This window comes from Microcebus murinus, chromosome 7, assembly GCF_040939455.1.
Source record: "Microcebus murinus isolate Inina chromosome 7, M.murinus_Inina_mat1.0, whole genome shotgun sequence".
NCBI classification, from domain to species: domain Eukaryota; kingdom Metazoa; phylum Chordata; class Mammalia; order Primates; family Cheirogaleidae; genus Microcebus; species Microcebus murinus.
This window is the reverse complement of record NC_134110.1, coordinates 54,323,286-54,611,643: the sequence shown is the minus strand read 5'-3', so window position 1 is coordinate 54,611,643 and position 288,358 is coordinate 54,323,286. Positions and strand designations below refer to the sequence as shown.

The window sequence follows — 288,358 nt, the reverse complement described above, 5'->3', positions numbered from 1 at the left end:
AAAGCTTCATCTGTATTTGCAGTCACTTCCCATAGTATCACCACCTGAGCTTCACCTACCGCCTGCCCCATCCTTGTGGAAAAACTGTTTTCCATGAAACCAGACCCTGCTGCCAAAAAGGAAGGGGAACCTCTGCTCTTGGGTACATCAAGAAACCATTTTTAAATGAGTCACACTTGAGCACAAAGACCCCGACTTTCACAAAATACAAATACCAATGTGACACATCTGCCTTTAGAAGCTGTTCCATTTACATCTGTTCTATTTATACCCAAACAGCAATGTTTATGCATTTTCACTTGACTACATTTTTATCCACATTTACGAAAATGACTAATAGAAAAATCAAAGTGCTTACAATTATAAAAATTTGATCTCAAATTTAATCCAACTGAAACAAAGATAGGAATCTTTAGTTTTAATCATATGCTAATTGGACTTAAATCAGCAATTAAATCCTGAACTGTGATTAAAAAGTTAAAAAAGTATATACAAAATGCTGAAAATGTTTCATAAAATATTCTATCTAAAAAATATGGTGCAATGATTGTACATTTCTTAATGTTCTGAGTATAAAACCTACTTATTACAGAAGTCTATCATTAAAATTTCTTAGAAGCACATTTTATTCAGAAGTAGGGACTGACAATAGTGGCGTAGGATCTCCAAATAGTACTTTATGATGCTGCTGTTTAGGAAAACTAATGACAAAACATACTGGAAGCCCACAGATCTAGTTTCTAATATTGGCTCTATCTTTGATCTCATATAAATTTCATCTATCTCAGCTTGGCTTAAAATATCTGTAAAATGAAGAAAATGAAATATAGTTAGTTCTACAAATCTAGAGTTTCTTCAAAGTTGAAAGGATTCTCCCTGTTTATTATATACTACATTTCTTCCCCATTCTTGATGTTTCCATCTACAACATTGAGAAGATCCACTGCTATGACATTCTAGCTTTCATAAATTCCTGAGGAGTGAAGTGACATCTAGTTGGTTGGTAAATATAAGAAAAAAATCTAGGTATATTCTACTCTGCTGGGGGCTGATTCTGGTGTTATACCTTATACTAATCATTCACTATAGCCTGTAATGTACATGTGTTGCATGACGCAATGATAGTCAGCATTTTCTTCAGACATGGTTGCTGCCTCGTGACAAGATAAGAGGCCTGAGCTTATGCACATAAGTAAATGTTGCCCAGCTCCCACATGGTGGGCCTCCGTAGTGGGAGTCTGGAGGCCATATTGATAAGAAGAACATTCCCAAGGCCTGGCCCCCATGTGATGGCTGGTAGTCAATGACAGGTAAGACTCCTCAAGGGAGGGGCAACCTAAGACAGGCACAACCATTGGTGCCACTAGCTGGCTGGGGAAGAACTGCCAGCTGGGAAAGAGAACAAGAAGTTCTTCTGATGGCTGCATTGCTCTATGTTGCTTAACTCGGCCTTGGCTTTTGAGCTATGTCTGGCACCTTAAGTAACCGTTTTGAGGTCTGAGAGCATGGGACCATTGTTCCCTTGTGAAACAACTCCGGAATTGACGATTATCGCTGCTATGCTCAGATGCTCACATACAAGGAACTAACCTTGGGTTTGGGGGGTATAAAAATAAAGTGACCAGTGCATTAGGCACTCGAGTCATTTCATGTCTGTGTGCGTCTGTGTCATTATTTTATGTTCTGTGTCCATCCCCTGTCCTGTAATCGGGCCACGACACTACTCAGTTCTATTGCTTTTTCCTTTAAAGGCCTAGAGGCCTCAGGAAGTAAGAGGCCTCTACTGCCTGTTCTGGGGCAGCCAGAGCTGATTTTGCATTGCTTGTGACTATGATTAAATCTGCTAAATTCTAGGGATTAGCGAGTATATCCACTAGGGTTCTGTATTGTAATTTATCAGTAATAAAGGTTTTATTTTGGTCCTCTGTCATGTCTTGTTTTTAATAATATGATCAAACATAGGAAAAGAAGAGAAATATCACTAATTGGGAGTCTCTCAGTGACCAACATTAAACTACTGATCAACATTATGCAGCAGTACTAAAATGAACTGAATTTTCAGAGAGGCTATCTTTAAACAATAGCATTTTATGACACCTAAGATCAGGTGCCTTCCCTATAAAAGTTAACTAGAAAACAGTACCTAGTAGTTATAGCTCCTACAACTCTAACTTTAGGAAGAATGGCCAGATTCTTCATTACAAGTACAATAATCTCAGTTAGATTCAAGAGTCTTCTATCAGTCACATGTGAGAGTGATTCTCTAAAATTTAACCCAAGGCAATAAAAGAGAAGAGTAGCTGTGTGATGGCCCTTATTTACTCACAATTAAGGGAATCATCTATGGAATTATATCAGAAATAAACAACATCTACAAAACAAAACTCCTTGAAACTCTAAACAGTTCTGATTATCTGGGCTTTGGATCAGTACCCAGATTGGATGTGACAATCTGACCAAGAACACTGTTTACTCTTCATTTGGAAGTAAAGTAGGAAGGGGGAGACTGAAAGGTATAAGCAAATTTCTTGAGATCCAAGATGGAGCTAAAACAATTTTTTATTTTAATGATTGTCACTAACAGATTATAAGTCTAATTATTAAATAACCATGATGAATCAGAACCTTTGTGAGGTGTTGGGGACACTGTGATGAGCAAGATGTTGTCCATGTGCTTTTTCGAACTTATTGGTGTTACAGGATGGTAGGAAGCAGTGCAGAAGCAGAAATTAATTTTAAGAGTAAGAACTTGCTTTGGGTACAGCTTCATTGGCACTTTTGCCTAGCCATTGGTTGGTCCTATGCCATTCCACCTCATTTGTCTCCATAGGTATAATCTAGAAATGTTCATTTTTACAATCTGAGTACTAAAATGCCCAGCCATTAGTTAAAGAAATGTGATAAGTATATAAAAACACACTAGGAAGGAACAGTCAGTGAGAGGAAAAGATTTCCTTTTAACCATTAAGAAGCTGGGCTAGACCTTAGATTTAGTAAACCAAGTTCCTGTGACACTTTTAAGTTTGGTTCCATGAATTCTGCTAGAATACACTTTCCCCCTAAACATCTACATGATAAAGAAACATTAGACCAAACTTGGCAGAAATTTTCAAGACTTGACTTTTTTTTTTTTGAGACAGAGTCTCGCTTTGTTGCCCAGGCTAGAGTGAGTGCTGTGGCGTCAGCCTAGCTCACAGCAACCTCAAACTCCTGGGCTCAAGCAATCCTGCTGCCTCAGCCTCCAGAATAGCTGGGACTACAGCTAGTACAGCTGGGACTACACCATGCCCGCCTAATTTTTTGTATATATATATTTTAGTTGCCCATCTTGTGAACAGTGTGATGCCATTTAAAAATGACAAACACGAAGCCTGATAATCATTTTTTTTTGTTTTTGAGACAGAGTCTCACTTTGTTGCCCAGGCTAGAGTGAGTGCCATGGCATCAGCCTAGCTCACAGCAACCTCAAATTCCTGGCCTCAAGTGAGCTTTCTGCCTCAGCCTCCTGAGTAGCTGGGACTACAGGCATGCGCCACCATGCCCAGCTAATTTTTTCTATATATATTAGTTGGCCAATTAATTTCTTTCTATTTATAGTAGAGACTGGGTCTTGCTCTTGCTCAGGCTGGTTTTGAACTCCCGACCTCGAGCAATCCGCCCACCTCGGCCTCCCAGAGTGCTAGGAATACAGGCGTGAGCCACCACCTCCGGCTTAAGACTTTTCTTGAAAATAGAGCCTTTAAGCCCTATACCAGAGACTCTGAGGTCTCAAAAAAGAGTAACAAAAAAGTACATTTTTCTCAAATTCTTCTGTTGCTTTTGTTTGGACTGACTCTCCTAAAGCCCCATCACTTCTGGTGTTAAGTAATGAGATTAATTTCTATGTGTACAGCTCCAAATTAGCCCCTAATTTGCTAAAGACCCTTCTCACATAAACAACGCTATAAAACACACACATGGGTATACAGTGCTAACAAATGATTAAGGATTTCCCTAAGCAGGAATATCTAATATTTAAAAGAGGTTTTAAATTAAAAAACAAACAAACAAAAAAACTACATTTATTGCACCAAGCCACTATAGGCAGTATTTTTCAGTATTTTGATGCACAATCTCTCAGAGCTTCTAAACAGAATGCAATTTGAAGGGAAAAAAATGTATATTCTTATGGCACACCAGAGAGACGAGGGACAAAAGTCTCAGATAAGAATGAGTTGAATAAAAATATTCCAAAATGGAAAAAAATAAGGAAAAAGTTAAATCACTTGATTTAGAAGGGTTTTCCAAATTTAAAACAGGTTACACAAATCAGTAAGAAACATTGAGACAAATAAATGAAACAATTCTTCACAAAAGAAATAGTTAATACATGAAAACAGTCAACAGTAAAAAACACAGATAAAAACAATATCCTATATACCGCATACCAATTAGTAAAGATCAAACAAAAAACTGAAGGTAAAGATGCAGTGAAACATGCAATAACTGTAAACATTACTAATGAGAATATAAAGTAGAAATCAATTTGCAAGAGGCTTAGATTATGATTAGATTATGATTCATTCATTTGAAATTTAGAACTCCTTATTAGATAGATATAAGAATATAGAAAAGTCTTCAAGTAATAAAAGGATTTTCTTAAATAGCATCATCATAAATGATGCAGTTTTAAAAAGTGACTAAAAAAGTATATTGCAATATGGAGACAACCACTAAACACAAACAACCAACATGATAGTTAATCCAACCGTTAAATCAGAGATTTAAATAATATGAGGAAATGCTTATGTCATCATGTTGAATGAAAAAAGTAAATGTAAAGAATTACATATTACAGGGTCACAATTGTATGTCAAACATCTGCAAAGAAAATAGCCAATTAAAAGATACCAACATATAGTAGTATTAAAACACTATAATACTGTATTACTGGGTGTGGTGGTATGGAAAGATGCTACTTTAAAGAATGATGAGATTTATCACAGCCAATAACTGCCAATCCAATTATGTTTGTAAAACATATATTTGATCATTCATTTATCATCTGAGTAACTCTATTTTATTCACAAAGTTTTAGAAATAGTAGGTTCAAGAACTTACCACATGAGTAGTTTTGAATGTACTGCCATCAAATCTGCATAAACTGGAGCTCTCCTCAAAGAAAATATCACATTCTTCTAACTCTTGAGCATTACAAGGAGGTTTTTCTTTATCTGGATTAGGATTCTTAGACCAGAAATTAAAATAAGTAAATAAGTAAAACAAATAAACAACAATAAGGGTATGGATTTCTCTATGCTTAAAAATGTTAAGATTATAGCAATAATTAAAAACTAATTTCAAAACTATGATCAATAAAACATTAAAAAAAGACACAGAAATGACAGAATGATGGAGTCAGCAGAAAAGGTATAATGTAAAACACGAACACATTGAGAAAGAGAGATGGAAGATATAAAAAAGAACCAAACTGAATTTCTAGATATGAAAATACAAACCTTAAAGGAAACAAAACAGATTAGACAGTTGATTAGACATTGCAGAAGAAAAGACTAGTGAGCTTGAAACAGCAAGAGGCTATGCAAAGTAAAGCGCACATACATACACAAAAACACAACCAGAAAAACCCAGTGAACTGTGGAACAATATTAAGTAGTCTATCTGGAAGTAATTGTAAGAGGGCAGAAAGAATGGAAAAAAATTGTGAAGAAATAATGGCAAAAACCTTTTCAAATTTGATGAAAACTATAATCATATAGATTTGAGAAAGTCAAAGAACCCCATGCGTAACAAACTTTTTAAAAACCAAAAATTACAGCAAGTCATATATATACATTACAAAAATAACTTTGAAAAAAGGAAGATAAATATTTTTACAGACAAAAGCTGAGAGAATTTATTACCATCAAACCTACAATACAAGAAATGCTAAAGAAAATTCTTTATCCAAGAAAAAATGATCTCAGATGGAAATATGAATCAACATAAAGGAATGAACAACAGAGGAAATGGCAAACGTGTTAGTATATGGACGACTTGGTTTTGCATTTTTAATATCTTTAAAAGAGAACTGACTATGGCTAAAGTAACAATGTATTATGAGATTTATAATAAGTAGAATATAAAATGCATGACAATAATACTAAGGATGAAGAAATGGAAATATAAAGTTCTTAAATTATAAGTGAAGCGATATATTTTTTGAAGATAGATGATGATAAGTCAAAGATGTATACTGTAAAACCTAGAACAACCACTAAACACATACACACACAGAAATATCTATCCAAACAAAAACATACAAGTATAATTAATAATAATAAGCCAAAAGAGTCATGCTCTGTCACCTGGGCTAGAGCAGGCATCAGCTGGTGCTGTGGCATCAGCCTAGCTCACAGCAATCTCAAACTCCTGGGCTCAAGCGATCCTCTTACCTCAGCCTCCCAAGTAGCTGGGACTACAGGTGCATGACACCATGCCCGGCTAATATTTTTTTGTATCTATTTTTAGTTGCCAGGTTAATTTTTTCTATTTTAGTAAAGAAAGGGTCTCGTTCTAGCTGAGAGTGGTCTCAAACTCCTGATGCAAGTGATCCTCCCGCCTTGGCCTCCCAGGGTGCTAGGATTACAGGAGTGAGCCACTGTGCCTGGCTCATGGTTGAGTGTTGTATTGTCATATCAATCATTACAATGAATTTACTTTATCAATCAAAAATAACAGTACCATATATGAGATTATATACACACACATGTGCACACACACACACACATATCTCCTTGATATTTCCTTGTGGTATTCTAAGATGACCTTGAAAATGTCAACAATGTTAAGTATATTATTAGCAAATAGACTGTAAAATGGTCATTTTTGTCCCTACTGACACTGGTCAGTTGATTCTTCTAAGAAGAATATATGGAGAGAGAATGAGAGATACATGCATACACACATACAAACACCCTACATAATATGCTCACACATATATGTATGTATTCACATAGTATAAGAAATAAATATTATAACTTGAAGCCATATTCAAACATCAGTCAGGTCAACAGTACCTGAAATGTGTCTCTTATATTAGGAAAAGCAAGATAATGTTTGAAAGCATGGCATAATCCTAACATAACATACTTTTGAATCCTTGGAAAGTCACACTACTATTGCAATTGCTTACCAGTTCTTCAGAGGTCAAATGCATCAAACGTTCAGCTATTGCAGCACACTGGGCTGAGTCTCTTATAAGTTCCCCTTGTTTATCACCAACTACTAGCTCTGGCCATGTCAGTCCTTCATTCTTCTTAATCAAGGAAATCTCCAAGCTAGAAGTTTAAATGAGAAAAGTGATATCACATGAACCAACTATACAAATTATACAATCAATAACAAACAGAATCTTCTATAGAAATAACCCATCTGGTGGCCAGAGAAGGTTTTACCAAAAATCTTGTTCATCATAGTTCTGCATGAGATGGAAAACCTATAATCCTAGTGGAAATAATTTAGATTTAATAAACAAAACAAAAAGTACCACCAGAAATGGTACATCGAATCTCTTGAAGAGAGAAGCGACTGGTAAGAGTGAGACCACCCAGAAAGTATTGTTGTAGTCCAGGTGTGCAGAATGTTACTGAACTTAAGAAACAAATATGCATGAAGCATGGATCTATGAGCTATTTGGGGAATGGGAGTGGGGGTACATATGTAAGCAAACTGGAAAGAGACTGTAACTAAAACATATCTCTTTATGTGTGAAACCAACAATTAACTTTATTTTCACAAACTAATAGTTACAATATATGATTTTAATCTCAAGACCAGGCAGTTAAATCAATGTAAACTTTAATTTTTAAAATACAGAGTTTAAAGAATTGAAAAGAAATACAGGAACTAGGAAAAAAATTAACTTTGGTAATACAAGAAGAAAAGATGTTAATGTGTTCTCTATTAACTTATTTAAAACCTAATTCTGGGCCGGGCGCAGTGGCTCACGCCTGTAATCCTAGCACTCTGGGAGTCCGAGGCTGGTGGATTGCTCGAGGTCAGGAGATTGAAACCAGCCTGAGCAAGAGCGAGACCCCATCTCTACTATAAATAGAAAGAAATTAATTGGCCAACTAAAAATATATACACAAAAATTAGGTGGGCATGGTGGCGCATGCCTGTAGTCCCAGCTACTCGGGAGGCTGAGGCAGTAGGATCACTTGAGCCCAGGAGTTTGAGGTTGCTGTGAGCTAGGCTGATGCCACAGCACTCTAGCCCGGGCAACAAAGTGAGACTGTGTCTCAAAAAAATAAATTAATAAATAAATAAAATAAAACCTAATTCTGTACATTTAAGCCATTAAACAGAAATTCCAAATACACTTAAAAGGGCCTGTCAGGGAACACTGAGATCAAGGGCGGAAAAAGGAAAGAGAGTTGAGCCAGGGCAGACTATGGACACAGAAGAATAGGGTAGTTGGCCCATGTTTCTCTATTACAGGAAAGAAAACCCAAGTAAGATGTTTTTGGAGCAGGTATTGCTGTAATGGAGAGAAAAGTGTAGTGGTGGCACCTTTTGCACGTGCCATCTTTGGTACACGTGTGCCACACTAACCCATGCCCTGGAACACAACTGCATATAACAGCTGCAAGAACACAATAATAATTATTATCATAATTATGAAACAGGACATGCAAACTTATCAGCTATTCTTTTTCAAGGCTGTTATTATCACCACATCATGAATTAATTACAGCACTTAAAAAATTTTCTGAAACTACTCATTTTAAGAGACTATACAAAATAATACCTTTCTTATGTAATATGTATCCCTATCATTAGCACTGAAAATTACTACCACAATCAATAATGCTCAGTTATATTTTCTAAGGAAAAAGCTAATCTTGATAATACTGAAGATAAAAATAATGACAGCAGCTTACACTTACCTAATGCTTACCACATGCCAGGTGTTATCTTAAGCACTTTACATGTTTTAACTCATTTATTGCTCAACACAATCAAATAAAGCACTGTAAGTAATATTATCATCTCCATTATACAAGCAAGGGGGAAAAAAGCACTGTGAGGTTAAGCAACTTGCCAAGGTCACAAGCTAGTAAAAGCAGTCTGGCTCAAAATCCATGTTGTTCACTATTACACTATTCTGCCTCTCTGAAAAAATATATATGAATAACTATTAAAGAACTTTTACCCAGTGACCAGAATGTATAAATATTATTCTTAGTTGCTACCTAAAGAGGTTTGAAAGAGTTCATATAGTCTCAGTTATAAAGAATTTCTCAACCATCATTAATTTGCACACAGTCAAGGCAACCCTTTTCACATGACTGCATTTCTACATTTTAAACTAGTATCATATTCTACCATACAAACAAAAAGAAACATGCAACACCATATATACTAAACTACAGATTATTTAATAAATCCTTCCAAAGTGAGAGAGAACATTAACTACTTCAAAATGAGAGACATAAAAAATTTAATCAAGCATAGAAAATGATGTTTTCAAATCAATGATACCACCTACACCAAATTATAATTATCTTTCATAACACAAAATTGTAATCAAATACCTTACATTTAATGAAAATACAATACTAGTCTATATTTCATGTATTGAATGCCAAAACTATTTGTGGGAAGTCCAGCTAGTCCCTCCCCCACCCCTAGATCTTTGCTGGGTTATTGCTTGATGACTTACAATATGTTCTAGTTAGTTTGCCAATTTACAAAAGATACTCATAAATCTCACATATATACAAATATGATTAAATAGCATATGCAGAGATATAAAATATTTTTAAAAGAACCTTTCAGAGAATTGTTTTTTATATATTAAAAACTGTAACCAAATCACCAAATGTCTCCATTAATAAAATGAATTTATGATACCTGCTTTTAAAACGTCAAGCTTTCTTTGAACTAGATATATATTTCCTAGACTCCCATGATTTAGACTCATCTCAGACTCATATGGGTCATATACTACTAATCAAGAACAATTTTTGTGTAAAAACATCTAATTTATTCTTTATGCAACATTAACTTAAATCAGAAGATTTAGGTTGTATTTTTTTTTTTTTTGAGACATAGTCTTGCTTTATTGCCCAGGCTAGAGTGAGTGCTGTGGCATCAGCCTAGCTCATAGCAACCTCAAACTACTGGGCTCAAGTGATCCTACTGCCTAAGCCTCCCGAGTAGCTGGGACTACAGGCATGCGCCACCATGCCCGCCTAATTTTTGTATCTATATTTTTAGTTGGCCAATTAATTTCTTTCTATTTATAGTAGAGACAGGGTCTTGCTCTTGCTCAGGCTGGTTTCGAACTTCTGACCTCGAGCAATCCACCCACCTTGGCCTCCCAGAATGCTAGGATTACAGGCGTGAGCCACCTCGCCCAGCCTTAGGTTGTATTTTGAATCAACCAAATAACCATTTCTGACCTAATTTGACCATTTTAAAAAGTGCCTAATGCTAATCCATCACTGAATCCCACAATTACTAAGACTTGATCTATAATAAAAGAAAGTGATTATATTAATCCAAATCATTCGGGAGTATTGTGTCTGAGACAATAGATTTACAAAGAGGTATGGTAGTGGGGTAGAGGATTATAGTTTTATAAGATGCTTACTTTGTTTAGCTTTTTTAGCATACTTTTTATTCCTTTTATTGAGGTGCAATTTATAAATAAAATTCAGATTTTTAAGTGTAGAATTCACTGAGTTTGACTAATGGATACGCCTGTGTAACCCAATGAAGATGATACTGAACATTTCCACCATCCAGGATTGCCACTGCATCTTTTTCCAGTCAATCCCCCTACGACCTATAGGTAACCATTTTTCTGATTTTTATCACTATAGATTAGTTTTGCCAGTTCTAGAACTTTACATTTGTGGAATCATACTGGTATGTACGTTTTTTGTCTTTGGCTTCTTTCACTCCACATGTTTTTGATTAATTCATATTGCTGTAGCTACCAGCATTCTATTTTAATTACAGAGTGGTATTCCATTGTATAAATATACTACATGTAGTTATCTATTCACCTTTTCATGAACATTGGAGTTGTTTCCAGTTTTTGGCTTTTCTAAGTAATACTGCTATGAATCTACTTTTACAAATTAGTTTTGGCTTTGCTTTGTAACATGCACTTTCATTTCTCTTGGGTAAACACTTAATAGAATTGCTGGGTTACAAAGTAAGTTTATGTTTAACATGGTAAGAAACTGCCAAACAGTTTGCCAAAGTGATTATATTATTTTATACTCACACCAGACATGCTCAAGTTGCTGGTGTGCGATATCCTTGCCAACATTTGATACTGTCAATCTTTTTAGTTTTAGCCATGCATTGATGTCTTATTCTGACTATAATTTCCCTACTGACTGATAATGCTTACTTTTTCTTATGCTTACCAGCCTTCGTATATCTTCTGTTGTAACATGTTCATTCAAAAGCATTTGACATTTTTTAAAATTGGGTTATCTTTTTATTATAAATTTGTAGGGCATCCTTATACACTGAGAATGTAAATCATCTTTGTTTGAGATGAGCACTGTGAATATTTGTTTCCCAGTCTATGGCTTGCCTTTTTGTTTTCTTAATAGGATCTTTAGAAGAACAGAAATTTTCAATTTTGATATACAGAAAATTGTTGTGATGAATTCCAACTTATCTTGTAATTCTTTTATTATTTTATGTCCTGAATACATAATTTGCAAAAATAAATGTAAATGAACAATTTACATATGAAAATATTTATCCACTACCATTTTCAAAGAACTACTAATTATTTCACCTACAGAAATTTATCCTTTATATATATTTCTACACATGTGAAATAATAAATAAATATATATGGAAGTTATTTGCTATAATAAAACATTGAAAACAATCTAAATGTAGCAATATAGGGCCAATTTTTTTAAATGATGGTAGAGTTGATGGAGTAAAATACCATGAAGTGATATTGTTATATATTTATTATGGAAAGATCTCCAAGATAACTGTTAAAAGTGAACAAAAGCAACCTATATAACTGTATTGTATGTGTTAAATTTTTTTTCTTAAATATATATATATATATATATATACATGCTGCTTGAATACATATAAAATACCTCTGGAAAGAAACTAATAACAGCGATTTTGGGGAGTGGGAGGATAGGCAACTGGCAGGCCTGAATTGGAGATACTTCTCACTATACATATTTTAAAGAATGGGAATGTATTATCTAGTCAGCATATTAAAGTTAACAGAAAAAATTATTTCTATTAAAAAGTTTTAAAAAGTACAAATTAAAATAATCATTTCCACACTTCCATATACTGTAAGTGATAACTATACTATCTGTAATTTCAACTACAATTATCCTCTTTAACCCAGTAATTCTATATTTAATCTATCTTAAGAAAAATAAAAAAAACAATACAGACATAACTGTGGAAAGAATAAAAAGTAAAATAATAAAAATAAAATTTTAAGTATAAATAAAACTATAAAAATACCTATTATTCTCTTTAATTATCCATGTACTGCTTTCATGATCAATAGATGAATAGAGCTTTCCTTCTAAAAACTGGTGATCCCTCAGCACAATGTTGATGTGATCAGGCAAAAACTGTACTTGAATGTCTTCCTTAGTACTGTCTTCTGGAAGCCGTATTGTCACTGTCAAATCATCTTCAGTCTGTTGCCAGTAATACAGAGGTTCTACTTGGAAAAGAAAAATGCATTATGTAATAAAATATTAGAGACTACAACATACAAAAAAAAAAACTTATCTGGAAGAATTTAGAATTTTAGCATTATTTTCAAATGGTCATCTCACAAAAAAAATAATTATAAACACACAGATCTCTTTGGAGAATTTTCCAGGCCTACCTAATGCTTCAGGAAATAAGCACTTCTAAAACACTAATGATAGCAATCCTTAATTCCCATTCCTTCCCTTTCTGCCTCCCTGCATTCCTCCCACCCTCCTTCTACCTAGTCTTAGTATAAATTAAAGGTCATGGAAGCAGACTAAAGAGAAAGTCAGCATTTTTTAATCCCCTATCCACCAAAGTATACAAACGCCTAAATAATTTTCTCAATTGTTGGTTGTTTTGAGGGCCTGTCCACACCTTTGGAGATTGTGTTTTAGGTCTTTAAAAATACATCTTATTGTTTGTATTATTATCACAATATCAAATAGCCAACAGACAACATAGGTCTCCTTGCAGTTTACGGAAAATGAATCCAGTATATACACTTAGAGAGAGCTGTTAAGCATGCTAAATTCCAAACTATACACACTTTAAAAAAAAATCACAACACTTTTCCTTTATCATTGTGAAAATCCTGTGACAAAATAAATAATGAATTCGGGAGGAATTCAAGATATAAAATGAGATGTCAACAACAAAAACAATGTCTGGACTAACAGTGATTTAAACATATGCTACATTCCGCTTTGGCTGCAATCTGTCTTGGAATTGCATAGTCCTAGTTATCTACGCAGAATTTCTAAAGATGAAGGCGTTCATTCATTCCTTCAAAACTGCTCACCAAAGGAGTTCTAAAGGGCATGTGGTCTAATGATATGAATAGCTATTGTTGCTAAGCTTTAGAAGAGTTTAACATTATAATTAAGACATAACAGTAAAATTTATTCAGAAAGGGAGCTTAGAGATAACCTAACAAAAAGCAAAGACATGTGAGGAAACCAAGGTGTTAAAAGGCGAAAGGCCACCAAGCACAAGTTTTCTGTATTCAGTGGCACATATGTAACCTGAGAAAAATACTTTTCAAATATTTATTACATTAATATTTTCAAATACTTTTCTAAGAATTCACTTTTTAAAGTATATAAGAATAGTAAAACTAATTTTTATTTTAAATAATTATTTAACAAAAAAGGTAGATTAATTTCTTTCCAAATAACCCCATTGTTTGGGTGAGTAAATTCAAAGAGTATATATGTATAATTGTTAAATATTATAAAAATCTGTTAACTAAAATATACTATTCTCTAGCTATGAATATCAGAAATATGAACAGTAATGATTATAGAGGGATGTTCTCTTAAATAGCTTTAAAAGAAGGTGTATTCTTTACATACAAATATAAGTTTCTTCTGAAAGACCTTGTTAATCTTTTCATTCTAAAACAATCATGAGAGAAATACTAAAACATATACGAAGTCATGGAAATCAAACAACCTGTTGCTGAACAATTACTGGATCAAGAATGAAATTAAGATAGAATTCAAAAAATTATTTGAACTGAACAACAAAGGGGACACAAGCTATCAAAATCTATGGGACATGGCACAAGTACTCCTCAGGGGAAAATTCATATCCTTCAATGCCTACATCGAAAAGACAGAAAGATGACAAATTAACAACCTAATGGCACACCTCAAGGAACTAGAAAAGGAAGAACAAAGCAAACCCAAAGCCAGCAGAAGAAAAGAAATAAGGAGGTCAGAGCAGAACTAAATGAATTAGAAAACAAAAAAATCCAAAAGATTAACAAAATGAAAAGTCCAAAAACAACAGTTGCTGTCATAGTTGCAGAGAGAAAGGAACACTTATACACTGCAAATTAGTACAACCTCTATGGAAAACAGTGTGGAGGTTCCTCAAAGGACTAAAAGTGGACCTACCATTCGATCCAGCAATCCCACTATTGGGTATGTACCCAAAGGAAAAGAAAATTTCTCATTAAAAAGACACCTGTACTAGATTATTTATTGTAGCACAATTCACAATTGCAAAAATATGGAATAAATCTAAGTGCTCATCAATTCTTGAATGGATTAATAAAGTGTGTGGGGGGGGTGTGCACGCACACACACACCATGGAGTACTACTCAGACAAAAAAAAAGATGAATAAATAACTTTTTCAACAGTTTGGATGGAACTGGAGACTATTTTCCTATATGAAGTATCTCAAGAATGGAAAAACAAACACCACAGGTACTCACTATTAAACTGGAACTAACCAAGAAGTGCACAAATGCACAGAGGGAAGTTAAACTCAGTGGAAATCAACCAGTCGGGCATGGAGACGAGGGGAAGGGGAAAAAAAAATCAACCTAATAGGTACTATGAACACTGGGTGATGGGCACTCCTATAGGGACTATGGGACTCAAAAATGATACATGTAACCTAAAACATTTGTACACCGTTAATATTTTCAGAAAAAGAATCTGTTGAAATAACAAAAAAAAAAAAAGAAAAAGAGAGAAGAAAATAAATTAATTAATTTGCTATAACTCCTAAACCAGCCTTGTATAGAAAAAACTGTAATCCTATTATATTTGTCTTCTTCCAATATAAGCAAGAACTTAGCTTTTAACCGGGAAGCACTGGCCTCATTTCTCTGAGTTTATGTGTCCTAGAATGGCCATTCCTATCTTTTTACTAAACAAACCATTTTAAATGGGGAAAAAAAGTTTTTAGTAATTACAAAATTATTAAATTAAACCAGTTCGCACTATTTAGGTGGTATATTTTACAAAAGACCCGTGGGTAATATACAAGAAAATAAAGAAAGAATAAGCATCTATCTTGCTTCATAGAACCCATAACCTAACTGGGAAAACAAAACAGACATAAAATATTTATTTACATAAACATATGAGCTCTATGAAGGTTAAGAGTAAAATTACCTTTGATTTTCTCAGACATGACTTCATCCATATTTTCTTCAAGATCTTGACCAAGCCGAACGAATTCAAAAGACTTATAGGAGACAATCATTAGACCATTTCCATCAGGCTCAATAGCAGCATAATGTGGCACTGACTTTCCACGGAGGATATCACGCTTAATAATTTCATATTTTTCATCTGTAGGAAAATTGAGCATTTTAGAATAAGACAGTACAAATAAAAACTGTTATAAAAATATTCTGAACCTGTTTGAATGTAAAGTTTAATTATAATTAAAATATTGAAACATACTATTAAAAAGGCTTACTATTAAGAGTCTTTTCATAACCATAACAAATGTACAACGTAATTTTCTATAAATAAGTCTCTATTTTAAAATACTGGGTCTGATGAAATTTGCTCTAGATTGTGCTGTCCCATGTGGTAGCCACTTGCCACAAGTAGCTATTTAATTAAAATTAAGTAAAATCTAAAATTAAGTTTCTCAGTCATAGGAGCTACATTTCAACTGCTCAACAGCCACACATAGCTAGTAGCTACCGTAGTAAACAGCACACCTATAAAACATATTCTTCTCATAGGAATTTCTATTGGATAGCAGTGCTCTAGACCTTCAAAGTGATTGACTTACTTGTAATAACAGCTTCTGAAGGACTAACCTCTCCTTCACTAAAGCCCATCTACTTTCCCAGCAGATATCTGATAGGCATCTCCTACTGTCTACTGGAAAGAGGTACAAACTGAGGATAAGAGAAAACATGTGGTGTGGACTCTTTTTCTGCCTGCTCTAACTATTGTCAAGGGGTTTTAAAATGAAATATATTTATGATAGAAAGGATTTTTAGACACACTTGGATATATTTACATGCCTATTATATTAATAATTAGTGTTACTTATAAGTTTTAAAGTATAAACAATTAACTGTGTCACAAAAGTTTCTGGTAAGTTAACTAAATTTATTCTCCTATAAAGAGAGGATATTTTTGCCTTAAAAAGTAGTCAAAAATTTCAGGTGAGTCCATACCTTTACTTTATTGTTACTCTATTAAAGTGGGTTATACTTGTAAGCTTCTTACTGAGTAGTTGAAAATCATAACTCATTGTCATATTATTATGAGTTATATATAGTAATACAAAAAGATCTATCAATGTTTTTATTCTAAATTCTCACCTACATTCACACATTCGATTCACATATATTTAAGAACAGGCTTATAATTTATTAAATGAACAAAAAACTTCTATACTTCCTCCACAGGTACATGCAGGGCAAAGAGTTCTACTTGCCTATAAAGACCCAAATTTAGACACTATATATTTTAGAGGGTGGCTTTTCCCAACATATGTAGGACAGAATATAGTAGGTAGGTCCCAAAATGTGGATTCTACAGTTAAGTAAGTTGGGAAATGCTGGGTTAAAATTAAATTTTCTTTTTCATTCAAAATTTTTAGAACTTTAATATGCTTAATGTGTAACAGGGATAATTTATCAAATGTTTTACTCAACATGGTTTAGAAAAACAATTCTGTTATGTTAACTAAAAAATAAAAAAGGTATAACACAATTATACTAGTAATAGTTGGGGGAAAAAAGAACAAGACATTAGAAAAGAAAAATAAAGGGAATCATAAAAGGAATTAATGTTTCTATAATTACAATCTTGGGAGAAAAAAAGAAAGGTGAGTCTAAAATATATCTGTCTAGTTGAGGCAAGGAAACAGAGATGAAGGGGATGGAGATGATGGAGCTAGAACAGAGCACTGCTGTGTTCTGGAACAATCTGATGAGTTACTGTGGACTGAGCTAAAGCTATTACAAAACGAAGTGTTTGAGAGAGGAAAGGAGGAATATGCATGTTGATTTCTCCTGTAATTTCTCCTGAATTATGTACCTTAAAAAAAAATTAGGGCTTCCATTATTTAAAGTAGGAGCCTGCAAATTATGACTTGTGAGCCAGAACTAAACCTAGGCCTATTTTTGTATGGCCTTTGAGCCATATATGAGCTGAGCATGAATTTTATATTTTTAAGCAGTTAAAAAAATTAAAAGAAAAATATTTAAATGTATAAAAATTGTATAAAATTCAAATTTCAATGTCCATAAAAAGTATGATTGGAACACAGCTACACTCCTTCATTTACATATTGTCTATGGTTGCTTTTGTACCACAATGGCATAGTTGGATAACTGTGATATAAATTTTTTGGTTACTATCTGGCCCTTTACAAAAAAGTTTTCCAAGACCTTAAGTTTTAAGTTATGGTGTTCCTACAGAGATAAAACTATAGCAATAAGAATAATAAATAAATTACATTAAATACTTCAAAGAACAAATATAGAAGATTTATTCCGTTTACTTATAAACACTGTGTGTGTGTGTGTGTGTGTGTGTGTGTGTGTGTCTGTACACACACATTTGTTGTTAATTTTAGAATAAAAAGAAAATTCCTCTTAGGAAATCAATACTATTCGTCTTATTTTAGCTTATTATGGAGGCACAAGTATTAATTGAGGTTACGTATATTGCCCATGCCTCCCCTCCCCCCTCGAGTCAGAGATTCAAGCATGTAATACTATTAGTCTCTATTAGATTGTAAACTAGCAGCTATGATAAAGAAATATTTTTATTTAGAGAGGAATGATAATTTAACTTACTCATAAATGAGTAAGCAAATAAAAACTACTAAGAACAGAGAGTTTTTATGGAAACAAGCTTCCTTAGTTCTCAACTACAGAAGACAAGCACTTGGTGAGTCAGTAAGAACTAAGCAAAAAGAGCAAGCTCACACCATTAAAGAAATCCTAATTAATTCACAAGAAAGTAATTTTTAATGTCAAGTTAGAAGTTTGATAGACCAAGCTTTTCTACACATAAAAGCACATCTGATGAGAAAAAGTAATAGTTTTCCTGAAGGTAGAAACAAATGGCAAAGTTCAATTAGATTTAAAAGAAATCGCACTTCTGATTTACTGAAAAAAAGCTAATCATTTCCATCTAGGTATTTGTATTTATTTATATTTAAATTATACCGCTATTTATCATTAATTTACACTTAGTTTTTTATATATAAATTCTTGTGTATCAAAAACCATGTAATAATGTCTCCTTTTATACAAAAGGCATAACTGACTGTGGAAGTACATTATGATTTCTTTCTATATCCCATACCTGAAGAGAAATTATGTATAGATATTGACTCCACCAGGGATGACAGGTACTAGAATGGTAACACAATGTCCAAGAAAAAGCAAACAGCATTTACAGGTACAGCTTTGCATTTAAAAACCCACTAAATGATGGTGACCACTAGAGAGATTCAGAAATTTGTTTTATTTTACCTTTATTTTTCTTACTGATAGTGACCCACTCCAAAGAAACATAGAAACCACTTCCTTTCATATCCAATTCCTCTTTCTCTATTTGAAGAAGTAGGGTAGATATTGAATGTTCTTCAGCTTTCAACAATGAAATACTGTGAATTAGGATAAAAGGACTCCCAAGCTCTTCATTAAACATAATCTATAAGAAAATTACACAAAAAATGTACATAATTACATGAACACGGATAGCACAGAGGGAATACACAGAATTGTGGCAATCTAGCAATTATTTAGGACACTTTTATTACAAAGAAGCAAAAAATAAAAAAGCCTTTAAATAAAAGCTGAAAGTTTAAATAATGTTCCTTGAAGAAAAAACTTTTTAAAAAATATCTATTTGTACAATACAGAAAACTGATCAGCGCTCTTGGCTTAAAAACAGACAAAACAACACGGCATCCAAACAGCATCTAAAGTAAGAAAGAGAACAAAAAGTAATCTTCTAGAAAATAATTATCAAGCGAAAAAAGTACTCTGCACAAAAAGAGAAGACACAGGCAGGTCAATGTTCATTCCCCTGTCTCTTTCCCCATCCTATATACAATTTATTTCCACTTTCTTCCTGTTCATTTCTGGATATTGCATGTGTGTGTTCATGTATGTGTATGTTCTTTCCCATTGTTTATTTTCTGAAAGTTTACACAGGTAAGACCCAAAGGCAATGGAGAACAAATCAATAATATCTTCTTATTTCTCAAAAACAAAAGACCCCATTTGCATTTAAAAAAAATTCAACAAATTCTATTTAAAATATAATCTTGAAGTTTTTTTTAAAAAGAAATCTAAGCATCATGTAAAGATATACAAAATCCTGTCAAATTCTTTTTTATACCCCAAACATGATCTAAAAAAGACTATTATGCTTTTATTAGAGTAAATACCAAATAGGGAAATTTTAAGACTGATTCTTAAACAAGATTTCCAAATAAACGAAAAAATGAAGTTGGAAAAATGTCTAACTGAAGAAAAGTTATTAGCACCTTTTTTTAAAAAACTATATCTGGAATCTGCTCATATCCACTCCTACTTGAATGCATTATAAAGAAAAGTGTGCTTTAATGCCATCAATCTCCCTATGTATTTAAACACCTCTGCCAAAATTATTCAAGTAGTAGGCCTTTTGAATCCATTCTAAAGATTTCCATAAGTAGAAGAAAAACAAAACAAAACAAAAAACCTGCAAATACTCAAAATGGAGATGATAGATGAAGACAGGTTTCTAGTTGGTTGACTGGGTTTTGCTTTTGATTGGTGAATAGCGGAGACAAAACAAAAGGAGGAAAAATGAGTTTTGACAGGTATTAGAGTAGCTAGTTTATTGTTCCCTTTTTTTTCTTTCTCATGAGAGTGAAATGAACTGGAATGAGACCAAAGGAGTAGATCTCTGAACTTTTAAAAACTGTTAGGCTGAAGTTTCTAGTTTTCTGGATAAGCCCAGCATCTCAACTGTGATACTGTGGATACATGGCAGCCCATCATATTAGAAGCAACACATTTGGAAAGCAGGCGGTCTTCTGTGTCTCCTTTAATTTCTCTTTCTATACTTCAGCCATCACCACCACCCTTGACCTCTTATCCCATACCACACCCTTTAATCACTCCACCTTTAGCTTCCTCTCTGTTACACCAATTCCTCCAAAGTCCTAACACCCTCCCCAAATGTTTCCTAAAGTGAGCAATATTTCACTAGTATCCCTCCCTCCTTAATTAATGTCCAAGTCCTCCCCAGTACCCAGTCAAAACTATTATCAACAGAAAACATCTCAGAAGTGTGCTCATTTCATTACAGCAGTGTATACTACAGAAAATATGAGGAAGATTTAAATTTTTAATTGATCAAGAAATATTATTGAAGCCCTACTATGTGCCAAAGGGATATACATAGAAAAATCAAAAGAATTATAAACCCGTATGAATCTCCTAGCAAAATGTATGCAATTATTTTTAAGCTGAGAGCCCAGTTTGTCTCTTCCACTCAAAACCTATGGAATCCTTACAGTTCAATAATGGATAAATTCTTATTCATATCTCTCCTATCCATCACTCTCAAAACTCCTTCCAACTGTTTCAGGTAGTTGTACTATATACCTTATTACCTCAGTTAAAAAAATAATGACAATAAAGATTATTACTGGAATCCAGGATAGAAAATAACACAATGGCCAATGAATATTTCACAGTGAATACAACAGACTCTTGTAAACAGGCTACTGTTATTCTAGTTATTTACTGTGTGGGTTTTTTTTTTTTTTTTAGTTTTTTGAACATACTATAATTTGAACATACTATAATTACTAGCTTAACTTAGTAAGATAGGTAAACCATTTGGTTCTGTTTTTTTTCTTTATTTACCCAGAACTAAAATCTACTTGCTGAGATTTAGACAGTAGCAACATTACAATATACTACTAATATAATTCAAGGAGTTGAAGGAATAAATCCTTTAGTTACCTACTCAGCATCATTTATTTCTACTTGCAAATCTGTGGCTCTAGAGAAATTAATTTCTTATTTACTACTATTAAAATCCTAATTTATCCCCCAGAGTTAAATCTATTTAAAAAAATGGAAGTAAAAATGGCCCCTTAGAGATTGGCACATAACTATATTTATATTATGTATTTTTCTAAGTCAGGAATATTCTGATAAACTCACTATTGGACCAATGTAAACATGCCGGCAAATCTAACATAAGGGTAGAAGAGAAAAGAACATCCTAATATAAGTTTTTGGTCAACGTTTCCTCAAGAAGGAGGAGGCAATGCCAACGCTTAGCAGTACTTTACACATATAAAGCATTCAAGAAATATTTGCTAAAAAATGAATGCAATTCTTGACAACTGCATTGACCCCAGATAAAAATAGGAATGGTTGATGTATCAGTTTTGTAAAAGGTATACATTTTATAGTTTAGTTAAAAAGAGATTCAAAACATTACATATTAGAAAAACCAAGAGATCACATGTAAACTATCCTTGAAAAGTGTTACTTTTTATAAAAGTAAGATTTAATTTACATACACCTTCCGGAATTTGCATAGGTCTTAAAAAAAAACAACAAAATTCTCACCTCCCATTTTTCGGAAGCACTATTTCCTCGGTTACCTGTTCCAATGACATATAATCTTCCAGTTCCATCTGACAAAGTAACCCAGGTAGAAGATGTGAAATGGATAGATGCACAAAGGCGATTATCACATGCTGTCAAATCTGTAGGAAGTCGAAACACCTCTCGTGGTTTTCCTAAGGCAGTGTCCTAAAAAGAAACCAAGCATTATAAATAAATCCCTTCCTCTTCCTTCATCTAAAATAAGTATCTGCAGTGTAGTGGTTTCTCTCCTCTTCAAGAGCTGGAGTCTAATTCCCCTCCCTATGAATATGAGGTATACTACTGATTCACTTCTAACAAATAAATAAAATACAGTAGATGTGACAGATGGTATGTGACTTCTAGGACTAGGTCGTAGAAAACTTTACATCCACCTTACTGTCTCTTTTTGGATCACACACTATGAGGGAGGGTAGCTACCTTGTTGTGAATATGCTTAATAAGGTAGCCATAAACACCCATGAAGAGGAACTGAGGGCTCCAGCCAAAACCAGCATCCTATGAGTGAATCATTTTGGAAATACATGGTTCAGCCGTAGTCAAGTCTTCAAATGATTTCAGTCCTGGCTGACATCTTGGCTACACCTCATGAGAAACCTTGAGCTATATCATCCCTAAATTACTCCCTGATTTCTTACTATAGAAACTGTGCAAGATGGTAAATGGTTATTGTTTCAAGTTTTGACACTGTTACACAACAATAGATAACTAATACTATGTAGTAATCTAGTTTTCATTCTCTTAATTTTAGAGTTAATGATCAGTATTTTTAAGTCACAAACTGGAAATACTACATCATGTTGAAAATGCCTAAGAGACATCAGCCTGCAGTACAAAAATACTACATTTAGACTACTCACCAACCTAGGTTTTTGTTAACCAATTTTAATTTTGTCTGTGTCCTTATAATTTAAAGCTATAAGATAGGTTGTTGTCATGGTTGGAATATGGTGTCCTCTCTAAAATTCATGTTAAAACCTAATCACCAAGGCGATGATACTGGAAGGTAGGGCCTCTGGGAGGTAATTAGATCATGAGGGCTCCACCCTCATGAATGGGATTAAGGGCCTTTATAAAAGGGCTTGAAAGAGGGACTTTATTCCTTTTGTTCCTCTGCTTTTTGCCATCTGAAGCTTTCCATCCCTTTCCAGAGGACATAGTGTTCAAGGCACCATGGAGAGACTCATGCTGATCTGTTAGTAATGTTTACCATTAGGAAAATAAGACTGGAGTATAACTGGTAGTAGGGGATGACTGGGAGTAAAGGAAAATTTGTCCCTTTGCTTAATTAATCTAATTAAATTAATAAGATAAAGTGGAATGGGACTCCTTACTCAAAACAGTTGTTTCAAAGAAAGGTTTCCAGTTGTCTCTACTATATGCCCTACACTGAGTCTAATCTAGTGAACCATTACTGGGAAGAATGCAGAGATAAACTTGTTAATCACTATTCTTCATTTCATACACCATTATAAGCATTTTAAGCTATTTTCTTTGAAATATATGGTTACACATGACTGAGGTTGCTAGAAGTCTTATTATCAGATAAATGGGTACAATATCCAATAAATGACTAAGACATTTGATTACATAAATGTGAAACCAAAATTAATTTAAAAGAAAGCACACAGTACCTCTCTTGAGTTAATGACAGTTAAAGTGAAAGCAACCTAAATTTTTCTGCTTTTTAAATATAATTCTCAAAGGTACATTTTAATTTTAACTGAACTATAAGCAATAAAATATTTTCTTCTGTAAATCCTAAATTATAACATTAAATTATTTCTGAATAACCTCCATTGACAGTTTTACTAAGTATCCTCAAAATAACACCTTACATACTAACTGGCATCTGTAATGTCCAGGTCTCATTCAAACATTTTCTTTTCTTAGAAAAAAGGTAAATGTAAGAATGTTAAAGGATGTTGAAAATCATTTTGAGGTAGCATTTCACAGCTAATTAGCAGAAGGATTAAAAACTCACTACTAATGGAATACTTACTGAATAACTACAGTGTACAAGCATTGTATTAAATAAGTACTTTGGCTTTTTGCCATCTTATTTATTCACCACCAAATCCTATGAAGTTGAAATTATTATTCCCATTTTAAGAACAAAGGTTTGAAAAGATTAAATAATTTGCCTAGAACTCCACTGCTAGAAAATGGCAGCATCAAAATTCAAATCTTGGTCATTCTATTCCAAAACTTGCTGTTTTCACCCCATTCCATGTTTTCTTGAGAAAAAAACAATTCCCAAGTTTTTCTAAACAAATGATAATTTAGTTCTCAATGCAAAGTCTACCCATTGCTTGACCCCCAAAACCTACTTTGAATGCAAGTACCATATTCAGTTTTTCTTCAGGCTACTATCTACAGTATTTTTATTTTAGATTCCTGAGTCAATAAGATGTAACACAAAAATTATATGCTCATATATTATATATAAATGACACTGTAAATCAATAGTGAATAAGTATTAACACATAAACTGCATATATTTATGAAAACATCTCTAAACAGGAGTTTGGTGGCTGCCTCTTTGTTGCAGCTACAATTAGAGAATCTTTGAACTAACAAAGTTATTTTTATAATAAATATAGATTAATAGAAAAGGCTACTCAAATTTTAAAAAATGGTCAAGCAAAATTAAATAGAGATACCATTTACTAGTATTAATAGACACTGACATTTACATTTTTGCCCTTTTAAAAGGAAGTGATCTTTTTCTGGAGAAAGTCATTCATCTCTAATAATCATTAACTTTATTTGGAAGAAAAGAGTATAAAAAAATGTTTCTTTTTCTCCTTTTTTTTTTTTGCTAAAGCTTTAACAAAGGGTGTAGTTTAAGTAGTATCTTTATGTAACATAATACTTCCAATAATATATTAAACACATAGTTCTAAGAATTCACCCCTCCTCTTTTACTATTTATTTTTTCTTTGATCAGGCATTGGAGCTCAGAAAATGTTGCCCTGAAATATGGTGCTTTGACATGAGTAGCCTCAAGGTCCCTCTGGACTGCCCCCACCCCACCTCTTATTCCTGTTTCTCCCAAAGCATAGGATGAAGCCATTCTGTGAAGTTCCTTTACCTACTTATTGACTGGACCTGGCAGAGAGAAACACAATTGACTTCCCTAGTATTTCATTAATCAGAGAAGACTAAAACTTCTATCACAGAAATTCCCCCATGCTATGCACATTAAAAATATTTGTATGCCTCTTTCTCCTATTAATCTGCCTTTTGTCACTTGGTTGTCAGAGAACCTTCAGAGGGTTAAAGGGAAGCTATCCCTTTGTGCTTTAACACTTAAATAAGTAGCCCCCTATTGAAAAATTCGACTGCTGAAAATAACCTGAGATTCAGGCCTCGAGATAAACAGACCAACAAGTGGGTGTACAGTTGACCACAGAGCCTCACAAATACACACTTCCAAATGGAATCCAGTAACTGTCCTTTAAAGTGCAAATTAAGGAGACACTCTTCTTTAGTAGCAAAAACAAACTAGCTTTTTAGGTAAATGGGAAAAAAAATTATGACAGAAATAATTTCCTGAACATTAAGAAACTGAATGTAATACTTTAAAATGAGCCATAATACCATATAAAATAATAATGATATAAAGAAAGAAATTTTAGACACTTTCTTCTTTCCTAAGGCGTTTTCTACTTCCTTAGCACACTTCCTCACAATTGACATTATTCTAAAATTAAGGATTGTAAACCTACAAGTTCAATTTTTCTTGGAAGTCCTATATGTCTTTACAAACCAGCATGCTGAACTGCTGCCACCTGCTGGCTCCTGACAAAGTCTGAAAAGACCAAGCAACTTGCAGACTTCATTCAAATCTTGGGCCCAGCACTCTGGGAGGCTGAGGTGGGCGGATTGCTCGAGGTCAGGAGTTCAAATCTTGGGCCCTATGGCATTCACTTAGACCACAGCAGTACAGATTTAACAAAGGTGATCACCTGCACACCAATCCCACAAATCTGGGATTTGTGTGTGTGTACCTTTGACTAAAAAGAAATTTCAAGCAATAGAATGCATATTGTAACAGCTGTTATCTGCTATATATCAATAAAAGGCCAATTTCTAGTTAGTAGCCAACATTCTCTACCTGCCCCCAACATAGAAACTCAAAGAATAGGTTGATTTCCTTTGTTGTTGATCAGAAAAATAGTAAGAAATAAACATGGTACTCTCCTGTATCCCAGTGCAGGGTTTCTGTAGACTTGGTCATGAGTGGACCATAAGCAAAATCACCTGAGGTGCTTGATAAAATGCAGATTCCTGATCCACAGCCAACCCTGACATGCTGAATCAGAATCTTGAAGAATAGTACTTTGAAATTAGTTTTTGTTTTGATCAGTTATTCCAGATTACTCTGAGGTACAGTATGGCCCAAGAACCAAAGAAGTTAAATTAATCAAGCAGAAAGCAAGCTAAAAGAACCTGAAACATGGTTCTTTAAAACTAAAAGAACAGCCTTGATTAGGTGAAAAGAAGAATATAGGAAGGAAAGATAAAAAAGAAAAGACAATAATAATCTTAAGAATATAATGCACACAACTTTATAGCAAAATATGTGAAAATGTAAGAGGAGATGGATGGTTTTCTCGAACAAATATATCTATTACAGATTACCCTAGACTTAGAATAAACCAATTATCACAGAATAAATTGGACAGGTGAGAGAACTACTATTGAAAAGGATAACAGGAATACAATACATCCAAAGAGAATCTTAAACATATAAAGAACAGATCATTCTAATCTTAAACAATTTCAGTTCTCAGAAAAATAAAAAATCTCCCCAATTAATTTAAGAAATACAACAAAACTTCAATGAAAATCTGAAAGATATCCCCCAAAACAAAATAAAGCCATTCTAGGCTTGTGAACATAAATGCAAACATTCTAAATAAAATGTCAGCAAATAGAATCTAACCATACATCAAAAGAATATACTCTCACCGAAAAGCATTGTTCTAGGAACTTAAGGAATTTGGAAATTAAGGACTATACCAATTTTATTCACTACATTGATAAATCAATGAAAAGCACATGATTATTAGCAATAAGTTGGTGCAACAAAGGCATTTGATAAAATTTGGCAACTATTCTTAATAAGAAAACTTTAAGTATAAACAGAAACAAAAAACTTATCTATTTTTTTGAGACAGAGTTTCTCTCTGTTGCCTGGCTAGGATGCAGTGGTGTCATCACAGCTCACTGCAGCCTCAAACTCCTGGGCTAAAGTGATCCTCCTGCCTCAGCCTCCTGAGTAGCTGGGACTATAGGAATGCACCATCACACCCAGCTAATTCTTCTTTCTTTCTTTCTTTTTTTTTAGAGATGGGGTCTTACTCTTGTGCTCAGGTTGTTCTCTCACTGACCTCAAGCAATCCTCCTGCCTTGGCCTCCCAAAGTACTACGATTACAAGTGTGAGCCATTGTGCTCAGCCTAGAAAATAACTTTAAAGCTGTGAACTAAAATAAAATCCCAGCCAACTGAATGGATCCCCTCTAGGCCAAGGAAATCCATCCCCCGCCCCAACAAAAAGGAAAACCCAAAGTCCTCTTAAAGCTGAGTTGCTTGCCATGAGGAGAAGGGAGGTCAGACACGCCTGGTATATTGTCCCTTTTGCAGTTATTCTTTGTAATAATAAGATACAAAATCATAAACAAGCTTAATGCCATATAAGACAAAGGTTAAACTATACCTGCAGGTCATCAATTTACTTAGATCACTTGAGTCTCTATATATGTCCAGTGTCTTATCTTTGATTAGCAGATGCCCTTATCTTGACTTGAAACATTCCACACCTTTAAGACAAAGCTTCATTTCTTTAACTACTTACAAATCAAAGAATTTTTAAAACCACTAACATCCTATAATCCCCCATTCCAAGAATCCTGCCTTTTCAGGGACATATGAGTCTTACACAATGTCAGTAGGTTTTGTTTTGGGATGTTGGTGTTTTGGAAGGATTTAATTAGTTAACACTTTTAAACAGGATATGCTCTGAAACTACTATATTTATAAAACTTAGAAAAGACATTACATTGTTCAAAATAAAAAGTCTTATTAGATACTTACATTTGTTTTCTTAATAGGATTTTTTGAATTTAAAAATAGTAATTAAAACTTTATTTTGATTCCTTGTCTGTGTTATATATTTAATTCACAGGACATAAAAATGGTTGACAGAAAATAAGTGGGATCTAAATCAACTGCTAAGGTAAATAAATAAACTATGTAAATTAGGTAAATGTAAATGGGATACATACTTTCAAATGAAATTTTCATATAATTTAGAATCTTTAAGGTTTTTTAAATAAAAGACACTCATTAAATGACTGGATCATTTCTAATTAACAAACAATTATAGGAAAGTATGTGTCTAACAATTATAAAATGGTTCTCATCTATAAGATACTGATATGTAACAGTGAAGAAAATCAGAAATACTTTACCACAAAATATGGTATTTTAACACTGTGAACTGACTAAAGAAGCCTGCCTCAAGGTCTCTCTGACCTTCCCCTCTCATTTTACCACAAGAAGGAAAAAAAAAAAGAGAGAGAGAGAGAGAGAGCAACCAGTAAGTAGGAAAGACAGAGATGTAAAGAAAGCTGTGAATATAAAAAATATGTTTTTGGTAAAAAAGGTTAAACAGAAAAGAGAATGATATTGTATGAGAAAGGATTGTGTATGGTAAATGTTTGTCCTAAAATAACTGATTATTTAAGAAAAGGGAACTTTAGGACAAACAAAAAGCTTAACTATGTTGTAGAAGGTCTGTGCAAGTTGGGATAAAGTTTATAAGAAGGGAATTTACGAAGGAAATTTGTTAAGTGATCAAGCTGGCTATAATGAGAAAGAAAAATTTTTGCTTAAAACAATTTTCCTTAAAATATTGATTTGCTATTAATGAAATTTACGTGACATATCTTAATTCTATAAGCTGTTTCTTTTTTTAATTAAAAAAATTCTCAGACTTATATCTTAAAAGTTAGACTTCTTCTATGACTTACCAAATTCAACTTTTTCTTCCCTTAAAAAGGGTGGGATGGTAACTCTCACCTTCAACTTTTCGTCAACTCTTATAAAATTTTTTTCCTTCTGTTCTTATGGCTTGATACCAAAATGTTAAAGGTTTTAAATGTTAAAGGTTTAGAAAAACAATGTTTACCTCTAATATAACTTCTAATATAACTACACCCTTGGCTTTTCTTGATATTTCTAAATTATTTAATATGGTCAGAAAACTTCTCATGCTGCTACTTAGAGTCATTTGTTCCCCCTACTCAAGGTACTAGTTTTTCTTATTTACATTCCTTTACAATATACTGTACACTCATGAACCTAGACATACTCTTGCTGTATTTAATTAATTCAAGTACCCTTTTCATCAGGTTTAATTTCCAAGTTATTTAAATGGGCTTCCCATTAAAAAAAAATAAAGGAACAACAAAACAATCACACTACAAACACTGTTTCTTTTACTTTTTGGGCAACTGCCCTGTAAGAAACAAAAATTTTACTCTTAACAAGATGATCCCTGTGTTGTCTTTATTAAGTTTTTGACTAACTAGTAAAACTAAACTTTAAAGGGGGTAAAGTTTATACCATAAAACTTCCTAAAAAGTCTTTTGATGATTATCACTCTTGGTTAAACAAATGACTATTATTTTACAGTGACTTGGGATTCTATTTTTAACAAATTAGTTTTAAACCTTTAATATTTGACAAACCTTCCAAAAGCAAAATTCTAAATTCAGTCTTTTAAACCTCAAAATGTTTTTTAATAATAGAGCTGAATTCAATGTACACCATGTATTGATTTATGACTTTATGTGTAATTCCTGTCTCCCTAAAAAAATGTATAAAACCAAACTGTAACCCAACCACAGTGAAACCACTTGCTCAAGACTTCTTGGGCATGGCTCTCCAGGCCATGGATACACATATTCAGATCAGAATAAACCTCTTTAAATTATTTTACAGTGTTTGAGTTCTTTTCCATTGGTGAAATATATGTTAGTTACCAAAAACCAATAAATATTTTCTTAAGTAAAATTTAAAAGCCATTACAATTAAAATCAAGAGCTAAACAGGGCTACCTGAAAAATCCCCACTACTATATGACATTGTCTCAGAGGTTCTATCTAGTAAGAGCAATAAGACAAAAATGAAATGACATTTATGAAAATGGACATTTTCATAAACATTAGAAAAGATAAAATTATTTCCTATTCTGATGATATAATTGCATATTATATGGACAAAGGGAAAGATTCCTCTCCACCCACTGAAGGTTTGACGAAAATGAACTGACATTAGGCAGACTGACTGAAAAAAAGGGCAGTAAGTAAAAAAACTAGTGAATTACCAAATAAGATGGCTATTTATATCATGTTTTCTATCGATAATCACCTGGAAAGGAAAATAGAAAAAATTATATTCTATTCACAAGAAAGGCAAAAACTATAAAATGCTTAAGAATAAATTTAATTAAAAGAACATAAGATCAAGAGAAAACTATAAAAAATCTTAAGGATGTAAAAGTAGATCTAAATAAATGGAAAGACATATTATGTTCCAGGGTGGGAAAAAAGGTCATAAAAATGCCAATTCTCCAAAAAACAATATAAACTCCCCACCCTAGCAAAAAAAAAATTCAGAGGTTAAACTAGACTGACTCTAAGATATCAGGTCCAGCTGCGCAGAGGGGTAAAGGATACTACTGAAAGAAAGTAAGGAATTTAGTGAATGTTCACATGTTAAAAGATGAAACAACAAACTCTATTCCTCTGCTTGGACCCCAGAAAGCCAGAATCAGGTATTCTACTTTCCAGCAAGAAATCAGAGATATTTGCCAGCCTAGGAGATAAGAGCTACAAAAACCAACATTTGGGGTACCCAATCATACAGTGTCACTTACCAGTTGAGGGGGGGAGGAGTATAAAATGGGCCTTCTCCCTAAAGGATCTACTAAACCATTTTTAGAGTGTGTATTATATCTTTTCAACTAAATAATTCAAGGACTTCATAATCCACTTGCTAAAACAGAGAATACATATGAAGTGTTAGAAGAGTTCAGGGATGAGAATGATTATCAGGAAAGAAGACAGCTTGTAGTAACTTTTCCAGAAATTATCATTCTAAATTATGATTTACTTATTGCTTACCAATGAAATAATAGTAATCTCATTAGGAAGCTAAACAAATTTAAATGTCCGTTATGTATACAGAAAGGCATACAATGCATTGAATATTCAGAAACATGCACCAAAAGATGTCAGTTCCATGTCAAGGACAAATTGGAGAAAAGAGGGAAGGAAATGGTCTACTGTAAATTAATAAACTAAAAGAGATTTACTTTGTATACTGCAGTATTCACAATGCCTAGAACAATAGGTAGTATATAGTAGGTATTCAATAAATATTTGAATGTTGAGCGAATACTATAAATTAGACTATGTGACTGCGTTGGGGTCTCTAAGTCAATATTCTTAGAGAATTTCCATGGTTGAAATTCAAGATTTTAGATTTGTCTTCCTAAACAAACACAAACCATAAACATAACAAAATCTAGAAAATATATAAGTCTTTAAAATTAAAGGACACAATAAAATGCAAACTATGCATATGCAGAGTGAGGACATGAATAATCATGTAGAGACCATAGAGTGCACCTGAGGATAGGACACACAGCTTACACATACACACTATCTAAGTAGATAGCACATATAGAGAGTATATGTGTATAGTCTTTAGTAAGTCCATGGAAATGCAAAGAGAAACAAGGAACTATAACCAGTTACACTAAGATGTCCACAGAAAAGATAAAAAATAGGTCAGGAAAAGGAATCAAAGATATTTTAGTCTCTGTTCTGATTCTATGTGAACTAAGTTATTTTAATATACTTATAGTATTTGATTCCCCAAGGAAACTTTCTAGGAGAAAAAAAATACACTGACTTAGTCCACACTGCTACCTATATTTCAAATCCAATATTAAATTTTCATGCCAGATTTCCAATCAATCTTTTGTGATTTCAGTAGAAACTGGCATCCCAATTTATGATTATCAATGAGTTAACTGGTAAAACCAAGCTTTTGGCCTTAACTGTAACCCTATTCATGCTCCTTTTCTATTCCAGCACAGTACTAAACACATGCAAAGAACCAACTTTTCTCTTCTACCTTTCCCTTGCTTAATACACAATAGCATAACTACTTCAAAACCTGGCCTCTGTCACCCTGCCAACTTCATCTCTAGTCAGAGCCTTCTAGATCTTTCCATACTCTGATTTAGCAATGCCAAGCTATGGTACCTATAGTGAACAAGCATGCCTGTGGAAGAAAATCAGAATATTTTATCCCAAAATATATATTTTTTGACATATTTTGAGATGACTGTCACAGGTCCAGCAGATAGAAGTTAAGACTGCAAAGCTGTTGTTTGTAGGGGGAAATTTACATCTGTAGAGAGTCTCTACTAATTTAGCCAAGTCTTCCTTTGTCCCATCTAGTAAGATTAAATGAAAGTCAGACACTTTTAAAGGTCTGGGGGAAAACAAACCCATTTACCATCTACTCTCCCTGAGAACTGCTACCTGTGAAGTTTCATTTACATAACAAAACCACCTTTGCTAACCAAGCATCTTCCCTTCTCCCTTCTATCACTTATCAGCTACTAAAAACTGTTTTGCCACAATCCAAGCCCCCATTCTTTTTTTTTTTTTTTTTTTGTAGACAGAGTCTCACTCTATTGCTCCAGCTAGAGTACAGTGGTGTCAGCCTGGCTCACAGCAACCTCAAACTCCTGGGTTCAAGTGATCCTCTTGCCTCAGTCTCATGAGTAGCTGGAACTACAGGCATGCGCCACCATGCCTGGCTCATTTTTTGTATATATGTTTTTAGTTGGCCAATTAATTTCTTTCTATTTATAGTAGAGACAGGGGTCTCGCTCTTGCTCAGGCTGGTTTCGAATTCCTGACCAAGCAATCCACCCGCCTTGTCCTCCCAGAGTCCTAGGATTACAGGCGTGAGCCACCAAGCCTGGCCAAAGCCCCCATTCTTTATAAACTTTGTACCTCACCTGCGGGGTTGAATCTTCATTCTGAAAGCCCTCGTGTATACACATTAATGAATTTGTACACTCTTTTCTCCTATGAATCAATCTGCCTCATGTCAGTGATTTTGCAGCAAACCTTTAAGTTCCCTGTAGTCTGGCATAGTCAATAGGATCAACAAAGCTGCTCCACTCTTCTAGAAGCCAGTGAAGAGAACCCAGGGATTTGATATGCTGGCGAAATTGGTAAGGATTTCTTACTGGCCAGGATCTTGGCCTCTCTATGCAATCCAGGTAAGTGGACATAGGAGGACATTATTTTCAGATTACATCAGGTAGCCAGCATAAAAAGGGCTGGGAAACTGAGATTTAGTTCTAGACATGACAAGCTCTCAGGAGTGTTTACCGTAAGAAGTCACATCCATAAGGGGCTTTAGTCATCTCAAACTTTATTTTATGTGAGCCTAATTCTGAAAAAAATGAGTGGAATCTTTGAGACTGCTTCTTCTCTGAAGAAGATATTGGATTGGGTGGCTATGGATTAAGTACATTGTTAAAAATTACTGGCTACAAGATAGATCCTTTAAATTAGATTCCTAAATTAGAAAAACAAAGATTTTTAAGAGATCTCCTATTCTAAACAATTGCTTTATTGTCACAGAGGAAATGGCTTAAAAAGGGGTAAATTGTTTTATGAGCTGTCTCATTAAAAAAAAAAAACAGTCTTTTTGACAATTAAAACCTGCATTCCTGCCAGAGGGCAGTGGTAAGTCTAGGTAGAAGTCATAAAATTGTCTTTGATTAGTACCATCAACTATAGTTAAACAATATCCTGAAGCTGAAAACCCCTCCCTTTAAAAGCTCTATATTTCTGCTAATAGATAGGGAAATGGTATTTTAAGACTTGAGTCTGCCATTCTCCTCATTTGCCAGCAAATTAACATTCCTTTCCTTCTCCTCAAACCACCTGTCCTTATTCTTCTGACATGGCTTCAGGGATAAGTGCTAAACTTTTGGTAACATTATGTGTATTGCTGGAAAAACTAAATTAAAAGAAAGGACATGGAATAGCATTAATATTATGGCTAGCTTTAAAAATTCTCTGACAAAATAAAAGAGCAAAAATCTGACCTAAAACAAAGATAAAATCCTTTGTACACTGCACCTGTGGGAACTGCTTCTGCAGGAAAAACAAAAACCAGTCATCTTGCGGACTAATGGTTAAAATTCTGTGCTTTCACCACAGCAGTCTGGGTTTGATTCTCAGTCAGGAAATGAGTCTGTTTTGGTTTGATATTTATGTAACTTTTGACTTTTTGGGGTACTCATTTATTGTTGATCCTTTTCCCTCCCTTGGACAGCTTTTGATTTCCATTTTCCTCTGTCTGTTGGGGAGTACACAAGGCTTTGGGGACTTTTTGTATACATGGTCAGCTGAAAATCTGAGATCCTAGAAAATGTGGCTAGACAGAAATGTGGGTTGTACCCCATTTGTGTCTAACAAAACTTTCCTTTCTTAGAGCTGTTTTTGGTGTGGCTCTGGATCTCATAAAAACTGCTTTCCACTTCTTTGGAGATAATCCTGTGCATCCTTGATTAAGGCTTATGATTAAAAATAGTTTGACTGAGAAGGGTACCTTTAGTTAAAAGTTAAAAAGCCAGAAATATCAGCTGTTTGTCCCAGCTAAAGTCTGGTAATAAGAGATTTAAAAGGACTTTGTTTTTTAAAAAGAGCTTTATAGTCAAAAGTTGACCTACTTCAAACTAATATTTGGGCTATATACATTGCCTAATAACAATAAATATACATTGTTTTAAGGCCTCTTTTCTCTCTCTGTAAAAATTTCTCAGTGGACTGAAAACCTTTCTTTAAAAACATTACATGCTTAGTCCCTCTGTTAGTTTCCTTTGTTAAGAATTGTCCTCCCATCTGCTTTCACTCCTCCCTACTCCTGCCTCTTTGTCATCTTTAATACCACCAGATCAAAAAAAAAAAAAAACAAAAACAAAAACAAGAAGGAACTAATGACTCAGACCCCATAAATATTCAGAAAAAGGTGCTACTCATCCTTTTTGGGAGCATCTTCTTTCTCTTTGGAGTCTAAAGAATTGTAGACAGATTCCTCACAGGTAAAAAACTCTGCTTTTTTGTATTGCACTACCTGATCTCTTCAGCTTTTCAGAGTACCAAAACTAACTTTGCATTGTGAAAAAGTTTAACCTTGGTATACATAATAATGGCTAAGTATGAATGACAAAGTTGGCGGTGGCTGATTATACTATAGGGGGCTTCTCTTTTCTTAGCTCCTAACTAAGATAAGAAAGTGTACAGTTTACACACTTAGAAAATGTGGTTATAAGAAAAAACTCTATAAAAACATTGCATGACTCAGCCCCATAGTCTCTCCCTCTTTTGAGGAACTGAGATTCACTGTGGGCTCTGCCCCAAGCTCAGTGGTCCAGTTGAAAAACAGTCTAAATTAAAAGGCCACCTACCTAACTAGATTGGTCTCCAAGGTAAAATATTCTAATATTTAACCATTTATTTTGAAGGAATTACTGATTTTCCTCTAAATTCATCTGTATGTCTCCTTATAAAATCCTACAGTGAATTCCTAAGATTTTTGTGTTACCGTATCAACCATTTTTTATCTTCCTCTGACACACCGGAACTTCTTTAAAAAAAATTTAGATTTTGTATCTCTGAGAGGGAAATTTGCTACCTGCTCTTCTCTAAAACTCAACAAGGGCTTCTGCAGATAAACTTTAACCCTTTCCATTCACTAAGAAAAAGTCTGAATCCAAATGTCTTTTTAAACTAGTCAATTTTACTTGTCTTATGGCTAAAATTCAAAAATCAATAAAGTGTATATACATATATGTCATATGTTGTACCCACATATATCTCTATATATGTTTATATATTATCTACATGTGGTACCAAATTAACTTAAAAATAGGCCGGGCGCGGTGGCTCATGCCTGTAATCCTAGCTCTCTGGGAGGCCGAGGCGGGCGGATTGCTCGAGGTCAGGAGTTCGAAACCAGCCTGAGCAAGAGCAAGACCCCGTCTCTACTATAAATAGAAAGAAATTAATTGGCCAAATAATATATATAGAAAAAATTAGCCGGGCATGGTGGCATATGCCTGTAGTCCCAGCCACTTGGGAGGCTGAGGCAGAAGGATTGCTTGAGCCCAGGAGTTTGAGGTTGCTGTGAGCTAGGCTGATGCCACGGCACTCATTCTAGCCTAGGCAATAAAGCGAGACTTTGTCTCAAAAAAAAAAAAAAAAATAAATGAATACTCATAAATATACCCAAATGCTTTTATGTGAATTTAATAATGTTTGGTACATCAAAAGTTTTAAAATTGTTAATAAACACTTCTTCAAAATTTCAACTTTTTTTCCCCCTTAACACACTGGGCAGGAAGGTTTATACTACCTCAGCTAGATAGATGGTTTAAGGCAGGGGGCCCTCAAACTTTTTAAACAGGTGGCCAGTTCACTGTCCCTCAGACCATTGGAGAGCTGGACTATAGTTTAAAAAAAACTATGAACAAATTCCAATGCACACTGCACATATCTTATTTTGAAGTAAAAAGACAAACGGGCAAAAACAACCTCATGTGGCCTGTGGGCTGTAGTTTGAGGACGCCTGCTTTAGAGATTAAACCATTATACTAAAAAACTTCTAAGATGTTAACTGAAAGGTGACATGTTTGTGAAGGTTGCTAACCTAACCTCAAATAGAATAAAAGTTAATTGCATGAGACTAAACTAATAAAATACTTTTTTTTGAAAAATTGATGATTCTTTTAGTTTTGTTTTCCAGAAGTCAAGAAAATTTTCTTTCTTCTTTTGAGCTATTTATAGCTTACAACAAATTGGGTAAAATATATTTCTGTGAGAAAAATTTGAAACATTTCTTTTTCTCTCTACTTGATTTCTCCAGAATTTTAAAACTATTTGTGAGTATCCTTAACTTATGGCAACATAGTTATTTGCATAAGTTCAATAAGAATCTATTTTATTTTATAATAGGACAAAATTAAAGATCCTAGTTATCTCAGCAAAGCTTTGACTGGAATGGCATATTTTCAGATATTCCCAGACTAATTTATAAAGTTGACTTTATAGAGCCAATAGAAAGCCTTTTAAAAAGACAGGCCTGATACCTTTTCTATGACAGCTTCCTGACAAGTGATAAGAATGTCACTTACGAACAGGCCTCACGAACAGGCCTAGGAACCCAAATTATTTGGGGGCCTCAAGAAAAGACGAATTTGCTGAGTTCATAGAGGTATTATAGACAGTCTAACAGTAAATCTTTGGCTTAGCTTTCCAGCCTCAAAAGTCTAATTCAGCGGTGGGGAACCTGTGACCTTCTAGGTCCTTAAGTGTGGCCTTTTGACTGAATCCAAACTTTATAGAACAAATGCTTTTATTTTTATGAATACATCTTTATTCATCTTTTATTTTGATTTTATTTTTAAAATGAATGTATTTAAAATACCAAAGAATAAAATAAGTATCAACAAAATAATCCTCCCAGATTAACTGGCACAATTAGAACATGAGTAAGCCATAAGGGCTAAATTGATGGCTGCTACCCTCATGATTTAGTTCTAACTTCCCCATCTTGACTGGTGCCACTACAATATGAGGCTGGTTGGCAAGAATTTATGGGGATCAAGTACACCAATCTGTCATCAGCTTTTGACAATGATGTACTGTGTTTCTATCTGAAGTAGAATTTGTGAATAATTGCACAGCTCGACAGTATTTTTTAATTCTGTCTGCTTAACAGCCCATCATGTCAAAGAATACCAAGAGAATGCTGAAAGAAGAAAACATTTTTTAATGAGGACATATATATTTCCTTAATATATCAATATTAAGGAAACTCAATGCTCATCAGCATTATAACACTCATAAGGATCACGAATATTTTAAATTAGAGGGAGAGGAGCGAAAGGTTGTACTGTAGAAATTAAAAGATGAAAAGCAAAAGCAAAGACAATTCTTTCAAGCAGCAATAAGATCTGGAAATAATGCCACTGAAGCAACTTACAAAGTGGCTTATATACTCGAAGGGGGAAAGGGAAGCCACTCAGTGATATAGAAATTATGAAAGAATGCATTGTCAAAGTTGTAGGATGCTTAGCCCACAGTAACATTTCAAAGTACAAATAACTGCCTCTTTCCAAGAGAACCATAACCGACTGACAGTATGAATTATCCTTCAACTTAAGAGAACAACTTCATGTAATACTTCCAAAGGAAAATATATATTATTCAATTGCTTTGGAAGAATAAACTGATACTACTGTCTTGGTGCAGATTTTATACTTCATTCAAGTCATTAATTTACGATTTTATTTGTTATAAAGAGTTACTCACTTTGGGCACTCTTGCGAACAGAACACAGAGAAAAGATATCTTCAATAACTTTCAAGATAAATGTCATGATGTTGGACTGAATTTGGTAAATTTAGTGAGTATATGTACAGATAACGCACCTTCCACAACAGGAAAACATGAAGGGTTCACTGCATAGATAAAAAAAAACTATTAACAGATCTACATGCTCACATTTTTTTTCCATTATATCTTGAATCAGCAAAATCTCTGTGCTAAAGCTTCATTCATTCATTCATTCATTCATTCATTTATTGAGACAGAGTCTCACTTTGTTGCCCAGGCTAGAGTGAGTGCCATGGTGTCAGCCTAGCTCACAGCAACCTCAAACTCCTGGGCTCAAGCAATCCTACTGCCTCAGCCTCCCGAGTAGCTGGGACTACAGGCATGCACCACCATGCCCGGCTAATTTTTTCTACATATATATTAGTTAGCCAGTTAATTTCTTTCTATTTTTATAGTAGAGACAGGGTCTTGATCTTGCTCAGGCTGGTTTCGAACTCCTGACCTTGAGCAATCCGCCTGCCTCAGCCTCCCAGAGTGCTAGGATTACAGGCGTGAGCCACCGCCTGGTCTTAAAGCTACTATTTTAAATGACACTTTGCAACAAGTTCTAAGCACTGTTAACTATATTCATTGCAAATGAAACATTACATCTCAGTTTTGTAACATGCTAAAGTTGAATGATGAGATATGCAGTGTGGATTTGCCATATCATTCTAAAGTACATTGGCTGTCTCAGGGAAAGGTGTTAGCCAAAATTTTATCTCTGCAAGAACTGATAGTTAAATTTTATGAAGAACAGAATCAGCAATGGAAATTACTGAAAGAAGATTTCTATAGGAATGCAGCATTTCTGTGTGATATATCAAAATCAAAATGACTTGAATATTTCTCTGCAAGGTAAAACTATGTCTATATATGATATGTAGGCAAAAAATCCAAGTTCTTCTTTAAAAGGAAATTTCAGTTGAATATGTTCCCCAGTCAACAAAGGTCACCGACGAGCTGGATGACATATGGGAAACATTTGAAGAATCTGAAGTTGTTATAGAACTATTAATTGCAAAATATAATGAAAGGTTCACTGACTTTGAGAATCATGACATCACACTGAAATTAACATTTCAGCCTCACCTAGTTGATATCACCAAAGCACCTAAAGAACTATAGATGGAATTGATTGAGCTCTCAATAGAAGACATTTTAAAATCACTGACGCTAAGAAAGATCCAACTGAAATATGGAAAAATGCAGTAAAGTACCCACATGCCTTCAGCAACATGCCTGAAAAATGCTTTCTTGTTTTTTAACCACTTATTGCTAGGAATCTACATTCTCCTACCTAACCCAAATCAAGATGCCCTTAAGGTCACAAATGACTGACACCCATCTAGAGGATCAAAAGAAACTACAGACCTCCATGCTGCAACCAAATATTCAAATGATTTCCAACAAAAAGCAGACACAACAAAGTCATTGAAAGGTTAACTTTAAAATTATTAGGTTATTAAGTATGAAATGTCGAATTGCCTTAAATACTAAGTTTGACAGTTGATAATCTGACATTTTCACCTTCACATTTCTTGTTTTATTTTTATTATAAAGGTACATCCTCATTCTTTCAAAGGCATGGTTTTTGGCTTGTGATTATCTTTCTAATTTGCTTTAGAGTAATTTTTGTGAAATCATGGATAAGTAAAAACTTTGTGATATTTTTGAATATGTGTTCCATCATGGAACCGATGCTGTGTAGACAGCTTGAAATATCAGCAAAGTGCTTGGGAAGGATGCGGCTAATGAACATATAGTATGTCGATGATTCCAGAAGTTCCCTTCTGGCGATTTTAATCTTTAAAATGAGCCACAAGGGCGACCTGAGATCAAAGTGGATAATGATAAGACGAAAGCTGTAGTGGATGCCAATACATCTCAGCCTATACATGAATTAGCAACAAGGTTTGACGTTACTATTCCAACAACACTGGACCATTTGAAACAAATCAGTAAGGTAAAGTAGCTGAATGGATGGGTACCACATGAATTAAATGAGCATCAGAGAGAAATTATCCTGAAGCTTGTCTTTCTTTGCTGTCATGAAGCAAAGGCAAACCATTTCTATACTGTATTGTTACGCATGATGAAAAATGGATTCTTTCTGACAATTGCAAGCATTCAGCATAATGATTGGATAAAGTGCCAAAAACACAGTCCAAAACCAAATATTCATCAAAAAAAGCTAATGGTTTCTGTTTGGTGGTCCAGTGCTGGTATTATCCACTATAGCTTTATGAAACCTGGTCAATTGACTACAGCGATGTCTACCGCAACCGACTGGATGAAACGATGAAGACGCTTGCAATTAAGCAGCTAAGATTGGTTAATAGAAACTGGCCAATCCTCTTACAAGATCACATGCTGCAAAAGACAATGCTCCTCAAACTATAGAAACTGGACTTGGAAATTCTCTGTTATTCACCATATTCACCAGACCTTGTACCAACTGACTACCACTTCTTTCAGGCTTTGGATCACTTCTTGCACAGAAAAATATTCCATTCTCAACAGCTATGGAAAATGCCTTTTGAGATATCAGTGCCATTAGGTCTCCATGCTTTTTCACTGCTGGCATAAACAAGCTACCATTAAGATGAGAAAACTGTGTGGATAGTTTAGGTACATATTTTGATTAATTGTACTGCTTCTTGTTTGAGATACAATAAACCACTATTGATTCAAAATCAGACATTTCATATTTAATGACCTAATAGTTTTCATTCTTTGAAATTATTAAGTTCATAGTAGTTTGATTTTTACAAAATAATGCACATTATTAATATATCTAATTGAAGTTTCTTGAATGTGGCCTTATTTGATTACAGCTAAATTAAGATGGCCTTCCAACATGAAAAGATCCCTCCCCCAAGGCCTAATTGTAACAGAGGTAAAGGTCTGAAAAAGGGCAAGGAAATGTTTTACTAGTCAGCTGTTTAAAACCAACCACCCTTTTTGAGAATTAAGAGCTGCCTTCTTTCCTGAGGTCAGTAATCAAAGGGGCAGAAAAATGTTCTTTGCTGTTTGTTTTCTACTATCTTAAATCACTGGAGATGGCTCAACTGGAATTGTCCAAGGGTCACAAGATAAGGTCTAAAGAAACCACCAATTATATAGTTAAACAATGGTAGCCTGAAACCATGACATGTGATGCAGGTCACACAGACTAAGCCCAACTTCTGAAAACCTGCCTTTTAAAAAGCCTTGTTTCTCTGCTTAAAGACTGGATGGTGGTCTTTTGAAATGTTAGTCTACTGCCCTCCTCATTTGCTGGCAAATTAATAAATTTCCCTCTTTCCTTTTCTCAAACCACTTGTCCTCATTCTTCATTCTGATTTGGTCCTAGGGACAAGTATCAAACTTTCAGTAACATAATCTGAGATTCCTCATAAAAAAACATTCCAGCAAAGCTCATTTAAAAAGAGACTATTATAGCCCATAATTATATTTGCTGTCAGGGCGTTCCACCAAAACCCACCTGTTTCACTTATCCCACTCCTAAATTGAGCAGCTACTAATACTCACAGCTGATGAGGTGATTTGGGGTCATACTTCCGATTGGTTGACTACCATGTAAATGAAGTAACTTTTGGGACATACTTCTGATTGGCTGACTACTATGTAAATGAGGTGACTTTTGTGAAAACTTGCCATTGGCTAACTGTAACCCCCAAAAAAGTATAAAACTAAAAGAAAACGAAAAAGGGGCGCTCAGAGTTTGGTGGCAGGTATGCCCCTCTTGGCCTGCCGGCAAAATAAAGCTGACTCTCCAACTCTCCGTGGGCCACTCAGGTTTTTCTTTGGCCAAGAGTTGTTCACACCTGCTGGAACATTGCTACACTTTATACAAATAATCAAGCCAAGTATAATGAGACTAAAATTTATTTTACAAAGAAATTGCTCCTACTATAATTTGTCTTTGGTAAAAACAAGGAACTAGAGAGAGAAAAATTACTTTTCAGAAGAGAACTATAATAAATCCATTATTAATTTATTTCCTGGCTACAAGTCTCTAAATAATGTTTTGTTTTTTTTAATTATTTTTATTTTGGCATATTATGGGGGTACAGATTTTAAGGTTTCAATTAAATAATGTTTTTTAAATTTTTCTGACTTGGACTTAATGAAATTGCCACTACTTTTTCCTGAGACCCAACCTCGTAACATACAGAATACAGACTACAGGTGAGAAAAATCTATCAGACTGCCACTGCTTACTTCCACTCTAATTAAAGATGCTTCAAGTTTAGACACCTGAACTATGTCAAGCGGGATGCCCTTCAAGACACTGTTTTATAGATTGTTCCAAGCATTATCTTTGTTTTTCTTGTGTTTGAAAGCCCATCTACAATGCTGCCTCCTGAACTGGGACACAGCTGTTTAACTGAACCAATCTATTCACAGAACTAAGAGACTGCCTAAAAAAGATATGAAATGATACAATTAAATTTGCTCTTCTCTGGTTATCTCAATTTGGGGTGTTTTTTTTGGTTTGGATTTGTTTTTGTCTATCTCTATCTAAAACCTAAATCTCTAACCCAAATTGCTCCAAAGCTATCAGCTTGACTTGAAATATGAAAAACTTCCTTTTTTTAAGTTTCAAAGTAGGGACTGAGGAAATCAGAATATTTGAACATATTTATTTGAATATATTTTATCCCAAAATATATTTCTTTGACACATTTTGAGATGGCTGCCACAGGTTCAGCAGACAGAAGTAATGCTGCAAAGCTGTCTTTGGTAGGGGGAAACCTGCAGCTTTAAAGAATCTCTATTATTGTAGCCAAGTCTTCTTTGTCCCATCTAGGAAAGATTAACATGGAATCATACACCTTTAAAGGTCTGGGGGAAAAACAGGTTTTACCATTTACTCTCCCTGAGTACGGCTACCTTGAGAAGTTTCATTTACATAACAAAACCACCTTTGCTAGCCTAGCTTCTTCCTTTCTCCCTCCCATAACCTTCCCAGCTCCTAAAACCTGTTTTGCCACAATCGAAGTCCTCATTTGTTATACATTTTTGTACCTCATTGGGGGGTTAAATCTTTATTCTGAAGGCTCCCATGTATACACATAAAATGAATTTGTATACCCTTTTCTCCTATTAATCAATCTGCCTCCAGTCAGTGATTTTTCAGCAAACCTTTAGGGGGCCAAAGGCCTTAGTGCCTATGATAAGGGAAACCCCCTCAGACACCAGAGACCCCAGCCACTCATGGAAGACCCACACCAGCATAATACTAACCTGTTTCTTGGCCCATCAACTAGTCTGTAGCCTGGCATCAGAATAACACTAAATCTATTGCCTGGTGCATCAAGATAATACTGACCTATTGTGTGACACAACAACTAACCTACACCTGGTACCCTATCCCTCGGACCACCCAAACTTAATAAAAGTGGGAAAAATTGGGTAGACAGTACTCAGAATTTGGTGGTGAGGCCCCTCTGAGCCCGCTGGCTAATAAACTTTGATTCTCCTACTCTCCCTGTGCTGCTTGGTTTGTACTCGGGACCACCAGCAGTAACACTTGCTATAACACCTACAGAAGTTTGCCAAATGTGCCTCTTAAGTTGTCTGCATACATAGTTGCCCCAATATGCATGGCAAACTCTAACTCATTAACATATCTTTAACCATAACTCTGTTAAGGTTTTGTGAAATTCTCTCTGAAATCTACCCTGAACACTATATCCCTCAACATTTATCATTTCCTCCTCCATGCTATTTCTGCAACTTATTGCTATTTTCACTGTTATTAATTTATTTGTGGATGTGGCCACTAATCACCATAGCAGCATTAAATAAATGTTTGTTGAAAAAAATAAGCATTTCTTATTCCGGAAAATGATTCATATCAACAAACTAATGATATATGAGATATCTTCAACTGTATTTTTTTCTAGCAAATACTGCAAGATGAAAAACCAGTAAAATAGAACAAATAAAGCTGGGTTTAGATGAGTCTTCAAGGGAAAGCTAATCAAACTTCCCTTCCCAAAAATGGAGAAACAATACATTTAAAACTGCTATCGCTAGGCTTCACTGAAAATGTTCCCATATGCACAAATAACTTCTATTCTACAAAAATAATTTTAAAAGAGAAAAAAGGACAAATATGATTTCATTGATGAATAATGGTAGAAATCTTTAAAGACTAAGTAAATGCCACAAATCATAAGTACACGGTATAAAAAAGCTTTGAAACATTCAGAGGATAAAGATTAAATGAGTCAGTTTGATTTTAGTATGAATCATCTTTCACAAATGGAACAGAGTTATAACGAAGATAAGGGAGGCACAATACCTACATTAACTACTCATGTAGAAGTTTTTTCTTTAATTTTGTTTAAACAGTCTTAATTTTCTTCTTCCCAAAAGAATTTAAGTAAATAAACATATGACTGATGACCATGACATAAAATTTTCAGCAATTGTTTGACAATAGCCATTATTAGCAATTATATAATCTATATATTTATAGCCAAAGTGATTACTTCAGAAATGTAATCCAATCTATAGACTAGCCAGGTCCTTGGCTTCTAAATTATAAGCTTTCTTGCCAGACAACTCAAAGGCTAGAATTAGTGAAATACCATAACTCACTAATAGAAATAATAGTAAAATGATCATTATGATTGGAAGCTCAAACTAATAACACCGTAATCTAGAATTATGCTTCAAGATTTTGGTTGTTATCACCTAAATAAAGGAGAGATAAATTTATTTCTTACAGTTCTGAAGCAAGAAGTCCCACATCAAGGTCTAAGTCGGGTCAGTTTCAGGTAAGGGCTCTCTTCCTGGCTTGCAGATAGTGGTCTTCTCACAGTGCCCTCACACGGCCTTTACTTAGTGTGTGCTCTTGGAGAGAGAGCTCCTTGTCTAACTTTTAAGGCCATAAACCCTATTAGATTAGGATCTCTCCTTTATGACCTAATTTAATTAATCTTAATTACCTCCTAAAACCCTGTCTCCAAATACAGTCACACTGGGAATTAGGGCTTCATCATATGAATTTGGGAGGGATACAATTCAGTCCGCAACAATATCACAAATGTATATACCATAAAAGTGTTTTCACTATAATAAGCACTACTTCCTTGTCTCTACAAGAAAGTAGAAGCCCACATAGAAAAAAGACAGATATTTTTCTTTTGCGATTTTTTTGTTTTTACTTTTTTAATATGAAAACCTTCAAATATAAACCAAAGTAGGTAAAAAAAAAAAAATCACACAGCTCTATTAATTATTAGAAAATGGTCAATCTTGTTTCCCCTATACACATACCTACATTACTATGAAGCAAAGCTTGGTTATTCCATCTGAAGTATTTTAGTACCTATCTCTAATAGGATTTTTTAAAAGCTACAATATTATTAACATACTTAAAAGTAGTAACAATATCACTAAATATCTTGTTAGTAAATAAATATTAAATTAACTATTAATTAAATAATTATAATATTGATTATTGACAATTATTATATACATTTACTAAATATCAAATATTTAATATCACTAAATATCCAGTTAGTGCTCAAATTTCCTACTGTAGACATTGTTTATCATGAAAGCTGTTTAACTGATAATTAATTCTTCAATATTAGCTTAATGTTTAAAACTACAGGCTTCTATTTTTTCCCAGAAAAAAATTCCTGGTAGAAAAGAGGTTTTCTGCTTTCCTGCTCTTATTTCATTCTTTCTTCTTTGAAAAAGAAAATTAAAAATCACTACTGTAGAAAGGGGTAGGAAAATGAAAGAATAACTATCCATCCCTCATCAAATTTAAATGAGATAAAAGGTAATATTTCACTTTAAATGAGATAAAAGGTAACATTTCACTATTTAGTGTCTCCTTTTTCATTCTTTAAACTATTTCTAGCAAACAGAGAAATGTGCTGAAGCCAACTCCTACTGACTCATAGAAACCCAGTATTTAATTTCCAAGAATTTTGCAATCAGTAGCTTGAAATTGGCTACAAAATTGGTAGGAGTATTTTACACCATGGAAAGTGGCACTCTACAAATCACTCCTGGTTCCCCAGGCAGTTATTCAACACATACCAACACACCACATACCACTAAGCACATGTATCTTTATCTGCCTAGTGTATTTAGTTTATATTAGTCTACTGCATTCTGACCCTGTTTAAGATTAGAAAGAAGATACAGAATTTAACACTCAGAACAAAAGTTTAAGCTGGATTTTTTTTTTTTCATAGTTTGTCAGGATCAAAGGGTACTTTTGCCTGCTCGGAGAGTATCATGTGATATTGTTTACTTTGCTAAACTGTCTGTCTCTATTAACCAGTAATAAGGAGAATAGGTAGAACACTGTAGCACTCTTGATTAGAACCATTTAAATCTGGACTCTGCCACTTACTAGCTGTTTGATTTAGATAAGTTACAAACATCTATATGTACCTCAGTTTCCTCAACTGTAAGATGTGGATAATAACAGTATCTACCTCATAGGGGTACTGTGTGGATTCAACAGTCAGTAGGTGTAAAGTGCTTAGAATTATCCCTGATATGTAATAAGCTCTACTCAATAAAGGTTATCTAGTATTACTATGATTTCTTCTTGTCATACAATTTTATTGCTTTCAATGCAGGGGTAAATGTGGTAAAGGCCAGCCACCATTTGTCTCCCATAAAGTGATATATCCCAAGGCACATGCTAATAATACTTCTTTGTATTTGCTTGATGCCTTCCACTTTTCAAAGCATTTTCATATACCTTGCTTTAACTTCTAAAAAACCCTCATTATTGTCCTTATTTCATATGAGGAAATTGAAGCCAAGGATGTATGGAGTTCACTGCACCCCTTTTGACAGCTTTTACACATTACCATGTAATACTTACCTGTACATTAATCTTATCTTAGCACCTAAAAAGGATAACATATAAGTACTTGAACATACATCAAAGTGTTCTGCAAAGAGTAGGTTCTCAATAAACATGTTAAAATGATCTTATATGTTCCCTTTCTACTAAAGTACTGTAGTTCCCTAACAAAGAGCACTGGAACTACTTGGTATGTGCCACAAGATACGTACGAAAAAGTAAAATAACATTATGAATATGGTACTACAAAAACTAACAGTCAGATCCACCATGATGCCATCTGATTTACTGAGTCAGATAATTGTAGAATAAATTTTACTGGCAAACTTTAGGGTATAGCACATGCTACCAACAGCCCTATTAGTTAATAAAAAAAGATAAAAGAAAACTTTCGTACATACACACACACATACGTGTATGCAAAACTCTACATCAAAACATATTTGGTCAGAGAAATCAGAGCATAGCCAACTAATAAACCTGTGTGTACTACTAATTTAGCTGGCTTATACACATTAGGCCTATATAATAATTCTTAGTAGAGTATGGACCTAGCAATAAAAAGCAACCAATACTTAAGAGAGTAAGAGGCCAGACTGTATCTCCTCTGCTCCAACAAGAAATAATCAGAATTATTTATCCACTGATTTCCTTAGGTGCCACCAAGAGGAAAAGATTTATCACTACCAGGTAATGCCTAACTAAATTTTCTAACAGTTTGAGATTAAACACTGCATGATCAATACAGAACTCATACCAGTACCTGGGTTAGAAATAAAAAGAGGAAAATTCTATTAACAACACAAGAGTAATAACAGGCTTCCAACACCTGTTATCCATGCGACAAACATACTGACCAAACCTTGTGCTGGGTACTAGAACCCATGGCCTTTTCCAGGGCTTGGCAAACTGCAGTTCACAAGCCAATTCCCATCCATTGTAAGTTATTGTAAATAAAATATGGGAGTGCTGCCATATTCATTCATTACAAACTGTCTATGGCTGATTTCCTAGTACAACAGCAAAAGTGAGTAAGAGTAACAGGGGATTGTCTGGCCCACAAACCCTAAAATACCTCGCTGCGTGCAGAAAAAGTTTGCCAATCTCTGGCCTAGAGGGAATTCACAGCCCATGCACATCTGAGAGCCACTGATGTGAATATTCCTAGAAGAGTGAGTACAGAGAGAATGTCAGGGCAAGCTTCCTAGATGAAGAAGTGGTCAAATGGGACTTAAGTAAAGATTCAGAAGCAGCCTGACACAGAACTAAGAGTATGCTCCAAGTAGAGTTTACCACATAGGGAAAAAGGCTCAGAGGAAAAAGGATGTAGGCAATGTCTCTAGAACTGCAAAAGTTTAATACTGCCAGAGTATAAAGAAAGACAAGGTTTGAAAGAAAGGCATTATAAACTGTATACACCAAGATGAAAACTTCGTATTTTCAGAATATATATCATTCTGTGTTCATACTTCCAAAAAACGATAACAAAAAAATCCTACCACTTCTGGAAGGACATACAAGAAACTTAGACAAGGGAAATGAATACTGCAGACTGGACAAATAAAAGATGGGATCAGGGTGACTTCACTAAATACCTTTTATAATTTTTTGTTTTAAATCACATAAATATAATGCCTTTTCTAAGATTACATATTTTAAGATGTGCATTTTGTCTTGAAGGAAATATTAAATGAATTTAAGCAAATGATAATATTACACAAGCAAATCAGACAGACTACTGTGCAGATGCAATGTACAGGAGGGCTGGAAGGAGCAGAGTGTAGTTACGGAGCTACCAATAACTATTGGTTCTTTGAAGCAAATATGTTAACAATGTATTGTGGAGTTTACATATGAAGAAGTAAAACAGCTCAAAATTAACTCAAAGAGGAGAAAGAAATTGAATTATATCATTGTAAGGTTTTTACATTGTTATGCAAAATATTAATTAGAGGCAGACTGTGATAAGTCAAGGATGAATATTATAAACTCTATATTAACAATTAAAAATAATAACAATACAAACAGGTTTAAATAAAAGCCAAAAGAGAAAATTCAATGGAATTTTAATAAAATTTTTAAAAAATAAAAACTTTAATTAATCCCCCAGAAAAGTAAGAACAGAGACCAAGGAACAAAGAACAGATGGGACAAATTGAAAAGAAATAGTAAGATGGTAACATAAACCCAAGAATATCAGAACTAGATTAAATTAATTGTCAATGTACTAAGCTCTCCAATTAAAAGACACAGATTGTCATATTGAATAAAAAACAAGATCCAATTATGTTATTTATAAGAGACATACTTTAAAAACAAGGACACCGACAAATTGAAAAAGGATAGAAAAAGATTTTTTAAAAGCCAGAAACTACTGTATTAAAATCAGACAAAGATGATTTCAAGACAAAAATTATTCCCAGAACCTAAAGATAAAGGAAGACATTTCATAATGCTAAAAGAGTCAATTCATTGTAGATTAAACAATGCTAAATATTTGTATCCAAGTAACATAGTTAAAAAAGCATAAAGCAAAAATTCACTCAAAAAAAGAGACAAATCCACTATTATAGTTGAGGAAAACACCTCACATAGGAAAAGCAGACACAAACATCTACATCAGCATTAATATATAATATCCATTAGAGTGTTTGCCCAGTGGTGAAAATGTAGGGTTAAAGCAGAAAGAGAAGGCCTAGGGAGCCTGAGTGCAGTCATTTTGACCAATATCAGACCCTAACCACTCTGAACATGGCAATCGCCAGCCCAGAACCACCTCAGAATGGATCAATTACTAAGTGGGATGCCTTACACATTGTGCTTACCTTTCTATAACAGTTTATGATTAACCTTTATGGCCTGACCTCAAGACAATGCTGGTTACATATGGCTGTTTTCCAACAAGGTTTTTGAATATTTAAAAACGTTACTATGGTCCCATAAGGGGTCCTCCTCCTGCTTGGGAGAAGACCCCTACTCTGTCTGTAGAGTAGGATATACTGTCTGTCTCTATCTCAATAAACTCTCTGTTGCTACTTGGCTTGCACTTGAATTCTTTCCCACTTGAAGCCAAGAACCCAGTTGGGGGGCTTTCCTCCCTTCATTGGGATACCCCTGCCTCATTGAGAGTAGAGGTGAATACATAAGTGTAAGCAACAGGAACAAAGAGAAAAATTAAAATTGAATTAAGCAGAAATTGAGTTTTATATACATAGGATTCCACATACTAAAGGTATGTATACCTCAATTCTCTGGACATCAGATTAAAGGGAAAACTTACTGGAAAATCCTAATATTATATGTTTGTCTTACCAGCATCACTGTTAAATTCATAATTCTTCCAAGGTTATCAATGTAGTAGACACTGTCTTGATACCATGAATCACAGTGTAGGTAATTATACATTCCAAAAGCATGCATGTGTTCCAGTGTATACTGATCATCTCGAAGTTTTACTTCTGCCACAGCTGAAATTCAAGAAAATAAACATAAACATCAAGAGTTTTACCTCACATAGTTCCTTTCTGTAGAATGCCAACAAGGCAAAGAAATCATACAATGCCAATCACAAATGACAATTCACTTTACCATTCATTCAAAAATAACTGCCAGGTACTGACTAAGCACTGTAATGCGGAGGATAAACAATAAGTAAAACTGACACAATCAGGCCCTTACAAAACTTAGACTATAGCAGTCATAGAGGATAGGGCTTTTTATGCCATGACTCTTTTTTCAATTAATGAACTCTTACTTATAATTACAATAAAAGAACAGAAATTCTAAAAATGAAGAACTTCCCATCTTCTGGGCAAACATTAACTCCAATTTATAAAGTCTTTGTATACTTTTTCAAATGTTTTTCCTTCTATTAGCTCATTCATTTTAATACACATTAAGAGAATGTTTTTATTATCTCATTATACAGTTATGTAAATAAATGCAAACATAAACAGTGATCTCTCCAATGTCATACCACATCATTCCTAAGGTGACAAAACAAAACAACAGCATATCTGGACCAGAAACAAGGTCTCCTACTTAGAGAACAGGGCTTTCTTCACTACAGCATTAGCTGCTTCCCTAATTTTAAATATGCCAAATATGCTCTCTCCCTCCCACTCTACCTGCCCTTCCATGCAGATAGGAACCCTTATAGCTTAAGGCTGACCATAACTTGCAATTAATTTCTGCCACGACAGGAAATATATAGGTGGACTACGCTGGCCAATACCTTACCTTAATATAAAACTCACTTTACTGTATTCTGATTGCAACTATTATCTTCTTTTCCCAAAATGCTCATCTGTTCCTACTTCCAATACCCACCATACATCTGGGCTGACTTCCATTCAATCACTCATTTATTCAGAAAATATTTTAATAGGCAGCAATGCTACAGTAATGAGCAAAGAGTACAGTATCTACCTTGTTAGCACTTAAGATCCAGTGAGGAAATGAACATAGATCAAATAATCACATAAATTTTATATAATTTTTATATAATAAATTGTATATAACTGTGATATTATAAAGAAAAAATACTGGGTGCCATGAGAATATGTAACACAGAGATCTAATGTACTCGAGGAGATTAATGAAAACTTTCCAAGGTTTAAGCCAAGATACAAAAGATGAGAACAAATTAACTTAAGAAGAATTTTTTTATTTTTTGAGTAAGGGTTTCGTTCTGTTGCCTGGGCATAGAGTGCAGTGCTGTCATCATAGCAAACTGCAACCTCAAACTCCTGGGGGGCTCAACTGAACCTCCTGCCTCACCTTTCTGTGTACCAGAAAGGTGCATGCGACCATGCCCAACTAATTCTTCTATTTTTTGTAGAGATGGGGTCTCACTATGTAACCTAGGCTGGTCTTGAACTCCTGGTGTTAAGAGATCCTCCCGCCTCAGTTTCTCAAAGTGCTAGGATTACTGACATGAGACACTACATCTGCCCAAGAAGAAACATCTTAACTAAGGAGGTAAAAGACCTCTACGAGGAAACAACAAAACTGATGAAAGAAATTAAACAGGACACAAACATATGCAAAGATGTCACATGCTCATGGATCTGAAGAATTCATATTATTAAAAATGACCATACTATCCAAAGCAATCTATAAATTCAAGTAACCCCTATCAAAATACCAATAATATTTTTCACAGGAACAGAAAAAACAATCCTAAAATTTGTATGGAACAAAACCCCAAATGGCAAAGCAATACTAAACAAAAATAACAAAGCTGGAGGCATCACACTATCTGACTTCAAAATGTATTATGAAGTTATAATAACCAAAACAGCATGGTACTGGTATAAAAACAAACATAGACCTAGAAAGAGAGAACCCAGAAATAAATCCATGTTATTTACAGCCAACTGATTTTCAACAAAGGTGCTAAGAACATACATTAGAGAAAGGACACCTTTTTCAATAAATGATCCTGGGAAAACTGGATATTCATAAACAGAAAAATAAAACTAGACTCCTGTCTCTTACCATATTACAAAAATCAACTCAAAATGGATTCAAAACTTAAATGTAAGAGCCCAAACTATAAAAGTATTAGAAGAAAACACAGGGAAACACTTCAGGACATTGGTGTAAGCAAAGATTTTATGGCTAAAACCTCAAAAGCATAGGCAACAGAAACAAAAATAGACAAATGGGTCTATAGTGAACTAAAAAGCTTCCACACAGCAAAAGAAACAATAAAGAGAGTAAATAGACAACCTGTAGAACGGGAGAAAATATTTGCAAACTATTCATCTGACATAGAATTAATATCCAGAATATATAAGAAACTCAACAACAAAAAATCATCCCATTTAAAAGTGAGCAAAGGCTGTGAATAGTCATTTCTCAAAAGAAGACACATAAATGGCCAACAGGCATATGAAAAAATTATAAACTTCACTAATCATCAATGAAATACAAATCAAAACTACAATGAGATATCATCTTAACTCAGTCAGAATGGCAATTATCAAAAAAATAAAAATAACAAATGCTGGCAGGGATGTGGAGAAAAGGGAATTCTTATACAATGTTGGCAGGAATATAAATCAGTATAGCCATTAAGGAAAACAATTTGGAGGTCCCCCAAAAAACTAAAAATAGAGCTATCATTTGATCTAGCAATCCCACTACTGGGTATTCATCCAAAAGAAAAGAAATCAGTATATCAGAGATACTTGGACTCCCATGTTTATTGCAGCACTACTCACAATAGCAAAGATATGGAAACAACCTAAATGTCCATCGATGGTTGAGTGGATAAAAGAAATGTGGTATATATGCACAATGAAACACTATTCAGCCATTAAAAAAAAAAGAAAAGAAAAGAAATCCTGTCATTTGCAGCAATACGAATAGAACTAGAGGTCATTATGTTAAGTGAGATAAGCCAGACACAGAAAGGCCACAGAAAAGTAAATTTTATGAGTAGAGAGTAGAATGACAGTTATCAGAGGCTAGGAAGGCTGAGAGATGGTGAAAAGACGGTGGCTAATGGGCACAAACATATCATTCTACAGAAGGAGTAAGTTCTAGTGTTCAACAGCGTGGTAGAGTGACTATTGTTAACAATAAATATTATATATTTAAAGATAGCTAGAAGATTTGAAATGTCCCCAACACAAAGAAATGATAAATGTTTAAGGTGATGGATATCCTAAATTTGATCATTACACATTATATGCATGCATCAAAAATATCACATATACCCCATAAATATATATAATTATTATGTATCAATACAAACGTTTGAAAGAAGAAATAGACCTATACACATACACACACACACACACACACACACACACACACCTTGACTTATTCAAGCAGAAAAAAATCAGGCAAAAGTAGGAGGAAAAACTTGTATTAAAAGAACCAAAAGGCGGCCACACTGGCTGAAGTACAGAGCAACAAGGGGACTTGCAGGGAAAGACTGCAGGTGAATGAAGTTAGAGAACTGGGCCAAGAATTGGATCGTGAAAGGGCTGTCTTTATTTATCTTCACTGACAAACTTAATGTAATAAGAATTCATTAACACTTTTTAAGCAGGAGAGTAAAGTTCAGATTTGAGTTTATAAAAGAGTACTTATAGATGCTACAATATGGAAAAGAGATTGGAACAAAGTAGAGTTAAATCCAGGAAGATCCATTAGGAAGCTACTCTGGTTGAGGGATGATGGAAGATTGGAAACATTTCAGACATGAATATCATAGTTTCATGATAGATTTGAAAGAGATTGTGGAAACTTCTTATACAACTTGAGGAAGTGTTTATTTTATAAGGAACAGTTAGAAATACATATTCTGATTAGGAGGAAAATAATGATCAATTCTTGGTTTTCTAGCACCACTGTGTGGATGAAACTCAATGCTGCAGGAAACGTGCATGGCAACATTATAGTCCAGAGCAGTAATATTACACAATGATATAAAAAATACATTTTCTTCATATTTGTGCAAAGACCTCTGGGCAATACTGAACAAACCAGAGGCTTCTTAGACATCTGCCTTATTATAACACCTCGTGGTTGTGGCATTCCAACAAGATGAATCTCTGTTAGTGCATAGAAAAAGGCTGTTTCTCTAGCCCCAAATGACAAATGAAAAGTTATGATTGCATTTATCATGTCAATTATCTTAACTATAAAAATGGTAGGCAGAGAGGAACTGAAGGAGAAAAGCAGTGTCCAGATGTGACAGTTTCACTGGCAAAGCCCTCCCAAGAAAAAGAGTGCGAGGGAGGGGAAGCTCTTAAGCTCTACATAGATCTTTGAAGGGGCTGAAGAAGAGGAACCTTTTAAATGGTAAATATTGTATTATTTAATGATATGCTCCATTGAAAATAGAAGAGCTCCGCTAAAAAATCCTTGTCTCAGTCTTTTAAAAAGAACTTAGGGCCTGACAAGAAGGGATTCTCCCCTAATCTTTGCCCCAAATCCTTACAAAACCTCAAAACTTAGTTTTCATAGGAAAACTAGGAAAGCCTCATGGAACCACAAAAGCCTATAGTTTTTCATTCATAAATTATTTACTGAATGTCTACTATGTACCAGACACTGCTCTTGGCATTAGGCATACACTGGTAAATAACTAATGGTACTAACAACAGTATTCACTAATGCTTCTTGTCCTCTCAAAACATACTACTATGTTGAACCATATGAAATTGCCAATATTTAACTCTTTCGACATCATTAAATATGACTCAATCTAATATTTATACAAGCAAAGTACAGTAGTTTAAAAAAGGGACAGACTAGCAAAGAACATTAACTTACAAATGAATGTCACTTCTTGAACCATTTATTTTCTAGAATAAACCAAATGAGTCAAGTCTTCTTTTTCATCCAGTTATTGAGTTTACTAGTTATGTATGAAAGTAAGAGTACAAGTTTGTATAGCAAGTTCTGAAGCAAAACTTGTGAAACAGGGCAGGGCCAGAGTTAGGAGTATTGCTTCCATGAAACTACTTTATGCAATATTTCCATAATCATAACACATTCATCTAGCTATCTTTCTCATATTTTCCTACATAAGAGTACATATGACTTCTATAGGCAACTCTACATAAATACAATGGTTACATGATTCTTCCTTCCCTTTAGTCCAATTATAACCTAAATTTTCACCAGCTGTTCTTTTCCCTAAAGAAAGAAATAGCCCAGAGTGACCACACAGATCATTAGAAAAAGCATGAGCTTTAGGGTCCAGCTTTGCCACTGATGAGATTAGTTAAGTAGCTTACCTTTCCAGTCCCCATTTCCTCATCTGTAATTGGAGTTTAAGAACACTTATCCTACAAAATTATTGACAAGCTTAAATTAACCTGCAGTGTATTTGCTATAAGGCACATAAGAAGGTAAGTATTTATTTCCCTGCTCCTCTTCTTCCTTCCAAGGCTAATTCCCACATAGGTGTTTCTGATTCCATTTCCTCCTGCCATAAAGAATCTCCTCTCCACTGGTCCCTTTCTTTCCACTTAAGTATTTTGAAAACTTCCCCACTCACAAAACAAACAAATGAAAAAGATTTTCTCCTCTCTGTCCTGCACTCAAAGCAGAACTCTCTCCTGCCCTGTTCTCAAACTTATTTTTTCACTATTATTTTTTTTGAGCCAGTGTCTCGGCTTGCTCTGTTGCCCTGGCTAGAGTACAGTGGCATCATCATAGTTCACTGCAACGTCAAACTCCTAGGCTCATGCAATACTTCAGCCTCAGCCTCCCAAGTAGCCAGGACTATAGGCATTGTTTTTTCATAGAGATGTGATCTTGCTATGTTGTCCAGGCTGGCCTCGAACTCCTGGTCTCAAGCAATCCTCCTACCTAGGCCTCCCACAGTGTTTGGATTACAGGTGTGAGCCATCGTGCCCGGCCTCAAACTTCTTTTTTTTCTTTTTTTTTTTGAGATGGAGTCTCGCTCTGTCACCTGGGCTAGGGTGTTGTGGCATCAACCTAGCTCACAACCACCTCAAACTCCTGGGATTTAGTGATTCTCCTGCATCAGCCTTCCAAGTAGCTAAGATTACAAATGCATGCCACCACACCCAGCTAATTTTTCTATTTTTATGAGAGATGGGATCTCATTCTTGCTCAAGCTGGTCTTGAACTCCTGACCTCAAGGGATTCTCCTGCCTCGGCCTCCCACAATGCTAGGATTACAGGCGTAAGCCACCGCACCCCGGCCTCAAACTTCTTTCAAACACAGTGTATACTCCAATTTTCTCAGTATCTTCATTAACCCTTTTCAATTGTTTCTAGCTCCATCATTCTAAAGAAACTTTTTCACTTAAAAATATATATTGAAAAATTTTGTCTGTAGCAAAGATGTAGGAATAAGAACCAGATTTATCTTTCCACCAGAAACAACCAATAAGATAAAATTAACCAGAGAAAATTACATGAAACAACAGTTTGCAAGACACTAATCATAAGGCAACTAAAGAGAGTGATTCTTAAGAAATGAGAAACATAAGAGGTTAACCCTAATACTGCCCCACCTTACTGTCTTGAGGAGTTTCCAGACCACAGCACAAAGAAGGGAAAGTGAGTTAGAACCTGGCAGACTCCCTGAGTTGAAGAAACTGAGATGGAAATCTAGGGAGACCAAGGCAGTTATAGTCCATTGGACAGAGTTGCAGAGAAGAAAGAGCTGCAGAGGGTCTCCCTCAAGTAGAGAATAGCCAGCATAGTTTGAGGCAATTATCCCAGGCCAGGGAAAGTAGGATTAGAGGGGACAGTGCTGAGCACTCACAAAAAGCTGGGAATTGTAAACTGTTCCCAAAACAGGCAGAATGGAGAAAACTCCTTATTTGTGGGTTACTGGATGGTGTACACAGGAAAAGTCTTGACTCATTAGTAGGAAATAATTAGCCATAGACTGAGCACCACTCTAGACCAGACTAACAAATTATAAAAGCAAGAACCAATGGAATTAATCTGTTTTGAAATAACTCAACTACATCATAGAACAAAGTTTAAGAACATTATAAGAATATGAAAAAATCCTGCACCAAACCAGATAAAATTCACAATATCTGGTAACCAATCAAAGATTATAAGGCATGCAAAAAGGAAAGACAGCAAAATCCATAAGAATGACCAATTAATAAAAGCCAGCACATAACTGACATAGAAGTTATAAGTAAAAGAACAGGATATTAAAACCACTATTACAAGTGTATTCCATATGTCCAAATGATAGAGGCATGAAAGATGTAAAAATGATTTAAATCAAACTTCTAGATTTGAAAACTACAATGTAAAGATAAAAAAATATACACTACATGGGAATAACGAAAGATTAACATTGCAAAAGCAAAGATTAATGAAATTAAAGGCATGAAAATGGAAACTATTCAAAATAAAACAGAAAAAAGAATGAAAGAAAAAGTGAAACGGCATTGATGAATTGGGGTCAACTTCCAGAGATCTAAAAATGGATAAGTGGAGTCTTCAAAGGAGAGAAGGAAAAAAAAAAAACTGGAAGAAATAATGGCCAAAATTTTTCCAAAGTTGATGAAACCCCAAGCGTAAGACCCATAAAGAAAACCATGCCTAGGCATATTATCAAACTGCTCAAAACCAATGTAAAAGAGAAAAATTTTAAAAAGGGCCAGAGTAAAAATGGCATGCTATGTACAGAGCAGCAGAGATAAGATAATGTGACATTTCTCATCAGAAACAACATAAGAAGATTATGAAGCTGTATCTCTAACATGTTGTAAGAAAAAATTTTTTAAATATCTCTTGAAAACCAAGGCACAATAAAGATGTTTTCAGACTACAAAGACTGAAAGAATTCATGACCAGAAGATACACACTACAAGAAATATTAAAGTCTTTCAGGAAGAAGGAAAATTATACCAGATAAAAATATGGACCTATATAAATGAATAAAGAGCGCTAGAAATGGCAACTACATGAGTAAATATATAAGCTTTTTTCCTTATCGCTTAAATCTCTTTAAGAGATATTTAACTATTTAAACAAAAATAATTACAATGTATTGTGGAGTTTATAATATGTAAAAGTAAAATGCATGACAACAATCACATAAAGGCAAGGAGAGAAATGGAAGTATAATACTGTAAGATTCTTATATTACATATGAAATAGTATATTAGGTCATTAAGTATGAGATGTCCAATTTCCTTAAGTACTAAGTTTGACAGTTGATATCTACTGACATTTCACTTTGACACTTCTTGTTTATTTTTTCCTATTATGAAGGTACATCCTCAGTCTTTCAGATGCACATTTTGACTTGTAATTATCTTTCACATGTTTTAGAGCAATTTTGTGAAACCATGAATAAGTCAAAAATTCATGTTCTTTTTGAATGTGAGTTCTATCATGGAACCAATGCAGCGCAGACCGCTTGAAATATCATCAAAGTGTTTGGGAAGGATGTGGCTAATGAATACACACACAGTACATCAATGGTTTGTTGAAATTGAGAAATTACATTCTGGTGATTTTAATTTTGAAAGTGAGCCTGTGGGCGACCTCAGGCCAAGGTGGATAATAATGAGACGAAAGCTGTAGTAGAAGCGAATCCATCTCAACTGATCATGAATTAGCAGCAAAGTTTGACATCACTATTCCAACAATATTGGACAATTTGAAACAAAGTGGCAAGGTAAAGAAGCTGGATGGGTACCCCATGAATTAAACACACATTAGAAGAGAAATTTTCTTGAAGCTTGAATTTCTTTGTTGTCACGACATGAAGGCAAACCATTTCCACACCATATTGTTATGTGTGATGAAAAATAGATTCTTTTTGACAACTGCAAGCATTCAGCACAATGACTGGATAAAGATAAAGTGCCAAAACATAGTCCAAAACCACATATTCATCCAAAAAAGTTAATGGTGTCTGTTTGATGGTCCAGTGTTGGTATTATCCACTATAGCTTTATGAAAACTGGTCAATTGATTACAGCAATGTCTACTGCAACCAATTGAATGAAATGATGAGGATGCTTGCAATTAAGCAGCTGAGATTGGTCAATAGAGACAGGCTAATCCTCTTGCAAGACCGCATGTTGCAAAAAACAATGCTGCTCAAACTACAGAGGCTGAACTTGGAAACTCTTTCATCCACCATATTCACCAGACCTTGCACCAACTGACTGCCACTGCTTCCAGGCTTTGAGTCACTTCTTACAAGGAAAAATACTCAATTCTCAACAAGCTGTGGAAAACGCCTTTTGCGATTTCATCGCCACTCACTCTCCAGGCATCTCAGCTGCTGGCATAAACAAGCTACCATTAAGATGGCAAAACTGTGTCAATAGTTGAGGTTAATATTTTAATTAATTGTAATGCTTCTTGTTTGAGATATAATAAACTAAACTTCTGATTCAAAATCAGACATTTCATAGTTAATGACCTAATAACATTTGAATGTATCTTATAATGTAGTAAGCTAAAGGTATATACCATAAACCCTAAAAAGGCCACTAAAATAATAAAGAAACATAGCTAATAAGTCAACAAAAGAAATAAAAATGGATTAATTAAAAAAATTCAGAAGAAGGCAGAAAAGTGGGAAAATTCCATTCTCCAAAGACTACAAACAAAATACCAACAGCAATATGAAAGACCCAAACCTAACCCAATCAAAAATCACATTAAATGTAAATAGTCTAATAATAGAGATTGTCAGATTGAATAAAAAACCAAAAACTTAGTATTTCTGCTGATAACAAATGCTTGTTAAATACAAAGACACAAGTTAAAAGTAAAAAGATGGGGAAAAAAGATATACTATGGTAACATTAATTTTAAAAAAGCTGGAGCGACTATTTTAATATCAGACAGATTTCAGAGCAAAGAATATCACCATGGATAAAAAATGTTATTTCATAATGATAAAGGGGTCAATTTATCAAGAAGACATAATAACCAATAAGTATATGCAGCTAGCAGAACTTCAAAATACATAAAGCAAAAACTGATAAAATCACAAGGAGAAATACAAAAATCAACAACTATAATCAGAGATTTCAACCCCTCCCTCATGCAACAAGAATGATCTCAAATTAATTATGCTGAAAAAAAGAAGCCAGACCAAAAAAAGCATATAGTGTTTGATTCCATGTATATAAAACTGTAGAAAATGCACACTAATCTACTGAAAGTGGATCAGTATTTGCTTGGGGATGGAGGGATGCAGGAGGAGCAAAGAGATGGTGACACAAGGGCACAAGGAAACTTTGGGGATGATATTGTGGCTAAGTTTAATATCTTGATTGTGGTAATGACTTCATGGGTGTACACATATGTGAAAACTTGTTAATCTATATATTGTTAATTTGAACACTTTGTCATTTATTTCAATAAAGCTGTTTAATATGCATGTGAAACAAAATCATCTACTACTTATTAGGCATGCTCCAGCCCTGGAGATAAAGTACTGAAAAGACTGGGACCCATCCACACAGAACTAATAGTCTTAGCAAAGAAAACAGATACTGAATGCCACAAAGTGGGATTAAGTATATGAAGTGCTGGGTACTATGGGAAAGGATAATACAGATTCTAACTTGTACAGATTCTACAGCATCGATCATAACTAGGTAGTCAAGAAAGGATTCTTTGAGGAAGTAATATGTAAACCAAGATGAAAGAATGAAGCATGAATTAGGTGAAATACAGTGGTAAAGCATATGAAAAGGCATGTACAGAATGAAGATTCTAGGGAATGGATACTTATAAGACAAATACTCAGAAATGGAATTACTAAATCAAAGGGTAAATACAATTTTATTTAAAAAAAGGTTTTTACTTAGTTGTTTGGAATAGAAAAAGAGAAAGTGATATGTACTATTTATGTAGCAGAAGGAATTTTGGAATAATTTAATAATTTTATTTAAGACAAAAGAATATACCTCAGTGCAGCTAGGTCTGGCAGCAAAGACATCTTCATCCTCACATCTTAAATGTAATGTTTCACACACCCAATGTATCCACCAAAGATTTGCTAAATTAAAGTGAACTCCTTGGGTTAAGTTAAAAGAAATCAAATTGTCAGAAGCTCCTCAGTTGTACCTCATTCCTCTAGAAATAATGATTTTTAAAAGAAATAATCTCTTCTTCACTATCCTCAATAATTCTTAAAGAAAGTCCGTCACGTGAACTACTGCTAAAGCCTCCAAATTGTTTTGTCTCCATTCCTCCTCTTTTCTAAAGTCAACCTCCACAGAGTCTGAGAATAAATTGTTCCATCCAACACCCAAATCTGTTCATTTCCTCTCTATACTTAACAATCTTCAAATGGCACCTCATATCCTCCAGTTGTGCATCCCAAACAATCCAAGATCAACTCTGGTGAAATGAGTGGGTAAAAACGACAACTTTGTGACTTTTTATAAAAATGTATCCACTTTGGAAGACTACTTATTGTGAGATTTTGCTTCCTAATTTTTTTGGTGTTAAACATGCTTTTGTTTATGAAAAGATGGGTGAGTATATGATAGTTTTTAAGAAACATTTCCACTTAGCAAATTAAAAAGTTGGCAAAACTATGATAGCTGAGTTTTATTCTTTATTGTAATGGCCCAATACAAAAAACTCAAAACACTGATTGATAAGATAAAGTCCAAAAAGCAAACAAGGTGCTCTCTGATCTATCTCCTCTTACTTTCCCAGGAGATTTTTTGCTTCAGCAATCTAAGATTGCAATATTCTACAGCATACAACCTATTAATTTTTTCCCTTTCCCTTTGCTCACACTTTCCCATGAATGCAGTAACTTCAACAACTCCTCTTCTTCATTCACTTTATTGAGCATTCACCATGTGCTAAGTTCTAGGGATAGAGTAGTGAGCAAAAGAGAAACATCACTGTTTTCGTGGAGTTCACACTCTAGAGGAGGAAATGAGACATCAATACAGAATTTAAAAGGATGATAAGTACTGTCGTATAGAGGATGCAATGGAACAGCACAAAAGTGAATGCAAGGAAGGCATATCAGTAGGCTACTATAGTTCAGGTAAGAGACAAATGTGATTTAGACTAGGGTGGAGGCATGGAGACATCAAAATCTGGAGATGAGTCAACTTTCTGCTATATTGCACAGGGACTAAAAGAGAAGAAATACACCAAAGATAACTCCAGCATGAACAACTAATAGACTTGCACTAATAGTCCCAATTTTTTATGTCTCCCTGGATCTATGCTCTTTGGTATAACCTTGCACACTGACTCGAGGCTTGACTATTTGACTTGCTTTGGCCAATAAGGCATTAGCAAACTTGTTGCAAGTAGCAACCTTAAAAAACACTTACCCATTGCTACTTGTCTCTTGGAAACAATCTGGACTACTCTGCTGAAGGATAAGAGATCTCATGAAGGAAAATCAAGGGGAGACCATCGAAAATAATCTTAAACCAGCCTATAGCCTGAGAACCCCGGAACACATGAGGAAGTCCAGATAAGATAGGCAGAGCTGCCTAGCAGGCCCATAACTGAACAAACATGCACCAATGAGCCCAGCCAGGAGTAAAAGAACCACTTAGCTGACTGACCTACAGACTTGTAAGCAAAAATAACTGCTTTGTGCTTTGAGCCACTAGTTATTATTTTGAACTGCATTAGCTAACGAAACATAGCAGCACCACCTACCGACAGAGGGAGACTGGAAATAACATGGTGAGAAAGATGAAAAGGAAGCAAATGAAAACAAAAACCAAGCTCATCTTCTTTTACCCTAGTCAACTCCTACCTATTCTTCAAAACTCAACTTAGACATCACCTCCTCCAGGAAGCTTTCCCAGATCCCCCAGGCTGGTTTAGGATAGATATATCATTGTATTTTGTACATATCCCTATCATTGCCTTCCCACATGGTTTTATAATTATCTGTTTACATTTTTCTTCCTAACTAGACAATATCCCTTTTCTGTTATGGACTGTGTGTCTTCTTCTTCTTGATATCATCAGCACATAACACAAAACAGGCACTCGATAGATGTTTCTGAATTTAATAAATGAATACTTATTTGATGCTCTATTAATTAACTGTATTCCAGTATTTCTCAAAGTGTGATTACTGACAACATGTATCAGAATCAGCAGGAGTGCGCATTAAAAAAATGCAGATCTCTAGACTCTAACAAAAACTCTGTCCTTTACGTTACTAAAACAAGGATGAGAATATTCTGGCCAGCTACAGATAAACAAAACAAGTAGCAGCAGTGTGGGTACTAAATCAACTTTTCCTCAAAGATTTCTAGAAATGTTCTCTACGACAGAGGTCTTAGTGTGCAAGGACCTGAGTAAATGACAATACTCTGCCTGGAATGTATTAATAGTTTCTCTTCTAAGAAAAGGCTCTCCGTCCGAGGAAGCAAGAGCAAGGAGTCCTCCAAAGAGGTGTGGTTTCTCAACGCACACGTTTACAGATGATGCTCCAGGAGGAAAGAATGTCCTGTGCTTTTCCCACAACAGAGGCCAGCCCGGGGACAAACAGGTGGCTGTAGCCCAAGAAGCACCCGCGTGCCAGATCTCAAGGCGTGGGCTGCTCGAGGGCGGGCCCAGGGTCCCGCTACTAAAGAGCCCCGCGCAGGCGGCTCCCACAGGGTTCTGGGATGGGCATCACTGTCCGGAAGCGGCCACCCTGGGTGCCCCCAGCAGGACGGGCAATGAGGAAGGCCACGGTCGCCTTGCTTGCCAAAGTCAGAAAAAGAAAATGCGGGAAGGTTCGGGCGGATGGCAGCCGAAACGGGAAAGGAATGGAGTGCGTAGGGGCGCCGCCGCTTCCCACCTGCGTCAAGCTCCAGCTGGTAACAAGGCAGCGGCTCGAGAGAGAGCTTGTAACCTTCGAAGCGGGGGTCCAACAGAGGTCTCTTCACCCGTAGGGAGCAATTAGCTGCCATTTCCATCGCCTTCCAGGGACCTAGCGTGAGAATTAATAAAGCTCTTGTTGAAAGGTCCGCGCTTCGCTCCCAGCACTGTCGCTGGGTAGCGGCGTGGTTCCCATCCCAGGAAACACTGCGGCGCAGACTGCCTTCTGGGAAATGTAGTGTCCGTGATAAAGTGGACCCTGTTGCATGCTGGGCTGTGTAGTTTCCCGGGAACTTAACGCCCGCGCGACAGCAGGCTCTGGACTCTCTTACCCAGAGGGCTGAGCAACCAGGAGGCGGCCCGCGCTGGTTAAATTCTCACATTATAGGCAGAGTGGCGAGACCCCGCCCCGGAAATGCGTGTTCTAGCTTTCTGTGTGCTTAGGTGCCCGAGCTACTGAGGGTCTAAGTCCGGGCAGCCGAAGAGTGTGGTAGGTAACGGTCACCAGCGCAAGGGTCATTTCGTCGCTGGGAAGGGACGGCGCTCGCCCGCGGTGATGGTGGTGAGCTATGCCCGTGGTCCTCAGGGCCGGGACTCGGGCCCAGCCCAGGCTCCTTTCGATGTACTGTCTTTCGTTAGCTTCCCCGACCCGCGCTCGCGGGCCTGTAGGGCTCTCCGACAGGGCGTGCTACCGGAGTTGGCCTGAAGCCAGTCCTCGCTTTGTTTTCTGGCTCCTCCCCTCCCGCCTCTCTCTGTCTCCGCCCTGTTCTATTTTCCCAAAGAATGTCTGAACTGGGAGGGAACCCCTAGTGCCCTTGTTTTACCAGTGAGAAAACTGAGGCCTTTGAGAATTAAGTGACTTGTCCAAGGTCACTATCCGTATTTTAGGGGCCAAGGCGAGGTCAAGTTCAATTTTCCGGGAATGCTACTAGGTATTTTGAAAATGGTAACCCGCAACTACAAAAGCAAACATTTCCTAGTTTTTTTCTCAACTCCTCCTTTTCCCTGTTCTTCTCCAATAAAATAAAATAAAATTAACTCTGAAAACTTACTACCAGTCTGTATTTTCATATGGACGAGATAGGAGACGACAAAAGTAGTCTCAAGTTAGTGTCAGGTGGGGAAACGTTAGTTTACTCTAAGTTTTATTTTTTTTAAACTTTCAAATGGTCTGAATGCCTTCAAAATCTAACTTTTCTCTACTTTAAGCACTATTTTGGTTTTAGTTGTCTGTTTTTACTGAAAATTGAAAAATTTCTAAGTTAGATATTAGTTTGAGATTTGTTTTCCCCTTAACCCACTAGCAGTGTGTGTGTGTGTGTGTTTAGTAGTACACACACTTACATCTAGTTTAGCATTGTAATTCCGAATGCATACTAGTGAAGAGTGAAGTTAAAGTACTTAAAGCCTTATCTGATAATTTCATGTTTTAATGATAGTGTTTAATCTTTTTTTGATATTTAGCTTATATGACTTCTCGAAATTTTTGGATGTAGTTCATGTGCGGAAGTGATCAGTCACTTATGTGCAGTTAGATAAAGTGTTTGGAGTTTCTGGGATCAAAGTACCTGAGTTCAGATTCTGCTTTCACCACTTTCCATTTCTGTGCCTCAGTTTCCTCATCAGTAAAATACAAACGTTAATAATATGTAATGGAATAAGTTCTGGGAATTAAATGTGATTTTTAAAAACCCACAAACGCTAGCCCACAAACAGGCATATATGTTTAAAAGAGTAATGATATTGTTAACACACTTGCAATTTGTCATTCCTTCACTTGATAGAATGATAAATGTTTTAGTTTGCTTGCCTAGAGAGGATTAAGAAGAAAATGCTTTGTAAATGTTCCATATCTGAAAATACATGTCAATGTCCAGGTTAGCAAGATGAACAAAGATGCGCAGATGAGAGCAGCGATTAACCAAAAGTTGATAGAAACTGGAGAAAGAGAACGGTAAGTACTAGATTGCACTAATAAATTCCATTTCACCATATTTAATAGATACATCACATCTGTTCCTAATATCTATAAAAAATAATTTAGGTCTGTTCAATATTGCAGGACTTGGAAGGAGTTGGTAATGTAGAAAGATGAGCAGGAGATGACCCTCTCTTGAATGTATAATGTAATTGGGAGAAGAAAAAATACATACCCAGATAATTAGAATTGAAGACATAATGTTACCCAGATCTTAACAGGGATACACCTGATAGAACCACTTTTAGTTACCAAGCTCTCTTAACCTTGAGCAGCATGTGCTTACTCTCTGAAATACCTTTCTTCCTTCCTCTGATTTTTAGCTAATTTTAGCTCATCTATCATGTCTTAATTTACATACTGCCTCTTCAAGGAATGTTTTTAAGTCCAAATACCTTGTTTCATTATGGCATTTAATTACATTGTATTCTAACTGTCTATATTACTAGTTTGTATTCTCTAGTATGATCTAAGTTCCTTGACAGGAAAAACACCATTGTATGCCCAGCATCCGATGCTATGCCCAGCACATAATTGGCCCAGTAAATATTTGAAGAATGAACAGGTTTAGAAGTACAGAGGGGGATTAAGAAAGGCTCCCACAAACAGGATAATAAAGTGTATAAGAGAAATGTGTATATAAGGAACAGGGAGAATCTTTCAACTCTGCCTGGGGTGAAGGTCATCAGTTAAGATCTCACAGAATAATAAAAGAGGTACTTCAGCTGGGGCAAAAGGATAGTAGTTCTCTAAGCCAATAAAGGAAGGGACATTCTAGGGAGATAGAACAGAATATGCAAAGTCACCAAGCTTTAGTACAACATAATTATGTTCTGGGAATTGCAAAATAATAGGATAAACCTAGAGGATAAAATGTAAAAGCCATTTAGCTGGAAGAGTGCACAGGAGGAGCGTGAATTTTGTATGAGTCAGAATTCTTTTGATTGAAAATGATAACAACTGATCTAAGAAACTGACTTAACCAATGAAAATGTATAAGCTCATCTCACTAAAAAGTGTAGGGCTTGAAATTTCTTCAGATACCACTGAGGCCAGGCACTTAAAAATTTGTTGTCAGGAATATTTCTTTATCTTCTGTCAACTCTGCTTTCCTCTGTGTTGCCTTTTATTCTCAAGCAGGCTCTACCTACAGGTAGACGAGGTGATGATCAGCCTTGCCTAGGACATGTTTCTATTTATAGAACCCTACCCATACACTAAGAGTGGCCAGTTTTTTCTGTCACAGAAAGGGCAGGAAAATGGGTGGTAGAGTTTGCAAAAAGATGTTACTGATTTTATTTTAGCTGCTGGGAGTCATTAAAAGATTTTAAGAAAGGGAAGGACTAGATCACATTTACACTTTAGGAATCTTATTCTGTCAGTGTGGAGGATAGATGTAAAGGTGTCAAGATAGATGGCAGAAAAATAAGATAGAAGATTACATATGGTTAAAAATGGAAAGGAGAGCTAAGAAGTTCCTGCTTTTCTAAAAAGTAGGAACAGCAGCCCTCAATATGAGGAAGGAAGCATCTAGAACAGTGCTTTGGGTAACTTCAGAGGATAGAACTACCAGTAATGAATATAGGGGATTATGTATTTAATTGTTTTTTCATTTATGTAGCTTAAAATTAATGAGTTTCTATCATATGCTATGCTCTGTTAAGGTGCTAGAGATACAGTTATAGATAAAAATGAAGTTTGTGCTCTCATGGAGCCTACATTACAGTGGGAGAACACAAACAATGAATGTGTAGTGTGTTAAATGGTGATAAGAGGAACAATAAAGCAGAGACTAATGGCGTGTGATATTTGGGTAGAAAAAACAAAGGCTGCACTGACAAGAGATCAGAAGGATGTGAGGGAGTGGGAGGACTCAAAGATCCTGAGACAGGTGATTGCCTGGCATTTTTGAGGAACACATGGAAGCTAAGGAGACTAAATTAATTGGGTGAAGGAGAGGAGGTAAAGTCAGAAGCATAGCTGGGGAAAAAGATCACTGAGGATCATTTCGGCTCTAGTAAAGTCTTGGAATTTTATTCTGAGTAAATTAAGAAGGCACGCTGTAGGGTTTTGAGCAGTGGGAGGAGAATGAAGTGTAGAAGGGAAGAAATAGGAAGACAAGCTAGGAGGCTTTGGTAACAGTCCAGAGAAGAGGAGATGGTGGCTTCAACAAGGGTAGTAATGACAGAAATGGTGAGAAACATTTGAATTCCAGTTATGTATTTTAAAACTGAAACCAATAGGATTGGATGTGTAGTGTTAACAAGGGAGCTGAAGGATATTGCCAAGATTCCTCGCCAAAGGAACCAGAAGAATGGAGTTGTCATTCTGAGGAGGATGAAGTGGTAGAGATCACAAGTTGGGTTTTGGCCCTGTTAAGATTGAAAGACCTAATTAAATATCAAGATAGAAATGTCACGTGGATGACTAGGACTATAAAAATAGAAGTGGTTTACAGAGAAAGAATCCCTTTGGTTTGGGATGTGACATGTTAAAGCTGAGAAGTTAAATGATTTAGGTTAAGAATTGAAGATTTGTAAAGGTGGGTATGACAAAGGGTAAGAAAATTATTACATCTGTGATGCCATTAATTACAATACACACCATTACTTTTTTACTGTTATTAAAAAAGAAAATGTTGCCGATCATATAGCTATGCCAATTACTGAATCATTAAAATATGGAGGAAACCAGTCTTAGAATGAATGAAATACCATAGTCAGTGTGTAATTTAGAAGAGCCTGATAGGATGGGATAAAAGAAGGGGGTAGTCTGTGAGGTTGGAGAGTGGGATAATGGGGAAAGTAAGAGAATTAAAGGATAAGAAGCTGTGATCCAAGAATAAATTTTGGAATTCGAAGATTTCAGTGTTGCAGGTGCTCCAAGCTCAATTAATACTCTAAAAGTTGTGCAACAACCATGATATTCCTGTTGGTGGAGGGAGGTAAAAAATGTGTAAGAAGGCTAGAGAGTAGAGTTTCTTTTACTCATTAAATGAGGCCGAGATGAAATGAAAGGCCCAGAATTGAAATGACTTGGATAAGATCAAAGAACTATATAGTAATAGAACCAAGATTAGGGCACAATTAAAGTTTTTTGTACTGAAAGACGAGGTATTTTAGTTGCACAGTTCAACTTTTGCTTCAAACATTCCTAAGATGTTGTACATTGTTTAATTTGAAAACATTTATTTTTCAACAGCCTCAAAGAGTTGCTGAGAGCTAAATTAATTGAATGTGGCTGGAAAGATCAATTGAAGGCACACTGTAAAGGTAATCAGTTTCATTTAGAAGATAAGCTAATCCCATTGCTCTGAATTGAGTTGATTTGGGGATTGCTAAAAAAACATATAATCAGTATTTTAAGGTACATTGAATACTCAAGCATAATTTTAAACAAGTAGGAAATTTAATCTTGATGTAATAGTTTCCTCCTCTCAGTGATATATGTAGACTTAATTCCTAGATTTTTAGGAATTTTCTTCAAGTTTCTCTTAAAACAAGAGAAGCATGAGCCCTCAAGATTTTCCCTTGCATCAAAATATGGAATCCCATGTTTTTCAGCAACATTAATAATGTTTTAATTTAATAACAAATTGAGCACTTGAGGGTTGCCAGATTTATAGAAATCATCTCTCTCCTGTCTATAACAGTGTTATTTTGAAAAATTCATCTATAAAAGCTCTTAGAGAATTATTCTTGCTTAAATGTAAAAAGGGAAGTTTGTTAAATTGCTGGGTATGATGATGATACTACTTGATAGATTACACATGTCACTAAGATGACCCTCCTTTCTTACTCAGCTTTTTGTATAATGGAATTCTGGGTATTTTTAATGAATCCCCATTGTATTTTAATGGTTTCTACAAATAAAAATAATAGAGACTATTTATATATTAACTGTAAGAAGGCAATGTGGCAAATTAGTGAAAGCATACTCTTTAAGGTCATACATACTTTCTCTGGTTAAAGACTAGAGCTGGATTTCAACTCATGTTTGAATGAATTATTTAATCGTTAAGCCTCAGTTGCTTCACCTGTGAAATGGGAAAAATGCCTAGCACATTAGATTATTGTGAATATTATATGGTGTAAAGCACCTAATAGAGATCCAGTAAATGTTAATTGTAACATTTATAAGTTTCCACCCTTTTACAAATGTTAGTTTGACTTGAACATTGTAACTCAAGTTCATTGTTACAATTATTTATTAAGTTACAGGTTATTTAGCTGAGACTTTAATGAATAGACTTTTATTTTTTTGATCTAGAGAATAGTTAATATGTTTCTACGGTTGAACTGAATTTTCAAAGTGTCCTCTTTTTTTTTTTTAAGACCAGTCTACACTCTAAAAACATGATCTTAATCCTTCCTCTATGAAAATCTTTCTTACAGATAATGATTTTAAATGATATGATTTGTTTTTTGCTTTTGCATAAGAGGTAATTAAAGAAAAAGGACTAGAACACGTTACTGTTGATGACTTGGTGGCTGAAATCACTCCAAAAGGCAGAGGTAAGGAATACAGATTGTGTCAAAGGAAACATCTGCTGCAGACAAGATTTTTATTCTCTTTTGCTGATTCAGATTTTCCTTCTTTTTATAAAGAAAAGCACCCTTTCCAAAGTCACTTAGGTACTTGTGTTCCCTTATGTGGGAAAAGTTATAATTGCCTATCTGCCTCTCTAGCACAGTCTTAAGTAACAAATAATAGGTGTTAATGTTTTTACACTCTAAAACAGTATACCAACATAAGTTGATATGGTTGTTCAGGCAGATAATTTTTAAAATATGGGATTTTAAAGAGACAAATATTACCTTAAGCTAGGATTTATAAACTTTGTCAGATATGGCCTGGCTCCATTTAAATATTTAATAATTCAAAGTTTATTCCAACCCTTGAGTCATTGCTGAGCTATCTCTTTCCTTATTAAAAATAAATGAAGCTCTGTCTTCTTGAATGTCTACTTAAGAATTTGGTAGCTCCATAACTTCATGTTCAGGGTAATCCATATTTAAGACTCACAATGCTAATACCTCTTCTTAATTTCTCCCTTTAGTGCCTTGTTTACAGAAGGCAAAGGAAAGATAGGAAATATTAGATCAAAACTGATGATGTGTAATAAGTATTAAGTCAGGAACTACATCATTTTTATCTCAGATGTAGCCAAACTTTTATTTTGATAAAGTTGGAGTCTTTTTATAGTTGTAAGTAGAAGGTAAATTAGATGGCCTGTAGGTTGTTTTCTCACTCGGAGATAGTTAAAAAGAATTGAAGTGCAATAATTCCAAGTAAAAAAAAATTGAAGTGTTAAAAGTAAATATGTTTGAAAATTATTACAATAGAACACTAATTTTCTGAACTGCTACCTGCTGGGAAGAAGTGGTGGAATCCCGTGGTCCTTTTCAACTATCTCTTTAGGCCTAGTTACAGCTGGAAATCATAATTTTTTTAAGAGTATGTCTCAGGGGAAAGGAAAAAACCATTAATTATTTTAAAATAATTTTCACTAATTTCTTTTTCTGTGATTTATCTTTAATTTGTTAACATTGTTTAGAAACCAGTTATACAGTTTAGAAACTGTCCTTTGCTTCTCCTTCAACACTTGTACCTTTGATATTTCACTCTCTTGTAGCTCCCTTGCTAGTGGATGATCAAATAAAGAAAAGAGAAGTAAAAATAAATCTTTTGTATCTTCTTCCTTTTACTAATGTTAAGATATTTTTTAATAACACGGTAAAATTGACCTTTTTTTAGTGTGCAGTTCTATGAACTTTATATACATCTATAGATACATACAACCACCGCTATAGTCAAGATATAGAATAAACAGTTCCTTCACCCCAAAAAAATCTCCTTGAGGCTATACCTTTATAGTCACATCTCGGGTCAACTGATCTGTTCTCAATCACCATAATTTTGATTAAAATTACTTTTAGTATAACTATTGATTACATTTTTCAGTAAACTTGAATTAGTTATGTATCTTACAGTAGGCTTAAACTAAACAATTTATAAAGTGGAGTATCCTCTTTATTAAACCTATTTGTTTAATTTTTTATGGAAATATTGAACTATACCTAAAGTTTTCCGTTTCCCCTGGACACAGCAAATACATTAGAATTTTTAGTTAATTCCCCCCCCCTTTTTTTCCATTTGTGGTTTAATATTCTGAATTGATAATAATCACATGGGTCAAAAGCACAAATATAATGAATATAACTACTATTGCAGTTTTCTGCATTTTTGCTAGGTCAGTGAGTATGTGCATTCGTTATTACAATTAAATATTGCCATAATACCTTTCAAAACATACCATTTTATACTCCCAGCCAATATGAAAGTGCTTGTTTTTCTTCATTCTTGCCAGAACATAGTATATTACTGACTTTGGGTTTTATCCTGACTGATAAAACATTCTGTCTCATTATTTAATTTGCATTTCTCTTCTGAGATTGAGCCCTTTTCATGTTTAAGAACTATATGTTTCTCCTTTTCTTCATCTCCTTTGCTTATTTTTCTATTAGTCCATTAGTCCTTTCCTTATCAATCTGATGTAAGTGTAAAGTAAAGAGGTCAGCCCCTTTATGTAAGAGCATTTCCCCAGTTTGTCTTTTGGCTTTGCTTATAGTGGTTTTGATAAAGCAATAAGTTGTTGTGTTTAAATCAAATGTATCAGTCTGTGATAGCCTCTGTGTTTAAAAATGGCCTTTTCCACTCCTAGTTTAAAGAATTTTCTCATGTTTTCATCTCTTTAATATGCAATGTATTTAGGTATTGGATAATGAATTGCAAATATATACTTTTTTCAGATATCTATACTTTTTTATTGAATCATAATGTTTATTTATGAAATTCTTATATTGGTATTCCTGAACAACATGTCAAAGTTGACATATATTAATTGGAATCTTCTTACTCTTATTTTTTATTTTTGTATTTCAGCCCTGGTACCTGACAGTGTAAAGAAGGAGCTCCTACAAAGAATAAGAACATTCCTTGCTCAGCATGCCAGCCTTTAAGATTGAATTAGATTGTGTTGTTCTGTGGTTTTATTTCTGAAAGTAAAACTTGCCATAAATTAGAAATCAATTTCCCAAAATAAAATCCTTTTTTGTATGATGGTATACAGTTTTCAGTAATGATGTATACATTGTATTGATTTTTTTCCCTAAATGTGTTATTTTAATAAATATCTCATAAATGAGTTTGAAGTTTGCTTGGATTTTGGAATAAATGGGACTTTGTCTTTATTACTAATTCACCAGATTTGTTAAGAGAGAAAGCAATTAATATAGTTTCAATATTTAGTATGTTCAAGTCTCTGTTAACAGCTGAGAGGTAGTCTTTTTTGATTGTCTGCATATGGTGTATTCCTCTTTTGAATCCCCATAATAATGTTATAAATTGTAATGCCCCATCTTGTACTACAGTTGTCTTTTTCTTATTTGTTATAAACGCTAAGGGTTAGGACTGGGTCTTATTCATCATCATGTGCCTTCCTTATGCTTCAAAGAATTTGCCATCTAATGGAAGAGAGAACATTTGCAAGTTGGCTCCATACCAAGTTCCTTCCACATACTCTACTCATCTGAACTTTGAATGCAGAATCTTTAAATTGCATCCCCACATACTAAGATCAAGAAAGAACTTAATGGAAATAATTTCCACCTGTTAGCTTTACTCTGACATCAGGATTACCAAATCCAATGGACTCTTGCCTATTCTTATGTAACTTCTGCTGGAAAATGAAAATGTTGACCATCCTGCCACTTGGAACTCTCTTCCCACTCCTCACATTGTTTCTTCCTACCACTGGAAGTTCCTTCTGTTTCTTGTGGAGTACTTTTTGCTGTATGGGACTTTTAAATAATGATGTTTCTTAAGACTCCCTGGGCCCTCTGCGTAACTGAATATTCTTTTCTTGGGTATTTCCCCGGAAACTTGGGTCAGACCATGGCTTCAGATACCAACAGGTTGATAAATGGTAAACTGCATCTCCAAAACATACTTCATTTGAGCCTCCAGACTCATATACCCAACTACTATGGATACTTCCTTGGATATCCTACAAGCACTTCAAAGTGACCCTATGTAAAATAGTGATCTGCCCCTGCTATATTCCTTACCTCTGAATGATACCTCTGAGATATATAGATTACCTATAGATTAACAATTAGCTCACTAGAGGACCTTATTAAAATGCTAATTTCAGAGATCAAGGGCAAGGTTCTGTATTTCTTGAGCTCCCAATTGGTGCTCATGCGCTGATTGAGGAACAGTTAGTATAGCAAGGTTGTAAATTATTCATTACCTACCCTCTTAACTGTTGTAGTGCAAGCCCAGGGTTATTATAGTAGACTCCTAATATTTCCTTGCTCTCGTTGATCTATGCCTCCTCTGATATCTCTTCCACACTGTTGCCTGAAGTGGCTTTACTAAAATTCATGTCTGCGCATTTTATTCCCCTACTTGAAATTTCTCAATGCGGGGTGAAACTTAACTCAGCAATATTACCTAGGCACTTCTGGATGTGACTTTATCTGCTTCTCTAGTTAGTCTGAAGAGTCCCCCAAAGTATCAAGTTGTCTTATCCCTAAATACCTTGGAAAATCCATCAACCTAGAAAGCCCTTCCATCCTACTTATCTCATACCTACTTGCCCTTCAAAATTGAGCTTGAGTTGCTAAAACATTCTGACATTTTTCTAACTTGGATTCCCTACCACTATTTCTATAAGAACCAGTTGTGCATAATTTCTCTTAAAACACAGTGGTTCTTGAACTTTTGCGTGCATACCCTGGAGGGGAGGAGATATGACTTTGTTACTTTGTATGATGCTTATCTGTGGATGAATGGGTGAGGGAATGAATGAAAGACTGAACTAGTGAATGAACTTTCTGGGAACATGAGAAAAGGTAATAAATCGGGTATAATTGAGAAGCATTCACATTAACTTTTGGTTTACTGTTACAAAGGTAACAAGTTCATCTTTCTGATTAAATTTTAAATGTAGTCTTTGAACCAACTGGGCTTAGTTATGTAAAGTTTTGAGCCTAAGACAAGCACACACACAATCACAAAATCTACCCCAAAGAGCATTTTGCTTCAGTTCATCTCATAAAATAATATTCTCAAGTAATGCCAGGGATGCTCATCATGCTGCTATACATTAGCAAAAAGGAAACAATCCTAAATGGTACTTAGGAAACGTTAGCAATAATAGGTAGTTCTTATTTCATAGTACTGTATATGGAAACCAAATTTGCTCAGAGATTATTTTCATAAGTCAAAAGAAAATATGAAAAAAAATGAAAATATTTTGAAATGGAATTTTACAAACAGTTGAAAATACATCACAGCAATTTAAAGTACTGAAGAGCATAGATTTAAAATGATAATTTTGAGAACCCTCCCCCCACCTCTACCTCTACCACCTTTAGGTTTCTTTGACATCTTATAAATGTCTTGTAGTTTGTGTCCAGAACCATTGATATCTTCCAAATAAACCAATTTTGTGAACATCTTGACTTACATCATTGATTTATGTAAACTAGGACTACATTCTTCAAAAATCTTGCACCCTTTCATGCTCAGTGTTGGAAATTCAATAGGATTACTGTTACATGACTGCACTGGGTGAGTAAAATACTAATTAGGATTACTGTGAGCTTCCCTTGTATAGGATTAAAGAAGACCCAACTAAATTATTTATGTAATCACTTTGCTTTGGCATTATAAGTGTATCATTTGGTTGATCAGTGCCAAGCCAAGGACTGGATGATACTGGGAATTGGTAATTGGATATGGGACTTTTCATAACTTGATAAAAAGCTCCATCCAACTCAGGAGAACTGTGACAGCTGCTCAGTAGCAGATGTTGGAAATGATCCAGTGTGTGTGTGTGTGTGTGTGTGTGTGTGTGTGGTTTAACCCTTCTTGTAAATGGCTATCTCATGTTACTCAGTGACTTCATAAAACCCCTCATATCTACCATTAGAAACCACAAAAAGGTCACTGGATGAATCTACTAAAGAACACTAACAGATGCAATTAATTCAGGTTCTAGTCTCACCTATGATACTAAATTAGCAGGTAAGAATGACCCTTCTGCCTCAGTGCTCTTATCTGCATAATAGATCTGATAATGCTGACCTGGAAGGAATTAAAATAATAAATAAAACTTTAAATGTTATTAATAGAATAATCAGAATGAACAATATGGATTCATGTTATCCTATAAAGAATTCTAAAATTATGTGATTGCTATGTGTTTTCTAGTTTTATATAGATATAATACATATTACACATGTGGAAATAGCTGCTTTTATTTTTTAGGAATATCTAGTTAATATTTATTACCATGATAATACCTAAAAAATAAAGATGGCTATTTTAACTTGATTGAAATAGAATAAACATCAGCATAATAGCACTTAGCAGAGAGAGTTGAAATTACCTGTAGTTATTCTCACTCCCCTTCTATTATGAACTTTTCTGTGACTTGGACTCTTTCCCATTATAATACTCAGTGACTAACAGAGTAAATTATTGATAAATTCTTTTAAATAAATGAATCAGTGGCAATAGAGAAAGAAATTTAGCATGAATAGGTTTATTCTAGATTTCAAGTTATATTTGGTTTTCCTGTTTACTAACCACAAGAGGGCACTTGAAGCCTATATTTTGGTCCTCCCTGGGGCTCTCTATAACTGAATTTTATATCCTTTCAACAGGCCCAATTCCAATTCAAGACAGCCTGCTTCTTCAGGATGAAAGTGTTATTAAATTAAAAGTTAATGTGAGGACTTCAGAATATGCTTCTAGTGTAAATTAAGATGAAGCTACAGTGAGATGCAAATGATGTTTTGCTGGGATAATTTTCTGAAGCCAATTCAGTAATTCAGGCAGAAGTTGATTTAAATAGCATATACCAGTACTGAAATAGTTCTGTTACCCCTATCTTATAAAATAAAAAAGGTAGTACAGTAAATTCTTGATAAAAATTGAAAAAAAATAATTTTCAGTGTCTGTTTTCCCTATCACTGTGTTCCTCTCTCATAGAGAGCCATTTTAAAAGGTAATAATATTCATATTTTCCTTTTGTATCCTATGTCATTTTTATGTAGTGCCAAAACCCTGTGGACATTCAATGTATGTTGGCTTTATGATGACAATGGTAAAAAAATATCCATAAACAAAGGCATATGGAATCTGCACTCCTGATGCAATGTTTATAAAGTAGTTTTGAGTACAGGAGTTGGTGCCAGTATTTATCACATCCATTAATGCTTCAGCTTTGTGCCTGGGATCACAAAAATTAAGTGATAATAAACAGCTTTTAGTTACCATTTACCTTCTTACCCTAAAATTTTTGTTGGGGCATATCCCTAAGAATTTATCCTTCCTAGACTACTACATCTGTCAAAATTGGGCTTTTTGGTGGGGGGGGGGGATAAGAGCCACACAGTAGAATAATTAAAATAGAAATATGTATTAAACCACAACCTGTCTGATATGCAGATGATTTAGGTAGTGACATACATTATGTGATTTGAGGAGGATTCAGTTTGGCTGAGATACAACAAACAGTACATGAGTGAGTTCTATAGGTTTCTTCTCAGTTCTACCATTAACATGCTTAATAACTACATTAGTCACTCCAGGGCTCCATGTGACAGTTGCCTTTCAACAGTATATCTCTTGTTTGCTAGGAATACTGGCAGTATAATAAAGCATGCGAATTACAGGTGCTACTCTTAGAAGGTATGACTTAAAGTCAAAGTTTTGGTAAAGGACTTTACAAATCCACAGACACAGCACCCCCACCCCCCACATATGCTATGCTATTCTCCTAGCAATGAAGATCTTAAAAACAGTTTCTATCTCCCATATTTTATCCTATTCATGAAAATTGAGCTTTCAGACAGACATATTTAGTGAAAAAGAACAGACATATTCACTGATTAGCTGCATTTCCTATGTTCCTGACTAATTCATTCATTTTATAGAGACCTGTAGTGAGCTACTCCTTTACTGTTATCAACACGTCCCTATTATTCTCACTTCCTTCCTTACCAGCTTAAATTTGATGGTTTATCATTTGAACTCTTGTACAATTACCTTTAACTTCTTCCTCCCTTTCTTCTAATCACACACAGTCCTACTTAGCCAATCTGGAAAGCTTATTTCATGTATGTACCTGATCATCTGAGCGTTGTTGAAGAAAATTACAAAACCCTTCCAATGTCTCATTTTGAAATAAAAACCACTGCATTGTAAAGAAAAAAAAAATTAGCATAGCCTTTCAAAAAATGTCAATATCATGTAGGAATGAAACTCTAAAATAAAGAGGAAATAAAGCAAGGGCATGACCTATTAAAAGAAAATAAAGAGTTATTAGAATTTAAAGCAATATATTATTCTTAATAAATAAGCAAAACACAACTATCAAAGACATTGTTTAGACATTTGGAAAATTTAAAGCATGGGTTGTAGTTCAGTGTTAAATTTCTTGAGTGTTACAGTTGTATTTATGAAGAAAAACCATGTTTCATGTTAAGTAGTTAGGAATGAAGGCTCGCATTATAACTAATTCTCAAATCATCAATGACAAAAATGTATACTAAATATGGAGAGAGAGATTGCAAATGTGAATCTAATGGAAGGGTATATAGATACTTATTGCCAATAAGTTTGAAATTTTTCAAAATATGTTTGATTTTTCATTTCACATTTTTATATCAATAAAGCATTATATATAAAATTGAAATCTTCTTTGATTTGTGTACATTTAATAAATATGGAACCATAAAATATATACAATTATGTTAGTGTTCCTTTTACATCTTTGCATAAATGTTTTCTATTGTTTGCAAACTTGCCTTTACTTCTTATATTTTTCAAAATCACTTTTTGAATTCTTGGCATCCTTGTCAAAAATGAGTTTACTTTATATGCATGGGTTTATTTCTGTTCTCTCTATTCTGTTCCATTGGTCTATGTGTCTTTTTCTATGCTAGTATGATACTGTTTTGATTATTATAGCTTGTAATATAATTTGAAATCAGAAAGTGTGTTGCCTTCAGCTATTGTTCAAGATTGCTTTGACAATTCAAGTCTTTTGTGGTTCCATATGAATTGTAGGAGTATTTTTCTGCTTCTGTGGGAAATATTATTGGAATTTTTATATGAATTACATTTAACCTGTATATCGCTTTCAGTAGTATGGACAGTTTAACAACATTAATTAGCCTAATTCATGAACACAGTTTGTAAAGAAATAATGGTCACAACCTCAAATGAACACTTTTTCCTGCCCAAGAACTTCACACACTTGCCTAGTGTATACACTTTCCCACTCCCCAATGCCCAATTCACACTTCTCTGCAGCACTAATAACATGCTTTATCAAAGAAGCAGTAGCAATCAGACAAGAACCCAACAGCAAACCTACTAGCCTTCCTGAATTTGCACCCATATATTTAGCTTTGCCTCCATTTGTGTTTTGTATCCCAGTACCTCTCTTCTCCTGAATGATTTTCTTCCTGCAGTTGTCCCCAACCATCCTCCATCAGAATTTTCTCCCTCCGTTGCATCAGCCTTAGCAGCACAAGCACTTGGCCTGGTATCTAGGATCTTTCATAAAAACTATATCTAGATCACAGATCTCTCTCAAGGAACAGGCCCATTCCTCTGTTCCCATTCTAAGGAAGACTTCTTAACTGGGTTGTCTATAGATACTCTCTTTACTTCTTCACTTCCCAATCAACTCACTCAGTTTGGGCTATGGAAATTGCTATTCCAACAATGCTATCTATGCTAAGGGCAAGAGAGAATACTACCTTAGTCAACCTCTCAACAGCTGATAACAACTGATAACAAGTGACCACTCTCTTTCCTCAGCTGCTCCTTTTCTTAATTTCCGTACAGCAATACTGTCCTACTTTCTCCCTAACCCAGGGATGGTGTCTCTCAGTCTTTGTTTTCTAACCTCTTTTCTACTAGACCTCTAACAGTTGGAGTTCCCCAAATACTAAGCATGTGTCCTATTTTCTTCTCTAGCTTCATCCTTTACCTAAATCGGGGAATCTTAATTTTTTTGTGTTCCATTAGCAATCAAATGAAGGCTATGAACTCTTTCTAAAATGATTTATTTAAATGCACAAAATAAAATTTGTAGATTTATACAGGAAACAAATTATATTAACATATATTTATCAAAAATTTTCAAAATGTATAATTTTCATCTTTATTAACACAAATATAAGGCAATACATTTCAAATATAGGTAAGTTTAAAACTGTATTTTATTTTAAAATACCAATGTAAAGGTTTATTAAGTTATTTCTTAACTTGGGTAAGAACATTAAACTGTGGGGTAGTATTTGACCAGACAAGATTCATGTTATGCTGGACATTCCATCAATTTCAAATATTTGTGTTAATGGTTACAAGAATTGAAAACTCTTGGTTGGTTATGATGGTATGTATATGTGTATGTTGTTTTATATATATTTGCTATATATATATATATATATATATATTTCAAATAGAATGGCTTAGTCCATTTGGGTTGCTATAACCAAATACCATAAACAGGGTTGCTTTTAAACAACAGAAATTTATTTCTCACAGTTCTGGAGGCTTAAGGTCCAAGATCAAAGTATCTGGTGAGGGACATCTGGTTCATAGAAAGAATCTTCTCACTGCATCTTCACAAAGTAGAAGGAGTAAATGAGCTCTTTGAGGCCTATTTTATTATATAAGGACACTAATTCCATTCATGAGGGATCACTCTTCATGACTTAATCACTTCCCAAGAGGCCCCACCTCCTAATACCATCACCTTGGGAGTTAAAATTTCAATATATAAATTTTGGGGGACACTGAGTTTCAGATCATAGAATGTAATGCAAACTTTTTTAGGTCACTTTACAAAGCCAGGGTGAGCTTGCCTCAAAAGATACCAAAATTCTCAAAGGCTTTTTAATTTAAACACCAACTATAATGTTTTTGGTCCTAAGATCAAAGATTATAGACTAGAATATCATCTTCAATACAGTTTATCTCAGAAAGAAAAGGATTCTAGATCTATTGTCCAACTTTATCTTTTAGTTTTTAAATGTTCATTTATTTACATATTTAGAGACAGAAATCTTGCTCTGTAACCCAGGCTGGAGTGCACAACCATAGCTTGTGGCAGCCAGGGTTCAACTTTAATACCATTAAGATAGAAGTGATTTCTGAAAGGATCTAAATAGTTGCCAGGTTTTTCAGATTTTTCTTTTCAAAGAAGTTGATAATCATCTAAAGGTAAAGCATTTCAAAGTTTGGCAAGAATATCAGTTTCTATTTTGGTCTTTCAAATCAGCTACCTATTCTAAGAAGATATATATTCTAAAGTAGAAACCATAGTGGACTTGAAAGTTTTAGCCCATCCATATGGCCAAAAATAATTGCCAGGTAAGCCAGCCCACGTGTAAATTGCTTTTTTCAAAGTATTCTGAATGCAGAATCTCTTTTCTTTTGGAAAATTTAAAGAAGTTTTTCTTAATTCAAACAAACATTTAAATTTTGCCCCCATCCCCATAATAAACTTGCGTATTTATCGTCAATTGATTTTCAACAAAGATGCCAAGAACACACAATGGGAAAGGACAGTCTCTTCAATAAACAGGGCTGGAAAACTGAATATCCACATGTGGAAAAATGTGATTAGACCCTAATCTTATACCATATACAAATATCAACTAAAAATGAGTTAAATACTTAGATGTAAGACCTGAAATAATAAAGTTACTAGAAGAAAACATTGGGAGGAAGACTCATGACATTGATGTGGGTGATGATTTTTTGGATATAACCCCAAAAGCGCAGACAACAAAAGCAAAAATAGACAAATGAGATAACTTCAAACTAAAAAGCTTCTGTAAAGCAAAAGAAATTCAACAGAGCAAGGAGACCATCTATGGAATGGAAGAATACATTTGCAAACCATACATCTGATGAGGGGTTAATATCCAAAATATATACAAACTCCTACAGCACAATAGTAAGAAAACAACTGGAGTAAAAAATGGCAAAGAACCTAAGTAGACAAAAAGCCAACAGGTATATGAGAAGGTGCTCAACATTATTGATCACCAGAAAATGCAAAGAAAACCATAGCCATTATGGAAAACAGCATAGATGCTCCTTAAAAAATTAAAAATAGAACCACCATATGATCCAGCAATCTCACTTCTGAGTGTATGTCCAGAGGAATTGAAATCAGTATCTGAAAGATATATCTGAACTCTCATTTTCATTGTAGAATCATTCACAATAGCCAAAATATGGAATTAACCTAAGTATATACATCAACAGATGAATGGAAAAGGAAAATACTTTTGTGTGCATATACACAAGAGAATGCTATCAACCATAAAAAAAATTTAAAAAATTCTGTCATTTTCAATAACATGGATGAACCTGGAGGACATCATGCTAAGTGAAATGAGCCCGGCACAGAAAGACACACACTATGTGATCTCACTTATATGTGGAGTGTAAAAAACACAAACCCATAGAAACAGAGAGTAGAATGATGGTTACCAGGGGCTGGTGTGTGGAGGGATTGGAAAGATGTTGGTTAATGAACACATAATTCAGTCAGATAGAAATAATAAGTTCAGGAGATCCACTGTACGTCATGCTTACCACAGACTAATAACAATATATTGTATACTTGGAAATTGCTAAAAAAGTAAAATTTAAGTGTTCTCACCACAAAAAAGATAAGTAATAAATGCATAAATAAGTAAATAAATAAATAATCTTGTCCCCTTGGAAAACCAGTGAACTTCTATATGATAAAATGTTCTTTATAATAAGATCCTATTTCTTGACCATTTTTTAAAAATGGTCAGTCATTCAGAGGGTACTTTAGATAATGTTGATGACTTTTGTGGTTGTTGATAAAGCTTCTCTCAGGATTTTAAGACCAGTCTTTATTCCTAGTGCACGTCTGTGTAAAAAACAAGAAGTAATGACAGCATAAGGTGCTTGGATGGTGATTAAGGTAGCAATATCAGATGTATTACCAAGCATTGTTAGAACTAACTGCATAAGGAGTATAATGCTTTAATTTTTCCATTCAAAGTTTTATTTGGAAAAATAATAAAAAGCAAAAAGAACAATAAAACAACTTTTTAGCATTTCCAAAGTGTCCACAGCCTTGTTAGTCTCCAAAAAAAAGACCCATAAAATCATAATTTTTCCAGGTACAATACTGAAGGAGGATGATGAAACAAAAACCCCTCAATGGCTTTTAAAAATGTTAAGATATTTCAATAATTCTGGAATATATCAACACATTTCTCTTCTATTCTGATCCCAAAAGCAGCTTGAACATTTCCAGTGCATATGGTTTAACTAAAGTCTTTTTTGTTAAATGTCAACCCAAGTTTTCCAAGTATCCTAGCTTTTTCTCTTTGAGTTTTTGTTGGATTAACTTTTTATAAATAAAAACACTTTTTATAAATAAAAACACTGTAGCAGTGATTGAGAAAAGCACTTGTTCTCATAGAGCTTATATTTTTGGTGGAGATAGACAATAAACACAAAAATTAATAGAATACATAGTATGTTCAAAAGTGATACATACTAGGGAGAAAATACCAAAGCAGGGAAGAATGTAACTTGTGTGTGGGTTTTCACAAAGAACACAGGTATGTCCCATCATATTAATGCAAGTAAAGCTATAATCCACATTCTTCATCATCATTCTTTTCTTCAGCATTTTAACTTAAATTGGGTCTACAAAAATATAAGAAGTAATAATAAAATAAAATATTTGATTTAAGTGACACTTTGAAACTCTGTATTAGCTTTAAGGCTTTTAAGCAATTTGACGAATCTCATAGAAACAAGTAAATTGTCTGTTATTAAGTAAAGTAATGGGATATTCAAGCAATTTGTAAGACAAGTAAAATAAAATAGTTTTTTTCAATTTATTCAATTTTTTTACACTTTATATTGTTTTAACCTTCATGTAGACACAGGGTTTCTGCAGAAGCTCAGAAGTCATGCCCTTCTAGGAATGTCATTATTTTTGAGCACAGAATTCCGTGGCTGTCTGTGTCTGTGCCTTCCTACAAATAGTGGATCTCATTTCTGATATTATTCACAACTTGCTCACAGTTATTTTTAAAGTGCACACTATATTGATGGAAATATAATCACAAATACCCCTTTTACAACTTAATAAATACAAAAAAAGGAGTAGAAAGAAAGAAAAAGAAAGAATGACACTCACAGAAGTTACCAAACTCTGTAAGACCTTTATTACTGCACAATTATTGTTAGCAATTACAAATAACTTTAACACACTTTAATAATTGTCTTAACAGCCTAATGTGTTTGATGTTGCTTGGGCTGTGTAGCTCCAAGTAAAGTTGCTAAGGGAGAGTTGAGCACTCTTATCTGAACTATCCAGTTTTATAATACTTAAACAGTGAAAACCTTTTATCTCCTTCTAGGCATTAAACAACAAACAATGTTAGATACAGAATACTAAACAACCATGCAGAGGTCCAGGTGACCAATGTGCAAATGTGCATCTTCACGTTTTGGTAGATAAATTACTCACAGGCATATGTTGCTGGAGAGCTGGCCAGTAACATCATACTAGCATTTGAGACAGGAAAAGCACAATCATGTATGGTTTTGTCATGGGTCTAATGTTATAACTTCCTTAACCACTTTGGTATGGCACTCACTGGCCATGAAACTTTGCCCACAGCCGGCACTTGCAATCCACAGGGTAGTCTGTGCTGTGCATTGACGACGAATCCGTTTTGCTCTTGTGTGATGAGGAAAGCTTTAAAGCACTGAAAGCTTGTTTTACTTTACAGGCAGCTTTACTTGTAATGTAAATCAGACTAGGTAACATATACATATATGTTTTCATTGCGTTATTTTTAAATGTTCACAATTTTATTTTGATAAATGAAAAATTAGAAAAGTCATATCATGACTGTCGGCTAAAGTCAATGTGCACATTCATCTGTGGCTGTCGACTATAGTCCACTCTCAAACCGAAGTGGTTAAGTAGTAAACTTCATATTAAAAAATGAAAACTGCATATTTTACATCTCCACTACTCCACTAGGATGTCTAATAAATCTCAAACTTGACATATACAAAGGTGAGCTCTTTTTTTTTTTTTTTTTTTTTTAAGAGAACGGTCTCCCTCTGTCACTCAATGCAATGGTGCAATCATAGCTTACTGAAGTCTAGAACTCCTGGGCTAAAGGGATCCTCCTGCCTCAGTCTCCAGATTAGCTAGCACTACAGGCACATGACACCACTACACCCAGCCCAAAAGTAAGCTCTTGATAGATTCTCCCAAATCTCCTTCTTTCACATTCTTTGTGAAATGGCTTCCATTATTCTAGGTGTTGAGGCTCAAACCCTTCCAGTCATGTTTGATCTCTTCTTTTTTCTCTTGCCACATATCTTCCTTCTTAGAAAATTCTGGTAACTCATCTCTCAAATATATCCAGAATCTGATTAATTCCTACCATAAACAGTTACTATCCTGGTCTAAGGTACCATTATTCTTGTCTGGATTATTTGCACTATCTTCCAACTGGTTTTCTTGCATCTATCTTTGCCTTAGTACAACAGAACAGCAGCTGCTGTTTCTTTGAAAACATAAGTTTAATCATATCACACTTCAGCCCAATATTCTACAGTGGATTCCTATCTCAATTGCAGTCAAGTCCATGATCTCACATGATCTGTCCCTCCTCCCATTATTTCTTTGACTTCATGTCTTCTTTCACTCTGCTTATTCTCTCTACTCTGGCCACCCTGACTTCCCTCCTCCTTATACACCAGGCACACTCCCTCCTCATGACACTGGCACTTGTTCTTCCAGGCATCTGAACTCTTACCACAGATGTCCACATGACCAACTGGCTTCCCTCAAACCTTCAGATATTTACTCAAAATTCACCTTCTCAGTAATGACTTTGTACTTAACAAAATTTCTAAAATTTCATCACATCCAACACATACACACACATGCACACACACACACACACACACAAAGTAATATTCTTCCCTGCTTTGGTGTTTTCTCCCTAGCATGTATCACTTTTGAACATACTATGCATTTTACTAATTTTTGTGTTTATTGTCTATCTCTACCAAGAAGGTAAGCTCCATGAGGACAAGGATTTTTCTCAATCACTGCCATATTCTTCACACCTAGGACACTGAATATTTGTTGAAGGCAAACTATTGTTTTGTAAGTGTCTCATTTTGTTCATTCTCTCTTACAATACAGTCTACTTTTGAAATCAAACTCCAGCACACAGCTCTTATTCTGAGCTGTAGAACATTCACAACTGAATTCCTTATTCTCTCTAGTTCTGCAAGAGATCTTACCAAACTCTATCATTTTTTCATTGTTTTTAAGTCAAGGGACAAGTTTAAAATCTGTCTCTTTTTTCACCATATGGGCAGGCAGAACAGGCTACATAATTTGTGAGGTTTCATGCAAAATGAAAATGGGGGGGAGTGCCTAGTTCAAAAAGTATTAAGGATTTCAAGATGGTGATAGTAGAGCATTAAACCAAGCAGAAGGCCCTACACTACTGCACAGATCACATGCTCATGTTGCTGGCCCTATCAACAGGGTTTTGTTAGAGTGAGATTTCTGAGAATTTACAAAAGAAACCGGGGGTTTAATGGTCAAGAGTCTCCTTTCATGTTTCCTCATGTCCATGTCCCCTGATGAGTCTGTTTTGTAAAGATTTGAAGATTCTAAAGTTGAATACGATTTTAAATAATACATTATATAAACTACATAAGACTGCTTATTCTGGTTCCAAAGGGAATTTTGGGTTATATGAATTTCCATCTAGTCATAATTACTTATCATGACATTAGCTCATCCAATTATTACTATATAATAATTCAAGATTAAAAATCTCAACATTGTGAACCTTTTAGGACATTTATTTATCTCATATATAAGCACTATTTAAAGGAAAAAGTCAGTTAAAGATATTAATTCAACAATAATTTATTAAAAATTTATATATGAAAATTATGGTGCTTGGTTTTTTTTAAAGAAATTTAGGCATTATAAGACAGGAAAGAAGGCTAATTTGCCAGAAATAAAGTTTCCTGAAGCTAATTAGCCAAACAATGAGTTTGCTGAATAATCAGTTTGTTAAATTTGTCAAATTAGATGACTATAGTTTAATACAAATATTTACCAGCTTTAATAGAATTATTTGATTTAGGTTGCTGATGGCAATATACATAGAAAATTATATATGCATATATAATATTAAATATCATATATTATATGTATATGTTATATAAACATATTAAATGTATACAAATAGTTGCACATACTTGTGTGTGTGTGTGTATACACACATAACTTGTTCTAAGAAAACTAAGTATGAAAGGAAGTGAGGCTATCTGGAAAGGACTCCAATAATGGATCAAGTAATTAGTATGGTTTAAGTCGAAAAATAAAATAGGACACAATAGGAATAACCATATTATATTTTGAATGTTGTATGCCATTTGCTGGTTGATATGCTATCTGAAAATTTGGTGAAAGAATCTTTAAAACGTTTGGTAAAACAGAAATCCACATAAAAAGGTTCCTAATCACTTTATTAATATATCCAAAACTTAGTTTTCCTCTTGGTTATAAACTATATAAATTCTTTCTACAGAAAAGTCTACCTACTTCAATGGTTCCTCATTAGAAATTACACCTTCAGCATATTATATGGGACAGATTTTTTCACTACTTCTGATTTCTTTCCTAATGCTTTCAAATGACATTTTCTACTTTTTAAATATAAACATTTTAATATTCTTTTAGTATCATTTAACCTATTCCTCATCCATTTTAATTTATAAATTCAAAATCATCTTAAGAATATCACAATTTTCACTTAAATTGCATTTAAATTACATTTTAGTAAAATCACCCCAAATTTAATTTAGGTTAACTTAACTTTAATTTAAAAGCAATACACACACACAAAATAAAAACTAGCCAAAACAACTTCATATAAAAATTCCCTCATTAAATTTTGTTTTGGGTATTAATATTGAAAAATACAGTTACGCATTTCATGGATGACAACCTAAATTAAATATTTTTATTAATGCTGCTAAATTATTCTTGGTAAAGCTACTAAGCATTGCTACTCAATATTACAATATTTTAATTTAGTAAATCTAAATTAATTGGCAAGTTCATTCAATTACCTGATTTTCTGCACATTGGCCTGCTTCCAAAGAGATGAGAGGAAAGGGTGCATAGAACCTACCAGAATGCCAATTTTCTGGAAGAAGATGGCAAAAAAAAATATGAGATAGAAACAATTAGAGATCTAGGAAAAAACCTAAGAGTATTCAGAGGAATGGAATTTCAAGAAAGATGTCAACAATGTTGCACTTGCACAATGTCAAGTGCAACAGAAAATTCCAAGATAAGTAAGGTCATTGATACCTTTGTAAGCACTATTTTCAGTAGATTGGTTACTTAAGGAGTCAGTTTGAAAAAAATCATAAGATGAATATAATTAAGCAGATTATAACAAAATTATTTTCTTAATCCCATCTAGATAGATATAAAGTCCAAAAAAAGCAAGGACCTAATTTTATTTATTTCTTATCTTAGGATTCTTTCTTCTATTTCTTCTCTGTTCCCTCCCAACTAGAATTGTCAGATTTAGTAAATTAAAATATAAAAAGCTGGATTAAATTTGAATTTCGGATAACTCTGAACAATTTTTAGTGTAAGTATGTCCTAAAAGTTGCATAAGATATACTTATGCAAAAAAAAAAAAAAGATGTGTTATCTTAAATTCAAATTTACCTGGGTGGCCTGTATTTTATCTGTCAACCCTACTCCCAACCTCTATCCTTTCCCCATCCCTCAGCAGGTACTTAGGATAGAGCCTGGAACAGAGATGGCCCTGTAGAGTGGATGAATGAGTGGGTGGGAGGTGACTTTGAACAAGGTGTTTACTAATGGAGGCAGCTCTCTCAAGAAGTTTAATAACAAGAAAATTGGAGACTTTGCCTTAATTAAAATGAGAATAAAGTTTCTTTGATTTTAGTTTTTAAATAACGAATACTGTATATCTTTCTTGGGGAAGGGGAGAGGGAATTAATGAGAAGCAAGAAAAAGGGAATATTGTTAGAACAATAATCAGAAAAATGGAAGGGGAAAGGTTTTCACACAGAGCACAAGTGGGGGACTGACCACCTCACGCCACATTATGGAGGAAAACTACTTCTTGAACGAAAGCAAATGAAACAGTGAACAAAGAGAATTTATAACTTTCTATTTATGAAAAATTTTAAGCATACACAAAAGTGGAGAGGATCACACCTACACCTAAATACAAAAATTGTTTAAAATTGGCCAGATTTCCTTTCACCATGATATTTTCCTTTCAAACCATCGTGAAGTAAATTCCAGACATCGTGACTCTCCAACCCCAACAACTCGGCATGTAATTCCGTAACATATCCACTATTATATCTAACAAAATGAACACTTCCATATCTTTTAGTAACTGGTCCATATTCCATTTCAATTTCTAATTTCCCTAATTGTTCTCTAAATGTCTTTTAAAGCTTTTTGTTTTGTTTTGTTTTTTTAATTTTTTTTTATTTTGGCATATTATGGGGGTACAGATTTTAAGGTTTCAATAAATGCCCATTTCCCCCCTTACCCCCAAAAGTCTGAGTCTCCAGCATGACCATCCCCCAGATGGTGCACATCTCACTCGTTATGTATGTATATACCCGCCCCCCTCCCCCCTCCCACCTCCCCAATACCCTATTACTGTAGCACCTATGTGTCCACTTAGAGCTTTTTGTTTTTTTGAGCCAGGATCCAATCAAAGCTTACTTATTGTATTAGGCTGATGAACTTCTACATACCTTCTAAGAACACAGAACGTATAAAAATGAAGAACCTGCAAGCTAGGGGTGGGTGGAGTGCCTCGCCTTTTAATAGAGTAGGAGCAGGTGGGCAGTCAAGAAGTCAAGAGTCCATGAGGTTAGGACAGTAAGAACAGTGGAGAGGATTTGGAATAGCCCCTGGGGAGTATTCAGTAGGTGATGATAAACTGCAGCTCTGTGAGGTCAGGGACCCCTGGTTCCCATTCCTCTGCTGTCTAGCATCCCCAGAAACGGGGCGACAGTGCTGGGCCTCCCTCCATGCCAACGGTAAGCCCTCCCCAAAGTCATCTGAACTGGAGGCTGTCCGAGGATGAGAGCGCCTGGTCTGCAATCATTCTGGAGTCTTCACTCTGCAATTAGGTGTATGGCCTTAGGCAAGTTACTTACCATTTCTGTGCCTCAGGCTACTACTTGGAACAATGCAGATAATGACAGCAACAGTCCTATTGGAACTTTGTGAGTTCCTGTCTATGAAGCACTAGGTACAGCGTTTAGGACATGCCAAGAAATCAACAAACATCATTATGATTGTCAGTTAGAAGGACAGCACAAACTTATTGAATGTGAAGTGGAAAATATGTGAGGTTTGTATATTAGGTAGGCTTATAGGCCCACCTGGGGAGGATTAATGATCAAGGCAGACAGGCCAAAGGGAAAAACAAAAACAAAAACAAAAACAAAAAGCAACCCTTTGGTTGGGATAGACAGAGAACTTGATGGTGGATCCCTCTCCCGGAAAGTAGTAGGGCCATTGTACTTGGGGACAGCCTTGGGACGTCAGCACCCGGGTTTGACTGTGGAGGTTTGACGATTACAGACTGGCCCGGGCCGGCTCGGTTCTCCGGCGAGGGTCCTGGGGTGTGCGTGTGAGAGTGCGTGTGCGTGTGCGTGTGCAAATCCCAGAGGCGCAGCCCGAGAGCTGGGGGCGGGGCGGGCCCGCTGGCCAAGTCGCCGGCGCCGGGGAGAGTGAGGCGCGGGAGCGAGGCGCGCTCGCAGAGCCCAGCTCCAGCACCGCCGCCGGCTGCGAGCCCGGGCACCGACTCCGCGGGACTCGCTTTGCGATGGGACACCTGTGGCTCCTGGGGACTTGGTGCCTTTGCGGGCTGCTCCTGTGTGCCCTGGAACTCCGCTCAGGTAACCCGTTCGGGCGCTAGGGAGGCGAGCAGTAGAGATCCGTGTGGACACCACCCCTGCTCTGAGATCTCTGGGGAAGAGGCGGGACCACCTGGCACCTGCCCTGGGCTGAGGCTGTGAGTCCTGCTGCATGGGCATCCCGGGGGCCTGGGGACCTGGAAAGCAGGACAAACGGACAGAGACAGAGAGGGACATAGCGACAGAGACAGTGACAGGGACACAGAGAAAAAGACATATAGAGAAAGCGAGAGATTACTTTTAATTCATCATTGTTGCTGCTTGAATTATGGACACTCCACCACCAGCACCAAGTGACACATTTTTGAGGACTGAAATGTGGTCAGTCCTCAAGGACTGAGGTGTGAGAACTGGAAAGTAGCAACCTGTGTCTCTTGGGTCCCTTTGGCCACCGAAGACAGGGCACTATCCCCCAGTAGGGCAGGAATAGGTCTTTGTGGCCAGTGTCAGTCATTTCCAGGGGCAGCTGCCCTGTGTCTTCAAAGTAATACCCAGGAGAGGGCTGGGAAGAGACTGATAAGATAAGAAATTGGAGTTGTCTGTGGAGATAAGGAGAGGATGAACCTGAGATAGGTGAGGAGCAGCACCGCCTGGAGATAGGATCCAGCTCCCTCCCTGGAGTTTCCTGCTCTTGGCTGTTGGCTGCCCTCAGTTATGAGTATTGTGGAAGCAGGAACACCTTGTAGCTCTTGGCAAAGACAGACCTGAAGTGCAGAGGCTTTGGGTCTGACAGCTGGGAGCTGGTCTTCTTTATGTTGGAGAGCTTCTGCTATTATAGGTGAAGTCCACACTAAACATTTTTCAGGCAGGAATGAACCATACAATCATAATTCCCCTTAACCTTTTCTTATGCATCCATTTCAAACAATTAATAATTTCTGTGGTTCTTCTTCGCATCCCCACTTAAATTATTCTACCTACTCTGAGAATTTGTTTTAGGACTCTCGTAATTACCATATCTGTACAGTTTAAGTAGAAAATAAAGACTTCTTTCCATTGTGTATCTTTGAGTTGTTTTAATTGCAGGACTCCAAAGAAGCAGTGAACTCATCCCTATATTTGCACAAGTGGCTCTGCTCCCTCTGTCTAGAAGTCTCTTCATCTTTTTGATGGTATTTCCAGTCTAGCTAATTTATTTTTGTCCTCCAAAATGTGGCAGGAGCATCCATTCTTTCTAGAAGCCAATGTGAGCCAAGCAGTGTGGGTGAAATGGTCTTTCTGAGTCACCCATGGCCCCTGTGCTTTCTTCTGTCCCTCTGTACTGTTTGAGCTAAGCATTCAGAAAGTTAGGACTATTAACATTTCTGTATCCCCAGGAAGCTAACACAGTTTGTTGAATGAATTAGTGACTTTTACATTAGGAAGTTGACTATCATCAGGAGGCTAAAAAAGATCCCAGAAATTGTCTTTCTTGAAGTATTATTCTGTTGCAGAAAATAATTTCTCTTAAAACCAACATTACTTTTTGTATCTGGTCTAGTCCTTTAACTTACCTAGCATTGTATTTCTTATGTGCTTTTATAATGACCTATTTCTCCACATTGGCTGCTGTTATGTGGGCTACTGATCTGGATCTGCATTTAGCAGAGCACTCCATGAAATTAAGGTTTTAATAAATGTTTTATATAGCATGGTAGGTAAGTGATGAAAATGATCATACATTATTCTTACTCTTGGTAGCACCTAAGACAGTGCTTTGCACAAAGCCAATGAGTATGAACTAAGTTAATGACTTTAACTCCTTGTCAAACCATTGGTTAGTAGCAAAGCCAAAAATAAAACCTGAGTGTATTTTATTTGCAGTCCTGTAACGTTCACAATGTTTTTCTTGCAATATTGTGATATGTTGTATAAAATTTGACACTTGAAAGAAGAACTTGATGATTTCACCTCTACTATACTTTAATGTCTTTCAGATGGCTCTGAAATAATTCCCAAAGTCGCAGAAGTAATGCCCAAATATGGTAGCATAAATGGAGCAACAAGGCTAACTATTAAAGGGGAAGGTATGGTTGTGTTTTGTTGTTGTTGTGTTTTGTTTTTTGCCAAGGTTTCAAATAGTTGTATTTAAAAACTATTTCACATTTAGAGCTTTATGGTTAAAACAAAAAACAATGGAGTTGTTTTTTCACTTGGCCAAAATAATAAAACTCTGTCCCTTTTGATAGCTAATGAAATCCTCAGGAATCTCTATCAATTTGATCATCTCAATTCTTACTGTAATTACTTTCTTAACCAAGATCTGGATTAATGACTGAACTGAAAAGAACATAATTAACCCAACTCTCCAATTATGCTTTATTTTTCATGGGCCTAACAACATTTAATTTATTTTTATATTAAATGAAACATGTTGGGGGTGTTAGGGTAGAATGTTAGTAAGAGGGTATGATAGAGACTGTTAGTGAAACAAGAAAGACAATAGAAAGCAACACTGGATTCCTTCTCCTACCACCCAACTCCAGGCTTCATCAAGGCATGGTTTAGGTGTGATTCCTTTTCTCCTTGCCTGGTCTTGGGATGAAAATGCAGGGGGCAATCAGTAAATATATTTAATGAGCAGCTGTTCCTAGGATTACATAGAAATATGTGGTTCTTTCAGCCATAAGGCTTTTGCAATATAAGTGATAGTAGTCTTCAGATACTTATGAATATTTCAAGAATAGGAAAGAAACATTTACAAAGAATATTAATGAAATTTATTATTTGGTCTTTAAAATAAGAAATGAGAAGTTTTTGGAGTCAGTTAACAAAGCAAGGCATTTAATTATTCTGTATTATATTGAAATGTTTTTTAATACTTCTAATATTTCTGTAGAAATCAATCTCTCAATGATATACTTAAAATGGTTTATGCTTTTACATTGTGAACAATATATTCTGAATTAAAGTGCTATTTTTTAGAGTTAACAACTGTAACAAATGTATTTGGTAAAGATTATTTTAAAGATGCCTTTGACCATAACTTGTAATTTGCTGTTAAGATGGTGTGCTTGAAAGCTACTGGGTTTTAAATAGAAATTTAAATGCCATGAGAGAAAGGCTTGGATTCAAAAAACAAAACCAAAAACATCCAGCCATTTTTTCCTGTTTTTAGAAGCCATGGCTTGAGTTTAAGCACCTAGACTCAGATCATCCTTAGTTAGAAATAACAAAAACCAAAAAACATTCTATTCTTAAGACATTTTGGAAGGGCATCTTTTTAAATCTAGCTATAATCTTTGCTCTTGTGTGTAAGATCTAAGGCAAATAGTCTCAGGACTCTTAATTATGAAGTACAAATATCATGTTCAATTTCTGGTTTTCCCATCAGTCCCAATTTCTGGTTGATTTTAGTGGACACTTACAGAAGAGTTCAATCCTATTTGAATTGCAGATACCTGCACCCTTATTTGGATTTGTTTCCCCTGATCCTTGCTTTAACTACATACTGCAAGTGACTAGAAATGTGTTCACATATGTATTTCTCAGAGGCTGAGTCTAAATACGATTTTATTGCTTTTCGGAAGCAGAAAATAGAATGTTGGTTGTCAGGAGCTGGGAGAAGGTGAAAATGGGGTGATATTGGTCAAAGGGTAGAAAGTTTCAGGTATGCAAAATGTCTAAGTCTTAGAGATCTACTGTATAACAAAGTGCCTGTTTTTAACAATACTAAAGTGTATACTTAAAATTTTGTTAAGAGGGTAGGTCTCATGTTTCATGTTCACATCACAAAAATAAATAGGAAGTAGAGCAGAAGGAAACGTTGGAAGTGCTAGAAGTGTTTATGGCATTGCTTGTGGTTATGGTTTCATGAGTGTATACTTATCTCCAAACTCATCAAATTGTACTTATTAAATATGTACAGCTTTTTGTAAGTCAATCATACCTCAATGAAGTATTTTGAAATAAATAAACAATAAATACATAAAAGGTTATTTTAGTGTAGGTTTTTGGGTACCCATGATATGTATAGAATGTGTAGAAAGCAAAACATACCAGAGCTCCTATAGCTACATGAATGAACTTGAACAAAGTTTATTTGGAATGACTACATTCACATAATGCATCAATGTTTTCTCTGATAAATATATTCTCCACTTTTAGAATAGCATGCAGTTCTAACTTACCAATCATACAAGAACATCTTTCTTTCTTTCTTTCTTTCTTTCTTTCTTTCTTTCTTTCTTTCTTTCTTTCTTTCTTTCTTTCTTCTTCTTTCTTTTTTTTTTTTCTTTTTTTGAGACAGAGTCTTGCTGTGTCTCCCAGGCTAGAGTACAGTGGTGTCATCATACCTAATTGCAACCTCAAACTCCTGGGCTCTAGCAGTCCTCCTGCCTCAGACTTCCACATGCTGGGACTACAGGCACACACACACCGCACCCAGCTAATTTCTTTATTTTTTGTAGAAATGAAGTCTTGATCTTGCTCAGGCTGGTCTCAAATTCCTGGTCTCAAGCAATGTCTTGGCCTCCCAAAGTGCTGATATTATAGGCATGAGCCAATGCGCCTGGCTTAAGAACATTTTCTGAATGGCATTCTATATTCTAGATGACTACTTAAATGTTGGCCCCATATTACTTTCAAAAATTTTTTTTTTTTTTGTAAAAGTCATTATGAAAAAAATAAGCTATTGTAGAAACGCTTGACTTAGAAAGTGAGTTCTCTGAGTACCACACAGCAGAAAGATCTACTGTTAACATCTGGTGTACCCAAATGACATACTTTTGAATATTTCCAAACATGATACAGTATTGACCTGTAAAAGCAAGAATTTACTACTGCACTACTTTGTTCAAAAGAAGCCAAAGATAGATGATTTTACAATTATAATGCCCAAGCAAAAGTGTTTTAGGCAATTGCGTGATCATAGAGATTTTTTATGATATTTCCTTCTAAGATGACTGGTTTGATGAGGAACATTATCATTTTGATAAGTTCTGGAGTATTTGCAACTATATTAGTTTCATTACTTTATAGTCATCTCTTGTATTTTTCAATTGTCTTCTTTGACATTTATCATGTTTCTCTTTATTTAAAAAAATCCGTAAGATGGGAGGAGTAATATTTTACTTGGCTCCTTTTTCTAGCTATTTCCCTTACAATGTCTGGCACCTACATTTTTTGCTGAAATGAAGTGTTGAATTATATAATTTTTACAATATTATGGAAAGCACATAGACTTTGGTCCTGTCTGACTACCTTTCAATTCCATCTTTGCCACATTGCATCATGTGACTGGGGGCCAGTTACTAATACCTCTCTAAGCCTCAGCTTCCTCATCAGTAAAATGAGCTAGTAATTCCTACCTCTTGGAACTGTTGTGAATATTGAAAAGGATGATGTATCTAAGTTACCTGTTATATAATATATGCTCTGTAAATTAGAGATTTTTTATTTTTATTATTTTTTGCATTTATGTTATATGCCTAGTTTAATTCTTTAAAAACTGTCTTCCAGTGGGGAGGAATGGCAGGGGCAATATATGTAACCCTAACAATATTTGTACCCCCATAATATGAAAAAATTAAAAATTAAAAAAAAAAAGAAGGCAAAAAAAAACTGTCTTCCATACTTTACACTGTATCTTTCTTTCCTAATGTTTTGAATGTCACAACTTTTAAGTAGGTTAATAAACTCTCAAGCCTTCTTTTTTAAACTAAAGAAACCAGGTTTTTAAACTAGGCTGCATTGTACACAACAACTGCTGGCTTTAACAAACTGATAATTTCCGTAATAGCAGCACAGGCGTTACTTTTGGATTGCTGCTATCACAAGACCCAGGTTTGCGTGCCTGGCAATTCCTGTCACCAGTTTTTCTGCAAAAGAAAAAAACACATTACAACATGTCAGGAATTTCCATCCGAAGCCTCCACCTTTTTCTGTTTCCACGGTACACCCAACCCTTCCTGTAATCTCTGTGCTTTGGAGTACTTCCAGAAGTGTCTTCTTTATACCCAATTATTTGTTTAGAACTATACTTTTTAATTTATTTTTTAATTTTTTTTAGAGATAGAGTCTCCCAGACTGGAGTGGAATTATACTTTTAATTAAAATTCTTTTTTAGAGTAGTTCCTTTGTGTTTCTTTTTAACTCTGGAATTAGCTAAAAATTTAAAAATATTTATATACTTATTTGTTTGAACAAAAATTAATGATGAAAATATTTACAAATCTTGTCGATTTGGTTCATATTAATATTTCCTCATAGATTTTACTCGTAGGACATTTTCAAATATACTATATATTTTTGACATTATAGCAGCTCCTAAGCTAAAAACAATAGCATCTTTTGTTGATATTATTTTTCAGAATGGCAGTCGTGTTAGGAATGCTGAAGAACAGATCTATGTTACCATATCATTGATGTGACATATACCAGATAGGAAAACAAATATATATATCACATCCTGAACCACATCACAAGTAAAACTTTCCATTCTTTAGTTATTAATAGTTGCCAGCAGCCCTCTGTGTGTTCCAAACTCAATATGAACTCGAAAGATAAGCAGAAGTTGGCAAAAGGAAAGAGCAGGTTTATGTGTCTTGCATTGCTGTGTGTTCATATGTCTTCTTGCAATTCCATTTTAGCAGTAATTGCCTTTCTAGATCAAAACTGCAAATTCAATGCAAATACCTTTCCCATGTTAAATTGGTACTTATATTTGTCCTTTAGCCTATGATGGATGAGTCATTTGGTTAAGGTTTACCAGCTTAGAGGAATAAAGTGATGTTTATTAAAATCCCTACCTTTGTTGAGTTTCTGCTTACTTTTTCTACATAGAAAGGAAAGGGTAGGCTAGGAGCTCAGCACATAGGGGCTAGAGGAAGTTACACTGGGTAACAAGTAATAGCGTTGGCAATTACAGCCCAATTTGAGATTCTGGCCTCCCACTTACTGATTCTGTGTTATTTTTATAAAGGGATATTAATGCTGAGCCTAAATGTCAAGATTTTTGTGACTAATAACAAGAGCAAATATCTATTGAGCTCTTAGTAGATGAGCCAGACAACATGTTAAACACTACATATAAATCATTACTTAGTATTCCTAAAAACCCATTAAAATAGATTATGGTCACTTTTCTGATGAGGGGACTAGGCTGAGAGAGTTTACATTTTTCCCAAGTCATAATGGAAAGGGGTGCTGGAGCTGAGATTCCAACCCAGGTTATCGGAGTCTAAAGCCTGGGCCCTTTCCATTAAACATCACTGTCACCTAACATGTAGCTTTACCAGAGCGGGAGTTTAGTGGCTTTGGTATCTGATGAACATCTGGCACAATGAAGTCCTACTTCCTGTCCAATGCTACATTAAGCAATATTTATGTTGTCTAATGGACCTTTGTCCATTAGAATACTGAAAATTTGTCCTTTGAACACTGGAAATGTTCAATAATTTAAAAAGCAGTTGCACCACAGATATCTGGCAACCTTAATTTTGCAACTTCAACTATTAAAGGTTATTTAATATGAGCACATATTATAGTAATGATTATTTTGTTGAAACATACTTCAAAACTACTAACATTTTAAGGTAAATACCAAATGTTTATTTTTTCTAACATTAGTATTATAAATAATATATTTACATTATAGTATTATAAATAGGATTATATGTAAGATTTAAAAAGTTAAATCTACATCTCTGGATTTACCAATTTTTCTTGTTTATTGATGTTAAGTTTATTATCCTACTGAGAACAATATGGTCTATAGGTAATTAAATTCTGAAATTCAAATAGCTTATAAATTTACATTAATGACATGAATGAAAATCCATCAGTGTAAAAGAAAAATTTTCATAATTTCCAAAATAGTACTAGTCATCAATTTGCCTGTAATAGTGTTTTAGTGTTAAGCACCTGCAATATTCAGAAAAAATTATATTTAAAAGTGCATTTATTTTTAGAATTTAGGAATTTTAGATTTTGAAGTAATCTGGGCAAAAACTATTTACTAATTTAACTTTCTTCCAAAAACATTATAATATAGACAATTTCATAGATGTGTGCAATTCACTTTGCATACTAGAACAGTATAAGTACCTTTTAAACATTTTTATTAGGAGAATATTTAATTATGGGATTTAAAGAACATTATCCAATTACTCTTATTCATAAGTTTTATTTCTTAGGTTTATTTCAAAATTGGATATTGTTTCAACAATATAAAATATTTTTATGTGGCATACAATACTTAATCTGTGTTTACGTCCAAATGTAGTTTTGAATTTTCACATATATATATATAATAAGATTAAAATAATTTTCTGCTGTTTCACATTATCCATTTGTCTCTTTCTGTTGGATCATACCCATCGGCATATGAACATACTGTTATTTTGCCACCTGAAAAAAAATAAAAGAAAAATCATCAACTTTCCCCTTGCTTTGCACTCCTCTCTAGCGACTAACCCCTTTCTCTGCTTCCCTTTGTAGTAAAACTCTTGAAATATGTTACCAATATTTGTTCTCTTCACTTATTGTCCTCCATTCTTCACTGGAGCCCATGACAAACATTTGTACCATCACTTATCCCATCATTCACTGACACAGCATCTTCACTTCTGCCCCTGGTCTGTTCTTAGAACAGCAGCTAGTGAATTTTGGAGAGTGTAATTCACATCGTGCCACTCTTTTGTTTCAAAGTTCCCAATGGTCCCTCACTCATAAAAGTCATCTAAAACTCCTCCATTTCTGATCTCCTCTCCTACTACTTTTCCTCATTCATACTTCTCCAACCACACTTGATATTACTTGTATCCATAAATATGGTCCCACCACAGGGTCTTGGCACATCCTATTCCTTCTATCTAAAATGCAATTCCCATAGATATTGTCGTGGTTTGCTTCCTCTGAGAAACTTCTATGACCATTTGTATCACAAGCTTCCTGTGTCCCACTTCATATCTTCATGGTATCACTTCTGACTTTAGTCATAAATGTTGCAAAGTTGTCCTTGGGCTCTTAACTCACTTTTCACCGTCAGACTCGCTGGTAGGCAGAGCTGTGATCAGTACACACAATCAGCAACTTTGTGTGGAGGTAAAGGTCATTCAAGGTAAGGTTATACATGGGCTCCTGGGCAGTGGCAGACGATTAATTGGTCAGGGACTAAAAATAATAGGATTAGAAGATCAAAAATAGGAAAGTTTTAGAGAGTCATATGAAGGGACTCTTGGTAGTAAGAATAAAGCATGCAGACCTATGTGTTTCAAGTTAACCACCATAAGAGAGCATCTCCCACAGAGGAGATGGAAAAACAGATTGATTGGATGATTTATCCAGGAGCTTCTCCCCTTGGCCACCTCAGTGCTTGTGCAGTGGGCCCATGAAGATGTTCATAGCATGGAGATTGTGCTTGGGCCAACACCATGGACTCCCTTTCACCAAGGCTAAGCTACCTACTGCTATAGTTGAATAACTAACCTGCCAGTAGCAGAGACCAACAATGATTTCCCAATGAGGTACCACCCCTCAAGAAGTCCACTCAGCTACTTAGTGACATGTTGATTACATCACTCCCCCTTTCTCATGGAAAGAGCAGAGATTTATTGTTATCAGAACTGACACCTATTCCAGATTTGGGCTTTGCCTTCTCTTTCCACAGTGCCTCTGCCACCACCATGTTCTGAGAACTTAAAAAGCCTGATTTACTGCCATAAAGTTCCATGAAATAGTGCCTCAGAGCAAGGAGTGCATTTCATAGTGAAAAAGTTGAGATAATGAACACATGATCATCAAACCTGTGTCATTCTGAAACATTTGGCCTAACAGATCGAAGGAACAGCCTATTAAAGCTGTGGCCAAGATGGCAGCTTGCGCAATCCCCACCTGTGGGTGGGATTCTGTCCTCCATAATATGGTATATGTATCGAGCCAATGGCAGATATATGCTGTTGTTTCCCAATAGAGAGATTGCATGAAGCTGGAAATAAAGGATTTATGTCCCTCACCATCACTCCCAGTGATCCAGAAATTGAATTTGTGCTTTCTGTCCTTGCAGCCTTAGGTTCTGCTGGACTTGTGGTATGAGTAGAGAATGCTTCAACCAGGGGTCACAATACTGAACTGAAACTACCTGATCAGTTTGAATTCATCAAGCATACTTCATATACTACAAGAGAAAACCTATTCTGAATATTATGAAGAAGTAGAGTTGTTTTTACTTAATTCAGATAGGGAAGAGTGTGTTTGGAATTCAGGATGTTCATGGGGGTATATCTCTTGGCTTCCGTGTCCAGTGATAATTGTGAATAGCCAATTGCAGCAACCACTACCTGACAAGGGCAAGGAAGTTAAGGGCTCAGACCGCTCAGTGATGAAAGTTAGCTCACCCCCTTAGCTGTAGGGCCTGCTGTGAGTAAGGGAAATCTACAATGGATGAAAGACAGGGGCATAGTGAATATTAATTAGAGCCTCAGGACTAGTTAGAGTAGTGTAACTTTATCTCATGAATCCTCTTGTGTTAAATTTTATTTTTTATTTTTGAGACAGAGTTTCATTACATCAGTGTAGCTCACAGCAACCTCAAACTCCTGGGCTCAAGCAATTCTCCCGCCTCAGCCTCCTGACTAGCTAAGATTATAGGCACGTGTCACTAGCCCGGCTAATTTTTCTATTTTTAGTGGAGATGGGATCTCGCTCTTACTCAGGCTGGTCTTGAACTCCTGTCCTCAAGTGATCCTCCTAACTTGGCCTCCCAGGGTGCTAGGATTACTGGTTTGAGTCAATGCATCTGGCCTCTCTTGTATTAAATCTTTAGCAGAGCTCTCACCTGGCCAACACTTCAAAGCCTTGGTGATAGATTATGCTTAATATATAGGCCATGAGCAGATATGTGTGGTGTAAGAGGTAGAATGTATCAGATGCCTTTTTAAATATATATGTTTATGTTGTTATTTATTGTAAATTTAGGGAGTACAAGTGCAATTTTGTTACATGGATATATTACATAATGGTGATATCTGGGCTTTTTGTGTAACCATTACCCAAATAGTATACATTGTACCCATTAGGTAATTTCTCAACCCTCACCACCCTCTCACCTTTTAGAGTCTCCAATGTCTATCATTCTACTCTCTATGTCCATGTGTACACATTATTTAGCTCCCAGTTATATGAGAATGTGCCGTATTTGACTTTCTTTTTCTGAGTTATTTCACTGAAGATAATGGCCTCCAGTTCCATCCACATTACTGCAAGAGACATAATTTTATTCTTTGTATGGCTGAGTAGTATTCTACATTTTCTTTATCCAATCATCCATTGATGGACACTTATGTTGATTCCACATCTTTGCTATTATGAATTGTGCTGCAATACACATATGAGGTTGGTATCTTCAATATAATACTTTCTTTTCCTTTGGGTAGATACCTATTAATAGTAGGGGGATTGCTGAATCAAATGGTAGTTCTATTTTTAGTTCTTTGAGAAATCTCCATACTGTTTTCTATAGGTTGTGCTAATTTATATTCCCACTAACAGTGTATAAGAATTTTCTCTGCATCCTTCCCAACATATATTATTTTTTCATTTTTTAATAATAACCATTCTGACTGGTGTAAGATGGTATCTCATCGTGGTTTTAATTTGCATTTCTTTGATGATTAGTGATGGTGAGCATTTTTTCGTATTTGTTGGCCCTTTGTATGTCTTCTGTGAAAAAATGTTTGTTCATGTCCTTTGCCCACTTTTTAATGAAGTTATTTGGGTTTTTGTTGTTGTTGTTGTTGTTGTTGAGTTGTTTGAGTTTCTTGTAGATTCTGAATATTTGTTAGTTCTTTGTCAGATGTATAGTTTGTGAATATTTTCTCCTATTCTATACATGGTCTATTTAGTCTGTTGATTATTTCTTTTGTCATTCAGAAGCTTTTCAGTTTAATTATGTCCCATTTGTCTATTTCTGTTTTTGTTACATTTGCTGTTGAGGTCTTAGTCATAAATTCTTTGTTGAGACTAATGTTCAGAAGAGTTCTTTCTAAAATTTTCTTCTAGATATTTATAGTTTCAGGTTTTACATTTTAGTCTTTAATCCATCTTGCATTAAATTTTTATCTGATGAGAGATAGGAGCCTAGTTTCATTCTTCTGTATATGGGCATTCAATTTTCCCAGTATCATTTATTGAATAAGGTGTCCTTTTCCTTGTGTATCTTTTTGTTGACCTTGTCAAAGATCCATTGGCTGTAGGTATGTGGCTTTATTTCTGGGTTCTCTATTCTGTTCCATTGATCTATGTGCCTATTTTTATACCAGTACCATGCTGTTTTGGTGTTTATAGCCTGTAGTATAATTTGAAGTCAGGTAATATGATGCCTCCAGCTTTGTTTTTGTTTGTTTGTTTGTTTAGAATTGCATTGGTTATTTGGGCTCTTTCTGGTTCCATATGAACTTTGGAGTTGTTTTTTCTGTTTCCATGGAAAATATTATTGGAATTTTGATAGGAATTGCATTGAATCTGTAGATTGCTTTGGGTAGTAGAATCTGTAGATTGCTTTAATGATTTTAACAATATTGATTCTTCCAGTCCATAAGTATTGGATGTTTTCCAGTTTGTTATCATTTACAATTTTTTCATCAGTGTTTTTTGCAGTTTTTCTTCTAGAGATCTTTCATCTTTTGTTAAATGTATTCCTGGGTATTTTATTTTATTTTTATAGCTATTATAAATGGATATGATCATCTCAATATATGCAGAAAAAGAATTTAATAAAATTCAGGATCCCCTCATGATAAAAAGCCTCAACAAAGTAGGCATAGAAGGAATAATAAAAGCCATATATGACAAACCCCAAACCAACATCAGACTGAATTGGGAAAATTTGAAAGTATTCTCCCTATGAACTGGAACAAGAAAAGGATGCCCATTTTCACCACTCCTATTTAGCATAGTACTGGAAGTCCTAGCCAGAATAATCAGACAAGAGGAAGAAATAAAGGACATCCATTTTGTAAAAGAGGAAGTCAAATTATCTCTGTTTGCTGATGATATGATCATATACCAAGGAACCCCTAAAAACTCCTCCAAAAGAATCTTGGATTTGATAATAGAATTCAGCAAAGTTTCAGGATACAAAATCGATATACAAAAATCAATAGCATTTCTATACATCAATAACAACCAAGCTGAGAACCAAATAAAGAACTCAAATGTTTTTATACTCAGTTTTACATCCTCTTGTGCTTATCTCTAATTCCAGCCACAGCTGTGGAAAATAGTTCACTATGTACTTTGACTCTAAATAAATATGCTTCCAGATTTTTGACTGAAGTTTTCACAGCGTATCTTTGTTGATCATCCAAGAGCGTCTCTGAGACAATGATTTAGGACATTGGAACCCATATAACATATCTTATGTGCAGCCAGAAAGTGCTGGAAAGATTATTTCCCTAAGAGGGAAATAATGGGGAACCAGATCTGGTAAAAGAATGCTACTTGGCATTGATTCTTTGATTTGGAGGGGCATTCTATATTTTTCTTAGAAATTCTCAGCAATATTGAGCCACAGTTGTCCTCAGTGATGCCCAAATTTTCTGACTCCAACTTTTGCCCTCCCTCATACCTAAGGGATTACCACCCAAATAAACTAACTGCTTATAAGACCTCACCTCAGACTTTGCTTTATAGAAACTCAAGGTAAAGATCCCATCCCTTATAAAATAGTGTTGCCCTCTTCTAGTCTCTGTAACCCCTTTAGCCTGCTTTTTTTTTCCATGGCACTATGCTCATCAGATATAGAATCTAGCGGGGAGATGTGTGTGCGCACACACGCATGTGCACAGTAGATTCTCTGTATCTGCAGGTTCTTCATCCACTGATCCAACCAATTTCAGATGGAAAATACATTATTTTTGAGATTCCAAACCCTCTGATATGGGTTCTGCAGGGCTGGCTGAAGGACTTGAGCATCAGCAGATTTTGGTATCCATGGGGTCCTGGAACCAATCTGTAGATACCAAGGAATGACTGTAAATATCCTCAAGCAATACTTTTATAACTAAATTAATTAAAGGCCAATTTTTATGCTTCCAAAGAAGACTAAAGTCATAGGGATAAATATGAAATATGTTCACTGCTTGAGTACTATTTATTAAATCATTTATTGAATGATTTGATACTGACAATTGTTAGATCTCTGAAAATAGAATTCTATAATAATTGAGTTTTCTTACTTTTCCAGGTTTTTCTCAAGCAAACCAGTTTAACTATGGAGTTGATAACACTGAGTTGGGAAACAGTGTGCAATTAGTTTCTTCTTTCCAGTCAATTACTTGTGATGTAGAAAAAGACGCAAGTCATTCAACTCAAATTACATGCTATACTAGGTTTGTTTTAAAGTAACATTATTAACATCATTTTCATCATCTAAGAAGACATAGTTATGCATATTAGTAATATAATTGTTTTTATCACCCTGGCTATTATAAGTAACATTTTTCTGATTATTAGTTATAATTTTTGATTTCATGATGTTTAGACTATTTTATGCTTTTATTATATTCAATTATAATGCTCTTTCCATATATTTGCATGATAAAATATATTCTATATCTTTTTCCAGGTTATTAGAGCTATTATTTTATCATTATTGAGCTCTTTTGGAAGATAAATAGCTGCTATTAAATTGTAATGATGTGCCTCAAAATACCAAAATTATGCTTTCCTGTCCAGCTTGATTAATTTTATTCAAATCTTCACATAGTCATTAAGATTAAAGATGAACATCTTGTATAGTGACATCTGAAGTTCTTTGCTATCAGCCTAAATTGATGTGTGTTATTAGCAACTTATGCAAAAAATTTAAATCATTTTAAATTGCAACTTTCAATATTGACCTTAGAAACAGGTAACTCATATTCCAGAGGAGTTTTATCTACAGTTGGCTTGTTGGCTATTCTTCAGCAGGAAAAGCTTATTTAGGGGGAAACTTGGTTAACTAATACTTTTTAAGAAATAAAGCATGGGATAACTGAATGTGATATTTTACTATTTTAAATAATTATTATCATTGTTATGTTTGTTGTTATTGCCTTTGTTGTCTTTTTCTGGGGGAAGCAGAGTCTTGTTCTGTCTGTTGTCCTTTTTAATCAGCACCAATGCACATAGTAATAATAGGTATTTGTCTGAATTTCATAAAGTTAGATTTTGCATAAAGGGTTCAGGATAAAGATTATGCTTACATAATGGAATTTAAACATCAAGTAGAATTTTAGACACTTTTTGTGTCTAAAATGTTTGAGTCTGGGGCTGTAGTTTTCATCAATACTATAAGGAGTTATTGCATTCCTCACACATTCTTCATTTACTTTTTAGAGCAATGCCAGAAGATTCCTACACTGTTAGAGTCAGTGTGGATGGGGTTCCCATTGCAGAAAATAACACCTGCAAAGGTCACATCAACAGCTGGGCATGCAGCTTCAATGTATGTAGCAATTTTCTCTTTAATTTATGTATGATTTATCTTGTTTTCTTTCTTCCAAAACTGGGTTTTTATTTTTATAGATTATTATCTATTTCTACATTCAAAAACATATTAGCATGTAACTAAGGATAACTTCCCCCAGTTTTAGTTACATTCCATAGTAATTGAATCTCTTTTATTTCTGATTTGTTTTCCCATCCTTTAAATTCATTTTATTAATGAATTAAAATTATATACTTCCGAATTAGTTTCTTGTTTATATTTGTCCATTTTTATTCATTTCTGTTCTTTTCTTATTTTCATTGTGCTCACTGCTTCCTTTTAAGTAAAAGCATAGCTACTTTTTCTTTCTATATAATTTCTAATGTAAATAGATAAAATGTGTCTGCATGTAGTATAAGTGTTACTCAAAATGCAGTTGCCCTAAATAGAGGTATTTGCAATAATGCATTTTCTTCTAAGCACCATCCCATATATTTTTAAAAATTGTAGTTATGTTTTAAATTGTCCACTACCGAGTACTACAATGTTCCAATGTAAAATGAAATGTTAAAGAAAATAATAATTACTTCTGTCCTCAAGAAGCTTCTGTGATTCTCAAATATATTGCCAAATATGATTCCCAATATCTCTGGTTCCTTTCTCTCTCCCTAGACATGGAGCCATGTTTTGTTTCTTAGTATGTCCCACCTAAATGGCCCCCAAACAACCCAAATTTAGCATATCTCAAACTGAACTTTGTGTATTCCTCCTCAGTCTGACTTTTTCTCTGATTATCTCTCACCATCTAAAACTAGAAACAGTTTATCATCCTTGGTTTCTCCCGCACCTTCACTTTCAGCAAACAGCAGTTGAGCATTCACTCTACCTAATTCTCATTTTCCAGAGTCAACCACTTTCAACATCATCAGCTGTGTATTTAACTAATAGCTATGTTTATTATTTGGAAATATACTTATTGCTATTTCTGAATCCTTATAGTTTAGCTATTGTCTATTTATGTCTTACTAGAGAAGATGAGAACTAAGCACCTGTACTCATACATCAGTGCCTCAGTAGTACTGCCTAACACTACTCCAAAACTTAGTGGCTTCAAGCAGCAAAAACTTATATTGCTTATGCATCCATGAGTCAGCTGTGTAATTCTGGAGCTGGGTGATTCTAGACAGTTCATCTCTGTTGGCCTTCTCATTTGTCTATGGTCAGCTGTGCCTTGAGTAAGAGGCTTTGCTGATCTTGGATGGGCTCTTTCACATTCTGAGGCCTCAGCTAGAACAACCAAGTTGATTAGGTTTTGTTTTACATGATCTCTTTATCCTCCAGCAGGTAGTCCAGACTTATTCACATGTTGTAGGTAGGGATCTCTAAAGAGAGCAAAAGTATGCAGGTAATCTTGAGATCTAGGCTCAGAAGTGTCACATTACTTCTATCATATTCTAATGGTCAAAGCAATTTGTAAGACTAGTCCAGATTTAAGGAGTGAGGAAATAGGCTCCATCTCTGGATGGGAGGAACTACAGATGCATTACAGTGTGAGGATACAGAAGAGGGGAAAAACTACAGCCATGTTTAAAAGGAAATTACTACCCCTCCCACCTCCAACACACAAATGTCCTCCCATCCCTTAATTAGATATGCCCTACTTTTTGATAAAATCAATATTCATAACATTATTTATGTCTATGTAAGTATGTTCACAGCTGAGCCATGTAGTATACTATGAGGAAATTTTATTTCTTATACAATATATTGTTTTCCCTGGAGTTAATAATTGGCTCTTTTATATATATTTGTGTAGTTTCCAGTGTATCAAACTCTCCACCAAAAGTGACATTTTTTTAATATATTCAAATCATTGGGTAATTTATGAAATCGTTTTTGCCAAGAATACATCAATTGTGAATCCCTCTGTCCTCCTGATCCAATGTGAACAGTTTATTCACTAGATATGCAGTATGACAGTCAATCATTAGGTTTCCTTTCACAAGCTTTCTGGGGACTTCGTCTCCTATTACTATCCCTTTCTAAGTCCTATGTCTTCCTCTTTCTTAATTTACTACTTCATGATGGGGGAGTAAAGTATGCTTAAAAAATAAAATTCTTTCAATACTAAATTGAACTAAAACCCTTCCAATACTAACATTTCCATGCTACCTTTACATTTGGTTGAGTTTAGTTGGGTATTGAATGCTAATTTGGAAATACATTTTACTTAGAATTTTGAAATTTTGTCGTTATTGTTTTCTGGCTCAGTGTGTTTTAAACTATCTATGGTGAAGGATAAACTTTAAAAATTGTTTAATCTGTTGAGGATCAATATCTTGTAACTATAATAAACATCACAGCAATGTCAAATTGATATAAAAGTTTCTAACCGCTTACTCTCACTTTGTGTTCTTAAAACCCTATACAAAATTATGTATTTATAACTTTTAATTCTCATACTATTCTCTGGTTTTATATTTAATAATTTTTATCAATATCCTTGACTGCTGTTATTCATAATCTATAATTATTATTAATTTTCAGAACCTGTTCTCCTCTTTCTTTCTAGATAAAATATTTGCTCCATCATCATCATTTATTCTTGTGATTTTTGCAGATAATTTAAATTCAAAATCTGTTTCTGATCTAGTCCTTCAAGTTATGATAGAAACTAATATATTTTTTAATATGGACTCTTCAATTATTTTGTCACAGATATTACTTAGGTGAGGACACAGTGTCTTAGAGAGATTGATTTGCAGGGATATTGACAATACCTCGATATCCTTTCTGTTATTCTGCCTCTAAAAATGATATTTTGCCCAGCGTCTTCTTGAAAAAATTCTATTACTTTACATAGATTATCCTTTGTTTATCTTCTCCTTTTACCATTTTAAAGTATGAAAGATTAAGTCTGAAGTTGTTGTTAGCCTCACATTTTAAAATTTATCTCTTTTCCTTGGCAATATAAAAAATCTGTCCTGTCACTTATGAAGAAATCTGGGCCTCTTTCTTTCAAGTTGTCCCTTAATGAGAATGGAGGGACAACTGACATTTATTGAGGATACTTTGTGCTAGATTATTTTGCTTGTATTATTTTCATATCCATGCAGAGGCTACCTGTTTCTCTACCATCAACTCCTTCCCTCCACCCCGAAACAAACTTTATTCCTTAAAAATGCTTCCCATGTTTCTGGCTTTTTCTGTTTTTGGTGACACACTTGTGTTTTTGAAGATGAACTCTTTTTGATCAATCTCTAGCCATCTATTTTCTCCTGCATTATTTGTTTTTAAGTGTAAATTGTGTTCTGGATGCATGTTGGTTACTGAGGGTTCTTTATTATGCCCATCAGCTCTGCTCTTTACCCATTTAATATTAATTTTTTTACATTGCATATTTCCCTTTTGTAGTAATTATTTCTCATTTTGTCATGTAAAAAGAGACTAGCTATGTTTATTAATAATTAACATGGTACTGACTGATGTACCAGGCAGTATTCTGAGTATTTTATGATTAACTCTTGACTCTCATAACAATCCTATAACTGGAAATGTTATTATCTCTATTTTATGGATGATAAAACTGAGGCACCAAGATATTACATTACTTACCCACAGTTAACGCAGCTAATGGGTGGTAGATCTAAAATTTGAATTAGGACAGCCTGACACCAGAATCTAGGTCTTATCCCTGGTAATCTCCTGCCTCACATATGTACTTGAGGATCTCTAACAGGTATATGTACTAGTTTCTTATTTGCAGCCATAACAAATTACCACAAATTAAGTGGCTTACAACAACACAATTTATTATCTCATAGTTCTGTAGGTTGGAAATTGACATGGGTCTCACTGGGCTAAAATCAAGGTGTCTGGGAGGGGCTATAGTCCTTCTGGAAGCTCTAGGGGAGAATCTGTCTCTTTGCCTTTCCTAGCTTCCGGGGGCTGCCCACATCCATTGGCTCATGATCCCCTTCCTCTGTCCTCCAAGCCAGCAATGGCCGTCAAGTCTTTATCACACTGCATCGCTCTCTCTGACTTTATGGCCATCGTCATATCACATTTTCTCACTCTAACTCCTCTCTGCCTCCTTGTAAAGTTTATAAGAACCCTTGTGATTATATTGGGCCCACCAGGATAATCCAGGATAATCTCCCTACTTTAAGGTCAGCTCATTAGCAACCTTAATTCCATTTGCAACCATCTGCCCTGTAGCATAACATATTCACAGATTAGGGCATGAACATCTTTGGTGGAGGTGTTATTCTGTCTAGCATAAGGTATTAGAGTTTCTATCATACAGGCCCTCCTGGACTTCTGCTCTCTTCTAATTCTAATTTGGTATCACAATTTTAAAGAATTATATCGGTATTGCTTTGGAAAATTATCATTAGCCTGGCTACTAAAGCTTACTTATCTGCTTTTTCTATGTTTAGCTTCAGTGTTTTTGAAAAAATGCTTTGTTATTTTTTTCATATTCTTAACCATGGGTAAACTTTCTTTAATTTTATTCCAGTAAATTCCTAAAGATCTTTACCATAGAGCCTTATTACTGTGGTTTGGTTTACACTGCTAACAAAATTATGATTGAATTTTAAAATTCCAGGCTACAAACATTTTGAAATGAAAGACAATTTTTAGGAGATAAGAAAAAGATCTTGTAATCAGAAAATGTTCGAAACTTTATTTCTTATATGTAAAAGGAAATATTTTGACAGTTATATTATGGATGTTGTTACAATATAAATAATATAAAAAATAGACCTATTTCACAAAACTAGGAAAAAATACACACAAGACTGCTTATTGACATTATTATTTTACAGGCAAAAAGTTTCAGAACTCCAACAATAAGGAGCATCACACCTTTATCTGGAACTCCAGGTCTGTTATATGACAGCTGAAATATCTTTTGGTTTTGTAGTAAATCATTTATTTAGTTTTTAGTATGTAAAATTATTGTAACAGCTGAAAATTTATAAATATAATTTTTCTGATTATAAAAATAACTACCAATTAAAAAATATTGGCTGCATATTATTGCAGCATGTCTGCATCTTAATCAACTGTAATGTATTTAACTTTCCCCTCATGTTGAACATTGAGTTGGCTTCCAGTGTTCATTATAATAACTATATTATAGCAGTTTATAATTCCAATGGGCAATATGTGAGAATGCCCTTTTCTGTAGCCTGGACAATTCTAGGTGCTAATTTTTTTTCAAATATTTTATATAAAAATTTAGTAGGTTTAAAAATTCTAATTTCTAATTCCTTAATTTATGTAATTAAATTTATTTTATGCTTATTTCTCAATTGTATTTTTCTTTGGATACATTACCTGTTCATCTCTTTGGCTTGATTTAAAGCTAGCAATCTTTTTTCATATTTAGTTGTAAGAATTTATATTTTAAGGATATTAACCATTTATATGTCACATATGTAGAAAATATTTTTTGAGGTTATCATTTGCTTTTAAAATTTAATATTTCTGTCATTTATACTTTTAATTTTTGTCATCAAATTTATAGATCTTTACTTTTGTCAGTTATTTCTTTAGTTTCATGTTATAAAAGACCCCACCATCGTGATCATGTAGATATATAAATTTTCACCCATTTTTCAAGTTTTCATTGTTTTATTTTATTTTATTTGACTTTTAGAGACAGTTTGTCACTTTGTTATGGTTTTATTTTTCATATTTAATTTTTATTTCACCTAGAATTTATTTTATTTTTCAGTATAAAGTAGGGATTTTTTTTCAAAGAAATCACCCATTGACATAAGTGATATTTATTGATATTTATTGAATCCATTTTTCCATGATGGACTTCTTTAATCTGTAAATTCTTACAAATACTCATTCATGTTTTATTGTATTGCTAGGACTTTCAGAACAATGCTAAACAATACTAGTGTACATAGGATATAAGCATCTGAATGCTGGTTATATTGGGAAAACCTCTAATGTTTTGGTGTTAAGTGCATGAAGAGATATTCTTATACTGAACCTTTTTGGAATTTTTGGTTTTTAGGTACACTAATAACAATCCAAGGCAGACTCTTCACTGATGTCTACGGAAGTAACACTGCACTAAGCTCAAATGGGAAAAATGTTAGGATTTTGAGGTAATTTTCATGCAGAAATATATTTCTATAACTTATAGCTGTGATATAATATTCTAAAATCAATTGGCCCAATGACATTAAAACCCATTACAATGGGATGGGACTAATCATGTATTTTCAGTCATATTATAGAAAGAAAAATAGACATTTGGATGACACATTGATGTGGAAGCAATGGTCAAAATGCCTTTTTTCTTTTTAAGATCCGACATAATTCCTTATTTTTCTGTGACAGATTTTATTAACAGAAGACACATGGAGGCAAATCCAATAGAAACTGAGTTATAGTAATGATATTTTATTACCGGAGGACTTTATTACTTAATCTAACTGCCTCACTTTGCATATAAAAAATACCTAAGTCCTGGAGGTTACACAGTTAGTCAAGGTCAGGAGTAGAACACAAGTCTTGTAACATACAATTTGTACTTTCTCTACTGCACCATGGTACACAGCATAGTGCTGAAACTAAAAATGGCCAATAACTCATTGAGGCCAACGTTTGAATCCTGGTTCCTTAATTTACCAGGCAAGGTTACTTTGCAGGGAATTCAATTCAATTCAATTCAATTCAATTCAATTCAATTCAATTCAATTCAATTGTTGACCAGATAGTAACATTGGCTAGTTAACTACCATCAAAATATAATTGTCTGCATTTTGGATTGGGAACTAATATTATCATGAGAGTTATCTTCCTGGAGCATAGATGGTGTTATTTCAGTCCTGCCTTGAAAGACTGAAAGTCCTGTTCATTTCCTGCCAGAATGAAGTATAGATTCAGGACTATGTCTTTCAAGATGCTTCATGTTTATTGAATACATAAATAAAACAGATAAATGGATAAATTAAATAAACAATTAGATAGAAATTAGAGATATTTTGGAATACTAAAAAGGTGAGATATATATGTACACACACATACATATGCATATATAATGTGAAACAAGCAATTCAAAAGGTTTTAATAAATGAAATAAAAGTGGTTTATCTGACATTCTATATATAAAGTAGAATTCTCAATCAAATCACATTTGTATGTATCAGTAATGTTCTGGAAATGTTCATATCTATTCCTTATATGTAATAAAAAGAACTACTAAGTAGAGGAATAATTATCATCTTATATACACAATTTAGCTTAAGATTTCATCTGCCTCAGTGTTATTGAGTGTTGTGAATGGTTAATATTGTAATTATTAGGGTCTTCTAAGTCATCTTTTCCCATAATGAGGACAGGAAATAGAAAATTTAACTTCCAAAAAGATTTTTTTTTTCACCCACTGTAAGTGGAATTTATTTATGTTTAATACAAGGGACTGGATGGAAATTATTTTATGGAATCATAGAATCACAATCAGAAGGGAACTTTGAGGTCAGGCTACCTTGCCTTGTACTCTGGAAATCCTGAGTTATTACATATATATAGTACATTTTTTCACACATTTATTACTGGATAGTGAGAAGGTCTTAGAGCTACATTTCCTCCATGTTAACTATGATACTAGGGCTCTCACGGCATTTCATTGTGCATGGATTCCGTTAGCCATGGGGGAAGTTGAGAGCAATGGCTGTATTCTGGGCAGGAAGTCAGGAGACCTGCTTCTCACAAATCTTGTCCATTCAGCCAAATCTCCAAATTCAGAGCAGGTACAAATTATAGAGGACATGCAAATGAGTAGAGGGGCTTAGTGTTTACTAAGGAGCTTTTGGTCTGAAACATCAGGTGAGAAAAAATTATTAAAATATGTTTTTCAGGCCAAATAGGGTAGTATTACCATAAACATACCCAGACCACTGGGGGATGGGGATGGGGGTATGGGGATCATCAGCTGTGGTTAAGAGCGTAGACTGGAGCCAGAATGTCTGGGTGTGAATTCCTGCTTTATCCTTTATTGGCTGCAGGCTGGGCAAGCTCCTTAACCTATCTGCTTCTGTTTCTTCATTTGTAAATTTGAAGGATAATATAATAGCTACTAACTCATAAGCTGGCTGCAAAGATTAAACGTAGTAGGAGCTTATAGTGTTAGCTGCTAAATTTATTTAGTTGGAATAAGGCAGGAGGTTAGAAGGAGAATTTGAATATATGAATCTCTATAATGAGTGCAATACAGTTTACTTGCTTTACAAACCTAATGTAATGATCAAATGAGCAGACTTAGGTGTACAGGGATGTTATCAAGCTTAAAATTTTCTGCAAACAAAAGTTTTTTTGTGTTTTTTTTTTATAGTTCAGGTTTGTATCTGGCCCTATTTTGATTCTGGAATTTGCTGTCACAAAAGCTGGTGGTTGATTCCGGTGTTGCAAAGAATACAAAACCAGTCAGTCACCTGCTAGTCTCCAATAGCCTCGGGTTTTGTCAGCCTCAAAGTGATAGATTAGACCTGATCAGCTGGGGAAATATGAGGACAGATGTTTTCCCTGCAACCTAACCTTGCCTCTTCTCAGCTTCTTACCTTCGTTTATATGTCACTGATGTTGTTAGATGTTCTCTTCATCCTGATAACTTTGTGGTACCTCTACTGATTAATTCCTATAGTGTAAAACTTACTATACATTATGTTTTTAATTGAATTCATTGAACTTTTCAATGGATGAGTTCGTTATCTGTTTCTGGTTTCTTTTCCCATAGTACTTAATACCTTCTAACATAAAAAATATTTTATAATTATGTTGTTTTAGTCTTTCACAGTTAAAATGTCAGTCTCGCAAGGGCAGGGATCTTTATTTTGTTCAGTGATGTGTTCCAGTACCTACAACAGGAACGGCCACATAATAGATGTTCAACAGATGTTTGTTGAATGAATGAGTGATGGATACTAATAAGTAATTAAGAGAAAAAATATGAAGTGGCCAGTAAGCTTGGTGGGAGGAGTGCATTTTGAAGAAATTTATTAAAGCATAACTTGGTCTTTTCTAATAAAAATATTTATACAGAGTTTATATTGGAGGAATGCCCTGTGAGCTTCTCATACCACAATCTGATAATTTGTAAGTAATTTAAATCATTTCCTTATGAAATAAATATACTAAGTTTATATAGTAATTGCTACCAATACTGCATAGCTAAATGATATAATACAGTATAAATTATGTTTCATATTATAAATTAGCAATCATTTTTATAGTTAGTTGCTACCTTATATCTTATCCTCCTCTGTCTCTAATAGTTTGATATCAACTGTTATTAGATTATGAGAAAAGATGTTTTGAGAAATATCTTTATCAAATATTTTACTTCATAGTATAATACTTTAAACCCTTTAAAAGGGATATTAATAGGCATAACCAAATTAATTATAAAATATTTCATTGTTAAATGAAATTTTATTCAAATATTTTCAATGAAGTTTGGGAAGTATTTTTATTTTATAGAAATTTTGGTTGTAGCAACAATTTCTGTCCTGTGGCATATTCAGAAACTAATGAGATATTTTGAAGGGAAATACAGCATTTTAAAATTTTAGTGTCAATATAAACTTTGAGAGTGGCATATATTTTTTATTAGGTATGGTCTAAAATTAGATCATCCAAATGGTGACATGGGTTCTATGATTTGTAAGACTACTGGAACTTATATTGGTAAGTATCAGTGATCTTTTTTCATAATTGTCATAAATGTCTTATTTTATTTCCCTGTTTTGTATTCTTCTAGACCTCCCTGCCTTATTTTGGATCAGTTTTGTGTTCATTCGTATTTCCTCTTTTCCTTTGCTTCCTTTTACTCTCGTGCAAGCATGTATGATTTCGTTTTTTTCTTAAGGTTTAGGTAAACTTCTTCAGTTTCTTTTTTTTTTTTCCTTCTCTCTTCCTACAGAAGATTTCATGACCAATTTAGCTGTTTTACCTGTTGCCTTAACTTCGCTCTAGTTTTTTCTCCTTGATCTATATATTCCAGGCACATAGATTTTTTTTAATTCTCTAATGCATTTTCCTCCCTTCTATCTCAGGCCCTCTGCAAATTCTATCCTGGAAATTTCAGATAAAATGTCACGTCCTCAAAAAAGCCTCCATCACTTACTGTCTTACATTCTCAAAACTCACTCTACTTTTCTTAGATAGGCTTATCATAATTTCAAGTTCTCCGTTTGTGTCATTGCTGTTGACTGATTGTACTCTCTACTAGAGAATACGTTCTGTTAGGAGAAGGACAAGCTGTGTAGTCACCCTGCATCTGCATCTCCCAACCCTTAGCAGAGTATCTGAATAATTAAAAAGCTGTTGAATGAGTAAAAGAAATTTCAAGGCAACATGGTTACATATTTGATCTTTTATGATTCTTAATGCATGGTCATGTTTTATCAGGTTTTTCTAGTTATAACCTGGAGACATTTTCCTATGTATATTTTTAAGTTGTGAATACTGCTTTAAGATAGTTCAGTTTTCATTTCTTTGACAATAGATGATTGCATAAGTACAGTTTTGATTTTATGTTTTTTACTCTGCTTTTAGATCAGCTTTATAATATAGAGTTATTGTTCTCCTGTGATTGGGAACTTAATTGATTGTGTATTTTAATTAATTTCAGGTCATCACAATGTCAGCTTCATCTTAGACAGTGATTATGGAAGGTAGGCCATTTGGTAAATAATAATTTTCATAATTGATTCAATTGGGCAAATAAAATAAAGTACATATTTACTTTGTGCTATAGATGCAGAGATTAAAAGACTAATCGCTTTCTACCCCCAAATTAACCTTTAAAGAGTCTGCAATTCCCTTTCACTCATAATTTATGCTTCATACATAACCTTTCAATTGTTGGGAAATCTAGCATTAACTAAGACAATGAATTTAAACAATCGTTGATTGTGATATGAAAATGTATTATTTTATGTCTTGCACCTCTTCTGATATAATTATAATTTATTGATAACTGAAGTAATTAAATTTTGACCTGAACTAATGTTAAGAATAAATAAAACCTCATGGTTAGTACTACCTGATAAGGGTTTTATTTTAAGATATAGAGAGTTGTGAAAGATGGTAGTTATAGCTTTCAACTGTGCATCTTAATACCAGTGCTAATAATTCATATTTATGACTTTAAATGAAACTAGAATTCATTTCTAGATATTCTTCATCTTGATTGCAGTAGGAAAGAACATCATACTTTTCTAGAAGTATCAGAATATGCAAATAACGCATGTTGCAAACCTCATATTATGAGAATAACAGTGGACATTTAGTGGCAGGCATGATGTTAAGCATTTTACATACATTATATAGTTTAATCCTCCCAAAGATAAATTGAGTACTATCATCCACTCCATTTTACCCCATGGGAAAATGAGACTTAGGTTAAATAATTTGCCCAAGGATATTCAGCTAGTAAGAGATCCATGCTGTCTAACTCCAGGACCTCAGCATTTCATTCCAGGGTTCTGCCATGACTGGTGGGCGGTTTCAGCAATCAGTACCACATCTCATCACTACTTAACATCACGTTCCAGATTTTCTACCATGGCAGAGTCCCCCTCTCTTGGGAGCATTAGCAAATGTGTGGAAGAATTTCTGTCACAATAACTGGGTATATTAATGGCCTTTAGTGGGCAGAACTATGATGTGCCAAGCCCAAATGAATTGTTCTGCCCAAAATGTCATAGCGTCTCTCATTGAGAAAATGAGCCAGTAGATGAAAATTCAAATAAATTACATTTAGCATCTATTAATAATATTAATATATATATAGCTATAGTAGATAAACAGTAGATAGATCTGTTAATTTCTTTTTTGTCTGTGAAGAGAGATGCAATGATCAGAAGTTTGGAAACAATGACAATACTACAATCAACGTAGATGTTATTCCTGGTCAGTACTGACAGACTACAAGAGAAGAATGAGATGTGGTTCCTCCATGCATAGCACTGCAACTGGAGTAGTGAGACAAATACACTATCATTGTATTGAGAGACCATCTACTTCTAGACAACTAGAGGCAATAGTTTTATAACAAAGTGAGGCCAGGGCTGGACACTTTATTACAGACCAATACGTACTAGACCAAAACCATAAAGAACAGTGCAATTCAAGACCAAATCAGAGTGGAAGATATCTAAATGGCAGATATGTGATTTACATGGAGCAAATGACTTAAGAGTCCCATGACTTACCAGTTACTCTCTGCAAAGATATGACCTACTTACATATAACTTGATAAGAAAGGACAATAGGGAGGAAGAAAAATGGTGGAGTAAAGGTGACCTCCTAACTCCCTGCTCCCAGAGAACAAGGCGAAGAACTTGGTCTGCTATGCACGAGTGGATCACTTGCTCTCAAGAACAGCATTGTGAAACTGCAGAGAAACAGTGTGGGACACACAACACGGGAATACAAAAAGGTGAATGGGAGACAGGATCAGGAAGTCTGGAGAATGCATGATCAACAATAGAGAATAGAGCGTGGGATGAATGCGCCCACCTGGCCAGAGAATGGAGTGGGATCAGACCCACAGGAGAATGTTCTGCTTCCCCACTGACCTCCACACCCACTCAGACAGGGACCTGCCTGAAGTCGGTGCAAAATCATGGCAGGAGATGTTGGGCTCTTTGGAGAGCAGACCATAATGGAAGCATTCTGAACTCCCCGGACCTCTGTGCTAGGACTGCACTGGGTGGGGGAGGGACTGGCCTTAGCTACCACTCGAGGGAGTTAGAAGACAGGCACCTCACCTCTGATGGTCAGTGGGACCAGAACAACGGAGGTGAACACTGAAAAGGGGACTCTACCCTGGAAATCCATGCAGGTGATTAGGCCAGCTCAGGGCGGGTCAGAAAGAGCAAGACCTCCTGTCAGGCAGCCCTGAGATAGCGGGCAGGGTGACACTCAAGACACAACAGGGTGTCCTATTGACTCAGCTCCCCAATCTGGCATCTGCCAACTCCTGAATAGTCACCCCAAGCACTGCTGCTCTGCAGGTGGGCGGTCGTTATTCCGGGGATCCACAACCCAGATGCTGTGGTGTGCCACAGTTTTGGGCAGCACCCCTCCTCCAGCCCAGGGACTCTCGTGACCAGCTCTGCCCTTCCATGACCTATTGTCAACTAGCAAGGCCTGTTTGGATGGGCAAATTTTGAGTGCTTCCCCAGTCGTGGGAGGCTAACACCTGCAGGATTCACAGGCACTGGGCGCTGGGTGGACTCAGACATCACCCCTCCCCCTAGCACAGAGACTTTTGCACTGTAAGTAGTAGGTTCCACCCCTGGAGGTAGGGAGAGGCAAGAAAAGCCACTTTACTTATGAGACTGGTGAGAATTTGTGGTGCTTTGAGGCAGATCAGTAGTTGACAGCCCAGTGACTTGGCCTGTCAGACCAGCTTAGATCAAAACTCTGGGGCCTGATCTATGTGTCCAGGAGGCTGTCAACAGTAGGATTTATGGTCAGGGAAGGAAAATCCAGAGGCCATAGTAGGTACAGCAAGTAACCCCTCCCATCAGGAGAAGCCTCCCAAGTGTGGGGGAAGAACCCTGGATAACATATTAGTGGCTCCCCCTAGTGGCAAATCAAGCAACCATAGAAGCACACACACATCCAGGGTGGTAGACACCAGCTGTGATCTGCCTTGATCCTACCACCACTTTAAAGGGGAATAGGGTCCAAATAACCTTTGGGAGTGGCAAGATCCTTCCTAAAGATTGGGGCACTAGTATTCCTCACCTGGGGACCAGAAAGCAACATAGAGGCATCAGAATACCTCTATAACTGGCTCCTCCACACAATCTACAACCAATGAGAGAGAGGGTAACCCTATAGCTCAACACAGTGCCCTCTATTTCAAGCTATTAGAGGGCAGTGGAGTTATACACACAGGTGCAATTCACCACATGGGAGCTTAAGCCCAGGGACCAAACTCTCTAATCTCCACTGGCAAGAGGTGAAGTCAACAGGTCAGAGGTAACCCAACTTGCCAAAATACCTCTAAGGCAATACAAGATCAGCATGCCTCCTCCCACCACTGTTAAGGAACGTCCCTTGGGAACTTGAAGTTAAAGGCACAAACCAGTTCTAGCACTCCCAGTTCTCAAGTCAGTTATCCTAAGAGAAAGAACTAGAGAAAGAACACAGGAAACACGAGAGAGCAGAGAGAAAAGTCATTTCCAAAAGAAATCATGAGAACCTCAAAATTGGTACTAATTTAAATGAAATGATTAAATTGACAGAGGAAAAATTCTGAATATGGTTATAAGGAAACTCAATGGAATTGAAGAGAAAATAGAAACCCAATACAAAGAAACCACTAGAATATAGGAAATGAATGGAAAAATCTCTAAAGAAATTGAAATATTATGAAAAAACTAAACAGAAATCTTGGAAATAAAGGAGGTATTCAAGGAACTTCAAAACACAGTGGAAAGCCTTAAAAGTAGAATGGATCATGCAGAGGAGAGAATCTCAGAGCTTCAAGATAATGCCTACGTGCTAAACAAATCAGATGAAGAAAAAGAACACAGAAGCAAGAGACAAGAGCAGAACATACAAGAAACGTAAAGAAACTAAATGTAGAATTATAGGCCTCCTGGAGAGAGAAGAAAATGCATAAGGGCTGTAAAGTCTATTGCTTGGAATACTGGAGCAAAATATGCCTGGCCTGGCCAGAAACCTAGATATCTAGATAAAAGAAACACACAGAACTCCTGGGAGACTCAACGTGAAGAGGCAAACACCATGTCACATAATTATCAGACTGGCCAAAGTAAACACCAAAGAGGAAATCCTTCACACAGTAAGATGAAAACAACAGATAACCTACAAAGAAAACCTATCAGACTAACTGCTGACTTCTCAAATGAAACCCTACAAGCCAGAAGGGATGGGGGACCCACCCTCAATCTTCTTAAACAGAACAATGGCCAACCTAGAATTCCCTACCCAGAAAAACTGAGCTTCATCTATGTGGGAGAAATAAAGACTGTCCCAGACAAGCAATCACTGATGGAATTTGTGAAGACCAGACCTGCTCTGCAGGAAGTACTCAGACCTGCATTGCACACTGAACAGCATAATAGACACCCACAAAATTAAAAACACTCAAGTGTTAAAGCTCAGAACCCAGATTCTACAATGGCTCAAGAGGTAAAACAAAACAATAAGAACTTACCCAACAACATGAACAGAGATCTACCCCAAATATCAACCTTCTCAATAAATGTGATTGGCTTGAATTGTCATTTGAAGAGACATAGACTGGCTGAGTGGATAAAACATTATAAGACAATTATCTGCTGTCTCCAGGAAATGCATCTAACCCACAAAGACTTAAGATCAAGACTTAAGGTCAAGGGTTGGAAAACAAACTTTCAGGCAAATGGAAAACAAAAAAGAGCGGGGGTAATGATTTTGATTTCAGACAGCATAAAGTTTAAAATAGCAAAAGTAAAGAAAGACAAAGATGGTCACTATATAATGGTGAAAGGAAAAATCCAACAAGAAGACTTAACAAAAATTCTTAATATCTATGCACTCAACACTAGAGCACCCAGATATATAAAGCAAACCCTGTATGAACATGATAAACAGTATGATAAATAGCATGATAAACAGTAATGCCACAGTAGCAGGGGATTTCAACACCTCACTGTCTGAAATGGACCATCCTCCAAACGAAAAAAAGCAAAGAAATAATGGACATAAACAGAGCTCTAGAACAGACATCTACGGAACATTCCACCCAAATAAAGCCGAATATATATTCTTCTCATCAGCTCATGGAACTTTCTCCAAAATTGACCACATCCTAGGCCATAAATCAGACCTGAAAACAAATTTAAAAAAATAGAATTGTACCATGTATCTTCTCAGACCATAGTGGTATAAAACTGGAGATCAATTCCAATAGAAATGCTCACTGTTTCACAAAGTCATGGAAATTAAACAATCTATTGCTAAATGACTGCTGGGTGAAGGAAGAGATTCAGATGGAGATCAAAAAATTCTTTGAATTAAATAATGGGGACACAAGCTACCAAAACCTGTGGGATACAGCAGGATATTAGAAACACACACACACACACACACACACACACACACACACACACATACACACAAAGATAGGACAATAGCATTTTATTGAACATATTACAAAGCCATGTTAGAAGCAACAATTATTGAGTTTTAAATAATTTTCTGAATTATAATAACTTCTTTTATACTCATAGTAGCACTCTTCCTAAGGTGAAAAGAATGGATTATTAGTTCTGAGGCTATATGAAAGGTGTTAATTGCTAAATCCATCATAAGTCTCTCAGAGAAATAATTATCCAAAAATAGAAGGTTTGAGTGATCAAGGTTGAATGTGATTGATAAGTATACATAAATTAATCTGCTATATTACCATGCCCAGAAACTTCCAATTTAAAAATGCCAGCAAATTCACAGGTTATATAGGCAAAAATGCTGCATTACATTGTTGGTTCTATGATCTTGATTTATAATTCCTTTTTTTTTTTCTTTTTTAAGCCACTGGTTCTCCTTTTGTATTAATGTCTCAGAATTGAGGAAATTGCATTTCTATGTGAAATAGTCATACAAATTTAAGATAACTATTAGAAATATGACATTTACTATTTAAAAGCATGATTTTAAGATTAGTTGGCATTTTAAAATGTTGAATCACTTTATAGATTATAAAATTCATGTTGTAGACATTTCAGGAGCATTGCTGAATATCAAATGAACCAATTAAAGACCACTGTGGCACCTACTCTGTATTTCTTTTAATAGTCAACCTTCTCTCCTCTATTACCCCAAGTTCAGACAACAGCTGTTCCAAACTGATAAGGTTCAGATGAAGCTGCCTTAATTGAGAAATGCCTAGTCATTATCAATGAATTAGGGAAAATAACCTCAGTGTCATCCAAAATATAATTACATTCAAATTTTATTTCAGGAGGCAATTTTCCTACTAACTTAAGAAGCAGAGTTAATTTTTGAGATGCGGACTCTGACCAGACACAATATTGTTGGAGCTAGCCTGGTTTCAGATCTTTGGGAAATCAAGTGAAAGGCTTATGACATCAAAATATAAAATCCAGTATGAACTTATTAAAAAACTAATTTAGCATAAAATATTTCAGAAACTCTTTAGTCTTACAAATGCACATTGCAAGTAATGCCTGGGTTAAATTTACAGGAAAATTCATTGTTGGTCTCAACTATAAGATTTGCATTATCCTTTTAGACTCCAGCCCAGTGTATTATAATTCTGATATATGGGTTTTGAGTCTTAATATTGAATTTCTTAATTTTTCTAATTGTGAATTTCTTTGAGGTAATTAAGGAAGCAGCATTTAATTTCTAGGATTCTTTCCCTCCCTAATTCTCCAGTTTATGGAAGTGCAAATGTGTTATCTCTCCAAAAATATGAACAGGCTCTGTGTTTATTAAGGATAATTTAAACCTGATGGGTTCTTGTTCCCTTGTTGCCATGCCCCTGTACACTCACACGAGTTAGTAAGCAGGGCAGGAGTGCTGTGTAGTGAGTGCGCAGGTTGGGAGCCCGGGCTTTGGGCTCAAATTGCCTGGGTTCCAATTCTGTTTCTGCTTCTTACTTGTTTTATGATCTTGAGTAAGTTAAGTAAATTCTCTGAATTTTACCTACCTCATGTGGTTGATGTAAAGATTAAATGGCATAAAAAACTGAAGGTTCTTAACACAATGCCTTCTCTTAGAATCTAAATAGGTTCTAAGAAAGACAGAAAGGGGTGCTCAGCAGAAGAGCTCAGTTTTTATGAAGGGTAGTCTTCCTGTCTGTTTTTTAAATATAAATAGAATTTCTTAAAATCAATTGTATTGAGGTATAGTTTGCATATAATAAAATAAACATAAGTGTGCAATTCAGTAAGTTCTAACAAATGTATATGCACGAGTAACCAACAACTAAATCAAAATATAGCTCATTTTATCTTCCTCCAAAAGTTCCATCCTACTCCTTTGCAAATCATGATGTGATTTCTATAGCTAAAGTTAAAAAAGAAATTCCCCAAATAAAGGTCATTTTTAAAGCAGGAAATTTTACTTTTTCTTAAAACAGGAGTCTCCCAGAGAGAATGGCATATTTTGTTTCTTCTCTCAATAAAATTTCAATGTTTCAAACATATGCAGGTATGTGACATTTTTCTCACTGTGTGTGTATGTGGGGGGAAGGTGGTGTGTACTTCATTTCATCAAATCATTTTTTATGTACTGCTATGAAAGCAAAAATGGTTAAGATGGGAAGTCTAACAGGAAGCCCCAACATTAGCTGAGACCCTCCCCCCATGATAATCTTAAAAGAAGATGAATTCAAAAACAAACTCATCACACTAACAGAGAGAGCAGGGAAATTTGCATGTCTCAGCTTTGGCTATTGGTCAACTCAGCTCAAATTGAAAATATCCTTAAGTCAAAAATGCATTTAATACACCTACCAAACATCATAGCTTAGACTTACCTACCTTAAATATGCTCAGAACACTCGCATTAAGCTATGGTTGGGCAAAATTATCTGGCAACACAGTGCACTGTATTCATTGTTTACTCTTATGATTGGCTGGATGGGAGCTTCAGCTCTCTGCCTGCCCAGCATCATAAAAGAGTATGTAACTCATATTGCTAGCCCAGGAACAGATCAAAATCCAAAATTCCAAGTTCTGTATGGTTTCTACTGAATTTATATTTTTGTACCATTTTAAATTTAAAAAAATCCAAAGTTGAACTCAGGGACCATCTGTACTCTCTCAGATTTATGTTTTCAGTGTGGTCCGTAAAAATCCTTAAGCAGATTATATTTTAATTTAATTATTTAATTTAAATCAATCTCAGGCAATAGTATTCCTAGGAGAACATCAGAACAAACACAAATCCTTCTGGAAGAATCATACTTCATTCCAGGTCAGGAGTGACGGAAAGACACATTCAGATTTCAAAGATGTTAAAATTTGAAAAAAATGTGTGTCTTGGGATCAATCACATGTGATATACCTTGTTTCATTCTAGAAATTTATTTAATGTGAAATGTAAGAATACATGCATAGAACTTAGAGTTAATAAGAATAAATTTTACTAATATACCTAAAACTTTATGGATAAAGCCACAAGAAGACCAATGATAGTTAAATGTATTACTATATGAGAAAATGTAGATATAAGATCTAAGGTCATAAACATAGGAAGGATTCATTCTTGAAAAGCAAATGGAAGGAGAAGTGGTTCTGCCTGACTTCTGTACTTTCTTTTGAAGCTAAACATTTGTGCTCAGCTCAGCTTTTCCTTACTCCCTCGATCCTCCTGTTACCAGTATATTTTTAGTACTAGTCACCATTAAAGTCTAGACCCCATGGAATGTAGGTCTCTGTGAATGCCATGTTTATTGTCCTCTTTGAGGGACTGCACCAGAGACAAAATAATGAAATACATAATCATTCATTTGGTAATCCATTACCTACATGGTGTTAGGTGCTATGGCTAGGTGATGGGAATGTTTTAAATAAACAAGCATTTGGGTTTACGTGTAATATTCATGACATTTTGTTTAATGTGTTTCCCTGCAGAGATCACTACGATTTCACCTTCACAGGGAAGCGTTCGAGGTGGCACCACACTAACAATAAGTGGACGGTTCTTCGATCAGACAGATTTCCCAGCCAAAGTTCTGGTGGGAGGTATTTTTCATGATTTTTAATATATTACTTTATAAGAACCAATCCTGCCTGTTCTTTAATAATTTGTAAGAGTAGTAATAGTCTTTTCTCAGTTAATCTCTTAAATCTAAAGCTGGTATTTTCACGTAGGCTTTTGATTGTGGGGCTTGGTGTTCTTCCCACTGCAATTTTCCAGTAAGGGCCACTCCCTGCAGCTTTGTGTGACCCGGACCTGAGCTCTGGGGTTGGCATTGTGTAGAAACATTGTGGCTGCCATCCACAAATTCCTCACCGCAGTTTAAGGCCACACCTACTCTCTCTTTGATAAGCTCTTAAATGTCCTTTTTGAATGATTGTTATTTCTCAATGAGTTAGCGAATTATAAGGAAATTTAAAGCAGTATTTTGGTATACTCTCCTCATACTCTTAGGAAATACTGTGCCTTATGTGCACATAAAGTAATTACTGGTGATATTGGCCTGGAAAGAGCACTAATTAATGTACTTGTTTACAAACACAAATAGGGCTTGTTTCTCTGGTTGTGCATTGCTTCTATGCATGTGGTCTAGGTCTGTTCAGAGACAGGTTGCTATACAGCTCAAAATGGAGGTTGGGATGGATGTAAGAGTGGGACGCTTCCCACTCAGTCCTAATGACATCACTTCCCTTGACAGACAGGGGACAGGACACCTGCCTGTGCAACTGGCACATACATTTCTGCTACAGCCTTTTTGCTTGGGTACTTTCCACATTTTAAGGAATCTGCCCATGAGCCAGCCAAAATGTGATTTCAGAAGAGAAGAGAAATGGATATAAAGCAACCCCATCTAACATTTATATAATCTTTCCTGTCCCCATGAATCCTTGTTGGTCACCTGTATAAATATTAAAACCTGAGTTATAAAATTTTTAAATTTATATAATGTATTTTTTCTGTTATGATTTTCTGTTTTAAATATTAAAACCAGGAACATAAAGCACTTTTAATTGATATGATGTGTCTTATGATCTGATATTATGTTTATTTTGACTGTGATCTAGTTGATCTACAAAAAATACATATAAGTTTTCTATCATATCTCATTGCCATTAATGTGGCAACCAGATTCAAGATGTTGAATCCTCAATAATTTATTGAAAATAATGATTTGTTTGTGTATTTTTCTTTTGCTGTTGATAAAATGGGCTGTTGGCTTAAAATACTGTTCATATTCGCTGTTTTTTAGTTCAATTTTCTTCCATCCACAAGACAGTAAAAGGTGGTGTAAAAGTTTAAATTTATAGGCCACCAAACAAAACAAAGAAAGCTCCCTCCATTTCCATCCTCCTCACATTTCGTGGGCTGCAATGGCCATTTCAGTAAATATTTACTGAGGGCTGACCATACATAAGGTGCTGTGAGGGACACATGGAGGTGGAAAACATAGACTCTTCTCTAATTGTGCTTAGGTAGAAGTTATAATCATTCTCTTTTAGGCTCTTATTTGTTTTGGTCTCAGTCTGCCTGTGAAAATGCCATTTAACAATTATTATCCCTTTTGTTTTCATTTGAAGCACTAGAGCTAAACCACCATTTTTCCTACCCTAAAAGGGCTGGGGTCTGAACATCGTGGGTTAATTCAGCAACTTTTCTCTGAGGAACAAATTATAAGTCTTCATTTTGGACCTGGAAGTAACATCTTTTACAAAGACATAGTTTTAGCAAGATTTTATCTCTGAAATTGTGAAATGTTTTATCTCAGAAAAAATGTTGCCTTGTGGGAAGTATGACAATTGAGTGATAAGTTTGATGGAGAATATGTAAAGGAAATAAAGAGCCCCAGTTTTGCTCCTTGCTTGTGCAACTTTGTTTTAATTGAAAAAGTACATGAAAATCAGCTGATGTGATTTGCATTCTGAAGCTTGAATTGTAATGGTGCTGCATCTTACCTTTCTATAGGTCAAGCTTGTGATATTTTGAATGTCACAGAAAATAGTATACTTTGCAAGACACCCCCCAAACCTCAAATTCTCAAAACTGTCTATCCAGGTATGTTACTGTAAGGCAGAATGGCCATTTCTGTATTTGCATCAAAAGAATAGTATTGTTATATATCATTAGTAAAAAATATTATTTGAACATTTCAGAATTTGTGGTGAGAATTATAATAAATTTTCTTCAAGTTTTTAAATTTACATTTTCTGGATTAGAAAATATTTGTACTAAAATAGCTGCATTAAAGCTGCAACAATAGAGGTAAACTTGGTTTAAATTCTTCAGATACACTACTGAAAACAGCACATCTCTATTGATAGAGTGTAATGATGCTTTTATTTCATATTATTAATAAATCGTGATTACTAAATCTTGGAAAAGCCTACATAGAAAATTTTTAAATGCCTTTTCCTGCTGAAAAAATAAATGGGGGAGGTTAAATCCTTGTTTGTTTAGAACAATTTAGGAGTGAAAACAGGAGATGAATAATATAACTCAAAATTCCTTTTGGACCTTCACCTTGTGGCCTGGTGAAATTGCAGATGATAGCCTTCTTATCTACATTAATACCATTGAAATGCTGCACATATGTTTGAACGTGGTGTGTATCTCATATCTTGTGCCCACAGTAAAATGTTTATATTAATAATTTTGTCATTAAGTAGTATTTGAAGCCAAATAAATTTTGTTTACCAGCCTCTTAAATGTTTTTGGTTTGCAAGATTTTAGAAAAAAATGTCCAATTTAAGAAAACAATTTTGATATTTATAATTGATGACTCTAAAGAAAGTTGTGTATATCAAAGCACAATGCTGCTGTAAAAGGTTGACATGCTCAAGCTTTTCTCCAACCAAACTCAGCTGAAAGGGAGTAGCTATTATTTTACAAATCCAGACAAGCTTAAAGCTGCTGAAGGAAGGCATGAGTCTAATTGTTGTTGCATTTTAAGGAATAAAAAGAAAAAAGAGAGAGACAGCTCTTTTCTGATTAGGAAAAAACTTAATCACAGATTTACACTGGCAAATCTACGTATAATATAGCAACCAGGCAAATAGCATTATTACTCCCAGTTTACATATGTGGAAACTGAGGCTCAGAGAAGTGAAGTAATAATAAATAAATTGTAGACTGCCTTCTGGGTACAGGTACATGTAGGGGAATGTGTAATTATTTTGTCTGCACACATCATCTAAAAATGTGAATTGAAATAGAGCATCTACAGCCATGCAAATAGAAGGCCATTGAGATATCACATCATGACTCTGATGAAAGGCTTCTTTTATTTTATTATGTTTAGGTGGGAGAGGCTTGAAGCTTGAGGTGTGGAATAATAGCCGGCCAGTACATCTTGAAGCAATACTTGAATACAATGAAAAAACACCAGGGTACATGGGTGCCAGTTGGGTAGATTCGGCTTCCTATAGCTGGCCCATGGAACAAGACACATTTGTCGCACGCTTCAGTGGATTTTTGGTGGCTCCAGAATCTGATGTTTATATATTCTACATCAAAGGTGATGACCACTATGCTCTTTATTTCAGCCAGACTGGACTTCCAGAAGATAAGGTAGGGAAGCTGCAGAATAATATTTGATATTTTAAAAACAATTTGGTGATCTTTATGTTTATCTCACCTATTCTAAATCAAAACCAATGAATATATTAAAAATGTATGAAAAGTGATTTCATCTGGTTTGGTTCTTGGCTATTTTAACATATGTGATAAAGTAGTCATAGAAAACCCATAGCATACAAGAAAATTATTTTCCATACCTAAATGTTGTCTACCAAGGGAGAAACACATATATTTCCTTTAAAATTGAAGTTTTTTTTTGTTATGAAAGAATTATAATCACAGCATAGGAAATTTGAAAAAGAATGAAAATATTTCACTATTCTACATTTACTTGGTCATGAGATAAAATTCATCATTTCTTTATATCTCTATTTTGGTTATTACATAAATAGAATCATACATTCAATTTCATATTCATCTTTTGTCACATATCAGCATAAAATACTATTATTAAATGATTTATATATTCACAAATTTTTTTTTTTTTTTTTTGAGACAGAGTCTCACTTTTGTTGCCCAGGCTAGAGTGAGTGCCGTGGCGTCAGCCTAGCTCACAGCAACCTCAAACTCCTGGGCTCAAGCGATCCTCCTGCCTCAGCCTCCCAAGTAGCTGGGACTACAGGCATGCGCCACCATGCCCGGCTAATTTTTTGTATATATATTTTTAGTTGGTCAATTAATTTCTTTCTATTTTTTTTTTTAGTAGAGACAGGGTCTCGCTCAGGATGGTTTCGAACTCCCAACCTCGAGCAATCCGCCCGCCTCGGCCTCCCAGAGTGCTAGGATTACAGGCGTGAGCCACCGCGCCCGGCCCTATATTCACAAATTTTTTTTTTTTTTTTTTTTTGAGACAGAGTCTCGCTTTCTTGCCTAGGCTAGAGTGAGTGCCGTGGCGTCAGCCTAGCTCACAGCAACCTCAGACTCCTAGGCTCAGCGATCCTACTGCCTCAGCCTCCCGAGTAGCTGGGACTACAGGCACGAGCCACCATGCCCGGCTGATTTTTATATTATATATATTAGTTGGCCAATTAAATTCTTTCTATTTTTATGGTAGAGACGGGGTCTCGCTCAGGCTGGTTTTGAACTCCTGACCTTGAGCAATCCGCCCGCCTCGGCCTCCCAGAGTGCTAGGATTACAGGCGTGAGCCACCGCGCCCGGCCTATATTCACAAATTTTAGTACAAATTTTAATAATATGTTATTATGTGATTTTACTAAGCTTAGATAACTAACTCCCTACTGATGTCTTTAACTTACTTCTGATATTTTTATGATCACAAATAATACTCCGTTGGATATCTGTGTTCATTAGATTTTTCTGTATTTTAGATTATTTCCTTAGGACAATTTCACATATGTGAAACTAATAGATCAAATCAAAATAACATTTATGACTCAATTTATACGGTAAGATTTCTTCCTGAACTGATTGCACAAGTTTAATTGCTACCTGTAACTTATGAATTCTGATTTTTATCATAGCTTGTCAGCATGCTGACTCCAAAGATGGTATAGTCATTCCAAATTAGAAGCCCAAAGTCCTCTCACTCTGCTATACAGAACCATTTAGCAATCTCTGTCATATTTCAGGGCTACCTCTAATGACCTAAATTGGATTAAATCCTTCAAAGTTCTCTGCAGAGCAAAAGGCTATGTTATTTAATAATAAAATACCTCCTGCCAGTATGTATATTTTTATTTTCTGCTGCAATTCTAATAATGGAAACGCTATGATCTGTCTATTGATAGCATGCTTAGTATAGTGATGTTGATGTTAGCAGTGGCTGGAAGGAATAAAGTGAGCTATGATAATTTTTAAAAATTTAACTTAATCATGGACAACAGATCTTAAAAGAACAATATGAAGTAGTTTCACACTTTCCTATTCATAAAATTTCTAAGACTGCAGAAATAATAAATGATAAATAAATAAACTTTGAAAGCATTTATTAATAAATCCCCCTGTCTGTCTTTCTGAGATTAGGTGAGGATTGCATATCATTCTGCCAATGCCAACAGTTATTTTTCCAGTCCAACACAAAGATCGGATGGCATTCATCTTCAAAAAGGAAAAGAGTAAGATTTTTTCCCTTGTCTTTAAATTATTGTGTGGTATTTAAAAACTGTAAATCTTTATTTAAAAATAGTTTTGATTCATTTTTATTGGTAGAAGTGATATTAGGTTTATTGGCTTAATTTATGATTGGTCATTTTCTATAATTTTATTAAATTTTTTGTCTAAATTTTCAAGAATACTGGCATTCAGCCAACCAGGTAATTTGAAATCTAAATTAATTTCGTTGCATAAATTATAATTTTGTGAAATTTACTTAATCCTGGTTTTAGTTCTTCACAAGAACTTTCAATCAATCCACCTAATTTCTCTGTTCCCACAGCTGAGCTCTTGAATAGTACTAGAGAAAAATTGCAAAATCACAAGGGTTGGTACCACTGTTAATATATATTTATTATTTACTGATTTATTCCAGGCCCTGGGCCAGGTATTGGAAATTTAATACAAAGGATATTAAAATACATTCCCTGCCCTTAAGGAGCACATCATTTAGTGTTGAAAGGTCAAATTCAGAAAGCATATGAAGATATCATCCAAAGAGCAGATAATCCTATTCAAAAAGACATTCAGGATTCTTACAAAACAAGAAGATAAAAGACATTTGATACATTCAAAATAGAGAACATGGAGAAATGAAGTTAAGTGGAGAATATCAAATAAGGCATTGAAATCATATTCCATTTATCATTTGTATCCGTTAGGTTTTACTGCATAACAAACCACTCCAGACTTTAGTACCTTTGAACAACAAATGTCTATTATTTCACATAGGTTTATGGTTGGCTGGGCAGTTCTTTTGTCCTGGCTAGTTTAGTTGGAGATTGAAGGTCTAAAATGGTCTTATATATCTGGAGCCTCAGCTGTCATGGCTGGGACTTAGAAATTTGGGGCATCCCATTTCACATGGGATGTGAAAGCCTCGTCTTCCAGGAGGCTAGCCCAGGCTTGTCACATTGGTGGATGTGTTCCCAGTAGTAAAGAGGGAAATTCATAATGCACACACACTTTTCAATACTCTGCTAGTGTCACATTTGCTAATATCTCATTGCACAAAGCCAATGGCCAAGCCAACATTCAAGGGATGAACAGACTTCACTTCTTGATGGGAGGAGTTTTTTTTTGTTTGTTTGTTTTTAATGTATTACATCACCCTTCCAGATAGTAATGTGATTATGCTCAGAGGCAATATCATGAAGATCTGGTGGAATTGAAAAGAGAAGGTTGGGATCAATGGAACCAGGAGCAATCATGCTTAATATTCTAAATGAAGTCTTAGTAACAGTGACATGGGAAAGGAATTTTATTGTTGTTGTTATTATTTTCTTCCTCTTTTCTACTTCCACCTCTTGATATAATGAAACATTTTCTTTTTTAACCATGATCACTACTGGGCCAGTCAGGAAAAGTGGAGTGCCTGATTAATCCCTACTGCAATTAAGTGTCTTCAGACTTTGGCTTGGTCTTTGAAAATGAGTTTAGTTTATCTGCTTGGCAGGCACAGAGAACTTGAATAAAAGCAACTGCTGATACATCTGCTGCCTGGTATCTGTGCTCCTGCAAAATCAACTTGAAATTTACACACTCTACTTACAATGATGGCTGTAAATTCTTAAACTGAGGCCACTCTAGGTAGTTTATTGCACAGTGATTCTTGAAGCTGTTCCAAATGTATTACTAGTTCATATTGCCAGTTCATTCTACTGAAATAGTGTAGTTTCATCTAGTGCATGTCTTTTTGAATCTTATTCTTAGTTACTTATTCTCCTTTGAATCTTACCTTAGTTACTAATTTTTAGAAAATCTTTAAATTCTTAAAATTCTCTTAATATCCTCTATTCATATGGAGAAAGGGACTACTAGTATCTATTTTCTGGGGCTTTTATGAAGATCAAATATAATGATGTCTGTGAAGTGCTTAGTTTAGTGTCTAGCATATAGTGTCTAGTACCTAATTAATATTTTTAAGTTACAAGTAAAGATGTAAAATTTAATGGTTTTTCTATGAGTTCTGCTCCTTAATTAGTGTTGGCCACCTCAATTCAGCAGAGCTGGTGAACAGGTTCTTAGGGCAGCCAAGAGCCTCATATTATCCTCCAATATCAGTTCTATGTGGGGACTATGCAAAGCCCCACCATCCTAGACATAGAGAGATGATAAACTTCCCTCATTCATAGTCTTCCATGAACTGTGCATACTTATTCTTCATATACAATAATATCTATTGTACAATGTGAGACAATTTAGAGAAGCTTCCAGGTGGCGTCTCCAAAGATGGAAGCGATGGTGACGTTGCTAGAGATTTAGGTGGGGAAGCAATAGTATTGCACTCACCTGTAACAGCTGGTCAGTGAATATCTTATCCTCAATACAGTTAGACAAGGACATGAATGAGAACAACTCTCTTCTAAAACAGATATATTCCATAATTCATTTTATTTTAGCAAACTGCTATGAAATTTTTAATATTTTAAATCAGAGATACTACAATGTAAAGCATTTAACAGACAGGCTTTTTAGATAATGTTGATATTTTGTTCATTGAAAAAATTTCATGACAAGTGTTGTGGAAAAAAAGTTACATTCATTAGTTACTCTATTTTCCAGGTATTATATTGAAATCTTGCTGCAAGAGTATAGATTGAGTGCTTTTGTTGATGTCGGACTGTACCAGTATAGAAATGTTTATTCTGAACAACAAACAGGAGATGCTGTAAATGAAGAACAAGTTATTAAATCCCAGTCAACAATCATCCAGGAAGTGCAGGTTTGCTATGATAGTAGATCCACTTTATAGAAAGTAAATGTCCTAAGTAATATACTGTTTTGGTGGAAAGAGGCCATGGACTATTATTGAACTGTGGCTTTGAGAATCTGTATTATAAACCAAAAAGGCTGTTACTTGATAAGAGAAATTTTTAAATATATTAAAATATTATTTTATCATTATCATAGAGCAATAAAGAGGCATTGAATAGCTGAATTATTTTTAAATGTATTTTTCATATATTAAAGACTTTTTAAATTGGAAAATAGGTTATAACATTGGAAAACTGGGAAACAACTAATGCAATTAATGAAGTTCAGAAGATCAAGGTAACCAGCCCATGTGTGGAAGCTAATTCATGTTCACTTTATCAATATAGATTAATCTATAACATGGAAAAAACTGGTAAGTTATAAAAAATAAGAGATATTATTTCTCTTCAGATGTAGATGTAGCCATGAAGTATTTGTTCTAGCCAAATTCTACTGTCTGGAAAATACAGTTTTAATAATATGGTAGACAGAAAAGCAGAAAAATATATTATGAAGAAAAGCCTTCAAACTGGCATAGAAAATGGCATCAATACAAAGAACTTTCTGGCACATACCATTATTTTCTGTTGTAAGAGTAATGATAAATGTATATGTAAATACATTTACAAATACATTGTACAAATACAAATACATTGTATATGTAAATGTAAATGTATATGTAAATACATATAAATATTGTGCATTTAACTTACACTTATGACTTACAGGTATAAGTTAAGAAAATAAGAATTAAATTCACCATTGCAAAAAAGTAAATGTGTCTTTCAATTTCTCAAATTGATAGACCTATGATCTAATTTATCAGTTAATAAACAACATTGCATTTCTAAATTTTATAATAAATTTTGAGAAATAATTTTTGCTATTTCTGTTAGTTGTTTTAATTAGTAAATATTGATACATGCTTACGTTTTGACAAATACAATGCTTGATACTATGGGAATATTAAAATAATAAACTATGAGCCCTGTCCTTAAAGAGATCACAAATCAATTAAAAAGTCAATGTTATTGAACTTGAATTCATTTCGGAACATAATTTCTCTAAGTGATAACTTAGTACAAAGTATGGGTGCTTAAAAAATTTAAATACAAACCATCAGTGTTGGTTGTGGTAGTCCAAAAAGATTTCAACGTTTTTGTTTTTGTTTTTTCTTTTTTTAAATTCACCCAAAAGTCTTGCTGCCTGCTGATGCTTCTGACTTCCTACTCCAGTCAGCCTTAAATGACCTTTGGTCTATAAAACCAGATGCAGTTCAAGTGACAAGAGCACAGAATCCCCAGAGCTGTATCTACACAATAACCTTTATATCAGCTAGAGGTAAGCATGTGTTTCATTTTGCTCCTCTCTAGAAAACAAATTTGTATCCTGTGAATTCCACTGTAAAAGGTAAAAGTCTCATAAAATGACAGAGGAAAAGAATTGGATTCATAGCCTTGATTAATGTCAGGAGAAATAGAAATTAAATTATTATTTTTCTATGATAATTTAAATTTTAATTATATTTCAAGGAATGTAAAATTCCACATGAAAAATGTACTATATGCATTACAAATGTACTGTCAATATAATAGTAAAAATTAGTGAAAATTGGTGAAAATACTAATTCTGAAAATAAAATTTCAATAAATCAATATTGTCCAGGAGACACCATCTGGCCAAGTCTTGCCTGTTGAAAGGAATCAGTGATCAAATTCACATGGGAAACACTGCACACCACGGTCCTCCTTGAAGACTGACAGAGCTCAGTAGAGTATTAAAATCCCTGAGGAGTCCTGCAGTTAAAAAAAAAAAAAATTTACCTGTGTTTAATGTAAACTTATTTGATTTCCTTATCGTTTTTTTTTCAACAAGATATAACAAAGATATGGTTATCTTTGTTGATCTATTTATAGATCAGACAGAAATTTTAAGGCTAGCAGAGAAATATGGTACACAAGTCATAACTGGTCAAATTCCAAGACTTTACCTGACAGAAAAGGCCAACAGGATTTCCCTATTAAAGCATCTTTCCAAAGAGGACAGGCATCTGAGGACATGGTCTTATTTCTCTCAAAGTGACATTGTATGAACAAGCCTCACAGGCTGGGGGATGTTTCCAGAAACTCAGCTTTGTGCCCTATTCAGATCTAAAGAAAATAACAACATAGAGCCATTTGCACTTAAAAATAATGGTATTGGCACAAAACTAAAACAATTTTTGAAAAATCCTACTGTACATTCATCTTTACTTCATGGTCCCAATATATCCATCCGTTTATCGCATAATACCTTCTTTTAAGCCATAGAAACAACACATTAAACAGATAGCACTTTGTCTGTTTTGCTATTTCTGCTATGTCTAAATCTGCTCGAATTTAAGGATCTGTATTTTCCCCATTCATCCTTCTTTTGTGATAATAGAACTCCATGTAAAACCAATTTGGTTAAACTTAAGTGTTTGTTATAGTGGTATTTTATTAGCTAATTTTTAAGAATTCTGTTTGGTCCTTCATTGCAGGAGACTTTGATCTGCTTGGTTATGAAGTATTTGAAGGGAATAATGTCACACTGGATATTACAGAACAAACCAAAGGAAAACCCAGCTTGGAGACATTCACACTGAATTGGGATGGGATTGTGTCTAAGCCTCTTACTCCACAGTCATCAGAAGCTGAAGTATGCTCTAGGGATGATCCTGCTGTGCATCTTCCCTGCCTCCTTTCACAGCACTCACCAGCCATTTGTAGACAGATGCAAAGAGTCATTACTTCCAAAAATCACTATAAATCTTTTAGCACCTCACCAACTTACCACACCTTATATACCATGACATTTTTGTCTGAAAGAGGACTCAGAGACAGGCTAGCACAGTCACCCCCTTTTCTAGACAAGATATTTTAAAGCACTTAAGCCTTGCTCTGCTTGCAGAAGCTTTGTGTCCCTCTACCTGCCCTAACATTGTTTTCATTCAGAATCCAATTTGTCATCATGTAAAAGCCAGAAATTTCTTGAGAGATGTGTAAGTAAAAGCTTAGCCATAAAGTATTGGTAAGTTTAAATCTTATTATTTTATTAAACAGAAAGTCATGTATATGTCAATCCTTTATAAAGAACACTTGAGAGAGTAGCAATACATTCTCCTGGTTGACATGGTGAGTTGGAGCCAACCCATTGTGAGGAGAGAAGGGAGGAAATACTATGAAGACAGAGAAGGAAAGGGGAATTCTTAGATCTGTGCCAACGGACCTAATGTAGCTCTGTATGGGGCAGCTGTTAACAAAGAAAGAATTGTGAGTTGCTGAATTTTGACAACTACCTGTACAATGAGTTTAAGTTAATATTTATTTGATGATGAAAGATTTTATATTGTCTCAAGCCCTTAATTCTAAAGAATTATTTCTGTGCTTTGCCGGAGAAATAGATAAGGTATAGAAGACTCATGAATGTCTACCAATTTCTGCATAATCCAGAATTATTTATTATTTTTGAAATAATCATAAATACAGATTTACCGCCTATGCATCTTTTCTTTTGAAAAACAGAATACATTGAAGTGTATATTTTTCTCCAGTTAATTTTGAGTTAGTTGAAAAAATTACTTATTTGGAATCTGTTTAATTTGGTACTAATTAATTTAGGTTTGCTTCATTGCTCTCTTTAAAAAACTACTAAGCAAATATGTCTAACTTATATAATGAGTAAGTAAGCTAATATTAGCCAATTGGATATAAATACTGCTGTTCTAAAATAAACCTCTTGAAAGCTCACTTCACACCAAAATTTATCACATGTTAATTAACAATTATTTAGGAAATGATCTCATGATTATGGCTAAAATATGGAAATTATCTTACGAAAAGGTCCTATTAAAACTGATTAGTAGAATTAGTAGTAGAATTAGTACTATTCTAACTCTTCATGAAAAAAAAGTTACTAAAGTTCATATTGTGAATTTAGTTTCAGGTAGCAGTGGAAGAAATGGTTAGCACTAAGTGTCCACCAGAAATTGCAAATTTTGAAGAAGGATTTGTTGTGAAATACTTCAGAGACTATGAAACTGATTTTAACCTGGTATGCAATATTCAATAACCTGTGAAACTGACCTAATAAGAATTCATATAAATATTGGGAAATTTATGATTTCTTTTTTGAACTAGTATTATTTTATCATTTAAAGTCAAATTGCAAAAATAATTTGTTATATGTTTATTGGTAAGGCCTGTTCTAGCATCTTCTTGTAATATAAAAGGATTGATTTGTGAAAGCAATATTTCCACCACACAAGAATTTTCTTGGTCAATAGAAAGTAGGCAGGATAGGTAAATGTAAGATCTACAGGGTGTTTTGTTTTGTTCACATGGACGCAGAGTATATTTTTCTTCATTGGCTTCAGAGAATACAATTTGTATAGAAGCATTACACAATAAATTGCTTCCCTTGCTTTTTGAGATCACCCTGTGGTCAATTAGTGATGCCTCGTCATTCTTTTTCTTAATGGGATATAAAAATTTTCCCTATATTGATACACAATATAGGGAAAAAACATTAAATACACACTTTCTAATTCTCATTTTGAAGACTTGAGAAAGCCAGATATTTACCATTTTCAAGTGAATATTGTAAGAATAAGAAATGTATAGTCTGGTTATCTAATTTAGGTCAATGACTTAGAAATAAATATAAATCTGTAAAAATATATATCTCATGATACTTAACATGAGCAGATTTATTAGTGAGAAAAAAAATATTTCCATTTAATGGGGGACCTTTCCAACTTAATTTCATAAATATATGTGTATCTGGGTTCTCCTATTCTGAACTTGGTAGTAGCAGCCATGAGGATTGAACAAGTAATTCACATCCTACTCCTTTCCTACTTCATTTCTCATCATCACCTCAACATGCATTTCTAAACTCCACCTAGCCTTACTATTTGCCTTTCCCAGTACCAGGCTTTCTCACTCCTCTGCTTTTTTGCACATATTTTATCCTCTCTCTGAAGTCCTTTGGCCCTTTTTTTTCAAACCCTTTGAACAACTCATGTTTATCTAGAAAGACTTTAAAGACAGTTGTCACTTCCTCTGAGTTACCTTTCTTGGTGCTTTTATGTGAGTTAGATGCCTCCTGTCAGCTTTACTGTTATAATCATCAGTTTCTTTGTCCCAGCTGGGCCCTTGTGTATATGGATAGAGTTCTTCACCCCTTGGAATCCTGAAGATTAAATAAAAAGCAAACACACGAAAACCTGGTATGTGGTAAACACAGAATGAATATTTAGGGAAGGAATGAATAAATATCCTTAAGGCGTTTATAATGTAAGGAGAAACATAAGACTTTGAAAATATTAATAGTTAAGAACATGTATATAGGATTATTAAATAATAATATTATAAATCTGAATAAGAGCTTTAGAATTTCAGAGGAAGGAGAAAATATTTTAAGTTAAAGTAGTTTGGGAAACAATGGGATCCGTGCTAGACCTTGAATGACTTGGGTGGAGACGCTGGTGAAAAAGCAGGACATCAAATCGTGTTTTCATTTGAAATATTATTGTTTCTCTAGGAGCATATTAATCGAGGGCAGAAGACAGCTGAAACTGATGCTTACTGTGGTCGTTACTCCCTGAAAAACCCAGCTGTTCTTTTTGATTCAGCAGATGTTAAGCCAAACAGACTACCATATGGAGACATTTTATTATTTCCTTATAATCAGGTAAACTCAACAAAATGATATGCTAATTGAATCTGGAAAATACCTTGGTAATAAAATTTCATGAAATTGTAAGACAAGGAAAAGTACTTGCCATGTGAAATCATATCATGTTGGACAGGTCTTGCAGTTTACCTTCTGATTGTTTGTGATTTCCTCTTCTGGTGATTCTCAAAAAAAAAAAGAGAGAGAGAGAAATAAAATATATAAATATAGCACCATATATCATGCATTCTGTTTATCTCATAATTTCAGAAAAAAATTATTTGCACACACGTTTAAATACCAAGACAATTAAAAATGTATAAGCTCCTCCATTTTTCTTTACTAATTAAAAAGAAACAAAAATGGATAGCCATCATAGAGTCATATGAGAAAAGTGAAACAAAATTATGAGGAGGAAATGGCAGTTTTAGTATGGTATGTAAGACTAGCTAGATTCACCATTTCTGTGGTTTTAGAATTCTCAACTTGTATTTGTTCTAAGGTTTGAGTTCTTAATATATTTGCATGCTTAAGGAGGTGTGGACCATTAAAATTGGTATTTAATTGCTATTTTACAGTGACATTCATCTCTATCTCTAAATGCTCAACTGCATTCACATCCCAATTAATCTGCCTGAATGTTTACTTCTCTTCTTTCCCTACATACAATGGAATTTTAAACTTTAGAGTTAGTACACAGCTTATCCCCACAGGGAGTGAATTGTTTTCATTTTTAAAGGAAATTATATCTAATAAAACAATAAATAATTCATCAGATGTCAGGCAGTGGGAGGGGGCATGATGGGATGGGTATATTCACACCTAATGGGTGCAGTGTGCACTGTATAGGGGATGGACACACTAGAAGCTCTGGCTCAGGTGGGGCAAAGGCAATGTATGTAACCTAAACATTTGTACCCTTGTAATATACTGAAATAAAAAAGAAAAAGGAAAAGAAAAGAATTAATTACTAGTTGTAAGGTCACTTCATTTTCTCCTCTATAATATCTTCCCTTATTCTTTTGCAGCTAACTGGATGAAATTAATCATTCCTTTTTCTGTGATCTGGTACATTTTATATGAAAAATGCTCAATAAATAGTTACTGAATTTGATTGAATTAATTTGAATTGTTATAAAATAATTTAATGATAAGATATTGTTACTGATTTTTTTCATATTTTGTACATAGTTGTGTTTAGCATACAAAGGATTCCTGAAAAATTATATTGGTCTAAAATTCAAGTACCAAGACAATGGCAAGGTTACTAGGAGCACTGATAAACAATTTACATATAACTTTGCTCATGGAAACAAGTAAGTTACACCATAAATTTGAAAACTTAAGTTATACTATAGTATGTAAACTGTAAAGATAAAACACATCTATTTCTTGGGGTTTCTTTCTTTTTTTTTTTTTTTTTGGTTTTGGGGAGGCAGATGAAGGCACATCATTGCCCTTTTCCATCAGTCTGTTTTTATGCCAGTGTAATGCTGTTTTGGTTACTATAGCCTTGTAGTATATTATAAAGTAAGGTAGTGTGATGCCACCAGCTTTGTTCTTTGTGCTCCACATTGCTTTTGCTATCTGGGGTCTTCTGCATTTCCATGTGGATTTTAAGATTGTTTTTACTAATTCTGTGAAGAATTTCATTGGCATTTTGATAGGGATTGCATTGAAGCTATAGTTTGCTTTAGGTAATATGAATATTTTAACAAAAGTAATTCTTTCAATCTATGAACACAGAATATCTTTTCATTTATTGGTGTCAAGAGAGAGATATTTGTATTGAAAAAATTGATTCCCCCAATGCATTAATGTATGCCTTTGAGGCCACTACACAGTTTAATCTAACATATAAAATGTAACTCCTAGAGTTAGCTCCTTGAATAAATAAAATGAGTGGGGATAATTCTGCAATTTCACAGAGTAATTATTGACTCAGAAGAGCCACAACTACCCTCTGTTGGTAGTCACATGGGCAGATGCAATGCCAGGGGTCAAGGCAGCCCTACTCATGTTAGCTGGCAAGGACCATGAAAAGTCTATAAAAAGAATGATTATATACCAATGCTTCGTGCCCAATTGACTTCAAATCATGAGTAATCTTTTTTTTTTTTTTTTTTTTTTTTTTTTTGAGACAGAGTCTCGGTTTGTTGTCCAGGCTAGAGTGAGTGCCGTGGCGTCAGCCTAGCTCACAGCAACCTCAATCTCCTGGGCTCGAGCGATCTTTCTGCGTCAGCCTCCCGAGTAGCTGGGACTACAGGCATGCGCCACCATGCCCGGCTAATTTTTTATATATATATCAGTTGGCCAATTAATTTCTTTCTATTTATAGTAGAGACGGTCTCGCTCTTGCTCAGGCTGGTTTTGAACTCCTGACCTTGAGCAATCTGCCCGCCTCGGCCTCCCAAGAGCTAGGATTACAGGCGTGAGCCACCGCGCCCGGCCAAATCATGAGTAATCTTATGGTGGATCATTATGAAGCAGAAGTTCTTCTTGAAGGGACATCTGAATGTAACTTTGCTACAACAGTTCTGCATGTTCACATTGAACGATGAAATCAAAATTTTAGTTTTGATGCCCACCATCCTTGTGTATTTCACTCCTCCACTACTACAGGATTTGGGAATATTTTACAGATCCCAGCTCTTCCATGTTAGTCAAGCCATCACTTACCATGTCATTAAATAGGTCTCTCTTTTTAGCCTATAATTTATCGGCTGTGAAGTAATTTCAACATGTACTACATTTAATGGAGCTGATTGATTTTCTTTATCCGAAATGTTATAAGACCTTTAAACAAGAATAGCACGAATTTTGAAAAACAATAGAGTTCTCTCGTTAAAACCATTACCAGTTAAGGCAAAGTAGACGCTTTTGCTTCTAGCGGGTATTTCTAGATCTGCTTTTATGTAGGTCAGACAGTCCACCTAGATCACATAGATATGTTAGTGTTAGTTTTTCAGAACAATGTTAATTTTAAAAGTGCCATTTTTTTTCTTAAGAATTGTTCTATAACCTTCCCCAAAACAGTGATATTTATAGTTGTAAATCGTGTTTCAAAATCTAAAATGTAGGCTGCTTTTCTTTTCAAAAATGGAATTATCTAGTCACAAAAGGCACAGTGTGCAGTTCAGTTAAGTTTTGATGTCACTCATCATCTCCTTTTTCCTTATAAGGGTCCTGTTCAGCATATCATATTTTCTAAATTGTGACTTTTAAAACTTTAGAATTATATAATTCTACTTAGAGGTCCTAAGTACTTTTTAAATTTAAAGAGTACTTTAACATAATATAGTTCTGTATACAATTATCTGAAACTGATATGTGCAGTCTAAGCTTTGATGAGCTAGAGCTAGATTCCATGAACCAGGAAGAAAATGAGACTAGCAGGTACCCAAACAAACTAGTCAGTTAATAACTATAGTGGTAGCTGATGTAAAGATTATTGTTAAACTATATTTAATTCTTGGATGGCAGTATTTACCTCTTTGTTACTCTCACAGCTGAAATGCTTAATTGTAATTTGTGAGATTCCAATGCAGTTAATATTTAATGGAAAATTTGAATCTAAGTTATTTGAAACTAAGTTATTTGTTTCAAAGGTACTATGCAACCATTTATATTTATATTTATTTATAATATATTATATATAATATTTATAATATAATATATATTATATTTATATTCTTTTGGGCACTTAGAATAAGGGCAATGCTACTCCAGTGAGCTATTCTGGAAATAATATCAAGTTCCAGTTTTGCTTCTTAGCATTGGACTGAATTTACTGTTCTGTCCATGGCATTTTTTACTAAAATATTTGCTTCTCTTCTTGTGTCTCGTTTTTGTTAATGTGCTCTATACCAATGTGCCTACCCCTTAGTTTCCTTACCTGTTATTACAGAATGTTGTTTTACATTCCTATGGCTACTACCGAGGCTATAAATAGAAGAAAAACTATATATGTATGCAGCATTAAATCTCTTACTGCCAATGTAAGTTTTTGCCTGCGGTGCCTTGTTATGGCTGCTTGTGGGAGAAAAAATCCTTTTACTATTTAAATTTTTAATGCTTTTTATAGTACATTTGTTTAAATTAAACATTATAATTGATCTGTGTAACATATTATTCAACCATATTTCAGCTGGACCTATACTTGCATAGATCTTCTGGATCTCATACAAACCAAATACACTGGAACAAATTTTTCTCTTCAAAGAATTAGTCTACAGAAAGCATCAGAATCACAGTCCTTCTACGTGGATATAGTATACATTGGGCAGACATCTACAATCTCAACATTGAATGGTATGCTGTATCATTGTATATCTACTATAATCTAAATTATCTGTAGTAAAATCTTACCATGGAAATTCTTTTTATATTCTATAGTATAGATAGAAAAATTAATCTATAAATATTGAGTCATTCTTTCATCTCAATAATATTATGATTTAACCTTATTTTTAATGAATATGGCAATGTAATTATTGTAAGGATAAATTCGTCCTTAATGTAAACCTTCTCATTGTAACAAGAATGAGCTTTATAATCCTGGATTTTGTTCGTGGAAGAATAAACTGTGGCAAACGTTTTTATTTTGCCTGTTTTTATCTTTGAGAAACCAACTACCAAGAGGGATATCTATTCCTAAAATGCAACTATTGACATTGACATCTGTCTTGTAAGATTGACCTGTAACTTAAGGTGGACTTAAGAGTGATAATCAATAATATCATAAATTAAAACTTTATTTTTGATAGCCTTAGCATTGTTTTTCTAGTCATGTTAATAGACATACATATTTGAGATAATAAAATAATAAAATTAAACTTTATAGTCTTTTAAAAAAATCAACCTACCATAAACAGCCACCTTAAAAAGTGACTTTTCCCATTTTTGAGAGGAACATTGGAATCCTTTCCTTTGGAACTGTTTTCAAGTGCAAGGCAATGAGTCAAGTGATAAAAAAGTACTGTTAATGACTTTATAGTAAGTCACTTCTTTTGAATCTTGCTATCCTCAAATCTCCATTATGATTGGAGGAACACATATATAAGATGGCTAGATTTTGTTGAGATAAATGTGGTAGTTCATTAAACAGTATTCATTTAACATTTACTATGTGTTAAGTACACATCCTACTGAGCACCCCATTCAGGGAACTAAGAACAGAACAAAGCCCACTGACCCACAGATGGCTGCTGGATGGGACCTAGGGCTTGGTGACTTTTAAATATTTGGTTTTGTTTCATGGGCTCATGTGTCAAAAGACATTTAAACCTTATAATCTTTATAGTCTAGAAGTAAAGATTAATCTAGCTTCACAAACTACTTAAGGTCCTATTTCTAAAATTTAAATTTGAACACTTTATTACATGACATGTTGATATTATTTGATGATTTTATTTTTAGCAGCAGAGGCTATGCAATTTTATCTCCCCTGTACTTTATTTATATTCTTTAGGAATGCCAAAGAGAAGACTTCCTGCATTAGCAAATAAGGGAATATTTTTAAAGCACTTTCAGGTGAATCAGACCAAAACAAATGGATCAACTGTGACAAACCAATATTCTGTTACCATGACTTCATATAATTGCAGTTATAATATACCCATGATTGCTGTGAGCTTTGGGCAGGTAAGCCAAGATTTTGCAAGTTATTATTTTCAACTTAATGAGCATTAGTTTTGATGTACTAAAGTTTCTTTAAAATTTTTAAAAACAGCTACCATACAGATTGAATCTTTTAATAGGACAAGAAAATTATTCTAAGAATACATGAAAATTTAGAGGCTTATTGAACTTGAGCATGAAAATTGACTTTAAGCATTAAAAACTTCTTCAATAAATATATCTATGGGGAAAAATAAAAGGAGAAATACCCTTAAAAACCAAAGTTAGTCAGAGTTAAGTAGAGTTTTCTTTGTTGACTTTAAAGAAAAAGTTGTGTGCTCTTCCAATAAAGATTTTTGAACAGCAATTATTGAAAGAAAAGTTGAGATTCTGCATTGTCTTAAAATTGTTTCTGTTATAAAAATCATTTATTTTTACTTGTATCAAAATTTATACAAGGAAGAAACAGGTGTTTTTTCATAACTCCATAAGGATCTGAACAATTTTTTATACTTTTATAATATTAGTATTAAATATCACAAATATAATAAACACTTTTAAATTTTTATGAAAATATTCAATGAGTTAATACAATTTCTTACCACAAATCAAAAACAAGTATAATAAATTGAAAATTAAAGGTTAAATAATAATTAACCATTATAATTAGAGTCCCACAGAGAAGTTTTTACTAACTAAATAATTTTATGATTAAAAATACTAGCTGATGTGCTTGTTTGGGCAGCACATATACTAAAATTGGAACAATACAGAGAAGATTAGCATGTCCCCTCAGTGCTTTGGGAGGCTGAGATAGGAGGATCACTAGAGTCCAGGGGTTCAAGACTAGCCTAAACAACATAGTGAGACCCCTGTCTCTACAAAAAATTTCTAAAAATTTGGCAGATGTGGTAGTAGGCACCTGTAGTCCCAACTACTCAGAAGTTTGAGACAAGAGGATCACTTGAGCCCAGGAGTTTGAGGTTGCAGTGAGCTATGATGAAGCCCCTGAACTCTAGCCGAGGCAGCAGAGTGAGATTGTGTCAAAAAAAAAAAAAAAAAAAAAAAAAAACCCTGAAAAACTACAAATATTATAAAAGAAATATGCCTATATCCTGGCCCAATATTTTAGTCTTAGATAAAGACCCTGTAAATGTTTTCTACTCTTTTAGCTCTATCACAAAATATAATAACTAACTCAGGGCTTTTGGTTCTCAAAGCATCGATGTCAATGATCTCCCATTTTTTGAGATTCCTCACTAAACTAGTAATTGGTAATTTTAGCTTATATTTTTAATTGTTTATTCAAGGTTAAATTGGAGAATATGCAACTTATATTTTTGTGACCTTTTAAAAAAATCAAATGAAAGATACATGCAATAATGTGCATATACATGTCAATGAATTGTTTTATTTTTATTTTATTTTTTCCAAAGTGGCTGTGCATTGCCATTTTTTTTATTTTAGCGTATTATGGGGGTACAAGTGTTAAGGTTACATATATTGTTCATGCCCCTCCTCCCCCCTCAAGTAAGAGCTTCAAGCGTGACCATCCCCCAAACGTAGCACATCTTACTTGTTATCACTTTATGAAAAAGACACCTGCATTTGAATGTTTATAGCAGCACAATTTACAATTGCAAAGCTGTGGAAACAACCTAAGTGCCCATCAATTCATGAGTGGATTAATAAAATGTGGTATATGTATACCATGGAGTACTACTCAGCTTTAAGAAACAATGGTAATATAGCACCTCTTGTATTTCCCTGGATAGAGCTGGAACCCATTCTACTAAGTGAAGTATCTCAAGAATGGAAAAACCAGCACTACATGTACTCACCAGCAAATTGGTATTAATGGATCAATACCTAAGCGGACATATAGGAGTAACATTTATCGGGTGTCGGGAGGGCGGGAGGGGGAAGGAGGAGATGGATATATACAATCTCAATGAATTGTTTTAAAAAGTAACTTTGAGATTATTGTAGATTCACATGCAGTTGTAAGAAATAATACAGAGATATTCCTATATCTTTCACCCATTTTCCCTCAAGGGTAACTTCTTGTATATTATAGCATAATAGCATAACCAGGAAATTGACTTTGATAAAATCCACTAACTTTATTCAGATTTTACCAGTGTGACATGCAGTCGTTTGCATGTGTGTATGTATGTGTAGTTCTTATATAATTTTATCACATATGTAGATTCATTTGGTCACTATCAGGACAGTTCCATCACAAGCATCTTTTGTGCTATCCCTTTATAGCTACAGCAGCCACAACCATCTCCTTCATTCCCTTCCTCCCAAACACCTTCATATATGATAACCACTAATCTATTCTGTCTCTATAATTTTGTAATGTCAACAATGTTATATACATGGAATCAGACTTTATATACTCATACCAGTATGTAGCCTTTTGAGATTGTCTCTTCACTCAGCGTGATTCCCTTGAGATCCATCCAAGTTGTTGTATGCATCAAGAGTTTCATTTTGATGGCTGAGTAGTGTTCAATGTTATGGATGTACCACAGTTTTTTAACCACTTACCCATTGAAGGATATTTGAGTGATTTCTTGCTTTTGGTTGTTATGAATAAAGCTGCTCTAATATTCATCTGTAGGTTTTTGCATGGTGTAAGTTTTCATTTTTCCTGATCAAATGCCCAACAGTGCAATTATAGGATCATATGGTAAATACATGTATAGTTTTTAAAGAACCTCCATATTTTTTCCCAAAGTGGTTGCACTATTTTACCTTCCACCAGGAATGTAAGAGTGATCCAGCTTCTGCACAATCTTGCTCCCATTTGGTGATATCCCTATTTTTAATTTTAGCCCTTCTGACTGGGTGTGTAGTGACAGCTTATTTTCATTTTAATTTGCATCCCCTAATGGCTAATAATGTTGAACATCTTTTCATTAGGCTAATTTGCCACCCATGTATCTTTTTCTGTGAAATGTCTAGATATGAGTCTTATGTCACCTATGTACTTTGCAAGCATGTCCTCTCAGACTGTGCCTTGCCTTTTCATTATTTTTGTAAGGTCTTTCACAGAGCAAAAAATTTTAATTTTGATGAGACTCAATTTATCAATTTTTTTCTTTTATGAATGGTGCTTTTGGTTTCAAGTCTAAGAACTCAGCCCTCAGTCCTGAGAATTTTTCTATCTTTTTTTCTAAAATTCTGATAGATTTACATTTTACATTTAAGGCTATGATCCATTTTGAGTCAATTTTTACATAAGGTGTGGTTTTAGATTGAGGTTCATTTGCTTGCTCATGGCTCCAATTGCTCCAGGACAATTTACTGAAAAGGCTATCTTTCCTCTGTTACTTACCTACTCATTTTTGTCAAATATCAGTTGGACATATTTGTGTGGGTATATTTCTGGGCCCCCTATTCTTGCCCATAGCTCCATGTGTAGTCCTTCCACTGATACCACACTCTCTTGACTACTGTAGCTGTACAATGAACCTTAACATTGGCCAGAGTCATTCCTCTCACTTTAGCTTTCCTGTGTAAAACCGTTTTAGCTATTCTAGGTCCTGTGTCTTTCCATGTAAATTTTAGAATAAGCTTGTTTATGTCTACAATAAACCTCACTGGTATTTTGAGAAGAATTACATTAAAACTCTAGATTGTTTTAGAAAGAGTTGACACCATTATTGTATTGAATTTTCCAGTCTATGCACACAACACTTCTCTCCATTTATTTGTCTTCTTGTGCTTTCTTTTATCAGTATAGTTAGTCTTCTTTGATTACTTTGATCAACATTTTGTAATTTTCAGGTCAGATATGGCTCATTTTTTGTTAGAGTTGTACATAAAGATTTTATTTTCTTTGAAGTAGTTGTATATGATCTTGTGTTTTTAATTTCAGTTTCTGCATGCTCATTATTTGTATGTTGGAATGTGATTGGTTTTTGAGTGCTGATTTTGTATCCTCCAGCCTTACTGAACTCAACGAATTTTTACAAAGTAAAGATGTTCATGCAATCACTACCCAGATCAAGATAAAGGAAATCTTTAGCTCAAGAGCCTTCCTCATGACTCCTCCTTGTCATCACACTATTTGCTCCTCACCCCCAAATAACTGCTATTTTGACTTCTACCACCATTAATTACTTTTGCCTGTTCTTAAACTTTATGTCAATGAAATCATACATTAAGCACTTTTTTTGTATCTAGCTTCTTTTATTCAACATTGTGAGATTCATATGGCATGCGATATAGTCTGTTCTTTTTCATTGCTGTACAATTTTCTGTAGTATGCATACACCATAATTTATTCATTCTCTTGATAGATTTTTCATTATTTACAATTCAGAGCTATTATGAATAAAGCTACTATTCATTCTTGCATATGTTTGCTTATCTTGCTCTTATCTTTGCTCATTTCTGTGGGCTAGATGGCTTATCATTTTAAATTCTAGAAGATTAACAGATAACTATGAGGGATCAGAAGCAGAAGAATATAATTTTCACTAATAGAGTTACAATCTATAAGTTTATAAAGCACATGTTACTTTGGTCAATTCATTGGGACTGGACATTAAAATATTCTGAAATAAAATATAAATAAATTTAAAAAACATCAAACAAGTGTATTTTTTGAGTATAGATCATTGTATTGACTATACACTTTCTTAAATTGTTGCTTAAGTTTTCAAGTCTCTATATAGCATTTTCCTTAAAAACTTTTTAGTTTTTTGATAGCCAAGACTACATCTCTTGCTCCCTATAGTGATTAGCACTGTACCTCGAACAGAATGTCTGCTCAATAAATATTTGTTCCTTGAGTGATGGAGGGTGCATTCTGAATTAATGAGGTATTACTGCAGTTCCAGCTGATTGCTGCACAGATGACTGAATTGACTTTGGCCTCATTATTGCAGCTATGTAGGTATGGCTTGTGTTGATTTATGTGACTCTCTTTAATGTTCTGAAGAATCCTGAATACATGAGGCTCATTTATGTCATGTCACAGATTGTACCATGGTGAAATGAAAGTCATGCTAACCATTGTTAAGTTTAACCATTTTATCAATATTTATTTTGGAAACTAGATAATTGCACACAAGACTGAGAATGAGTCTGTTTACAGAGGAAGCAATTGGCCAGGGGAGTCAAAAATTCGTATTCAAAGAATTCAAGCAGCATCACCACCTCTAAGTGGCAGCTTTGACATTCAAGCTTATGGACATAATCTCATAGGTATATGAAAAAAGTTTAAAACGTTCGTGTATATATACACACACACTCTCACACACGTATGTATAATGTTGTAAAATGTTAAATGTTATTTCACTTGACAGTTACTACTTTTATTGTTATTTTTACATCCAAATATAGTCACACAGGTGCATGATATTAATATATATCAATAATAGGCAGTTAATAGCCAACCACAATGTTGTTCTTTCAATTCTTTTTTTAATAGATTAGAAAACAACTCACCCATCCAACGCTAACATTATTAGTAATACTTGTTTTTATTTAAAAATAATCTAAGAAAAAGTCTTCAAAAATATATAACAAATTTTTAATAGTCATTTTTCAAAGGTATGGAAATCATGACTTTCATAAGTCCTACCTTTCTATAATACATACTTTTTAAAAAATAATCATTCATTACTGTGGTGGAAACAGTAATGATAATATTCAAATATAAAAATTGAGAGTTGGAATGTGATTTTTTAAGACATCTATAATCAAATTATCTAATCCTGTGCTGTCTAACATGGAGGCCATGCGCCACACAAAGCTACTGAGCACTTGAAATGTGACTAGTGCCACATGTTGAAATATAACATTTGAATATATGGAATCACACAAAATTTATTATTAAAATATTTTACCCATTTTTAAAATTTTTAAACTATAGCTACTAGAAAATGTAAAATTATATATATGGCTGGCATTATTTATCAGTTGTACAGTGCTGGTCTAGACAGCCATAATAAACATTTTTGTGTACTTCTTTCTAGTAGTATTTCCCTATATAATTTATATAATTGAGATTATGTTAGTCATGTAAAGCTAAATTATTCAGAACAAATGATGTTTTCATGTTTTTTCTTCACTGCCTCACCAGATATACCAGGTTACATTCCAAAATAATTGTTTTTCTTTCATATCTGTGACTTATAGGTTATCAATATTTTCAAAGGTATCTTAATTTGACATTAAGTTAATTAATTTAATTCTATTAAAATTGAATTTAAAATAAAAATATTTTTATATTAAATACTTTTATGTTAAAAATCATTTTAATACTTTCATAATATACTCTTTGATATTAAAAGTATCTTACTTTTTAGCTATTTAGCTATTAGCTATTGAAAGGGTATTTAATTATAATTACTAAAAGTATTTTATACTCTTTTAATACATTCTTTAATATTAAAAATATTTATTTTAATATCAAAATAAGTTCATATTAAAATGCAAATTGATATTTGATATTTGTGAATTGATATTAAAAATGAGAATATTTGTGTCAATACCCACAGTTTGAGGTACAATACCCTTAATTTTTAAAACTTTTAAACATTTTTTATTTTTTTTAAATTGACAGATAAAATTATATGCATTTATTTTCTTTCCAAGAAATATCTAAATTCTTGGCATAAGTAGGATGCAAATTTCATTTTTACTATATTGGAGGGGAACATGTGGTTTATAAGCATTGTATACATTTCATCTACTTTAGAGATGAAATTGGTTTGTGAATTCTAACTCCTGCTGTTTGCCATCCCTCTGTGAGTGCAGGCCTCCCTGCTGCTGTGTCAGCCGCAGATCTACAGTTTGCTCTCCAGAGTCTGAAAGAAGTGGGAAGAGTCTCAGTTACACGAGAGGGAACTTGTGCTGGGTACTCATGGAACATCCAATGGAGAAGCACATGTGGAAAGCAGAATCTTCTACAGGTTCCTTCATTTGGTTTGGATTCTCTTTTCTTTCTATATGTTGTTTTCTTATTTGCTCCCTGCCTCATTCAAAAAAAAAAAAAAATTAGAGACTGTGTATATTTTAAAAATGCAAAGTATAGACTAAAAACTTTATAAAGGAAATTGAAGAGAAGAAGATTGTTCTAAATTAAGTTGACCAGATTGTCTCTTTTATGGATAATAGCTGTTGCTACTTTATTCCCTGTCCCATATGGGAAAAGTGAAGTGCAGGAATCTGTGTTGGAAGATCCTTGACAAGGTCAGTAGGAGTACAGGTGGAACCAGTCTAAGAACTCAGTCCACATGTACTTTAAGGAAAGGCAAAAAGAATCAGCTTCACTGTCTATAATTCTACCACTAGAGCTATATACTGGGGCCTTGGACACTTTTGCGGTTATTAAGATGACCTTTTCAAGTTCAGAGGCAAGTAACAGCTTAAGTGCTCATCCAATCACCTTTGCTGAGAGTGTGGAAGGGGATGGGGAGAGCCATTGGAGAGGAGTCTAGAAGGGACTGGGGACTTGGACTGTTGAATATCAAAAAGATGATGCCTTCTAGTGATTATGGAAGTAGTGAGAAAATAGTCTTTTCTATGCAATGTTGGTGAGAACATAAATTAGGACAACCTTTTGGGAAGGCAATTTAATATCATCTGAATATAGATACCCTATGATACAGCAATATCATTTATGTAACTATCTTACTGAAATGACGATACAAATGTGAAATGGCATCGCCACAAAGGTAGTCACTACAGTATTATTTGTAATAGTTAAATCCTAGAATGCTAGGAAAATGATTGTTTAAATGACATAACTTTCACATGAATACTGTGCAGCCATAGTAGACCCACATATATTCATCTGGGAAAAATCCACGACACAAGGTGGGAAAAAATGGAGAACTCTATGTATGAAACCATTCAGGAGAGCGGAGGGAAGAGGAGGAGATGGGGAAGTAGGAGAAACACAAAAATGTATGTAGAACATGTTTCTAGAACACAAGTCTATATGAATGTGCAACTAGTAGCAGCCATAAAGATGGGGTTATTTTAGGAAAACACATGGCCTGGAACTGGAATTAGAAAATTCCACAACCGAGACAGCTCTGGTGACTGGCCTCCCTCTTGGTATCTCTGCTTGTGTCTATTCATCTACTCTTCTCTCTTTTCTAACCAGTCTCTTCCTCTTATTCATTATTTCTGTTCTGTATCATGTTGGCTCACGCATGGCCTGGAATGAAGACCCCTATCTCTTTGCTAGTCCCTGAATACATCAGAAGGCTGCCATCTGGGATTTTGTAAGGACCAAAAGTACTTATTGATTTGGTTTGATTTGGTTTCATTTTCAGCTTTGAAAGAAAAATATAATTCTAGGAATGTGGATGGAAAACCAGAGTAGTTAAAGATGCAAAATGTTAAAGGGGAAAGTTAACTGTCAAGCAGAAATAGAATAATTTTTCAATTTTTCAATAATAATTTATCAAATTGATAATATTTAGAAGAAGCATAGAATATTTTGAGAAAATTAAAGTAAATTCATTTTCTTTAGATTTATTTTTTTAATCTTAAAAATTCAAGTTAATTTTAATCATTTAACTCAACTTGTAATTGATGCAATGTATGATAATACAGTGGCCTTAGCAGTTATTTCTTAAATAGATTATGTTCATTTTTTAAATTTATTTTTAATTCAAGATATCATTTTTGAAAAGGTTCCTTTTTAAAAAGTGACTAAAATGTTTTTGAAATTTCTTTTACATCCTTTGCCTTTTATTTCATTTTTTCACCATGCTTAACTTTCAAAATAAAAACTAGTGTGGTCATATTTATTATAGCCTTTCTAACAAAATCACTTTGTATGAAAATAGATTAATGATTCCAACATTATTGGAGAAAAGGCTAATATGACAGTTACAAAGATAAAGGAAGGTGGCTTGTTCAGACAACACATACTTGGAGACCTACTTCGTACACCCAGTCAACATCCACAGGTATTTTTGAAACTTTTCTTATGATGTTTAATATAACTTTAAATGTATAACTATTAATAGTTTGCAATATATGAAAGTCCTGGCAAAACAGGAGAGTGGACTCTATTTTAATGTGAATATTTGTGTTAACAATTGATCAACGCAATAATATTATTTTATGAGTTTGGAGAAAAATACCTTCCTTTATATTAAAATCGAGTTTTAATCTCTACTACTGCCAGAATTGGAAAATATTCTTTCATTTAATCTGTGTAGTAACTCTGTGAAGTAATTATTAATGTTGCCTTTTAAATGATGACAAAATTAAAGTGTAAAGAATTTAGGTGACTTTCCCCAAGAGCAACCTTTATTTTTCTCCATAGCATTAATCAACTCCAGGCATAATATGCATTTACTATTTTTAACGCATTGTTTCATGCAACTCTCTATCCCACCCCTACTAGAATATGAATTGGGTGACAATAGGGCTGTCATCTGTTTAGTTTAATAGTATATTCCATATTCCTAACATTTATAATGGTGCCCGAAACATAAGGCACATTTGCTAGATGACTGAATGAAATGTCATAGTGGAAAAAATATAAGTAGACTAATTTATATAAAAAAACAAGCAAACCAATAAAATATTATCATTTGTTTTAAATCCGATGCATATTCTACTGAACCACGCTGTCCCTTTACCCCTGTGCAGTAGCTCTGTGTTTCTTTATTTGAAGGTTGAAGTCTATATCAATGAAATTCCAGCTAAATGTTCAGGCGATTGCGCATTTACGTGGGATTCCAGGATTACTCCCTCAGTCTTGGCCACAAGCCCTCATCAAGGTAACCTCCTGCTTTTTAACTTATACCCTGGGGTAGAAGACAGCTAGCAAAATGTAAACTCTGGTAAAGATTTTTCAAAATATACTAGTGTCACCAGCTAAGGCAAGGAGACAGTGCTACATGGTGGAAAAAAATCTATCTGATCAGAAAGGTATGGAAAGAGCATTAATTATTTTTTTAAAAAAATATTACTTTTAAAGCTGAACTATTGCCTTTGAAGCAGAGGACTCATTAATCCTTTATTACTCCAGTTTTACCAGTTAGAATTAGCTTCTAAAATTTCGCTGTGACATCGAGGTATTTTTGTTCTACTGTACTAACTAGTGTATTAAGTGGACTCTTTCATCACGTGAGACCACTTCTTCTAGGAGAATTAGTATTAAAAGGCTAGTCACAAGACACCTGCTACTTAATAAATGAAAATAATTAGGTTCTAGATTTGAGAATAAGGCATGGAAAAATTATTGCCAAAAACTCAGTCTGGGGGGTACATTATACCATTTCTTCATAGTATGTTCCTGCTTTAAAAAAAAAAGTGATGATGCTTTGTATCTGAGCATCCAATATTGAAATAAGCAGCAGAAACAGAGATTATAAAGGTGGCTTATTTTTCAACCAGAAAGATAAGTTCAGATACTATAATCACATATATAGTCTTGGTGCATAGTAGGAAAATTCATCAGCTAATTTTATATCACCCTTCCACCTCAAAAAAGCATTAAAATCTCTATGTCTGCTTAACGTCTTTGTCACAAGCATGCTTTTTTCCCTAACCTCATTCCATACTTTTAGTCGGATGATTTTTTTCACTAATCCCTGTCAACACAGAGATACAAAATATGAATCAATGTAGAGTCATTCAATGAAAAAAAATACCATTGTGAAATAAATGTATTTTCCCCCTAACTTGCATATGGGCTTATTGTTTATATCTTTTAGAAGATAGGCTTATTTTTATCTCAGAAATACTTGATTTCATAATAACAGGCTCTATTTTTATTTTAATATTGTTATTTAAATTTATCATTTTCAGGGTCCTATGAAGAAAGCACGATTTTAACCATAGTAGGTTCTGGATTTTCTCCTAGTCCAGCTGTGTCAGTCTCAGTTGGCCCAATAGGTTGCCCTCTTCTTTCTGTGGATGGTAGGTGCTTTTTAAAATTGTTAAGTCTAATAGTTCTTCTCTAAGAGAAAGTAGAATCAAAGAGCTGTGTTAGAATTATGATTATCCTGTGGCGTACCCTATTGGGTCATGAAATTAGTAACCTCATCTGGATGTCTTATCTTTTTAATCTTTGATTATGATCACAGACTAATTATTTCCCTGTTGTGCAGTGTCTTTATCCCATAACAGTTGATTTTTCGTTTGGTTTTTTTTTTTCATAAAGTGGTTACATGAAATCTTCCTTGTCTTGTGTGTCTCTGGGACACACAAAATGTATGAAGTGCTATTATAGTGTTTCATGGTCCCCTCTGCCCATGTTTTGGCAATGCCACGTAGTCATGTTAGTCATGCAGCAAGAGGACGTGGCCATCTTTCCTGACTTCTAGTCTGTCAGAACCTCTCTCCATGACTTTAAAGATCATTTATATTTGCTACCTCTTGAAATAGCGAGGGACACAGTCTATTTCTCTAAAAGTTGTCTTTCTTAAGCCTAGGTATTTTTCTTAACTTAAATGGGTTGGAATTACATAAGCAAATACACTTACCAAATTCTTTCTGTTGTTTTAAATTTAGATCTTTTAAGCATTCTTGAGATCTTATAGTCAGTATCCCACCTGTATCAGTGCACATAGACTGTTCTAAATACAGTGAAGAAAAATGTTTTCATTTAGTTTTTGATCATATTTCTTGATAAAACCTACTGTTTTACTCAATTTTGAACATAATATATTGGACCAGAATTTTAGAATTATTAATATAAATGAGCTTATAAAGTAGAATTTTAAAAAATTATGACAGTAGCCTTTTGGGGGCATGGTAGCATCAGAACCAAATCATGTACTTTGCCTTCATTATTGGTTTACTTAACTGTTTTCTGAGTGTCTGATTCGTAGCATCAGATAAATTTTTCCTCCCAAGATTCTCATACCCATTAATACATGATTAGTTTTCTTTGGATATATTTCTTGGGTTCTAAAAATGAAAGCCAGTGTTAATATGGGCAAACATAAATTTTCAGTAATATTATCTCAAAAAATTTTGCTTTATTCTTTTCTTCTTCTTTTTTTATCACAAGAAAATGAGATCAAGTGCCAGATTCTGAATGGAAGTGCTGGCCGTGCTCTGATTGCTGTGTCTGTAGCTGGTTTTGGCCTGGCACAGAGTGTAGGGGTTGAGAACTTCCACTTTGTTTATCAGAGTAAGATCTCACACATCTGGCCTGATTCTGGAAGCCTAGCAGGTAAGAGTGAATAGTTCCAAACAAGAAAGAAGATTGTGTACATTTCCATCATTTCGCTGTGCTGTTTCTAGTACAGGGTGAAGGGAGAGGAACCCAATCCTTCTTCCTAAGAGAACAAAGGAAGGTCTCCTTTGAGAAGGCACAGTGATTAAATGGCTGACTAATTCTTTTGTTTCTTATGAAGCACAAGTCAGCGAGCTGTTTATACTTACATCTTAGGTTATTGAATTAATATCATCAATTATTACATGTTTCTATAACAAGCTCATCAATTATGTCAAGATAAGATTTATTAGTTATTATTCTGCTTACCAGCTGCTTCATTTGTAACCACAGTCTCAGTGGAGCCACTTGACCCAGAAAAAGTTGTGGGAACAAATTGGGGAAAGAAAGGCTGACACAGAGGATGAAAAGAAAATAACACACTTTTTGTCCTGTTTCATTTCCTTTGTGTTTTTTACTTGTTTCCAGGCTTAGTTTTGGGTTTTGTACTTTGGTTTTGATCTTTTTAGTGTGATTTATTTTATTTTATTGGGTTTTTTCTTAGTTTTTCTTTTACTTAGAAGTATTAAAATTTGAGATTTGATGAAAGTCCTAATTCACTCACCTTTTCCACTCATGGAATGGTTGAGTGAATGGAAATAGCATTTTTTTTTCTTATGGTGAGGAAGGCACTGTGGAAAATAGAAGTCACTTATAACAATGCCCCAAAGCAAATGTGAGTTGCGAATCCATGTTATTTTATTAACTCCTTTATAGTTCCAGGCTTTAAAGCTTAGGTTCAGATGCATGGTGGTGATAGGACATGTCTCCAGTCTGATCTTTGATCTATTTGCCAGTCCGTCTCTTGGATGATTAGACAATTCTCAAATGATCAGAAGTTTCTTTTTGCTATAGTTATCTGGGATTTTGTTTGTTTGTTTGGTTTTTTTTTTGTTTTTATAAAGGTGGTACTCTGCTGACTCTATCTGGATTTGGCTTTAATGAAAATTCCATGGTATTAGTTGGAAATGAAACCTGCAATGTAATTGAAGGGGATTGGAATGGGATAACCTGCAGGACACCAAAAGTAAGCCCTCTGATTTCCATCATTTCTTCTCCAAAGTCTGAAATATTATGAATTAGGGAACATCTCAGTGGAGGGTTTAACAAGTGGTATATTTGCTTAGGAACTGCAGAGTTTCTGTTATGCTCTTTAAAAATTATTTCTTCAATATCTTTCTGCTAAGTGTCAAAGACAAAATATTATCTCCACATTCTAGATACTTAAAATCATGAAAAAATACAGACATATAAACTAATATTAAACAATGTATTCCATTTGAATTAATAGAGGTAAGTCCAAAGATAAAATACAGTGGAGAGAGTGTCAGAAACAGTTTCACAGAATAGTTGATGTCCTATCAATGCTTGAGGGTAAATGAGAGTTTACCAGGTAAATCAAAGGATAAAAAAGATTCAGTACTAATAAACAGTCTAAAAACATCAGGGAAGCAAATCTAGAAATTTTTAGTTTCCCAAAATGAATATATATTTTTAAATGTATTAAAGTTTCACAAAAAGTGTCAAGTTCTCAATGGAATATTGTATTTTAGGACCAAGCATAATTCTTTATTTTTAAACAATAATCTTTAAATTTAAACCAAGGCTCTGGTTTCCTTATTATGTGCAAAAGGATGATAAATCTGGTCACTGACATTTTTTAAAAGGTAGCAGAATAAGTAGGGCTATTAAGTAGTTGCAATCTGCAGGAAAAAGAAATTTATGTGTTGGGTTGAATGACAGAGATGAGAATCTAGGGGATATTGTCAATTAAAACTTACTTTTTAAAAATTGTCATTCAAATACCATGACAGTGTATAGGAAATTTTAAAAACAAGGAGTAAAATTGTCATTTGGTTAAACATTGAGCGTGCATTAAATAAATATTAGATGATGGAAGATGTTTTTTCTATACTAATTTGGAAATGTATAGGTTCTCTATCAGTGAAAGTACCAAATATTTTTCATAGGGGATTCAAGTACTTAGTCATGGATTCTGGAACTAAGTCAGCAAAAGTATAATAACATGATTTATCAGTGAAAAGGAATAAAAATTACATTTAAATCTTATCTTAAGAGCAAAAAGTTAAAACTTTTAGATATCTTATGTTTTATCAATTAGAGAATCACTTGTTCAAACCATCACAACTATATTGTGGAGTCCTCAAAAATCCAATAATATAAATGCATTTAAATTGAACATAAAACCCTTAAAACCACTATATCAAATACCTTTATTTTGAGAACTCAAACATGTAACCTATGTTTGACACCACAACTTTCTAAATATCTGATAATTGATTCTAATTCAGGACTTTGAAACAAAACATCTTCAGGGGTTTATTTTGAATAATTCTATTTTCAGCCATTGGACTTGTGTATCTTTTGGGGGGGTGATTTGTGAATCTTAACATTTAATGTTTTCTAATTTTTCCCTCTTATTTTAGAGAATTGAGGGTACAGTTGATATTTCAGTCATTACCAATGGATTTCAAGCCACAGCAAAGGATGCTTTTAGTTATAATTGTTTACAGACACCAGTTATAACTGACTTTAGTCCAAAAGTACAGACAATATTAGGTAAGATATTCTTCAATAAGATCAATTATTAGACATATATATATATAGAAACCACTTCTAGAAAGGCTTTTGAAACATAGCTTCTCTTGAACTTTTGTTTTTAAAAATAAAACGTCATAAGTTGTATGTTTTTATGTGTTTTACCATAGACTAGTCTATTTATTATTTCACTTTGAACATGTGCAATGAGAAGTGTTTAGGTTTTATTTTCTAAAAGTACTTTGCTATCTTTTGTTCCTTTATAAACAATTGAACATAAACTTTATCTTGACATGGCCACCATTAACTCTTTCATTGTTTTTCCTTTTGGCTCTGAAAGTGTTAGGATTTCCTAAATTCAATGAAAGATGAATTATGAATTTGTTTATTTAATACGCAAATTTCACACTGGATAATAAGTTGAACCTTTTTGCAAACTTTTTTTTCTTTTAAAATAATAGAAGAAGTTAATTTAACAATTAAGGGTTATAACTTTGGAAATGAACTCACACAAGATATGGTGGTGTATGTTGGAGGAAAAACCTGCCAAATTCTTCACTGGAACTTCACAGATATTAGATGCCTTTCGCCCAAATTGTCTCCTGGAAAACATGATATCTATGTAGAAGTCAGAAACTGGGGTTTTGCATCAACAAGGTATGATAATGAACACAAACTTGATGGAGTTGTAAAACACAGGGTGCTAATGGAATTGGGAATAGGAAAAGAAATAGGCATTAACCTATAATATGTCAATTGCTTTCCTTACCTTTCTGTATTTTCTATCGTTACCTTTCCTTTTGCAAAAGATTCTGAGCATATCTCATAAAATGCAATATGACAGTTAGTTTTGAGACCAATATCACTCAGATCAGGTTGTAAAATTCTCTGTGCAACTAGGCTGGTGTATATATCCGATGATTTTTATTCATTTAGAAAATATTTCTCAAGGAGTTTTTAGGGGGCAGGTATTTACTCAGTTTTGCCAGTTGGATTTATGGCCATGTCTCCCGCATTAATGGTGCTTGCAGTTTTCTTGGAGAGATAGATTCAGAGGATTAAATCAATAACTTAATTATAAATGTAATAAATACTATGAATAGGAGGTATGAAGTTCTGTAAGTATATGATAGAGAAAGATAACATCCAGAGAAACAGGGAAGAATTTTCAGTAAAGGTGACAATTAAACCATGAAATGGGTAGGAGTTGGCTATCTGAAGGAGAAGATAGAGGCAATCCTTCTCCAACTCCTATTTTCTGTAAGTATTTAAAAAATTTTCCCCCTGAAACTGTTTATTAACTGGTAAAATTTTAGTTCTGGTATGAAAAAGTTATTGGTTTAGAATACTTAGAAAAGGAAGAAATTGAAATTTAGGGACTAAAAAAAGCCAAGTAAAGCTGATGTCAAAGTGGAAGGAGAGATGATTGCAGTGAAATCTTGGAGGAGGTGAAGGAAGATGAGTAACAAATAAATGTAAACCTCAGGACCCTTCTTAGATTCACAGGGTGGAGCTCACATGGGTTCTAGAAGAGTTGTTAGCTTGTGCTGTGGCTTGACAATATAACGGGCAGAATTGACACCATTCACACCTGAATACAGGTTGTGGTTCAAGAAATACCACTTCAGTTACATGTGGAAGTTAAATAAAAATTAACACAACCACTCACCTGAGTTTCTCTGCCCTCTACAGTTAGGAAGGGAGCTGGGATATGGGAGTCAGGTCAGAAAAGCGCTTACATTTTCATGGCCTCCTAGCAGATACATTGTAACAAAGCCAAATAAATTGACACCCCTCTCATTGAAATACTGGGAAATGAAATCCTGACAAATTTCCAACAAACATTGAATGATAAATTCAAAGTAATTACCCAAAATTGTTATTTGTGTAACTTTAACAAAAATAAAAAAATATTTTAAAGGATTAAATGTATTTGTTGTGACCTCAGTTCTCATAACCGATTTTTCCATAACATTTTAAGATCTTTTATCTCAAATTCTTATGTGATTAGAGTTTTCCAGAAATCTAATTTTCACAGTTAGGGAAAAATTATGAAATATATCATCTGACCAAATTGATGTTATGCTAATTACCAGATTGTCTAGCTTAAAAAATTAATATGTAATTAAATTTTCAATTATTTCCTCTTTCTAAAGGAGTAATATCCTAGCAAGAGTTTAGCAATATGAACAGTAGGAAGCCCACTGAAAAATCTATCCATTTTTCTTTTGCAGAGACAAGTTAAATGCTTCAATACAATATGTTTTGGAAGTGACCAACATGTTTCCACAGAGAGGATCCTTGTATGGTGGAACTGAAATCACTGTAATGGGTTTTGGATTTAGCCCGATACCAACTGAGAATACTGTGCTCTTAGGTAAAAGCTTCATCCCACAGGAGGGCTGCTATCGTTTTTCTCAGCTTAAAGGATATGCTATAGACAATTAGTACTCACACATGGTTACTATCAGAAAAAATATACCAAAGATACTACTGTATAAGACAGAGCTTTTGAAGGGCCTTGGCTGTTTATTATACTTCGTGTGTATAGTCTACAAAAATATTTGAGAAAGTGTTTTTTTTTCTTTTTTTCCCATCTTTATTCTTTGTAGGGTCCTTCCCTTGCAATGTTATATCATCATCTGAAAAGGTCATAAAATGTACACTTCAGTCAACAGGGAATGTATTCAGGATTACCAACAACGGGGAAGATTCAGGTATCAACCAAAATTTATATATTGTGAATACTGGAAGCACTTTATCTGAGAATTAATTTGATTTTTATTTATTTTATATTTCAAATTATTCAGAGAATAAGTATTGCTCTTTCTTTTATAATTTGTCAGTGGTATTCGCTTGACATAGGGAGTGAATCAGTGGTAGGCTTGAGTCTAGATGGCTACACTTTACAATTTCTAACTTCAGGAATTGCCATTTGGTTTTGTGGCAGTACAGAACCTCATGAATTACTGTAATTTTTTATCAGTCATAGATTTCCAAATGAATCTTCAAATCAAAATTATATTGATTTTTGCATGCCTCTATGCCTCAGAAAATTCTTATGCTTAAATAGTTGATTATAGCTTTAAAAATATTCCATGGAACATTTCTAAATAACTTATTTCTTGAGTTTTAGACTTTTTTTCCAAATTGTCTCTTGAGCATCACTTTGGGAGTTGTGCGACTTATTTTTTCTTTATCTTCTCATTATCTTACTTGCCATTATTTCTGTTTATTTTTGTTAAGTGTTTAAATTATGTACATAATAAAGTTTTACAATGTTAACTAAACAGTTGTTTTCACTAATGACTGTACAACAAAATGCAATGTTTTCAAGGATAATTACTAAGAAATTTACTCCTTTTTCTTTTTTTCTTTTAAAATATGATTCAATTCTTGCTCCCAGTACATGGATTAGGTTATGCCTGGTCACCTTCAGTCTTAAACATATCTGTGGGGGACACAGTGACATGGCACTGGCAAACACATCCATTTCTTAGGGGGATAGGATACAGAGTTTTCTCTGTCTCCACTCCTGGAAGTGTAATTTACGATGGCAAAGGATTTATGAATGGAAGACAGAAATCTAAGTCAGGTATGTTTCTGCTTTATTGAATTTTGCAGCATGCCTTTTTTCCCTAGATATAATAAAATGACATTTCGTTTAGATTTAATATATAGTACTTTTGCACAAATAATGTATACAAATATACAAGGCAGTTTAGTTGGTATTTTATTGCTGTCACACAAATGTTAATGAGCGTAAGCAAGTTATTTTGTACATATGAAGATGAGCTCCGATATTAAAAATATCTTTATTGATTCTGTGATAACTGACTAATTGAAAAACATTAAAACAACAAAATACAATGCGAATATATATTTTAATCAAATCCATCTGGTAGCAAGCAATAACTTTTTGTTGATTGGAATCAGTTTTAAAATGAATGTTTCTTATAGGACAGTTCAGTGTAAAGTGTGTCTTTTAGATTTCCTGTTTGGTTCTGTACACATAACAGTTTGAACTTTTTGCTCATAAACAAAAACTAAGCTGTTGGGTTTTTTTTAATTTGTCATTTCACATTGAGGTTTTCTTTAAATTTTGGAGAATTATGCCAGACTTCCTGTGGTTTTCTAGAAAATTAATGCTGGATCTTGTCTTCATGGAATGTAATTTCATTACACAAGATAGCTTTTTTATAGCCAGTGAATCATTGCCTTACTACTTCCTATTGAAATATCATACACATGAAAAATAAGAAACCTGTCATCTGCATGTGCATTTAAATGATCATTTCAAATTTCCTCACCCGCTTTACCAAGATGCATTAATTGCTTTTATTTATTATGTACAATCTCATTTTATGGCAGGTTCATTTTCTTACCAATTTACTTCACCTGGAATCCATTATTATAGCAGCGGGTATGTTGATGAAGCTAACTCCATTTTTCTCCAAGGAGTTATTAACGTTTTGCCAGCTGAATCCAGGCACATTCCCCTGCACCTGTTTGTGGGTAGCACAGAAGCCACATATGCTCAGGGTAAGATGGTTTAAGATGGAAAATCTGTCACACAGGTGATCTGAGGTTTATGTGATCTTTCTGGAGTAGGAGGCAGATGACTGGGTCTAACTGTGCTTCACTCTGACTAGCCACATGAGCTTGAATGAATTTGAATTTGGGCTTCTCTAAGGCTGGAATTTATTCCATAAAATAAGGATTATGTTAATGTCTTCCTACCAGTCTCCCAGAATCCTCCTGTGCCTCAAATAAGATATAATGTGAAAGAGTTCTGACATTCTCTATGTGCCTGAAAACATATTAAAATGTGAGGTGATGTTCTTGGTTTATTTGCCCTATGGGATCTGGCCTTGGACAAATTGAAAAATAAATACATTTTATATTCACTCTTCTCTCTTTACTGTACCATCTTTGTCCAGGTTTTTAATACTTTTGTACTTCCTGGGACCCTCTTGTCATTTATAAAATATATATATTTACCAGAATTTAACCACAATCATCAAAAGAAAGAATAACACAGTTTGAAAACAATTTTCGTTTAGAATATTATTCCTGACTTATAGACAGTTCTTTTGTCTAAAGGAGGACCTGAGATTTTGCACTTGGGAAGCTCTGTGGCAGGCTGCCTAGCAACAGAACCCGTGTGTGGCCTGAATAATACCGGGGTTAAAAATTCAAAAAGATTGCTATTTGAGCTTTCAAGTTGTTTTTCACCATCTATAAGCAACATTACTCCATCCACTGGAACAGTAAATGAATTGATAACAATTACTGGACATGGCTTCAGTAATCTCACATGTGCTAATAAGGTAAGCATATAACAATCTCCTTTGTATTACTACATTCCCAATAAAAACATTTTGACCATAACCTTGTAATTTAATTTTTACTAGCTTCATTAAGGTATAAGTCACATGGCATATAATTCACCCATTTCAACTGCACAATTCAATAACTTTTAGGATATTCACAGAGCTGTGCATCTATCACTGAAATTTTGTCAATTTTAGAACATTTTCATTACCCTGCAAATAAACCCCCAAACCCTTAGGTATCACACCCAACTCCTCTTTTCATCCCAGCCCACTCTAATCTACTTTCTGTCTCTATAGACTGCCTATTCTGGACATTTCTTATAAATAGAATCATATAATATGTGATCCTTTGTAACTATCGTTTTTACATCTAGTATAATGTTTTCAGAGTTCACCTAATTGGTATCATGTATCATTTCTTTTTATGACCTAATAATATTCTATTATATGGAAGACCACATTTTATTTATCCATTCTTTGATTGATAGCCAATTGGGTTGTTTTCACCTTTTGGCTATCATGAAAACTGTAGTGGTGAATGTTCATGTACAGTCATAATTTAGTCTTAAGGTTAATCCAAGATATACCTTAATCAGCCCCCAAAATTAATTTTATGAATTAAAAATGTTTGCACATGATTAGCTTTCTAAATATATAGTTGTTGCTAGTATAAAATTTAAGTGTATACTTGAGTAATATATTGACTTGTTCTATTTCATATTCATTTTACTTTCAGGTTACAATTGGTGGCTACCCCTGTGTTGTAGAAGAAAGTAATGACAGTTCTATTATGTGTCATATTGACCCTCAAAACTCAATGGATGTTGGTATCAGAGAAATTGTCACTGTGACAGTCTACAACTTTGGCACTGCTATCAATATACTGTCCAATGAATTTTATAGACGATTTGTACTTTTGCCAAACATTGACATGGTGTTGCCAAATGCAGGATCAACTACAGGAATGACAAGAGTGACCATAAAAGGCTCTGGATTTGCAGTCTCTTCTGCAGGTGTAGAAGTCCTTATGGGTCATCTCCCATGTAAAGTTCTATCAGTGAATTATACAGCCATTGAATGTGAAACATCCCCTGCTCCGCAACATCTCGTGATTGTAGATCTTCTCATACATGGAGTGCCTGCCCAGTGTCAGGGGAACTGCAGCTTTTCATATTTAGAAAGCATCACTCCTTATATAACCAGAGTATTCCCAGACTCTATCCAAGGATCTGAGAGAGTTCTTATTGAAGGAGAAGGTTTTGGAACTGACTTGGAGGAGATTACTGTTTTCATTGGAAATCAACAGTTCAGAGCAATAGATGTTAATGAAAGTAATATCACTATTCTCGTGCCTCCTCTCCCAGCTGGACTTCATTCTATTATTGTTGTGGTGGGAACTAAAGGCTTGGCTCTGGGAAACCTGACTGTCAGCAGCCCTGCAGTAGCATCTGTCTCACCAACTTCTGGAAGCATTGGTGGTGGAACCGTTTTGGTGATCACAGGAAACGGCTTCTATCCAGGCAATACCACAGTCACTATTGGGGATGACCCCTGTCAAATTATTTCTGTAAACTCCAGTGAAATCTACTGCCACACTCCAGCCGGGACAGCTGGAATGGTCAGTGTTAAAATCTTGGTTAATGCAATTGCTTATCCACCTTTACCATTTACATATACCCTAGAAGATACTCCGTTTCTCAGAGGAATTGTCCCAAGCAGAGGTACGTCAATATCTGCCTTTTTATTATCTTGATATCATATTATCAGCAATATTCATTAGTATAGAATTGGAATAACAGTAAATACTTATTAAGATGTATTTTTAGACAATCTCACTTCACCCAATTAATACATGAGATTCAAGTTATGTGCAGTCTCTATTTTATGATTATCTTTCATGTATTTATGAGATAACATTTTTGGCCAAATTTCAACTTCCATTTAGGAACAAAATTCCCATTAAATTGACCTAAATTTCAAATGAGGAAGAAATAGGTGAATATGGACCCAAACTGGTAATTCACTTATGTCATGGATGTTGATGTGGCACTAGAAACACTTGTTAAAATTCACAAGTTGTGATCTTACTAACATTGAGAGTTTTTCAGAGTACCTTATTTCCATGAAACTGTAATTGCTTATTAACTTATTAGCACACAAGAGTTCTTTTTGTAAGAGGTAATTGGCACATTCAATGGAGAAAACGTTATGAAAAAAGATGTGCTTAATTATCAAGTATGACTCGTTTTTCTAATCTAATAATAGATTGAAATGTTTTCTTTGTTCTTTGTTAATATGCTATGCTGCTTCTGATAATCTTCAAATTATTGGAATGCTTATCGTTTATGTAATGAATTCTGAAGAGGCAGCTGTTGTGTAATGGTTGACAGCATGGATCTCAAATGGTTCAAAACTTGATTCTTTTAATTTTCAGTATAAAACTTTGGACACGTTTCTTTAAACATGAATTTCATTATACATTCAGGTATCCACCCTGTAAAGTTAAAGAAGTTCATTCATGTAATATAACTTAGAATAGTACATTCATTTAATGAAGAACTCATGAATGTTAGCCTTTTAGAAAAGTCTGTTTTACTTTACATCACACGGAAATGTATCAGGTTTGGATCAGATGTATTCTCTGCCTTCAAGAAGTTTCCTGTTGAAATTTTCTTTAATATATCAAGCTTGTTCATTTGGAAACAAATGTTAACAATAGCAAGGGCACACTCTTCTCCCCATATATTTGTAATCTTTGCAAATAATAGCATCTGTTCCTATTTCCATATCATTTCACATCTCTCTCAGAATGTCTCTTTCAAAACAATGTGTTTGAAGATATATGAGACTTATAGACAAGTCAGAAGTGAGCTGTTTCATTTACTGAAGAGACAGGCAAAAGATCACATAGAACAACACTGTTCCATTTGAAAGGTGAAATGTCAAACACAATTAAAATTTTAAGACCTATAAAACAGTTTTTAGGTTGTATTTTAAAGCTATTCCTGACATGAATTATCTCATTAGTATTTGTGGTCTTCAATGATTTATATTTAAGTAATCCTCACTGTGATCAATTATATGGTAATTTTTACTATTAGTACTTGAATTAAAATCAAACTACTACTTGAGGACTCTGCATTTGTAACAAGTTATATTGATTAATTTTTATTTAAAACTTAGGTATTTGGATATTCATTAGAATGACCTATGAAAAATCCCATATGTTTAATGCCCTCTATGTACAATCTGTCAAAAGAAGGAGACAAGAGAATAGACATTGAAATATTTTGCTCTATGTACACTCATTCAAGGCATTAACATCAACATTCACCTATACATCTTTAAATTAATTCCTTTTTCCTGTGTTTACTATCTTACATTTATTTTTTTACATGTCATAATTTATCAAGTTTTATTTATTAAAAATATTTGAATTAAGGAAAAATGCGGTCTATCCTCAAAAGAGTTGCTAATGGTAGGATAGAAAGTACCAAAAATAAAAAATAGTAAACCTCATCTTTAAAATATACTCTAATCCACATTCATATTTCCTCACTCTAGCTCTGCTCTCCTTTCACCTGTCTTTTCTTCTAGCCTAACTTAGTAACTTAGCAACTCAGTAGAATGGACAGAAGGACTGGAAAACAATAAATTTTGAGATAAATCACTTATTGTTAATATACAGTAGACTATAGTATATATTATAGTCAAAATGTTTTATGTGACACAATATATGTTATTTATATTGGTTTTAAAACACTTGGATATTCTTTATTTATAGAAGTTAAGAAGTATATCTTTAAATTTTTACATGCATGTGTAAGGATTGAAATTTAGATATATTGATATTGTTTGTTTGTTTTTTTTTAAGGTCCTCCAGGAACTATAATTGAGATCACTGGGTCTAACTTTGGTGTTGAGATCTTGGAAATTTCCGTGATGATAAATAATATCCAGTGTAATGTAACCATGGTTAATGACAGTGTGTTGCAGTGCCTCACTGGCGATCATGCTGGTGGCATTTTCCCTGTTATGATGCATCATAAGACAAAAGGCTCTGCTGTATCCACAGTTGTATTTGAGTATCCACTTAATATTCAAAATATTCATCCAAGCCAAGGTAGTCATGAATATGCAGGAACCTACAAATATTCTATTGTTTCAGTTAAACACTTATTTAGAAAAAAATATGTTCCTCAGCCACTGATAACATGCTGCAAATATTTTTATCTGTGTGCATTTAACAAACAAACATGCAAGAGTAGTAATCATTTCAAAACATCAAATTTCAAAGTATAATGCTTTATATTTCACTTAGTGCTGTATAATTGATTTAAAATTTAGTCCTACTTAAAGTGACTAATCATACATGGAAATTTTTTTTAAAAATCATATTTAGACATCACTGGTTTGAAATTATTTCTACATAAATTAGTATCTTTTCTCTATTTGAAAATAATTTTAATAGTTAAAAACCTTAAGAAAATATAATGAATGTACTCAATTAAAATAGTAATTTTCCATGTATGTTTTGACTACATTGAAATTCTTTGTGACATCTTTTTAAAATAAAATTTTAGTTCCTAGAAATACTTTAAATAAATTACCAGATATGACATTTACCAGTGAAAATTTTAAAACACTGCAATCAAAAGAGATTCTGTTTCATTAATATAATAATATAATATAATTTCAGTTCTAAGAACCTTTTTATGTAATGTAACTTCTGTTTTAAGGAAGTAAGTTAGATTTTAAGATAATGTTAAACAAATATGTATGCAGAAAAGGTTTTCTTTTAATTAGCTTTGTTTTCCCCTTTTATTTGTCTTCACTAGGGAGCTTTGGTGGTGGTCAAATCTTGACTGTGACAGGCACTGGGTTTAATCCACAAAATTCAATTATATTAGTTTGTGGCTCAGAATGTGCAATTGACAGGCTTAGATCTGATTACAGAACTTTATTATGTGAAATTCCACCTAATCATGGTAAGTTGTCAGAAAAAAGAATAGCAACGTTTGAGAAATGGTTATTAATTTCATAAAGATCACAGTGTGAATTTCTTTGTCAAGTTGTTGGGTTCTTTGGGGTAATCAATAAATCACTTTATGACTGTGCTAATTTTCAGCAATTTCTTCAGAACTTTATTTTCTAGGTTTAAAAGTCTTTCAAGAGTCGTAAAATTTGGGTTATCAATTTGATAATTGATCTCTGGATCTGAATTTTTTATAATAAATTACAGTGTTTCAGTTTATGACATAAACTGATGGCTCTTAGTTTGTTGAGCACGTCAAATGGTGAACATGTTTTTAGTTCCTATTGGCATACTAGGCTTCCCTAAAAGATAGGATAATGTAATAGTCATGAGCATGAACCCTGGTAGTATATTGCCAAGATTCGAACCCCAGCTGTGTGTCTTTGGACAAGTTATTTAAGCTCTCTCTGTCTCAGTTTCTTCATCTATAAAGTAAGATTAATCACAGTCACCTACTTTATAGGATTATTATGAGGTTTAAGAAGTTCATGTATATAAAGTAGATGGAATGATATCTAGAACTTATGTTATTTGCTATTATTATTACTCTTATTTATTTTTAGTTATTAGCTAAGAGCCTGGGCTCTGAGGAGTCTCTGAATCTCAATTTTGCCGTTTACTGCCTAACTTGAGCTACACTTAACTTCTCTATGCTTCAGTTTCTTCATCTACTAAATGGAGATATTATTAACTCCAACTCAAGAGGTTGTGAGGTTTAAATATCTGGGAATTTAGATAACAAATATTAGTTATTATTTAACAACATTTAAGAAATGATTTAAACAACGTGACTATTCTAGGTGAATAAAGGATATGTTTTATTTGCAAATATTTTTAATATTTAATGATATTAAAATCATTAACAATACTTGTGAAGCTCTTCTAAGCATTTTTGCTTCTTTCCTCTGACTTCTTAAAGAATAATGAAGAAAACGACTGGGCTGACTTATCATGTCAACACCAGAGTTTGTATCGTAATAAAAAAATATGTGGCAATGATTTCAAAATTTGCTGAGATTTGGGGGTGTTTGAACACAGGCTCTGTGTCATCTTGTTATGTTCTCGTATCAGGTTTCTGTAGGTCTCTCTCCTCTCCCTCGGCTATCACCCTTGCTGTTGTCAGTGTGCCTGCTTTTAGCAATTCTTCCCTCCTTCCTGCTCTAATTTGCAATGTTGGATCCTCTAGAATTGGAAAAGTAAGGGGACAGGTTTGTAACATTTTCTACTATAAGAGTCTCTGAGGAAGGAAGGGCTTCTTCCCTGTCAGTAATGTACATGAACTTTGTGATGTTTTTGGCTATTGCTAGAGGTCTCTATTATTAATACTTCACATATAGCCTGTGTATATCAGAAAGTGATTGTGGGAAAAGGAAGATGTTATTGAAAATGTTGGTGGGGGAGGGGGAAGGGAGGAGGTTGGAAATGAATGAATGAGGGCCTGATGGCCAGAACTGCACTCAGTTTGATCCTCTTCTTACAGGCAGGGGACCTGAGCAAGCCTGTGAAGTGAGTGTGGTCAATGGGAATGACATGTCACAGTCCACCACGCCGTTTACCTACATGGAGTCACTGACTCCATTTATCACTGCAGTATCTCCCAAGAGTGGCAGTACAGCAGGGGGCACCAGACTGACCGTCGTGGGATCAAGATTCAGGTACTCTCTTCATGCACACGTGCATCAGCCTTGTGTTGAAATGGGGATGCTTCCGTCCCAATCTGCAAGAGATGTCACAAATGTCATTCAGAAGATTAAAACTCAATATACACAATTTTAGTCATGCAAAAGTAATTCTTTTTTATTCTCTCTTCTCTTGTGAGAATTAATTGCTCAGCTGTTCATATCTTTTTTCCAAAAGATAAATTTTCTAGTCAGCCAAATACACTATGCCAGACCTCTGGAAAGCATACTGACTGACTTTAGCCAGACTCAAGCCATTACGCCTGCCTTCTCCTATGCCGGCACAGCGCTAACACAGAGTCATGTCATATGTCCCTGTCTGCTCATAAGTCACACTTGAGGCACAAAGTAGTACCAATAGCTAACATTTATTGAGTACTTACTCTGTACCGGGCACCTCACTACTCACAGAAACCTCCTGCCTTAGTTTATGAGATGTTTTTTAACCTAATTTTATGCTTAGAAGACTGAGATTAGGTTAAATAACTTGCCCCAAATCCTAGTAAGTAACATCACAAATATAAATCAAAATCACCTTGTTATGCTTTTTCCAGCCTCTTATCTCCAACTAAGCTTTACTTCACTGGGTCAAAGAAACATCTTTCCATACATTAAGTCCATTTCACTATAATTGGTCAGGTTCCTTTGTCGTAAACATACTCATTATTTGGCTCAAATTTGTGTACTGTCGTGTCATCATTATTCAAGTGGATTAAACTGACTTCAAAATACCAGATCACATAAACCATAGAAGGCCATTTTAACTCCTCACATAGTTATAATTACTTTGGCCTTATATTTTTATGAACAAGTTAAGTTCTAAGGTCTGTGAATGTGGTGAGAATATCACATGGGCAAAATGATCCTCGTAAGTCTCTCATGAAAGTACCTGTTTGGAGACCAACATAGAATCTCTCAATAAATTGAATGCAGGTAGTTTTTCTACGAACACTGGAGCACCTCCTAGTTTGTACAGTTCTATTTCCTGGCCTCTTAATGTCTTTGTTTGCTTTTTTTCAATGAATATTTTGAAGGCTTAATACTAGGAAAAATGTGTCAGTCTATACTTTGATGGCTCATACGATATGATCATTACTTTTGCAATAATGCATATGAAGAAAGGGGTTTGACAGTTTAAGCTAGAAATCTGAGAAAAACAGATGTTTTCTTTTTCCCCTTTTTTTCTTTACAGTGAAAACATGGAGGATGTTAACATCACTATAGCTGAAGCCAAATGTGATGTTGAGTATTCCAACAAGACACACATCATCTGCATGACGAATGCCCATACTCCTTCAGGGTGGGCTCTAGTTCATGTCCACATCAGAAGCATTGGCATGGCCCAGCTGGTAATAGTGCTGTTTGGTATAGTGATCACAGAAATAGAAAAACTAGCATTATGGGAGGTGGACTCATTGGTACTGGCTGTTTTACTTGAATGTCTCCAAAAAATAACTCAGCTGGAACTATAATAAATTTAAAGTAGCTTACATGTTTGTTGCTTATTACTAAAATGTGTATTATTTTAGATTTTTAGTTATTTTGGGTTATAGGGTAATGGACTTTTTGCTTGATTATTATTGTGAAATAAACCAAGAGGCAGCTATAACATATTTAAAGAAAGTTGTATTTTATTATCAATAAAAATGATTATCATTTAGATTTCCTTTATTTGACAAATGGAATAAAATATTCTGACAAAAATCTCAAAATTTAAAAGTCTCTCCTGTTTTATTACAGGATAACGCTGACTTTCTATATATTGATGCGTGGTCCTCCAATTTCTCCTGGGGAGGGAAATCTCCCCCAGAAGAAGGATCCCTTGTTGTTATTACAAAAGGACAGACGATTCTACTGGATCAAAGCACCCCTATTCTGAAAATGTTGCTTATTCAGGGTAAATTTCTAAAAATATGTTTATTAGACTCTGCCCATGGAGTATGCCTGTGAAATTAATTTAATCAAAATTTGTGATTATGAACATCCATAGCTGCATCATGTTTTTAATACAGAGCATAGTACTGAGTTTTCTAAACTGAGATTGATACTGCATTTATAGTTACGGCATTATTTAGTATGTTGCACCCAGAATTTTTTAAATGAAATAAAATAGGAAATATTAGGATGGATTGCATGCATATTGTTATCTTTTAAAGTTAAATGTTATTTTATGAAAATTTTGTTTCAATTAACAGTGAGGATGTATGTGAGCATGCCTAGGCACTTTCACTAGATCACAATAGTAAGGTGTATTTTCCACTTCAAAAAATATTGATGTAGGTGGTCTCAAGTGTCATAAAAATCACAGAGATTTGTTAAATTCTAACCTGAACAACCTCCCTAACTCTCCTTGGAAGACAGGTTGTGATTCTCACCTTTGCCTGTGAACCTGCTTTTTTGGTTATTACCTGGGGTTCTCCTTGCTCCTTGATATTCTGTTTTTACTATAGAAAATTAAATAACCACAACTGTTACAATTGCATGTAAAAGAATCATTAACTGATGAGAGTAAAGCGCTTGGAGCTTTAGTGCATAAACTTTGCCATAATGGTTTTAGCTGCTGGAAAACTTTTGCATTGTTACTATTTTTTTAACTTCTGGGATAATAGCAATGTTTTAGTTATTTGTAGTTATTAAATCTTGGACCTTTGGACAAGAATAGTTTTACTACTTACAAAATTACATCATTCTCATAAAAATGTATCTCTGTGCATTCTTTAATAATGCCATAGCTGCTGGGAGTGCAAATCAGTGGATAAAAGTTTGGAGCTAATGTTGGTGTTATAACGGCTTCTATAAACATGCTTTTCTTTAATTGCTTTGTTCTTAATTTATATTTTGAGGTCCTGTGCTTATAGAACTAATTTGTCTAGCTGTGCTATTTAATAGCATTTAAAATAACAAATGGTCAAGGGAAAATAATCTTCCCTGGGATTTGATTTTAGGGGACAGGGATGAGAAATTACATTTTAATTTATAGTTTAATATGTAACTTTTAATAAGACCTTGTGAAATATTTCAAAATTATATGGTTCATAGGTGGAACTCTAATATTTGATGAAGCTGACATTGAACTCCAGGCAGAAAATATTCTAATTACAGATGGAGGCATTCTTCAGGTATACACAGGAACGTAAAATATATTCATTTCTAACCTCTATTTCTTTTTGAAATATTATGTATAAAATGGATAGTTAATTATATCAACCTGTCCTAAGTTTATTTTTGTTTAGGTTTCTGTTATGAATATAAAATCCTTTTTCTGGGGAGAAGTTTCCCAGAGTATTCTTGTACTTTTAATGGGACGATAATAGTGTATTCTCATAGAGCAGAATTTAAAACTCTTGAGATATGGCTAAAGTCAGTCAGTATACTTTCCAGAGGTCTGGCATAGTGTATTTGGCTGACTAGAAAATTTATCTTTTGGAAAAAAGATATGAACAGCTGAGCAATTAATTCTCACAAGAGAAGAGAGAATAAAAAAGAATTACTTTTGCATGATTAAAATTGTGTATATTGAGTTTTAATTTTCTGAATGACGTTTGTGACATCTCTTGCAGATTGGGACGGAAGCATCCCCATTTCAACACAAGGCTGTCATTACTTTGCACGGGCATCTGCGATCTCCTGAGCTCCCTGTGTATGGTGCCAAAACACTGGCTGTGAGAGAGGGAATCCTGGATCTGCATGGTACAGGGGCCAAAGGGCTCAGAGTTGGTAGAGGAGAGACTCAGGGATGATCGTCCTCATAACACTCTCTAAGCAAAAACTTGCCAGTTTCTCATGTCTTTAGATATCCTGTCTTTATCCCCTTTTACCTCTTCCCTCCCTGTACCCAGGCCAGTCAAGACCCAGAACCCAGGTTACACTTTGCAAGCTGTTCTGTTCTATATTCTTCTCTATTCTTCAATTCTATTCTGCTCTATATTCTTCCTCTAACTGCTTTCCAAGTGCTTCTCAATGCGTTTTGTCTCATTTTGCACGTATCGTAGTACCTAGTGACTCTGTTTACTTCATTTATCTGCATAACAAGGCACTAACTCTGGAAGCAGAAGATTGTCATTTCCTACATTTGTATCTGGAAACAGGCTGTTTCTAAAATATTAGGTCATTAAATATGAAAAGTCCAATTTCAAATCAAAAGTGTAGCTTATTATATCTTAAACAAGATGCCATAAAATTAATCAAAGTATGCCCCTAAACTATCTACACAGTGTTGCCATCTTAATAATGGTAGCTTGCTTATGCCATCAATTAAAAAGCCTGGAGAACAAGTGGTGATGAGATTGTGAAAGGTGTTTTCCACAGCTGGTTGAGAATTGAATATTTTTCCTTGAAAGAAGTGGTCCAAAGCCTGGAAGAAATGGTAGTCAGTTGGTGCGAGGTCTATAAACACAGAGGATGACAGAGAGTTTCCAAATCCAGTCTCTGTAGTTTGAGCAGCGTTGTTTGCGCAACATGTGGTCAAGTGTTGTCTTACAAGAGGATTGGCCTGTCTATATTGACCAGTCTTGGCTGCTTAATCACAAGCATCCTCATTATTTCATCCAGCTGGTCGCAGTAGACATACACTGTAATCGACTGACCAGGTTTCATGAAGCTCTAGTAGATAATACCAGTGCTGGACCACCAGATACTATTAAGCTTTTTTTGATGAATATTCAGTTTTCAACTGTGTTTCAGCATTTCATCTTTATCCAACCATTGTGCTGAATGCTTGCAATTATAAAAAATAATCCATTTTTCATCACACATAACTATAGGGTATGAAAATGGTTTGCCTTTATGTCATGACAGCAAAGAAAGTCAAGCTTCAAGATGATTTCTCTTCTGATGTTTGTTTAATTCATGCAGAATCCATCCATCCAGCTTCTTTACCTTGCAAATTTGTTTCAAGTGGTCCAATATTATTGGAATAGTAACATCAAACCTTGCTACTAATTCACATGTAGATGGAGATGGATTTGCTTCCACTACAGCTTTCAGCTCATCATTATCTACCTTGGTCTCAGGATGGCCACGTGGGTCATTTTAAAGATTAAAATCACCAGAATGGAATATTTCAAATCATTGACATACTGTGCATTCATTAGCCACATCCTTCCCAAACACGTTGTTGATATTTCAAGCTGTCTGTGCAGCATTGGTTCCGATGACAGAACTCATAATTGAAAATAACATGAATTTTTGACTTACCCATTGTTTCACAAAAATTGCTCTAAAAAATTTGAAAGATAATCACAAGCCAAAACATGCATTGGAAAGATTAATAATGTACCTTCACAATAAAAATAAAACAAGAATTGTCAAATAGAAATGTCAGAGATATCAACTGTCAAACAGTACTTAAAGAAATCGGACATTTGATACTTAATAACTTAATACAATAACTTTATAGTTGTGCATTTCTATAACTATATCCTGGAAAATTGCTAGGAAGTAAAAATGATTTTGATCATGTTTAAGGTACCAGGGTAGTTTATTATTTAAAGGAAGCATGGTGTGAGTCTTTTTTATATTGAATTCTTCTGTATTGCAATAATCTGTCTATCTTACAAATTTAGAATACCATAAGTATGATACCTTATGATCATTGTGATCATAAATGTCTTACATTGTGATAAATATATATACTGCTGTAATTTCTTAGTAATTTATACATTTGTCTCTAGATTATCAGTTTAAGCATTACTTACCAATAATGACAAAGGTAATAGACCTCTACCCATTTTGTCAATATTATCATACCACATTCATGTTGTGTCCCTTAAAAGAAGATTGTCATAAATAGAATATATCATTGCAGAAGAATGTTTTTTAACTTTATAGACTCAAACATGCTATTGCAAACCTAACTATTCCTTTGTAAAGCAATCATTCTGAATATTTCTTTTTTGAGAAAGGTATGAAATGCTATGGTAAAATGAACCTTCCCAAAGTTGATTTAATCCAGGGAAAGATTTAATTGTGTAAAGGTCTCAATAACCAGTCAGATACATCTGAAGAAATACTGTTTGATTGTTGGCTCCAGGTCTGCCTGTTCCTGTGATCTGGACTCATTTGGCTCATACTGCAAAGGCAGGGGAAAGAACTTTGATTTTACAAGAAGCAGTTACATGGAAAGCAGGAGATAACATTGTAATTGCAAGCACAGGACACAGGTATGATATTTTCTGGGCTTAATGATTTCTATTTAGAAAAGAAATTTCTAAGCTGTGTAAAAATCCAAAGTTCATTGGATTCAATGTTATATGACTTATATTCCGATTCTAGTTTTTCTGCATCTGTATAAAAAATTCAGATGATCCATGAATATTTGATTTAAATTTGAAACTTCTAATAAAGAAAACAAACATGAACAGCCAAATAAATACTTGCCAAATGTCAACATTTTGTTAATCATTGCATTGCATTATCATTGATTAAATTTATGGTAAGATAAAGTGTAAGTTTGAACCTATAAAATAAATATGACTTAGTAAAATATTTTGTTTAAGACGTAGTTAGGTTCCCATATCAGACTCCATTTGAAAAAATCATTCTACTATTAAAAGTCATTTGAAAGTATCCACTTGGAGCTTTAACTAAATATGTTAATGAATGCAAAAAATGCAAATAAGCTTCTTTGTTTAGTGTCACCAAAGAACATGGTTGCAAGCAGCTAATTAACTCTTTCTTATCTTACAGTCTTGGCAGTGGTTCCCAAGGAGCAAAATTGTTGATAATGATTGAATAAAAGGGAAGAAATCATTATATAAAAAATAATGATTAACATGACCTTTTAGAGGCCAACATTTTAAAATTGAAATTGCTTATGACCCTTAATTTCTGTTTAATTATATATTTCACCAAATACGAAATAAAAGGAAAATAATTAATATAACAACACCAAATATATTGAGGGTAGGGACAAGAGCCTTATTTTTCCTTTATTCAAATTATAGATAACTGTAAAATTGGATATGGCTGTGCTTTTCAGGGAACAAATACTAATTTATGACAAGAAACTACTAAATTATGTTAAGGTAATGATTAAATTTAAAATTAAAATTCAAGATGGCATTTTGAGTTTGACATTTTCCAAGTTAAAAATAGACTTGCAGATGTTAAGAAGAGTTAAATATATACTTAGCTTTATAAGTGCTCATTTTTTTTGCTCTCAGAAGAAATTTTAATTATACAATGGCAAATAAATAAATAATAGTGGCAAAAATGCAAAAGAAAAATGATAGGGCTTATTAACAGAATAGAAAATCTTCATCGATAGCTTTTCTCTGTGGAATAAAAGGGTAAATTTAGAATTTAGCATAGGGCTTTTTAGTTTTAAGAAATAAGAATTAAGGAGATTTCTCTCCAAATTTAATTCTCTGTTCATTATTTTATTGGAAAATTTTATTTGAGAGTTTGTAAAGCCTGTGGTTCAAAAGTCAGTCAACCTTACCACTTACTAGATTGTGGCTATATTATTTCACCTTTGTGTGCTTCAGTAAAATTGGAATACTGTTACTATCGGCCTCATAGAATTATTTTAAGAATTAAGTGAGTTAATACGTGTAAGTGTAAAGTAAATATAGCAGAACTCTGCTAAAAGTATTACGTAAATGTTAGGTATTACTACAAAGGAAAGAAAGATGTGTTTACGTGCACGCAACATTCAAAATGCTTTTCACATCCTTCTTTTCTAAAGAAATCATTGTGTCATCTGAATTCAAGGGAATTAAAGAAAGGCTGCTGGCCCAAACCCCTTTTCCATCCCACCTGTGAGCTCTTGTACCATTGATTCTCCTTACCTCCAAACATTCTTAATCTCCACCTCTCCCTGTCTTTCCCTGGGTTCTTTGGAATTATTGGTTTCCTCATTCACCCATCATCTCGATAAACAACTTTGTTCTCCTATCTCTTCTAGCATCTTTCTTTTTCTTATCATTTATTTTTAAAAAATTATTAAACTCCTTAAATATGATATGCCCATTTCTTCTATTTCATCCTTATTATTCTTTTTTTTCCCTTCAAATCCCTACAGCCTGAATTTTTTTTTCACAAAAACTTTTCCAGTGATCTTCTAATTATTGTCATTCTTAACTTCCTTCTTATCACTGGTTCCTTTGGTTCTTCCCTTGAGCTGTCTCTTCCATCAGCTTTTCCTGCTGTCAGTTTAATTTAGACTCTCTGTTCCTCACACCTGCAATATTACATCCTCTTCCTATTTGGGCTCCATTCCACTTTCTTCCCCACATGAATTTATTATGCATTAATTTGTTCCATCAATAAAAACTGTTATTGAATTGTGACAGATACTGTACTAGGTGCTCAGCAAATAAAATGATTCAATAGGTCTCCTGCCTAGAGGAGCAGACAGGCCAGTGGAAGGGACCAAGAAGTAGATACTTCATAGGACTGCAATGTGTTTGCTCTGAATACTAACCATGCATTATACAGGGTGTATTGGAAACCCAAAAGAAGGGCTGGGAAAGTTGACAAAGGTGACTTTTAATCTACTTCACATGTGGCACTGTTATTTAACCTGGTATTTAAAGGAGGAAAAGGATTTGCTAAGAGGGAAGAGTCAAAGGGAAGGTCAGGAAGACATAGAGGTAATTCCCCTAAGCTTACCTCTGTTAACAGCACCAATCTCAATTTAGTAGATAAAGTACAATCAGGTATTGACACATTTAGCACTGACACCTTAAAATTAGGGGTATTTTCTATGTAGTATCCCCCATCCTTGGCTCTTTGCCTAGAAAACAGGCTAGATGCTCAATAAATGTTTGTTGAATGACTAAATATGTGAATATATGTATTATAGAATTGGCAAGTCCTTTCTGCTGTGGCTGGAATTTGGAGTACATTGGAGGAATGGTAAAAATGAGGTCTCTTAAACTTCAACTCAGTCATTTCTTTTCCCTGTTCAGGAACCTCCAATGACTTCCCTTTGTAAGAGTTTCTTAACTATGTCATGACTGACGTCTTAGACCAGATAATCTTGATTGTATGGGGCCATCCTGCATATTATAGGATGCTTAGAAACATCCCTGGCCTCTACCCACTGGAAGCCAGTAGCAACCCCTAATTGTAACAGCCAAAAATGTCTGCAGACATTGCCACATGCCACATAGGGGGATACAATTATTTTCAGTTGCAAACCATTGAATATGATTCTCAAAGGTATAGATAAATAGTTCTTTTTAATGCTTTTTAGAAGCTAATACAGTTCTAGGAACAAATGTAGAACTTGGAAAATATTAAATTTAATTGAATGCACCCATAAAACTTCCTCTAAGAGATAATAAAATACTGTATTCCAATTCCTTTTCAGAATATTACATGACATAAAAATATTTGCCTACTTTGCAAACAAATTGTTTAAGAGTATAAAACAAATATATCAAAACAATGTTATGTCAATTTATATTAATTTTGAAAATTTTTTGTTAAAACTTTTACAGACATAGTCAACGAGAGAATGAGAAAAGGACCATTGCATCTGTATCTGTTGATGGCATAAACATAACACTAACTAATCCACTGAATTACACACACTTAGGAATTACTGTCACACTCCCTGATGGAACTCTGTTTGAAGCAAGGGCAGAAGTTGGAATTCTTACAAGAAATATTTTAATAAGAGGATCTGATAATGTAGAGTGGAATAACAAAATCCCACCATGTCCTGATGGATTTGACACAGGTAATTTTAGCAGTTATCATGTGGCTGTATAGTCAAGCTACAGATTTTCAAAGTTTAATTGGTTTATATTGAAATATAGTATTTTAGTTTCAACTTGCAAGTCTGCCTTATAAATATCATTAAATGTGGAAAATTAGAAATGCCAATAGCATTTTTAAGTAACATTATGAAAGCATTTGAATATATTTAAGAAAAATGATTCACACTGACACTGTAATGGGAGAAATAACTGTGCTTATATTTTGTTGATAAAGACCTTCTATATTTATGATTCTTTATTATATGTTTAAATAAGACTTTCATGATTGCAGTTTTACATATTGTCATCAAGAAGCTGCCTCATTTAGATTTACCCAGAAAATGTAGAAAACCACATTTGATGATATAAAGATTTTGTTTAGCAAATCTTTGATTCATCAATGCTTTTTGTATTTTCCAGAATCTGCCGTTCATCAAAACAGCGTATGTTAAAGTGGATTCATTGTAGGCAGATATTTTGCCTAGTAATCCTTAGATAGATGATGGCTAGATGGACAAACAGATGGATGGAATGATAAAGAGACAGATAGACATATAGATCTGAACCAGCTAGAGTAGGCTATATCAGAGGTTTTCAACCTCAGCAACTATTGACATTTTGGCCCAAATAATTCTTTGTTTTGGGGCACTGTTCTGTGTCATTGTAGGATGTTTAGCAGCTTACCTGGTCTCTACCAACTGAAATCTAGTAACACTTCCCACAACTGTGACAACCAAAAATGTTTCCAGATATTGCAAAAATGTTTCCTGGGAACCACTGGACTAGGTTATAAATATGCTCTAAACTCAGTGATTTAAAATGACAAAAGTTTATTTCTCATTCATGCTACATGTGTCAATATGAGTCAAAAGGGAGCTCTGCTCATTATAATCACTCCAAGATCCAGGCCAGTGGAGGCTTCATCTCAACATGGGTTTGCATGATCTTAGAGCAGATGAGATGGCTGGAGACTCAAGCACCAACAAGCAATTGCTTTGGTCCTGAAGTGACACATGTCTCTTCTACTTGGGTGTCATTGGTCAGAACTTATTCCATGGCTATGCTTAACTTGAAGGGAGTGAGTCTTTGCAAGCCCCTTGCAAAAGAATAGAAAAGAACTGGATACTGGTGAACCTTAATGATATTTACCACAGTTTTCATTTGTATAGTAGGAAGCACAATGCATTCTATGAGTCTCTTTTACATATTTTATGTAATAATTAGTATTGCCTCAATCCAATAAGTAGTTGAATAATAACAGGTACTGCTTAGATAATAACCTTTTCTTCAAAGAGAAGTATAAAACGAAGTTCATTGGATTCAATGTTCTATGACTTATATTCCGATTCCAGTTCTTCTGCATCAAGTTTCACAATGTACATGGAACCTAGTTTAAAATAAGAATACTTCCTATTCTGCCTTCTCACTGTGGTTTTGAGAATCAAGTGATGTCATTAATATTCTTACGCTGTACAAGTGTAAGATTGCATTAATTATATTAATCCCAAAATCTTGGAGGAAAGATCTAGAAATAATAAAGTAACCCCTATCAGTATTCCCTTGAATTTTCAAATATATACTTAGTATCTTCTCTGAAAAATACTGTAGTAAGTTCTTTTAGGAGTGCCAAGATGAACAAGACAAGGTACTTACTTTTTTTTACTATTTAGAAAAAGAGATGATGTGAATGCAAATAATTATGTTCCTGGATGAGATTGAAATTATATGTGAATAAAAAGATACAATTAGGTATGAGAAAAAAAATCCCTAATATAATAATAAGAATGGTTTTTCTTTTATATATTTAAAACTATTTTTAAAGGTGAATTTGCTACACAGACATGTCTCCAAGGAAAGTTTGGAGAAGAAATAGGAAGTGACCAGTTTGGAGGCTGCATTATGTTTCATGCTCCTGTACCTGGTACTAATATGGTAACTGGAAGAATAGAATATGTAGAGGTAAGAGGCATTATTATTAAATCACAGTGGTTTGCCCAAGGTTATTTACACAACGAACAGGTATTGAGCTCCTGCTGTTTGCCACATGCTACTTATAATCTGGTAGAGGAAACAAATACATAAATGGACAATTTTAACAACCAATTATTCACCCTTTTTGTCGTGCCAAAATTTCATTTCTCTATTTTTCTCGCATCTATATCAAATTCATCAGCAAATTCTATCTTCTCTACCCACACAATACTGTATCCACAATCCACTTTTTCCCACCCCCCACCCCAATCCTAAACCCAAGACACCATCCTCTCCCACCTAGACTACTCTGATTTTCTCTTGCCTGGTCTTCCTGCTTCCACTCTTGTTCCAAGAGAGCTTCACACAGAAGCCAAAGTAAAACAAAATCAAATCTTGTTATATCCTTATTCAAAACCCTTCAATCTCTTTGTATTATACCTAAAACAAAAGTCCAAGTCCTTCCCATAGGACCCACATGATCTGACCCCAGCTACCTTCTAACTTTGTCTCCCATGACTCTGCTTCTTGCTCATGCCATGCTAGCCACATAGGCCTCCTGATGTGACCATATCAAGCACATTCCTATCCCTAGTTCTTTGTGCTTGCTCTTCATTTTGCTTGGAATCCTCTTACACCAAATGCTTGCATGGTTCACATCTTTATTTCAGTCAAATGTCTTCTCAAATGTTCTCTCTCCAGAGAGGCCTTTCCTCATCGCTTTTATTTAAAATTGCTGCCCAGATCTGTATTTTAACTATTTACTTACAACTCCTAATATAGTATCTACTGTTTGTTTATTTTCAACCGCTCCCTCTAGAACATATGCTAAATCATTTCAGAGATTTCGTCTTTTTGGTTCTCTACTGTTCCCCCTGTGGTTGGAACAATGCATGGTGTGTAGTTGAGTCTCAATTGATTATTAATTGAACAAACAAATAAATATGCATATTATCCCTAAGAATTAGGAACTTTTGTGCATCTTATTCATATTCACTTTGTATAATCAGGGTTTGGCATAATTCTTACCAAGTATTCAGTAGAAGAAAGGAAGGAAGGAGGAGAGGAAGGAAAAAATGAGAGTAAAATCCATAAATCTTTTAAACTTGGCTTTAAACAGTTAAACTGTGTTGATGGTGACAGAGTCAGCGCTTCCATTTTCTGTAGCTTCCCTTCTCCTAAGATATGTTACATACACACATGTGACGTCTGAGATATGGACTGAGTGAGGTTGCCAGGGTCAATCCAGATATTAAATATTAGTAGTAGCTAATTTTTAATTTTTAGATGGAGAGTGAAAATAAATAGATGACCTTATATTTTTCCTTACCCCATGGTATTATATTACACACACACACACACACACAGACACACATTCACATACACTGGCATTCTCTGTATTAGGTTACTAGACTGCAGACCACTCGAAAGAATACACAACAGAATGGTTAATAAGAGCATCAACTCTAGAGTCAGACCAACTTGGGTTTAAATGAAGCCTTGTGACCATGAACAAGATTCTCAGCCTTTCTTAGCTTCCATTTCTTTATCTGTAAAATGATGTTAATGGTAAGTGGCTACTTCATAGGATTATGATAAAGATTGTGATACTGCAAATATCAAATAAAACACTTGGCATATGGCAAATATTCAAGAAATATTTCTTATTAGATAAGAATCAAAGTGAAGGGGGAAAAAGTATTTTAAAAAGTTTTATTTTGTAAAACATGAAAGGTTGTTGATAGATTAAGGTAAAAAGCAGAAGAGTCAAAGATGCCTTTTTTTCGTTCATTTATGCATGTCGTAACAAGTGTGGTCTGTTATGCACTGTATAAAACAAGACTTGTTAGGTGTTGAATAACTTTTTCAAATGACAAATAATTTGGAAGATATGAATACATAATAATAATTAATATAAAATTGGAGATTATTTTGAAACAGGAAAATATGAACCAAACAAACTCTGAGTCCATGTGGATCACTAAATGGCTCTGATTTCTGGGTTTCACAGGTATTTCATGCTGGCCAGGCTTTCCGGTTGGGGCGATATCCAATACATTGGCACCTGCTTGGAGATTTACAGTTTAAATCTTATGTAAGAGGCTGCGCAATTCACCAGACCTATAACAGAGCTGTTACTATCCATAACACACATCACCTTCTAGTTGAGAGGAATATTATATATGACATCAAGGGAGGAGCATTTTTTATAGAAGATGGTATTGAATATGGCAATATCCTGCAATATAACTTGGCAGTATTTGTACAGCAAAGTACTAGCCTTCTGAATGATGATGTGACCCCAGCTGCATTTTGGGTAACCAACCCGAACAATACCATCCGGCACAATGCAGCTGCTGGTGGCACTCACTTTGGCTTTTGGTACCGAATGAACAACCACCCTGACGGGCCATCCTATGACCGAAACATTTGCCAAAAAAGAGTTCCTCTTGGAGAATTCTTTAACAATACTGTTCATTCTCAAGGTTGGTTTGGACTGTGGATCTTTGAAGAATATTTCCCCATGCAAACAGGATCTTGTACTTCCACGGTGCCAGAGCCTGCTGTATTCAACTCACTTACTACTTGGAACTGTCAAAAAGGAGCAGAGTGGGTTAATGGCGGTGCCCTTCAGTTCCATAACTTTGTGATGGTAAATAACAATGAGGCTGGAATCGAGACCAAGAGGATTCTGGCTCCTTATGTTGGAGGGTGGGGTGAAACCAATGGAGCAGTGATTAAAAATGCCAAAATAGTTGGTCATCTTGATGAACTGGGTATGGGATCTGCATTTTGCACAACAAAAGGCCTGGTTCTTCCATTTAGTGCAGGCTTGACTGTGTCTTCTGTGCACTTTATGAACTTTGACCGTCCCAACTGTGCAGCTTTGGGGGTGACATCCATCACTGGAGTTTGTAACGAGAGGTGTGGAGGTTGGAGTGCAAAGTTCGTTGACATCCAGTATTTTGACACACCCAACAAGGCTGGCTTTCGATGGGAACATGAAGTGATGCTGATTGACATTGATGGTTCACTTACAGGTAATGTTATCTTAAATTTTGTGATAAAAATACATTGGGAATATGTTTGGGTTAACACAGTTGAATTTTTATTTTTTTAATCCAGCATATTATGGGGGGACAAATGTTTAGGTTATATATATTGCCTTTGCCCCACCTGAGTCAGAGCTTCAAGCATGTCCACCCACCAGACAGTGCATACCATATCCATTAGGTGTGAATATACCCATCCCCTCCTCCCCCTCCCACCTGCCTGACACCTGATGAATGTTACCATTATATGTTGGATTTTTAAGCAGACTTAACATGAATTTCATATCTTACCCAGCACCAAATTTTACTAATGATTTAAAGGACATAGGCAAGCCCCCAAAATAGATGAGACATTGTTTTCCGAAAGATATCCAGACTGTCAGCTGAAGCCTCCCAATATGTCCGTTTTCTTCTGCATTTTCATGTTGATTTTGAATTAACAGAAAATTTGGGGCAATATTTATAGAAACATTAATCACAAAAGGAAGCCATTTAAGTTTTAGAATGCCTCCATGTATATTCAGTTAATTGCACAGATAAGAAACTGCTTATATGACTGCCCAAGTTCTCCAGCCAATCATGTCCCATAAACATATAAATGGCAGGTTTAGGTTGGGTACAATGGCTCACACCTGCAATTCTCATACTCTGGAAGGCCAAGGCAGGAGGAATGCTTGAGGTCAGGAGTTCGAGACCAGCCTGAGCAAGAGCAAAATCCCATCTCTACTAAAAATAGAAAAAATTAGCCAGGCATGGTGGTGCGCACCTGTATTCCCAGCTACTGAGGAGGCTGAAGCAGGAAGATCACTTGAGCCCAGGAGTTTGAAGTTGCTGTGAGCTAGGCTGATGCCACGGCACTCTAGCCTGGGTGATTGAGCGAGACTTTGTCTCAAAAATAAAAAAGGCATGTTTATTACAAAAGCAATGCAAACAGACTAGGTATGTCCTTGCCAGAATACTTTACAGAGAAGAAATAAGTAACAAGTCTGCTGTTAACCATTTTCTTTTCAATCTAAATTTTAAGTTTGAGATTTATTCAAAGTACCAAAAGAGAACAAAATTCAATATACAAATATATATGATAGGTTAAATTTTAGCATTTCAAGTTCAGGTATGTCAATTTTTAATATTTCATAAATATTCATGTTTTCTAGAATTTAGCATCTTTACAAATTGTTAATGATAAAGACTTGTTTAAATAAGATAGATAACATGGGTGTATATGTTGGGAGTACTGAATAATACTTTATAAGAAATAGCCAGTTGACAGCCAACCATACAAATATGATGATTTACTTTTGAAAGAGTCTCTGAAAGATGAAAGAAGGTTCATCTCAATAGTCAACTGCCCTGAGTTCTCAACCACAGTTGTTGACTTCCGTCTCCTATTCTAATACAGCTTTACAGAGGCAGAACGTTTGGATGCTTTTGATATATAAAGCTTTTTGTAACCTTTATTGATTGCTTAATTCAGCTTAGGTTTTTAATGTTAGTTGATGGTCTATTTGGTACCAGCTTTATGGCCAGACTGCCTGGATTTAAATCTTGTGTGTCCTTGACCAAGTTACTCCCACTTCCCATCTCCTACTTTGACTCTCCTTGGGGCTTCAGATCCTGTGTTTCAGCTACATGCACAATAAGGTCTCTGACTGAAGAGTTACTGCAAAGCTTGTGTATGAGGTCCCCTTGCCTCATGCAAACAAACAAAAAAACATTACCAAGAATTTAGATTTTATTGGTGATAGTATGGGTCATACTACCTGTATATTGTAGACTGTTGTTTTTTAGTTTTTTAACATGAAATAGAAAACATGCTCTTTGTGTTTGTTTCCTAGGATACAAAGGACATACTGTTATTCCACACAGCTCATTGTTAGACCCTTCCCATTGCACTCAAGAAGCCGAGTGGAGCATTGGGTTCGCTGGCTCAGTCTGTGATGCCTCAGTCAGCTTCCACCGTTTGGCCTTCAACAAACCTTCCCCAGTATCTCTGCTTGAAAAGGATGTGGTTCTCTCAGACTCATTTGGTAAGTGGAAAATAATAGTTTAAGCTGCTAATTTAAATATAGCTCCCTAGGCCTTTCTCATCATCTTCTTGGATTTTTACTAGATGGTTTGAAGATTGCAAAAAAGCATTATGTTTATGTTAGAATCCAAGCAGGAAACGAATAGTACACTCAAAGCGAGTGTTTGAGGAGCATTGAATAAATGCATGGGCCAGCATGATATTCTGATGATGAAGAAATCTCTAAGACAACATTATGGGAGAGAGCAAGAAAGTTGGCATAGTCCTTGGAGCAAGATATTAAAAATGTACCAGTGTTCCTTCCATTCAAGGCAAAGGTTTTTGATTATCCTTGCTGATTGAGATGGAATGGAAGGAGCATTTAGTAGGTCAATAGCTGCATACCACGTGCCAGGGACTGTTGATTTACTGATTTGTTCCAGTAAAGATACAATACATGGAACACCAGATATGCTTGACAGCATTACTTGACTAGGTTGTATTAATTTACTGTCATTATTTGTGCTCCATCTGGCCTTTGCACCAGCTAAATAAGCAAGTTAAATGGAGATGTAGTGGTAATCCTGATCTCCATCCCTCAAATTTGTGATCATGGCACTAAGTTCTATGTTTTCTCCCTCTAAGACTTAAAATTGCTTTTAGTTTATCTTGGTAAGGGAGTGAGAGGCACAGTTTTTAGAGCTACCATTTAGTCCTTCCTACCAGATTTGCCCTCACTCCATCAGTCAGGGAACCAGTGTGGGAATTCTTCTAGTTGCTAAGTATATCTATTCCCATTCTACCAGATCTAGCCCACACTGACTGCCTCAGATCTATATATTAATATATATTTCTTTATCATTCCATCTATTCATTTGTCCATGAATCCATCATCTGTCTAAGAATAATTAGTTAAAATATCTATCTACAATGAATCCACTCTTGCATATACTTTTCTGATGAAATGCGTATCTTGGAAAATAGAAAAAGCATTGATGTATCAAAGATTTGCTAAACAAAATCTTTTATCATCATGAAACATAGTTTCTGCATTTTCTGGGTAAATCTAAATGATGTAGCTTCTTGATGACAATACGTAAAACTGTAATCATCAAAGTCTAATCTAAACATATATTAATAATAAGGAACCATAAGTATAGAAAGGGTCTTTATTAGCAAATCTAAACATGTTTCTTTCTCCCATTACATTAACCATTAACCATTTTTCTGCAACACATTCAAATACTTTCATAGTGTTACTTAAAAATGCTACCAATATTTCCAAATTTCCACATTTCATGATATTTACAGGTCAAATTTGCAAGCTGAAGCTAAAACAATATATTTCAATATAAAACAATTAAATTTTGAAAATTTGTAGCATAATTATACTAGCCACATGATAGCTGCTAAAATTACTTGTGTCAAATCCATCAGGACATGGTGGAATTTTGTTATTCCACTCTACATTATCAGATCCTCTTATTAAAATATTTCTTGTAAGAATTCCAACTTCTGCCCTTGCTTCAAAATTCTATCTGTATTCCCACTACACATTGTGGAACTGAAGACATGACCATAAGATGGACCCATAGCCCCACTGGACTTACTGTGACACTAAGCAAAAACTAATTCTATCACCTGCCCTTCATAAGCCCCTGCTCTGAGTGGTGGACCATGTTAGCATGGTGGCATATAGGGTCTTTGAGGATTAGTATCAGTTTATAGCCAAGATCTAATAACTTGGAAGGACTGGATATTTTCCTTTTCCTAGTGTACAGTAGCCTAAGTGGCCACAGGTTTCTCTCACTCAGTGGGGAGGCTCTTCATCTATGAATTGTTTTGGATCTAGTAAATAGATAAGAAGTTAGATTTCTGTCACCCAAGACCTCTATCATTTTTCTTCCCATATATTCACCAAATATCACCTTAGTATGCTACTCACCTATTTACTGTTTGGCATCCTAAGATTAATTGACTATCACCAGAGATTCCCACAGGTCACAGCACTCTGCTTATTCCTCTGTCCAGTAGGTATTGAGCTAATTGAGTCTACCCTTATATATGACAGTTAACTACTGACTCCTGCCACTTTTAGATCCCATTATTCCCCTACAGAGATTCAGGAAGCCAATTTCATTGGCAGCATCCCCTCCCAGCATTCCCAGCATCCAGAAAACAGCCACCATAGAACTCTTCAAAGAACTAGTAAGAGAAAAATGCTGTTACCACTGCTAGGTCTGAAAAGGTAAAGGGAGGCAGCAGTTACAGAATAGATAGAGCTGTATGAAGAAGGCTGCCTGAGAGAAGCTGAGCCCTTTGGTTGAGAGATGCAAGAGCCCACCAAGATGCCCCTATATCCCCACAGAGTGAGAGTCAGGGGAATAAAGACATGACCTTCACCTTCCTCCTTCCCTTTCTTCTCTTCCTTATGCATCCCCCTGTCCAAATCTGGCCATAAGGCAGAAAACAAGGGAGCAGGATGGAGAATAGTGAGCAGTGGATCTGCAGAGAAAACAATAAATATGCAGCACCACGTCCATCAGTTATTAAGATGATATAAGTTATTAGATTTAATTTCTAAAAACTTTTACTAGGATTTTTTCCTCCTATAAATTGAAAGCGTCATACACCTACTATTTGAGTAATAGTTATATCCACTGTCTCAGTGTCTTAATGATATAAACCCAGAGGCCATTACTTTTCTTCCGATAAATAGTTGTCCTGAATGAACAATGTTACTTAACTGTTTAGAGACTATGGTACAATAAACAATATTTTAAGCAGAGTATCTATGAATGTTTTCTTCCAAATAAAAACTACAGGCTAAAACAAAAAGTAACCAATACATCAAAAGCAAATGAAGATATTTTATCTGATAATATTTTAGTGTTTTAATTACTATGTCATAAAATAGTATTTTTAATAATCTTTTAAAATACTTTATGGCATAGATGTAAATAAACTGCAAATAGTATTTTATAAAACATGGTTTAAGATACACTTACCTGGAAAACTTAGAGATGTGCAACATTCCTGAATAAATTATTTCAAATATATAACATGATAAAGTATATATGCATTTATTAATTTTTAAGCAGTAATATTCAAACATCTCACCTCTAATAGTTTTTGTGGTTGTTGTTAGTGGTGGTGATGATTTTAGGAAGGAGTTTTTACTTATTTGTTTGTATTTTGGTTTTTTGATTCATGAAGTCTGGTATTTCTGAATTTATGAGATGATAGCTTTTTTGTGGCCTTTTCCCTTCAAGAATTAAGATTTTTATTTGATTATTAAACTGATAACACCTACAGGGCAAGATATATAAGTTTATATATCTGAGGCCACAAAACTTAGCACTGAGCATTGAAAATTGCAGGTACTCGGCAAGTATTGAATTAGATGAAATTTGTTGCAATACTCAGACCAGATTGCAAAGGAGAGAAAACATTATTCCAGGCACTTTACTTTTTAATGTGACAAAAAAAAAATCAACTTCATAGTAAGGAAAATTTGACTACTTTTATTTTATCTCCATTAAAGTCAAATAAAATTATTCACTACTAAAAATTAAAAACAGAAAAAGATCACTCATTTGGATTATATATGTATATTAAATGATTCAACAGTTTGAAAAGTATACTAGCTTTGTGGGAAGTAAGATTTGGTATAACTTTACATATATTCTTATATATCTTTATCAAAGCATCTCACATATGATGATATATTTTTGTGTAAATATATGTATAAAGTTAGACCAGATGGCAAATTAATTTGAGAAACTTAATGATCCTATTTTTTTAAAAAAAAATATAACTTCAAAAGTTTATGTCTCAGTCCAAGAAGCTTGAAACCAATGTACTTGTAATGAGTGCAGCTGAAAAGTAATTAGGAAAAGCCACAACTAAAGAAAAATGAAAATTGGTTTTACTTATGAAACTGAATTATTAAGAAATGCCAGGTTAAAGTATTGAAATAATCCCATGGATTAGAAAACTTCAGTGGAGTTTAGATCCGTCAAATATATTCTAGAGGTTTTAGATGACTTTTAGTTAGCTCTTGTGTAAATTAACTATTGCTTCACAACAGACTATTCCCAAGCTTAAGCCTACAATTATTTATTTTTACTCGCATGTACGAGAGCTGTGATGGTTGATCTAGGCTGGGATCAGCTGGGAGGCTATTATTCAAGGTGAGGATCTGGTGGGCTTTTTTCTCACCAAGGTTTGAGCTCAAGTGGCTCCACGTGTGCTCAGGTGCAGGGCGAGCAGCTACCTGGGGGAGCTTCTTCTCTTGATGATGGCAGAGGCTGAAGATGTCAAACATCACTCAGCAAGCACTTTCCAAGCCTTAGCTAATGTCAGTTCTGCTGATGTCTCTTTGGACAAAAGAAGTCCCCCAACATCAACAGAGCAGGGAAGTCCACCCTCAAGGAGGCAGACTCAAGGAGGGGAGAGGAGTGGATATTTCCTGAGCAATACCCCCAATAATCACAGTTCCTCTCATACTTTCCAGGGTTTTTAGTAGTATAAGTGCTCTACTCATGTACCTTTTAAAACTAACACTAACTTATAAAGCCTAAGAATTAATGAATTTTTCCCCTTGCTATTGGAAGTAGGTGTTTTTTAGTTTTTTGGGTTTTTTTTTTTTTGCCTTATTCCCAAAATAAAATGAATGATGGTTTATTTTATAACTTGCTTTTAGCTACTTCCTCCTAAATTCTAAGGTGAGAAGTTGCTAATTTAACATAAAATCCAATCCAAGATGAAAAGTAGAAGGGAAGGGATTGAAAAAATAGGGACAATTAACCAAAGATCTTTTCTTTATATTGTAAGAGACCTTTTCAAATATTCTCTTAAAGTTATCAGGCACTCTCTCATGACCAAAGTGTTACTAAATTATATAACTTTTTCCGGTAACAAGTAGCTCAGGTTGCAAGTTTCTCAATCTCAAAATTTACATAGCTTGGCCAATATTAAGTGGTAGGTCTAGCCATAGCCTTGTTCCTTAAGCACTCTAAAGCATAAATTCATTAAAGTCAAATAAAATTTTTTACTACTAAAAATTAGTATTTGTTATACAGATTTTAATTAGCTCAACAGATATAGGAGATTCTAATAAAGAATCAGAGCTTATGTTTGCATACACTATAAATCAAGGATTCTGAGGATTAAGTTCTTAAAATAATTAAATGGAATTATATTTAGATCAATGATATCTGAAGAATTATATTAATATATTTAAGTATTTTTGTCTTAGTAGTCATAATGATCATTATGTTTCAAGTGTATCTTTCCCTCAGGAATAAGGGCTCCATCTCAATTCAAAATTGCAAGTTAGAATGCATTTTACATTCCAGTTAAATGTAATATTAAACATTTGGAGTCTGCAGTTAAATAAAGACCTTTAGAACATTAGTAATAAAATGCTATACTGACCTCTTTAGAGACTTCCATAGACTAGACCAACATTTTACATTTGCACTTGTTTATAAAAGGAGGAATTTTCTAGAGGTAGGGATTACTATTATTTGCTCTTTTTATGTACTTCTGCAGGCACAAGCATTGTTCCCTTTCAGAAGAAACGACTAACTCATATGTCTGGGTGGATGGCTCTGATTCCAAACGCAAATCACATTAACTGGTATTTTAAAGACATGGATCACATAACCAACATATCATATACATCAACATTCTATGGATTTAAGGTAAGCAAAGAGCTATAAAATCCATCTTCTAATAATTGTAATTGCATATTACTCAAATGCAGCCTACATGCTCATACTTATACCCATTCTTATGCCTAGAAGGCCCTTGCCTCACAAATCGACCTGTTAAAAGTCCTGTACATCGTCCACGACCCATTCTAAATATAAGAAATAAGCCAAAAAAACCTCTTTTGAGAATCAGAAGCAATATTCTCCTGCATTCCCATAGTACTAAGCTTGTGCCCCTATTATTATTACCATGATAATAACTTGCATTTACTGAGTGTTTATGAAGTCTCAGGTGCCAGTTAAGGGCTTTATTATGTGTATCATAAAATATATCAAACACACAGAAAATTATTTTTAAAAACCCACACTAATACCTGTATGCCCACCACCTAGCTATCTGAAAGCTATTATTAATAGCATTCTAGGAATATTTACTTTCTATTTTTTTAAAAGAAATTAATTGTGCTAGATAAAGTGGAAGCCCCCTGTATGATTTACCCAGATCTCACTCCCTCTGTACTGGACACTTCTGATGATGACCAGCATTCTGAATTGGGTATTTTCTCCTCATATATATTCTTCCACTTATACCACATATTTGTGCAGCATCATTTTAAATATTTTCAAACTTCATAGAATAAAATATTCTGTACCATTTTATCTGTCAATTAAAAAAAGAAATAAAATATTCTCTAACTACATGCATATACACACTCATACCCATAAATGTACACCACACATACACATAAAAGTATACACTGAAACACACACAGAAGAGAGAATAGAGAGATCTTTTCATTGTCTTAGTGATAGAGCTAGCATTTTTGCTCTAGACATGTAAAATGTTAATAAATAAACTATAGATCCAAGTTAAAAAACAAACTAAAACCAGAACGTTTAAGTCTTAACGTAATATAGGGGCTAATTATGTGTTATTAAAATTAATGTTGTTATGCAGAGTATTAACATATAAAACAAGCCACATTTTCCTGTAAACTTTTATAGGAAGAAGACTATGTAATTATATCGCATAACTTCACCCAAAATCCTGATATGTTTAATGTTATTGATATGAGAAATGGTTCTTTAAATCCATTGAACTGGAATACTAGCAAGAATGGAGACTGGCACCTTGAAGCAAACACCAGTACTCTATATTACTTGGGTATGTATTTGTTAGGCAAACGTGATCTGTGTGTGTGTGTGTGTGTGTGTGTGTGTGTGTGTGTGTGTGTATACACAGTGTATATATGTGTGTATGTGTGTATATATGTATGCATTTAGAGATCAATGCTTTGTCTAAAGGACAAGAAAAATTGATTAATAGACAAATGTGTTATACAGTGTATCATATATAGCAGGATTCAATAAATGTTTGTTAAGTGAAAAGACTGGAGACTAAATTTAGGCTGGAAAAGGCCTTGAATTGAAATAAGTACTTACATTTTATGTTCAGAGATGACATCAACATGCTTACAAATGAACCCAATAATTTTATTTCACAGAATTAGAGAAAAATAAGTACAATGGAAGCTGGCATATATTCATATATTTTGTTTCCATTTTATTATTTAATTATTTTGGAAAATAAAAATATTTAAAAATAAATTTTAATTAAATTCTAAAGTATTTATTTGTATCAAGATATTCCAACTACATGCTTCTTAATAAGATGTACATTTTATCAGAATTTCTCCATGCCTACTCCATACATTTGAATTATTTCAAGTTACATATCTAAAGGGTACTTTCCAAAGTGCAATGATTTTATTTACATTCAAATACTTTGATCATCATATTAATTTGAACCATTTTTACTTTACTTTCAGTGTCAGGAAGGAATGACCTTCATCAGAGTCAGCCCACTTCTGGAACCCTGGATCCTAATGTGAAAGATGTTACCATTAATTTCCAGGCTTACTGTTGTATTCTCCAGGATTGCTTTCCTGTAGATCCCTCATTAAGAAAACCAATTCCCAGGAAGAGACCAGCCACATATAAGTATATAGGCCTCTTATAGTTAATATCTTTCAATATCTCTTGACATAATCCTTTTCATGTGTTACTGCTGGGTGAGATAATAATGCCTTCCTCCTGCACAGAGCTTGGCAGATTACACAGTACTTCCACTCTCATTGCTTTGCTTGAGTCTTCTTACAACCACCTAAATTAAAAAATGGAAAAAATCTCATAAAAATTATGCATGAAAATTACTGGTAACCTAACACTTGCAGAATATTTGATTTGGATTGTTATTCCTGGCCCAACTCCCTAATTATATAGGTGAGAAAGCTGAGCTTTCTCAGTGACCATAAGTAAATTACCTGAGATTACAGAATTTACTGATGGCCCATCCAGTCAAGCATCAGAAACTAGTTCTCCTTATTAGTACAATAAGGTGTCTCTAGAGTAACCATCATGGTCAAATCTCATAATACAACTTATTAATTCAAATATGTGGTCTCCTAAATATATTATAATTCCCCTGGTTAAAAACAATTCATCTATCTTTATAACTTATATACTGTTTACCTTTATCATGTGAAACATCACTTTCTACCTTGTATCATAGTAATTACCATACATGATGGTATTAGTATAATTTGGTACTAATCTTTAAAACCATTAAAGGCATAATCCTGATTTGATGTATATTTGCATCCCTAATGGACAAATAATGATGATTAAAAACTAACATTTAGTGGGCACTTAATAGCCCACTACTGCGTATCAAGTATACCTCAATGATATATTTTAGCTGAATTACATTTCAAAATATATAAATACTGTAGTAGCTATTATATAAAAAATAATAATTGAATTTGTTTATATATTCATTTAACCATTAAAAAATATTTACTGAGCACTTGCTATGTGCCAGGCACTGGGGATTCAATCGTGAACATCCTAGATGTGATCTCTGACCTCATTATGCTCACATTCTATCCAAAGAGACCACAAGACAAACCAATAAACAAACAGAAAAGTAAGCAGAAAATAAAGTACATAAATGTGAGTTATGGTAAATGTTATAAAGGGAATGGAGATGGGGTGGGACAGAGAACAATATAGCAGAGACTGCCTTGGGGTGGGTGGTTAGGAACACTCACCCAGAGGAGAGATCTTTCCAGCTGCAACCCAAAGGATGAGAAAGAGCTCGCCCCATGAGGGATGGAGGAGGAGTGTTCAAGGCCAAGGGAACAACTTGTCCAGAGGTCCTGACATCCAAGAACTGAAAGAAAATCATCATGGCCAGGCCCAACTGAGCAGGGGAGAGTGGCCTGGAGGTGGTATTGGAAACAGACTATTTAGGTCATGCAGGCAGTAGTGAGAAATATGGAAATTCTTTGAATGATTTTAAGTTGAGAAGTGACATACTCAAAATGACATTTCAACATGACCGTGTTTGCTAATCTGCAGAGCACTATTACAAAGGGACAGTGGAAAAAGCCAGAGAGGGGGCTCATAAAAAGGCCTAGAGAACTTTATAAGACATATGAACCATCAAGGTTACTGACCAAAAAGCCCTAAAAATTCTAAGGTAGATATAATTATTAGATATAATTATTAAATATTTAATTAATATTTACTATAACTACCACAACAGATTTAGATTGTTCTAGACTGAATGTGACAAAGGTATATGATGATATGCTACATATATATACTAAGGCTGTCCAGAAAGTGTCCAGCCATGGATACAATGGCTGTATACTTTTCCAGACAGCCCTCATATTTCACAGTATAGTTTTATAGTTTTTCTTTTTTGGGGGGGGTTGGAGAACAGAGTCCTGTTCTGTTGCCTGGAGTAGAGTGCCGTGGCGTTAGCCTAGCTCATAGCAACCTCTAACTCCTGGGCTCAAGCAATCCTTCTGCCTCAGTCTCCCAAGTAGCTGGGACTACAGGCAGACACCACCATGCCCAGACAATTTTTTCTATATATTTTTAGTCGTATGGCGAATTTCTTTCTATTTTTAGTAGAGACGGGGTCTCACTCTTGCTCAGGCTGGTCTTGGACTCCTGAGCTCAAACAATCTTCCTCCCTCGGCCTCCCAAAGTGCTAGGATTACAGGCCTGAGCCATCATGCCCGGCCCATAGTATAGTTTTTCTTTATCCTGCAGTATGAATTTTCCTCACTGGAAATAGCTATAAATGGATTGATTAATTTATATTATTCAGATAGCTATCAGCAAAAACAAATGGAATCTTGATCCAGAACTGGAACCCCAGGATTACAATATAAAGCTCAAGCTATACAACTCAAATGCTTTGTTTAAGAGGGATTGGGCTTTATCAATAATAACAATGGTAAATAAGAGGAATAATATGCATGCTGATAGTGATAGTGTTGGTGAGGATAAGAATGAAGGACTATTAATCTTGAGAAGAGCTAAATAAAATCAATCTTGAATATGTGCCATGCTGGTCAGATTATTTAGTTAAATAGATACAACCCTTTAAAAAAACCTTCATAAAAATTTTTTGAATCTAAATAACCCTTTAACCACTAACCTTATTTTGAAATCCATTAACACAATTTTTTTTTCTTTAGAGACCCTGTCACCCAGGCTAGAGTGCAGTGGCCTAATCATAGCTCATTGTAACCTTAAACTCCTGGACTCAAGCGATCCTTCCATCTTAGCCTTCTGAGTAGCTGGGACTACAGGAATGTACCACCATGTGCAGCTAAATTTTTTCTTTCACATTTAGAGACAGGGTTTCACTAATGTCTCCCAGGCTGGTCTTGAGTTCCTGGCCTCAAACAATCCTCCCGCCTCAGCCTCCCAGGTAGCTGGGATTATGGGCATGAGCTCCAAGACAAAACTTTTTAGGAGGATTTTTGATTGACAGATTCCTTAGTAATGCAATTTAGTCATATAAATATTTAATAAAACTATTAGTATCACAGAATACTAATACAGATACAGGATTTAGTATCACAGAATTTTTAAATTTTTTACTGGGTCAGGAGAGCAGCCTCTGATTGTGAGCCTTTTCCAATAGGGAAATATCATCAACTTTATAATAATATTCTTTACAACAGTTTACATTAAGAGGTAGTTTCTAGGATACATAGTGATGAAAAGTGGAGACTCTGTCCTCCAATGTTCTTTCCATATTTATTGCAATTTAACATCGCCTTCACTCTGGATACAGACACCACCCTTGCCCCCAGCCTGGGGGTTTAACCTCATTGAATCATTCTTGCCAATTCAGAGACCATTCTTCCTGCCTGCCCCTCTCTTCACAGAATCTAGCCAACTATATCCTCCATTTTTTTTCACTTCTCCACCATGGAAAATCTTATAATGAAATTGAAAAATTTACATTCTAGTCAAAAATAGGGTATATATCACAGCAAGTAGATTTAGTCAGAGAAAAAGTGATTTGAATTGTGATGCAAAGACAATTTTCTTCAAAGGAAAAAAACTATGTAATTTGTATGTGTTGAATATTTTACTAACTGCACATATTAGCTTGTCTATTTAGTGAAATTATAAACTATCTAATTTATATTCTGTCATCCCCAAAACATCTATTATAGTGCTACACCCTAAGGAGATGGTCATTAAATATATAGAGATAATAATTCTTGGCAATATTTCTCTTTTCAGTTTATGGTCAAATGATTCTTTTTGGCAATCATCTCGAGAAAATAATTATACTGTACCTCGCCCAGGAGCAAACGTGGTTATTCCTGAAGGTAAATGCATAAACACAAATGAATAAGGTGCATGTGTTTATATAACATCTATGACAGGGAAGATGTCACAGTAGTTAGGTTTCCACCTTTATGCAGCACACCTCGGTGAAAGAGCAAATGTGAAGAAAGGGACTCTATTATTATGTCCTATATACTGAACCCAGACTTCTTGGGTTTATGTGGATTTAAACCTATTAACAATAGCAGATTTTTCTGGAAGACACAGGAATCAATCATGTGGAAAGATGGGCCATAATCTTCAAAACCAGGATTCATTGATGAGTTTGTTAATGTTTTGTTATAGGCTGTAGTCTGTGGATTATATTTCTTGAAGTCTTGTTTTATAGGAACATGGATTGTAGCTGACACAGATATGCCACCAATGGAAAGGCTCATTATTTGGGGAGTTCTAGAACTGGAAGATAACTATAATGTGGGAGCTCCAGAGTCTTCTTACAGAAAAGTTGTTTTGAATGCTACCTACATATCACTTCAGGTAAGAGTGAGGGTCTTGTAATTTATATCCTTATTAATCAAATTCTAAAATGTAGATTTACTGAAATAATACTAAGCATATTCAACCGGTATGAATAAAAAATCCGCAAGCTCTAGCCCATGAATTACATGCCTCACTTAAGTCCAATGTACTTCTGCTGTCCTTTAAATTGTGGACTAACTATTTCTTAGGAGTAATTATCATTGTACTCTTTAATGTGAGGTCTACCCGGTTTCAATTTTACATAGAATATTTGTGCCACTATTAGTTAAGGCCATGCTAACAGCTTGCTCCCACAAAGAATCCCTAGAAGTTCTAGAAAAAGTTAAAAGAATTTAAGCCCTTTTTTATTTTTTTAAGAAAACAATTTTTCTTAAAACAAATTGATGTAGATGAAATTATGAAAGCAAGAGAAGACTAATAAAAATGTTGCAATTATTTGGAATAATCACCACATTCTCTCATAAAACCTCAAATGGTCTTGAACATGTAACAGCTTAATCAGTTTAATTGTCTTGTCAGTCTTGTAATATTTTTCATGAAAAAGGATGGCCCACCAAAAAGCTATTAAGCTATTAAAAAAATAAAAATTATTTAGTAACTTTTCTTTGAGAAAAGAAATAAAGTCCAGAAACATGGGCTTTAATGTTTTTAAAGTGCATAATATTTTGATTAGATATATGGCTTTCAGGTCAATTAAAACTACAATTGCATCTTTACCTTATTGTGTTTTAGTTGGGTAACCTTGAGTAAGTTATTTGACCTCTTTTAGCAACATTTTTGTCACCTGTGAAATAAGAATAATAATACCAATGCATTAATGGTATTAATGGGTTTAATGTAAAGGTTAAATGACATCATATGTGTGAAGCCTTACCCATGATACCTGACACAGAATCAGCAAACATGTAATGATAGCTATCATTATGAACAACGATAGCTTGTAAATGGCATAGCTTGGATGGAAGTGTGAACAGTGTATTCCGTATATGGCATACTACATTCAAATATAGTATAATCTGCTCAAACACCACTACTTCAGGTTTTATGAGATCTCAGTTTTAGATCCAGTTCTGACAGTAAATAGATATTGAATTTGAGCTTGTCATCATTTAAACTGCCTATCCCAAAGTAAATGGGTTAAAGTCACTTCCAATTACAATACTGTTATCTATACAGCAAAAATTATTCCTTTTTACTAGGGGAGGCTGCTATTGACTTCTTAATTCCTTTTTTATGGGGGATTTTCTTTTCTGCTCAATTTTTAAGTATTAACAATTTTCTGTTTCGCTGTAGGGAGGTAGATTAATCGGTGGCTGGGAAGATGACCCTTTTAAAGGAGAATTAAAAATTGTTCTTAGAGGAAATCATTCTACCCCAGAATGGGCTCTTCCAGAAGGACCAAATCAAGGGGCAAAAGTCTTGGGTATGTGTCTCCAGATACCAAAAGTGTCATATCAGTTTTGAGAATCTACTTTAAAATATACAGCACCAAAATACTTATTAGTTCATGATGTTATGGTATCAGTAGCTTTTATAGACATTTATGTATTGTAAAGGGTTATAAAAGTAGCAGAGATTTTGAAAAATTAAATTATGTCACATTATACCAGATAAAAATAGATATAAATGTGTGTATTTTTAGACCAAAATGTAACTTATTACAAAATTAACATTAACAAACTACACATTATATTATGCCATTTACAATATTCATAAATAATCTGTGGATCAGTTGACTCTGCTTTCCATTATTCAAACACAACTATTGCTGAGATTTAATTTCCCATTTGCATGGGCATATTGTGCATATGGCTATTTGAGCCCAGAATGCTAACAACCTGAAAGAGTTTAATTTAGTCACATGTGATAACTGCTTTTATTAATAGTACAGCATATTTATTTAGGAGAAATATATAAACATGTGCCACAATTGCTCCACTGTATAATTTCTAAAACTAACACCCAGTAAATAAGGGGATAAACAAATGATTCCAGCTTGAATTAGTCAGTTCACCACTGGCAAATATCCTGAGGCAAATTCAATCTTAAAAAAAAATGTTTTATGTGTTTGTTTTTTATTTCAAAAGTAACACTTCAAACCACACAGAACAATGTCAAGAAAATATTTCTTAGAGATATACATCTTTTCAGTTGTATCTTTCTTATGGGAACTAGCATTAGATGATAATTTTTTGTGTCTCCCCATGTTTTCTATCTATGCCTGTATTCGTATTATATATACTGATTTGTGGTGATACTATTGTTCCTTTTGTTAAAACATAGTCAAACTAAATACATTATTGTGCAATTTTCTTTTCTTAGCTAACATATTATGAACATCTTTCCAGATCAAAATTTATAGATAAAACTCTTCTTTTTCATAGTGTTATTACTCCTCTGTATTAATATATTAAAATTTATTCCATCCTTTTCCTATTGATGTACATTTGGATTAATTCCAGTTTTCTAATATTTCCAAATCTTGCCATGGTAAACATTGTCATCCATGTACCCTTGTGTACTGGCTTTAATTTCTATGAACCAGAATCCTGGAAGCAGGTCAAAGGGTCAAAGTCTTCTTTCACAGCTAAGAGCAGATAACTCCAACTCATTCCGTTCATCCTCAAATGTTCAATCACTTATTAAAATACATCAATGAAAAGTTTCATTTTATACTAGCACCTAACTCAGTACCGTGAGGTGAATGAATAGGAGTGTGTTTTTCTCTTTCAGGGGTGTTTGGTGAGCTGGATCTTCATGGAATTCCACATTCAATATATAAAACTAAACTATCAGAAACTGCAGAGGCAGGTTCCAAAGTCTTGTCTCTGATGGATGCTGTGGATTGGCAGGTAGAGAAAATATTATGTGGTGGAAAAGGAATACACACAGTGGGTCAGATGAAAAAGATTTCTTGCCTGTTCTCATAGACATTTATTTCTTTATAGGATTAACCAGATGAGAGATGTGCATTTCACAATCGGCTTGCAAAGGATGACCTGATAGCAGGCATTTAAAAATTGTGGTCTCAAAGGCCCTTAAAATATATAAAGAACATTATATATATAAGTCATAAAAGAAAAATATGGAAGTTTCTGGTTAAAAATTTTATTATGATTTCTTTGCAAAACAGAAAAAGGAATTATTTTAAATACATTTCATTGTTATGTTGTTTACCTCTTCACTTTTAATTTGTGATTTTACATGTTAAGGATTTAGAAAGAAAACAAATCCTGATGCCCAGTAATATCCAAATAATGCCTGTGTTAAATGAGAGATTTAGGTAAAATATAAATGGTGGCAGTTCCTATCTCTACTATATCCATAAATTATATGCGGATCATAGAGTCCACATATTTTACAAATACTCTTTTTAATGCCAAAGGATCTGAGAAATGAAGGGATTCTGTTTCCAAGCTCTCAGATCTCAGCCAGTTCCCTTCTGGTGAGAATGAGCTTTAGAATTAGAACAAAGAGAGCCTTAGTCTGAGCAAATCAATGCAAATCACCCAAACATATGGGTTTGCTCTCTTAGTGCAGTTTAAAATTAGTAAATAGAAAAAGGGTTTATGGGGAAGTATTATGATCTACTTATAATATATTCTTATCTGCGGTAGTTTCGGTGTGATTACTTTTTAAAGAGAGTAATTACGTGATTTCAATATCCCTATTATTTATCCAATTAATATTTTCTGCAAATTATTTATCCAAGTAATATTTAAACAAGCGTCACATATTTTCTAAGGCATCAAGGATCTAGCAGTGAAGAAATTTGTCCAAGCTATCATGGAACATGCATTGGAGTGGGAGAAGCAGACATTAAATGAACAAATAAATTTACATTAATTTCAGATTATAATGCACATGATAAAGGAAATAGAACCGGTAGTGTGATAAAGACTGTCATGATAGAAGGTGGCAGATAACATTAAATAGGGTGTCCAGAGAAAGTCTTTCTTAAGGGCATATTTGAGCAGAGACTTAGATGACAAGGAGCTTAATATACAGAGTTGTAGGACTTAGCCTTACCCTTTAGTTTTCCCAGCCTTTTCCACCTTTCAGGGATAGCAAATTATAGTTAATTGTGTAAAAAAAAAAAAGGGAAAAAAGCCTAGGGAAATTTTTTTTCAAGTCTTAAGAATATTGTCCTGACCAGTTTTGAATAAAAATGCAAGTATATTTGCTTTGATGCCTTTGATTTTTAAATATATACATATTGCTATGATTTCAATAAATTTCCGAATTAAAGTTAAGGAAATGCTAAAATAATTCAAAATTTAGAATTTTTAATATCAAACACAAGGATACTTATTTTTAGAAACCTAAATGTACCATTTTTTTTCTGGTAATACCATGATTGCTAACCAGATATGAATTAAATTTTAATTATTTAATAATGTTTTAAAAAATCTATTTTTTAAATTGTTCTTAAATGTGGCACTTGAATTTTTCTAAGGAGGGAGAAGAGATTGTGATAACAACCACCAGCTATGATTCCCACCAGACAGAAACAAGAAGTATCGTTAAAATCCTGCATAATCACAAAATTCTCATTCTCAATGATAGCCTTTCCTATACTCACCTTGGTAAGTGGCTGCTGTTTAACCAAATAGAAATGTAACTAAAATGTCTTGTAAGATTTTTTATAAAATAATCTGTTCATAATTCATATTTACTATGCAATTATAACTTTTTGATAAAACATCTCACAAATATTTTAGAGGAGCAATTCATTCAGATTGGCATGGATATCCCAGGGGTGTTACTATTCATGTGTTGGCTACCAGTTTTCCTTTCTGTATGCATTCATTCATTCATTCTTTTGGCAAAGGCCTACTGTATGACAGTTTACAGAGTAAGACTTGACATTCTGTTTTGAGCAAGCTTCTAGGTGATTCTTGTGCACACTGAAGTCTGCGAATCCTTGATCCAAAAGCTTTGTTCAATTTGTTTCATGGACATTCCTCACTGTAAATGCATTTTGACAAGCTACAATGAAACAATAAAAGTATAATTCTCAAGGAGAGAAGAACTAAGCATCATCCAAAGATGATTTTTCCATTTGTAAGAGCAAGACCTTCCCAGCACCCCAGCTTTGCCCCATCCAACAGGCTACCTTCATCTGACTCTCAGAAAGTGGGAGCAGACAGGAATGCAAAGTTAGAAAATCCTTTCTGGTTCTTCTGATGCTCATAGAAACTCCAGCTGTCAGGCAGCAGGACAGACTGGCGGACATTTGCCCTGTATGAAAAAGAAACTTAAAAGAACTTTTTTTTTTTTTTTTTTTTTGGAGACAGAGTCTCACTTGTTGCCCAGGCTAGAGTGAGTGCCCGTAGCGTCAGCCTAGCTCACAGCAACCTCAAACTCCTGGGCTCAAGCGATCCTCCTGCCTCAGCCTCCCGAGTAGCTGGGACTACAGGCATGTGCCACCATGCCCAGCTAATTTTTTCTATATATATTAGTTGGCCAATTAATTTCTTTCTATTTATAGTAGAGACGAGGTCTCGCTCTTGCTCAGGCTGGTTTCGAACTCCTGACCTTGAGCAATCCGCCCGTCTCAGCCTCCCAGAGAGCTAGGATTACAAGCGTGAGCCACCGCGCCCGGCTTAAAAGAACTTTTTAAAGCAGTGTTTTGGTAGAAGCACATGTGTTTATAATTCTATATCACATAGTTTTCTTTAAATCAAAAGGAAAAGTTTTATTGGAAAACCTTTAATTGCAATTAGTTGTAAAACAATTGGTTTTTGAAGTTGGACATTATAGATTCTTTCATTTAAAATGTCAAACATTTCTATTTGAAATGCACTTGTCTTAAAGGTTTGAGTAAGATTTCTGGAAATGAAGAGTGCAATTTAGGTTATGCTTTACAAATTGTTAAGATGCAAATGTACAGATTGTTTTGATATGCTTTTACCTACTTAGAAAGCATTGTGGTTGATACAAAATATGCCACAGGAAAAGTGGAGCACACCGAGGAGGTTTAAGTGTCGGGAGGAGAAATATCTATATGTTGCTGATTCTCCTTAGGGCCTTGGGCAAATTCTTTTACTCACCTCTACCTCATTTCTTCATCTATTAAAATTACAATATGCTTCTCAATTTGTCTTACAAGTGTTTACATGTATAATTTGAAGTGTTTGTGGGCTACCGTCAAGATTTTTTAAGTAATAACTTTATAATTGCTAATTATCATAAGCTTTTTGGTGTAAATAGATGAAATATTTTTGGTTGTATTTTGGTTTGTAAATAAAAGAGCATCACAATATCAGTCTGCCATCCATATATATTTAAAAATGTAAATCTAATCAATACATGCATTTTTGCTGATTTTTTGGCATATTAGAAAGTTGTTTAGCCTATGAACTGCAAAGAAAGTGTGATAATACAGACAGGTATTTCTCAGAGTTGGCAATAACCTAGCAGTCCTTCCATTGCAGCTGAAAGGTACCACGTCCCTGAAACAGGTCAGAGCTACACATTAGCAGCTGATGTTGGGATACTGACTAGAAACATCAAAATAGTTGGTGAGGATTACCCAGGTTGGTCTGAGGATTCCTTTGGTGCACGAGTCCTGGTTGGCTCTTTCAGTGAAAATATGATAACATTTAAAGGTGGGTATAAATTTGATTTATTTTTCTAAATGAAGTATAACAAGGTCTCTTCCATTTTATAATTGTTTCTTATGTAATTCTCACCTCTTAACAGGATCATATGGAAAAATAAAGCTATAAGAGTGATTATGTAGCCCAAGCAATTCTCTTCCAAAGTAAATTCTCTAAAATTATTGCTATTTATTTTATCTTCATAAACAATAAGAATTATCAAATTAACATGACCTTAGGTAACAGCTAAACCAGGTTTTCACTCAAACAGAAATCATTTTATAACAAGTACAACAGATCATCTGTTGTTCTGCTTTTATTTTAAGGAACATTTCAAATATACACCAAAAATAGAGAAAACAATATAACAACAAATCTCAACGTACTTATCACCGGCTTCAACAATAACCAACTTTGGCCAAACTTGTTTCACCTATACCTCCACCCACTCTCTTCAAGTCCAGGATTGTATTGAGGCAACCACATATTACGTCATCTAGAAATATTTTAATATGTAACTCTAAAACTTTTCAGAAAACATCTACAGGTATCAATCCTAAAAAATTCCTTACCATCAAATGATAGTTCAAATTTCTCCAGTTTGTTCATTTCCTTCCTTTCTTCTGCACTCTCTTTGTTCAAATCAGGACATAAATAAGAGCCACATTGCAACGGGTTATGAATCTTAAATCACTTTGAGGCATTTCTCTCTCCTTGCAATTTATTTTTAAAAGAAGCTGGTCATATATCCCATAGAGTTTCTAACTGTCTGGAATTTAGTGATTGCATCCTTGGAATTTAACTTATTCCTGTGTCTCTGTACTTCCTATGAATAGGTAGTTTGTAGCTAGAACCTCGATCAGACTAAGGCTCAATTTTTAGGTAAGAATTCTCCAGTTACTGGTGTATTGTTTCATCGGTAGGTACATAGTATATGATTGTTTCTCTTTTTATTATGTGAGCGGCTATTAATGATCATGATCATTGCCCAGTCCTATTAAATCACTGAGGTTTAAAATGGTGGTATTTTAATTCTACCATTCCCTGTTCATCTGTGAACTTAGACTACATCAACAAAGAAAAGCTCCTCTAAACAACCATTTGACTACCCTGAAGGAAAGTTAATGTGGGAAATGCAAGAAAAAAAATACTTGACTCTTTCCCCATATTGACTAGTTTTCAAAATAATGAGTTGGTTCCCAAGCATCCTCCAAAGGTGCCATAGAGTTTTTACTTGTTTTGTTTTATTATTAGTATCATTATGAGCTCATGGATGTAAATATATTTGATATGTTCAAATCCATTGTGATTGTTAATCTAAGTGATACTCAAAATGCTCCGTTTGGCCTGCAGAACCTTTTCGTGTTGATTCCTGCCCTTTTAATTTGACTTGGTTTTTTAAGCCTCTTCACTTCCTGATACGTCAAGCACATATTATAATTTTTTTCTAAGACTGGGAATCAGTCATTCCTCCAAGTAATCCTGTCTTTTTATTGGAAGAAGATATTTTTATCCCGTAAGCTGGGTACCAGGATTTAGATCATCCATTCTTGCTTTGAACTGTTTCTGTAGGCCCTTACTTATTCACAGTATTGCCTGTTCGACTTTGCAACAGTTCTAATTTTAGAACATCTTTGTATTAAGCGAACAGCTATCTAAAGCTGTCTAAAAAGATCCTTTGGTGGGAACAATAAAAAAAGGAGTTGAGAAATACTGCTTTTCTGGATTAAAGAAGCAAAGAAAAACTAATGAAGTTTTCATGAAAAATTTGAACTTTATGTAACTTTTCAAAAATGATTCCAACCATTATAAGAAAAGAAAAATTTAATCTTCTCTTCTCCTAGGAAGTGCAAGAATAAGTAATGTGGAGTTTTATCACAGTGGTCAAGAAGGCTTCAGGGATAGCATAGATCCAAGATATGCTGTAACATTTCTTAACTTAGGGCAGGTTTGTACTTTATTTTTTAATTTTTGTGTTTATTAAAAATATGCAAAATGTTTTTATTTTTATTTTCATTTGACTTAGATAAATAACTACATCTTAAATAGCTAAAACTATAATCTAATATAATAAAACTTTCTTGGGTATATTTCTTATTAACTTTTTTAGCAGCATTAGCTTTTACCTACATTGTGCATTTATTTAAGGTCAGTAAAAACCACAGGAAAAGTAGCATAAAAGGTGAAAGAATTGAAGCTGTAATAGTCGTTCACATTGCTACTTTATTTTACCATGACCAAAAATATATTTTCAAACAGTTTCTATTAAACAAAGTGAATATTATTTAAATTTCCCACATGAAAAGCATGATTGTATCTCTATGCCTCTGTTAAAAGTAGGAAAATAAATATTTGGAGAGGTCTAGTCATTTAAGAAAAATGAGAGAAAACATATTTCTTAGTATAAATGAAAAATAATCTTGTCGGTTTAAAGTTGAAACCCCTAACCTGGTTACTGATTGGTTCTTGTAGACATTTGAATTGTAACCCTTTGCCTACAGTATTATTTTTTGTAATTAAAAAAAATCCCACCTTGTCATATAGTAAACTATTTTGGAAAATAATATTTAGCACCTTAGCATTTTATAGGTGATAATAGAAATATAAATGCATAGAAAAGCACTTGAGAATTTTGTATCAGCATTTAAAGTAAGCATATGTGTTTTATTTAATAATAAATTCAGGATATATGGAAATTTCCCAGGATTAAAAGACCTTTTGGAAAATTAACTTTGCTTAAGGGAAAGTAAATTGAGTATTTTTTTTTTTTTTACCAAAGAGACTCATTTAAAATAAATTGAATATCGATCAAGGTTTATTTACTGAAAATCACCTCCTTCAAATTTTTTTCTTTAAATATATTTTAGTTTTGTTCTATTTTATAAATGTTCACTGAATCCCAATGTTTTATAGATTCAAGAACATGGAGCATCTTATATTCGAGGCTGTGCCTTTCACTATAGCTTCTCCCCAGCAATTGGTGTGTTTGGGACAGATGGATTGGACATAGATGATAACATCGTTTACTTTACAGTAGGGGAAGGTAATATAATAATATTTTGGTCCAAATAACATGTCCTTCTCAGGCAATCTTATCTGTAAACTCTAGAACCATGATGTCCAATTGATGGAAATGGTTTATATCTGTGCTATCTAATTACTAAGCCACATGTGGCTATTGAGCCCTTAAATTATGGCTAGTGTGACTGAGGAACTGAATTTTTAATTGTAATCGTACTTAATTTACATCTAAATAGCCACAGGTGGTTATGGCTGTCATATTGGACACTATAGCCCTAGAACACGGAAAAATTATTACCAGACCATGTTCTTAAGTGAGTTATCTAATCTCTACTTAAACTATTATGACCTTAAAAATACTCCTCACATATCAATCACAAAGATTAGCTTAAACTTTATTTTATTAAAAATTACATACAATTTTAGGTGTGTTTCATGTCTTTTATATCAGTGTAAAGTGTAAAACAAACATATTTAATGTGTATAAAAGCTATAGATAGGTGTGTTTGTTGAAATCTGAGGGAGACCCTATGAACTCACATATTTAATGAACACCCCAGAAGATCCTAATTCAGGTGGTCTATTAAAGAGGCAGAGTTCACTGTCAAAGAGCTCAGAGGACTCACTTAAATTCTAAGAGGATCATTTGTTAAGCTCAACTAGAAAAATGATTTTATGGAAAAAATGAAAGCCATCACCCATAATATTCATTACAAATTGACATGTATTTGGGGGGATTTTCTTTCTTTATTTTTATTTTTACAGGCATGAGAATATGGGGGGATGCCAACCGGGTCCGAGGAAATTTGGTTGCACTTTCAGTTTGGCCAGGAACCTACCAGAACAGAAAAGATTTAAGTTCAACTCTCTGGCATGCAGCAATTGAGGTTGTGAGGACACATTTATAATTATACAAAATTATAATTTACAGTTATACTTTCTGTAGAAATTGCAAATGTCAAAATATTATTGAAAGCTATATCTTTCTTGGATAGATTGCTGAAATTTTTTTTTTTAAAAAAGAGCTAAATAAAGGAGTGAATGAACTTTTAAAAAGATGTGAGCTCCAGCAGTAATTGTGGTTTTTTTTTTTTTCTTCTTTCTGTTGCTGTGTAATAGTTCTCTTATTACCTTTTTTCTCTAACATTTTTTATCACTTTCAAGTTCTGGTTCAGGGTCTCTGCTCCTAATCGACTGAGTGCTTTGCACATGTTACTACCTAACTCTGGATTCAGTCTCCACCCTCATATGGAAAATTAGAATGATAGATGAAGCTCTAAATCCCTTTCCCATCTAAAATTATTACTATTCAATGTACAAGCTTATTTACACTTGTCCCATATTGCTAATTGGAACCTTTTTGTTTCCCATGAGATTTATTCAATTACTATGGCTGTTTGTTTAGATGTAAAGTACAATTACAAGCAAGAAAATAGAAAGTACAGAGAAAAGACTTGGAGAAGAAAATAGTCAGCTTCCTTTTGTTTTTATTTACCTATACCATAGGATCAAAAAGGAATTAAATGAGGTTCTCTTTGAAAGATGGGATAAGGATTGAGTTTTTGTGTAACCATTAATTATTATCCTAAGATAAAATCTAAAAGCCAAAATTTAGTTTACAATGATGAGGTAAAAATGTTCTCTTGTCATATATTTATAGATATTAGAGTGTAATCAAATGTAAATTCCAAATCTTTAAAGTTATGTATAGCTTTTGAAAGAAAAAGGTACTTAATTTATGTATATGGATTCCATTTGATGGTATTTTTATCAAAATCTTTTAAAATAAAGGTGTTTAATATGATGGAGACTTTTGATCATTTTACTGACACCACAGGCAAGAATTAAACCTGTGCTCTATGCTTCCATTTGTACCACTTTGACTTGAATCATAAAATAAAATTATTTAGTAATTACTTAACATGCTGATCTTGTTTGTGATTATAGGAGATTTTATTTAAACAAGTGAATGTTTCTATTGAATCTTATGGTCTACTCTAATTGCCTTAGTTGTGTTTTCCATAATAAATCAATCAAATTTGTAACAAAAAATAACTAAGAAGAGCGATAAAATCCTTGCAACCTTGCTATAATACTGGAATTTGGTCTATGGCTTGTAAATTTTGAACTACATCCAGTGGATTTTGTGGCAAATAAAAAGCAATCTCCTTAATGCAGTTTTCTAATGAAGTCTAGGGTATAGTATCTAGTGACAGTTTTACACCAAGAGCATGATGTAATTTCAATAGTTCATTCAAAATATAAGTTTGAATGGGATTAAAAATTAAATTAAATTACATTTCCTCCTGAGAATATGGTAATAAATAAAGGTTTTCACAAGTATGTTGTTGTAAACTTGCTTTCAATGTGTAATTTTGTAATAGCCTAACCCAAACTATTTTCTTTAACACTGTACTAGGTCAATAGAGGAACCAATACAGTCTTACAGAAAAACATAGTTGCTGGATTTGGAAGAGCAGGATACCGCATTGATGGTGAACCTTGCTCAAGTAAGTCTTTTAGCATAGAATTAGTAAAATTAGCAAATACCTTGTTCAAATTTGTTAGAAATAAATAATTGTCAATTCAATATGTGATACCTCTTTCTTCTGGACACTGAAAGAACTTACTCAACAAGGTACATCATTTCAAGAAAACACTGGGTCTAAAAAACAGATAGAATTTTAAGGAAAATTTTGTTTTTCCAGATTATTATCCCAAAACTCCAGCAGCAACTTCAGTTCTTGATTTGGTTGGTATTGGAACTGTGGGTACCTCACTCCACTACCACTTTTACAAAAATAATGCTTCTTATCATAAAGATACATGCTGGTAGGGATATGCCACTATTTTGTACTTCTGCTGTAATAGAATAAATGCTCACTATTCATATGTTAAAATCTACATGCATAAAAAAAGTCAAAGTGCAGTTCTGAGATACATTTCCCTCTATTAAACTAGTAAAAATTAAGAACTAACTGATCATCTACTCTTTGGGCAAGGCTGTAGGGAAACAGGAACATCTACACACTGCTGACTGAAAGACAAAACAATGAAACCTCTGCATAGGAGAACCTGACAATGTCCTCCAAAATCACAAGTGCATCTATCTTTGACTCAGCACTTCCACTTCTAGTAATGTAGCTAACAGTTGCTTTTACACACTTATTATTTGTGAACAAAGTTATTTATCACAGAATTGTCTGTACTAGTAGAAAACTGAAAGCCTCTCTATGTCCCATGTTAGACTGGTTGTATAAAGCCAGATGTTGGAACACCAGGCTCCTCTAGAAAAGAAGGCAGAAGAGCTCTATGTATGGATCTGGGGAAATCTCCAGGATAGTCTTAAGTGATAGGGGAGGGTGAAAAATAGTATATATAATGCTATTTTGTGTATAATATGTTTTGTGGAAGAAAAGGGAAGAAAATAAAAAATCATAGAAGGTGAGTGGAAATAAGAGACTTGATACTTATAATTATATGATTTTTTATAACCTCTTGATTTTTCAACCATGTAAATGAATTATTACCAGATCAAAAAAGTAAAATAAATAATAAAACTGCAGATTTTACCCCTTGAAAGCTTAAATAAAGTTAAAGGAAATGGGACTTTCTCTGAAAAATGTATGCTCCTTCTAGAGTTGATTGTTGTAATCTCAATGTAGTTATTTTTTAACAGCTTTGTTCAGTATAATTTATATGCCATAAAATTCTCCTGCTTTTTGTAGTGTACTAGTCAGGAAGTTTGGTTATTTTTAAGATTCATTGAATCAATATTTTTTCTTTCAATTCAAAAATTATTGGATTTAAGCTAATTTTATTCTTGTGCAAAATACATGTTGAAGGAATAAAAACAACTTTGTCAACAGATTTAACTGATTCTTTAATATATGCTCTTATTAAATATTTTAGTTCCCAGCAGCTTAAAGTAGCTTTTCTTTGACTAAAATTTCAAAATATGTAGTTTCTTTACAATTGCTATAAAGTTGTTCTTATAGGCTTTAAAAATCAAAATATGATCTTTGAATATGTCTATTTACTAGTATGTATATATTAATGCCATGTGGTACATTTTTACCTATGTTGATATTTCTAAATAATTGAGTGTTTATAAGGAGGTTTTGGATTTATAGCAATGGAAGCATGAAACATCACAGAAGAATGGAGGACTTAAGTCCCTGTAATCGTGCATCAATTTATCCAATCTATCTCCCACATGAGACTCTGGGATCCTGGAAAAAGGACTGTGCTGTATTCTGGGTCCAGAAGTGAAGCCATATTTGTCCATGGGGTTTCTCCGTGTGGGTTCCAGGGAGAGAAATGTAAACATCTTCTTATGGAGGAACAAAATCAAAACTAGACAGACTATGTAAAATGTAAAACCCAAAGAACTAGCAAGAAGGGAAAATCAAAACAATATAGAAGAAATCAGATACGATTTCTTAGACAAGAGTGCTGCTGATACAAAGTGCAATTTAGGAGGTGGGGCTGCTCTTTATAGGCAATCCTCCAACTTATGCTTTTGGAAAAGGAGGGATATTAAGTTTATTTAACTGATTTGGACATAAGTAAAACTTCCATTGAAATCTACTTTAATTATGCTATGTATTAATGAGTGTAGTTTCCATTTATTGAGGGCATTTGCAAGGCACTTTACATGGGCTATTTCATTGCATTCTGAAACAATCCTGAATTAGGCATTAAAACTTTTTATGTATAAAGAAATTGAGGTTCTGAAAGGTTAAATAACTTTCCCAAGATCATGCATACATCAATTCAAACAATACTTAAAGAAAACCTTTCAGGCTCCAGGACTGTGATGGTGAATGAGCTAGACACAGTGTCTTCTCTCATGAAGCACATATCCTAGTAGGGGAGGAGAGGTGGATACTTCACAAATAATAATAATAAATCAGGTGAAAGAAATTGTAACTGCAATATAAAGTGACCGAGGCACTATTTTGAATCATAAAGTCAGGGAAGGCCTTTTAAGGAAGTGATGCTTAACTTGAAAATGGGGTGACCAGAAGGAGCCAGCAACAGAGAAGTACCAGGGAAGCATTTCACAGACAGCAAGTTGTATCATTGCGTTTCAGGTTTAAGCTTCTTTGGATCTATACCCCATGATGGTTCTAATAAAATTCATGTTTACTTTAATCAGATAAAATAATGTAACAGACATCTACACTAGAATATTTATAGCAGCACAATTCACAATTGCAAAGATGTGGAAACAACCAAAGTGACCATAAATACATGAGTGGATTAATAAAATATATGTATACTGTGGAGTTCTACTCAGCCACAAAAAACAATGGTGATGTAGCCCCTCTTGTATTATCCTGGATGGAGCTGGAGCCCATTATACTAAGTGAAGTATTACATAAATGGAAAAACAAGCACCACATGTACTCACCATCAAATGGTATTAACTAACTTAACTGACCAACACTTAAGTGCACATATAGTAGTAACTTTCATTATCTGTTGGGGAGGTGGAAGGGGGGAAGAGGAGATGGATATATACACACACCTAATGTGTGCAGTGCCCACTGTTTGGGGGATGGACACATTTGAAGCTCTGACTCAGGTGGGGCAAAGACAATATATGTAACCTAACATTTGTACCTCCATAATATGCTGAAAGAAAAAAAAAACAAAATAAAAATAAATAAATAAATAAAATAATGTAACACTTTGGCAAATAAGTATTTAATTATTTTAAATAAGAGTGAAGAGACAAACTAGACAAGAATAAATACTAAATAAAGTAAATCATAAATGGCAAAGCCATAAAAAATATTTGATCATCTCATTAAAACTTATATTGGAATTTTATATATATAATTTTTCAAAGAATTTTGTTTACTTTAACTGATACAACTTATTAAAACTCTTATGATATGAATCGTAATATGAATTCTTTGGTTCTATATTTCCTTACAAGGCCAGTCTAATCCCACGGAAAAGTGGTTTGACAATGAAGCCCATGGAGGTTTGTACGGTATCTATATGAACCAAGATGGCCTTCCTGGGTGTTCTCTTATACAGGGATTTACCATTTGGACATGCTGGGATTATGGAATTTATTTTCAGGTAAATGTGACTGAAGATGGCATTTGCTTGTTTTCTTTTATGATTGCCCTTAGTACTGTGTAACCTACAAATTGTATTGCAGACCACGGAGAGTGTGCACATTTATAATGTGACCCTGGTTGACAATGGAATGGCCATTTTTCCTATGATTTACACGCCAGCTGCTATCTCACACAAAATTGCCAGTAAAAAAGTACAAATTAAGGTAATAAATGAATATAGCCACACTATGAAGAAAGAACAACTCAGAGAAGGGTAAAATTATTGAAGGATTAATAAGAGTAATGCTATCTAGTCCAAACCTCCCTGCCTTTGCTTCACTGCTCTCTACCTGAAAATTCTTCATCTGTATTTCTCCTCCCCCTTCCCTCACCTCTTCTGACTGATTATCACCTGATAATCTTGCAACAGTTAGTTAGATATTCACTCCCCTCTATGAAGCTCTTCCTGAACTAGCATAGGTGGTAATGACACTCTCTGCTTTTTGTCCTACCATTTCCATCACAGAAACATAACATGTCATTACATGTCATTATTTATGTGTCCGTCTTCCCCTCCTCACTTTGTGTGCCATTCTAGCTGGGGCAGCAGTCACTCCTGTTTCATATTTGTTTAACAAATGATCTACTTCTCTAGTTTATAGTTTGTGTTTTACTACAGTAGAATTCAGTATTCTCTGTTATTATGTTGTCTTTTAGGAAGAGCTGTTATTAATGCTATGTTACTTGGCTTATTTTTAGAGCTCATTAATTGTTGGAAGTAGCCCTGAATTTAATTGCTCTGATGTCCTGACTGATAATGATCCCAATATTGAACTCACTGTTGCCCATCGGAGTCCTAGACCTCCAACAGGTGAAAAATTTAGAACTTTCATGTTGGTGTTCATATGAATAGATACTCAATTTCCATTAACTTTTTTTTTTTTTGTAAAAGGTGGTAGAAGTGGGATTTGCTGGCCCACCTTTGCTTCAGCTCATAACATGGCACCCCGAAAGCCTCATGCAGGGATCATGAGTTATAATGCCATTTGTGGCCTTTTGGATGTCTCAGGCAAGTTTAAACATAGTATTTGATAAGTCTTCTCAATTAAGTTCTATACAGAATATATACAGTGTAACTAATAATATTTCGTTGTTACTAAAAAATTATTTAAATGAATCTGTATATGTATCTGCTGAACATGACAAAGAAATCAGACATCAGAGTCAATCTCCAAAATGACTCCCTTGGTGGGATTTTTATACTTATATTGAATAAATGATATTTCATTTTCCTTCTAAACAACAAGAGTGGTATAGTAATTTAAATTAATTAATTTATATAATTTGTTAAAGCCATTTCATATATGTAGTATTATATATTACTATCCCCTTTTACAACCGAAGAACTTCAAACTCATGGTGCTTAAGCATCTGGTCAAATTTTCACAGTTATTGGCAGAGCTATGATTAGAATCAAAATCTCCTGATTCAAGCTCCAATGCTCTTTCACTGAACCATGGCTGCTTCCTTAGAAATGTAACATAATTATATGTAAATTAATGTAGTGAACACATCAATTATTTTCATTTTTCCTATTAAATATACTGTGCCATTCTCTATTTTAGCTTAGCCAGTCTCTCTTCCGTGATGATTTTAACCACTGTTTCTTGGAAGAAAGTCGTTCAATAAATTAAACATCTACATTTTAAAATATTCCTCATAACTTTAGCTGCCAGAAATATAAAACAAATAACCATGATTTTTCAGTGTTATTTGTAATTATGATACCCTTGGATAAAATTATGTAACATGCTGTATAAGTTTTAGGTGAACATATGTTGCTTTCAATAAAAAATATGCTCCAGAATATTATACATATCATGTAGCAATGAAAATATCCTCATAAAAAGGAGCCTTAGATGTGGAATTTCTTAGAAAAACACAAATAACTGTTCTTCTTTCATAAGACGTAGTCTTTAAAGATAACATATAAAAGATGATTAGCTTAGATTGGGTTCCCTAGATGCCGAACCTTAGATGAGAATTTTTGTGTAAGTGGTTTCTTGAAGGAATGGTCTCAGGAGAAAGGGATAGAAGCAGGATAGGGCAAGGGAAATTGCTAAGTAAAGATGTGGTATAAGCTGGAAAAATAGCTTTACTTGATGCCACTGGGTAACTCTGGAATGTAAATTGCCACTAAATTGATCTCACATTTGGCCAGGGGTCGGGGGCGTGGGTGGAGATTTGTATCCCCATGTTAGTCAGTTTGGGGATATAGCTGCCCCTTTAAGGAGGTCCTTAATTTCCTGGGTGATGTGGGTCCTGTTTGGCTAAGCCAATTCTCTGGAAAAAAAGGGCAGCCAGAGCTGTTAGCAACCAGTACTCCCAGAGATGGAAGATGGGTGCACCAGCCTGTATATAGTTCAGTCTACTACTGGGATCACTTGGGTTCACTTGCTTTTTCATGAAGTTAATTATATTAAGATTATTTCATCTGGCCATGATTTCTCCAGGATTCTACATGGTCACAGTTTCTGGGAAAAGTAGTATTAATAAGGTTCATGATCATACTGCCACAGCTTGTCCCTAGACCATAAATGATACCCATCATTTCACTGGATCTTGGAAAGAAGTGCATGCTGTTAGGTCCATGCATAGCCTCTATTTCCATCACCAAGGCTGGTCAGTTTATAAGCCTATTGTGCAAGCACTGGGTGGCTGAGGACAGAGATTAGCTGACACCTGTTACACAAAGCATCTTGTCCATTTGGTTTTTCAGGGATTCTTCTGTATTGAATTCTCTTTGATAGGCAATAATAACATGCCTTTTATACCCACTTCCACAGATCCATCCACATGCTTTCTACTGAACATCCAATCTAGTTCCTTCCAACCTCCTAACCAACCAGCTATGCCACTGCTACTGCCCATGAGTCCATGTTTATTCTTACCTCAGACCATCTCTCTCTGCACACAAAGTAGATGACCCTTATACTACCAAAATTTCTGTTCATTGGAAGGATCTTTCCACACCGCACTCATTCAAGGCCACCTCAGAATGAGGCTGAAATGCATTAACATTATATAATAGACCCATTCCAATATCCCCATTTTCTTGGCCTTTTGACAGCCCTCCCCCTCTTTTTTTTAGAATATGGCATAGAAAATTGAGCAATTCTACTTCGCTTAATGTGGGCTATTACTATTTCAAGCTTCCAAGAGCCATCACAGCAACATATTAGAACTAGCCATACTGGTGTATAATTCCCTGTGGACAGGTTCTGTGGAGGGTGAGATTTGTCTTATAAGGCATCTGCCTCTTTTTAGATCTCTGCATGATTTCAAGTAAGTGAAGCAGGAAGTTATTATCTCATAAGTCAGACCATTAATACACATCCAGAGCATTTTAACACATTCTGAGATGGCAAGGTTCAAGTGCATCTTTCCATATATTCCTATCTAATTTAGAATCTCACTCTTTTTCTATCAGGGCCCTGACTTTGATGTAGGAGACTTTCTAGGGCTGAGAACTCAGCCATCTTTTAAGTTAGTGAAGTTCTGCTAACCTTACAATTAGATCCCGAGCTTTGCTTTAAATTTATGATTACCACAGCTTTCATTTTCTTTCTCCAAAGTATCAATGAAGTAGAACCAGAAATGGAATTCTTATGTAAGTGGTTTATTGAAGATGTGCTCTCAGGAAAAAGGGATTGAGGGAAGTAGAACAGGACAGGGGAAGGAGCTAAACAAGATGTCCTCAACTGGAGTCTAGCTTCTGACTGATTCTTCAAGAGCTGTGGAGCATAAATTATACCACTTATTTTCCCCACATTGAGGCAAAGGGGTCTTCCATACCTCCTGTCAGTCAGGCATGCCTACTCATAATGGTGGTTGGGAGTACATAATCTCTCAGGCAAGGGGGCTCTCAAGTAGCTGAGAGCAGTTCTTTAGAGAAGACATCAGCTTTGACTGGCTTTCAACCAACACTTACAGAAGGAGCTAGGGATTGGGTACGCTGGCCCAGTAAAGGGAATCTGGGCAGGATATAAACAGCATCTGCTAGTAGGGTATTTTATTAATATTTATTTGCAGGTTCATATTTATATATCTAATCTCTTCTTTGGAGAAAATATAATTAAGAAGGGTCATCGGTAATAGATAACTCATTTAAGAATTATGGAGATCATCTTTTGCTTTTCTCTATTTTGAGTTATTGGATTTTAAGTACAATGGAGATTAAGATTTTGGATCCAATAAATTTTATCTTCTGGCCACACAGTATATGTAAGGAAGCCAAGAGAAAAATAATATTTCAGTTAGCTTTTGCTGCATAATACATCACCCCCTGAATTTAGAAACCTTAAACACTTATGTATTGGCTCATGAGTCTGAAGATTGGCAATTTGGGTTTTGTTCAGCTGGGTGGTTTTTCTGATCTCACCTGGGCTTATTTATTAGGTGTCATCAGTTTATAGGATGGCTATGGGCTGGTTGGTCTAGGATAACCTTATTTCCATGTCTGATGGTTGGTGCTGGCTGATAGTTGGTGCTGGTCATTGGCTGGAGTTATGGGAATGATTGAGCAACATGTATTACAGGCTTACTCACATGTTAGAAGTCATAGAATTCCCAGCAGCACCAAGAGAGAACAAGCTGTAATATGCAAGCACTCTCCAGATCTCTGTTTATGCCATGATTGCTTTTGTCCCATTGACCAAAGCAAGTCACATGGCCAACTCCAGAGAAAATGTGGGCGAGTATTCCCCAGTGGTGTGGATATAGGGAGGCAATAGTCTACCACAAACAGTGGGTAGTGGCAAAGGATGTGTTTGGTGGAATGTACATAAAATAAATCTGATTTTACCACTTTCTTCAGAGAAAATAATTACTTTTCTAATATTTACATTTTAGGTTCAACATTTGTTGGATTTAAGACTGTTTGTTCAGGGGAAACTAATGTGATATTTATTACTAACCCTTTAAATGAGGATTTACAGCACCCAATCCATGTGAAGAATATACAACTCGTTGATACTACTGAACAATCAAAAATATTTATACATAGGCCTGATATAAGGTAAAATGTATAAAAACTCAGTTTTTTTCTTTTCTGCCTTTATAGTTTTCCATTCTTCTTTCTCCCTGCTAAGGGTCTGAGGAAGTTACTATATTAAAGTAACTACTAAATTTCTGTAAAACTTTAATCAACCTTATGAAAATTAAGGCCATTTCATAATGTAAATCTGAGTATTCTCAGATGAATTTTAAAAATGGCTTTAATATGTATATTTTCTCCCACTGCTTTATATGTGTGTGTGTGTGTGTGTGTGTGTGCGCATCAATAATATCATTGTTAAATATAAAAGGTACAAATGGGGTCTGAAGTGTGTTCTACAAGTGCCTGTCAATTCATGAGTGGATTATTAAAATTTGGCATATGTTTACAATGGAATATTACTTAATTCTAAGAAACAACAGTGAGCTATCACCACTTATACTATCCTGGATTAAGCTTAAGCCCATTATCCAAAGTGAGGTGTCACAAAATCAGAAAAATGGGCTTCACATGGACTTGCCATCAAATTGGTACTGATTAACACTGTGGTGCTCACAGGGTGGTGGTGTTCACCAGGGATTAGGAGGTTGGGGGGGTGGACCCACAGCTGAGGGATGTGGTGAGCATTGTGGAGGGGAAGGGCATACCTCTAACCCTTGCTAGGGAGAGGCAAAGATATAAAATGTAACCAAAATGTTTAAAAAAATAATTTATCAGGTGTTGGGCAGGTGGGAGGGGGGAGGAAGGGATCGGTATTTACATACATAATGAGCGCGATGCGCGCCACCTGGGGGATGGACAGGCTTGAAGCTCTGACTTGAGAGGGGAGGGGAGACAAGGGCAACGTATGTAACCTTAACGTTTGTACCCCCATAATATGCTGAAATATATATATATATGTATATATATGAATAAGAGTCACATGTGGTGACACACGCCTGTAGTCCTAGCTACTTGGGAGGCTGAGATGGGATGATTGCTGCTTAAGCCCAGAATATCAAGACCAGCCTGAGCAATATAATGAGATTCTATCTTTAAAAACGAAAAAGCTTTTCAAGGTTTAAAAAAAATCTCTCTATTAATTGTCATAAGGGACAAGAGACACCTCTATCATTTCTTTCTATTTTATTTAACCTATTGCTTTCCAAATACTCTACTGCAGGCACTCCAAAATGTGCTTGGAAATTAAATGTCAGCCGTTATAGTCGCCACGACTATAAATATATAGAAACTTAGAAAAGTGATTTTTCTGATCACAAAGGTCAGTTGGTATCAGGATATTTCCAGAAGCTGGTCACTTAGATTCTAAGTCATAGAAGAATATAGCCAATAACTGCTACTTTTTATAAGAGGTACAGACCAGGAATTTAGATATAAGGCAATACTGGAGGGAAGAAAATTTCTATTTCTATTGTTTTCAGTTTAGGGGAGAAGAGAAAGAATAATGTTCTGCAATTAAACAGGCAACCCCTCAGAGAAATGAAATATTTCATAGATAGTTTGACTTCAACTGATTTTGTTTTGATGACAGCCCAACGGTTACTCATTTAATCATTGTTGAACATCAGCAATAAACATCAATGTTTTAGCTCCTATTTAGTTGCCATTGAATCTTTCAGATTTTATATATAACTTTAATATGTAAGTAATGAAGAAAATGTTGCATTTTCAAATATAATTTATCTGAATTCTGTACTTGTAGTGGGTGCTGTTGGTGCCCTCCCAGATCTTCTGTACTTGGCAGTGCACCCAGCCCCCATATGCTCTTCATGCTGGCTGATAACAGAACTTTTCCAGAACTTTGCTCTTAGCCAAATAGAAATAGCCTCTAGAGTCCAAAGCCCACCCTACCACCACCACCCTCCCTATCCCTGGAAAATGACTGACTGATTCAGAAGTACAAGGCCTACCACCTTGTCTTAAGGTGGCAATAGCTCTGTAATGCAATTCATGTTCCAGAGGTTTCCATGGGATCAGATTAAAGATAGTCTTCGGGCCACAGCCATCTTTAATTTCTTTCCTTCTCTCTATGCAGCTTGTCTTCCTCTAATTTGAGAAGAATCCTTCGATAACTCAATTGAACAAAAATAAACATCTCAGATTCTGTTTCTTAGGAATCTGAACCAAAATAGAGCCCAAAGCTACAATATAAAAGTGTGCTATGGGGCACTCTACTCACAGACTTGCTTATAAAAGTACATTGTACAAACTTAAGTGCAAAGAATCCATGAACTACAAGACATATTTATTAAAATCCTTCTCTAAGACTAATATGTTTAAATAATTTATAGTGTCATGTCTCTAAAAATAGGCAAAAAAGGAGATATATGCTAGATATTGTTTAATAGATCTGAGCTTTCTACTATTATTTTATACTATAACCCTGGAATAAATTTTGTTTTCCCATAGCATATATCATGGTATTGTATAAGTATATTGCATGTATACTATATGAATGCATATTGTACATTAAGCAGCTATTTCATTATTAAAACCAAGTAACAATCAATCAGCAATCTAAGTAACTCAAGATGAAGCCAAAATACCATCTATGTTTGAACTGCATGACAAGTTTATAATATCTCAACTCTTATAGTTATCTGTAGAATGGTTACTAAAATATGTAGCATGATAATCACAATCCAAGTATATCTGTGTGTGTGTATATATATATATATATATATATATATAGAGAGAGAGAGAGAGAGACAAAGGTTTACAAAAATATATATTAATACTAATCTGCAATTGATGATGAGCCTAAAAGCTCAAGATAGGAAGATAAAAGGGATTGAGCTTTTAATAAATATTTAGATTATTTTATAGTAAGAAATACTTTTATAATTTTTAAAGACAAGAAGGAAGAGAAATAATAAATATTTCCCTGTCAACATAAGGATTTTGTATGTCCTGTAATACAGAGAAACCAGTCACCTGCTGTATAAGGCAATGCTGCCATATTGTGAACAATGCACAAATATGAAATCTAACATTCAACAAAATATGGAATGGCAAGATGGTATTTTAATTTTATATCCCACAGGTATAACTTGTCCTTTTGAAATGTTAATGAATTCATAATAATGTACCAAATCAACACAATGGAAAAGCAAACCTTATTACAATACTAATTATATATGCTACTTGGTCCCACTTTGAATCCTCTTTGAAATATTAAATCAGGTGAACAAGTTCTTTGGATACCCTCTTATCAAACACTCAAGTATATTCCTACTCTCTAGGAACAATGGAGCTAAATCATTCATTTCACCTTTTCTCTACAGTAAGGCCAATCCATCTGATTGTGTAGACATGGTTTGTGATGCCAAAAGGAAATCTTTTCTGAGAGACTTGGATGGCTCCTTTCTTGGGAATCCTGGTTCAGTAATACCTCAAGCAGAATATGAATGGAATGGAAACAGCCAACTAGGAATTGGAGACTACAGAATTCCTAAGGTGATGCTCACATTCTTGAATGGAAGTAGAATTCCTGTCACTGAGAAAGCACCTTATAAAGGTTTGTTGGATCTTATTCTGTTGTTGGTCCTCAAGTTCATGAAACAAAATATATGTTTTATTTTCAATGATTGATGTACTCAACCAATAACATATTTTCTACTTATTAAGCTTGCATAACAAGAAAGAGATTATGTGAATTCTTTACAAAGAGATATTTTTATTGCTAAAATGTTTATACATATATTTTCAGGAATTATTAGAGATTCAACCTGTAAATACATTCCAGAATGGCAGAGCTATGAGTGCTTTGGGATGGAATATGCAATGATGGTTATTGAAAGCCTGGATTCTGATACAGAAACTCGAAGACTTTCACCAGTAGCTGTAGTGAGCAATGGTTATGTTGATCTCATTAATGGTAGGTATTCAATGTACTACAATTACTCATGAACTACAATTCATGAACTACAATTACTCAAAGCATTTGCTTTTTATTGCATGCATGGATACATCTCATAAATTAGTTACCACATGAAACTAGAAAACATCAAATCTTCTTTGCTTTCCATTTGTAAGAAAGATCTATGTGCGGGGGAGTGAACTGACTCTGTCATGGTATCCCATGCAGGAAAACAAGGACAGTTATTTCAAATGGGCCAGTAGAATAAGAAGAAGGAGGAGGGGGAAGAGGGAAGGAGAGGAAAGAAAGAAGAAGGGAGAAAGTTACTTCTGGAGTGATCCTCATGCCTTTATTGATAAGGTGATATAAATATTTTGAAGAAAACGTTGGCCCAAGTATCTCCAAATATCTAATTTGCCTTATGTAAATTTAAAAAATGATAGAATATTTGAGAAGTGGTTTTCTCAGCCAACTCATTGTTTATTCTCATGAATCTTTGGAAGACTCATCTGTGAACACTGTGTTTTTTCATCTCTGATTCCTTTGACTGTCAAGATCATCTTGTCAAGCTCCAGAGTCATGTTTCTCCCATTCTGGTCTTAGGTGGCTCTAGTATGGAGGGAAGGTAATGGTCTCCATAAGGATGCAGATCAGCTTAAGAAACCAAGGCCTTTTGAATTAGTAAGGTGAATTTCTAAAAGGTACTGAAAACATAGGATGGGGATTCCTTGTACATCCATGAAATGACACTGGGGGCTCAAAGAGTAGCCCCTAAGCAGGCTGAGAGTCTTTCATATGCTGAAGGGACACATAGCCTGGCTCAGACAGATTTCTGTGCCCTGGTATTATCACAATATGTACTATAATATACTAAGATTCAACAAAATAGCTGATACCCCACAAAAATTTTCATTTACAAAAACTCATTACAGAGAGTAAAGCGAACTGAGTCGGGGTATCCTGAAGTTTCATGATTTTAAGGCTCTCCTTGCTTCTCTCGCCCAACATGTGATCTCCTGGTTTCTGTGGCTTGCAATCAACCCAATTTCAAATTCTGCCTTTCAAATTTTACAATGCAGAGATTGTGGGAGCAATTTTAGAGCAGTCAGTGAATAATGGAGGAATCAAGGAGATGTTTTCAAATTGCTCTGTTTTATATGGTGGAGAAAAATTTCAATGCATTTATTTTTACATTTCTCTTTTTGGCAGGCAGTACAAGTTTCTATTTGCAATAGTGACATGGCATTTCTCTTTTAAATGAATTTAAATTTTAAACAGTGACTATCAATTGAAAGAAGTCTTATGTAAATGATAATAACATGGAAAAATCATGAAAGTGTTAAAAGAATCACTGAAGCTTAGAATGCTCCATACTAAATGGAATAAATAATTCCTCGAGATAAAAGTTACTGAATATTACTAAACTTTCCTTTTAAATAGTAATACTTAATGTTATTTATTTTTAAAATGTGACTTTTTGTCACTCTAAATTTTTTGCTTTATACATAGACGTTTCTTTACATTTGTTTGCAAAATCCACAGAAAAGGTATATATAAAAGTAGAATTTATATTTTGTATGATAAGGAAAATGTTATGCTGTACATGAGCTTTAGGAGTTTATATTGATTTAAAATTTGATTGAAGTTCAGTTATAAATATTGATAATACTTCCAAGTAAGCCAGGAAATTCAGCAAACGTAATGCATAAATGCATCAAGAAAATTCAACATTCCATATTTCACTCAATGTTTTATATGTGCATAATCCCAGCCACTTTAAAACTAAATGAATAGAGAAGTTTGCTATGAAAGTCAATGTTGCATCTGTTCAGAAAATGGATTCAGGTAGGAAAGCATCCAGTATATCTTGGTTTTCTAGAAGGTTTGGTGGAGTGTTACTTCTAAGACGGCTTCAGTTCATTAATGATGTTAACACTCCAGTATTACCTGTAGTCACAGTTTTTGACAAACATTTCTTAAAATTAAAGTGGAGGAAGATTAAGGAATTAATTAAACAAATGTATTTGTTGAATTTACAAATTAATTAATGAACGAATGAATAAGTGAAAGAACAAATTAATGACTCCATGGTCCACGCATACAAATGTCCATGTTTTCCAGGTACAGACCCGATTTTTAACAAATTTGGTCTGTGATAGCACATTCCTAGCAAAGAGCCTGAGAAAGTTGATTCCCCACCAAGTTCACATTTGATAAGGAGGAAAAAAGATCAAGCATTTTCTTCCTCACCACGTGGCCTGGGCTTGAATATGATTATTAAAGTAAAGATACATCCCTGTGATCTTCCAGTACAGATTCTGATAAACACATTCATTTACCCTTCTTTCCCTGGGCAGTGTAAAAGTAAGGGTAATAGGAAAGAGTTGCTTCCCTGCCAAGGTTTGAGAAATAGCTTAGATGGCTGGGTAGTAGTGGATGGATAATGGATATAATACTGAACTTGACCTCTGCAATTTATTTTTAATACAATTACTCTTCAGATTTTGTGCTATTAATAGTCATAATATAGGAACACTGGCTGTCATTTTGCATGGATTTAGGCCCACAGGATCATGGCTGGTGTGCTGGATACACATGCCAAAGAAGGCTGTCCCTGTTTCATAGCGTTGTGGCTCTGAACAAGTCTTATGAAGTTTACTTCACTGGTACCAGTCCTCAGAATCTTCGACTTATGTTGCTTAATGTTGACCATAACAAGGTAAGGAAAGATAGAAATGATGTCTTAAGAGTTATTGCTGCTGATTATTTGTATATGTTTCTATCTACTAAGGATTATATCTCTTCCCCAGTTCTAACATTGTCAGCCTTACAGCTCATTTTCAAGGACTCATCAAGCTACTACTAAAAATACTATTAGCCTAGACAGTTTTCAGTCGGCCTAAAAGTATATATATAAGTACCAAACATTCCCCACCCCCAATATGCACTTGAATCTGGTGGTTCATATAGGAGGCATGACAGTGATGCCTATGATTTGTATGATTAGCAAGCAAACTGGAATCTTTACATAAAAATAGTGTACATCCAAATCTGATCACTTGGGATTATCTACTTGTTCTTCCATGCTGCTATTACTTATCTATGTTAGAAATACACCACTGCAATTTGCCTCAGAGATTGCAGGATGTTATTTTAAATATCTTCAATAATGACAAATCTTTGGTATCAACTGAATTTAGCAAGGTTAATTAAATTTATATATACTATGTCAGTATGAAAAGAGTATTAGGGTAAGCAGTAGTCTCATAATTTAGATTTTCTTTCCTAAGAGCATAAGACTTCCAAGTCCCAGGGTGTTAGGAATGCGAAGAAAGGATGCTGATAAGGTGAAGCAGAGAGAAGAGTAATGAAAGGAGACTCCCGCCCCTTCCCAGGTGATGGCAATTCCACCCTTTCAGTTGCTAGGGACAAAACCTTAGAACCACTCTTTACTCCTCTTTCTCTCACATTTCCAAACATCTGCAAATTCTGTTGAGTATCCCTTGAAAATATCCAGAATCTGACCACTTTTTACCACCTCCACTGCTACTGTCCAGTTTGCGCCTTCCCTGGATTAAGGTAATTGCCTCTGAACTCCTCTTCCTGCTTCTGCTTAGCCTTTCTATAGTCTATTCTCACCTTAGGATCCAGAGAGATACCTTCAAAACGTAAGTCAGATCAGGTCTCTCTCATACTGTGAACCCTGCAATAATTTCCCCATTGGTCTCTGAACAATATAGTCAAAATCCTCACAATGCCTTATGAGGCCATATGAGACTCTCTCCTATCCCGGAGCTCTCTGGCTTCCTCTTCTACTCCTTCAGCCATCCTGGGCTCCTTGCTGTCCCTCAGTACACCAGACATAGGCCTATGCTTCTGATGTTGCATCAGCCTGGAACATTCTACCCTAGATGGCTAAACTCCCCATCTCCTCAAATTCCACTTTCTCAAGAGGTCTACCCCGATCACCCCTCCTCACTTCGCTTCATAACCTTCTAACATGCTTTATACTTTACTTTGTATTGTTTCTATTATTCTCTCTCTCTCTCTCTCTCTCCACTCTAGAATGTAAGCTCAAAGAAGGCAGTATATTTTGCCAGCACCTAGAATACTGCGTGGCTGAGATAGGAACTTGAAAATAGACAAGAATATTTCAACTTTAAGAATGAGAATGGTGACTACAAAGTAATGTGGCTGTTTAGTATTCTGAGCCTCTGAAGACACTATGGAAGGAAGATTCCAAAACTATGTATAGCTTATTAGACTTGTTAATCCTCTCTTGCATTTATTGCAAAGGCCAGTCTCCTTACTTTATAGGCATATCTGATAACATGAAATGTAGGGAATATAAACATGAAAAATGGAAAAAATTGAATCAGAGAAGATAGTTATTTTTGAATGATTTTTATTAGTCTTACTACCCAATTTTTCTCAGAGATCAGTATTTTTCTCAACATTAAGTACCTAATTTTGTGTGGTTGCATTATATGGAGCACTGCTAACCTGCCACCCATCCTGTCGTTTTCCCTTGCCCCCGGAACTGAAAGCCTGTGTTGTACTTTATCGCCTTGTAAAGGAACCCGTTCTTTAATTTAGAGATACTCCTCCAATAATTTCTTTCTTATATTACACTTTTCTACTGAGAATCAACAATTAAGGGTTAAGTTACATCATCTGTATGAATGGTTAAATGTAAGTCCATTTTAAAATTTTAGTTCAAAATTTATCCTAAATCCATACAACTTAGTTTTAATATTTTATAGAAGGTGCGCATAAAGGTCGTTTTAAGTGCTAAATTCTAAAGATTGTTTTATTGTTCTATTGATTTCTTAAAACATAAATGTTTATTTTTAACAGGCTGTTGTAGTAGGAATTTTTTTTTCCACACTTCAGCGTTTGGATGTCTATGTGAACAATTCATTGGTCTGTCCCAAAAATACAGCATGGAATGCCCAACAGAAATATTGTGAACTTAATAAGCATCTATACACAGGTATTTCCTTAGAAAAACATAGTGCACATGGTATATGTATTTGGTTACTTAAATAAAATTCTTTGTGATGTTTCATTGTTAATATTTTTAATACCTTAGCCATTGACAAATGCAGAAGAAAATAAGTTTTTAGCCATGGCCCAGCAAATACTAAAATGTGTTCATTTATAACATGAGTATCCTGAAAAATCATTCCTGATGGAATTCATCTATCTGCACACATGTAGATACAAATTTTTGTTTGTGATGGGCATTCTTTTGCTCCCTGAGAACTTTTTCATTCTACATACAATGACTTTAGTCATTTCTATGTTCAGAAGAGATTTTGCTTAGAATTTTTACCTTATCTCTGCTTTACTTCTATTTCATAGAGGTCAGAGCCTAAATTAATTAGCAGTCAGCAGAAGTATAACCAAGCAAACTAGTATAATATCAACTAAACACTATGAAGTAAATATGATAAATTAAACTGTTGATTTAAATAAAACATATGGAAGAGGCTAAACTTATCCATTTATTAATATTGTAAAACCAAGATTTATCTCTCCTAATTTCAGTCTTTTTGTTAAACGGGATTCTCATGAGGACAACTTCATACCTTCCATTCCACAAGTGCTACTTATCATCATTTTTAGATGTGCTCCATAATCTTGGCTAACTATTACATAAATATACGCTATAGTTCATAATGTAAGCTAGACTTTCAAGTATGAATGGGTAATCTATACCATTTATAGAACAAGTCCTATTTCTGCTAATAATATGAATAGCTAAGGTTTCCAGAGACACTACTATACACCAGGCACTGTTCTAAGAGCTTTACCTATAACTCATTGTTACTATATCATAATAACTCTATGGGGAAGGCACAGATGAGTAAACTGAGGCACAGTAGGTGAAGTAATGCCACAGATTGTGTGGCTTAAAAAACAGAAATTTCTTTTTTCCAAATCTCTGAAAGCCTGAGATCAGGATGCTGGCATGGTCAGGTTTTGCTGAGGGTGCTGTTCTTGGCTTGCAGATGGCCCCTTTCTTACTGTGTCCTCAGATGGCACAGAGAGCGAGAGCAAGCTCTCTGATGTCTCTTTTTATAAGAGCACTAATTCCATTATAAAGGCCCCACCCTCACAACTGCATCTAAACCTCATTTCCTCCCAAATGCCCCCATCTCCAAATGCCATCACATTGGGGGTTAAGGCTTCAATATATGAATTGGAGGTGGGGGCACAATTCAGTCCCCAGCAGTCTCAAAGCTGGTGTAGACAGAGCAAGGACTTGAAAACAGAGCCTAGCTCTAGAACCTATGCACTTAACCATTATGCTATATTGCCTCTTTATAAGCTATCAGCTATTTATAAGCTATAAGCTATTTATAAGAGTCAGTGTTATCACTTTTTATATACAAGTGATTGCACATATTTACAGCTTAATTTTCACTCTTCTAAAGCAATACATGTAGTATCAAGCACTCTGTCATTCGGGAAAATAGGAACTATCTGAACGGGCAGGATTTAAAACAGAGAATTGTTTACACAGGTGCTGAAGGACTGGAAAACAATACCACCACTGCCCTCTTATAGATAAATGCATGTGTGGTGGTAGTGGTGGTGGTATTTTCTGAAATAGCATTGCTGTTAAGTGAATTTTGTGCTTTGGCACTTAGAATGCAAAATAATATCTCTGTATTATGAATCTATAACTATTTGGGGGTGTTACTCAAGATGTTTTATTTTATTTATGTCTCTGCTTCCTTCATTACTGTGAAAACATAAGAAAGCTACCTAGGATAAGTGATGTATGCACCTCTAACAGTAGCTTGAGATCAGCTTCAATTTATAATACAAAGCACATTCTTCAGATTCACACAATGTTTAAGCCAAATTGCACCCAGAATTTATACTAGGAGGTATTAAGGAAATGTATAAGAATAATGAAATGGTTTCTTAATGCTGTAGTCTGTTACATGTATAAGCAATTCCCTCTTCTTCCTAAAATTTTAATTTCTTTTTCCTAGTATGCCTTACAATAAAATGTGATAAGGAGCTCCATGTCTTATTTTACTACTATTATGCAATTCAGCATTTGTCTGGGCTCAATATGTATTAGTGGATTTATTACCTCTTAGACATTGTTGATACTTTGCCATAAAATCATATATGTGTGTGTGTGTGTGTGTGTGTGGATTTTTTCAGTCGTTGTGTATATAATGATCTCAATCACTTCTATAAAATTCAGTTCCCTAGTAGAATTTATTTTGCCTTAACCAAAGATTTTTCAGGCTGAACTGTAAACCTGTTTTATTGGTATAAGATTCTTCTGAGATATTTTAATATATGCTTCATTTTCGTTACATACTTTTGTCCTTAGTAAAAATAGAAACACTGAATTGTAAATCTTCTTTTAAGAGTTGATGTATAACACTGCATAAATTAGATGGCTAGTAAAGTTAAATTTATATTTTTAAATTACCAAATGCCTTCAGTTGAGGCTTTAAAATTCTGAACATGTGAATAGTATTATAAGTACAGTGTAGGCTCCTGGGTTCATAATAAGATCTGTTCCTCATTTATACTGTTTATAGCTAATTGTCTTTAAAAACCAATTTAATATATAATGATTATTGGTAGTATTTTTAAAGGATTGACTTTAATTTTATATGTCAGTTCTATAAGTGTTTGTGTTTTTAATATGCATAACTTTCTTATGACAGAATAACATTGAATTTCTCAAATTTTCTAAATTCCAACAAATATTAAATAAGCATGATAATATAAATATATTTAGCTGTGCTTTTTTGGCTTTTTTTCCTTCATAGAGCAATTCCTTCCTAACCTGGACTCCACTGTCCTTGGTGAAAACTACTTTGATAGAACCTACCAGATGCTTTACCTTTTGGTCAAAGGAACTATACCTGTTGAAATCCACACTGCCACAGTCATATTTGTTGCTTTCCAACTACCTACTGTAACAGAAGATGACTTTTACAGCTCTCATAATCTGGTTAGAAATCTTGCCTTATTCCTGAAGATACCAAGCGACAAAATCCGTATCAGCAAAATAGTAAGAGGGAAGAGCTTGCGGAGGAAGAGATCCACGGGAGTCACAATTGAATTAGAGATTGGAGATCCCCCCACTCAGTTCTTAAGCAATGACACTACAGGTATGCATAACAGATGTTTGTGATGGAGGAATGCAATTACCAAATCCACATCCATACCTAACCCTATTAGGGCCTGGTGAACCAGGCCTCAGAAAATCCCACCAACCCCACAACCTGAAAGCAGTAAGGGCCCAGAGACTCTTTTCCCTTCTCTACTCCCATAATCCCAAACTATTTTGGAATCGTGAAAGAATTTCAGCATGTACTTTGTTATTTGGGTTATTAACAAATTCGACAAAGGAATTTGACCTGCTATAAAAAAATCTGGGAAGACCTACCTAAAGAAGTGACCTTATAGCTGAGAGATTAAGGCTGGAAACAGTCAATCATTGAAAATAGGTAGGAGAAAGAGTGTTCTAGGCTGAGGAAATGGTTGGGGAGAGTTTGGTACATTTGAAGAACTGCAGGAGATCCAGATAGTCTGGAGTGGAATGCACCAGGAGGGGTAAGCTGCTGGGTGTGAGGCTGAGTGATAGGCAGATGCTAGATTGTGAAGAGCTTTAGAAGCCAAAAGAAGGACTGTGGATGCTTCCTTAAGGAAAAGAGTAGATCCTTGCATATTCTGAACAGTGGAGTGGTAGGTTAGATTTCCATAGTGAAGTCTCAGATTTTCCCTAACAAGGGCAGATGAGCAAGAACCATAATCCATCTTTATTTCCTATGACAGGGCTAATCTTCCTCACCAGCCATTATCCCCTTTCTGTGTCCCTTACTTTCCACACCCCAATTTGCTAAGTATCAGAGATAAAAATAACCTAACTTTCCCATTAGAGGTATCTCTGCTGGCTTAAATCATTTCCTTAGAGTGACTCAGTTTGGGCATTTGGGTAAATGCTCAGCCCTTCAGATTTACTTTCTTTCCAACTTCTTTCAAGTTGGTATCTGAATACTAAGGGGCTGTCCTAACCTCAGGCCCTCATGTTACCCTCTTGTCTTCATGGCCTCTGTTACAGGGTGAGTGGTCTTCTCTGCCCTGCACACACATCTCTTGAGGTACCGCTGAACTTTCCTGGCCTTCTAGAATGCAATAGCATCCCCTGCTGCGGACTCCCAACCATGTCTTTGTCTCCAGTGGTGAAGCACAAGTACTCTCATGTAGGCATTTCCCTCTCCGCGAATATGAGCTCTAGGTCTCCGTCAAAGGAAGATCTACCATCCCACTAATGAAGCTTAAGTTTCAAAGCCCCTCACTTGTACAAGCCCTGGGAGGCACTTTTACTTTCATGACTGTAGGAGAGGTCTTAATAATGTGGTCAAATCATTGAATACTATTACAAAGTTACAAAAGTAAGACTTTCCTGTATTATATTTCTTAAACAGAGCCTCCAGAAAAGTGTATAAACATCAGGCCCACAAAACTGGAATCTCCCTATTTCTGTTTGGTATCCTTTGCACTAAACTCCCAGGCACTGTGTAAACCCAGGTACTGGGTGAAATTCTCACTTTGTGCCACTAGGGGGTCATCAAGGTGCTGATTAACTTTTGTTGAAAGAGCGTAGAAAGCGTAAGCTTGTGTTGCAGCCGGATCTCCCACGGTGTTCTCTGCCCAGGGCCATAATGTACTTTCCTTCATCAGTCCTATACCTCCTTGGACTTACAGGGTCAGAGCTTTGGACTTAACATGACTTAGCCTGTTAAATTAGTCTAGGAGTTACAGACGGCTTGCAGTACACATACAGATTACTTACCCACTCTTATCCTGGCATTCCTTACATGTAGTGAGATCCAAAGTTTACCACACTGGCCATTAGATATCCAAAGAAGCTGTGATTTATTTACTATCTGTGACCTAATTCCCTCACACACAACTGCCCCTACCCCCATCCCCATGAAGCAGTTTTAGCTTGTTAGATTTATCCAGACAGATATAAGACAGTTTAAGAATATGGAGGGTAGGGATAGGGAAGGAACAGTCTAATGGCATGGTTTCCAGACACAGACTGGAATAGGGTTTCAAGTCTCAAGGAGAGCCCTGTAACTTGGTGAATCATAGCAACATGTTAGGAAGTAGCAAAAAAGATGTGCACCTGGCTGCATTCCTGTCTCCCCACAGCTTTTACATAGTGTCAGGATATCCAGAAGTTCTCAGACATCCTAGAAAGGGGTTACTTCAGTATTAAAGGAATTTCTGAGCAGGCAGAAATTCCTGAGGTCAGGAATAAGAGTTAAGGTTCTAGGGAGGCCTTCTTGAAGAAGACTGTTCTGGAGAGAGTGAGGGGATAGGGAGGAATCTGAAAGACTAAGTATTTATCAAAAAATTACCTTTTAAACTGGCACGGACTGAAATTCCCTAAGACGGTGGGTTTCAAAGTGTCCTGTCAGACCCGCTGGGCCAGGACATTGTCTCCTTCCTTAGCACACTGAGCATTATGGCTCAGCTTTGATGGAAGAAACTCAGTGACCTGAGTCCTCAAGGCACGTCTCTGGATAGGGAAGGTGCAGGATACCTAGGAATCAGGGCTTAGCAAGGCTTACAGTACACCAAAAGGTTATCCTGGCCTACAGTTGTTTTTCAAGAGATCACGATGACTTCTTTGTATGGAATGGAGTGGAAAAGGGTGACAACAGATACAAGAAATCCATTTTAAAGTGTTTTTTGTAGCTTTGATGCTGCTGGCTTTAACTGGGATTCTAAGAGTGAAGACAGATTTAGAAATTGGTATTTGATTAGAAATGGCGTGGAGAGGAGGTGAAGTAGCAGGGATCAAGCAAAAGTGTCAGGCTTCTGACAGAAGGAGTGTGAGGGATTGAGGTGCCACTTTTTCATATAAGGAACGCGGTGGAGGAAGTAGGTTTAAGAAGAAATCCCAGACCTGCCATACTAGAAAATGGGAACAGAAACTACATACGGTGTTAAAATGAACCTTGAAAATTGTCCAAGATCCAAAACAAGTAACAATTTGTTAGTAAACTTTAGCAACTTGTTAATATACATACTGATAATTTGATGGCTTCTAATTATCCTTCCACTCCAAAATTAACACCCTATTCTTAAAAAATGGTATGTGATGATAGAAATGCACACTAGTGCTTCACTTCTAAACAAAGATTGCCATGAGAAGTATTAAATTAAGAAACATGTTCTCCTACTATATTTTCATTCATGTTTCTTGTATTACTTATTCTATCTTTGTATTTTTTTTAATTCCAGTTTAAAACATAAGTCTACTGAGTTCTTAATTTTCCTAACCTCATGAATATGATTCTGTTATTTTTTGTTCATATATAATAGAAAGTTCTTAGAATCCTATAATGTGATGGAGTAATGCAAAGAAAGGTAAAGTGAAAATGTTCATTTGTCCCTACAATTCTACACTTTTATAATTGATATGTCAAAATACTGTTTCCCGATAGGTTCACTGCAATTATCTGAACTACAGGAAATTGCCAGTTCTCTTGGACAAGCTGTAATTTTAGGAAAAACCGGTAACATCCTTGGATTTAATATTTCTTCCATGTCTATTACTAATCCCCTCCCCAGCCCAGGTGACTCTGGCTGGATTAAGGTAAGAAAATACAACTAGAAATAATGCATTTTCACCATTTAAAATATTGTTAATTATCTTCTATTTTAACTCTCAATTTTAAGATAGTAATTTAGAAGGCATGTCTTTTAATTCAATGTTGATTATTTTTTATGGGATCACCAAAATGATAATAAAGCAGTTTGGGGGAAAAAAGTGTATCTTCTAAAAAATTATGTAATGGTTCCAAATGTACTTTAAATATGCTTTAAATATTTATAACAATGCTTCATATACCTAACCTAAGGGAAATATTGTAATTCTATTAATTGTGCATATTGAACATATTTTTTAATAAACAATGAATATATTATATTTAGCCTGGCTCAGATGAGCTTGCTGCTGAATGTAGTTTATCATACAGAAACCACTTCATTACTCATGCCCATTCACAGGTGACTGCCCAGCCAGTTGAAAGGTCTGCATTTCCTGTTCATCACGTGGCCTTTGTGTCCTCACTCTTAGTGATCACTCAGCCAGTGGCTGCACAGCCAGGACAGCCTTTTTCTCAGCAGCCTTCAGTAAAGGCGGTAGATTCCGAAGTAAGTCATAACTCAAATCTTTACTTAAGTGAAGGACTAAAACTATAAATTCTGGAGGGTGAGCCAACTTTATTAATCCTGGTATGCAGGCAACCTGAGGATTGTGCTGCCCCTTAGAAGTTGGACCTATGGATACCATCTTTGACTGTTTTAAAAACAGTTCTTTCAAATGAACTTCTTATTTTGCTCATATTTATAAACTCTTTGTGTAGAATAAGGAGCTTTTGCAGATTTTGAATTGGTAATGAAGCATTTTTAAAAATAAAGTTTTACATATCCTAAAAAAAAAAAGACACATGAAAACAGGACAATTCAATCATTATAATTCTCTACTTTTTTTTTTTTTTAGGGTAATTGTGTTTCAGTTGGTGTTACTATGTTGACTTTGAAGGCCATACTAAAGGACTCCAATAATAACCAAGTCAGTGGTCTTACTGGAAATACAACAATTCCATTTAGCAGCTGTTGGGCCAACTATACAGACCTTACTCCTCTTAGAACAGGTAAGTGTACTATTTTAGATCCTTATATATATATATACCCATAAATAGGGACAATTATAATTTTCTTTTAATGAACAAAAGCATTCTATACTGCTCTGGTCAGTAAATTATAGATATCAGAATCTTATACTTTGCCTTGTTCCAGAAAATATTTAGTCTAGCCTAGCAAAACATATTTAATGTGCAAAACAAAGTAGAAATTAAAATAAGCAAGTAAAGCAATCAAAATTATATCATGATTTATGTTTTATTTTGTATGTTGTATTTTTCTAAGTTTTCTCACTAAATGTGTTACATTTATAGTAAGAAAGATTATTAGTAATATATGGATTTTCAAATTCAAGAAGTGAAAAGGATAAAGTAGGCTCATATAACTTTAATGCCCCGTGCAGGAGTTCAGAGTTGGGCTAGAAAGTTTGCTGTAGTCTTTCTGAAAGTCAACACAAAGGAGGAACCATGAACATTATCATGATATACAGTACCCATCAGGTAAACCAGTTGCTGTGGAGAATTATAACATGTTTTGAGAACAGAGCAAGTGTCTGCTATGAGTCCTCAGGAAGTGTGCACAATGAATTTGTACCAAGCAACATCTTCAGTGTCAAACCAGTAAACGTGGCTATGACTGCCACAGTGATGCTCCTCATATTATTTCCAGATGGGTTGATGGCAAAACTCCAATTGGTAAAAACCATTCTACTAGAACCCAAGTCGTATTAATATATCCCCAAACGGGATAGCTCTTGGTGATAGATTGTAGAGTATCTAAGAGAATGAAATGGATAAACTGCTTATACTTGAGACAGACCTTCACTGATTTATTAACCCCAACCCAGGGCCCACTTAAGACCTGTAGAGAACTTAACTTCTGAAAAGGTTATGTAGTGACACTCCCCATTTCTTACTACTGCCCTCTCTTCACACACACACACACACACACACACACACACACATCAGAATAAAAGTAACTATAAAGGATAAAATAAGTAAAAGAACTTCTGAAAATGGTCTGATTTTTTAAAATGACTAAATATCCAAAGCTAAAATCATTCTGAAGGATTTTTCCCTTATTTTTCATTTCTTCATGCTTTGATAATTCCCTCCTTCAGACGTGTTCAGTCTGCCTAGTAGGCAGCAAAATATCAACTTAATGTTTGATAATAATCAAATGACTATGAGTTCAATGCCGTGCTCTTAGACAAGTACCTAGTGTCCTATTGCTTGCTGGTCAAGGGCAGAGCCAAATTCTTTTAAAGGGCAGCCTAAAGGGAACCCTTTTATGGGAAATGAAGCACCTGACAAGAACCCTGCCTGAAGAGAAGGTTGCTCACCCCTTCATGAGGGTGGACCCAAAAAGTGCTCAGTGGCAAAGACCCAGCCTTTTGACCAAAGTCTTCAAACTAGCAATGTCCCAAAGTAACCAGAATTATGGGAGTGCTAAAGCAATAAAATAAGTTTTGGCATTCTACTGTGGTAACAAAGTAATTATTAAAGTACTTTCTTATCATACAGTAAGGTTTTATTCAGAAGTCAAAGCTTCCTTCGGGGTGTCCATTTGACCTGCTATGGCGAAGAGCCACTGCTTCTCATTTGTGTGTTTCTTTCCTTTCTTCCCTTCTTCCCTCCTTCCCTCCCTCCTCTGTTTACCCCTTCCCTTCCTCTTTCTTCCTCTCTCTTTCCTTTCTTTCTTTCATAAAGTGTGGAGTCTCAGTTCCCTGGTTATATGTAATATGAAAAGCCTAGTTTAGTTAGCTTTTCATTATTTTGAGGCCAATTAGCCAGTTGGTAGATTAAACACAGTAAAATCATATTAATAGTAACAACAAAGCATATGTGAGAAAATTAACACGCCTTTCTCTTGACCCTTTCTAGCAGGTGGCCCTCCACCCCCAACCATCACTGCACTGAAGGAAATCCCCTTGCTAATCAAACTGCAGCTGACAGCACAGCACCCTTTTCTGCACAGACCCCCATAAAGAGCAACGCAGGGCCACCTGGGTAGAGGCGATATGGGTTGTGGTTACTAAACAGAAATAGGGATGTGAGAATTGGGTGAGAAAAGGGTGGGAGGAAAAGGAAGTAAAGAGCTGAGACTGCATCTTTGACCAACCCAGATAAAGATAGTATTAACTAATGGATGATTGGGACATATTTGTGTAGTGACCTATCTAATGTTTAGTGTTTGTTTCAGTTTCTATTGCTATGTAAAACACCAGCCAAAAATCTAATGGTTTAAAACAACAATGATTTCATTTGCTCACAATTATGTGAGTCAGAAATTTGAGCGTGAATGGCTCATCTCTATTAAGTGATGTTTGGCGATTTCTAATAGCTGGGGCTCCATAGGATGGTTCGATTAGGGTCATATCTCTAAGGTCTTTGATTCAGATGTTAACTGGGTTCTTCAGTTCTTTATGTGTCCTTTCTGTAAGGCTAACTTGGGCTCACAATACTACAGGAGGGGGAAAAACAAAACAAAAAGGCCACCCTAAATCCTTTGCTCCTCAAAAGCAGTAAGAAAAAATACATCTGTCACAAAAATGTAGGTTTTTTTCAAATTGAAAAAATGAACAATTTAAATACACCATTGTCATGAATTATCAGTAGCAGAAAATTCTGTAGAACAGTGCCCATTCATCCTGAAAGTTATATTATAGAATGCATTGCTGTTGTTTGTGAAAGCATAAATGTGGTCAAGATCTAATTATATTTAATATCATCCTAAAAAGAAAAGAAGAATGAAAACAAAAAAGACTTTTAGGAAACAAATAATAGATGAAACAGAGAAGTAAAAACTTACAGGGCTGTATAAGTATTCCCTATTCTGTTTAGTAACTACTATTAATGATAGCAGTAATTCCAGATGAAAATATGTCAAGGAAAAATATATTAGTTATCTCATATTCAAAACTGTGGAAAGATTTAACATGTAGATTAAAACATATTTGCATGAGCTCTTTATCTTTTACACTATAAACACGTGTAATGATGTTTCTCCAAGATGTTTCTCTTACCTCTTACTTGAGGTAAGAAGAAATAAAGGGTCATAATCTTGCAATACAAAAATAGCATCTGACTTAAAGCAAATGTGGAAGATGGTTAAAAACTGTTGAATCTGAGTGAAGGGCATGTGTGTGGTTATTGTACTATTCTTTCAACTCTTCTCTAGTTTGAAATTTTTCAAAATAAAAAGTTCAATATCCATCCCATCTCTCCCAACTGAGACAGAGGATTCTCCACTCCTAGGTCAAGTAGGTAGGGATGAAACAGAGATTCAATACTTTTACTTCCCTTTCTTATCATCCCTCATTTCAATCAGCCTGTCTCCAGTCCTGGGCACTAGGACAAGGAAGGAACCCTAAGAATCTGGTACTATTGCTGCAGAAAGAAAATCTACCCAGGTTGCTCTTGCCCATAACTAATAGGCAGATTGAACTCTTCTAACTCTGAGACCCTCTCTACACTTGTCCATATTTAAACTAATTCATTTGACTTGATTTTCAAAAATACTTTATTAGGAATTATACAGTATTTTTCACCAATGAAAACCAAATTGGAACTATATGAAAACAAGCAAAACATAAAAGAAAATCAAATGCTTTATTTTCTAGGAAAAAACTATAAGATTGAATTTATACTGGATAATGTTGTTCGGGTAGAATCCAGAACTTTCAACCTGCCAGCACAGTCTGTCTCTAGCAGCAGCAGCAGTGGCAGTAGCAGCAGCAGTGGCGGTGGCAGCAGCAGCAATAGCAAAGCAACAACTGTGGGTACATCTGCCCAGATAATGACTACAGTAATTAGCTGTCTGATTGGAAAAATGTTGCTCTTGGAAATATTTATGGCGGCAGTTTTTGTTTTGAATGTAACTATAGGTAAGTACAATTCATTTTGTATATACTATGTCTCCACATAATGAGGTACCAGTAAATGTTACTTATGCATGGCACCTCTGCAGACACAAAGAGAAAGTAACAGCCTCAATGGCAGAGATAAGACAACCCTACAGGAAATACTCACATCACATGTTGGTATATAAGAATGTGGGGAACAAAAAGTGCAGGTAATGTCAGAACTCTTTTGAGTTGCAAGAAGCAGACACTCAACTTGAACTGCTTTAGGCAGTAAAATCATCACTTAACTGAGGAGTCCAGAAGTCATCTGGTTTCTGCCACAGCTAGACCCAAGGACTCAAATCATGCCATCCAGAACCTGTGTCTGCTCATCTCTTGGTTCCATTCTCCTTGATGGTAGTTTCACTCCCAGGCCAACTACTTATCTTCCTAATCCTCCTGGCAAAGGTACCCACCAACATCTTTATAATTTACATTCTACCAGCCCAGCAGCCAATGCAGAAAGAGTAAACTTCTTTCCCAATAGTTCCAGCGAAAATCCCAAAGCTATGTCATTGACCTGGCTTGGTCACATGCCTATTTCTAAACCAATCACTGTGGCCACAGTGGTCTAATTAGCTTGCCCTAGGTCATATGAGGTAAGGTGCTGAGAATGGTAGAGATGTGGTTTTAGTGAGGAAAATTAGAGTGCCAGTACCAGAAGTGGCAGGCGGATAGACATAGTGAATATCAGGGAGATTAACAGAAGGGAGAGGTCCCTATGGGCTAGAATGATTAGAGACCATTGTAAATGTCACTCCATCAGCAACATGTAAAAGTTGGGACTATATAAAATGTGTCAGATTTGGAGAGGGAGGGAAAAGGCACTCAAGAACAGAGATATGATAGGAGCAAAGAAAAAAGTGAAAGTATAAAAAGGCATCTACAGCTATATTTGTACATGTTCAGCATGGAATTTCTCATCTTTTCCCACCACACATACTTCTTTTCCTGCTACCCCATCTCGGTTAATGCCAATGCCATCTTTTCTGATCCTTCAGGTTGACACTTCTCAGATTTCCCCCTTTCTTCAAACTCCAAAAACTTCAAACTCCACACCTCACTCCTTGAGGTGTGCCATCTCTATCCAACCATAATGTCTCTTATCTATCCTTTATTTAAAGTCTCGCTGCTCTACTTGCAACTTTTTTTCTTCTCACTTGACCTATTATAATAGACTCCTGAATTTCTTCCCTCCAGACTCCCTCACTTCCAGCCTATCCTCCCTAGCGCTGTCAGATTTAGCTTCCTAAAGCACAAGATCATGTAATGGTAATCTCAAATACTCAAAGATTCCTCGCTACCTGCAAAATATAATCAATGCCAAAGACCCTGAAACTAGTTTTAAAGACTGCCTCCTTGTTCCAAATCATTCCTAGAAAAGATTCTAACAGGTTTCTCTTCTTCCTTCCCACTCTACAATACATTTAACTCTCTTCTCCCTTGATCTCCAATTGCACTTTGTTTATAGCATTATTATAGCCCTTTCTGTAGTGCACTTGTACTAAACTTATATTCAAATCTATCTTCCTCACTAAATTATGAGCACTTAAAAGACCACATGCCTAATCCAGGTGCAGTGGTGCACACCTGCAGTCCCAGCTACTCAGAAGGCTGAGCCAGAAGGATTGCTTAAACCCAGGAGTTCAAGTTCAGCCTGAGCAACATAGTGAGACTTCATTTCTAAATATACATATATAAATTTTTTAAAAAGAAGACCAGCTGCCTTACATATTATAGGTACAGAAATTGTGGTTTAATTGATTTTAAATCTTAAAAGGTAAGTCCTTACCTCTGACTTAGGGAGAAATGTTGAGTAGGGGTATTGTAGGCAAATTTTAAAGAGCTTTGATTAGAACATGTTAATAAGTTTGCAATTGATTTAAAGGGGGAGAGTTTCTGACAGATTAATGAAATGAAATCATCATATAAGAAATACTATATTAATAAGGTTGAGGAAGAATTTGAAATGGAGTAATAATTTAGAAGGATACTAAAGCATTTTCAGCAGTAAAAGCCAAAACTAGATTTTAAATTTAAATGTAAAGAAGTTCAGGATGAGAGGGCATAATAAGACTAGTTCTGGAAGAACAAAACTAACTGAGGGCAGAAACCAACTGCTGGGGCTTCAGGAACAGTTATAAACCATGAAGAAGTAAATCCTTTCTTCCTTCCCAATGGCGGAAACTAATTAAGAGTCCAGCAGTCAAGGGAGAAGCATAGTTTGCAGAGAACTGTCCTGGCTTCTCATAGCTGAATAGATACAGGTGGGTTTGGAGCTGATAAACAATGACCAACACACAAGTTATTTTTATGGTAGTTTTTTTTTTTTGTCTCCAGAATTCTCATAAACATCATTTATTTCATAATAGGGTGACAAATATTGCTTAAATGTATTGTTTTCCTTCTCAGAAGCATTAAAATATAAGGTCTAGTTGGCTAAGTACTCCTTAATTTATATTTGTGCATTTTGTGTTTCCTCATTAATGCGTTTTTTCTAATTGTCTTCAGTGACTTTTATTCTGTTTGTTCCTGACAACTTTGGTACTTTACTAAATTAAGAAAATTCTATTTTCAAATCATTAATAAATGATATAGTTCCTGAGTCTTTTTCAGGACTTTTGCCAAATAAAAAAGTTAATCAGTGGCTTCTTCTTTGCTACTAAATAAACTACCATTTTTCAATTAAGACATAAGATGATTCAAACACCATTAATAAATTGCAATGTTGGTTTCTTTTATAACTTTGTATTCTGAACTAACAATATTTTACTTTTAAGAGAATCATCAAGTTCCACCAAATAAAATAGCAAAACTTAAAAGTGAAAAAATGCAAAAAGTGGGTAAGCACCACAATCTACACATTTACACCAAAAAAATTTTTACTGATTCTAACACTAAATGGGTAAACTTTGAAATGCTAATTTTTAAATATTAATGTTACTCTTGTCCTGTTAACCATACCATGAAATATGAGAGAAGTCAAAATTAATGAAATATATTTTAAATCATAATATATGTTGTTACTACTTTAAAATTTTTTGTGTGTTGTTTTCATTTTTCAGGATGCAACTGAAGTGCTATTCTGAAGAATGAGCTGAAAGCAAAAATACAAGAATAGCTTATTTATGAGCTATTTTGTTATACAACATGGAAGAATCTACAGCATTTTCAAGAAAATATGCTAAAAATATTTTTGTAACATATAAAATGTGCTAATTAGCTTTAAACACAAAAATTAGATCTCTTCAAAATATAAATTTCATTTTATTCCTTATGTTTGTATGTTCTTATTTCATTCCAAAAAACTTCTAGAAATCTTTCATGTGGAAGCAGATATGACACCTTTAAATTATTGTACCAACAATCATAGACTCCTTTAAAGAACTGAAAGAACTTGTCAGGTTCTGAGTTAAGCCTTTTAGATCAGATTGGAAGCATTTTGAGTTTGTTTGTTTGTTTGTTTGTTTTTAGTATACTTGGGGGGTTTGCTTTTCTTTATCCATTCATGAGGCCCTGATTTGCAACAATCAAGTCATTCTAATTTCTAAGAATTTTGGCAAGACAAGATTGTTTTAGACCTTTGTCACACTGAATTGCTATCTTTCAGATCTACAAGAATTCTAGACTGTTTTAGATTTCTGGGCCTGCCAAACTCTGGTCAAAATTCTAGGAAGACTTTTTTTGGTGTCCTCGGAATGGGTTTTTGAAAGAAGTCCTGTTGGGCCGCAGAAATGTACAGCCCGTGTGGGGGAGAGACGACCGCTCAAAAAAAAACTCAGAGTCCAGAGACTTGATGCAATAGCATGAGGTGGATTCATTTACCAGCGCGCGCAGGGGCAAGCGAGCTAAGGAAGCTGCCGCACCAGCCCTTTTTTCCTTAGGATTTTTATAGACAGAAACCACACGCAGGTGGCTAGGGGTCACAGGGTGGGGGGAAAGTTTCATGGGCTTTGACCTTGCACAAACATGTACCACATTAGCTAATGTCGGGAACTCCTAATCTTGGTCAGTAATTTCCAAGGACTAACGGCTAGGGAGTTACAGAGTGGCGCCAGCGAGGGGAGGGAGTAGGGTTGAGCGAGCGGAGTTTACAGAAGCAGAATGGCAGGTTAGATTTTTCTCCACAGTCCAAGCTCCTTCTCTTCTTACCCCTCCTTCCCATGCAAAACTGCCACTACAAGAATGTGACCTCCTCCAACCCTAGGCAATGACAAAACAAAACAACTTTATTTGCAAGAGGATAAAGTACAGAAGCAAAACAACCACAGATTAATATAGTTAAATTAACCAAACACTCTAATACTATAAAATTGCAATCAGTTTTTACTCAGAATATTCTAAAGGAAATGCTTAATTTGGCAGTACCCCTAATAAAGGCATTGTATGTAGCCAGATCCAGAATGAGTAGAATTGCTCCTCACAAAAGTTACTTTCTAGCAAGTGACACTCAGCAAGTGTTTGGAACAGCTGAGAGAATTAAAGAAAGCCCCAAACTTTGTCTCCTGTATATCATCTCCTAGTATATTCACATCAGATCATTGTTAGTCTTGCTTAGAAGAAAAATTATAAACACTTACCAGGTAGTAAGTCCAAATATCTTTGTATGTATTTGGCATTTCATTTGGTTGAACAAACATATATTTGGCATCTATTAGGTACCAGGCATCCTGGTAGACTCTGTGGAATAAGATGCTATGCCTACTCTACAAGAGTTCACAGGGCAGTTGGGGACAGAGTGAAAACAGATCATTTCAATATAATATGAACTATGAGAGAGAGAGATGTGTGTGGAGCTAGAGGGTCACAGAAGAGGGGCACTCATCTGGGGCCTCCTGTGAGGATGGAGATGGATGGCGGACAGCTTCCAGAATGAGATGCCTGAGATGAGTGAGGACTAAAGCATAGGATTAAGGAGGGTGTCCCTGTGGGAGGTGTGGTGGTAAGAGTGAAGACTGGAACACCCCCAGACAGCAAGCTCCTTGAAGGCACGGGCTTTCCCTTACTTAGCACTTTTTTTCCTATCATCAACAAAATGCCTATCAATAGTGAATGCTTATTCACTGTTCATTGGATGAATGAAGCACAGAGTATAGGGAAATCACCAAGCAGGTGGATATTAAACAGAAACATCAAACATGACATGAGGAAAGGCAAGACACAAGGCTGGAGGGGAGGGCAGCAATCTTCTGTCTGAGCCTTTAAAGCTACAGTCCCCAGTCCCTGGGTGTACCAGTCCATGGCCTATTAGGAACTGGGCTGCACAGCAGGTGACCAGCAGGGACTGAGTATTTACAGCTGCTCCCCATCACTCACATCACCGCCTGAGCTCCGCTTCCTGTCAGATCAGTCACTGTCTGCCATCATCCCCAGATGGGACTGTCTAGTTGCAGGAAAACAAGCTCAGAGCTCCCACTGATTCTGCATTATGGTGAGTTGTACAATTATTTCATTATGCATTACAATGTAATAATAATAGAAATAAATTTGCACAATAAATGTAATGCACTTGAATCATCCCCAAACCATCCCTCCCACCCATGGTCCATGGAAAAATTGTTTTCCATGAAGTCAGTCTCTGGTGCCAAATAGGTTGGAAACTGCTGCTCTAAAGGGCTCTGATACAAGTTTTAACTAGGGATACAGTTTTAACAAGATATTAAAATAGAAGTTTTGGCTAAGACAAACTAGAAAGGGTGGTACCAAAGAAAGATATAAAATACTTCTCAAAGTAGGTAGCCTAAAAGAATAGAAGATTAAAGGAGGATTTTTGAAGAGCAATTCTTTGAAGATGGCTGTGTTGAGAGACCCCTTTTCAAAGGGAGAGGAGTGAGTTGCTAGCTCCTAACACCAAGTCAAGAGAAAAGGACTTTCATTAGGCCCATGGAAAGCTTCATAGATGTTCCCTGAGGTTTGGGGCACACAATGAACTGGTGTCTGAATCATAATAGCCACCAGAGAGCAGATGGCTGAAGCAGTCAGTGGCAGCCAAGTCTAGGGCTGCTGTTTAGAAAGCACCATTACAGCATCTCCTAGAGTTTGTTAGGCAAAGGATATACAGATATGTCCCATGAACCTGATGTGGGCCATGTGTGTGTGTGTGTGTGTGTGTGTGTGACAGAGAGAGAGAGAGAGAGAGAGAGAGAGAGAGAGAGAGAGAGAGAGAGAGAGAGAGAGAGAGAGAGAGAGAGGTTGCTAGCAATGGGGAGGCCTTAAGTCTTGTACAGGAAGGCAGCCTAGAAGGGCAGTACACTGCAGGAAAAGGAAACTAGAAGGGGACCACTGAATGCCTAGGGGCTATAGAAGAAGTACAAGCAAACACCTGAATAGAAATAGTCACAATTTTAAGGAAACTGAAATTAACAATGAGGTCTTTGAAGAACACATGTAAGCCCCTACATAAGGAACATTTGCTATGTCCAGAGAACACTGATACTAGATCATACACCACCAGATGACTGAGCAACTCTCAGTTCCAACCCTGGTGTGGTGAGAAAGCTCTGTTCCTAAGATGGGGAGGAGGAGAGAGACTCAATATGCCCTCATTTCACGCTAAGACTTAAAAATCAGGGTTTCTAATGCAAATCCAATTTACTTTCCATTCCATGACACTTCCTTTCTGTTAGAAAACTAAATTCCAAAAACTGCAATTTCAGCATCTATGGAACATGTTCCTACATTTGGGTTCTGGAAGAGATACAAAAATATTATTCACACCAGAACTCTGTGAAAGCCACAAAATTGCTCACCATCTGTAGTCTTTTCTACCTAAAGTTTTAATTTAGTCCACTGGAATTTTTTTGTCAAAATTTTTCTGTAGATTTTTAATAAAGAGGATTTCTAATACAAGTCATGTGGCAATAAAAGGCATTTCTAAAAATTTCCTTAGATACAGACTTTGTTGAAAAGTTCCTGATTTAACTGCTTTGGGTTTCTGGTTGTTTGCTTTTTAAGAACTTTCTAGAATTAGTACATAATTATTTATGGTAAATAAATTACAATTTAATTGCTACTCTTTAAAATGCCTGGTTTGTGAGGAACCCGTGGGCAATATGGCTTCACATATCCTTCATTTATATGCTAGTCATCTTTTTGCTTTTAAAATCCTGGCTTTTAAATAGTTTTTCTGAGGCCGGGCGCGGTGGCTCACGCCTGTAATCCTAGCACTTTGGGAGGCCGAGGCGGGCGGATTGCTCAAGGTCAGGAGTTCGAAACCAGCCTGAGCGAGACCCCGTCTCTACCAAAAATAGAAAGAAATTAATTGACCAACTAAAAATATATATACAAAAAATTAGCCGGGCATGGTGGTGCGTGCCTGTAGTCCCAGCTACTCGGGAGGCTGAGACAGTAGGTAGGATCGCTGAGCCCAGGAGATGGAGGTTGCTGTGAGCCAGGCTGACACCACGCACTCACTCTAGCCTGGGCAACAAAGTGAGACTCTGTCTCAATAAATAAATAAATAGTTTTTCTGAACATTTCTGTCTTAGAAATTAATGTTTAAAGTTTACAAATACTTTTTAATATAACAAGCGGTTATTTCACTGTTGACTTGTTTTATGAACAAGTCATGAAAATTCTGGGGTGTGTTAGTACTGTTCTATCCAGGATTTGAAAGATGAACAAAGTAAATATAATGTTCCCATTTTAATCAGTGTAAAGAATAGAGAATAATAAGATAATATGAGTATCTTCTTGTATTTCTCACAATGAGTAAAATGTTTATATCTTGTACTACTGTTTCTCCTCTTTCCTAAGCTCTATCATTGTGTCATTGCAAGTTCTGATCATTACAGTGCCTTCTAGGTGGTCCATCTGCTTCTCAATTTTATCCCCCAAAATGCTATCTAAAATACCCCTACTACTAATAATAACAATAATTAATGAAATAAACCTTACTACATGCTAGACACTATGCTGAATGTTCTACATGGACTCTTTCTTTACAATAACTCTAGGAAGATAACCTTATTATATCCCCTTTTCCAAATGAGGAAACTTGAAACATTAAAAGATTGGGTAAAATGCCCAAGTTCACAGAGCTACTAATGGTAAAGCTGGGGTTGAAACCCAGACTATGTAACTCCAGAGCCCAAGTTACAACATTTAATTGCCTCTCGCTTTTCCTCGAGCATGGGAAAGTGTTTCATTATGAAGAGAGTTTTTAGTCCAAATTCCTGTTCACATTCTAGGTTTATACTTTAACACCTCCATGTTTTCAGGCAAGTTCTCAGTTTCCCTTTTTCTTAGTTTCTTCGCTGATAACATGGAAAATATCTACCTGCAGTAGATATTTGAGGACCGGTAGTATCATATATATGGCAGGGAACACAGTGCCCAACAGGTGGTAGGCTTTCAGTAAATGATAGCCACTCCTGTCGTTTTTATTACCATAATGTTGCCTATATCATGTCAATCCCTGGCCCAATAAACCATTAGGCTTCTATTACACTGGAACAGTGCCTAGCATGCAATAAGCACTATGTGAGTGCTAATTGTTATATTAGAATCATTGGCTGGGCACAGAGCCACCCAGAACAAAGACTATTTCCCAGCTTCCCTTGCAGTGAGGAGTGACCAACTTTTATGCAGTGGGTGATGAAAACAGAAATAATCTTGTGGCATATTATAGAAACTTTCCTTAAAACATGGCTATTATGAATCCCTTTTGACCTTCTTTCATCCCTTCCTGTTTTTCCTGATGTATGAAGCAAGATGTTTCCTTAGATCAAGAAGACAAGGACTGATACCTGGGAGGCATGGGGGAGTTATGTAGAGAGCTCACCTGAAAGGAGTTCAGGGTCCTGACATTGTGATGCACTATACTAGCCCTTGATCTTTTAGGGTTTCATTGTTACTTGCTGGCAATCCTAATTCTAACTGATATATTTCCTGCTTTCATCAGATGTCTGAGATGGCACAATTTGAAAGGAACAAGAGAACAAGAAATTAATCCTTTCTGCTGAGAGAGGTGGGCAGAGACAATGCCAGAGCAAGAACAGAGCCTAAAAATCTATATACATCTTTGAAGTTATTACCTATACCCTCCGAAATGGAAATGCTTAAATCGTGATCTGAATCCATTATATGTTTGGCTTGGGGAACCTCCTGAAACAGTTGGAGGGTCACACCTTTCTTCTATGCTAATCAGTGGATATTTTTGGCTTCTTCGTGCTAGCAGCAGCCGGCAAGGAGTGTCCGATCTCCAGTGAAAGAAACATTAAGATTTATTCCCCCCGTTTCCCCTTCCCAGAGAGTAGCTACATGTACACAACATGTAGGACCAAACAGGAAGGGTTATAGTGAGGTACAAACCTCTTGTCACTTTATTGCAAGTCCTAATACAATACTGTGGTTATTATAATCCCATCATTCTAAAATTAGAAACCTCTGCATGGAAAAACCGGTCTTCTAAGAATGCTATTTCCCCATGAATACTGACTTATTAGAGAAATTCCTTTGGGTTAAAGGTTATGTGTTCTTTTGACTTCTTTAAAGTGCTGCTTAGCACACACTGCGCCCATGGTAAGTGTTAAATAAACTGTTTAACCAATGAATAGGCAGCATGATGAAACTTTTCCCCTACAAGATTTTTGAAATAAAGAAATCTTTTAAAAATATTACTGAAACTGCACTTTATCCTGACTTACAGCCTTAATGTTTCAAATAACAGTGTATAAAATTCACACCCAGTTATAGACCAAGTAATTGTGGTTGCTGTGGTAATGGGCTCTGTGCCTATGAGCAGAAAAAATAATTTCTTTTGGGCAAGATATTTATGAGTGTGCCTGGATACATGGCAAGGGTATTATCCTTTGGTTTTTCTTTAGAGTAAGTTATGTATTTAGGAAGATAATCCTATATATTTATATATGATATATAGATATATACGGGATAAATATAGATGATCATATATATATATATATTCTCTCTGGAAAAAAGGAAAATAAATATATTAAGTTTTTTCACACCAAAAATTTCTAGTATGATTATAACATGGATTTAATTCTCACTTATAAAGGATTTCATTTTGAATAAGAACTATAGCAAGAAATAAATATTCAGTGTGAGGAGCTAATTTTTACCATATGAAATATACAGTATATATAGACAAACTCCTTCGACAATAATTGCTGGTAGGTCTGATATTTTAAAGAGCCAGAGGTGGTCAGAGAGAGATCCAGAAACCACAGTTCAAAATTAAGTGTTTAAAAAGCAGCAATCCAGATACATACTGTACCAAGTGAATTTGCATTGATGGACAATAGCAAATCTCACTGTATTTTGAACAGGACAGTTACTATGAAGAAGGCTATACTTAAAAAACATTTGCATTAATTACATAGTAAAGAACTGAGCTGACCTAGAGGAATGAAAAAATGAAATACAAAAGACTATTTGGGTTAGGAGATAATTTTGGTAATCTAGGTGTGCTTAAATGATGCACACTGAGAAGAAAGAATGGGCAAAACTTGGCAACAGATACTGTTATGAGAAAAATATCCCATGAGCAGTGAGAAAATGCCTAGAGAGAGGGGGAAGTGTTGCAGGTGCTTTAGTTCTGATAGCTGCTCTTTCACCCTATTTCCTTACAGCAAAGGAGCAAAGGAGGTGAGTGGATGGTGGCAAGTTGATTTCAGGCTGGCTATATCATCAAGCTTCCCTTTTCCTATTTTTAAGTGTGTTACTAGTAAACATTTCTATTTCTGTTTGTTAATGACAGAAAATTCACCTTTATTTTCCTTGGAAGCTCTACTCCCAGATGTGATTTAAAGAGGATTCTACTGGACTTGAAGATGATAAGATAAACCTGTATGCCTAAAAGCATTCACTGATTCTATTTCTGTGTTTCCAACACATTTCCACATACATTATGATATTTAATCTGCAAAACAAATCTATAAGGCAGGAATTATTAAGCTAATTTTGCAGGAGAAATCTGAGACTCAACCTTGTTCGAGGTCAAAGCCAAAATGTCCATCATACTGTAGTTCATTGAAAGAGTCTTCCATTGTTGTTAGTTCAGGATTGTTTTATTTTTATTTTTTCAACTTACATACAAGATAGATTATTCTACAAACTATTGTTTTATGTTGGGTTTATGAATTTCAACACATTTACCCTTAGAAATAATAAAAGGCCTTAGATTGCTAGATCTTGCTCAGATCAATTCTACTTAATTCATAATATGGTTGAACTGTTATAACTCTAGTAATAATGTGGACACTAGCCAAGAAATTTTATGTTGCTGAACCTAACTACTGGACATAAAATGAGAATTCACCTTATCTTTTCATTTCACTCAAGTTCTAGTAAAAGACGTGCATTATTTTTTTCCATTTCCTGTCCAGTCTCCCTTCTGAAGGAACTTGGTTAACTCTAAATTGTTCTTAAATCTTAGGTCTTCCTGTATTTAGCAATAAAAGTTTCTGTGAATTGTGGTAATCATTATTATGGAAAAATTTATTTAAATGTTTCAGGAAAAGTTAATTTTCATTTACTAGAAAAGAAATAAAAAAAAAAAAAACCTGCTTCAGACTGTTTGGTTTCTTTATTAAGCAATTGACCCTATTATATGGTGATTTCAAAGATTAAAAAGTAAGTTATAATTTTCCAGAATATTAAGGTTTATTATTTTGAAAGCAAGTAAAATTCTCTAGTAGAAAGATTAATAAAACATTAAAATTATCATCAGAAATCCCTGTGCTTTCAAATGTATCTTTTCAAAGTTGTCATTCTATGAGCTACAGAGCTTTTTCTTGATCAAGAAATGAATGTGACTTTATGATCTGTATTCAACTGTGAACAGCTGCTCATTAATAAAAAGCCATTAAAGTCCAAGTCAGAACAGCAGGTCTAAAATTGTGTTTGAAGGGAAAAAAAAATCCTTTGGTGAAAAGCCAGGGAACTGGGTTGAGGGAGATCTGGATATACAGGGCTGTGTTTGCAGTTTGCTACCACCTTCTGGGCCAGGCCAGTTGACAAAACAGGACTCAGGCCCAGCTGGAGAACTCAGAACAACAAAGCCCATATAGCCTTTAAAAAAGGAGAGTAAGTGGTGGGTTGGAAGCTGATAGTGTCAATAAATCAAGCTGGTGATTAGGCAGAGGCTGATCCAAAGCTTTAAGGTGGGCAAAATGGTTTGGACACAGAGCAGGCATAATTAATTATATTCCATGGAGTAAAGGGAAATCAGAAGAAATTTTTCATATATCTGGTTGTATACTTTATGTTTCTTCCTTTGACATTTGGTGGTCAACCACTCTCACCCCACAAAAGGTTTAGGAGAGGACAGTACTTAAAATTGCACATACCCAAAAGGTGGTCCCCAAGCAAAGTCCCAAATTAATAACACCTATGATCACCAGTTATGGGGTTACTATTCAATAAGTAAAGATGATTTAAAAATATTCTTTTGTAGATATTTCTAAAGTAAATTTTAAATTTGCAATCTTTAACAAGCTTTGTTGTTTTCTGTTTGTTTTGCCATTGTACTGGGAAACAAGTATTCAGTAACTAGTTGTTTGTAGAAAGGTATGTACCTTTTGTTTCATTTCATTTGGAAAAGGCAAATTTAATAAAGAAAACTGAAGAATCATGAAAAAGAAGAAAATATCATGGGGTATAAATCATTTGAAGCAAACATATAAATCTTTAAGGAAAAAAATTTGAAAACATGTTTATGTCAGGATGTAGGCTATTTGGACTGATTTTGGAAAGCCAAAAAAAAAAAAATAGGAAATTTTAGATTGTTAGAATTTAGGCATTAGAGGAGATGAAAGTTAGAGCAGGTGTTTCAGGGACTACAGGGGGTTTCATGAACTTTGGGAAATGTAGTTACTGGGAATGATGACCCCTAGTAGAAGTAGCTACAGTAACAGCTATTATTTATCTGTGAGTGTTTGCTATGTGCCAGGCTCTGCCCTAAGAGCTTTGCAAGCATTACCATTCTATGAAGTAGACACTTTTATAGCCATTTTCCTGATGAAGAAATAGAGGTTAAAAGATTAAATAGTTTATCCAAGGTTACACAGAACCATTCTACAGCAAAAGTGACAAACACATTCTTCCACTTTGGGACATGGACATATTAAATTATTAATACAAATGCGGTGCAGATTGGAGTGGGGAGGGTGGTGGTAGATAAAGTTAAGCGGGTAGGCAGGTGTTGGGTTAGGGTGAGAAAACAAAGACAGCTACAGTAAAAAAGAGAGAGAGAGATAAGAAAAAAGGACCTGTATAAGGAACAATTTGCATAAACTGTTTTCAACCTTTGACCATATTCACTTCTATTCTCCCTTGCCAGTCACTTTTCAACAGTGCAGAATAGTTTTCTGAGGGTCTCTATCCTACAATAGCAAAGGACTCTAGCCGTTTAATAGCATAAAAAATAAAGGTCTGGCTTCAAAGAGAGAAGCACTGAAAGAACATCTCAGGTTGAAAGAATGGCTAACCCAGGCTACATGCGAGGGACAAACACAGGGATGCAGCGAGTGCCATTTTTAAACTCCCAGTTTAAAAGAAATTTATTCAAAAAGTACTTAGAGCAGCTTAAGTCCTGAATTAAACTCAACATTTTCACATCCCTCCGGTGGCGGAATGATTGGGATCTGTCTAGCCATATCCAAATCATCCTGAGACAGAAGGGGATCCCTCAGTTTTTGCAATCTAAACAGTTTCTCCTTGGCCTCATCTGGCAGATGGGTTCTGTGGGTGAAAGAGAAAGGGGATAGGCTGGAGAGGAGGCATACTGCATAGAGGAAAATAGGGCAACCTGGCACACGCCCAGGCACGCTGGCAGGAAAAAGTCCACACAGCTAGCAACTGTCACAAAAAGCTACCCGGGACCAAACCTCTTCGAGCCTGCCGCCGCTCGCCCCGCCCCCAGGTGCTCATTGGCTTCCAGCCCTGACGTCAGACCTGTAGCCTCTCGCTTATTGGGCCAGACAGGACCTGGGGCCGGGTGCGGAAGTGAGAGCCTGGAGACAACCGAGCACCGTCTTCAAAGAGGGCAAAGGGGGAGTGGCAGGGGGAGGGGCAGGGGGAGGGTTTCTCGAGGAGAGGCGGCTATGGCAGCTGCGCGCCGGCAGCGGCAGCTGAGACCGAGCGCGCGCCCGGCTTTGAATGAGCGGGGCTGAGACTGAACGGGCGGAGCGCGAGCTCGAGGAAGCGACTGGCAGCGCGCGCGCGCGCGCCTTGTGTGCGCGCGCGGCCCGCGGCAGCTCGGAGCCTCCGCCGGGCGGGCGGGGAGGGGGAGGGGCAGGTGAGTGTGTGCGGTTCGCGCGCGCCCGCGAGGGGCTTTCTTCTCCCTACTCCCACCCCGACCCCAGCCCCAGCCTTAGGGGTACCATCTGCCCTTCCCAGACAGCCCTCCGCTTAAGCCTGCACTTCCCGCCCTCCCACCTTCCTTTTCGCCCCTCCACGCGGCCTCCCCCGACGCTTGACCGCTACTCTGTTGGTACTGTTTCCGGGTCAGGGTGACCTCTGGGGTGTGGAAACTGCGACTGGGCGCTGGACCCCGGCGTGCAGCCTTCGCCATGCCGCGCTCACGCGTGGGAGACCGGCCTGCGGGGCACTGGCCCGGAAAACATCCAGTCTCCAAATCCCCCTGCCGCAGGGAAATTTTCCCTTCCTTCTTGCCCTCCCTTTACAGGCCTGGCATATCTCAAAGCAGATTTTCCCAAAATCCAAATGCCAGCCCACCTGGCAACCACCTCTGGCAACTTAAGAGCATTTCACATTACGCCCTGGGCAAGGCGTCAGCTTGTGTAACCTGAAAACGCTCATGTTGTTTTTCTCATCTGTGCAGTGGGTATGATTTTTTTGTATTAACCAGTTTTATGTGGGTAATCTGAAATTAAACCACTTTAGTTATGAAACTCTTTCCTTTTGAGTCATGCAGGAGACCTTACTCCGCCTTTGTGACAGTCCCAGTGGTGTCACACATTGGAGGGCCTGATGAAAGTCAGAGATAGTACAGAATGTTCGATTTTACTACCTGCTCTCACACTCCACTTCTGTTTCCTCTTACCTTACTTGCCACTGCTGAACCTTGTGTTTTTCAAATTTGAATCCAGGTAAATTTTATTTTTGGACTTTGTGGTATTTTTTAGCATACTTCAGAGAGTTACAGACTTAATTTGAGGATATTCTGTACTATACTAGATAAAATGGTTTTTCAAATTTTGTTATGAAAAGATTCAGAAATACAATCTTAAAAATACTTTGAATCACTTGAAGACTTGTTTAATGTGTACTAACAGACTTTAGCTTGGCTTGTTTTATGAATTGTGATTAATCGAATCCACTGAAAAGATCTCTAGTAGTTTATTGAGAATTACAATTAGGAAAGGTACATTCGATCTATCCGTTTCTAATGCAGCATTTTTTAAATTATAAGAAAACCTTTTTCAGTTGACATAGCAGAGCTTTCATTCCTATTGATTTCCTAGAGATTTCATTTCTTCAGAAGTCCTTGAGTGAGAATAGGTTGCTTTATAATTTTGAATTTTATTCTGCTACATCTCATTTTTGTATTTTCCTAGTAATTTTTAAGGAAACTTTAATTTTAAAATTAGATATTAATATTGCTCAGTTCTAGAAAGTATTTTAAAGCAACCAAGTGCAGAGTAGCCTAAGATACATACTTGTCAAACTGGTGATGGAAGGGCACTTCAAAAATCACATGGAAGTAGTGTGCATATAATTAAAAGGGTTCTTAAGTGGAATATGATATGGGGAAAAGCAGGGCTCTGGTTAGGCTCAGTGTCTTTAAATCCTGGGTGAGTAAATCTGAGCCTCACTGTCAACCTCATCTGTTAAATGGGAATAGTGAAAAACCTACCTCTTTTGATGTTCCTTAGGATTCCAGTGAGGTGATAGAACATACAGTCTCTGGAACTATGTCTCAAGCATATTAAGTGCTCAAGGAATGTTAATTTCCTTCCATTCAAGAAATATTTGAGTACCTACCAGGTACCTAGCAATGGCTAAGACCTAGAAATACCAAACTGTGCAAGACTGATGAGGGTCCTGCCTCTTTAGACCCTTGCATTCCACAGAAGTAAGTGCATGTTCAAGGTCATGACAATTGAGAATGAACACAAGTCTTCACTGTACTGGGTTGGTAATATTTTCCAGCACCAGGGAAGTGACTGTTATGTAGTAGGTGCTAATATATATTAATTTAATTGAATCAGAACATTAAATATATACAGGTCCCAAAGAATATTCTTGCTTGTAAATCAGTATAATTGATAAAAATTAAAAGTATTGCTTGGTTGCATATTCCCCATTGCAGTGCAACTGGCTGGAATATTTATCTTGGAAATTATAATATCACTGAATTACAACGTAGGCTCATTGTTAATGAGGTATTCTTGGCTTTTGAATTAAATAGATCTAGGTTTGAATCAAGTCATTGGGTATAGGAACATGGAAACACCTCTTACTCTGTTTAATTCTGTGAAACGAAGACAATATCTGTTTCATAAGATGGCTTTATGGGTCAAATGAGCTAATATTTAGGTAGTGCTTTGTACATAGTGGAGAGTCAATGAATATTAGTTCTCCTCTTTCATTAATCACCAAAACAAATTTTCCACAGAATGAAGATATTCTTAATTGCTAGGGAGGGAATTCTATTCTGTAATCTATAATAGTCTCGTTTTCTTTTTTTCTATTGGAAAAAACTTTAAATTTTATTTCTTGTTAGTTACCTTTGAAGTCATTTAAGTTGACAAATACATATTGAACAATGACACCAATAATATTTGTGGGAAGGTGATGGCTGTGGTTACCAACACTCCATATGAAATTTATTCTCAACTCTTCATTCATGTAGATCCCTGAAACCGAACCTTCTTCCCAGTCCTGAATAAATGTCATCTTCTTTCTTCAAAACATCCTAATATTTCCTACTGAGACACTCTATCCTTTGTCCCCAGGTGCCACATGTTCTACAGTCTCTTTTCCAGCTTTTTTCTTACAATTTTTCAGAAATTTGTTGCTAAATTTTAATTTAGGAAAGTTTGCTTTTCTTATTGGGTACAGAGTTTCATTCTTGACAAATCAACTTTAAGTGAAACTCTTATTCAACATCTTAATTGTTCAGATCATTCTCATAGTGAAGCAATCAAACCTTTTATGTCTGTCTTTGCAAATGGTAACTGAAGGTCCCACTGAATAAAATCCACTGGAGAAAGGTTATGCAGGGCAGATAAAATATATAGAAATAACTGTATTATAAAACAGAAAGTGTGAGTTTCTCAGTAAGAGAAAAATACTAGAATTAATAAGATTTTACAATAATCCAGCAAGAAAAAATAAATACTTATGCTAGGGAGATTACAGTAGAAATAGGAAAGAATATGGGCAATATTGGGAAATCAAAAGTTTTTTTAGCAATTTGAATGTTAGGGGATAAGAGACAAAGGAGGAGACAACATTATTGCATTTTTGATTGGGAATGTTTTTGACAGAAGTATTTAAATGACTGGAACAGTGAAATTCTTAATATTCTCCTGGTTCATTTTACTTAAAAGGCACTGTTCTTTCTGTCCTCTCAATTAGTAGGCCACTTCCAGACATAGGCATTCAGTATGTTCAGCTCATATGGAAAGACAACCTCCATATGTACAAAAGTATATGGACATTACTAAGGGAACCTTTTGGAACTGTGCAATTGTACCTTTAATAATCTACAAGCCTTTTCTAACTCAAGAAATAGAAAGGACTAGCTGTGTGTTTTGTCTTTAGAAGGAACTGGCAGTTGTGGCTCTACAGAGCAATCAGGATCAGGTACTATGACAGTTAAGTTGGTATTACTTGCTTTCTGGTTTTCTTTTATTTTAATTTTTTGTGTTTGTTTTGAACTTTTACATTGAGATAGAACATACAGTATATGCAGTCAAGTATATGGTGCTCGTACCACCCAGATTTGAGAGAATAGATCAGCTCTCTAATGCTTTCATACCCCCATCAGAGATGATCACTATTTTTTACTATATAATTTTTAACTCATTCAGTATAATAGTTCATTAGTTGGAAAACTATATTACATGCTATTTTTAAGACTTTAGGAGGTTATAGCTTATATCTAGTAATTAAAAACGAAACTGAGTGCTCTCTGCTTTAATCCCTATGAAATGCATTTTAAAATAGCGTGTTATAGTAGGGGGATGCTGTATTTATCTAGGATAATTTTGTATCTAGGATGATATTTGTAAATTTTATTGCTGATCTTATTCTTTTATAAGGTGATTTTAAAAAAAACTAGTCAGAATTTCAATTTTAAGAAGAAGGAATATATAGTTGTCTCTTTAACGTGGTTACATGGTAATTATTAAGTTAGGTTTCATTCCCTTTTAAGTGAATATGTATAGAACTAAAGTACAATTATACTTTATTTCAGAAAAAAGTTATTATATGTTTTTCCTTTTTTTTAAGAAGTCACAGTATCAAGTTATATGTTTTTCCTTTTTGTTTTAAGAAGTTGACTTGCTTTAAGTCCTTCACAGGGTTTTTGTGAGCATTAATGGGTTATTACACATAAAGCATTAAGAAGATGCTTGTTATGTAGTAAGAGTTAGCTATTAGAGTATATTGAAATGCTGTTACATAATCAGAGTTCTCGAGAAATTCTGAAATGTTTCTTATCACTAATTGCCATATTTTCCTAATGGAAGTTGGGTTAGCTCTCCAGAAAGAGTAACAAATAATTGGTACAAGACAATAATGGTCTTAATGACTTCTTTTAATATTCTAACCAGAATCTGAAATTTGTTTAAATTTAAGTGACATATTATTCAAAAATGTCTTACTCGTATAGTTTAACAGCTATATTTTTGAGCTATATTTGAAATACAGCAAACACCACATATTTAAAGTGTACAATTTGATTGGTTTTGATGAGATGAATATATATACATACCTATGAAACCATCACCACAATCAAAAGAGTAAGTGTACAGTTACCTCCAAAAGTTTCCTAAAGCCCCGTAGTAATCCATCCTTCCCACCCTTTCCTGCCTCATCCCAAGGCACCACTGATTTGCTTTCTGTCATTATATATTTGCTTACATTTTCTAGAGTTTTTAAAATACTGTATATGGAATCATGCAGTATATACTTTTGGGGGGGGTCTGGCTTCTTTCATTTAGTGTAATTATTTTGAGATATATCCATGTTATTACTTGTATAACAGTAGTTCGTTTCTTTTTATTGCTGAGTAGTAATCTATTGTATATACTACAATTTGTTTATCTATTCAACTGTTAATGTACATTTATGTTGTTTTCAGTTTGGAGATATTAAAAATAAAACTGCTATTCAAGTACAAGTCTTTGTATGGGTATACGCTTTCATTTATTTTGGGTAAATTCCTAGGAGTAGAATGGCTGCTTCATACAGTAGATGTTTGTTTACCTTTGTAAGAAACCGCTAGACTATTTTTCAAAATTTTGCATTCCCACTATTGATAAGAAAGTTCCAGTTGCTCCACATTCTCACTAGTACCATGTTTCCCCGAAAGTAAGACCTACCCATAAAATAAGCCCTAGCAGGATTACTAAGCATTTGCACAATATAAGCCCTACCCCAAAAATAAGACCTAGTGATGGGCTATGAAGCCTACACAACCCAAGCATTTCATTGCGGAGCAGTAAAGAAGAGGAGCAGCCCTTCTCATCTGCCCCAGGAGAGCTCTATTGCTCGACATGAGAAATTGGGGCCAATGGTTCTAAAGGAAATAGAGTTGCAAGAAATTCAGGATGGAATTCAGTGTTTGGAGAGTTATGCTGATGTTCCAGAAGAAGATGACTTAACTATATTTGAATAAATGTAGATTGTTGTACCATACTTAAAAAAAATAACACATTCCCTGAAAATAAGCTCTAGGGTGTCTTCTTGAGGAAACATAAATATAAGACTCTGTCTTATATTTGGGGAAAAACAGTATTTGGTATGGTCATTATTTTCAGTCTGAGTCCTTCTAATAGGTATGTCATGGTTTTTGACTTTTTTTTTAAATTTGCATTTTCCTGGTGACTGATGATGTTGACCATCATTTTATGTACTTATTTACCATTGTATCTGTTCTTTGATGATGTGTCTAGTTAGACCTTTTGCCATTTTTAAATTGGGTTCTTTGTAATTGAGTTCTGAGAAGTTCTTAGATATTCTGGATTCAAGTCCTTTACCAGACATATGCTTTGTAAAGATTTTTCTCCTAGTCTGTGACTTGTCTTTTCATTCTATTAATAGTGTTTCTGAATTGTATAAGTTTTTAATTTTGATGAAGTCCAATTCATCAATCTTTTATGGATTGTGCTTTTGGTATACTATCTGAAAAATTTTTACCTAACCCATAGTCATAAAGATTTTTTTCTATTTTTTCCCTAGAATTTTTGTAGTTTAAGATTTTACATTTAGGTCTGTAATCCCTTTTGAGTTACTTTTTGTAAATAGTGCCAGAGATGTACTGAAAGTTTTTTTGGGTTTTGTTTTGGGTTTTGCATATGGATATCCAGTTTTTCCAGCACTGATTTTTGAAAAGACTACCATTTTTCCTCTGAACTACTTTGCATCCTTGTCAAATTTCAGTTGTTCATATGTATGAGGGTCTATTTCTATACTAGTTCTATTGCTCTATTTGTGTATCTTGACTCCAATACTACACAGTTTTGATTACTGTAGCTTTATAACAAGTCTTTAAATCAGGTAATGCTAGCTATTCTACTTTGTTCTTTTTCAATGGTATTTTGGCTATTATAGGCTCTTTACATGTCCATATGGATTTTAGAGTTAGCTTGTCCAGTTTTGCAGAAAAACCTGCTGATATTTTGATTGGGATTGCATTGAATCTTTAGCTCAACTTGAGGGGATTTGATATCTTAACAATAAGAGTCTTCTAGCCCTGAAAATGTCTTTTAAAATTAATGCTGATCTTTTAAATTTCTCTCAGCAATATTTGATAGTTTTCAGTGTACAAGTCTTTTTTTAAGATTTGTCCCTAAGTATCATATTTTTATGCTCATATAAATGTTTTTTTAACTTTCAATTTTGATTGTTGTTAATGTATAAAAATAGAATTAATGATGGAGTCCATTGAATTTTTTTCACAAACACAGTTTTACTTCTTCCTTTCTAATCTAGATACCTTTTATTTCCTTTTTTGCTTGATTGCACTGCTAGAACCTCTACTACAATGTTGAATAGAAATGGTGAAAGCAGACATGCTTGTATTGTTCATGATCTCAGGGACAAAGTACCCAATTTTTTAATCATTAAGTCTCATGTTACGTAGATTTTTTTGTAGATGTTCTTGATCAAGTTGAGAATGTTCCCTTCTATTCCTAGTTTCCTGCAAATTTTCATCAGGAATGTATGTTGATTTACATTTGTTCCAGGCTTGTTAAAGGCTTTTTCTGTCTCTATTGAAATGATTTCATGTTTTTTTCTTTTTTAGTCTGTTAATATGGTGAATTACATTTTATTTTCAAGTGTTAAACCAATCCTACATTCCTGGGCTAATTCTTACTTAGTCATGGTGTTTTATCCATTTATATATTGTTGGTTTCCCTTTAGTGATATTTTGCTAAGGAGTTTTATATCTATATTCCTAAGATATTAGCCTGTACTTTTCTTTTCTGGATAAGTATCAGTATAATGCTGGCTTCAAATAATGAGTTGGGAAATAATTCCTCCTTCTCCAGTTTTTTGGCAGTTTGTGTAGATGGTATCACTCCTTTCTCTGTGTTTGGTAGAATTTACAGTGAAGCCATCTGTGCCTAGAAGATTTTTAACTAAAATTTAATTTCTTTAATAGATACAGAGATTTTCAGGTTATCTGTTTCTTTTTGTTGTGCTTTGGTAACTTGTACCTTTTGGGGAATTTGTCCATTGCATATCACTTGTCAAATATAGGCATAAAGTTATTTGTTATATTTCTTCAATAACCTTTTAATATCTGCAGACTCTAATTATTAATCTCTCTCATTTGTGATATTGGCAAAATTGTTATGAAGGACATATATTTTGGATTGTTACGTTTTTTTTGACCCCTTTGCCATTGTGAAATCACCACTTTTATACCTGGTAATATTATTTTATCTAAAATCTGTCAGACATTGAAATAGTTAATTCAGCTTTCTTTTGATTAGTGTTAGTATAATATTTTTTTTTCATCTTTTTACTTTTAACCTATTTGTGTTTTTATATTTAAAATTAATTTCTTTTAGGCAGCATATAGTGGACTCTTCCTTTTTTATCCAATTTAACAATCTCTGCCTTTGAATTAAGATTTTAGAAAATTTGCATTTAATGTATTATTGATATGATTAGGCTTAAGTCTATCATCTTGCAGTTTGTTTTTGGCTTGTCTCATTTCTTATTTGTTCTCTTTTGGTTTTGCTGCCTTTTTAATTTAATAGTTTTTAATCTCTCTAATTGGCTTATTGCAATGTTATGACCAGACCTTACCCTCAAAAAATATGATTTAGTTGATTTACTAAGCATAGGCCCAAGTATCATTATTTAACAGATCCCTATATTTGTGAACCACCGAACTAGATGAGCTCTATAGTTACTTCCAATTTATAAGCTATATGACTTTGGGTAAGTTATTTGACCTCTCTCAATTCAATTTCCTCATCTATAAAATGGACATAAGAAAATATATCTATCTAAAAATTTAAAATGTTTAAATATTTTGAGTAGTACTGTGTTCATATGGTTCAAACTTCAAAAGGTAAAAAAGAGTCAGTGTATACTATTTTATACTTTTTTGATTTTTAATTGTAAATAAATTTTCTATTAAATGATTTGTTAATAAGTAAAATTATTTTCAAAAACCACTCAGAATGAAAAGGTTTATTTTCCTCGCAACTATTGAAAACTTTTTAAAAACCTAGTTTCTTGAATTGTTAATATGATTTCCATTACTATTTTAAAATTTACTATGTTATATTTGTAGTTTCTAGAGAAAAATAAAAATATGTCAGATTTTTCTCAGTGCATAATAGTACTTTTCACCTTGACTTTAGGAGTATGGCTTATGAAATCAATTTAACGCATTTATTTGTGTGTGTGTGCCCTTTCCACAGGTTTTGATTCCCACCATGGCCATCACACAGTTTCGGTTATTTAAAGTTTGTACCTGCCTAGCAACAGTATTCTCATTCCTAAAGAGATTAATATGCAGGTAAATAAGTTTTATGTTTAGACTTACCCGTTTATTTCCTTGCTGGTTTTGGATACTTTCATAACTTCAAACAGGCAGGGTCAATTATATTTAAGTTAAATGTCTTGATTCATTTATTAATCCCTAGTAGTTTTTTAATATTTTTTTCTCTACTTCAGATCTAGAAAGTAGCGGTTCAGTTGTTTATCTCTCAAATACTTACATCTTCCATTAAAATAAAATGTGTAATACTATAGAATTTTAAAAAACAAGCAAGCCAACTTTCTTTATTATAATTATCACAGAGCTTTGATGTACATAATTGTTTCATTATTAGAATGTTTTAAAATGGTAGGTGAAGGTATTTCTGTCTATATAACAATATGAACGTTATTTTTATATTAATAAACTTTAACAGAAATTCTAAACAAAATAGATTTGTCTCTTAAATAACACTCCAGAATATGCAGGTAGCCCAGGGCAGATAAATCATTTTGCTTTAGGTTTTCTGTAGACTCCAGTTCCTTCTATTTCATCACAGGACCATACCCTAGAGCTATAGTTTCTAAACTATGTTCTAGGGCACCTCAGGGCTTCACATGAAGTTCATGGGTCTAATATAATATTTTAAGTTTTCATTGAAACATAGCGATAATGATAGTCAACATCTGTTGAACACTGCATGGACTCCTCACTCAAGGTAGTTCATATTTGCAACATTAAATCCTGTAGCATTTTTTATGATGATTTTCTTGAACATTTGAGATAAGTTTTTGTTTACTTGCATTTTTGGTGACATCTGCAAAGCTAGAATTTTAGGTTGTAATTAAAAGCAAGTACTCCACCAAAATTAATGTAGAACAGAAAATGGGAGTGGCGGTCTCCAATCTGATTCCAAGACTTGAGAAGCTGTGCAGTGTCCAACAGTCTATACATTTCATTAGTAAGTACAATCATTGTGATTATTTAAAAATGAAATGCAAAAATTACTTTTTCATTAAATTTGTGTGTATTTTTTTTAAATGTCTACTAAACAGTTAGGATATACATAAGTATTAAGTTGTTTGGCCCTTAACTATTCAGTGGAACTGTTAGATATTCCTTTTGGCTTAAGGGTACTGTGAAAAAATTACTGACACACCAAGGGGAGAATATAGTGAAAGAGGAAATGGACAGCAATCAGCTTTATTTTTAAAAGACATAATTTAAAAGTTGTACACAAGAATTCTGTTGTCCAGAGCTCAGTCATGGCCCCCCACCTTCAAGGATGGCTGGGAAATGGCCTTTTGATAGCTGCTAAAACTCTAAGAATTTAGTGCCATTTAATTTATTGCTAGAAGTAGGATGGTCTAAGATTTAAAAAAATTAAAAATTCCAGGGTATTGCAGTGAGAACAAGTGGATAAAATAGAGTAGAGATGATCACTGGAGAAGGAGAAATCAAGAAAAATAGAAAATTCAGTTGGTTGACTGTTGAAATCACCCAAGAGGGCAGAATTTGGGAAGAACACTTAGTGAACTAAGTGTTGAAATCCACAGAGAATGATGAGGAATTGCCAGAAATTCACTAGGTAAAGCAGGATAAAAATGGGTATTAATTATCAGAAGGCAGGAAGTTAAAAGAAGTATTACGTTAACAGTGGTGATGAATTATAGGTGTTTTCTTTTTGCACCTGTATTTTCTAGAATTATTATTAAGTATAGATTGCTTTTAGAATAAGAAATTACGCACTGATTTTAAAAGTATTAAGAATATTCCTGTTGTCACTGTAAATTTCTATTGTCAATGCAAATTATTTAGGATTGATTATAAGTTCAGTTTTAAAGAAAACATACTATATGTTAGGATAAGTTTCTCTTAGGTGTTAGAAGGAACCTAGATTGGCTTATGCCATAAATTTCATTAAGAGACTATGTTACCTTTATGTTCATCCATTAAACAAAGTATAACTACCAATCTTGTAATAAAAACGCTGACTTTATCAATTATCTCTTGTTAGATGCTTTATAGATTATTTGAAATGAAGCAAATGGCTGTCTTTTTTAATGTTTTGCCTGGACAGTAGCAGGCACTGTCCAGGTGCTTTAAATATGTCCCTTAATTAAATCCTCACAACAACCTTGCCAGAAGTAGATTTGAATACCTGCATTTTACAGATGAAGCTATTGAGTCTGATAGGTTAGGTAATTCTAACTAGACATAATAGAAGTAACATTGAAAACTATGATTTATACAGATTCCACAGCCTATGTTCTTAACAACTCAGTTACAGTATGTCCTGTTTAATGTAGTACTCTTCCTACTAATCTGAATTCCCTAAAACTCAGTTACAGTTTGGTTCAAACCAGTGATTTTCAAGTCTTTTAATAGTTTAATACTTAATGTTACGAAGAAGCCCAATATGTAAAACATAAAAGTCAAGCCACTGTTAAAAGAGTGTAGGTGGCCCGTAACTTCACCTACAGAACCCACAGCACTCTGAGGAGTTTGTATTTTTGGTTTTGGTTTTACATTCCTTCTAAGTTTGTCTACAATTGAGTCCCTAGCTAGAAAGCAGTTATGTTGTCCTGGCCAAGATTTTTAAAGACATTCACAGTGTATCTGATACATGATTTTCTTTTGATCATATCTTAATGAGCAACTGTTAATTATTAATCAATAATTATTAAATTGAAAAGATCTTGTTTTATAAGCCTAAAATTACTGTCTATAGTACTTTTTACTATATTTATTTTGGTAGTTCTTCAAATAAATTACTTCATTTTTGTTTCAGATCTGGCAGAGGACGGAAATTAAGTGGAGACCAAATAACTTTGCCAACTACAGTTGATTATTCATCAGTTCCTAACCAGGTAATTTTTTTTTTTTTTTGAGGAATTGAATAAATATTTCAGAATAGTATTTTCAAGCTAGTTTGCAGATCATTAGTAGGTCATAAAATTAATTTGATAGGATTTTTGTTGCTGTTTTATTTTTCAATTCTAAAATTTGTATTTGGTTCCTCATTTTATCTTCTGTTTCGTTATTGATATTTTCTATTTTGTGTTCATTGGTTTCCAGTGTTTGGCACTACTTGTTGGAGCATTTTTATAATAGCAAAGTCTTGAATAATTCCAAGTCTTGAATAATTCCATCATTTTGGGGTTGGCATCTATCTGTTGATTAACTTTCAATGTGAATTGAGATTTGTTGATTCTTTGCTGAATAATTCTGGATTATTTAATCAGTGTTTTGAGAGTTTCTCTTATTTAAATCCTGTGGAGAATGTTGGGTTTTTTTGTTTTAGCAGGCAATCAATATGAGGAGGCTTAGGTGGAAAGTTTTGATCCTCCTCCTGTGAGCTATACTTCTAGTATTAGTTCAGTGTACAAAGCATTTGCTTTTGTTTTACTTTTTTTGTTTTTTTAATGGACAGAATAGAACAGAATATATCAGAATGTCTAGCCCACAGTAAAAAAATATTTTTTAAATTTTTGATCTAGTTTTGCTATGTGATATAAAATGTATATTTTCCTATAAATAAAGAAAGCTTGAAAGGCAATGTTTAGAAAGCCCATTTTTCTAATAAATATTAGTGAGATGTTCATTAGGTTTCCCCTTTGTGGCTGACAATGGTGATAATTTAATTTAGACAGATGTCGAAGAGTGGACTTCCTGGGATGAAGATGCACCTACAAGTGTAAAGATTGAAGGAGGGAATGGGAATGTGGCAACACAACAAAATGCTTTGGAACAACTGGAGCCTGACTATTTTAAGGACATGACACCAACTATTAGGAAAACTCAGAAGGTATGTTAAAGATTTGTGCTTTTGGATATTAAACTACTTTTCAGATTCCTGTAGTTAAAATTAGATTATATAATTAGTATTTATTAGAAAGCCTATTTCTGATTATCAATGTTTTGTGTTTTCTGTCATATTAAATAAGAGTTTTACATATTTACATGACCTAGACATAGATCTATTAAGTTATACCCAAGGTATTTTAAAATTATATCTATGTATTTATTGAAATCCTACTATATGTCACTTCAGTCTCTGCTGTGAAGACTAAGCTTGAATAAGGGAACAGTTCTAACAAGTTTATAGTTCAGTAATATCTATAAACTGATAAGTAGTTTCCATGGTATGTAACTATTATAAAACTGATATCCTGAGAATTTAGGAATAATTGTTGTGAGTTTGTGTTAGTCATCCACACGTTATTTAAATTCCTTTTGAGTTGAATATGGAAGATCACTTAGAGATTTAGGGAATTACTGGAAAAGCACAATGGTTGAGCATTTTCTTTCTTTTTATCAAAATAGTACATGTATTTCTGTTTTAAATAAAAAAATTTAGAAGGGCCTATGATGTGAAGTGAGACTTTTATCCCACCATTCTTCTTGGCCAGTTCTGCTACCCAGAAGCAGCCACTCAATAATCTTTGTTCTTTGGGCTTCTTCTAGTGTTTGTCATCATATCTGTCAATAATACGTTTATATTGTTATTTCTTAATTTAATAATCACAGACATTGTCCATTGATTTCATACTATGATAAATGAAGATTTACTTCATATTGCCCTTCCCTCTTTTCCCACATCTTCAAATATTGTAATGTTGTTATTCCAGTTTACCTCACCAGTCACTCTCTTATTTCAGAAAAACACACTCACAGCTCCATTTCCTTTTGAAACATAGAAAATATTTCTTACATATATACTTTATAAAATAAGGAAGTTATTTATCCCATACTTACTAATATAGTTCCTTACTCTCTTCTACCTTCCAGCTGATTTCAGCTGTACATTTATTTATATATTGTTTAGGTTAATAATATTTACATTCTTTTTTCTTGAGGTGTTCAGATAGCTCAATGATGAAAAGCATTAAATTGTGTATTTTTCAAGAATCCAAATTTCTTAGTAGATGAATACCTTGTATTGTGGAAGTATATTGCTACTCTCAGTAGGAACCTAGTATATTATAATAATGCCTTATTGATTGGAATGGAAATGCTTTTAATAAAAGCTACAAAGTATCTAATAAATATATTCTAATACTACTGACCAGAAAGAGTTAACGTATTCATAAATATCCCACTTACTGAGAGAGCTGGTTATACTTTTGGCAGGATATGATACATGTTCTTATTTAATACAATAACAAAAACTGACTGTATTTTGGGGGTCTGGGGAAAGCGGAGAAGTAAAGAAGGTGAGAATTTATTTTTTTTTAAAGTAAATTACAGCTTTTTTTAGTATATAACAGATTTGTGTGACAATTTCCTGGGAATTTTGGTACTCTTTACATACTTTTTGTATGTGTGTGTTTACATTGTGAATTTTAAAAAGAAGAAAAATATAGCATATTTTAAGTAATTATAAATACTCTGGTTGATAATTTGTCTATTTTTATATAGTGATATGTAAATTATACCTATAATACTATTTCAATTAATCTTTCAGATCGTTATTAAGAAGAGAGAACCATTAAATTTTGGCATCCCAGATGGTAGCACAGGTTTCTCTAGTAGATTAGCAGCTACACAAGATATGCCTTTCATTCATCAATCTGTAAGTATGTTAATTGATCTAGGGAAAGACTTAGGTTGTTTCTGTTTTCTTTAAAGAAGAGGAAAAAAACTCTAAGTTAATTGAACATTGTATTTGTATTTCTGTGACTTTGAAACAGGTTTAGCATTTTGCGAGAAGTTAATCTGGAGTTTTACCAATCCTAACCTTTTATGAGATTGTAAATTACATCAGATACTAAGATCAGGGTCCTGTTGTACACATGAAAGGTAGAGAAAAGATCTTATTTAAGAACTTCAAAGAGATTACCACTAAAATTGGACATTAATCTTAATAGTAGCTTATTTTTATGGATGGATTGTTTTGGATTGTTATGGATTATTATGGATTGTTTTCCTCATAGAGTTTATATTTAAAGTGTGATTTGATTTAAAATGGATTTGACTTAAAGGAAGCTTTTTAAAGGGAAAAAGTAGTGAAGAAAGTAGACAACTGAGGTTCTCAACCTTGGGAGCATATCAGAATCAGCTTTGGAGATTTTTAAAAACACAAATGTCCAGACCCCTCCCCACCTAAGCTTAAGTAAGCTTTCATTGATTGACTTTATTAGTTATCTATTGCTGTGTAACAACCCCAAATTTAGTGACTTGAAACAATAATAAACATTTATTATCTTACACAGTTTGTTTGGATTAGGAATCCAAGTGATTAAAACAGGTGATTCTGACTCAGTGTTTCTAATAAGCTTGCAGTCTAGTTGCTAGGCTGGAGCTGCAGTTATCTGAAGGCTTGACTGAGGTTGAAGGATTCATTTTGAAAGTGGCTCACTTACATGCCTGGCAAATTAATGCTGGTCATTTATATAAAGCCTCAGTTCCTTGCCATGGACTTCTCCATGGGACTGCTTGAATTTCCTCAAACTGCTGACTTTCCCAAAATCAATGATGAGAGAGAGAGAGTGCGTGAGCGAGCGAGTGAGTGCACATGCTCATGGGTAAGGGCAATGCTACAGTGCCTTTTTATGACATGGTTTAATAAGTGATACCTGGTCACCTCCACGCTATTTTATTCATGAGAAACCAGTTGCTAAATCCAGCCCACATACAAGCCTCTACCTCTTGAAGAAAGGAGTGTCAAAGAATTTGTGGACCTATTTTTAAACTACCACATCTGTCTGTCAATCTATATATTTTATTTATTTGTTTAAACTGCACAGGTGCTTCTAAGGCCCCTCTCTCCAGGGGACCCATGTTTATTTATGTTTTTAATTCATTAATCAACAACTATTTTTACTAATGCCAAATCCTGTGCTAGGTGCTAGTAATAACAGTGGTAAGTAAGCAGAACAGGAAAAGTCTTTTCCTCAGAAGAATGCAATCTAGCTGGGGAGGCATAATATTAAATAAATGATCACATTCACAAATATAATTACAAACTTTGATAACTCCTATGCAGTTATGTAATGTTCTGAGAGCTTAATAACACCATAGATTTTTTTTAATAACATAGCATCATAATGTTTAATTTTTTATATTTCTCAGTTTTAACCTTTACTCATATATGTTTAATCCCTAATGGTAAAGTAGTTCAGCCTACCCATGGAATTAGCAACGTTTGCCACCTAACTGTAATTATGGTATTATAATAGTAACATAGCTCATTGTAAAGCTGTAAATATATAGCCACTTACAGAGATGGAAAGGGGTAAATAGGATAGATGGAGAAGGTCTCCAGTGCTATTTCCACATATTTTCCTCCCAAGAAGACAAAATAAAGGGTTATTGTGTAGGAGAAAATGGTAACCTGTTGTTATTATTATTTTTTAAGAGGTGATATCTCTTTCTGTCACCTAGGCTAGAGTGCAGTGGCAAGATCATAGCTCACTGCAACCTCTAACTCTTGGGCTCCCACCTCAGCCTTCAGAGTAGCTGGGACTACAGGCACACACCACTACACCCAGCTAATTTTTAAAAAAATGTCTTTAATGATGGGATCTCTTTCTGTTGCCCAGGATGGTCTCAAGTTCCTGGCCTTAAGTAATCCTCCTGCCTCAGCCTCCCTGCACATTGTTTTTCCTTCTACATTCATTGTTGTTATAAGAGCTCTTTTTATACTACAGATAATTAACTTTTGACTCTCATCTTTTTCACTTTGTTGTAGGCTTTACAATTTGGTTTAAATGTTTTTGATGGACAGATGTATTTAGTTTTTATGTAGGCCAGTCTATCAATCTTATCTTTTACAACTTTTTCATATTTTACTTAAAAGGCCATCTCTACTAAAGGATCAGATATCACCCTTTTTTAATGATCTTAATAGTTCCACTTTTTTATATCTAAATGTTTTATGTACACTAACAGTCAAATACCTCAGTGGAAAATGGATAAATATTATGATTGGAGAATATACAAACAAGAAATAGACATAACCTAATAATATGAAGAAAAATTTAATCTTATTAGTTCTTGAGGAGATTTAAAGTAAAATAACAAGATACCATTTTTAAATCTTATCAAATTAGCAAAGATAGAAAAGAAGGCCATTATCAGTACTGGCAAAGGTACAAGGAAACAAGATTTCTATGTACTGCAGTCAAGAGGATAAGTTGGTATAATATTTCAAGACTCATTTGCACTTTGTTACAGTAGCTTTAAAAATATTCCTTTTCATGGATTTAGCTATGCTACTTTGAGAAACTTATATTAAACAGATAATCAAAAGTATTTGAAGAATTTGAACAGAGGATGTTACCACATTTATGGTCAGGGGAAGAAAACTCAAATTATTTTATTTAATTTTTAGGGGTAAGTACTCAAAACAGAACATCATAAATCTATTCACAGATTGATACCAGTTATTTTACATACATAATCACATCCACAGCTAACTAAATGTCCTGGAATGACAATTTGCATTGGTTCTTAGAAGAAAAAAATGAACTTTTAGAGGTCTTATCTGGGTAATAGTGGAAGGTAGTTACAAGCCTGATGATACCAAGTAAGTAGGACAGGGAAAAGGAAGCATGATATAGAAGAAATATTTTTTTTTTGAGATAGAGTCTCACTGTGTTGCCGGGGTTAGAGTGCTGTGGCGTCAGCTTAGCTCACAGCAACCTCAAACTCCTGGGCTCAAGCGATCCTACTGCCTCAGCCTCCCGAGTAGCTGGGACTACCGGCATGAGCCACCATGCCTGGCTAATTTTTTCTATATATTTTAGTTGGTCAATTAATTTCTTTCTATTTTTAGTAGAGATGAGGTCTCGCTCTTGCTCAGGCTGGTTTCAAACTCCTGACCTTAAGCAATCCACCTGCCTCAGCCTCCCAGAGTGCTAAGATTACAGGCGTGAGCCACTGAGCCTGGCCCAAAGTATTTTAATAAAAATAAATTTTGCCTGATTTGTCATTTCTGCCAAGGATTGAGACAGTAAGTGCCACTGACAAATCTTATATAAATTACATATGCTTAAATGAAGATGACTGTGCTAATTTTTAAATTTCAGCTTCTTGCAGTTCTATTCAGCACAGATTAGTCCAGTCAAGCATTTCTGATTCAGTCTGGGATCAGTCTCCTCTCTCTATCCCTAACCCCTTCATCTTACTAAAGAGAGAGAGAGAAAAACAGAAAGTAATATTCTATTCTTGTCTATTCCAAACCAAAGTCAGCAAAAGAAGAAACCTTAACATAAAAGAGTATCCCATAAAACCTAAAATACTGGAAGAAAGCCTGGAACTATTTAGCACTGAATGTCATGCATTCCAAGGAAACCCTCAGTTATAGGCAAATCAGGGACCAAATCGTTTGTGTCTTATATAGGAAGTTGAGAAGCCACTAAAGAGTGACAAATTCTGAGTTATCTTTTAAAAGATACTCTTCTTGACTGCTGTGCAGAGAAAGGATGGCTCTTTATTTAATATTTTAGTTTTGTTTTTCATTGTAGTCTGAATTGGGTGACTTAGATACCTGGCAAGAAAGCACCAATGCATGGGAAGAAGAAGATGATGCAGCCTGGCAAGCAGAAGAAGTTCTGAGGTATTTGAGTGATATTTACATTGCAACCTGAGTAGAAGAACTAGATTTGTTCCCTATTGTGTTTAAAGTCAAGGAAGCCTATTCTGCCAAGTAATTATATTTTTCCTCATTCTTCCTCAATAGATCCTTAGATAATAGGGACTTTGGGTATTTCAGACTGCATATGCCATTTTATATGATTAATACCTCACAGAAACCAAGACTTTTAAGCACTATAGGAACATAAGAATAATTTTATTAATGACAAGTGAAATCTTTTACATATATACACCATATTGTAATCTTAATACATCCTACTATGAAATGTGAGCCACCTCTATATATTCTTCTAGGTTAGAAGATAATTATTTTTATTTCCTCATGGTCTAGCATAGTGCACAGCACTGTACATCTGAATAAAAATAACTTATGTAGCACGCTACCTTTGTACATATATCTTAAATGATGTCTGTAAAAGCCCTGTGAGGTAGAAAATATAAGTCATGAACTGCACATTCTACAGAGAGTATTGTTCTGGAGGTTTTAAAGTTCATTTTTATTGGGGTTGTTACGTTCTTTGTTTTTGTGAGCAATAAACTTAGTTCTTAGTACTGCTACATTAGGCCAAAGAGTAAAGAGATAATTTATCGTAAAAGCAAAGCTTGTGAATTTGATCACTGATGAAAACTCAGATATTTAAATAAATCTAAATTACTCATGCATTTTTAAAAATAAAGTAAAATACAACTTTTTTTAATTTTAAAATTAAGATCATTTTTACCATAGGGATAGAAAATGAATTAATTACCCTTCAATTATCATAACAAAACAACTTTTTGTAAATTTTCCTTTCTTTTCTGTTAGTGAATTACAATCACCTGAACAACCAGCAGAGGGTGCAGTTAAATAACTGGAAATTATGGCTGATGCTTTTTTTGTTGTTTTTTTAAAAAATCTTGTCTATTCTGTTTTCAGGAAGTCTTTTTTTTTTTGACATGGGAGTAGGGCTGTCACATTTTAAAATTCAGTCACATTTTGAAGTTGGAGTAGGGCTGTCACATTTTAAAAGTTGACTTTACTGACAGAGTTTTTAATGTTTGGTTCCTATTTTGTCAGTATAACTCATCTTTTATAAATGAAATATTTGTAAAATTGTGAACTGCAACATTTAGGTTGCACAGATCATCAAAGAGATGTCTTTTTTAATTCTGTTTATTTTTTTTTTAATTTTAGGAAATTTGGAGAGTACAAAGATTTTGGTTACATTTTATATCTTTGCCTCTCCCTAACAAGAGTTAGAGGCATTTTTAAAAATAAATTATAGATATAGAAGTCTGAATATTTCAAAATATTTTGAGGATTCTAGTGATTATTAGTGTCATTAACTACAAGAATAAAGGAAGGGCATGTTCATTTTTAATCTAGTAATCTTAGTGACAGCCCTGTAGAGTTTATGCCATGAAGTTACAAGTGTCTTAACATTGACTACACAAAAACCTCTTTTCCACCTATCCTCTTCCTCTCTAAACAAAACAAAGCAAATGAAAAATCAAAAAACAAAACAATATAAAACCAAAACAAACAAAAAAACAACAACTAATGTTTTACATTATAATGACAGCTTGGGAAAGTTAGATAATTAATCAGTATAGGCATGCTTTATGCTACAAGTTGTATAAGAAGAGCTAAAGGGTAATGGAGGCTTCCATACATCACTGCCCGCAGATGAACACCGAGCATTTTAGAAGTGTATCCACACTCCATATCTTCTAACTTTGAGCCTTTTTCCTGTTGCCACCTTAAAATACTACCAATACTGTGATTAGTATTATTAAGGAAGAAAATTCTAGTACTTTAATAATTCTGGACATAAATCTAGACAGATAAAATATAATTTTTTTTGTCTTCAGTGATCTCTAAATTGTCTCTTGTGCCAGAAACATTAGTTTTTGATACAGGTTGAGTATACTTCTCTGAAATACTTGGGAGGACTAGAAGTGTTTCAGATTTTGGATTTTTTTAAACTACAGTATTTGCATTATATTTATTGGTTGAACATCCAAATCTGAGAATCCAAAATGCTTACTGGAGCATCATGTACATGCTCAAAAGTGTCAGATTTTGGAGTACTTTGGGGATTTCAAATTTTTAGATTTGAGATGCTCAACCTGTGTTTTTGTATTACAGCTAATAACCAGATTAAAGCTTGATTATTATATTTGTTTATAACCTAGCCAGCTCTTTATAGTTCTTGTCCTTTGTCCCTTTTTGCTTCTGGTATTGTGACTTGTTTAGTGCATACTGTCAGTTTTTCTTGAAAGTAAGCAGAGTAGTAAAAAGTAGATTTTCTTTAACTATTCTTTAGAAACTTAATGGATGGTGAAAGTCAAAATGTTGGCAAAATAAATTTATCTACTTTCTTGAATTTTGGTTATTCATAACTCTGCCTACTCCCATTTATAATTATGATTGAAAATTGCCTACACATTTTACTCATTATGGTCAATTTTGAGCTGTCCCATATGTAGTTAATCCACTCTGGATTTTTCTGCATATAACTTAGTGTTGCCTGTCCCATGCCCAGTTGTAACCTAGAGCTTCCCTCCTCAACCTTGCATACTTAATTATTTTCTCATATCCTAACCCTTCAGATCTAGGACCAACTTATGTTCCATCTTTTCTCTCCTGTTTAATCACCCATTCCTACCTCCACTTCCCCACACAAATCAATCAATAAAGACAGAGGTTTAGTGATTCCAGGTTAGTGGAGTTATATTTGGGAAATACTCACCACTCTGCCCCTTAGCAGAGCTGATCAAATGTTAATCCTGAAATCAAGTTTCTAGCTTCTCAGTGGAAGGTGTGTTTTAAGTTTCCATTTTCTCTTTAGAGTGTGTTCTGTACACCATGTTCATTCTGTTTTTAACTATAATAATAAAAGAAGAGTTAATCCTAAATATTAAGCTTTTCTGAGTAGTATCCCCCCAAAAAGATTTGGCTCAATGGAAGTAGTATTTTAGTAGAAATAATCTGAAGAAGAAGCATCAAAAGATTATGGATTCTTTATCCTTGTACTTAATCCTCTGACTTTGGGCAAGTCACTTAGCCTTTGTGCCTCATTTTAACTATTTGTTAAATAGAAAGTAATACTTTTTCTATTTTACAAGGTATATTCTCAGGATTAAAAGAAATACTGTTTTTGAAAATAATTGAAATTTTCAAAACAAGATTCAAGACTTGAAATCTTTATTTGATAAGAATAGAAAGGCAATATTATTTCTTTCTGCAATTTATTTGCCATTTTACCTGTGTGATATTCTTTAAATGTAAGAATTTGATTATGTGTCTTTTCAGGCAGCAGAAAATAGCAGACAGAGAAAAGAGAGCAGCAGAACAACAAAGGAAGAAAATGGAAAAGGAAGCACAGCGGTTAATGAAGAAGGAACAAAACAAAATTGGTGTGAAACTTTCATAACAAATGTTCTTCAGATATTACAGTGCCAGTGGGAGAAATCTGAGCTCCACAACCCAAACAACATTTGTATGGATTTAAGAGTATTTTCAGAATGCAAATACACTGCTTGATTTTAATGCATTCATCAGGCCATCTGGGACACCAGGATTCTCCCAAAGTACCTTGAATTCTTAGTGATTGAGACTCAAAAAAACAAAAAGACTTATGAGACAATATTTTCTTCAACATGCTCCAAATATAAGACAATTGTTTGCTGTACAGAAATTATCACAAATGGAATATACCAGTACCTCTGAAGCTGATGTTTCTAGCTAAATAAATGGGTATAAATAATTTTATGGTGGAATAGAATTCTGCTGTCTGTTATGATTTCCTTCAATGTGTGTAATGATAAAATAAATCATTTTAATATTATTTTGTTTCCATGGTTATCTGACTTAAATTAGACAAACTGTAGGGCTTTAACTTTCTTATTTTTGTTGTCAAAAGCTGGTGTGGGCGTACATTTCCTCTAATTTGAACTGGTATTATTTATCTTTGATATAACATTAAGGAATTTGATGATTTTGGTTTTTATGAAAATGACATTAAATGCAATAATTTTATTTATCATAAAGATTTTGTACATCATTGTTTTCTTTTGGATAGTGTTGTAATGTTATACATATTTGTAATTTATATTGCATGTATAAACATTGAAAATCAAAATGAAAAATTTGCTTTATATTATTATGACTTGTGAGTTTTAAGAACTAGTATTAGTAGTTTTCCCTTTCATTATAGATTTTAAGATGTTATGGTATCTTTAAGTACCTTAGTTCTTACCTCTAAAGTCATTAATTTACAAATGCAGAAAGACTTCATTTTTAATATTTCAAAACTTTTAGATGATATCTGTATCAGTTTTATATATCTAACATTATGCAGGTTACCTGTGTGGTTGGCTAAGGTAATATTGATTCATTAAATTATAAACCAGGATAGGAATAATAATCTTCTATTTATGGTGTTGATTGGCTCCAAAATAGTCTTAAAAGAAGTAGTTACATACTGTGTTCAAAGGGTAAAAACATCACAGATTTGATAGTTTAAAATCTTGTTAACTTTTCCTCCACAATTAAAATACATCTGGCCTGATTTTCTATGGTTTTAGAAATTTTAAAGACTTTAAGTTATTGCCCAGAATTAACATTTTGTGGGGTTTTAAAATGTCATAGACAATATCCAGGCCAAATGTTACTAATATATTTTAATTAAAGTAATATTTCATAGAAAAATCTTAAAACTCCACAATAAGAGCTCTTTAGGTCCTTAGCCTAAGTTTCTAGACTAAATGTGATTATAAGTAAGTAGAAATTTAATTTTGATCCAGAGCTTGTTAGAGCCCCAAACCATGTTTTCAGTTATCACGTTTATTAGAGTTTCTGCCAGTAAACTCCCAATTACATAGAATTGGACTCAAATTTTTAATAATGTATTCTCTTCCCCTTTTGTATTTATTTTTGGTTCTATTATGGGAATACTACATGATTTCTCTAAATTTGTGGCTCACAAAGGACAACATTGAGTAAATTATTTATACTTCTTTTCTGCAATAGCTAAAAATATTTAAGTCTGCTTGGTCATGATTTTCATGTGTGTAAGGTTTTATCTTTTTGTTTGGTTCTTTGGTTTTATTTATAAATAAAAACTTGTTAGAAGTTGTATTTTGTATGATAAATTAGGAAGAAACATTTTTCTCATGGGAAGAATAGACAACAATCTGGAATCCTTTTGCTGCTATTGTGTAAAGTAAATTTCTGTATTAAATTGGGTATATTGTACCATAAGTACTCACTAAGTTAAATAGATATGATAAATACTTCATCTTAACAAATAGTCTCCTTTAGCTACTAAATTTATGGCTTCTGTTTTTGTTTTTTAATATTAATAAAGAATTTTCAGTTTTAGAAGCTTATTAGAAGTAAGAAGTATGGGCAGGCTTAGGTAGAATGAAGTTCTACCCATTATCTGAATTGTGCATTTCATGTTCTGAGATAACAAGTAATCAAAGACATGAAATGTACTTCATGTTTTTATGTAGCATTTCATGGTTTCCAACCATTTCCTTTTAAGCTTTAGCTGAGGATATCCTCTCTTGGTTCTTTTGTGGAAGCATATTTAATTCAGTCAACATTTTAGAACTGAAAATTTAAAATTCTACGTGTGAATTCCTCAGTTTTGACATGCATTCACCTCTGGCCAGTGCAGTGATTATTCCTAGATGGATATTGGTAGTTGGGAAGAAGATGGCTATAGCAACTGGTATCTGAGTTAAGCTTCCAACATCACTACAGGCTACCACCATAATGTAAACCTAACCATAGTCAATGTTCCAAAAAGCCTGAGTTTTGTCCATAATGGTGGGTTTACTAAAGATGGCCTTGGACAGATATAGTTAACATACTCATTTTCTTTAATCCTAGGTAATTCAGATTTCGGATAGTCTACAATAATTGTCACATTCTTTAGCCTCTTGTTCAAAGGAAATCTTTCATTAGGTGTGTAAGCAATAAAGTTACAAGTTGAGTGGTTATGACTAAAGCCCCAGTTGGGAGCTTGGGGGTGGGCTGCGTCCTACAGATTATTCCAAGGAAGGAGCTTCTACTGTCTCTTTCGGGTACATTGTAGGGCTGAAGAAGATGGTAGTTTCTTGAACAGCATATTTGAGTAGGTAATAAACTTATTTTTGCTATTTACATTTTTTAAAAATTTGGGTTGCTCTGTCCTAATACAGTATCAAAGAGACTTCTTTTTTTCTTTATGTAATTTCTTACACTTCTCTTTAACATAACCAAGGCTATCAAAGATTATAGCAACAGCTAGGAATCCCTTTTGTACTCCACTGTTTCCTTTTTGTTTTGTTTTTTACTTTTTTTCCTACTTTTTACCTTCAGTGCCCCTAAGTCATGGCTGTTGGGAATGCTTAGTAACCAGAGTAAGCTTTGAGGGCTGGTAAGATCCTTTTCACCAGAAGCATTCAATTTTCTAGAGCTAGAAAGAGGAAAGTGTCCTAGGACACTTTCCCCACCCCTTTACCCTCCTGCAACAGATTTCTTTGTTTTTTATCCCAACATACCTGCTGCTGACATTGCTAATTCACCAGTAGAAACTTTTGCAGAGAAACTCATTCACTGAAAATCTGTGCCCAATCCAAGGCAATCTCAACTCTCCCTTTCAGGGGACTTCCATGGCTATTTGTGTAGGTGGTTTCCTTATATATAACTCAGATCACACCAACTTTGATAGCTCTTGGAGTTTGCAGAGCTGCTGCAGATATGGTGCAGCAATAAACAAATTTCCTGAATTTGCAAGTCTCAGATGCAGATGATTTTAAGGATTAATTGAGAATTAATTGAGAATTAAGAATTAATTGTTCAGTATAAGCACTCAACAAATGATAATTGTTATGAGGCCCTATACACTTCCCACATCTCACCCTGTGGTCATATTGGCAGCCCCTTCTCTGCAAAGAGTGGGAGAAGGTGACTGAGCTTGCAACATTTTATACACCTTTAAATTGAACTGTAAATTATTAAAAAGAATCAACATTTATTATGTGCTCAGCAATGCTCTGAGTCTTTGACTAATTATATCAATGACTCCTAGCAATCCTGTGAGGTAGATATTATCCCCATTTCACATATAAGTAAACCAAAGCTTAGAATGTCAATTGTGTTTGATTAATAGAAAGGAAATTAGCAGCAAGCTTTGAGAGCAGGTTGTATTCACGGTTACTCAATGTTCTATGAGGACTATGATTTCTAAGCCCTCTCTTGATGAAAACTATTGCCAAAAAGCCTTTACAAATTCCTTTCTAGTTCTTAATGAAAATAGTGTTTCAAATTATATACCCATTTGTGTGTTTTAAGAACTTATTTAATAAATATGAAGAAAATTAGTCTGGTTTGTAACTTCATATAAATGACAACTGTAATTGAATGCCAATGCCATATAATTAGGCACTTGCAGTTTATTTGAGCCAGAAATTATAATCAAGGCAAAATGAAATGTCATTTATAGTCACACATTATGTAAAAATAGGCCAATTAACTCACGTGGTTGGGTCATAATGCTAATGAGGTCAGGGCCACAGGTTTCATGTATGAGTATTATACCTCGAGATTATTCTGCTATAAACTGTCCCTAACTCTGTCTAGTTATCAATGCATGTGTTTAGGATTAGGTTGAGAGTGAACGACACAGAAAAAAACCTCATCTCCTTGCATAGAAAATTCAAAGGAACATACTCTGAGTGAGTAGTATACGGATATATTCTTAGGCAAATTTTGGCTGATTACAAGATATTAACTACTGCCCAAATTTAGTTTCATGGGGTAAAATCCGCAAAACAATTTGAATTCTTACACAGCAATGTCATTTCCAAACCTGTTGACTAGTCCTGAATAAAAGTAGTACTTCTGTATTGATACAGAAAATGTCGGGCGCCAGGACTCGTAGCTCTGCATCTCCGGGGGCCAGCGCTTCGCGTGGCCAGTTGGAGGCCCCGCGGCAGAGAGCCACCCGGGGCCCACGTGCTGCGCCTAGATTACAGCCATGCTGCTTGAGTGTTGAATGCCACTGTTTTTGACTGGATGTTAAAGCTTGTTGTTGATTGGACGTTAAAGCTTGTAGTTGATTGGACGCTTTTTGAGCCCTACGAAGGGTATAAAAGCAGGAGGAGAACAAGGGGCAGATGGGGCAGAAGACTCGAAGACAGTTGTAACATTAGGTGTGCTGAGCCTGCTGTGGAAGAATAAAGGCCATTTTCCGACTCTTTGTGTGCCACTCGGTTCTTTCCCTGTAAAGAGCTGTAACACTAGCTGTACACTTGCCACAACATTTTGGTTCCCTGACCAGGAAAGCCCACCGAGCTGGCCCCTTGAAGCCACTGGGACGACGTACAATGGACGGCGATGGTAGACGGTGGGCTGAGACTAGCGGGCACAGAGCAGCATTTCTCCTCCAGCACCAAGAAGAGAGAAGTGGAGCTGTTGCCAAAGCCTTGCTGCGACAGGCCTCCCGGCAGGTGCTGGCCTCCACAGCAGCAGGAGGCTGAGCGGGTGGGTGTCAGGCTGAGCGAGCTGGAGTGGCAGACCAAGGCCAGGACGTCGGACAAGGTAGGGTCCCTGGGACCCGCCCAAGATAGGCCTGTCAGTGGGACAGAAGCGGAGCCCCATCGGCTCCTAGGGTGTAGGCCTGTCAGTGGGATGGAAGAGGAGCCCCACAGAAGAGAAGCCCCATTGGCTCCTAGGGGTAGGTCTGTCAGTGGGACAGAAGAGGAGCCCCATTGGCTCCTAGGTGTCAGCCTGTCAGTGGGACAGAAGAGGAGCCCCATCAGCCCCTAAGGACAGGGATCCCCCAGGGGAGGGAATGAATGTGTAACCTCTGAGCGAATGTGAGTGGAGGGAACAGTGGCTGCTTGCGGTCATTGTGTCGGTAGCCCCACAGCTTCAGCTATGGGGTTTGAGTGGATGCTAATCTGGGGTTCTATGGCGACGTCAGCATAACGGCGATTGCCAAGAGGTGCCTAAGTTCTCTCGCTAGAAAGGGGAGGAACCAGAGCAGGGACCAGAGTCTGGGCAGGGACAAGGTTCAGAAAAGGAGTGTTGTCAGGCAGTATAGGGAACAGGAGTGCTGGTTAAATCAGTTGAAACATGGGAGGGTCCTAATCCAAGCCAACAGTTCTAAGGTGCATGCTGATAAGTTTCATGCGTTCAGTATGGAGAGTGGTGACTGGGACTGCATCTCCACCACTTGTACACCGGTTGTGATCTGCCCCGGCCTTCCAGATGCCTCTGCGTGAAATGTGAGGTCTGTCGCAGGTTTGGGATGACGGAACCATCCAGCTGGGGCAACCTGCCCTATATTAGCCTTTCTCCACCACCAATCTATTGAATTGGAAACACCATACGCCATCCTACTCAGAGAAACCGCAGGCCCTCATTGACCTCCTGGAGTCTATCTTCCGGACTCACCGACCCACGTGGGAAGATTGCCAACAACTCCTGCTGACTCTCTTCAGTACCGAAGAACGGCGTCGGATCATGATTGGAACTAGGAAGTGGCTGCAGGAACGGGCGCCAGTGGGCACCCTAGATGTGGAAGAATGGGCATCACGAGCGGTGCCTGAGACCAACCCAGAGTGAGATTTCAACGCACCAGAAGGACAAGTGGCACTCAAGTGGTACTGAGAAGCTCTTCTCCAGGGAGTGCGGCAAGGGGCCAAAAAGCTGACCAACATGAACAAGGTTGCCCTAATTACCCAGAAGCCAGAGGAGTCACCCTATGACTTCTAGGAGTGCCTCTGTGAGGCATACTGGATATACACACCTATTGACCTGGAGGCAGCTGAAAACCACAGAATGCAGCGTTTGTCGGGCAATCGGCCTCTGACATTTGGAAGAAGCTGCAGAAACTGGAAGGATTTGCAGGCATGAGTATCACGCAAATTAATGGAGGAGGCCCAGAAGGTGTATATCAACCAGGACTGGACCGCTCAGAGGGAGAAAGATCAGAGGATGAAGAAAAAGGCTGCCCTCCTGGCTGCTGCCATCAGTAGACCCGACCCGTTCAGGTGGCCCGGACCCCCACGAAAGCGGGGAACCAGAGTGGTTCCAAAGTGGGTGTCCCTGGCGGGAGACCAGTGTGCCAGTTGCAAGGGGTTCGGCCACTGGAAGAATGAATGCCCCCACAAGGAAAGTAAGGGGGGAACCAGAGAACAGGCACTCCTGGCAAGAGACCAAGTGTGCCAGTTGCAAGAGGTTTGGCCACTAGAAGAATGAATGCCCCCACAAGGGAAGTAAGGGGGGAACCAGAGGATGAGCACCCTGGCAAGAGATCAGTGTGCCAATTGCAAGGGGTTTGGCCACTGGAAGAATGAATGTCCCCACCAAAGAAGTCACCTGTCACAAGGGAGGGCCCCGTTCAGGACAACCCAACAGAAACTGGAAGCCCAAGAGCTAGTGGGGCTCGCTGGCATTGACTCCAAGTTGGGCTGACTGGGTTACTTCAATCTTGGCCCACAACAGTCAAGATGAAAGTAGAGGGCCAACAAATGGCATTTGTGAACATTGGAGCAGAACACTCAGTTGTGATATGGCACAAGGTCCTCCACATGCCAGACTGTCTGTGCCTCTCTCGGGACGGGACTTGCTGAGCAAGTATGAGCCAGACACCAGCCAGAGGACTGAGGAGCTGGAGAAGGCCAAGAAGAAGATGGCAGAGAAAGATAAGGAGTGTGCTGACCTGAGGCGCAACCACCAGCAGGCAGTGGAGTCCCTGCAGGCTTCCCTGGATGCTGAGACCCAGGCCCCCAACGAAGCACTGAGGCTCAAGGAGAAGATGGAGGGTGACCTCAGTGATCTGGAGCTGCAGCTGGGCCATACTACATGAGGGTACTGGCACAGACTGTGGGCCCCTGGCTGAGGCCAGTGGCCTTTCTGTCCAAGCGGCTGGACTTGGTAGTGTTGGGATGGCCCCATTTGTTGGTCAAGGAGGCGGACTGGCTTGTGTTTGGGCAGGGTGTTCATGTGGACCTTGAACCCTGCCATCTTCCTTCTTACCGGGCCAGGGCCCCCGGACCATGACTGTGCTGAGGCCGTAGAGGAGGTCTGTGCAAGCCGGCCAGACTTGATGGTCTGTTGCCAGCGCCTGACCTGGAGCTCTACACGGACAGCAGCAGCTACATCCAGGATTGTGGGGCGCGGTGGCAACGCCATTCCAAGATGGCGCCCGCTTCCTGGTCAAACCCTGCTGTTAGTCTGACAAACAAGTGCTCAGCGCATGTGCAGAGTTTGTCTCCTCCCTTCCAAGTGCCTTATCCAATCAGACAATGCCCAGTGTACTTACTGCCTTTATAAGCAGCCGCCAAGAACGCCTCGGCGTCTCCCGCACATAATCAGCTAAGCAATCCTCATTAAAGCGTTGTCAGAAGAACTCCTGTTGCCGCGTCTTCCTTGCTGGCGAGGCGGGCGCGACACAGGATGGCAAACAGTTGGCTGGCTACGCAGTCACCACAGGGAGCGAAGTCATCACGTCAGCCCCGCTGCCTCAGGGATGGTCATCCCAGAGGACAGAGTTATGGGTGCTCATCCAAGCTCTCAGGTATGCCCAAGACATAAATGGGACCAAGGTATATGGATTGTCCCTAAATCTGGCTGGAAGCCAAGGACTGAATGGGACCACTGGTCTGGACTTTCATGGGAATTGGACTCGGGGCCTTCGCCCCAAGAGACTGGACTAACTTCTTGGTAATCCTTTACTGGGTTTACATGGGGTGCCTCTGTGTTCTTGGTTGGGACTCTCTGGGGAAGAATATGTAAACCAATCAGAAATTCTAACTACCAAAGTCAAAGGGCTATGGTAACCATGGGGCCCAATGTAGTTATTAGATTCATAGAGAGGTTGATGCCTCTGTGTAAACTGATAAGGGCATCAAAAGGGGGGAATGATACAGAACATGTCGGGTGCCGGGACTCGGCCATCTCCATTGCTCTGCATCTCCTCGGGCCAGCGCTGCGCGTGGCCAGTTGGAGGGCACGCTGCTGGGGCC

General features: G+C 34.9%; 4 protein-coding genes and 1 pseudogene across 10 annotated transcripts in view; 4 read left to right on the top strand and 1 right to left on the bottom strand.

Moving 5' to 3' along the window:
- NUDCD1 (NudC domain containing 1) overlaps positions 1-65,165 on the bottom strand; it is an 83,026-nt gene extending 17,861 nt beyond the window's left edge. Inside the window, exons 1-8 of one of the 2 annotated variants that reach the window (XM_012786309.3) lie at positions 64,857-65,165; positions 50,885-51,039; positions 22,126-22,311; positions 19,015-19,195; positions 15,671-15,850; positions 12,520-12,727; positions 7,175-7,319; positions 5,101-5,226 (exon numbers count right to left, since the gene is read on the bottom strand). In XM_012786309.3, coding sequence (XP_012641763.1) covers positions 5,101-5,226; positions 7,175-7,319; positions 12,520-12,727; positions 15,671-15,850; positions 19,015-19,195; positions 22,126-22,311; positions 50,885-51,039; positions 64,857-64,974 — 1,299 coding nt within the window. In that variant the 5' untranslated portion in view covers positions 64,975-65,165. The remainder of the gene's footprint in view (positions 1-5,100; positions 5,227-7,174; positions 7,320-12,519; positions 12,728-15,670; positions 15,851-19,014; positions 19,196-22,125; positions 22,312-50,884; positions 51,040-64,856) is intronic. The other variant, XM_012786310.3, reaches the window with a different exon arrangement.
- A 120-nt stretch (positions 65,166-65,285) lies between these two features.
- Positions 65,286-74,061, top strand: ENY2 (ENY2 transcription and export complex 2 subunit). 3 transcript variants are annotated; one of them, XM_012786311.3, is made up of 5 exons: positions 65,286-65,438; positions 66,754-66,830; positions 70,056-70,126; positions 71,294-71,368; positions 73,800-74,061. In XM_012786311.3, exons 1-5 carry the CDS (start codon positions 65,433-65,435, stop codon positions 73,874-73,876), a joined length of 306 nt encoding a protein of 101 aa, XP_012641765.1. In that variant the 5' UTR covers positions 65,286-65,432; the 3' UTR covers positions 73,877-74,061. The 3 variants fall into 3 exon arrangements, with proteins under 3 accessions (XP_012641765.1, XP_012641766.1, XP_075861188.1); XM_012786312.3 differs by having other exon boundaries at positions 65,290-65,366; XM_076005073.1 differs by having other exon boundaries at positions 65,297-65,498.
- A 17,762-nt stretch (positions 74,062-91,823) lies between these two features.
- PKHD1L1 (PKHD1 like 1) lies at positions 91,824-246,868 on the top strand. 2 transcript variants are annotated; one of them, XM_012786304.3, is made up of 78 exons: positions 91,824-91,988; positions 93,923-94,012; positions 106,171-106,315; positions 107,304-107,412; positions 112,224-112,281; positions 113,432-113,525; positions 116,464-116,517; positions 117,035-117,108; positions 118,055-118,097; positions 125,555-125,625; positions 127,053-127,163; positions 129,082-129,171; positions 130,415-130,683; positions 132,677-132,768; positions 135,371-135,530; positions 135,800-135,935; positions 136,760-136,903; positions 138,084-138,241; positions 139,523-139,636; positions 141,128-141,277; positions 142,451-142,575; positions 145,407-145,570; positions 146,730-146,902; positions 151,954-152,101; positions 153,659-153,813; positions 155,704-155,826; positions 156,543-156,648; positions 157,682-157,792; positions 158,889-159,053; positions 160,001-160,122; positions 161,543-161,675; positions 162,116-162,311; positions 163,889-164,031; positions 164,267-164,371; positions 165,061-165,249; positions 166,026-166,196; positions 166,758-166,984; positions 167,727-168,711; positions 170,865-171,113; positions 171,829-171,978; positions 173,506-173,680; positions 174,897-175,053; positions 175,445-175,601; positions 176,744-176,823; positions 177,265-177,394; positions 179,736-179,865; positions 183,151-183,392; positions 185,234-185,370; positions 187,394-188,423; positions 190,271-190,462; positions 195,997-196,148; positions 197,163-197,322; positions 197,987-198,158; positions 201,774-201,862; positions 202,210-202,358; positions 203,655-203,784; positions 205,095-205,213; positions 206,818-206,947; positions 208,799-208,972; positions 210,808-210,911; positions 211,877-212,006; positions 212,750-212,871; positions 214,404-214,494; positions 217,932-218,080; positions 218,163-218,285; positions 218,821-218,932; positions 219,014-219,130; positions 222,973-223,138; positions 226,402-226,634; positions 226,827-226,994; positions 229,538-229,695; positions 231,834-231,969; positions 234,785-235,129; positions 238,484-238,635; positions 239,049-239,195; positions 239,545-239,698; positions 243,310-243,573; positions 246,657-246,868. In XM_012786304.3, exons 1-78 carry the CDS (start codon positions 91,916-91,918, stop codon positions 246,665-246,667), a joined length of 12,762 nt encoding a protein of 4,253 aa, XP_012641758.2. In that variant the 5' UTR covers positions 91,824-91,915; the 3' UTR covers positions 246,668-246,868. The 2 variants fall into 2 exon arrangements, with proteins under 2 accessions (XP_012641758.2, XP_075861187.1); XM_076005072.1 differs by lacking the exon at positions 243,310-243,573.
- Positions 147,608-147,671, top strand: LOC142872041 (uncharacterized; annotated as a pseudogene).
- A 10,762-nt stretch (positions 246,869-257,630) lies between the features above and the next one.
- On the top strand, positions 257,631-281,469 carry EBAG9 (estrogen receptor binding site associated antigen 9). Of its 3 annotated transcripts, none has more exons than XM_076005071.1 (8): positions 257,631-257,851; positions 258,491-258,665; positions 266,691-266,788; positions 269,541-269,619; positions 270,399-270,557; positions 272,217-272,324; positions 276,220-276,311; positions 279,645-281,469. In XM_076005071.1, the coding sequence occupies exons 3-8, from the start codon at positions 266,706-266,708 to the stop codon at positions 279,763-279,765; spliced, it is 642 nt and encodes a 213-aa protein (XP_075861186.1). In that variant the 5' UTR covers positions 257,631-257,851; positions 258,491-258,665; positions 266,691-266,705; the 3' UTR covers positions 279,766-281,469. The 3 variants fall into 3 exon arrangements, with proteins under 3 accessions (XP_075861186.1, XP_075861185.1, XP_012641762.1); XM_076005070.1 differs by lacking the exon at positions 258,491-258,665 and adding an exon at positions 258,242-258,400; XM_012786308.2 differs by lacking the exon at positions 258,491-258,665.
- The last annotated feature ends 6,889 nt before the right edge of the window (positions 281,470-288,358 follow it).

What these genes read in the sequence shown, in the direction of transcription:
- EBAG9 (XM_076005070.1), top strand. Translation starts at nt 258,374, where the DNA reads ATGTTGTTTTTCTCATCTGTGCAGTGG. An exon ending in CTAAAGAGATTAATATGCAG is followed by an intron (nt 266,789 to 269,540) that starts GTAAATAAGTTT and finishes TTTTTGTTTCAG; the next exon opens with ATCTGGCAGAGGACGGAAAT. An exon ending in TGCCTTTCATTCATCAATCT is followed by an intron (nt 272,325 to 276,219) that starts GTAAGTATGTTA and finishes TTTTCATTGTAG; the next exon opens with TCTGAATTGGGTGACTTAGA.
- PKHD1L1 (XM_012786304.3), top strand. Translation starts at nt 91,916, where the DNA reads ATGGGACACCTGTGGCTCCTGGGGACTTGGTGCCTTTGCGGGCTGCTC. An exon ending in GCTAACTATTAAAGGGGAAG is followed by an intron (nt 94,013 to 106,170) that starts GTATGGTTGTGT and finishes TTACTTTTCCAG; the next exon opens with GTTTTTCTCAAGCAAACCAG. An exon ending in CAATCATCCAGGAAGTGCAG is followed by an intron (nt 135,531 to 135,799) that starts GTTTGCTATGAT and finishes ATTGGAAAATAG; the next exon opens with GTTATAACATTGGAAAACTG.
- ENY2 (XM_076005073.1), top strand. Translation starts at nt 65,433, where the DNA reads ATGGTGGTGAGCTATGCCCGTGGTCCTCAGGGCCGGGACTCGGGCCCA. An exon ending in ATTGAAGGCACACTGTAAAG is followed by an intron (nt 70,127 to 71,293) that starts GTAATCAGTTTC and finishes CTTTTGCATAAG; the next exon opens with AGGTAATTAAAGAAAAAGGA. An exon ending in AATCACTCCAAAAGGCAGAG is followed by an intron (nt 71,369 to 73,799) that starts GTAAGGAATACA and finishes TTTGTATTTCAG; the next exon opens with CCCTGGTACCTGACAGTGTA.